The 288,358-nt window shown below is 39.4% G+C and overlaps 11 protein-coding genes and 1 long non-coding RNA gene across 12 annotated transcripts; 4 read left to right on the top strand and 8 right to left on the bottom strand.

Annotated features, from left to right (window-relative positions):
* Positions 1-3,228: 3,228 nt before the first annotated feature.
* On the bottom strand, positions 3,229-189,272 carry ImpE1 (Ecdysone-inducible gene E1). Its single transcript, XM_065223750.1, has 7 exons — positions 188,153-189,272; positions 70,611-70,776; positions 70,353-70,484; positions 20,534-21,760; positions 20,210-20,427; positions 3,838-4,366; positions 3,229-3,528 (listed from the first exon to the last, which is right to left on the bottom strand). The coding sequence occupies exons 1-7, from the start codon at positions 188,183-188,185 to the stop codon at positions 3,377-3,379; spliced, it is 2,457 nt and encodes an 818-aa protein (XP_065079822.1). The 5' UTR covers positions 188,186-189,272; the 3' UTR covers positions 3,229-3,376.
* On the top strand, positions 32,733-33,435 carry LOC135702745 (uncharacterized). The gene is made up of 3 exons (XR_010517716.1): positions 32,733-32,890; positions 32,951-32,977; positions 33,307-33,435. It is a non-coding gene; the product is annotated as an uncharacterized LOC135702745 (long non-coding RNA).
* A 16,939-nt stretch (positions 189,273-206,211) lies between the features above and the next one.
* Positions 206,212-207,601, bottom strand: LOC135702648 (fibrinogen-like protein A). The gene is made up of 5 exons (XM_065223681.1): positions 207,335-207,601; positions 207,212-207,271; positions 206,748-207,147; positions 206,420-206,694; positions 206,212-206,351 (listed from the first exon to the last, which is right to left on the bottom strand). Exons 1-5 carry the CDS (start codon positions 207,487-207,489, stop codon positions 206,237-206,239), a joined length of 1,005 nt encoding a protein of 334 aa, XP_065079753.1. The 5' UTR covers positions 207,490-207,601; the 3' UTR covers positions 206,212-206,236.
* Positions 207,602-207,915: 314 nt separating this feature from the next.
* On the bottom strand, positions 207,916-209,858 carry LOC135702683 (microfibril-associated glycoprotein 4-like). The gene is made up of 4 exons (XM_065223709.1): positions 209,662-209,858; positions 209,508-209,600; positions 208,092-208,745; positions 207,916-208,030 (listed from the first exon to the last, which is right to left on the bottom strand). The coding sequence occupies exons 1-4, from the start codon at positions 209,799-209,801 to the stop codon at positions 207,916-207,918; spliced, it is 1,002 nt and encodes a 333-aa protein (XP_065079781.1). The 5' UTR covers positions 209,802-209,858.
* A 288-nt stretch (positions 209,859-210,146) lies between these two features.
* On the bottom strand, positions 210,147-211,488 carry LOC135702684 (microfibril-associated glycoprotein 4-like). Its single transcript, XM_065223710.1, has 4 exons — positions 211,349-211,488; positions 211,194-211,286; positions 210,330-210,983; positions 210,147-210,265 (listed from the first exon to the last, which is right to left on the bottom strand). Exons 1-4 carry the CDS (start codon positions 211,486-211,488, stop codon positions 210,151-210,153), a joined length of 1,002 nt encoding a protein of 333 aa, XP_065079782.1. The 3' UTR covers positions 210,147-210,150.
* Positions 211,489-211,865: 377 nt separating this feature from the next.
* Positions 211,866-214,097, bottom strand: LOC135702649 (microfibril-associated glycoprotein 4-like). Its single transcript, XM_065223682.1, has 4 exons — positions 213,914-214,097; positions 213,759-213,851; positions 212,045-212,698; positions 211,866-211,980 (listed from the first exon to the last, which is right to left on the bottom strand). Exons 1-4 carry the CDS (start codon positions 214,051-214,053, stop codon positions 211,866-211,868), a joined length of 1,002 nt encoding a protein of 333 aa, XP_065079754.1. The 5' UTR covers positions 214,054-214,097.
* Positions 214,098-242,428: 28,331 nt separating this feature from the next.
* On the top strand, positions 242,429-243,048 carry LOC135702650 (coiled-coil-helix-coiled-coil-helix domain-containing protein 7). Its single transcript, XM_065223683.1, has 2 exons — positions 242,429-242,531; positions 242,697-243,048. Exon 2 carries the CDS (start codon positions 242,712-242,714, stop codon positions 242,964-242,966), a length of 255 nt encoding a protein of 84 aa, XP_065079755.1. The 5' UTR covers positions 242,429-242,531; positions 242,697-242,711; the 3' UTR covers positions 242,967-243,048.
* A 13,670-nt stretch (positions 243,049-256,718) lies between these two features.
* Positions 256,719-258,167, top strand: Idh (isocitrate dehydrogenase [NADP] cytoplasmic). The gene has a single exon (XM_065223730.1). It carries the CDS (start codon positions 256,743-256,745, stop codon positions 257,970-257,972), a length of 1,230 nt encoding a protein of 409 aa, XP_065079802.1. The 5' UTR covers positions 256,719-256,742; the 3' UTR covers positions 257,973-258,167.
* Positions 258,161-259,206, bottom strand: LOC135702699 (uncharacterized). Its single transcript, XM_065223731.1, has 3 exons — positions 259,104-259,206; positions 258,646-259,033; positions 258,161-258,586 (listed from the first exon to the last, which is right to left on the bottom strand). Exons 1-3 carry the CDS (start codon positions 259,148-259,150, stop codon positions 258,161-258,163), a joined length of 861 nt encoding a protein of 286 aa, XP_065079803.1. The 5' UTR covers positions 259,151-259,206.
* A 1,954-nt stretch (positions 259,207-261,160) lies between these two features.
* On the bottom strand, positions 261,161-263,652 carry mkg-p (monkey king protein). The gene is made up of 3 exons (XM_065223684.1): positions 263,449-263,652; positions 262,729-263,385; positions 261,161-262,667 (listed from the first exon to the last, which is right to left on the bottom strand). Exons 2-3 carry the CDS (start codon positions 263,379-263,381, stop codon positions 261,353-261,355), a joined length of 1,968 nt encoding a protein of 655 aa, XP_065079756.1. The 5' UTR covers positions 263,382-263,385; positions 263,449-263,652; the 3' UTR covers positions 261,161-261,352.
* An 8,022-nt stretch (positions 263,653-271,674) lies between these two features.
* Snup (snurportin-1) lies at positions 271,675-273,109 on the bottom strand. The gene has a single exon (XM_065223685.1). The coding sequence runs from the start codon at positions 273,010-273,012 to the stop codon at positions 271,891-271,893; it is 1,122 nt and encodes a 373-aa protein (XP_065079757.1). The 5' UTR covers positions 273,013-273,109; the 3' UTR covers positions 271,675-271,890.
* A 3,840-nt stretch (positions 273,110-276,949) lies between these two features.
* LOC135702654 (deoxynucleotidyltransferase terminal-interacting protein 1) lies at positions 276,950-278,626 on the top strand. Its single transcript, XM_065223686.1, has 2 exons — positions 276,950-276,964; positions 277,024-278,626. The coding sequence occupies exon 2, from the start codon at positions 277,088-277,090 to the stop codon at positions 278,522-278,524; it is 1,437 nt and encodes a 478-aa protein (XP_065079758.1). The 5' UTR covers positions 276,950-276,964; positions 277,024-277,087; the 3' UTR covers positions 278,525-278,626.
* Positions 278,627-288,358: the final 9,732 nt, after the last annotated feature.

A 288,358-nucleotide genomic window follows, 5' to 3' on the forward strand; every position in this document is an offset into this window, starting at 1 on the left:
GAGGAAAATAAAGAAGAGTTTTAAGACTGAGAAAGCCGTCAAACAAAACAATTCCTCTCAAATCCCAGTCGTCACCATCGTTAAAATTTTCGCTTTCAAAAAACGGCAAAAATATAAAATTAAATAAATAGTAAATACCGATAAATACCGATTTTTTCATACCTTTGCTACCGATAAGCTTTAAAACAATCTGGCAACTCTGGTCCCACCTTTCAAAAATAAACACGCTAAGAAAGAAGGGTAATTTTGAAATTCCCCATCTGTCAATTTTAAGTGAAAATACACCAATAGAAACATAGTCTAAGGAAAAAAACAAATTGGGCCATTTTGAAGAATATCTTAATATCATTTTTTCAAATATAGGTAGGTATTTTAGGGATTTAAAATAATAACAAAATTTACTTCAAACTTCAAGATCCCACAATTTTGTTTTAATTCCCCAAGCTGGAATTTACTATAGTATTTCAACAAACAAACACTAAGCGTGTTTTGATTAAAATGTCTCATGCATGATAATGGTTCAGTAAAGATTACTATGCACATGGCAACCAGTTTGGAAGATGATTCAGTTCAGTGAAATCAAAGATAGTTTGAACCTCCAACAATGTTTCCGAGAGTAATTCCGCTTATCTCCCAACTGCGACTGACAGAATTGCTCTCTTTTTGAAGAAGAGATTTTCGTTCGGATGCACTCGTACTCAAATGCTCCAGCATGGATCATTATCTCTGGAATATGGGTAAAAACTGACCCTCGAGTAGGATTGCGGCTACGAGGCACGCGAACGTCTATTATCAACGCTGATTGTGTACGTCCGTCAGTCGTTCGGCCGTCTACTGGCCGCATCATCTACATCATCAACGAGCGTCTTTATATTCAAATCTAATAAACTTCAATGAGGCCCTGTAGACTATAGACTTCTTCGCACACAAAGTGTGCACTGTGTCGTGTATGGGGATGAGTTGTTCTCTGTGAATGTAAGACGCGAGATTCTATCTAGAATTTATCATTCCCATGGCAAAATGTCTGAGCTTCACGAGACGAAGGCTGTGATAAACGCTATCGGTAGAGATGTTCAACGGCTGGTGGGAAGTAGATTTTTAAATAGTTTTTAATTAAAACCTTCTCTATCAACTAGGGTTCTCTTAGATGTGTAAAAGAGTTATAAAACATTAGTTTATACATAAGTTTGTCTACGGTTGTATAATATATAGAGTTGCACGCGATAATATTGATTGCTTTTGTTAATTTTATTCGAATTTCAAGTTGAAACTGCAACGTGCGGGAAAGTATTGTATGTACCTATATATGGATAGAAAGACAGGCAAATTTGAGAGACAGACTAATAAAATCGTAAACACATAGTATCCACAGAATGAATGAAAGTTTTCCGCCCCGAAATTGGCACGAAACGGAAATGATAGCACTCGAAAAAAAAAAAACAAAAATCATTGAAACGCGTCATTCAGCGAGTGCTTGGATCACACACACCCTTATTTGTTGGGTGCCGCCCTCTCTGAACAAAGCTTTCAATAATAATGCAAAATAAAACAAAACACACAGGATGACAAAAAGTTGGAAATTTACTATGGATGAAACAATTTTCAATGATTGATGATTGATCGTTCAATTTACAAATTTTAATGAATGTGAGCCTTGAATGTGCGAAGGTGTAAAATTAAGCTGACCGGTGTAGAACGATGTCCTTCAAGTTCAACTGTTCCGCCCCTCTCCAACCGCGAGATAAGCGCGAATGAACCATTTGGCCTCAACCAAATGGCACGCCGAGGCAAAAGCTGTTTCGTGACCATTCTTGCAAAAGGTGGAAGGTTTAAGTTCCGCGTGTTTTTAATTTACTTCCACTGCTCCTACTCACATCTCCCTCCAGGACTGGTTCTGCATTTTTCCACGCCGTTTTGGCCATATCGATTAGTGTCCTTATTCTTGGCCTCGATCTATTTTCTCCGCATTACTTTCGCCCAGTCCGGTTCACCTACATATTATACATGTGCATAGTAGCAGGAATGGCTAACACCATGTATTTATTGCCCATGTGGCGTGTCGTTTGGGGAGTAGGTTCGGAGGGTTGGTACGACATGCTGAGTGCTGCTTTCCCGTCCCAGAGCTTAGAAGGTACAATTTATGCAGGACGTTTGCCGGTTTTTTTTTTCGCTAAACAGTCCTACCTATCTTAGGTGGTGAGCGCCTTGTTGTGATTTTATGTTTATTGGCGGCGACGACAGTGTTGGTTTTGATTGCAGTTTAACGTGAACGAGTGAAGGAGTGTCGTCAACGCTAATTGTCACCAACCAGTTTTGTGACACGTGTTTTCTTTTAAATATTTAAAATATGTGTGTGTATTAAATTATCCAGGGCTAATAAACAAAAGGTTGCCTGTAAATATACCTTTGATCTTTACTAGTCTTTAGCAATAAGTTGTTTTAAAACTGCGACGAGAAGTGTGTTTCTGATTCGGTGAGAGCGGTTGAGTTTATTTTAAATTAAGTTTAGTATGCGCATGATTTAAGTTTTGTTAGATTCATAAACTGCTTCATTAAAAACAAGGTTTCGTTATTACTGTTATGAATTTCCAAATGCCACTTTATGTTCAACCATACTGTATACCGTTTTGATTTATACTCCGTAAAGATTTCATTTCCAAACTTGAACTGAATTTCAATGTAAAATCCTAACCAAAACACCTCGCACCGCTGGAACACATCTCCTGAGTCCGATTATCATCTACATATAATAAAACATAGCTAAAGAGAAGCGAATACCGATTCTTAAACTCTAGTTGCAATAGTCAGTAAATATGTACAATTTCATCTCTATAAATACTTAGCTCACTTAGCGCTTCAGTCGAACATATGTGAAAGTAAATATAAGAAGAACCAGAAAAGTCGTGCGAGCATGTTTATCATCCTACTAAAAGCCACTAGTAGTAGATGCATAAACTACGAACGCAATGGGTATCGCCTTCCGGCTACTTAAATGAGCTTGCTCTGTGCTTACTATATGTGTGATAATAAATTTTGCGATATGCTACGCTCGTTCTCTCGCAAAAAAAAACTACTTCTGGAGCATTATCCACGCTGTGTCGCGTCTTGTCCTGTGCGATTCGAGACAACACTCTACTTAGCCGAGAGTTTGTAGTATGTGCGTATTTTTTTTTAAAAATGTTTTGATGCGGTTGGCACTGAGTGATAAGACTATTTACGTCGTTACATTTTGCACACTACTCTCAGCATGGGTTGGAGAAATTTGCATTGCTTTTTTGAAGCAAATTGAACTCGGTTGCTACTGAGTTGCAATTTATCGGCGGAGTGCGAGAAATGGAAAGACATTTCATATCGGTAAAAAGTAGCGACGATTGTCCTATTGTTGTGGCTGTGGCTGATGTAGGTGCCAATTACTGGTAATGCGACCAGTTCGACCTCGCTGCCTGGACCTGCTGCTGGTGTAAGTCGAAGCCGCCGCTGTCAGGACAGGTGACGCAGTTTCCTCGTACACGGACGGTGCTGGACAGCCTGTAAAGAGGAAATTAACCCATCTGTCAATAAATCATGAAAAGAGAATGGAAAGGCACACGTTGTTCAATCGTTGTCCTTTTCCCATGTACCATGTACGCTGGCGTTCGGAGGCTTGCTGAGCAGCATGTTCAGTGGCCCAACCGACCCTATTCACGCTGCTGGTTTCGTCCGTTTTTACAATCCACTTCAATAGATTATAAATGCTTCCTAGGACGGCCAGAGCACTCCCTCCATACGTACTCAATTAGTTATGAATTTTTAACCCCACAATCTAACCAGTTCACCGAATCGAAAATCAATACTTACGACAAACCGAGCAGCTCTCCTCGTCACTTCCGTCGCCGCAACCGTCTCGGCCGGAACAAACAATAGCCGTTGAGCGGCAATTTCCGTTACCGCAACGCAACGGGCAGTAGTTTCTGCTGCGACTGTTTGGCCCAGACAGCAATTTGACAAAGAAATTCGGTACCGATCGTGATCCGCACAGATGTGGAGGTTCATCGCTCCCGTCGCGGCACGACACGATCGCATTGCAGTACTCGTACTCCGGAAGGCACTCTCCGCTTCGGCACATGAACGTATGCTCCGGACACTTGCGGGACTTGCGGAAATCACAACCTACCTCGTCCTCACCCTGGGGACATTGGATCTTTCCGTCGCAGATGCCTGCCCGCGAGATGCAGCGGCCACTCTTCTCGCAGCGGAATGACAGGGCCGGACAGTTGGTGATGTTGGATTTCAGCGAAAAGTTGCACTCCTCGTCCGAGGCATCGCTGCAATCCGGACGACCGTCACACACGAAGAACCAACTGATGCAGATTCCACTCGAGCGGCACTGAAAGGGAATGGGAATGATTTGTGAATGTATAATTAGTTGCAATGCAAGCTAAACTGGCGTTTGGCGGTCAAACGGACTTTAAATCAAACCGTTTTCCGCCAAAACTCGTTTTTTTTTTATTGTGCCATACTCTGCACAACTCGCTATTATGTCGCCAGTACCAAATTAAAGTTCGAAAGTCTGACTTCCGATTTACTTCCGTCTTCTACGAAAGTCATGACGCTAAGATTGTTGTTGTTGTTGCTGAGATCGACACCACCGAGCAGCTCGGCATTTTATTTTACTGGAACTCAGTGAAAACTTCCCGATATTTAGCTAACAAACGGAAAGTTTGCCGAGTTCTTAGCTAACAAACAGAAATTTTGCTGAGATCTCAGAAAAAATAAATGCCGAGCTGCTCGGTAGTGCCAATCTTAGCAAACAATCTAAGTGTGTAGGGACTAAATCAAATTTGAAATATTGCGGATCGTCCGGCGGCTACCGTAGAGTAGCAACTGTCGAAGTTCTACCACTAGTATGAAAATGAGATCAATACTGAAAAAAACATAGTGTGCCATGACAAACTTGAAGTATTTTTGCCGGAGATTCTTGGAAGTCTTGTTATTTGATAGCTGCGGTGGATCTTTGTGTTCTTGAAATTAATACGTGATTCAAAAATAAATATTTGGATTAGCAATATATATTCATGGTTTTATAAGTGAACACACTTAGATAAAAAAAATTAAAGGGTTGTGTACTAGACACGACCACAGTATGACGTAAAACCACGCAAAATTGATGTTTGTCATGCATTTTGACTATTATACTTATTATTATGAATGGGGCGGGGTATAGAACGCATCTTTTGTGCAGAATATGGAAAAAAAAGGATGAACTTTGGATGTTAATCTAATTGCATATATAGAGGTACCAGATATGTTTTACAGTCAGTTGTTGGTAATTTACCAACATAATATCATCGGATGTATGTCTCCTCTTAAGCAATTATTTTGTAAATTTTGGCTATTGTTTTTACTCATATTTGTAGTTTGCCTAAAATTTATTTCCCGGAAAAAAAAAGTGATCGTCAAATCCATGTCTTTTTTGAGTTGACGTTGTAGACGGGGGGAGGGGGAGAGAGGTATTTTGCATATCCAAGTTTCATTCCTCATTATGTGACAGGTGATCACGCCGTGATCCACCTTTATCCACTGACTTGGTCCTTGCTACAGGACCAAGCGCCACACCGTCCGAAGCGGTAATGAGCATGACAGCAGCGCTGTTTTATATCTTTTCAGGTTCAAGCAGAACGATGTGCAACCACACCTGACATGGTTTTCCGCCGTTTTTTATGAATGGGACGGGACACAAAGTTTCTTTTAAAAAAAGGATGGACTTTGGATGTTAATCTAATTGCATATATAGTGGTACCAGATATGTTTTACAGTCAGTTGTTGGTAATTCATCGAATGTATGTCTCCCCTTAAGCAATTTTTTCTTGAAAATTTTAGCTCTGCGTGTAAAAAATTGTTTTTACTTATATTGTGGTTTGCTTAAAATTTATTTCCCGGAAAAAAGTGATCGTCAAAGTCCATGTCTTTTTCGGGTTGTTGTTAAGGGGGGTTGGAGAAGTTTTTGTTAGGGGGGAGGGGGTTTTACATGCGTAATTATCCAAGTCTCATTCATCATTGTGATCCACCTTTAGCCGCTAGTGCCACGCCGTCCGAAGCGGTAATGAGCAGAGGCAGGAAAGCAGCGCTGTTTTATATCTTTTCAGGTTCAAGCAGAATGATGTGCAACTAAGTGGTTTTCGTTTATGATGACTGGGTTTGGAGAAAACTTTTAGTACATGAAAACATTTTTCAAAAGTTTTTTGACCAAAAATTGGAAAAGTATTTACTTCAGCAGATTTGTTAAGTAATATCCTATCGATTGGCGTATTTGGATTTTCATTTCATTAATAAATGACAAAGTTACAAGCGTTCAAAACCTAACACTATTTCACCACACATATTTTTTAAATTTGTACCAGTATAGACGACAAAGACGTAGTTCTACGTCAAAAAAACATGTTAATTTAGGTACTTTAAGACTGACATATACGAGCGACAATATTGATATAAAATTGAGTCATAAAATACGCAAGATTCAGCTTATTCAAACGTACTATTCGTCGAGTAACGAACGACTCAGTCTCGGAACACTTAATTCTGCATAACATGTTTAATTAAGTCTCACTCTTTATGTTAAAGATAGACTCCGCCACGTTTTTAATTGTTTCTGAGTTTGTTCTAAGCTTGTATCAAAACAAATGTTGTACAGAATGAAAAAAATATGAAATTTTTGTTGATGGCAATTAGAGGACCAATAACTGGCACATTTACCATAGTTTGACCACAGACAAACAGACATAACAATTGAATATTTCTTACTGTAAAACATCGTCGCTAAAACATTACCGCTATCTGTTGAGTACACTGTGGTGGGCACTACACTGAACAGATGGCGGTAGTGTGTAAACGTCAAACGCAAGGGAATTGACTATGCGCGCCACAGGGAGTGCTACCAACTACGATACTTTTAAATTGTCCGTTAAATGCTTGTTCGATGAACAACTTGCGACTGTTATGTCTGTTTGTCTGTGCTAAACCTGTTCAAGTGATTAAAACATTTTTCAAATAACTGCGATTTTGATAAAATTTACGAACTCGCACTTTGAAAATGATAGTGATTTTTTAACTTGAAATGTCATTCTTTCTTTGAATTATAAGCTGCTTTTTGAGATGTAAGGGATACTGGACCCATTTTCAGGGCTTGGTCAAACCGTAACTGAACTCATATAAGAATTGAAAACTAAGTTCAATGTTGGTCATATTGTGCCCAGGACCACATTTGCTAAACCCGGCATGTTTCGTTTAACCATTAGGAAGCTACCAGTTTCAGCCTTGGGTAAAATCCCATCATGAGGTGTTTGAGCTTTCGCTCCGCTTTTTTTATCTATAGAAAACAGTTCCGTTCCGTTCATTATAGTTAAATTCTATAGATCCCTGATCAACCTCCAACATCCAATCACAGGCAAACAGACATAACACATTGAATATTTTTCACTATAAACCATCGTCGCTAAAACACTACCGCCATCTGTTGAGTATCCTGTGATGGGTAGTACGCTGAACAGATGGCAGTAGTGTGTAAACGTCAAACACGAGGGAATTGACTATGCATGCCACAGGTGGCAGTACTACCAACATAAAAAAACATGTATATGGACCGTTCAATGCGTGTTCGATGAACAATTTGCGAGAGTTATGTCTGTTTGTCTGTGATCCAATCGTTCGATTCAGCCACACCAAGAAGAAGCGACCTGAGGAGGATTCCATTAGTGACATTTTGTAGCAGTTGTTCAGAGCCCGGAAAAGTTGTTGATCACAGTCAAGCATACCAGTTTTGGATGAGATCATTCCAATTTTATCTATATTTTTACAATTTTATACGATATTTTCAGAACATAACCGCTAACATAGGGGCCTCATAGCCTAGTCAGTAAAGGCACGGTATTACCAAGCCGGAGGCGGTGGGTTCGATTCTCGGTGCGGTCGAGGGAATCTTTCGGGTTGGAAATTTTCTCGACTTCCCTGGGCATAGAGTATCATTGTGCTTGCCACACAATATAAAAAATTCATGCATTGGTATTCGCATCGAAAGCTCTCAATTAATAACTGTGGAAGTGCATTTAGAACACTAAGTTGAGAGCACACAATAAGCTAATATGCGCTAAGCAATAAGCTTGAAATGCGAACAAGAAGAAGAACCGTTCACCTAATGTGCACATCTTAATATTCAGGAGCCTTATTGGAGAAGTCGAAACGAAGCGTTTTTCGTATGAACACTTGTACGAAAACAGTCGTTTCGACTTGATTTTATAATGTGGCCCAGGTAGTTAACAATTGATTCCAGAAGTTAACTCATTTTTGCCACAAAGTTACATGGTCCCTCCAATTATGATAAGGTGAAAATATCATATGAAAAATTGTCACCTCCAACTATAAAAAGGGGGGACCAAAGGGAAATATCATATGAAAAATTGCTACCTCCAATTATGAAAAGGGGGAGATCAAGGTGAAAATATCATATGAAAAGTTTTTGCCTTCAATTATGAAAAGGGGGACCAGATGAAAATATGATATGAAAAATTGTCACCTCCAATTATGAAAAGGAGGGACCAAGATGAAAATATCAAATTTATTTATTTATTTATTTATTTATTTATTTATTTATTTGTCTGCATCAACAGGCTGTGTATAGCCCCAATGATGATTTAAATAACTTTTATAGGTAAATCAAAAAATAAAACCTAAGAATAAAATACATAAATAAAACACACAATCATTCACGGTTAACTGTGCCAGAAAAGAACGATGAGAAGTATCTTCGTAGCAGCTGTCGAGGCATATGGAAATCGAAGATGACCGAGACTCGATTGAACACTCGTTGCAGCCCACCTATTGCACCGTTCATGCCATAGTTTGTGCGCTGAAGTGGCAATCTCAGCATAACGTTGTTACGTAGCGCACGGGGTTGGACGTTAATGTTGACTTGCCCCAAGATTGCACTGCAATCAATTCTACCTTGTAAAGTGTCCGCAATAAACAGGGCCCTAGAGGTGTCTCCTCTAGTTCGGAGAGGCTCCAGATCAATCAGCTGGCAACGACTTTCATAGCTGGGCAGATGAAATGGGTCTCTTCAAGGCAGCTTCCGCAGAGCGAATCCAAGAAAACGGCGTTGAACGGACTCAACTCTCTCAGCACCATTGTTGTAGTTTGGACTCCAGACCACAGAACAATATTCCAGAATGGATCGCACCAAGGAACAGTACAGTGACTTCAAACAGTAGATATCGGAGAAATTCTTTGCTATCCTGAAGATAAATCCCAATGTCCTAGACGCCTTGTCGACAACGTACGAGATGTGCTGCTTGTACTTAAGTTGAGAATCCAGAATAACACCCAGATCTTTCACATGGTTCACACGGTCGATTACAGTGCCGATAAGTTTGTATTCAAATGTGATTGGTTCTTTCTTCCGAGTAAAAGTGATCACTGAACACTTAGTGGGGTTAACCACCATTCGGTTCAAATTACACCAGCTGGCAAAGGCTTCGAACTGACGTTGAAGGAAGTGACAGTCGCCAATCGAGCGGATTCGTAGGTAGATTTTAAGATCGTCTGCATACGATAGTCGTGGGCCTTCGATGACCAAGTTCACGTCATTGAAGTAGAGTAAGAAAATCAAAGGTCCCAGGTGACTTCCTTGAGAGATTCCTGACGTAGCTAGATAGATATTGGACCGGTTGTCACCAATGGCAACCATCAGTTGCCGATCAGTGAGATATGAACGAAACCATCGCGAAACGATGTCAAACACAGCAGATTTGCGGAAGTAGAACGATCGGAAGTGAAGCACACACCACTTAGATACTGCTTACAATGAGAGAGTAGAGGCTCCATGATGACTAACTCGAATAACTTCGAAACTGCACTCAACGACGTAATTCCACGATAATTGTCCACATCCCGTTTGCTGCCCTTTTTGTGGATAGGAAACATATGTGCGAATTTCCAACAAGATGGAAATGTACCACTCGAGATGGACAATCGAAATAGGTGAAGCATGGGCATCAGCAAGCTGGCGATATGCTTTTTCAGGAATACGGATGGAACGCCATCGGGTCCTGGATTGAAGGACGACTTGAGTTGTGATGCGGCAGTGGAAATCATCTCGACGTTGACATCCATCGCACCCAGTGTTTGACCTAGCTGCATTACTAGCTGCTAGGGTAACGTGTTCGTCAGTTAATCTCTCATTCGTGAAAACACTGGCGAACTTCTCAGAAAACAAGCGACAGATCTGCTGAGGAGTGGAAGCAACTGCTCCATTCAACACCATTGAAGAAGGTAGGCCGGATTCCTTGCACTGCTCATTTACGTAATTCCAGAATGACTTCGGGTGCGACTTGAGTTTCTTCTGAATCCCTTGTTGATATAGCGAATAGCATCGACGGCTAACTCGCTTGAATTCATAATTAAGCCTAACGTAGTAACGTTTCAGCGAAAGCGTACGATACTTAGTGAATTTTCTTAATGCGGCTCTCTTGGTCGACTTCAACCTACGCAGTTCACTCGTCTGCCAGGGAGGACGAGAAATTTTACGGTGAACTCTTTTCGGAACGTGCCTGTCAATGACATAAGCCAAGACATGTGAAAATGTTTGCGCAGCGGTTTCAACATTATCGGAATCGAGGATGCTCTCCCAATCTATACTAGATAGCACGTTGACGATACTACGGTGATCGGCTTTCCCGAAATCGCATGACACGGTCGTGGAAATGTCGTCAAAGACCCGATCGTGATTGTCAGCAACAGTGACAACCAAGGGAGGGTGATGATGTACTTGCTTTACTAGTGGAGAAAGTGCCGTGGAGATGAAAGGAGCGGTGTCCTGAACGCTAACGAAGCAGAGGTCCAGGCTACGGTTGTATTCGTTGACTACGTGGTTTATTTGAGAGAGTGTTGCTGTACTATAGCAGTCGAGAAGGCTAACTGATCCTGTATGAAAAATTGACACCTCTAATTATGAAAAGGGGGACCAAAATGAAAATATCATATGAAAATGTTGTCCCTCCAATTATGAAAGAAGGACCAAGATGAAAATATCATATGAAAAATTGACACCTCCAATTATGAAAAGAGGGGACCAAAATGAAAACATCATATGAAAAATTGTTACCTCCAATTATGAAAAGGGAGGACCAAAGTGAAAATATCATATGAAAAGGTTTTCCCTCCACTTATGGAAGAAGGACCAAGATGAAAATATGATGTGAAAAATTGTCACCTCCAGTTATGAAAAGGGGGAACTAAGATGAAAATATCATATTACACCTCAAATTATGAAAAGGGGGGACCAAAGTGAAAGTATCATACGAAAAATTGTCACCTCCAATTATGATAAGAGTTGCCCCAACCGTTAGAGAAAAATGGAGCATCACTTAACCTTTCTAGTCCTACGACCAATTAATTATAATTACCAAAAACGGAACGAGATGTCCACGTTTCATCCATTAATTGGATTCTGAAGCATCACGATAAATCTCCGATTTAAACATAACTCAGTTGTGCGTCAGTGCCGGCTGGAACGGAACTGCTCTATCCACCAGCAACTGAATGGAGTTGAACCAACGGGTGGAAATTAACGATTTTAAATTGGCTCACTATTTGACTAGCCTATGGTCCCAAGCAAATCGATTAACGTACCCCATTCTAGTCAAAATTCTAGTACTACACTATGTTTGTTTTGATTCGCTATGAAAGTTTGACAGATAAATTAAGGGGTTCGTGGATATCCTATGTTTCGAGGGGTGCATCGATTAGGTTGGGACCGAAGAGACTACCAGAGCTGAGCTAAAAACTTGAGGACGTTTCTTCGAGACCTTCTGGTCTTAGAGTTACTTCTATGGTTGAACCAGAAGGTCCCGAAGAAACGTGCTCAACTTTTTGGTTCAGCTCTGGTTCTTTCTGTGGTCCCAAGCTAATCGATGCACCCCTCGAAACATCGGAAAATCCACAAGATCCTCATTTTATTTGTCAGAATTTCATATCCTTGGATTTGTTTTCCGTCGATCTTGTTTTCCGTGCTGAGCACCAATGCTACCGACGCCAGGAAGGCAGCTCCCACACCTGGACCCTACCTATCGACCCATCAACTCATGAACCGGGGACCAACGGCTTTACTTCCCATCCGAAGGAAGGCGTGATCAGAGATGTTATGCCTCAGAACATCCCGGCGGCGCCGACTGGGATTGAACTCAGGCCTGCTGGGGTGAGAGGCAATCACGCTTGCCACTACACCACCGGCGCCGCTGAGAATTTCATATCCAATCATAACAAGCATAGTGTAGTACTAGATTTTTTACTGGAATGGGGTACGTTCATCGATGTACTTGGGACCGATAGGCTAGTCAAGTAGTGAGCAAATTTAAAATCGTTAGTTTTCATGGTTGGTTGAACTCCATTTGGTCGTCGTCACGCAATCCACTTTCAATTTGTATATTCCCGCATCACATTATTAATTATTAAAAATTGGATTCAATATTTCATGAAAAAATCACGCAATAAACTAAACAACTGTCGAAGACTGCAAATCTGTAGGATGCATACCCATGGCACTAGATGTTTTGGCCACGCTACTGGGATCGTTGCCTCACTGTGCACCGTTCTCAGATACCCCGGGGCAAGATGAGCACCGCTACGGAGTTGTTTTTATATGATTTTTAGAGGTTTTTAGTACCCGTTCGTTAGACAAAATCAAACCCCATGCAAAGGTGATGATGGAATTTTCTATATCCTCATCAAAAAACTCCCAGAGAGTACCTTGTCTTTCTTGGTAAAATTATTTAACAGATGTTTCCATTTGGCATACTTTCCTGATGAATGGAAAAACGCAAAAGTTGTTCCAATTTTGAAGCCGGATAAAAATCCAGCTGAAGCTTCTAGCTACCGCCCAATAAGTTTGCTTTCTTCAATAAGTAAACTTTTTGAAAAGATAATTTTGAATAGAATGATGCTTCACATCAATACGAACTCAATTTTTGCAGATGAGCAGTTTGGATTTCGCCATGGACATTCAACTACTCATCAACTCTTAAGAGTTACCAATTCAATTCGGTCAAACAAATCTGAAGACCAATCAACTGGAGTTGCTCTTCTAGACATAGAAAAAGCATTCGACAGTGTTTGGCATGAAGGTTTGATTGCTAAATTGAAAAAGTTTAATTTTCCACTTTATATTATGAAATTAATTCAAAATTATTTAACTGACAGAACTCTTCAGGTAAATTATCAAAATTCCAAATCTAATCGACTACCTGTTAGAGCAGGAGTTCCTCAGGGTAGCATTCTTGGGCCTACATTGTAAAACATTTTCATTTCGGACCTCCCTGATTTGCCTCAGGGTTGCAACAAATCTTTGTTCACTGATGATACAGGCATTTCCGCTAAGATATTTTCTCTTCTTATTTACAAAAATGGAAGATTTCTCCCAACGCTTCCAAAACTCAACTTGTAATATTTCCACATAAGCCTAGAGCTTCCTTTTTGAAACCTAGTAGTAGTCACATAGTCACTATGAGCGGAGTTCCAATTTTCTGGTCAAACCAAGTGAAATATCTTGGATTAGTACTTGACCAAAAATTAACTTTTAAAGACCACATTGAGGGCATTCAAGCCAAATGTAACAAATATATAAAATGTTTGTATCCTCTTATAAACAGAAAATCCAAACTTTTCCTGACGAATAAACTTCTAATATTTAAACAAGTTTTTGACCGGCCATGCTTTACGCTGTGCCAATATGGTCTAGTTGTTGCACTACCAGGAAACAAGCACTTCAAAGGATTCAGAACAAAGTTCTGAAGATTATTTTGAAGTTGCCTCCCTGGTACAGTACTACCGAAGTACATAGAATTTTGAATGTTGAGACTTTAGCACAAATGTCCAACAAAATAATTAATAATTTCCGGCAAAAATCGTTGCAATTCTCAATTGCAACGATTAATTCCCTTTATACTTAGATAAGATTTAGTTTTAGTTTTTAGTTTTAAAATTTGAATTGTTATACTGACATGCAGGTTTAAAAAACCTGTTTAAAATACTGAATTGCCAAGACAGGAACAATGTAAAAACACTTAGATATATATCATAACAATTAAGGCTGGTAAGTTACTGCAGTAACTGGAGCACCTAGGTTAAAAATGAAATGTAATTTATTTTGAATTTGGAACAAATAAAGAGTTAAAAAAAACCCATCAACGGCGCCGGTGGTGTAGTGGTAAGCGTGATTACCTCTCACCCCAGCAGGCCTGGGTTCAGTACCAGTCGGCGCCGCCGGGATGTTCTGAGGCATAACATCTCTGATCACGCCTTCCTTCGGATGGGAAGTAAAGCCGTTGGTCCCCGGTTCATGAGTTGATGGGTCGATAGGTAGGGTCCAGGTGTGGGAGCTGCCTTCCTGGCACGTCGGTAGCATTGGTGCTCAGCACGGAAAACAAGATCGACGGAAAAAACAAACCAAAGGAAAAAAAAAAAGAAACCCATGCAAAAATCGAACAGATTTCGAAAATAATATATGTTTGCTCCTTGTGCTAACTTATTATAAATAACGTCTATGTCATGAAGATGACTCACGATGGTCCAAAATCAACTAAATCATAAATTAATTTTCATAAAATCTTTTAAAGGGCAACACCAAATTTTCAGGCTAATTGTAAAAATCAAACGGGTACTGTACTTAGTTTATCAAAAGGAAATACCAGCACCAGGTAGAAAAAAATAATTGAAAGTTGTAACAAACTAAAGTTTCGGCTGTTGACCTTGCTGTTAAATGGTAGCTTCCGAGAAAAATGGCTCTTCAAACCATGTTCAGTAATGCGTTGGTCAATGGTTCGATCAGAATTCAACAGATTCAGCCTTTCTTTAACTACGCGGATGGTGATTAGACTGATGCAAAATTTGAAATTTTCGCTCCACAGTGTTCAAACGGTTCCTATTTGGTTCCTGGTTAGCCTTCCAAAATTTAAACTCATTTAGTAAGAAGCTGACTTGGCATAAACCATTTGAAGTTTATATGGAAATTACTACGGGAAAACCAAATTTTGTATTCATATCTATCTAATAGTTAACCCTATTACTCATAAAATTGATAGCTGTACTTGTAGTAAATTTTAACAGCTACAACTTTGTTTAAGACCATTTTTCGATAAAATGTAAGGATCAAAAGTTATTAATGGTTCAAGTCATTATTGTCTTATGATTATGCTCAATCAACTGCTCAGCAGGCAAAATTGGTGTTTCTGGCGCGTAGAATAGAGCTAAAACATCATGGCTACTATGTCACACTGCAGAATACAGTGTTGCCACAAAACAGTTGCTTGATCATGCCATACAATTTTTAATCTCTTAAACAGTTAATAACTATTTAATTTGATGTTTGGCTGAAAAATAATATTGCGCAAAGTTGTAGCTGAGAAAATTTTCCATATGAATAGCTATAAAAAAAAATTAACAGTGCGATATGGAAGAAGGATAGAAGACTATGAGAAAAAAGTTTGGTTTATCCATAACAATTCCCATACAAACTTCAAATGGTTTGTGCCCAGACAGTTTCAAACCAAATCAGTACAAACCTTGGGAGGCTAATCATGACCTGATTTGCAACCGCTTCAGCACTGTGGAGTGAAAATGTCAAAATTTGCATCAGTCTAATGGTGATGCGTGGATCTTTTTTAATCGAACGGATTATCGTGGTGTCTGTTCGTGAATAACTTTTTTCGTTTTTGTCCTCTTCCAGCTTAATCAGCAATACTTCAAAGTAATTGCTACTTCAAATAGATCATCTGAACTGCACCACAGCTAATCTCATGCTTTTCGGCTATTTTGCGTTGCGATTCTTTTTTTGGCAATCACGGACTATGAGATTTCGAAGCTGCAGAGAAATTTTCTCTTCGCCCATTTTTGCAGCTTAGCACAACAGGCCAACTTCAGAGTTCTATAGTAGACTTTTGTGATACATATAAATAATGAAATGTCGAAACCATGAAATACGAGCGGTGTACCAATGTAATTCAGACGGCTTTAATTTACAGTTGACTGCAACTGATGTTTTTTTTTTCAATAAGTGGTTTGAAATTTAACAAATGATGCTAGAGTAAAATTAAAACATGTTTTAGAAATACAGATTTGAAAAAAAAATTGATTTGTCGCAACAATAACAAAAGTAACTCAAATAAACCTCAATTATTGCGACATTGCACAGCTGTATCGAGTCCCTCCCGATAAAGGTAACTAGGTGGTGGATAGAGCTGGGATGGCTGCAATACAAGTTATGGGCAGATACCCCATTCAAGAAGAAGGTTTCGTGATCGCCCAAATTAACGGAATATTCATATGCTACGCACCTGATGGAGGATGGAGCAATTCCACGAGACGCTGGTTGGATTTACCGAAGAGCTGATCGGACCAAGACCGGTAGTCATCGGAGGAGACTTCAATGCTTAGGCAGTGGAGTGGGGAAACAGATGTACCAACGCAAGAAGGTACATTCTGCTGGAAGCTCTGGCGAAGCTGAAAATTAGGCTGTTCAATAAAGGCACCACCAGCACTTTTCGCAGAGATGGTCGGGAATCGATTATCGACGTCACTTTATGCGGACTGCAGTGGAAAACATTAATTGTGGCAGTACAGAGGACGAGAACTTGCGACCTGAAGTGGAACCTCCTGCTGCAACGAGGCAATTAGCACCCTCCGCGCTAGTTGTCTCAGAGCCAGAAGACGTCTTCAGAGAGCAAGAACAGAAGCAGACAGAGATGAACGTAGATAAAATTTATTATTATATTTAATGTTCCGAACACATAAACGAGAGATAAAGCAGAGCAAGTCAAACTGGCAACTGGAGCTGGGTCGAGACGCTGCTGCCAACGACGCACACCGTGTCGTGATGACGAAGATCAGATGTCAAGTCATGCCCGTTGAAATGTGCTTAGAGAACCTGAAAGTCATCGTGGAAGGATTTTTCTCGAAGCACGATCCAACGACCTGGCCACCTACATCGTACGGAGACGGAGAGGGAGATAACGACGAAGTCACCAACGAGCAGCTCGTAGCAGTGCCTGCTGGATACACTCGGAAAACTCTTGGAGAGAATCATCCTAAACAGGCTGACGAAATGCACGGAGTGTGAGCAAGGATTGTCGGAAGGCAGTTCGGATTTTGAAAAGGAAAAGAAAAATTGAATGCAATTCGGACAGTTGTCGAGCGAGCCGAGAAGGCGTCGAAACAGAAGTGGAGAGGAGATCGATATTACGCTGTGATAACGATGAATGCGTTCAACAGCTCCAGCTAGGAGGCTGACGTTTGGCTTCAATAGCCACGTAGAATATGCCTACGAGAAGGCAGAGAAGGCCATCAACGCGGTAGCCAGACTCATACCGAACATCTCGGGACAGCTCCTGGCTAGTGTATACTGAGATATGGAGGTTCAGCGTTGGTTGCAGCGCTGAAAACCAAGCGGAATTTAAGCAAACCGAACAATACGTACCGGCTCAACAAACCGTACGCAATCTTTTCGAGACATTTGGTGTACCCTTTGTTGTAAAAATAGTAAACATTTGTCAGTAATTCCATTAATAATGGATAAATAATGGTTAAACTTGATTTCAAAATCATGTTGATGGTTAAAATATTCAAAAATGAAAATTTCCCGATTTTGTCAGCTTCCCAGTCTAATATTTCAGATGGGGCTGACAAAAACAGGAAAGATCAGTAGTTTGATATGACCAATAGACATTAGTAGCAGGGTTGCTTCCACTCACTTGCTATAAAGATTATTTTTTGGAATTATGAAATCATTTGATGTTATAATGATATGTTGTACTTCCCTAGTAAGCAAATACCATAAACGAACTGTATCCCGAATGAGTAAACTATCTCACAAATGGTTTGGATGATACCCCGAACACGTCGTTAAGTTCTATTTTATGGTTATTTTTATTAGGGTTGTAAGTTACAAGAAGATGTTGTAAAGTATTAGTTTGACCACAGAGAACAGACCTCCAAGCTTAAACATTTTTTTTTCGAAAAAATATGTGTAAGAATTCAAATTAAAATACGTTAGAAACCCAAGCGCCGCCATACGGAATGTCCGACTCGAGTTGTCACTTTGTGCGTTTAATCAGTAAACTGAACTAAAATTTGGGTTAACCTTGTTGACAGTGTATTCAAATGAACTGTCAAGTCAGTTCAAAACAAACAAGACAAAACAACGGAAATCAATCGAGTTGTGTGGTCAATGTGGTAAGATTTGAATAACAGGAATTCGAAAAGCCTCCGGAGGAAAGTGGTCTGAACATAACTTTTTCGTTGCAAGCGCTTGGACTCCACGTGAGAAGAAAATCTCCTGTAGTTCGGGCAATTCAGCATCCTTAGGAAAGTTGTGAAAAGATTTTCACTTGGTAACACCTTGTTTATTTGCGCACCAATGAAACTCGCACTTGCGGCCCATGTTTTGATCGGTTTTAAACAATGTTTTGCTCACAACAATTTTGACATTTATGTTAAGATGACGTCTGCCGGTCATGGACGATGGGTAGTCACCACGATATTGCTAGTTTCAAATGTCTATTCAAAATAGCGGTCAAATTTCTTACACACGTTAGGAATTTGACTTGGATGTCTGTTCTCTGTGGTTTGACTCATAAAACCTGTCAATTTCACTTTCAGAGCGTCTTAATAAGCGATTTTATGATTCGTGAGCGTTCACTTAGAGTGAGCGCTCACGAATAGTAAAATCACAAACGAAGTGACAGACAGAGCGGCTTGAAAACTTTGGTGACTAACCTGCTATTGTAATTTTTCAGTGTACCACATGGCAACACCACTACTACTAGATTGTACCACATGTCAACACTACTACTGGATTGTACTAGCATTTTCACCAAATGTATTAGAATGTTTTGGTTCTATCTCTTTCACTCTACTCAAAACTGAAATGCATAAAGAAATGACAAAATGATACACTTTTTGCACCCTGTCAAAGAATCATTGTACACAAAATCAACTTTGTTCAAATCAAAACAAAAAAACTAATCCATCTGGCGGATGATGGCACAAGCTTCCAAGAAAATTCTATTACAGTGTACCACCACAAACGAAGTGACAGACGGAGCGGCTCGAAAACTTTGGTGACTAACCTGCTATTTCAACTTTTCAGTGTACCACATGGCAACACCCCTACTACTAGATTGTACCACATGGCAACACTATTACTGGATTGTACTAGCATTTTCACCAAATGTACACACTTCGATTTTTTCGCCGAGATGGGCATTTTATTTTGCTGGATCTCAGTGAAAAACTTGCCGAGATTCAGCTAACAAACGGGAATTTTGCCGAGATCTCAGCTAACAAACATATTTTTTGCTGAATTTCCAGCAAAATAAAATGCCGAGCTGCTCGGTGGTGCCCATCTCGGCAAAAAAATCTAAGTGTGTATTAGAATGTTTTGGTTCTATCTCTTTCACTTTACTCAAAACTGAAATGCATAAAAAAAATGACAAAATGATACACTCTTTGCACACTGTCAAAGAATCATTGTACACAAAATCAACTTTGTTCAAATCAAAACAAAAAAACTAACCCATCTGGCGGATGATGGCACAAGCTTCCAAGAAAATTCTATTACAGTGTACCACATTTTTTAAATGGATTTATTCGCCAGTTAGTCGTATGTCACTTCGTTTGTGGTAAAATCGGCAATTGTGACTCTCGAAAAGTAATATTGACAGGTTTTATGAGTTTAACACATACTTTACAACCTCTTCTTGTAACTTACAAGAACTTATTATCATATTTTTAGGCTGTTTATTGACAATTCTTACAAACAAAGAGAGGACTTTTTCATCAGGCACATTTTCATCAGTTTCTTGATAGTTATTGAATATATCTAAATCATTTTTGGAACGTTGCATCTTAGAATCATTGTTGAATGGTACGTATGTGCAATTTTGATGTGATCTTTAAGGGTACTCATCTTGGCCCGGGAGGCGATCTTGCCCCGTCTACCCCTAGCTTTTATCGCCAGGCTTGCGTAAGGTCAGTCAAATATCCGACTGCCATTTAGGTTAAGCGGAGCAATGTGGATACACAAAATGTGTACATTAGAGAAAGAAACTTATTGCATAGGGTAGACTATACGTTCCTATTGTGGTACATCTTCACTATCATATAGATCATAATCGACTGGTTAACAAACCTGAAACGTTCCTCGTGAGCAGCCGGTATTGGCAGCATTGCATGTATTCTCCGTCGCCAGCTCCGTGGTCAAATATTGTTGCTGCGAATGAGAACATTCACACCGGCCCAGCTCGTTGCAGTAAGTGTAGGGATCGGCCATCTGACACTGACGGTTGTTTATGCACGCCAAACCCAACGAGACTGGCCCATCGCCAAGATCAACACGTGTCCGAATGCCTGTTGGTTGGAAAAGGAGAGAAAACGTGAAATGTGTTTTGTTGATGCGAGAGAAATACGAAAATCCTCTCTTGGTGCAACTGGAATAAAAGCTACGAAAGTTTACCATGGTGCTTTACTCTGATGCTGCCATCTATGTTTGAAGGGGGCGAAGCTGTTGTTGTGGTGGTCGTAGTAGCTTCTGGTGTAGTACTAGTCATTCGCTCTGTCGTTGTCGTTACTGGTTCTGATTCGGCTAGAAGCGTGGCAACGGTTGTTGAGATAGGGGCTTCCGGTTCCATCGCTGTCGTTCTGCTAGCCAATCGGACCATGGTCGGAGTTGTATGCTCCGGTATAGTTCCATCAATTTCGTTTTCTTTGACTTGTTTCTCGGTTTGGGATTCAGGAGTCGTTTCGTTTATTTCCGTCGTTTCAACCACGTTTGTAACTTCCTGTCGGCGGTTATTGTCATTCAGAAACTCAGTTGTTGTAGAATATCCTTCCGAGCTATCATTGGTTAACTCATACGATTCATGGCTTGTTTTGGGTGTGGAATCGTCTTCACCTTCAATCAGATTGGAATGATCTTCTCCGGAGATGTGATTGTGCTTCTCGAGAAGTTCTACCTCTTGTGGGTGGTGATTGTTCTGCTGCGTGTGATAGTAGCCATCTGATTCTTCGCCATCGTGGCTTGCGCTTTCGTATTCGTAACTTTCGTCATTGAGCCCTGTAGTCGAGGCCTCCGAAGAATATTGGTCGTAATCAGTAGATTCGTGAAAAGGGGTGGTTTCAACTGTGTCGTGTTCAACGTGGTTATGGAAATTACTTTCCGCCTCCTGTTCCACGGCCGTGTACCTTTCCGTATTCTCGTATTGGTGCATGAAAGAAGTGCTCTTGGAATCATCGTTTGATTCATTTTCCTCACTGGTGGCATATTCATCATAGCTACCACTGGCCGTCGAACTCTCCTCGCCTTGCGTTCCCTGTTGTTCCACATGGACATTCTCCTCGGCTTGTCCCATCTGCTGCTCCTGGTCGGAATTCTGCACATTTGTCATGAAATTATCAACTACGACTGAATCGTCCTCGGTGGTAGTTGAAATACGCTGCTCATCCGGTTTCTGCTGCTGTGGTTTGGCAATGATGGGCAGCTGGTCTTCCGTCTGCTGCTTTTCCTCACCCTCCACTGCAACGGCGACCGGTGATTCCACCACGCAGGATGGTCCCGCCTGGCGAGCCGGGGAAGTACACTGGCACCGGCCAAATAAATTTGGAATTAGAAAGTCGCAATGGCTGTCTTCGGCCCACATGCGACAGTGCGCGTGACTGTAGCATACCGTTCCAGGCCGGGCGGCTGGAAGTAGATAAGGGGAATAGGAGAATTTTTTAGTTCTATAGTGCGTACGTGAGTGGCGAAATGTATGGGCATCAGTCCCTAATGGTAATCATCAATTTACGGGACAGCTTTGGCGGCTTTGCTTCCGGTTGTAAGTAAATATTTATGAGTAAAGCCGAATAGACCGTTCTTATGCAATCCCAGAGAGATCTGTTGATTTTATAAATTTGAATTTCAGTCAATATTGTTTTATAAAATGTCTGGTGATCTGTCGGTGCGTTGCGATCTACCGATTTGGATGCTGTAATGTCTACAATTGTAATGGCATGTGCAAGCCACTGGAGCTACATTATCGGTATCTTTTGTTAGTTATTAGCATAAAATTGCGCTCAGTTCAAGGACAGACACAAACACAAGCACATTCAAAATTGAAGAAATGTAATAATGAATGAAAGTACGTATTTCTTTTTTTTTTCATCCAGCACTGACTGTGGCTGCTGTTCGTATGAAGCCTTATCCGAGGGGATTTACATTTGATAACGAGGTCTAGTTTAGTGCAATGACCATCTTTATCGCTCACCACTTGAATTGCATTTATTTTATCCACATTTGACACAAATAAGACGAATGTTTTAATTTCATATTTGATCAGAACTTGATAGCAATACTTTTCTGATGGAAGCCGTTCGTAAAGAAAATAAGGGTCTTCGATATAAAAAAAACAGCAACTACACTTACATCGTAGCTCAATTAAGCTTTAACAATGAAACTAACAACATCATTGATACTAATAGTGTTCCTTGCTTTCATCAATGGTCGTGCTCAATGTACTACCGAGAAAGTGGAAGGATTTGGTTTCGAGATATTGATAGCGAAGATTGAATTTGTTTTTCAAAAGTCAGTATCAATTATAAGAAATCGTTATTACATTTAGACGCTAACTAATTTTGCTTTCCTGTTCGTCAGGCTCATCGATCTGCAAATGGAAACCAACCTACAGAGGGACAATAATCGTGAATTTATGCAGGCAATGAGGTATGGTCCAGTCTCTACCTTGATATAGTCATCCAAAACATAATCTTTACCTTTACAACAGGTCAACCATGGAACAGATCAATACGTCCTTCATCTACAACAGAACGCCTTCCGGGAAATCTATTGCCCAGGGGCCGTCCTGTAAGGACAACAAATCGGAGGAATCGGGACCATACTGGCCGAACATGCCTAGATTCACACGGTATCAAATTTTCTGTCAGCAAAACTTATACGGCGGTGGATGGATCGTTTTCCAAAAGCGAACGAATGGAGTGGTTAATTTTTATCGCAACTGGAAGGAGTACAGGAAGGGATTTGGAGATTTGAGCAGTGAGTTTTGGATCGGACTGGATAAGATACATTCGGTAAGCATGTTGTATACAAAAAGCTGAAAAAAATCGTCAAACTGAATTGTTGGTCAACAGTTAACTTCGTCTGGAGAGTACGAGCTGATCGTACACTTGATGGACTTTAGGAACGTAGCAAAGTATGCCAAGTACGATCGGTTCGCTATCGGAAACGAGAGTGAAAAGTATGCATTGAAGACTCTGGGATCGCACAGTGGAACAATGGGCGATTCGTTGAGCCCGTTCGTCGGACAAAAGTTTTCGACTCATGATCAGGATAATGATGATGTGGCGGGTGACAACAGGGCCAAATCCCATCATGGCGGGTGGTGGTATGGTGAACAAAAAGCAAGGTAAGTAGATTTCAGACTACGGAAATTAAAGGATCATCAGTAACTACAATTTACTATTTTGTACATTTCAGCAATCTCAACGGATGGTACCATAATAGAGCAACTGTTGATACGATGTGTTGGTATGAATTTCACAGCACACATCAAGGGATGAAACATTCGTTAATGATGATAAGAGAAGTATTGAAGTATTGAAAAACTGCACCATCAAAATGAATCCAAAATATTATAACGTAGGGAAAAACATTTGAAATCTTCAATACATGCATGCTGTCCTATAAAAAAGTGGAAATGATTATGGCTTAATTTATGAAAACTGCACTCATGTAGGAAATCAAATCGCAAATATTGACATATTTACTGTAAACTTTAAACTTATTTAGATGAAAACTAACATTGCAACCATTTAGACTTTATATGATAATTACACCATGCGAAAATAAAACTTTTTGCGCTCGTCCTTCTAGCCTTTTACGAAATGAAAAGAACATGTATGTCTATACTTGTAGGGAATATTATCAGCTTCAACTCTGAGTGTTTTCCATAAATCACATGGACAGTTTTAGATAGATTGAAAGCTCCTCTTCTATCCCTGCGTGGACAACCATCTGTCACGTGATTCGTGGAAAATTGATTTTTGATGTTTTCAGGAGTCTCCCTTAGCTCAGTCGGTAAAAGCGTAGCTACAAAGCAAAACCATCCTGTAGGTGGCTGGGTTCGATTCCCGGTCCGGTCTAGGAACTTTTCGGGTTGGAACATTTTTCGACTTCCCTGGGCATAGAGTTTGATTGTACTTGCCACACAATTATACTAATGCAAAAATGGTACACGCATCGAAAGCTCTCAATTAATAAATGTGGAAGTGCATCTAGTAGAGCACTAAGTTTTGAACACGCAATAAGCTAATATGCGATAAGCAATAAGGTTGAAATGCGAGGAAGAGGAAGAATAAGAAGAAGCAGAAGCAGAAGCAGAACCAGAAGAAGAAGCAGAAGAAGAAGAAGGAAAGCGTCAAATGGAATAGTTATGATTTATTAATCCTTAAGCGAAGCTAACCCCACTCTTATCATTGACGTATTGACAATACGATCATTGCCAATAAAAGCAGTCGAGTAGGGCCCATTTTAGGTTTATTGCATTGTGTTCAGATTTTTGCTCATATTATTTAATAAAGACTATCTTGTTATCAGATGTCATACATATTATTTCAAGTAAAAGTTTGAAGTATTGGGAATCAGATAGCCTTCCCAACAAACAATCGCCTATTGAAGAAACGACTTCTTGACCATTTTATTTAACTGCATGCTTAATAATAATTGTACTATTTTTAATAATAACTTCTGTTGTGGTTTTGTTCACACAAATCTAGAGAACTTATTCAACCACAACATTGAGCTACTTCGTGTTGTATAAGGTATGTCGAGAAGCTTTTACTCGACTCACATGAGTTGTAACAGAGCTTATCCGATCAAATGTTTGATTACTCAGCGTTTATTAGACATCATTGATTCCTTGAACAGTGATGATACCATAATCAAAAAGATGTATTTACGCTTGATTTTCATGTGAAGTAACGTTTAATTAGACACTATTATATATTTATTAAACGATGATTCAACTACGGGATAATTAATCCGAAAATAATAACGGGAGAAGAGCAGGGTGACTAGTTGGTGTTTGTTGTACTCTTTTCCTCTCTCTCTCTCTCTCTCTCTCTCTCTCTCTCTCTCTCGTTAGTGATTGTTGTCATTATTTCTGTCACACGCACCCACACAGAACTAGAACATTTATTACAAACATACACATTCACACGTCGTTCCATGGGATTTCAAACCATGACCTCCCGATCACGAGCCGCTTGCCTTGCCATCTGAGCTATCCTAGAATACATCATATGGGTAGCTAAGTAATCAATAAAAGTTTGAATCTGAATAGGGTAGAGAACTACTTCGGCCTAATCGCCCATTTTGGGCCTATCGAGCAGAAAACTTCAAATAAATCCATGATTTCGTAGTTAACAAGTCAATTATGCGTTTGGTACGAGGTTTGCACCCATTATTCTCAAAAACAATAGAAACGCTCTGACTGAATCAATTTTTATCTTCATCCGATAGGCCGAAGTGAATTCATTGGCGTTTCAATGGCGTTTCAATGGCGTTTCAATGCGTTAGGCCGAGTTTAAAATCCTTAGACCGAGTTTGGCGTCAAGAAGCAGTGTTAGACTTTTGACAATATCTCAACGATTGGTTGCTCTTTATCAAATCTTACGTGTTCCATTTGGTGAATTTTAACTTACACTTGAACGATAGGAAATTTTCAAATAAGCCTGCTATTGTACCAGACTTATTTCTGGCAAACCAGGAATAAATTTTGACAAACACCTTCTCGAAAATCACAACAACAACAAACAACAGAGAGATTTTCGAACATTATAATTTATTTTCGAAATGTCAAATTTTAGTAACATAAATTATAATGTTTGAAAATCCCTCTGTTGTTGTCCGATTTTTGAGAAATTGTTTATCAAAATTGATTCCTGGTTTGTCTGAAATAAGTCTGGTAGAATAGCAGGATTATTTGAAAATTTTCCAACTGTCAAATATAAGTTAAACTTCACCAAATGAACCGCAGCCTAAATGTAGGGGGTTGACAGCTATAGCTATACTCCTAGTCCCACCATCGAATGGCATTTGCTAGATAAGATGAGGTTGCGACATAATTAAACAAATAAGCTCTGCAAACAACGCTCTTTGAAAACAATTTTATGAATATGTGCAAGAATGAAAAAGGAGGACATTTTCGGGCAAAAGGAGGATGTAGAAAAATTATTCAAAAAGGAGGACATGTCCTCCTTTAGGATACCATATGGTAACCCTAATCATAGCCAGCAAGAAGAAGGTATAGTCTGAACGCCGTACAAGACATGATCAAAAAGCTACTTTTCGGACAACGCTGTATTTTTACTATTGTTACTGAATGATCCAAGTAGGTCACGTTGAATATTTGACACATTTGAATTTTGCTTCCGTGTTTTCTTTTGTGTTTCAATTAAAAAAAAATAAAGTTTCTTGCAAAGATGTGTTCTTTTATTGAGAGTATTGGATCTGAGAGTGCAGTTTGAGCTGCTTTGGTTATGTGGGACAACATCAGAAGGTTCATAGTGACACTTAGCAATGCCGGTGCGTTTAACCCGATGCACTTCTTACCGACACCAGCAAAGAGACACGGATTTTCTTATTATCATGATCAAGGAGATGGTACTGCATTAGGGCTAACAATTGATCTTAAACTTAGGAATCACGAGGAGGCCGATTAATTACAGATCATTCGGGTGAGATCCAATTAATAGACGAAAGTTCAAATAATGGACGCATTGGTATTACCATAGAGGTAACTCTAAGACCATAAGGTCCCGAAGAAACGTGCTTTTTGGCTCAGCTCTGCTACTATCTTCGGTCCCAAGCTAATCGATGCACCCCTCGAAACATAGGAAAATCAGCGAACCCCTCATTTTATCTGTCAAATTTTCATAGCGAAAACTTTTCAAACATTGTGTAGTACTAGAATTTTGACTAGGATGGGGTACGTTAATCGATTTGCTTGAAACCAATAGGCTAGTCAAGTAGTGAGCCAATTTAAAATCGTTAGTTTCCACCGGTTGGTTTTACTCCCCTCCCCAGCAAAAAAAAAATAATAATAGACGTAATACATACATGCGGGGCTTATTGTAAGTGAAAATAACCTCGGAATGGGCGTAACCCTCCAACCATTCTGAAATGGGTTGCTGGATCTGCTATAGAGCTATCACCTTCCAACTCTCGGACTATAACTGTCAACAATGACCATCAGCCAATCCAAACACATAAAGCAACCAACGATACAGACAAAACGTTTGCTACGACTACCATGACAAACTCGCTCTGTAACATAGCTCGATCGGAGTGGTAGAAGGATAATGATATATTGCTTGCCTGCTTTGTTACAATATACACAAGACTGCCAATAAATGTATGGGAAAAATTTGACCATCAAATTTCGCTAACAAACCATATACAAAATGTTTATTGCCTCGAAAAATTACCCTATGCAAAATTTGAGCTCAATCGGACATGATTTAGGGGTGGCGCAAACGCGTGACTTTTTTCACTCTCAAAAATTTCCCAAAGGGGGGGGGGCGGTGTTTACATGAAATTTCGGAAATCAAAAATTTTTTTTGATGCCAAATGCCTTTATAAATACATGAAACGCCGAGATTTGGTGTTATCTCGAAACAATTTTTTTTTTTTTTTTTTTTTTTTCAAAAATCGACTTTCTGGGACTTTCACGAGTTCTATATGGAATACAGAAGATTGATGAGTCGGCTTCTAAAACTGTTCACAATTGTCTCCAACCTGCTTATATATCGAATTAAACCACCATTTAGGATCTAATACGAAATAATTCACTAGGGTGGTCCAATTATTCTTCATTAGGGTGGTCCAAAAATCAAAATAGGTATGTAAAAACCATTACTTTTTACCAAACGCATGTATCATGTATCTGGGAGATTTTCGAGAGTGAAAAAAGTCAAACTTTGACGCGTTTGCGCCACCCCTAAATCATGTCCGATTGAACTCAAATTTTATATCATTATTGCTTTCCACTCCTGACATAGCGTTATCATTCGGTTCGTTGCTCGCTTGTCTTGTTGTTATTTAAAGATATTTTAGATTCCTTGATGACCATAAATCCGACTTTGTAGAGATAGTTCTACCATAATAACACTACCGACCAGTGGGGGTTGGAAGGAATACACACATACACGCACAGTAAGTGTGTTAAGTAGGTGGAGGCGAACCAGCCTAAGGCTGAAAGCCTCCTAAATAAAGCTAAATTAATTAATTGTGTTAAGTATGGGAAAATTCGTGATACAAGGGTAGCTTGCTTGCTTTGTTTGGTGGCCAAAAAGGCGTTTGGATCTCTATGGTGAGACAACCTCTGCCCGAATTTATTTATGAATTAGGGGGATTAGGGGCATAATGAACACACGGGGCGAAATGGACACCCTCAAAATAACAAAATCTTTTAAATTTAAACGGAAATGTAAGTTGTTAATCATTTTTACCACTATCAAACATATAATTTTTCAATAGAACAGTTGATATCCTCTTTTAACCACCGAAATATATGAAAAATTAGAAATCATAACCCAAGGGTTTGAAATATTATAATTTCTAACCAGAGCAAAATAAGGTTTTACGAACGTTTCAGAATATTTATTATCAATTACCTATTTGTCCCAAACACGTTCTTTGTATCGCTGCTGAAATTTGACATTAATCACAATATTGTTTTTTGCAATAATTTATTTAAAAAAAAATGCATTCAAATTAATATAGTCGATTAGGGGCGAAACGAACACCTCTAGTAGGGGCAAAATGAACACCACTTGTTTCTGGAATCTACCCTCAACGCCCACTTTGTTGACTTGTTTACATTGTTTACCTACGCAGTGTTTTGGTGGCAGTGATGGTGCGAACGTACAAAAGACAATCGGGAAGGCAGCAGTGATCCAAAACGGCCATGGAAGCGGCCATGGAAGCGGCCATAGATTCTGTCCGCCCGAGTGGAACGTCTATCAAACGAGCAGCCAATGACCATGAAATTTCAAGACTTACGCTGATCCGCTATGTGAAAACTGCAGAAGTACTGGGCCAGGAGGTGAAGAAAATCGGCTCATTCAAAACAGTTTTCATACCTGCCGAGGAAGCTGTTTTGATGGCCCACATTTTGGACTTTGAGGTTCGATGCTACGGAATTACCACCCGCGACATCCGGAGCCTTGCCTTCCAGCTGGCCGAACGCAACGGGAAAGAACATGTTTTCAATACGAAGACACAGCTGGCTGGTTAGGATTGGCTTCACGGTTTTCGGAAGCGTCATCCCAAACTCTCGCTCCGTACTCCTGAGGCTACCTCAGCTGCAAGGTTGCAAGCATTCAACAAGATAGCGGTCGACAACTTCTTCGATGTGCTGCATCGTGAAATGGACGGAGGCAAATTCAGTGCCAGCAGGATTTTCAACGTTGATGAAACCTCTGTGCTCACCGTAAGTTGTACACATTTTCAAATAAAATGCATGTTTTGACTCATTTTGTATTCTTAGGTGCAAACGAAACGTTCCAAAGTGTTTGCCTTGAAAGGCCGACGACAGGTAGGAGCTGTGACATCGGCGGAAAGAGGGCTACTTTCCACTGCAAGCATTTGCATGTCAGCAACGGGACAAATACTGCCACCTATGATGATATTCCCTAGGGCCCGTTTGACTACCAGTCTTATGGAAGGTGCTCCACCAGACACGGTATTTGTCTGCAACTCTTCCGGTTGGATGACTGTGAAAGAATTCAACACCTGGTTCGAGCATTTTCTAAAGCACACGCGTTCAACAGCTGATAACCCGATTCTTTTGATTTTGAACGGTCCTTCTTCGCATACGAAGAACCTTGACTTTATTGAAAGAGCGCGTGAGTGCCATGTGACAGTCGTGTGCTTGCCCCCCCCCCCCCCCATTGCAGCCACAAACTACAGCCTCTTGACATAAGCTACATGGGGCCGCTCAAGACGGCTTTCTCGAAGGAAGCGGAGAGTTTCCTCAAATGCAATCCTGGTAGGGTTGTCACCCTGAACGAAATCAACCGGCTTTTCGGTTCGGCTTTCATGAAGACTTCTAACGCGGCTCTTGGTGTCAACGGATTCCATAAGGCAGGATTTTTTCCGCTGAACCGGTTTATATTCAACGATAATGATTTTGCGCCGGCTGACGTAACGGACGTTCTTCCAGCAGACCAAGAAACCGATCGTTCAAACAATGAACTTGGTGACGAAGTTCTTGAATCCAACGCAGCCGATACTGAAGCAGGACCTTCGCGAATGCACAATGAGGTAGGAGATATCAACGATTCACTGTTCCAGCCGGTTTGTCTGTCCGAAACATCTTCAAAGTGTCTCCTGTGGAAATCCTACCGCTAACGAAAACAGTTACCAGAAAAGTTGGCGGTGGACGAAAGAGGGAGAAAGCTCGAAACATAACATCAAGCCCCAGCCGAAATGAGTTGAAGTCATCGCAGGCATTGAAGGATATTGATCAGCTAAAGAAGGTGATCAAAGCTGAAACAAGACACATTTCTAACAGTGATGCCGAAACACCCAAACGCAAACGAGGACGTCCGAAAGGAAAGAGCAATCAAACTAAAGCACCGTACGCTCTGCGAAATATATGGCTGTTGTTTCAGTTCTTCTGACAAAGGACAGGATTGGATCAAATGTTCCAAGTGCTACTTGTGGTTCCATGAATGCCAGGAACCTCGCTGCCCTTCGTGTGCCTTTCAATAAGGCATCAATTTGTAGCTAATCTTCATTATGTGATTGTTCGTGAATTGGTTTTATTTTCTTTATTTCGGTAACATCGTCAGAGGTGTGTTTGCCAATGAAATTGAATTGAATTAAATAAAAATCTGTTACTGTTTTGGTTGAAATCTGATTAGTTTTACTTAAAAACTTACTAAACTAACCCCACTGTCAATCATAGTTTCAATAATAGTTTTAGAATCGGGCTTTCATCATGTCAATCAATTGCCGTGATTCAATAACTACTTACTTTCCAGGGCACTTTTCGGTATGTAAGCACCTCTCGTTAAGGTAGTTAATCATGAGCATTTTCCATTAGACCCCCTATACAAATTGAACTTATTCTACATACTCTTTTGGAGTTGCTTATTGTAAAGCTACGAAGTAAAGCTTAAGAAATGTCTCCCCTATGTTCGCGTTTTTGTATGTATGTATGTGTGTGTATGTGTGTGTATGTGTGTGTGTGAGGGTTGTATGTATGTGGGAGGGATGGGGACATGTTCGCGTAGGTATGTACATATGTTATAGAGTCAATTTCTAAGTCTAATCCAGTTTTTAGTAAGGTGTCCATTATGCCCCATAAGGGTGTTCATTTCGCCCCGTACCCCATCCACCAACCCGGTTTACAAATTGTTTTTAAGACTTAAATTCACTATTTCATTGCTGAAAACGATGAAAACCACATTTGCTACGTTCCTTCAGGGGAAGAAATGTAGGATAATTTGATCTATTATGGACCTCTTTCTATCAGGCTTTCACTATTCATCATTATTTTAAAAAAAACCCCGTAGTAGGGTACGTTTATCAATCATCTAATTGGCCTTACTGAATACAGGACCTCAAATATTTCTTGAAATCAAAAGTTTTTCAACAGGAAGTTAGTCTTAATGCTGTTCTTTTTGAAAAATAAGGAAATAATTAATTTGAAGAACAATTCAGAAAGTACTAGCAACCGGTGGAAACTTACAACTTGACTAGCCTATTGGCCCTAAGAACATCTATAAGCGAACCCCATTCTAGTCAAAATTCTAGTACTACGCAATGTTTGTTTTGATTCGCTATGAAAGTTTTACAGATAAAATGAGGGGTTATTGGTTTTTCTTATGTTTCGAGGGGTGCATCGATTAGCATGGGACCGAAGATAGTACCAGAGCTGAACCAAAAAGTTGGGAACGTTTCTTCGGGACCTTCTGGTCTTGGAGTTACCTCTATGGTACTAGTACCATAACTCCTGGAAATTTTGCCGAAACATTTTTCTTTACTAAATTTTAGCCACTTTCAGAAGGTGGTTTGCCTCTGAGGTCAGGCTCATTGTGTGTGTGTGTGCGACGAAGTGTGCAACAAATCTTGTCGCAGAAAAGAACTTTCCCGAAGTACATTTTTAGCATGATGCAGCAATTCAAATCGGTAAAAAGGTAGTTGTATTCAATCAAAGAGATCACGATTTTAACAATCGAAAGACAATATGGACTCCACGACAAAAAAAAACGCTATGAAAAACGTCAGTTCATTTTTTAAAGTTGCAAAACCTCTTACTCGCATCATTAAAGGAGTTTTAAATTGAAAATTTTATTTTTGGTGGCAAATCTTTTAATTCCTATATCTAGAAGTCGGTGTAAAATTCATATTTACAAAAGCATTTAGAAACTTAATAAAATTAAATCCTTTCATTTGCGATGAGATTATTGAAAATTCCGTTAGAACTAAATTCTTCAATTGGCTTCAATTATTTGATGTACACTATTGGTCAAAAAGCCATAGATCTGCGTGCGAGCGTCTAAAACTGTACCAGAAGCCACATCCGTTTGCCTTATCTGTTGTTGCAGTTTGATTTCATCGCTATTTAAGCCTCGGCTTGTGGGCTAGCCAACTCAGTTATCTTACAAAAATGCGTCTAAGTGTATCGATTCATCTGTTGGTATTGGGTTTATTCAGCGTTTGCTGGACCACAACCGCCAATAGTACTGAAACAAATACGGGATTCGGAAACGAACTTCTCCTTGTAAAATTGGACTACCTAGAATACAAGTAAGCGACCAAGTTTCAAATCAACGTCTGTATCGATAGTAATGTGTTTATTTTTGCCAGATTATTAGAACTACAGGTGCAAACCAGGTAAGCCAGCAAATTTGAAGTCAGCGTTCGATTTTGGCAAGGTTTTCTTTACTTTCTAAATTTATCAATAATTCATAATTTTTCACAAACACAGTCATCCCTATCCCACCTTCGAAGACGCTCTCGAATTAAAAAGTTTTAGAGCTCATATATATGACATTACTATGGTCAGAAGTAGCTTTCCAAAGAGTTAGCAAAAAATTTCGCTTTATAGAAATACGTGTAATATTTGGAACAACAGAGTATAAGCACATCAATGCCATCATACGTTGGATTCCAAAATCGGACGTATGTGTTGCATAGTTTTTAATGCTGTGTTAATTTCCTAGTGAGATATTGGAACAACAGAAAATATTTGCTAGCCATGAGAGAATAATGAATGCCATATTTGAACTGAATCCTCGTAAACATCCATCCGATAATAGTAAACTTCTGATGGCGATGTTGAATGGAAATCTTTATGGGGTTTCCTGTACCGCGAAGTCTTGTGTTGATTTGAAATCGAAAAAAACAGGCCGTTACTGGTTAACACCAACGGTTCTCCTTAAATTTGAAGCGTACTGCGAACAGACATTATATGGCGGTGGTTGGATTGTTATTCAAAATCGGTTCAACGGATCGGTTGATTTTTTAAAGAATTGGACCGACTACAAGATAGGATTTGGTAGTCTGGACGGAGAATTTTGGTTGGGATTGGAAATGATACATCAACTGACGTCTATCAGAACGCACGAACTTTTGATCCACTTGGAAGACCACACTGGAGTCACGAAGTACGCCAAATACGGAAAATTTGTCATCGGTGATGAGAGCGAACAATATGCCCTGAAAATACTGGAATCATACAGCGGTACTTTGGGCGACGCTTTGACCGGTCATAAGGGAAAGAAATTTACAACCCTCGATAAGGACAATGATGAAAATTCAGGAAATTGTGCATCACTTTATCATGGTGGATGGTGGTACGAAAATTGTCATTGGAGGTAAGAAATTCTGCTTTTGGTCGAATAGTATACGCTTTTCAATGTTTTTACTTTCATTCCTACAGCAATTTGAACGGACCGTATAGAGTGGGAGATGACCCTGATACAATGACTTGGTATACATTCTACAAAAAACATCACGGATTGAAAGTATCGAAAATGATGATCAGAGAAATTTAAGCTATTATACTGCAATGTCAATTCTTAAATTAGGCGTCACAATAACGCCAGCTGTTAGATTTAATTGAATTACAGTTTTAATCTTGCAATGAAGACAGTGTTTATTTGTCGCCTGTAACTCAATGTAGGTAATATTTTATGTATACAAATACAATTCAAATAGTATCAAAATTTTTATCAGGGACAATCAATCTGTATCAGCTTACCAAGCCACAATTCGTTATGCCTGCAAAGTTATTTCTGTTACTTGATTGGGAAGAATCAGATTACTTTACCATTGATTTAAAAGAGCCTTTAGATTCACCTCGTCTAAACAGTTCACTTTTCAATCTTGACGGAAAGAACATCTGCTGTTGTGCTAATACTACTACTAATTACTCTGATTAGCATTTGCTGGTCGATTGAGTTTACAGCAAATGATAATGATCACTTGGACGGATTTTGGTACGACTTTTTTGTGAATTGCACATCACCGTAGCACCATAGAGGTAACTCTAAGGCCAGAAGCTCCCGAACGTCCTCGAAACATAGGAAAATCCACGAACCCCTCATTTTATCTGTCAATCTTTCATAGCGAATCGATACAAACATAGTGTAGTACTAAAATTTTGACTGGAATGGGGTACGTAAATGGATTTACTTGCGACAGATAAGCTAGTCAAGTGTGAGTCAATTTAAAATCATTAGTTTCCATCGGTTGGTAGTACTATAGGAAGGTAAACTGATTGATTGATACCAAACATGGGGGGAGATACCCCTCATCATCCCTCCAAAACAGGGGAGTTTGATAAACGAGATGACCAACCCAATTCGTGCCTTCCTCAAAATTGACCTTTGTTAGCTTTCTACTCTCTATATAAATACAATTTTTACACTGCCGTACTCTATCGGAACTATCAGCTCTATACTTTCATCTCCTTGTATAAAATAACCATTTTAAATCTGATTTCCGACGTTAATACAAACATGATTAGTTAAAGATTAATTCTAGTCTTTTTGAAATTGAAGCAAATAGATTGAAATATGTTGGGAATAATATGCATTATTCAAACCTCGTGTAAGGAGAATATATGCATATTTTTCAAATTTCTACACAGATTAAAATAATGGGAACGAATCATAATTTGAAACTTATAAAAGATAACTCGATAGTTGTTGAAACAGCGGAGCTGATATAAATTGAACTTGATTAATACGCAAAACACTTCAATCTTGAACAAAGTTCTGACATTTCGATTGACGTTGAGGACCCCACAAATAGTGTAACTAATAGGTTAGATGACATCGATAGAGCAAACTTGACAAGGCCCATAATATTAATAGAATTGGACAGAATGCTTAAGTTGTGTTCAACACAAAAATCTCCTGGTCCGGATAAACTAAATAATGCGTTTTATCTGAAGAATTTTTGTGTTTTAAGAAGGATTTGTTACAAATATTTAACTCATATTTATCGGAAACCTTTTGCCATCCAAACAAAGAAGACAAAGCAAATAGTTGGACGATTATCGATCTGTATGAACTTCTTATGAAAATACTGGCAGAAAGAATACGGTGCTCAAAAAACAAATCCTGTATAAATAACTTGAAAGATCTTCGAAGAGTGTTAACTAAAACTTGTGAATAGAAACGCTTCAAGGAATGTCTTGTGAACATAAACGTAAACAAGGCTTTTGACAAGGTTGATCACAACTATTTATGGCAAGTTTTGGATAAATTTTGTTTTGCATAATCAATTATAGATTACATTAAAAATATATACAAAATAGCATCACCAAAAGTGCTAGTAAACGGTTTTCTCACTGACGATATAAAAAAATCAGTATAGTTCTTTTCACATAAGGGAAATGTCAAATAACGAAGCAACGACACTTTACCATCATCGTGGCATTCGTGTCTGGTAAGTTTTTTAGTTTATGGTTAAGGAAATTGTTTTTACAGATGATTTAGATATTATCATACTTGATGATTCCGAATTCGATCGTTTATTGTTTTTTTTTTGAGACTTTCACAAGAACTTTCAAATTAATAATACATTTCACTAAATCATCTTTTTAAATGGTCAACCAGGCAAAACTGGGACCTCAGATTATTAATGAAGCAGATAGTTTAAAATGCAGTAATTGATAACATAAAACACACTGAAGAAACACAACACGAGATACTTGAATTTGAGTAAAAAATGCAGGATTTTGAATATTTCCATCTTATTAAAACTATTGTATTGTAACCGTTTGTTCACAAATTCATAGGTTTTTGTCATTTATGTTATATATTAAGAACCTTCACGTTTGTGGCGCAAGAACAGCAGTATACCACAAAAGTGATAGGGTTTTGTATCGCTGTGAAAATGTTGTGCCGTTACGTTATGTCCACAATAGAACTACAAACAACCATAGAAAATTAGGATGACGGGATGAAAGAAAATTGGGGAGAAGAACGGCCATTGCCCAAAATCGGCCTCTTTTAATATCAGGCGTCCGTGTGCTAAGACGCATTTAATTAGGTAAGTGCAGTGGTTGGTGTTTTAGAACGTGAACCAGGACCCCCCCTAGCAGCAGCTAGGTGCGCTAGGGTAAGCTTACGTTCAGGACCTCTTTTTTTATATTGGACCTTAAAAAGGTCATCCGTCAGCACACGGCCGGCTCGAGAAATATTGGAAACAGTTTCCGAGCCTAATTGTTAAGGACCGAAACACTACTATCTGGCCAAACGTAGGCTATAATCGCTAAAGAGTTTTCCCTTCTCGGCTTGACCAAGGTGGCCTTGCCACGGTCGGCCGATCGTGCCAACGAAGGACGACGCCTGCCATCCCATCGTTCAGCAACGCCCGCTGGCCCGTCATCCGCTCGCTTCGCCAATCTGGCGAGAGTTCCGGCCGCACAGTAGGACAGGAGTCACTGTGTTGGCCATCCCGATTCACCATCAACGGCGGCAGCAGTATGTACCGGTACAGCGAACAACGCGATTAGGCTACACGACACATATTACACGAAATTATGAACACAGAACAACACGCACATAATACAGAAAGTGGTGAATAAATGCGTTTAAAGAAAAGTGAAAGCTCTTCGTTTTTGTATCGTAAAACCCTCTGATTACCCGGTAGCTAGCCGACCCTGGGTGTTCCGGAGCTTGCTCTTGTCGCCTGAGTCGACCGGGTGCTGTATGTTTGATCTCCGAGTAGGTAGTTGGTGAGTGCTGAGTTCTTACATCAGTTATAGTATCTTGCTCAAATTTGTCCGCCCCTGGATCGACAAATTGCCCAAGTCAGAAAGACTTGTGGCATGTATGTGGATTGAGAATATCTTCAAAGTAGAGTGTAATCAGTGGTATCTAGAATATTTTAAAGAAGTGTACTAGAATATTTAAAAACGAACCCTCAAGTTAAAATGATGGCTTTAATTATTAAAAATATATGTTTTAACTCAGACAATAATGAAAAAAAAAATTATGAAGAAAAATAATTAACTAAACTAAGAATTCCAGAACATTTGACGAAAAATGCCAGAGAAGGGATTCTGGAAGAAACGCAGGAGAAAGAAAGATATGATTACAATACTACTAAACCTTTACAACTATCTTTGATAAAGTAACCTAGCCTAACTTTTACCACTATTTTGTCTACTTCCTTCAATTGTATTCCTAAAATTGAATAAAAAAATTGTGGGAAAATAATAACATGAATTTAATTTCATTAGCAGAGAGTTTCTCTGCTAACAACATTCTTAGTAATCAAGAAACATGCAGAAGATGTGGATGATTGGATACTAATCTCCATAGAATAAAGGAATGTCTTTGAAGTTCTAAGGCTAAGATCGCTTGAGATTATTGTAGTTTCATAGTTTACTTGCGCTATAATCAACTTTCCTTGATTTGTTTTCCGTCGATCTTGTTTTCCGTACTGACTACCAATGTTACACTGATGCAAATAGACTTAAGAATTTCATAAGGCTCGACTTATGAACGACGCATATGAATTTCATAAGCACGACTTATGAAAGATTTTCGTCTAACATGATCTAGCTCTTATACGCCATTGACTATTCCATTTTCCCAAGCGTTGATAGCCGAGTGGTTCCGCAACAGGACCCATAATCTCAACGGCCATGGTTTGGTTACAGTCTGCTTCGTTTTATTATTCTTTTGTCGACATTATTTTTCGTAAGGCAAATCATTGAAATTCATGCCGATTTATTGTGAATAAAATTCATATGTGGTTCATATGGAATTCTCTCATTTTTTTTTTTCTTTTATTAACGAGACTTTCAGCCTTAGGCTGGTTCATCTCTATGGAATTCTCTCATTCTTTTGCCTCAGTGTAACGACGCCAGACCAGGGTGCCGACTGGGATTGAATCTAGGTCCTTTAGGGTAAGATGCAATCACGCTTACCTCTACACGACCGGCGCTGCTTTAATGAACGACTTGGAGCATATTTGTCCGTTCACAATAAGTAAAACATCACAAAAACATAAAACTGCTTTATGGTTGACAGCTAGGTGTGATTACGTATAACTTGAAGGCTGCGGAACCGTCTTTATTCATTTTTAAAATGGAGATTAGGAAGCAAGGTAATGTTTGTAATACAAAACATAACAGAGCAGAAAAAAATTAAGTCCATATTCATATATGTATTCCCTAAAGAACTAAATTTAAAAATATTCCGTTTGACCTTTTGATCCAAAAAATCACTCCAGAGGTTCAAAAGTAATGATTAAAAAAAATATAAAAATTGGTTCGATGGTGGTGATTTTTTGGACCACCCTAAACGGAACGAGCCACCCTTATGCTAAAAAAACGGGTCTAATAGTTTTCAATAAGGATCAAAATTACCAATGGGAGGACACATGACAACCATGCCAAGTGAAAGTTCGGAGGAATTTTTCGTCCTCTTTTATTGAGTGATTTTGTAGTGTTTTTGATTCAAAATAATATGAAGATTGTATCTAAATTACAGTTTAATATAATTAAAGATGATTTTTTGGTAATGATACTTCTATTCCCAGGGAAGTCTAATCGGATTAGACTTTAAGGCATCGAAGACAAATATCATCAGAGGAAGAGGTTCAAGAGAATATAATGTTAGCCTGCTGCTACGAGCAATAACGAATTGTGTCAGGGAATCGTGCTTACTTTAGACTCTGAAGGATGCTCCGGTTGAATAAAATTCGCCGCAGCTCGAAGTTGACTATCTACAAAAATGCTGATGCAATCGGTAGTCCTCCAAGACCACGAGACATGGACTATGCTCAATTAGGACCATCGCTTGGTGTTTTTAATGAAAATTGTTTCACACAAACATTTTCAACCTCAGCTAGATGGATTACATTGACTCAAATGTTATTAACCCACATTTTCAGGGCCTGTTCCGCGGTCGCATTGTTCCAAATGCCAAAAGTTTATCATGTCAAAATAAATATAAAAAATAAGACATTAAATGAGCGGTAAAACTTACCTTCTTCTCCATAGAGCAATGGGGGTGAAATAGATCTCCCTAAACATTGTTACCCAAATAGTCATGACATGTTCACAAGATCAAATACAACTGCTCGATGCCTTTGAATCACAAGCTTTAAATATGTTTTAGTTAAACAAAACTCGTCCAACCACCTCTTTCCCTACTGTATCTTCTCACTAATTCTCACCATATTTTTATTGCCATTTGTCGCTTACCGGTGCTTCAGACCTTTCTCATCTGCTTACAGTCCAGCAGCAGAAGTGAAAATGACTTCTTTTAGGTTGAAATTTCCTGACCATTTCTCTTTTGAGCATGCTGTTTTTTCAACAGACAGGCGGCAAGCGGTGATGAACGAAAGTGAAAAGAACAAAACAAAAGCCCAAATTTGGGTTATGGCAGTGATGGTCGATTCAATTCAAATTCAAATTGCTTTCTTGCGGGGTGGCAACGGACTGAATCGCAAGTTGACCACTAACCGAGATTAAGCTGACGATTGGCGCCATAAACAACAACGACGAATGTGGTGAAATGTCTTCATTTGTTTTTTTTTGGTTACATGGAATTAAGGGAAACTTCAGTTTTGAGACTTGAACTATTCCCATGGCTTCCAAATTCACGAGGCTGGCTTTTGAATAAGATTAACTCTAGATTTCAGAATATAGAACAAATGGCTACAAACTTACCTTGAATTACCAAAATTTATACATACTTCAGCAATTACAAATCCGCTTCAAAGCTGGCTATGAGTTATGACTGCAGGATAGTTTAAGCATCTATAACAAAAACAAACAAAAGATGATCCGCTACTAGTTAAATATTTATCATTGGTGGAATAATTGCTCTATCAATCCGAAGCGCAATTTCTGAAAGCAACAATTTTTTCAGTCTAATCAAAAGTGGAACATTTTATATTTATCATAAAAAAAGACGCAAAATCCACGTTCCTCGGTTCAACTCATTCTACACTACTGACCCAACTATCCTATCCATAACGGAGTGCATCGGAAAATATTCCACCATTTTCCATCCCATCGTCACTCATTAACGAACGAACCGCAACGGTGGTCATCGGAGTCGTTGCGTTACCTTTTCATCATTTCGGTAAACTCTGAGGAGCATTTAATCACTGACCACCACGGCACCGGACGACAAGTGACACAGCAATGATGGTATTTGTAAAGCTACAGCTACATTATTCACCAAACAGCTGCATGTTACTGCTGCTGATGATGATAATGACGATGATGATGATGATGCTGTAATTAGGTTTCGACAATTGTTCTTCGAATCGGTCACTGTCCCCTCTTGATGCTTTCCTCCTTCTTTGTGTTAATAGAGAGAGAGATAGATAGAGAGAGAATAACTCGGTCAAACGCAACGGTTTCATGTGTAGGCTCGCAGCTTCGCCTCATCTCCCACGCACACCCCCACCCATCATGAGTGTAGGTGTACCAACTCCCCGGCAAGGTGACAGATAATCTTAGTTTCACGTACCCACTTGCAAATAGTAGATGTCGCCACACAACGTAAACAAAGGGACTGCCCTTCACCGCCGCAATGGTATTTCTCTATGGGAAGGCAACTTTTTGTTTCACCATGTGTGGATGTCAAGCAACAAGCAAGAATGCCATGTGAAAAGAGCGATTTATGATTTTCGTGGTGAAATGAAATAAATCCAAACAAATTGGAACAGATTGATGGAAGTTTTTCTTATATAATCAAATAGAAATAAAAACACATTGGTTAATTCTATTATATTTTGCTCTTGAATATTATCAGTCTTGAGAATAATGTTTCTGAGCATACTTGTGCGGTGAAGACTTGCAATAAAAAGCCGTATTTTTAAAAACAGTTTACTTCCCCATCTTTCTATTGAGGGGTGAAAAAAAAATACAAAATTGATTCTTATTCGCGGTGAGTAGCAGGTTTGCTGTGTGAACACTAACATTTCGTATATTCATTCAAACATGAAGAAATAAATAAAATAAATTAAAATAAGCGTCTCTCAACAAAAGATATTCATAATGAGCTTCTAAAACGAATAAATTTCAGTGATTGTCTTTTGTTACACCCGTCCGTTTAATTAACATTGTTCCCCACCAACTTGAAGTTTCAAGAAACAGATGAGGCTATCTGTTTTTATGTTCAGTATTTTATTTACTTTATTTACATATCTGCATTCGCCCTATTCAGATAACACTTCTGAAACTTGTGAGTTTGACAGAACCACCAGCACCAAATTTTCGGAGTACACTGGAAATGTACTGGACTTGTCAAGTTGCCCCCGGGTTGGTTTTTACTTATGCTTTGAGAACATTAATGGTTATGGTTATGATAGTCAGTAAGGTCCATTAATGGTTTTGTATTATCGCTCAACTTTACGTGGAATATATCGTGAATTTGTAATCAGTAATTTACAGGCAACCAATTCGCGATATATTCCACATAAAGTTGATCGATGTTACAAAACTATTCATGGACCTTACTGACTACCATAACTATAACCATTAATGTTCTCAAACCATAATTTAAAAGGTTCTAATATAGTCCTCCTCCCGAAAATATGTATATGGAGAAAACAAGAATTTTGAATGGTAATGGTTCTTAACAACCCTTTATTTGTAAGGTCCACTTCCAGAAAACTATAATACTTAAGTTTAAAACTTTATCATTAAACGTTCATGTAAAGTTCCATAACCTTTTCAGTTGAAGTTTAGCAGGGATTATAAACAATTTTTAACCATTTTTGGTAAGGTCAATTTATGGTTCGCGTTTATGCGGGCCGTCCGTTTCATTAACATTGTTCCCCACCAACTTGAAGTTTCAAGAAACAGATGAGGCTATCTGTTCTTATGTTCAGTATTTTATTTACTTTATTTACATATCTGCATTCGCCCTATTCAGATAACACTTCTGAAATTTGTGAGTTTGACAGAACCACCAGCACCAAATTTTCGGAGTACACTGGAAATGTACTGGACTTGTCAAGTTGCCCCCGGGTTGAGGTGTACATATGGTGCATTCTAGGTTCTATTGTCCAAAGGTGCTGCGCCGCTTGGCTCTTCATAATAATGAAAGCTCTTATGGCGAGCAACCACTGCCAACGTTTGATGGGCGCACTAGCTTTGGAATCCAGTGCGATTGAGCACGGGACAATGAATGAGTATAAGTGGGCTCTTCCGTTTGCTGCTGTTAGCAACCGATTCGGAGCCAAACTACAGTTTAAGTGGTATTGTATGGTTAGCTATCCATTCGTTTGTACATTGGTTTATTTGTTTATCCATGAGATAAAACGCATTATTAACGAGTATGGCTATGGACAGCAGAGATCATGCCTGGGGGGGACACAATCGTTTTTCTACAGCTACATCATCATAGCATTTTCCGTAGGATTACTCAATTGTACTATAGATAAGATTGGCCAATATTTTTTTTATAAATCTTAGGATCTGAGCACGGTAAATTATTAAAAATGTAATTGCTTCATAGACATTCGTACAAAATGAACCGATCTGGCTGAAATTCTTAACACTTTCAAATTACCAAATGTAAAATTTGCTCTAGAGAACTGGCCCGAGACATTCCTTAATTCTAATAAATTAAATATATTAGCTGGTGATTTAGATATTGATTTGCGTTACAACTATAACGCATTTGAAGCGTTTAACTGATTTTTTTTTTCTTTTTAAACAAACGTTAGATGAATATACGCGCATTCCCAGGCACATTAGAACCACAGACAAACAGACATAATACTCGCAAGTTGTTCATCGAACAAGCATTTAACGATCGATTTAAAAGTATCCTAGTTGGTAGTACTGCCACCTGTGGCGCGCATAGTCAATTCCCTTGCGTTTGACGTTTACACACTACCGCCATCTATTCAGCGTACTACCCACCACTGTGTATTCAACAGATGGCGGTAATGTTTTAGCGACGATGTTTTACAGTGAGAAATATTCAATATGTTATGTCTGTTTTTCTGTGTTAGAACTTTAATTGGTCACGGTTATTTCAATTTTTATTTTATTTGTTCAGTTAGGGATACTGATTTGAAAATAACCGATCATTAGACAATAAATATCAATGATAACGATGACTTTGTAAAATTTAAGTGCTGGAGAAAATATTCGAAACAGGCTGTTTAGATTTTGTAGGAAGAAGATGGTAATTTAGATGTATCTACAGCTGTTTTAACTAACGCTTTGTAAACTTGTGCCAATCAATTAGTTGAGAAAAAGTTTGTTTCTTTAAAAAAAAACTCGAATAGCTGCGTAAGAGAAACTATGTAGATCAAATAGTGATAATCATTGGAATAGGTACACAATCGCGCGTTACAAATATTCACAATCGATAAAAAAACTCGTTGCAATATGACCAGAGAAAGATTGATCAGAATTAAAACCACAGCATACCGCTAGTAATTGCATCGAAGTTTAATGATTATTTTGTCAACAGTGTTTCATTGATTAATCAATCCATTGAATTGGGAAATGAACCTGGTAAAATAAAACAAGCGATTAATAGTTGCTGAAGATTTGAAGATTTTCACCCAATTACATTTGATGAACATAGAGCTATTTGCTTTTCATTAGGAAAATCGGCTGGAGTAGAAAATGTTAATGCTAGAGTTATTCAAGATTGTTTTCATGTCATTGGCCACATCTTGCTGGACCTTATTAATGAATCATGGCAGATTGGACATGTGCCACACATTTGTTCATATTCAAAAAGTTGCTGGAACGGTTATAGCCGATGCGTTTCGTCCCAACATGTTGCACACAGTAGAGAACATTTTAGAACTTGTTTTTAAAGGCCAGCTGTTGGAGTATTTGTAAAGCAGCTCTTTGTACCAGAACAATCAGAATATCGGGAAGGTCATTTTTGTAAAACTGCATGAATTTGATGTTAGCAAAGACAACTTGGAGCCCCAAGCATCACACTTGTCACTGAACAGTTGTGATTACTTGTGTGTAACTTATTTCAGTCACAATCAAGTTGCAGTAACTTATTATGATGGACGTGTGTTGCTTGGGGCGTAAAGATAAGACTGTTGCTGTTTTTTGGATCTGAAACGCGCTTTGAACCATTGTCTAGACCCTTATTGTTAAGAACAATCAAGCGCTTTGGAATTACGAGTACTCCTTAAAGGGCTGGTTTTTGGTATGTATATTGCATATATGCTTTAAATCTTCCGTTGATTGCGAATTCCTCTTCAAGAAATTTTATAAACTCACAAACCGTTCATGCTCTCATGCTTCTTGAGAATAAAACAAATGGTTTAAGGATCCCATAAATTTGCTCTCGAAATGTAAGTATGATAAGTCCAATGAATTCCAATTCTAACCTCCATTTCCTCACCCTGCACTATTTTGTCTACATCGATGATTTTAAACAAATAATTTACTAAGTTGAAATTAGGTGGATGTTGCGAATTGATTATTAGATCACAAAATTGAGGTACATAGAAATATGCTCCATTCTTTCCAACATTAGAAATTTCTATAACACCTCAACATTTAGAATTTTTTCATAGCTCTTGGACCTAGACAACTTTTCTAGATCCTCAGAAAAAAATCTTATTAAGGTTTGTACTCGAAAAAAAAATGCACCATTTTTATCCGTGTGTAACTTTTTTTTATCGGTGGGTAACAATTTATGAAAATCTTGGTATAACTAGTTTGGAGTGAATTGTTTACATGTGCAACATTTCATAACAATCGGTTCAGTAGTTATTGAGATATCATCGAAAGTCACTCTAATAAAGAAAAAAAAAAAAGAAAAATATCATCGAAACAAGAAGAAAATCGCCGGAGAATTTTGAGCGCCGTCATGGATAATCCGACTGCGACCGTGAGATGGATCGGAAGACAACTGGGAATCACCCATACAACTGTGTCTCAGGTGGAAAAATCGTTTAAGGAGTCCCAGAAGACCGAGCGGCGGGCTGGAAGTGGAAGAAAATCGAAGACAGCTGACCCTGTGAAGGCCCGGAAGGTGTTGGATTATTTCAAGCGTAATCCGAACCTTTCGATTCGCGACGTGGCTCTAACGGCAAAGTGCTCTCCCTGGTTCGTTCAGCAAACCATGAAACGAGCTGGGCTTCGTGTATTCAAGGTCCAGAAGGCACCGAACTAGTGTGATCAACAAAACACGGCGGCCAAATCCTGCGCAAGAAAGCTGTATCGAGAGTAGTTAACGAAACCGATGTGTGTGGTTATGGATGACGAAACCTACATCAAGGCAGACGCAAAGCAGATACCAGGGCTGGAGTTCTACGTTGCCAAATCACGGTTTGATGTTCCGGAAGACATAAGGAAGAAGAAAGTGGACAAATTCGCCAACAAATACTTGCTCTGACAGGCCATATGCCAATGCGGTAAACTGAGTAAACCGTACATCACAATGGGTACCATCAACAGCAAAATTTACCGCACAAAGTGCCTCCAGAAGCGTCTGTTGCCCTTTCTGCGGTCCCACGGAGGCGAGACATTATTTTGGCCGGACCTGGCATCATGACATTACGCGCGATCGACGTTGGATTGGTACAGATACAATAACGTTGTTTTTGTACCAAAAATCGCCAACCCCCCAAATTCACCAGAGATTCGTCCGGTGGAAAGATTTTGGGCCATAATGAAGGCCAAAGTTCGAAAATCGTCCAAGGTGTTTAAGAACGAGCTGGAGTTGAAGAAAGAATGGATGAAAGTGACCAAAAAGGTCGGCTCCACCATAGCACAAAATGTAATGAGGGGTCTTAAGGGAAAGGTGCGGGCTTTCAGCGATGGAAAGGAAATTGGATAAAGTAATTATGCCGAAACATAATCCATATGTATTAGTTCATTCCGTGAAAGTTTCAAGAAAATCCGACTTAAAATAAATTTTTGGCGAACACTTTTGTCTGGTGCATTTCTTTCGAGTACAGGCCTTATTCTGGAACGAGGAAAATTTTCCTCGGATGGAAAGATAACGGACATAAACAAATTTGAATGCGTCTAGCTTAGCTTAGCTTAGACTGACTGCACAAATCAATGGTATCTTCATCGTGATTTATCAGAATCAGTGAAATTGCACAATTAATCAATTGAATGGGGCTGGAAGTGACCGAATATTCTCATTGTACATGTTTCAGTGACTCCTTATATTAAAGATCAATAACGACGCCGGCCACGTCCTTGCAATCAGGTGGGAGATGGGAAGGAAAGTTAGAGTGACCTTTGTTGTTGTGGGGACCGTGTTTATTTTTACGCTGCCCATAAATGAGAAATTGGCTAATATGGCTTGATAGGTGGCACTCTTGTCAGGTCCCCACTACATAAAATTTCAAACACAAATTGATATGCGAGGATAACGACTTGAAACACTAGATAGCAAATGTGCAATATAAATGATAAATTGTCTAATGTGCATGATGAGTCTGAAACCGAGCGCAGCAACCAAGTAAGATGGTCTTATAGTCAAGTAGTCATAGGCATCAGGTTGTGAGTCTGATGATTCAGGTTTCAAAACTTGTTTTTTGTTAAACTTTTGAATTAAAAAAATTTAATAAATGTTAAAGGTTCAGATATTTTTTCGGTTTTTGAGGTTTTATTAAAATATATTATGGAATGGATGTTTTTATTTTTTTTATAACAGCCTTATTTGTGCATAAATAATAGATGGAAAGGGTTAGGGAAACGTAAATAGTAAATATTTCGAAATACACTTATAAATATCAATATTATGATTATTCATCAGATTTGTTATCCCGGCTGTAAGGTTATACCAATATACTTTTTTTTCCGGAAGGCAGCACCAATTTTTTGAATTATACTTTGCTTGAGTGTAAGTTCGACTGCTCTTGTTAACAATGCGAATCTTTCAGATGGTATCTGAACACTTTCCCTAGTGATTTCGTATTGTTTTAGATAATTTAAAGCCATATCTAGCAGGAATTCAAATCACTATAAATGAGAACATGAAGCATTTAAGGAAATTGGCTAAATTTGTCATCGTTTTTATTCAACGGCATGTTTCCGGCATAGGAAAATATAGTTGTGAACATTTCAAAAGTTAATTTTATCTAGTAAACCTTATTTCACGAACAAAAATGTTAAAGATGCATTTTTCTCGATTTCGTGTTTGAGGCACATTAGCTAATTTCTCATTCATGGGCAGTACGTACCCACAAAGGTCACAAGAGGGAGGTTTTGTTAGTATGGTGATGTTCGTTGGATAAAAATTCACCTTGATAGGTAATGTGATCATTGTTTTGATACAATGGTAGTTTGATAAACACACCAATCAACAGTGGTGCAAAAGGCCAAATCCATGAACTTTTTTCATTAGCACCTTTTACAGTGGTTTTTTCAATAGAATAACAGCATTCTAACCACCCATCATGTTTTGTTAGTTTGTTTTTGACATGCCAAAGCAACCCATGATTGCCATTTTTAACTGTCATTCGAGCGTTATGGTACAAAACGTTCGTTGCATTTGCGTTCATCGGAGTAAAAATTCGTTTGTAAATAACATTCTGAAAATTTTGACTGCACAGAAGGTAAGTCAAATATTGTTTACTTATATGAATGGTAATGCGTTTTTTTTTCTTGATATTCTGCATTCATGTAATTTTTTGTGTTTTATTGCTGGGGAATGGTTTTGAACAACAACCAGTCAAATATACTGAACAACATTAAAATGAGGTTATCGATTCTCTATTTCAGTTGAAATCGATAAACGAAAGCTGTTTTCAATCTGAAAAAAACTCCTTAGGAGATGAAAAGGTTGCCTCCGTTTGCAACGAAGTTTTCACTTATTATGAAATTGAACCTGAGCTCACCATGAGTCATAGAAACTAAACAAATTGTACTATCGATGTGTAAATGTTTTAAAAAGCTATGGCAAAAACATAACCCAACCGAAGAAAAAGTATATAGCAACGATTACTGTACCAGCCCGTTTAAACTTCCTTCAAAAAGTATTAATGGCATTCCTTCGACATCCTCACCTGTTAAACGTGGCAGAAAGTTACTGGCATTCGAAGCGCGAAGTTGTAAAAAGGCGGAAGACATCGGATTTAAGGAACAAATATCCAACGGCTGAGTTAGCATGTGATACGCAAATGAAACTAATAGAGGAGGGTAAACACGATTCCGCGACTATTGAGCAAGATATTACGCAAAGGAGTCCATCAAAAACAACGCAAGTGTCGTCATTGCAACGTTTAGTTTCTAAATCTCTTGTTCCGTTTACAAATAATGAAGCTCTTGTCATGGATCTGAATCTGACGAAAAATCAATATGAAAAATTGCGTAAAGGTGCCGTTCGGTGCAACGTAAACCTTTATCCTTCATAACACAAAGTGTTGGATGCAAAGAGAAGTTGTTACCCCGTAAAAGAATCCTTACTTATCTCAGAAACTTCAGCTGAAGTAAAACTGGGGGCTCTTTTGAGGCACACAAGCCATAAAATAATAGAAGCAAATATTAATACCCTGTACAGACGGCTTATATCATCTAGTTTTCCCTGGAAATCATATGTATGAGTGCTCATTGCAAGACAGCCATGATATAAGCCATAGTCTGTACGGGGTATAAGTCTTTATTACGACTTTCTTGCGCCTGTTTCGACAATTAGCCTATTGGAACTAGAAAGCTTTCCACAACTTTAGATCCGTGAATCAGAATTTTTTAAACAGTAGCCGGCTTTACTCGGATGAACGCAATTGTTGTACCATAACGCTTGAATGTCAGTTAAAACATGGTAATCATGGGTTGCTTTGGCATGTCAAAAACAAACAAACAAAACATAGTGGGTGGTTAAAATGCTGTTAATAAAACACTGGTCAGCTCACATGGATACAACGGGATACAAATGACTACTAGATGAAATGATAGTATTTTCACTACAATTTCATCGTATTGAGGAGCCGTCTGCGCCTTTTTGCCTCTTTGAAGTTTGTGGATGCTTGAAATTTGGCTATTTTTGAGCTGATATTGCCTATAACATTTATTGTTTTGCAGATAAATCTTTTTGTCTTTAGCAAAGTTGTGTATTTTATTGATTATTAAAAAGTTACAGAACATTATAGTCATCTAAACAAATAATTTCGGAAATATTAAAAAAAAAAACAGCTTCATAACTCAACATAACAAACAGATAGAGATGTAGCGTCTTTTACAAAGTTTTTAGTTATGAAGCAACCTACAACTTAGCTCAAGACTTTATATTTCTATCTGGTCAAACTAAAAAGTTAGATTTTGCAGTGCCACCTGTGGTGAAGTTTTGAACTAAAACTTAACTTCATTCAATGGGTCTTGTCATTTTTAAAAACTCTTCTGAAGACATCCTACTGAAAAAACCACTGTAAAAGGTGCTAATGAAGAAAAGTTCATGGATTTGGCCTTTTGCACCCCTGTGCTATGAGAAAACAAACCGATCAAATCAACTCTTTAATTTAAAGAAACCTGAGACTGAACCCATGATTTTCTGCTGAGTAAGCAAAAACTATTGCAAAAGACAACCAAGCCATCAGAGTAAAACCATAATGACTGACGATCGTTTCTGAATAAGAGGGACATGGAATAACAGAAACGGAAAAGTCAACTATATTTCGAGAGGAAAGGAATAGTTCCAATGTGATGGAGGTTTGAACATTTCAACTTATTTGTTGCGTGAACAGCAGAGGTACGTGATAATTCATATAGTTTCTGCGGTTGATTATTAATTTTTTTAATATACGATCACGATGACGACAACAGCGATTTTGGAGCTTAATTTTTGTCTAAGATATAACACCGTTGCTTTTATCGCCGCGAGAAAATAATACTCTTTGCTATTCCGAATAACCGATATTCCTACACTATCCAAACTTTTATTGGACGATACCCATGCTTTGCTTTGCGATCGCGAAATACGATGTTCGTCGATTGCCTAGCCCTTGCTCGAAGCAAATTCAATGTTTATAAATACATAGGGGAGACCAGTCCATAACTCATCAGTGGGGCCATAACGGCCCCACATGGCTTCCCACCGCTCTCCCACTACCAATTCCGGGATTCCACGAGCCAGAATTCTCCACCCCAAGGGGGCGCATCCTAGACCATCCTACCCTTCCTAAGTATATGGCAAAAAAAGATTAAACTGGAACGAACTCACCAATTTAGTTGACTGCTGGGTGCAACTTGTCCGTAAACATCACGTGGAATTCAAACCGCGAGAAATCGTTGATAAATTGGACATTTTTTATAAAACCAATGCGGTACCATCGAACGAGTGGAACATGAAAAATACTTGATAGTTGTTGGGTTCTTCTGCCACTCTCTGGATGGCTTCTATGTTTCCGTTGTGAAAGGGTTCTCAGGGCGAAATTGTTCGCAACGTCTTATTTTCCACAGATGAGATTGTCGGGATGGAAGAGGTCTCGGAAAAGTCACGGCTTTACCTGATCCATAACGGTTGGTTCCGTATCGACCTGGATGGTACGCGGAATATACAGCTCGATTGCAGTTCACTAGTAGAACGTTCTACAGAAACTTTACCGGAGCCTCCCTTAGCTTAGTCGGTAAAGGCGGAGTTACAAAGCAAGACCATGCTGGAGGTGGGTGCGTTCGATTCCCGGGCCGGTCTAGGAATTTTTCGGATTGGAAATTTTCTCGACTCCCCTGGGCATAGAGTATGATTGTACTTGCCACACAATTATACTAATGCAAAAATGGTACCGACATCGAAAGCTATCAATTAAATAACTGTGGAAGTGCATCTAGAACACTAAGAAGAAGAAGAAGAAGAAGAAGAAGAAGAAGAAGAAGAAGAAGAAGAAGAAGACAGAAACTAACTTTTCAGGTTAAAATCCACTTCTCGACTATTAAACTGGGAATTGTTCTTCATTAAAGCACTTTCGAACGGGGAATCACGAGAAAAAAATGCTGGCAACAAAAATAAACCCGACCATTCGCCGGCACTGCCTACTTCGTTCTGTCATAAAATAAAATTGAAAGCGTGTAGGACTTATAATCTCGATCGTGAAAAATTAGGGATTTAGGAATAAATTTAAGAGCGACTTCAATCAAGAAACTGAAGACAAGCAGCCACGATCCGAATTCGTTGGCATAACATCGTACAGAACGTCAAATCTTGAAGGAAATTGGACTAGAGCAGGTATTGAACTAATAACGATTTTGATCCGGGTTAGAACTAGTTCCAGCCCAGTGCGAATCCGAACTTTTAGTCAGTGAGAACCTCAAGCTGTGGTAGGTTTTTAAAACAAACGAATAATCAGACGTTTGTCCGAAATCTGACAGACACCAATACCCGATCCAGGTTGGAACTGAATAATAAACAAATTTGGTATAAGTAAGATGAGTTTACACATTAACTAACATTCTTCCCCGCACACAATTCATTGACATTTTTTAATTGTTAGTTTTGGGCATTAATGGGATTAAAGAGCGTAACATTGTTTGAATTTTTTGTCTGATCGTTTTAATAGATTTTTGAACAATAAGCAATTTACTCCACCCATTCGATAGTTCAATACTTGAATCTTGAAATATCGGGTTTTCAGAGGTCAAATTGATGGTCAGTCCTTTTCCTTGAATAAACATTCTTCAGCTGAGCAGTTGTTTTTGGTTTACGTTCAAACTCTCATCTGCAATACTTCCTAATTTTGATTCTAGCTCCACGTTAATGCAAATTATACCACTCATGGTGCGGATAACATTAACATTCTATTTCGAACAGAATCACTTCACGGTTCATTCCTCTTTCCGATCCCATAGAGATAATGGAAAACGTTCCACAAGTCACCGTTGTTGTCGGAACATGTAAGCCCGTTTATAGAAAAATTGCACTAACTCAATACTTCCACCGTCCATTAGAAGCTGCTACAGGCTGCTCTGCATCCCCATTCACGGTCAATCGCGTAGCGGACAACTTGTAATCACCTTCTTGGGAGAAGATTAATTCTTCACAGACCACGCCGCCGGAGGTTATTTGCCAATATCCGACTACCTTCTTTCCATCCACATCCATTGGTTCTTGCGGTAGGCATCCTCCAACTACAAACATCGCATCCACAACGGACCACAAATCGTTTTCTAATGGATCCACCGACAATAACATCACATCCACATTATGCCCACTTTTCTTCCACGGCAGAGTGTGTCGGCGATGATGGCCCGGGCCGTTTAAATGGCCCATTATCGTTTGCATATGTACTGCCTTCCACCTTGCCATCTTCGCAATCGCAACACAGGGGGGGTGGGGACCCATGTGTAGGTACCCTACCTACTGCAACATATCACGAAAGAAGATCAGTCAATCAGCGGCCGGCCGGTGGCGTTCGAAATTCCGCTTTGTCAATCAACCTGCAAACGGTTGTTGGCGGCGGCGATGGCGGAAGATCCGATTATGTTTGAGCAGAAAACGTGGAACGAACGAACTAATGGTGGTGGGTGTCAGATTTTTTTTATCTTTTCTTCGCACAGATCTGATTAGATGCGAATAATGGGTGCATACTAACCTTACGTAATTGGAATGGGATGAATTGGTTACGGTGGATACGAATTCGGAACATGTCAGCTTTGGCATTGCCCTTCGCGATGGTTCGTAATTGGAATTAATCCACGGGAATTCTAAGAACTCCTTGTTCTGAGAAAATATATGATTTAACGTTAAACATTTTGCAAGTCACTTTCTATTAGCGTTTTTGTTGGATGCAAACTGGTTGCAACAGGTTTTGCAATTCACTATTGAACTAATTTTGAATAGTTGAATAGACTGTTCTTGTCTCACACGGTTCCCGAATACATTTTTGTGCAGAAAACTCCCATTTAGCAATCCCTGCATTGTGTCCGTGTGGACGTATGTTTTTGTCTAATTTTCACAACTGCTTTTCGAAAGTCCCACAATCAAATGCACAGACCGCATGGTTCGAACAGATCTACCAAATTGATGGCCCACCATCAACCCAATCGTTATATATGAATCGAAAAAGTAGGCAAACAAGTTGGTACATTGCTTTATGGAATGCACGTACGGAACGGAAAGCAAAATTTGCATACTTACTCATATCGAGCTTGCCCCATTCCAGCAGTTATTGTTGAGAATGTATATTTTACTAGCGTTCCAAACACGCATCATCACATTAGCGGTTGGCTGATCAATGAAATAAGGTCGGTACCGCTATAATACAGGAGGAACGATTCATACGCAGTGTGTTTCACTTTCTCCGGAAACTCTGGCTTTATGTTCCATCAGGTTTCTTAATCCAAATTTGATTAGGCGATAGAGAGGGGGTGAGAGTGCCGGAAAAGTAGCATAAGCTGTATAATCGAGTGAATCTGATTGGATAAAAATGCCTAAAAGGCAAATAAATTTTCTTCAGTGTAAAACCTACAATAGGTTTCAATGACCTACTTTGCCTTTTAGGAAGATTTCTAATTCAAATAAAAAAAACTTAGTTAAAACTATCACCACGAAAATGAAATCATTAGAGCTCATTAGCGTGAACGTGAACGATACGGAATTTCCTATTTCTATGGAATGATAGAATTTCTCTCTTATAATCAACGAAGGTAAGCAATGCTATGAGTCTGGTGGAACACAAATGAAGAAAAGTCTACTTCTTGACTTGCGTTCAACATTTCCCAGCATAATCTTTAAAGCTTGTATATCAAATACACCGACTTTATGTTGGTTGAATTTGTTGACAAATTCTAACTGTGATCTGTCGTTTTACTTTTCTCGCACGAAAAGTATAAATCATTCCATAAGATTATTTAAAGAAGTTAAAAATTATGATAATTTATTACATTAGAGAGTTGGATACATTTTTAATAATAATAGATCGTGGTGATCACGATCAGTAATTGAACTTGTAATTTTTCTAATTACACTGTGTTACACGACAAAACAAAACTTTTCAAGTGACCTATTGTAGGTTGTTAGTCTACTTGAGTACACCATTAAATATTATTAGAAATTACCTCCAACGTGGGTGGATCACCTTTTTGTGGTACGTTACGGGATGTAAGATTTACCATAGCAAACTCTGCCCCTCTAAGCTCCAAGCTCACCTTGTTGACGGTTATGAACCTCGGTTTTGAAATTGGAAACAACAAAAGGTTTCAACCAGGGTTCCGATGCATGGTGAACTATCAGTATCATCGCGTGTTTTTCTCACTAACAGAGCTATTTTGATTACTGAGAAGGCACATTTTTGAGAAAAAGAGATGAAGTAGCCTACGGCTAAAAATCTCTAAAATAAAGATATCAAGTGGTCAAGTGAGTAGAAATGTCCTCGAATGTACTCCTCGGTAGTATGACGTCCGGCTAACATGAGATCTTGTTTTGTAGCATACGATACCGAACATCGTGACAATTGTGCTGTGGGCTCTTAACACTAAAACGGAATTTTAACTAAATTCTTACTACTTACTACTTACTAACTGTAAGTAAATCGAAAACGAAATTCCAACATTGTATTTAAAAAAAACATATTCACACAGATTCTTTGAAAAAGGCACAATACATGTGACCAAAACGTCAGATGAAAACTTAAAACTCCGTTTTTGAGCATCAAAAGACTGAAAGCCACATAACCTCCAACTTAAAAAAATATATATGTACATATATTTGAAAAGATCTCTGAATTTTCCAAACATATGGAACATCAGAATTGAATGAGGATTCATGTGAGAAGATCAAATATGTATGATTTAACTGTATCGAAAACGAATACCTCATTACTTTTCCCTAGTAACGAGGTACTATGACATGCATTAAACAAAGGACACGGATATATCACAAAAGATCAATGTACTGGTCCCAGTCATAAGACCCAAACAGAAGGAAAAACTCCCAGGAAAACCTATTTTGGGTAAGTGACCGCATGCTATCCCCTCTCAAACATATTTAAGACGTTTTTTATTATTATTTTTAAACGGTTTTGAAAAGCAAAAAGTCAGACCTTCCGAAATATATCCACATTTCTGGTGATTTTACTAAAAATAAACTGAGATTTTTCTATTTATATATGATTCTTAAATAAACAAATCGCATTTTTTAACTTTAAACGCCATTCGGGGGACCAACACATGATTTAATTTCATTTCCAGTTTTCATGTTATACTCATTAAGTGCTGAAGTAAGATCGCAGTAAGCCGCGCTTGAAATCTGACGTGCTTATTTTTGCTGCGTGTTTTTCTTCCGCGGATTTGGAATTTTTTGCATTAATCATCATTTGTTTGCGCTGTAATTGAGTTTTCAGTATTCATGAAATTGTGCTATAGTGTTTTCCTCCCGGAAGCCCGGTTCTCCGAGTTCGGATGTCACACTATCGGCGTGTTTGAATCCCGGGAAAGTGCTGATAATGTGTCCATCGCGAGTTTTGGTGGTGATTTGGTGGGCAACGGTGCCGTGAACCAGCAGGTTTTCCGCTTGCAAAAGTGCTTGGCCGGTGACGGAGATGCCTCGCTAGATACGCCCAAGACTGGACGGGTGGTAGCTGGTGGTCGCGAATGGTTTCTGAGGAAAGCACTAAGCGTGAACCTCCTCCCAGATTACCATGGCAATGCAAGAAAATTTGTTTTCGTCGAAGGAAGTATTACGGCAAAAGGTAATTACTTTAAGAAATGTTTGCAAACAGTGACAGATAGCGAACATGAAGAGCCAGTGGCAAAGGTGTTATATCCTATACAAATGGTAAGTTACAAATTCGCTGTTATCACCATCGTAGTCACCGTAGGCAGTACCATTCGTATATTAAAAATTAACCATCAACCGCTGAAACTGTATGAATTATCGTGTATATCTGTTGTTCATTGCATACCAAGCAAAAACTTAATCATATTTTGTCGTGGAGTGCTGCGGAGTTTTGAAACTCAATGACCCTGGAGGGATCGTTTTTGCTTAGTGAGCAGAATATCATGGGTTTAATCCCAAGCTCTCTCACAACAGAATAAACCGCCTTCGAGAGCATAAAGCGCAGTTAATAACCAAATTGATTAAACCATGAATTGCTGAAAGAAAGTATGCGTGATCCAGTTTGGAAGACATTGTTGGCTGTTTTTGTCGTATTTTTTTTTGCGTTAGTAAAAAGTCCAGGAAGCAATGTTTATTTGATTTATAATTATCTCAAAAATAAACTGCAATGTCTCATTTTCACCAACGTCTGGAAGCAGAATACTCTCATTTACTGAACCAGGAATGAAATCAGCATTGAAATTGAAATACTATTTATTTGGCTATTTGGAACAATATTTGATAAGAAGTCTTATAAGCATAATCTGGTGGACAAAAACACTTTGGCGAACATATGAAAACATTGTAATTACACTGGAGTCACTTTTTACGTGGTTTTTCTATACGGTTTTTCACGCGGTTTTTTTACGTGGATTTCGGAATTTACGCGGTTTTTTTTCACGCGGATTTCGGAATTTACGTGGATTTCGTTTTTACGCGGATTTCAGAATTTGCGCGGTTTATCGCTATACACTGGAGTCGCTTTTTACGCGGTTTTTTACACGGTTTTTTTTACGTGGATTTCGGAATTTACGCGTGGTTATTTTTACGCGGGACGTATCACCCGCGTAAAAAGCGACTCCAGTGTATTACCTAAAATTTCCTCTCTATTAATGGAATCATTACAACTTGTTTCAGTTCCCATTATAATCGAAAAAGAAGAGCTCAATATTTCTTATAAATTTCATTCATTTTTGATGCGCTCTCATACTTTTGAAATTATGATAATAAACCAGAATTTCAGTAGAATGTGTTTCCGTGGAAATTTTCAGAAGATCATCAGATTAGACAATATTATTTAAAACTATGGATTCATTACCAGCCGCATCCGGTTCGTCATGGTCTTCCTTTGTCAAGCTTTATTTTTATTTTTTTCGAGACCTCTCAAGTAACATTTCAATAACCTTTAAGCTTTCATTATAATTTATTGAGGTTTTATAACGGCAATAAACAATCTAATTAGTTTAAAGACAGCATTTACTAGTGCTAAACATTCTTAATTTATATATTACACTCTTGCTGTTTTGCAAACCTTTTGTAGTCTGATTATAAATGCAAAAACTCTCTGGTTTTAAAAATAAATTTAATCCAGCACTCTAAGCAATGATAAAACTGGCTTCAATACCATTCATAAACCTACGAGATGTTTGTTTATGAGAGTAATGATAAAATGCTCCATAAACGTAAATTATCAATATGAATGCAATCATAAACCTATGTGGTTTCAGGTGAGAGCAAAAAGCATTTATTGTTGCTTTTTAGGCTAAATAAAATGTATCATAAAATATCCTACCACTCTGTTTGCACATTGAACTCGGAAAGATGGATCTGCATAGAGAAAAGCTAAGAAAAGTCAAAACAAGTGGTACTTTCAAGCGCAAAATCAAACAAAATTTGTTTAACATACAAAATAGTGATTTGACAACCCTTCAATCTAAATACAATCGAAATCCACAACATTTGTCATCTAACCGCTCCGTTCTACCACCAGTTCAGTCACCTCGATCTGTTAATCCGATTGAGCCTAATGTAATAGGAGAAAGTGTTCAAATGGGTCACACAGTTGCCGATCATGATAAAATAGTTGTCAATAAACTTCGTGACCCCTCTGGCAACCCACATTAAGAAGAATTTTATGTTCACAGTGATGAAGAAAGTGCCAGTAGAATAGAAAATGAAGAACATGATTTTTCAAGTGATGAGAATGAAATGTTGGCCAACATTCGTTTAGTAACTGCTCTTCGAACATGGGCCGTAAATTTCCACATCAAACACAACGCTTTGAAAGAGCTACTAAGCATTCTAAACATCCGCCTTTCTAATGTGCTACCTCGAGATCCTCGTACTCTCGTGAAAACTCCACAGTCTGTTTCTATCGAAAATATCACGGGAGGGCAATACTGGCATCATGGGCTCAAGTCTTGCATTGAAAAAGTTTTTTCAGAAGCATCAGAACCAGTAAATATATCACTCAAAATGAACATGGATGGTTTTATAGAAGCTCTAAAGACGAGTTTTGGCCCATTTTATTCAACATTCACGAGATGCCGCAGATTAGACCAATGATAATTGGTATATACTCTGGAAAACACAAGCCTTCCAATATTAGCTAATACCCTTTCGACATCAATAATTTTAACTACTGTAGTTACTCCATCAGTATTGAGAAATGATGAAGTATTTGACAGTTGTCATTCTTGCATTTATCGCAAGGATCCGACTCTAATTGAAAGGTCTCGCTAATTATACCCTTCGGAGTGTTAAAACACCCTTCAAAGGCATGCCCCCTATGTTAGTCAAAATTGGATTCCTTAGCAACAAATTTAAGGAATGACACCGATAATTACCATGCATCAGAATCCTAGTCTTAACCACTTCAAACTAGGAAACACCAAATAGAAGATTAGGAATCACATAGATGAAGACTAACTAACTCATTTTTGGCTTGTTTCAAGATCATCTTCGGTCCAAGCAACCCGAGGACTTATCACTATTAAGAAGGCATAAAAAGTAACAAAGACTAAGAGGAGTTCCTTTGATTACTGAAAAATCTTGTTCCCCTAGTTTGAAGTAGCCAGAACTAGGAATTGGTGATAGATCTTACATCCCGTAACGAACCACAAAAAGGTGATCTACCCACGTTACGGGGTATGTTTTGATTTAATGTTATATTAAAAATCATGCTCATTCAAAGAGCATGATAAAACTCATAAAACTACACGTTTATTCTATTAATTTTCTCTTGCAGTACAATAATTTATCGAAGAACATCGAATTTTCAACGATAAAACCTATAAATTTACATGCCTGCTGTACGCAGAAAATACAAATTTCAACACGGAATCTTTATCTGGATCACGAGACACAGAATACAACCGAAAAGTCTCTTTAAATGGCTTCCTTGACACCACCGAGGCCATGATCAACATTTTTGGAACACTATTTTTGAAGCTTACTTCAGTTCATTACTAGGGACATCCCACTCTAAACTATAGCTCTAGTATCAATTAAGTATTTCCAAGTATCTGATAAATATTCTTAAGTATTTTTAAGCATTTTAAGTTTTTGATTTTTTTAATCGTAGTAACCGGTTTCTAATGTTGTTATTTGTTGTTGTATATTCCGTCAATGTATTATTTTAATGTGTTAAAATTAAATGAAGCATTGTAATCATGTTTATGAGTAATTACTTTAATTCTACTTATGAAATAGATCATCAAAACACATTTTTTTTTTTCAGCGAACCAGTTGGAACAGGGACTGTTGTTGGATCGAGAATTTATCCGATCAGAATTATTTGATTTCGACCTGGCTGATATCAAACTTTTGAATTCTATTGCTTAACTGGAGGTTAATGATGCCGTTGTCGTCCAGACTCGCAACCAGATTCCAAACTGACCTTCCTAACCTACCAGTTTGAACTGCCATAATAAAAGTGAATGTTGGACGGAATTTCAGCTAAGAATTACCGCAAGCTGCATGAGTATGGAATTATTGACTAGGATACTAGGACTACGCTTGTTATTTGCCAGAGAGCATTAGAAACACAATGAAGCATAACTGCCTTGAAATTTAACTGGTGGCCGTATCGTGCCGCGTTTTGAGAAACTTACATCGGTAAAGATGAGTTACGACGGACGGGTGAGGGAGTTGAATGAGTATCCTGATAGTAGCCGAAAGATTTATGTGAAATGAACTTGATTTTCTAACTTTTAGGCATTGAAACCAGTAAGAATAAGAAGGAAGATATTAATCTGTTCTGTAATAATAATTAATTTCAAACCATTGATATACCAAATAAAACGATGTACTTCAAAAACGTAACTTATTTTTTCTCATTTCGTGTAAAATAATCTTAAAATAAAACATATGAATTTATTTCAAACAATTTCCCAAACAATGTTTATAGCGATTCCGAGGCTAACACAAAGCGGATATGTTGGTTCGTCATGTCCAGCCTTAAAGGGTGATACGGTCAAAATTTGGTCAATATCAACTTGACGTATTTCTTTCAATTTTGCATTTAAAAAACCTGAACACCCCTCATTTTGAAGGTGTGTGTGTGTGTAGAATGTTGCTCCTATTTTGATTTTGGAATTCACTCTTCAGTTGTCAAAATGCCGTCCAAGCAAGAAGAGCAGCGTATCAAAATTTTGCTCGCGCATCGCGAAAATCCGAGCTACTCGCACGCAAAGTTGGCAAAATCGCTAAAAGTTGCCAAATCAACCGTTACAAATGTAATTAAAGTGTTTGGGGAACGTTTGTCGACAGCCAGGAAGTCTGGATCGGGGGGAAATCGAAAACCGGAAGCCGCTGAGACGACAAAGAGAGTTGCCGGTAGTTTCAAGCGAAACCCTAACCTCTCTCTCCGAGATGCCGCAAATAAGCTGGGTGTATCGTCTACAACCGTGCATCGAGCCAAAAAACGAGCCGGACTATCGACTTACAAGAAGGTAGTGACTCCAAATCGCGATGATAAACAAAATACGACGGCCAAAGCGCGATCCCGGAGGCTGTACACGACGATGCTGACGAAGTTTGACTGCGTGGTAATGGACGACGAAACCTACGTCAAAGCCGACTACAAGCAGCTTCCGGGACAGGAGTTTTATACGGCAAAAGGAAGGGGAAAGGTAGCAGATGTTTTCAAGCACATGAAACTGTCAAAGTTCGCAAAGAAATATCTGGTTTGGCAAGCCATCTGTACCTGTGGCTTGAAAAGCAGCATTTTCATAGCTTCCGGGACTATCAACCAAGAAATTTACGTGAAAGAGTGTTTGAATAAACGTCTGCTGCCTTTCCTGAAGAAACACAGTTGTTCCGTACTGTTTTGGCCGGATTTGGCATCTTGCCATTACGGTAAAAAGGCCATGGAGTGGTACGCCGCCAACAACGTGCAGGTGGTTCCCAAGGACAAGAACCCTCCCAACACGCCAGAGCTCCGCCCAATTGAGAAATACTGGGCTATTGTCAAGCGGAACCTAAAGAAGACCAAAAAAACTGCTAAGGGCGAGCAGCAGTTCAAGGCAAACTGGCTTTCTGCGGCGAAGAAGGTGGACAAGGTGGCTGTACAGGGGTCAAGCGTAAGGCCCGGCAATTCGGATTTGGAAAAGCGGAAGCCTAACTGAATATTTTTCCTGAATTTTATACTAATTGAACGATAAATAAACGATTTCACCGATTTACACGCGTTTTCCCTTGACCAAATTTTGACCGTATCACCCTTTAATAATAAGCTTTAACCAGAAGAGCATCGAAGGTTTCAATTCCGAGGAAATGTGATTCACTTCTACAATAAACTCATTCGGGGGAAATCTAGGAGATGTGGCACACAATCCCAGATGACACCGGGTAAATAAACAATGAAATCTGTCTAGCAACGGTGGTAACAAACTAGAGCTAAATATTTCTTAAGTATTTTTAAGTATTTACAGGTATCTTAGATATCAGTAAGAACTTTCTGAGTATAATGCGAGAAATACAAAGTTTAGAGTGGGATGGCCCTAGGTTCATTACAATCCATATCACTGTAATATATTTTAATCAGTACCAGAGTAGATTATGAAATAACATGTCCTGAACATAACATGTCCTTTCATAACATACTTTTTAAAGTTTAGATTTCTTGGTTCTGTTGCTTTTAGCGCACCTTTGTAATTTAGCTATCAATGGATGACATACAACAGGTGCCTCTCTTAGCTCAGTCGGTAAAGGTGCAGCTACAAAGCAAGACCATGCTGAAGGTGGCTGGGTTCAATTCCTTTTAATTTTTCGGGTTGAAAAAATTCTCGGCTTCCCTGGGCATATAAGTATGATTGGATTTGCCACACAAGTATACTGATGCAAAAATGGTACAGGCATCGAAAGCTCTCAATTAATAACAGTGGAAGTGCATCTAGAACACTAAGTTGAGCGCACGCAATAAGCTAATATGCGATAAGTAATAAGCTTGAAATTCGAAGAATAAGAAGAAGAAGAAGAAGAAGAATAAGAAGAATAAGAAGAAGAAGAAGAAGCATGACAGAAAATATATTAGGTAAACGTGGAGGCGAACCATCCCCAGGCTGAAAGCCTCCTAAATAAAGATAAATCAATCAATCAATATATTAGGTAATGCGGTTTTATACAGAGAGCTCGTTCAGAAAATCAAAAATTTGGATTTGGAAAATAGAAAAACATTCCTCGGGGATGCTTTTTTCTCCAGACTGATCGTTTTGATGCAATGGTGGAAGTGTACCTGGGCATGGAAAATCATTTGCATTCATTTCGTGCATTCATTTACATTCATTTGCCTCTAACTTTTTTCATCAACAGCATTCCGCAAATTCTTGTAGGTTTTGTTAGTAGCTACAAATTCGTATCTCTGATCCATGACAAACCAGAGCAAACAGAAGCCACTACTGGTTCTCAGTGAATGTTTTTTACATTCACTGAAAAACAGTAACATGTTCTGCCCGCTCTTGTTCGTGATGCATAAGAGATACAGATTTGAGTTATGAACAAAAGTTGTAGTTAATAAAACCTACAAAAGTTCCATACATCATTTTGCAGAATGCTGTTGATGAAAAAAGTTAGAGGCAAATGAATGTAAATGAATGTATGAAATGAATGTAAATGATTTTCCATGCCTGAGTGTACCATAAAGGCATGTTATTCCACGTGGGTGAAAATTCCGCATACTTGATAATCAGTTCGATTTTATGCAAATTTGTTCAAAAAGCTATTTTTTTTATGATATTTGAACCGAAAATACATTCAACACATAAACATTACACGCGAACGGTTCAGGCACCATACTTTGCACTTTTTCTCACTCTGAGTACTTTTGAATTTTTCTATTAATAGTTTGAATAAACACGTCAACAGTATTCGATAACAGCGATGAGGAAAGCTCAAAACAATTGAAACAATTTCGGAACTCTTCCAATTATATAGGAGAAATGTTGGCCTATGGATCTAAAGATTGGAAAATCTCCTGTTCTTCAATTTTTCGCAGAACAATGCGCCATTTGGACATTACCAATGCATATTTTTGGCATTGTCAAAAAATGCTTCCCTGAAAATGTATGTATGGGCCCAATATTTAGGACACTTAGGCCGACATTAGGGACATTAACCCTATGTACAAATCGTTCACACATACGAGGCGATCATAACTTGCTGACGTCAGTGTAGACCACCAAGCGAAATTCCCTCTCGTTCTGTGATGTACGGATGGATTGCGCCGATAAAAATGGGAACATGTCGGTCGCAATGCGACAACGGTCGCATTTGCCATCAGCTAGTTTTCTGCTCACGATCTTCCTATGCCTCCATCATCACCCACGCACCTGCTACCTACTACCGCTGCGCTGGCTGTTAGTGTTGTTATTTGTTTTTAACTACATTGCGCACCGATTGATGTCACGCGACTGCCGGGAGCGATGATCGTGATTAGCGATCGCGGGGAAGACGCGGGAGTGAGAAACAAAATCGAAAACACACATGACCAAAGAATTAATAACGGTGCCTTATACATGAAGCTACATTCCGCTGTGTACGCAGTGTGGGTGAAAGTTTGCAGTACTGGCAAACTATTCCTCTCTGACGTGTTTGAGAAGTGTGCTGTAGCGGGGATCCGACCGGAGTAAGGATGCACCTTGAAACGGGCCACTCGGAAAACCGGGATGCGATGAAAGTGATGCAGAACCGGTTGAATGCAAAATCGAAATGAACAGTGAAAACATCGAGAGAAAATCGTGAATGCAAATCGAAAATTTAACAAGGAGATACGCTTAAATTTGACAAAAGATAGCGTAAAGCATTTGCTATGATGACAAATTATCTTTCTCCAGAAGACATCAAAACAAAACCTCCATTATTCACTTGTCATATCCATACTCACAGCATAATGCTCCACTCAAAAACCCATCTTCTCTAATCATCAGCGTACCACTGAAGAGTTCAATTACACAGAAGGTACCACTCGACGGTGATGACACTAATGAAGCGCTAATTTATGACACGCCGACCATGCTCGACAACGACGCCGTGACGGTAGATAGTGAAGTGGAAGCAAGAACCCCATCATTGACAGGTTGAAATGCATTTACTTATTTCCTTCGACATAACGGTTGGATGGTGAGTCGCGATGCCGTCACCATCACCGCTCCCATCTACCCAAACGCGGGAAGCGGAAACGTGATGTGTGAAAACGAAATCCTATTGATGGATGTATGAATAGCATAGAAATCAGGTGGGAAAGAGGGTGGAGGGTTCCTCAAAGTAGATACACGTTGGTTGACTATTCACTCTAGCATTATCGTATGCTCATGAACTGGGTATGTGGCTGCAAGTGGAAGCGAAACCGAATAGTGTCAGCATGACATAATTACAGAGTGCATTATTTACACAAAATGAATTGAAAATTTCCAAATGACGAGCCCCGCGTGCTTGCAATTTGTAAGAAACAAACACGCTAATCGTTCCATGCAATAGGCCAATTTAGAACTCTCACTTTCGTGTACATTTGTGATGTGGCCTAGAATGATGTTGTATGTCATATACTGGGAGAAAGTAAATCAATAATAGATTATGCAATAAATAAGGGATTAGGGTGCACAAAAACACGTATTGAAAAGTTAATCTCACTTCTAGAAAGGAAGAAAAATGTGTGGAGATCATCGCAGTTGCCTACGCGTAAATAGGTTAGCGAAAACGTATTGCTTACGTAGCTTCTCCGAAGAGTTTCACTATTCGTGTTTTTCGTTGCTCGGATAGAGAAAACCGAACGGGATAGTTCTGAAATTTGTTAGCAGTAGAAGGGAACAAGATAGACAGACCGAGATCACAGGGGGCGACCCCGGTGTAGTGGTTAACATCCATACCTCTCACGCCAAATTCACGAGTTCAAATCTCACCCCCAGATAAGTCACGAATGACCCAAGAGTGTTAAAGTGACTATAATGAAAAAAAAAACTACAAGGGACAGCCCTATCGGGGTTGTACGCAATGATGACGTAGGACTACGTGGTCTTATATAATAAATCTTATTTGTTAACTGCAGCAGGAGCTTGTGTTTTGTGTAGGAATAGGAATTTGAGCGGGATTCTCTCTGTTTATACTCTTTAGTATGACGCGCTTGACATAGATGGCCCACAGAGACTCACGACAAGCTTCTGATTCCGATCAATAGCTCGCTGCTTGCAGGCAGCCTTTCGTTGTGTACTGGAGAACACCACCACTCACCACGTGGTGATTGAATAAACACCGTTTGGAGAGACCAGATGAAATTCAACTTTGAAATCCGTGTTAGAGAAATCGCTTTTCGCAGGCAATCGTGCAATTTTCAATAGTGACATGTTTAAAAATGATGAAATCTTAAATTAAACAGATGCTTAGAAATATTTCTGATCGATTGGTGATACAAATTTTGAAATTGGTCCAGGAGCAGCAGAGTTATTAACGTTCAAAATCTTTCATAATTGTGTTACATGTTCCATTTTTGGTTTTCACAAAGTGTACCCCCATATAGAAATCACAGACGTAGTCCTAAGTCAAAAAAAAAAAAGACCGAGATCGACTGAAGAGGCAAGGAGATACCACTCATCACTTTAATCCTGGCGGTGGTAGAAGAAGGGTGCGATTTATTAGTTTGTTGCGCGGTGTGATTGGTTAGGGCTAAAAAAAACGTAAAGTGTCCTCAGATTAATTTAATCAATTTAATGTTCCCCTATAGGCTAGCAAAGTTAGACAGATTTGTAGTGCGGTAATTGTTGTGCTAGTTTTGTGAAAGCGTTAAACCAGGTAAAACCATTGTGTCGTTTGCACGGTCAACGTCTTTCCTCGTATTAGCAATCCCTTTAGTGTTCAACGGACAACAAAGCGATCGCGACAATAGCGCTGCCTCAATTGGCCTCGCACCGCGGGTTGTCTCTCGTCGTCAACCCTACCACGCTCTGGAATCACGCTTCCCGGTTGCCTATCGGATGGGAGTTGCCTACATCACCAGGGCACTTAGGCTAACGTCCAGCAAACCAACATCCACTGACTGAGTTTCGCAATTCTAAAGCGCAGTAGGAGGACACCAGCCGTCGTTGCAACGACGGCATAGGCCGGGTGAAAGCCAGCAAAGCTCACTAACGTAAGCTTTCAAAAGAACTGTTAGTAGCGAACAAACAAACACGGAGAAACAAATGATAGTGCGCTAGGCGAATAGTTGATCGACTGCACTAGTCAAGAAGAGGGGAACAGGAGTCAGGCCAGCCAAAACCAAGATTTGTAAATATGTAAATAAAACTATAGGTAACTGAATAAATGTAGAATGAAGTTTTCCACTCCCAAAGTAAATCAGTGTTCAGTGTTAGTAAATTCAAATCAGGCTTGAATTCCTGGGTCATAGGGATTGGTTCCTGTGATGATACCCCTGTTCGGATCGGTTTTCGGTATTGGAAGTTTTTCGGACTCGTTAGTTAGGATCTTGGGATTTCGGTGGGTATGCTCACTCTTTTCTTGAGTCACTCGGGTATGTTGGTCTTCTTCCCGACACTGTTAATTATTTTAGAACTGGCTCATTGGGCCAGTATCTAGCCGGGCATCTTGGAACACGACAGCCATCCGTTTAATACTTATCAGGAACAAGCAACATCACCGTAGCTACCTCGAAGCCGCTACAATCTGACCGCCACAGCATGCTATTAAAGCTGATAAAGTCTGGAACGCGCAAAAATTGGTCAACTTCAAATTGGTGTATTTCTGTTAAAAATGCAAGAAACAAAACCTGCAATGCTGCATTTGGAAGTTGAGTGCTATGATGAGTTTTCACCGTTGGCTCTCCATTTTTTAAAATGACGTCCAAGCAAGAGGAGGAACATATCAGCGGATTTCAAGCAGCTTCCGGGACAGGAGTTTTATACCTCATCAGGAAGAGGGAAGGTGGCTGAAATTTTCAAAACCATCAAACTATCGAAGTTTCCGAAAAAATATCTCATCTGGCAGGCCATATGCACGTGTGGTCTAAAAAGCGGCATTTTCATTACTACGGGAACCACCAATCAAGAGATCTACGTCCAGGAGTGCCTGGAAAAGCGGCTGCTAACATTCCTAAAGGAACATAATAGACATGTGCTGTTCTGGCCGGACTTGGCGAGCTGCCACAATGGGAAAAAGGCAATCGAGTGGTACGATGCGAACAACGTGGCTATGGTACCCAAAGACCACAACCCTCCCAACAGACCAGAACTCCGCCCTATCGAACGGTATTGGGCCTTGGTCAAACGGAATCTCAAAAAACTAATAAATCCATGGAAAATCAGCAGCAGTTTAAATCTAACTGGCGTTCGGCGGCAAATAAGGTCGATGAGACCACTGTGCAAAATTTAATGGAAGGGGTTAAGCGGAAAGCACGGCAATTTAGATTTGGCAAACCAAATGAATAAACGAACATTTTTTCCTTTAAATATATGAATTGTACTACCAAAAGAAAAATAAGAAGATTTTTGTGATATGAATTTTGACTGAAAGAAACGTTTTTTTTTGTCGACCAATTTTTGCGCGTTCCAGTCTTTAATCTGACGCCAAATGTCAATGTTTCTTGGGAATATTATGAGTTTGGTATGCGACTAGGACACTGCGTTCTCAACTTATGTTGTCCCATTTTCCTGGGTGCACCCAACATTTCAAGGCATACTTGCAAGATTATGTTGCATTTTTCATCAAAGATTGTAACCTTGCGAAAAAAAAAATACAAGATAATGCCAAGGAAGTCATGTGCTTAATGCAAAAAACTGATTGCAATAATTGAAATATTTGGTGTGCTTTTTCGGCGTGTTGCATTTTTCGCAACATTTTCTACTTTTGGATGTAAAAACCACAGACAAACAGACATAACACATTGATTATTTCTCACTGTAAAACATCGTCGCTAAAACATTACCGCCATCTGTTGAGTACACTGTGGTGGGCATTACGCTGAACAGATGGCGGTAGTGTTTAAACGTCAAACGCAAGGGAATTGACTATGCGTGCCACAAGTGGCGGTACTACCAACTACGATACTTTTAAATTGTCCGTTAAATGCTTGTTCGATGAACAACTTGCGAGTGTTATGTCTGTTTGTCTGTGTAAAAACTATTATCTTAAAAAGGACTGGTAATCCGTGATTCAAAAGTTCAAATGTTCCGTGTTTGTAGGATCTTAAGGTCAGTCCAAAATACTCTTTAGTGAGCGCTAACAGCATTTCTTTTTGGGAAATAGAGTTAGTCAAAATTGTTTCGAATTCAAAGATCATCAAGAAAAAACATACTATAGGGGAAATGGCTCTAATGTAGGCCTATGGATCTAAGATTGGGCCCATCGCTAAAAATCTGCTATTTATCAGTTTTATCTAGATAAACGCGTCATTGGGACGGTTCTAATGGATATTTTTGGTCGCTATTGCAAATTTAGTCGAATTAGGGGCATTTAAGCCGAAATTACATTCATTTCCCCTATATGGAACACTGTATATAAAAAAAAATACTCACTTAATATATACCTACCAAATAATCATAATTAAAATAAGATTATAAATAGGTTAAACACGCCTATAGTGGAGGTACGTTAGTGCAATGTGTTCTTATAGCGGCTTATGAAGTCTTCATAAGACGCTATAGGAACACATTATACTAACGTACCTCTACTTTTGGTATGTTTACCCTACATAAGCTCTATAGAATAGCCATCTTCGATTGCTAACAGATTCCTAAACGAGTGTGAATTCCTTCAAGCAAGTACTGCTGACCGTAGACTCGGAACTGGCAGCAATAGAACAAAACTGGCGAGAGACAGAAATAATAGGAAAAACGTTCTTTTCTGAGTGCGAATCTGATTGAATGCGTAGTTAATAGGCTTTCTAAGCTTCTTGTACGAGCGATTTACATGCACTAAAATCAGTGTTCTTTGAAGCACATTTATTGAAATCTTTCCATGCCAACCAATGCATGCATTTGTATATTCTGCTCCATTATTCCATCATGATGGATTTTCTAGACTGCACCCACCGCCAACAGCTAGGTGACACTATGCCTTTACTGACTAGGCCATCTGAGTCTCATGGTATATGGTCCCATGGTGCACCGAGCTCAAAAATTTAGAATGCAATGTTTAATCAAAATTCAACTTCAACATTCTGAAATCATAATTTAATTATGTTGCTATGATTAAATCCCAATTCTCACGAAAGTATCAATAGATCCTTATAATTACTTAACTTCTCGATTACTGTACGTTATGCAAGTCTTCCTATCATCGTGCAAGTGCATGATTAGTTTGTAGTAAATGTTTTACTCTAGCAGAAGGTACTCGGGTGAGCTTGGTGCTATGACAGCCTTTTGCAGGTTTAAAAATAGACTAAGAACACCGACATGTCTTCCTGGAAGAATCCAGTTTTCTAACATGATCATTATTTTTCTTTTCACCGGTTAACGAAAGCCGTAAAACACGCACAACACCAAATGTCAACAACATGTAAGTCGCTTACGCTAATGAGTAGTATTTCGGAAACGAGGTGCACAACTCAGATCATAACGACAGCAAATATTTGAACTGGAAGCAAACCAACAAGCTAGCCCGGTTAAAAAAAGTACCGCAACGATCTTGCTTAAAACATACGTCGTTCGTCCGTCCCACCCTCATTCAACTAACTCACAACTCAATCGTGAGACGACGCATTCTCGTAAATTAGACGACCGGTTCAGTTGGTCCAATTGGCGTTGAATAGTTTTACTTACGTGACAAGCAGGTGTGCTTTCGAAACTGCAGAAATCCAGCCTCGCAGTGACAGTGACCCTCCTCGCAAATACTGTTAGCCACACGCATGGCACACTGATCCGACAGGATGCATTCGCTTTCGAGCAGCTGGGCTATTGTGGGTGAGAAAGAAATGCATGACTGCCGTCAATTAAAACTGTTTACCGATGGGAGCGTAAAATCCTCTTTATTGGTTTCAAGTGCCTCTAAATAGGACTAATGGACTTCTAATGACTTACATGGTAAACACTTGGTATCGTTTAGTCGCACGTAGAACGGAGAACACTCGCAAAAACCTTCCAGGGTGCAGTAGCTGCCGCGCATGCTGTCCGAACAGTCCATATCATGCTGACAAGGGGCACCCAGCTGAGCACTGCTAGCGGCGTGACTGCCTGCTATCATCACCTGGAAAGAAGAGTTGGAGAGAATTAGAGAAAATCTTTTAGTAGGTGTTGCATGGATGGAACACTTCTTCATAAGAACGGCATTTGAATCAATTAAACCTATCGAACTAGAAGATCGATTGTAACAGAAATTAAACAATTTAAATCATTAAAAATAATTTCTCTATTTTTTTGAAAATTCTTATGAATAAAAATTCAGTCTGGTTAATTTTCCCTAGTTTTAAAATTCATAATTCATGAACCAAGCATCGTTAAAGATTGATATGACAATTATCTCAGCAACCCATAAAAAAAAATTAGACGAAAATTGCACCGTGACAAGCAAAATCAGGGAAAACCAATATCTGTCTGTGTAATGAAAATTGTCTAATGGTTTTTTCACGCTTCAATGTTTCCTATCTTTCACTGGGGAAAATTTCAGAGTGGTGTCTCTTACCGGTTTCGAGACATGTCCGAAAACCAATGAAAGATAGGAAATGTTCAAGCTATGCCTACGTTGTTTATCCCAAAAGTTACTAAATCTTTACTAACATTTAGAGAGCTGGAGGGAGTAGTGATCAGTGCTGTCATGGTAAATTTGGAACTGGTACCTCACTGATTTTTTTCATATTGAAGGAGGCTCCATAATTGTATGTTTGTTCCCAAAATGTGGTTCCCTCTAATTAAAACTAGAGTACGTATTCTTGTCTGCTATCAACTAGCCATAAAATTTAAATAGGGGAAATGGATGTTATGTCGGCCTAAATGTCCCTAATTTAGCCCCTACACATAAATTCAGCAATCGAATTAATTTTCAATAACGACCAAAAATATTCATTAGTACCGTCCCAATGACGCGTTCATCTAGATAAAATTGATCAATAGCAGATTTTTAGCGATGGGCCCAATAGATCGATAGGCCAACATGAGAGCCATTTTCCCTATATTAAATATTTTTAATATGGGCTTTCCAGTCCTTCGGCTTGGCGTTATGTACCGTCTTTCGATCAACTGACAAATCTTAACGATTTTAAAATTAAACAAGCCATGATGACGATCTCATCCCTGGACCGGAACGTTGACGACGATAAAACTGTTATCAACACTTTTTCTTGAAGTCAGACAAACAGAAACACAATGACTCATTCTTAAGATATTTGAGCTTCCCTAAATGTCAAAACTTTTCTGAAGTTTTAGGTGCTTCCTTAAAGTAATTGGAATTGCCAATAAGATGTCTGAACTTAAATAATGTTCAAAGAACTTCTTAAAAGCTCCCGCAATTTTACTGAAAATGTATAATTGAACAGCCTTGAAGTTCTTTGATCTATCTGGAAGCTCCCGAATTTTTCCTGATGTTTTCGAAACTTAAAAATTTCGTAACTTCCTTGAAGTTCCTTAAATTTTCAAAAATAATCTTGAATTTTCTTTTATGATCCCTAATTTGTCATGTCTTTCTCGGAACTTCTCTTGCGTTCCAAAGTTTATTTTTTTGTCTGATATTCATGAAATTTCCTTTAAGACCCTGAAAATTTTCAGAAATTTTTGGAACATTCATGAAATTCTCAAAATATTCCACAGTCATTCGGAATTTCTTGAAAGTTCCTGCAAACTTCTCATCTTCTTCGAAATACTCGGAACATTCCTGAAAATAACGAAACTGCTTAAAAATCTTTGAACTTTGCTAAAGATCCCGGAGCTTTGCTAAAGTTTTCGAAAATTGATTTTTTGTAAAGTTGCTACAATTTCCTTAAAATTCAGTGAACTGCCCGGATATTATCTTGCGATTCTCCTGAAGCTATTTGCTCTGCCTTGCAATAGGTGTAACTGTCCTAAACATCTTTAAACTTCCCTGAACGTCTCTGGACTTCTGTGAAGTTCCCAAAATAGTTTTCTAAAATGTTCAGCACTGTGCTTGCCTGAAAATCCTGCAACTTCTTCAAGTTTCTCAAAATGTTGCAGACATTCATGGTGCTGGTATGTTTTTTCTTTAAATTATTTCACATCACAATTTAACACATTTTATAGCGGTGCCGGTGGTGTAGTGGTAAGCGTGATTGCCTCTCACCCCAAAAGGCCTGGGTTCAATCCCAGTGGCGCTACTGGAATTTTTCTGAGGCCTAAAATCTCTGATCTCTGAGGAAAGTAAAGCTGTTGGTCCCCAGTTCATGAGCTAATGGGCGATCAGCAGGGTTCAGGTGTGGGAGCTGCCTTCCTGGCGTCGGTAGCATTGGTGCTTAGCACGAAAAACAAGATCGACGGAAAATAAATCAAGGAAAAAAATGGGAAAAAAGGTACATTTTATGTCATTTGAAACATGTCCGGGGTGAAATTTGAACTTGTGACCTTTAGCGTGAGATGCATGGATATTAACCACTGCCTGAATCCTCAATCCTGAATTTGTCGAAACTAACCTCCACAGATCTTTAAGCTCACCCGAAAGTCTGGACGTACCTGAATTTATTGTTTTTGCCCATAAAATCTCTGAGCTTCCTTGATAATCTCTAGACCTATCTTCCCTGAGGATCTTGGAACTTATTTAAAATTGCCACAAGCTCTCTGGAGAAGTTTTCTTGAATATCCTTGAAGTTCTCTGGATACCCCTGCATTTCCAAAAACTTCTTAAAAGTTCCTGCTTTTTCCGTGAAGCTTATGGAACTACCATTAAATTCTCGAAGCTTCCCTGAAGTGCCCGAAATTTTACAAAAGTTTTCTTACTATCCCTTGAAACCAAGAGGTAATTCACTCAGCACATTGTGCCGAAATTAGATTCTTCATAGCTTGGGCACATCCATCAGCACTTCTTCGGCACAATCTCTTAGACATTCGATTGTTGTAAATAAAATGGGAGCACTGCTGGACAACTGCCATTGAAGTTGTTCACAACATTACGTGCTGTTTGACTGACTGATAAACTCAGACCAGAAGTTCAATTATAGATCTAAATACGAAATGTAGTTTCTAGAGTGGGCTCAAGAGAAAGAGGCAGTTAATTAGACCCCTTTAATACCTTTAATTCAAATAATGCTGCAACTCACACAAAACAAATTACAAAAGTCTATTCATCATCATCTAAAGTCAGTCTCTAACAATGTTCCTCACCGGTTCCAACTCTTTCCAGTCGCTGAACACAAAACACCAAAATTTCGCACACCCGCCACTTCCCGCGTCATCTTCAATCCGATTTATCCTGGCGATTTCAAACCAAAACAAATTTAAATTTTACATTTGAAGCAATTTCTAGAGCTTCTTGAAGGATCGATTTTTTTCCTGAATTTAATGAAACTGACCTAAAGTATTCGAAATTTGCCTGTAGTTCTCCCGATGTTTCTGATAATAATGGAACTCCCCTAAATTCTCATAACTCTTCGAAGTTACGTAACTTCCCATATGATTTGAGTTGTTACATTCAACAAGGCAGGAGTAACCGTCAACAATGCTGATGATTGTACAGCACGCAACAACCACCCTACTGCTTTCTCTCTGAGAAGTTGGTCATGACGTGAGGAGCAACACAATAGTTGGGTAAAGACGAATTGCATTATAACACACCATCGCGACTGGAAATGCTTTCGGCAACGTGGGGCTTTAGGCAGTGATGAAAATTCGTTAGAACTATTCCACAGCCGCAGACAGTATATGAGCGAATCAGACGCGCACTTTTTTGCCTGTAGATTCGAAGACGTACCACAAATCTCCTCGTACATCGTACGACTTAGGCAAAGAAGTGTGCGTTTGACTTGTACTGTCGCATTAATGGCCCTTCGCTCATTTTCAACTTCTATTCAATTTTCATACTGCCGTAGTCTAACGGAACTATCTACCTACCCACTTATAAGACCATTCTCTAGCTAATAAACATAAAGTAACATAAAAACACTTTGAATGAATAAATGTTGAGTTTTGAGTTGAGAGTTGTTGAAGTTTTGGGAGTGCGCTTTTGTGCCCTACCGGAACCGGTGCCAAGTAGCCTAAATCTCCAAATTTGTAGAAACCTTGGCCACAGTTTGCTATTCTAGGAACATTCAGCTTTCATTTGAGGCCAATAAATTTAAAATCAGTTCAAAATTGACTTTTAGGGCCAGTTGTAGCCTGGGTCTTTTTTGACCCGCTAATGAACAATGTGTTAGGTTTTTATTTTCTAATTCATTAGGAAGGTTAAGGGCGCGGATTAAAACAACACAGTTTGTTTTTTCGTCAGTTCGGAAATTTTTTGCCGCGATTTGCACAGCCATTTACTGAGATCTCAGCAAACATGACGTTTGTTTGCTGAGATTCAGCAAAGAATTCTGTGAGGCTCAGCAATCAATCGTAACTCTTGTTGAGATCTCAGTAAAACAGATTGCCAAGCACTCGGCTGTGCAAATATCGGCAAAACAAATAATTGTCATTATTGAGTTAGGTACACGTGCAACGCAATTTTGCTACTATGTGCGCTCAGTTATATATGGGCGTCCAAATATTCTAATAATCATTTTGATGTTCAGATTTGATTAGAGAATATTTGAAATTGAGAATTGATAAAAAAAAGGCAAATTTGTTTTCGTATTAACCATTAGCAACCAGCATGACAGTTCTGGTTGTGATTAAAGCACATGGGTTGAAAATAATGCAACATTGTGGAACACTTATGTTAATGGTCCATGAAAGGACATTTCTATATGGACACCAGCATCAAGACAAATGGTTTGATAAATCATGATTACTCGATAGCTTATATTGCAACGAATAATGGCACCAACAGACGACTCGATGAGATTGCACCCATTTTTGAACACCATCTGTATAAAACATTGTACCAATTCCTTGCTAACGGGACAGTCACCTTTACCACGCCTTATTTTTTGCATCTACACACGTGAACCCTGCATCCAGCAAGTAGCATCTCCTGGGACACCCAGTCCCAGGGAAGAGTATACTTCTGCCGTATGAGCCATTCAATCGCTTAATCGGCCCCCGTTTACGATCCACACGCGAGCACAAATTAGGCCGACAGGCTAGCATTCCGTTCCAGATTTATGCTCGCATTATTTCAGCTATCAGCATTCACATTTCCCGCACGACGACTGCTGCTGCTGCTGCCACCGCCACACCACACTGCTTCTGATGAGTTTTGTGGGTATCGAGCTTAATAAGGCAAACCACTTTTACTCTTCTGGTGGCATTTCTTCCTTCTCCATTTTCCAGCTGATTCATTACCTTCCTACTCCGGGAGTTCAACAATGTTATCCAGCCAGCCAAGCTAGTTTCCAGACCCATAGTTGCTCCCACCGCGGTATCACTTTCTTCCCGTCCATCCGGTTGAAGTGGCATGGGGTGCAGATTTTTCTTTCGCACAACTATTTGCTTTTTTATCCCGAGTGAAAAAAGAGAAAACAGGTCGTTTCCAATAATGTGCGCGGAACCGATGTTGGTTTTCGACTGAAGTTGTCCCCAAGGGGTCTCCCGATTCGTTCGTTGACTCATTGCACGTCAAATTAGGCGCATGTCGTGAGGCAATTGTGCGCGCGAGCACGCTTCACCAGCCTTCCGCCAGCGGGGTTCGCGGCGGCAGCGGCGTCGTTGCTCAGTATCAAGCGCATGTGGCGATGAAAGTCACCCATACCCAACTCGAGAGAGACCACTGCACTGAGAGCTGCAGACCATCGATAATGCGCAGATATCCAGCAGCTATTGAATTTTTATAGTCGCTCATTAAATTCATTACAAGCACGGTTCTAATGGCGCACATTACAACCGCGCTGGATCAGGTTTCGTTGTGCTTTCTCGGAGTGCACTTTCTTCCAGTACCTACCAGCTGGGTTGAACTGAGTTTCGTTTCATTTTTTCCAAATGCACCCTAACACGATTAGCGTTGAACACCGGCGTGCGGCAGCGAAATGAAGGTCATGCTGTCTCACGAATGTTAGCCGACACTCACTGCTGCTCGATGTAATGCGGCTTTCGGTATCTATGTATCGTGGAATCCCACTGACATCACTACCTGTAACTAATGCCTGACTCGGCTGGTGGTGGCATTGTGGATGGCAAAAACAGAAAATAAAAACATACTAAGAACTAAGGAGATCGACACATGATGTCTGCTTTATTAAGACACGATTTTGCGCGACGATAATAGACTTTCGGAGGCACTTATTTGCGGTGTTGCCACTGCTAGGAAAGTGAACGTTTGGACTGCCGTAACGAATCGTGATGGCGGTTGATTTAATCTAATCATAAGTAGTACTTTTCTGAGCCTTGGTTTGATTGTAAAAAGGGCAGCGAATTAATCTAGTGTCCGTGAGTACTAATGGAATACTTTTCTAGAAAATGAATGCCAATCCGGGACTAATGTAATCCTAACTACATTGAAATATTGCTAGAAGACCAAATGATGGGGAGACTTCGGGGATTTTCAATTTTTAAGGGTTTTTACAACGAAAAGTATAAAGATCGAATTTCCATTGAACGAATTCAAAACCCGTTATCCAAACTGCTGGATACGGGTAACCAGTGTTGGAAAAATATCAAAAAATCAAATCTCAGCAATGAACAAGATCACGCTTGATTTTCGTAGCCAAAACTCAACAAGCAAACAACTGCCGTTGATATTGCAAGCTGCGATTTAGAATATCAAGCTAACAAAACTCACCAGCAGTAAATCTCACCAAACTGTGGTAAGATTGAGTTCCATGATTTTTGATTTACACCCGAACGCAACCGAAACTTCCATAACGGCTGGCAGCAGTCGCTTCGTGTCTGCCATCAGTGCAGAAAAAAAATGAGATAGCATTATTATACCTTCTCCTTTTAAGAAAACGAGATGCAACGGAATGATTTTTTGCGTCACCTTCAACATTACACGTTGTGAATAGTCTCAAAATATCAAAGGAGCTGGTTTAATCAATATCAAGCATGACATTTTTCTCCAACATCACGCGTGATATTGAGAGCGTATGAGTGCGGAAAAATTTCAATTTGCTAAAGATTATGCCATCAGTGCGGGTAACCAAAGGATTCTGGAGCTTTGACACGCTCTAAGGGGGGAATGTAAGATTCTATGACAAGCAATGCATTAGGTATCGGAAAATCGTAGATTAGATTTTTCCTCAATTTCGCTTGCAATAATTAATGCACGGCCCCCTTTAGGCAAACATGATCCAGGATCATGAAGCTTGTCGGATTGTAGGCATTCAGTACCGACGGTAGAGGAATTGGGGCAAAACAGGTCTTAACGATGTCAGCGATCAAAGAACACTTTCAGAAAATATTAGTCTAATGTTGTTATGTTACGAAAAATATACAAAATTGGAGCAAAGAATTTTCCATCGCCTATCAGACCTTGGACATTTTTACACAGGCGTAGTGCTGTTTTAGCCACCGCAAACGTCGGAATTTCGAGAGAAGTCCATTGGGGAAATTAATATTCTATGTTTCTTAATCTGCACGGTAACATTCTGATATTACAAAGAAATGGATGAGATTTTGACAAAAATCACTGTGACAGAGTTTTCTCTGTAAAAATCGAGTGGGATCTATTGTTGAACATTACATTTGCCAGCCTTCACAAGCTTCTGAGCGAAAAATTCAGCACAATTTTTCCTACACTCTGAAAAATCTTCACGTCCGATTTACGTGAAATATTACGTAACTGATCATTATTTAGTCAACCTCAAATGTTACGTGATGTTAGTAGCTCTGACGTGCAATACAGTTCATGTTCACTAACATTATTGGTAAAATCGACCGTAAGCTGAGTGTGTCTGGGTTAGTTAGTGTAATCTTTCACTAATTAACTTTTATTAATTAAAACCTACTTACAAATTCTGGGGGTGTGTGTGTAAGGGCCTGTCGGCTACGAGTGCGATCGGATGATCACTAATATTGCTGCACGTCGGCGGCGTCGGCGTCACTTGCGATGGACGCAGGGGACTGCTGGATGAGTGCGATGAAGGGCACGGTTGCCACGGACAGTGGTATCAGTGCAGGATGGCACGAGGTTCTGTCGCTGCGAACTCCTCGCGGTACCAGGTTTCCTACCAAGGTTGAACGTCAGCTCTTTGGCACGTATAGCCGGTCGATCGAGCACTACCTGGCCCAGTGCGTTCTCGGGCTGATTTCCCAGACCGTGGCCTGATTCAGGCTTTACACCCGGCTTTGAAGTAAAACTCAATGGGTCCTGAGGGCACGTGGGAAATAGGAAAAGGGTCCGATGAAGGTTATGCTACCTGAGTCCGTTTTATATTTGCCTTCCTGATTCTACGGTTTCAAAGGATTAGGCAGCTTTGTTTTTCCATCCGTATTCGACTGTTCACTATTTATTAAACTTTGTTCTTCAATTTGGTGAACTTGTTCTCTCAAAGGTTGGCGTGGAAAAGAACTAGTGCTATTCTTCGGACCGGTAGCAGACCATATATTTCCCTTTTCCCAAAATGTCCCTCTCCTTCTTGATCCATTAGTCCCATTCAAAATTTCCCTTCTCCTCCATGATCCGGGTGGTGGGTGTTGTTTTCTGTATGCTAAGTGTAGGTGTATAACAGTTGGTGTGTTTCTGTATTTAATTCGACCGTTCATACTGGAGTTTATGTAATTCAGTTCCCTAATTCCTATATGTTTTATGTATATGAATGAGCCATTAGTGCTCTACTATTTATTCACTGTTTAGTTTTAGTAACAATATGAATAATAATATCATTAATTCTAAGCAATCATTACTGATTATAAACTATCATGGTTCTCAGCCATGAGCGCACCGAACAGCAGTATACTAGTGGATTGCTGTCTCGTTCGGTTGAGTGCAGATTTAATGTACACGTGCATCCATCCCGCGTGATAAATAGAGACACGCTTTCAATCAGATCGTAGGTGCCTGGTACATTTCGAGACGTATTATTTCGCGTTTCTTTTTTGTTCCTACGTGTCTCATTCGTGTCACGTGTGCTGTGTCTCATGAGCTAAGCTCGGCGAGCTCCAGGGAGATCGGCAGCGTACCTACGTCCTGCGTGCATGCTAAAAGTGGCTGGTTGGTGATAAAGAAAACAACGGAGAACTGTTGATCGAGTAGTTCTGTCACACTCTAGTGTTGCTGGTACAGCTGATTGATTTGAACCAGATGGTAAATATTCAGTTTTTGAGGGTTGAGAGATTGTGGTTTTATAGAAGTATTTCAAGCGGAAGATGAGTTAAACGATTACAAATCAATTACCGGCGGGGTTATTTGTTACCGATCCATGCGCATGGAGTTTTCATGGTTCATGATTTTGCTCGACCAAGTTCAAAAATGATTTAAAATCAGCTCCTGATCATTCTCACAAAATTTGATCACATTAGGATGTGAGCTCATACTGCACTTGGCCCTTTGAAGTTTATGTGGAAATTGAAAAATTGAACGTTAGGATAATTAGTTATTAATTGATTAGGAAGATGATGTTCTTCTGGCATGCTCCATTTACTACTCAGCAGACAACGTTGGAATAATAGGAAAAACAATCCAGGCTATTATGTCATAAGGGCAAGATGCAGTGTTGCCTTGAAAACAGCCGATTAGTCCTACCAGAAAGTTATCAACTTAGAAATAAATTAATAACTAATTTTCTAGACATTAAATTAAAAAGTGGTATCGAACAAAGTTGTAGCTGGGAAAATTTCACGTAAGGAGAGGGGACCTTATGGGCAAATATTGCGTAAATCATTATGGTGTAGTGCTAAAACTATGAGTGCTCGCTTTTTATAGCACTGCTATCGCTCTGCTCGAGCTTTTTCCATAGGGCAAAGTACCCAAACGGTAACACATCATATTTTCAAAAATCTTAAAACCACCACCATGGATGGTATGTCCTCGAACAGTTCCAGTCAGAGGCGAGGTCGGATGTGTCGTGACCGAACCGAAGTTTCCAGCCTCGGTCACGGCTACACGAATCCGCGATGCAGCTTTCTCGGCTGATATTCCTGCTGCTGCTGCTGCTTCTGTTGCTACTCTTCCGTTATCCGTTCCAAATTTGTCACAAGAATCCTCAACGAGCTTAAGTAGCCCGTATTTATACCCTTCGTATTTTTCATCCGTTCCCCCATTGGCTGCTAGCTGTGTCGGAGTTTCCCCTCACGACATTTCACGCCAACGAGATTTTATTCAAATTGATGAGTTGCCCTGATTTTTCCATGCTGGGTGGTCAGAATGATTGTACGCAGTCTGGTGCGAAATGATGTACCTACTTCTTCGAAAAGGCATTAGGATGTGCGCTGACAATTCGATTTACGAGAATCCATGGCGAGACTTGGTGGATTGTATTGTGGCAACATCAATAACAAATGATGACACAAGCGCACTGCGCAGGCGCAGAAAAAGTTCAGTGTTACCAGTAGCGTTAGAGATCAGAAAAAAATGTAGCCATAGGTGCCACATAGTGCCTATGACTGTGCCCAGGAGTGCTGGTTTTTAGGTCATTGCCATAGCAATAACATATTATCATTTGGACAAGTACAAGCAATGTTAGAGCAATAGAGGCGTTTTATTTTTAGTCTTCTATAGCTATTTCCATACAGATTTCAAATCATTGGCACGACCTCTAAACCTTCATCAATCTTTGCCCATTTTTGCACAGGTTCATATAATAGGGCTATGAATCGAACTGGCGGGTGGCCTATCTGAAATTCATCTCTGTTTTCAAAATGAAGTACCCTAAGCTGCATTGATCGATTAACAAGGAACAAGGTACACTTTTGCAGCTGAGTGATTAAAAAACAGAATCGATCAATACGGGTAGGACATTTTGAAATGTTTATTTGGAAATCTCGATTGATTATACAATAGGTCATATGTCGGAGAAAGCTCGCCTAGATGGTACAGATGCATTACGATCATAGAGGTAACTCTAAGACTAGAAGGTCCCGAAGAAACGTGCTCAACTTTTTGGCTTAGCTCTGGTACTATCTTCGGTCCCAAGCTAATCGATGCACCCCTCATAGCGAATCAAAACAAATATAGTGTAGTACTAGAATTTCGGCTATAATGCGGAATGTTAATCGACTTGCTTGGGACCAATAGGCTAGTCAAGTAGTGAGCCAATTTAAAATTGTTAGTTTCGTATTGATTGTTGCTACGATGTCGTAATCAAACTGCCGGGTTAGAGCGAACAAATTTCTAACGATTGATAATGTTTTATGCAGGTGAATTAGATTGTGTGGCTGGTTATTGGTCACAGACAGAAAGACGTGTTGAATCCAATTTTTAAACCTTAGTTACTGACTACACAGCGAAAAATTCTGAATTTTACTTGTAATTATGCGTGGTAAAATTATATTTCAATTCACGTAAACCAGCAACTTGCAAGATATGTTGCTTACAAAGATGGTAAGTTGCATGCAATATAAGGAATATATCATGAAGTTTCTCAGAATTTTACACAATTTATAATGTATGTGCATATATGTGCATCATATTGAACAGACATTTTACAGTACTTTTTCAAACTGGGTAAGTAACAAAAGTACTCACCTAATTTAGATCACCGAAGTCGGTAGGAATTTACCGGGTTTTTGAACAGCAGAACAACTCGGTATAATTTTGAAATGACCGTTACACGTGAGACATCAAGAAAATTTATAAATTTTATTTTTCATCAATAAATGGGGTAAACTGAACAACTTCTGTACAAGTTTGGGATACATTTTTTAATAATTGGATTTTTCACTGATTTTTAAACTTTTACCGAACAGTTCTGTAGTTCAAAATTTACCGAACGACGGAGGTCTGGATTAGTGTGTAATATGACTCTAATGGAGATTTGAAGGGTGTTTAGTTAAGTTTTGCTGTTTTATTTAGCATTCCGCTAACAACCCAATTTCATTACTTTATTATGATGGCTACCAAGCCTTTGGGGATTTTCCTTATTAGAGATTTGTATAGATTTTTCTCCTTTAGCTTACTTAAATCTTTGGTTTTTATTAGTTAGGTAGGTTCCGATTCAACACATTGTAGTTTCATTTTTATACCTATGATCTTGACTTTTTTACCTAAGGGATGAGTACTTAAGGGGGTTAGATTTTGATAAGTTCTTTAGTGGGAATGACACTGATGAAGACTGCACATTGTAGTCGAAATACGTATCTGTCATGGATACCAAAATTAATTAAGTGGAATTAAATGGAAGATAAACCCTTTTGCTGTTTTATTTAGCATTCCGCTAACAACCCAATTTCATTACTTTATGGGTGTTTAGTTGTTCGAACATTTTGCAGAAGGATTATCCCCGAAAATATGACCTAACCCATTATTGTTGTCTGCAAGGAGGGGGGGGGGGGTGTCAAAAAATCAACAAACCAATTTATCCTCGTAAATATCGCTCTAATCGAGATTTGATGTGTTTAGGTGGTCGAAATCTGTGAACCCGGATTTTCCCCAAAATTTGACCAATCCTTTTTTTTTTTGAATGGGGGGGTTACAAATCTTAAGTCCGATTTATATCCGTAAACACGGCTCTAATCGAGATTTGATAGACGCAATGCATGGTAGAAATGTTTATACCCGGATTGTCCCCGAAAATACGACCTAACCCACTGGCTGGAGGGGTTAAAAATTTTAAAACCCATTTATCTCCGTAAACATTACTCTAATCAAGAGTTTGGGTGTGTTTATATTTTCGAAAATTTAGTTTTGAGTTGTGTTTAGGTGTTTAAAATTTTTGAGCAGGCTTTGTTCCGAAAATTTGTTCACTTTTCTCATAGTAATTCCCATATACATTTCAAAGGGCCCGTGCAGTGTGAGATCGCAACCAAATGAGCTGAAATTTTAGTAACATTTTCAGGAGATTCGGGAATTGTTTTTCCTCAATAGGTTTTCGTCAATCTTATTTTCCGTACTGAGTACCAATGCTACCGACGCCAGGGAGGCAGCTCCCACACATGGACCCTACCTATCGACTCATCAACTCTCAGACTGGAGACCAACGGCTTTACATCCCTTCCGAAGTAGAATCGAATGAGCTTGGTGGAACAAAATCGAAATTATTAACCACCCCACATGCCCCTATTGTAGATAAAGAAGACAATCTTCACTGCATCGATGACCAGCTCCTTACAGCTATTATATTAAATTTACTACTTTGTGACAAGCAGTTTTTTCAAGACTTATATTTAGGTTGTAGACTAGACTAGATTAGACTAGGCTGTAATTTAAGTTTTAAAATTTGATTATGTTCAAGATGTATTTCTCTGATATTTTATTTTTTTTTAAGTAGCAGAATGATAAATACACCATAACCCATAACCCAGTAGTGGGAGTACAGTGAAACTAAAGAATTCCAGGTGGATTTTAAAGAGAATAATAAAAATAGGTTATTATGACTAGAATTCCAAACTAGTTATAGGATATATATGTATTTCTAAATAAATTAAAGGAAGAACTTCAGTATAGTCTAATGTGATTTTCAAAATAGTTCTGATTAAAATTCCAGGACAATTATGAGGAGTATTCGATGGTAGTATTTTCGAGAAAGATTCAAAACAAATTTCGCTTAGGGTATAGTTAGGTGATGGTACAGCTCAGAGACGCCCCCGGAACGGGTGGTTTGAGAGGAGTGCCAGCGAGTGACAGAGGAGAAGAACGTCGCCAGAAGCCGGATGTTGGTGTCTGGTACCCGTCAGAACAGAGAGCGGTACAGGGTAGCAAGGTCAGCCGAAAAAGGAACCCATCGCAGGAAAAAAAAAGGCAGTACGAGCAACGCGTTATTTCTGAGGCGCAAGAAAGTATGGAGCAGAATGATATGCGAAGGTTTTACGCAACTGTCAATGGCGTGAGGAGTAAGACAGCGCCGTCTCCCGCCATGTGCTATGACCATGAAGGTAATCTGCTGACAGATAAAACGATGGTGGCTGCCAGGTGGAAGGAGTACTTCGAAACGTTGCTGAACGGAGAGAACGAGAGAGCATCTACAAACAGAACACACATCGACGACGATGGTCAAGCTGTGGAACCACCAACGCTAGAAGAGGTGAAAAAGGCGATACGAGAGCTGAAAAACAGTAAGGCTGCTGGGAATGACGAGCTCCTGGCCGAACTTCTCAAACACGGAAGTGAGCAGCTGCACCAGATGATCCACCGTATACTGCTCAAGATATGGAAGGAGGAAGAATTGCCCACTAGTTGGTTGGATGGTCTCGTTTGTCCCCTCTACAAACAGGGACACAGACTAGAGTGCGCCAATTACAGAGGAATCACGCTTCTGAATTCGGCGTACAAAATATTATCACGTGTTCTGTTCAACAGATTGAGACCGCTTGAGGAATCCTTCGTCGGCGAATACCAGGCTGGTTTTCGTGAGGGTCGATCAACGACGGATCAAATGTTTACCCTGCGTCAAACCCTTGAGAAGTTCCGGGAATACAACTTGCAGACTCATCATCTGTTCATAGATTTCAAGGCAGCGTACGATTCAGTAAAGAGAAACGAGCTATGGCAGATAATGCAAGAAAACGGTTTTCCGACGAAACTAATTAGGCTGATTCGTGCAACGCTGGATGGTTCGAAATCATGTGTACGGGTTGCAGACGAGATTTCGGCCTCGTTCGTGACCTTAGATGGGTTGAAGCAGGGAGATGCTCTTTCGAACTTGCTATTCAACATCGCCTTCGAAGGAGTGATTAGGAGAGCTGGCGTGCAGAGGAAGGGTACCATCATCACAAAGTCGCACATGCTCCTTGGTTTTGCGGACGACATCGACATCATCGGAATCGATCGTAGAGCAGTGGAAGAGGCGTTCGCGCCTTTTAGGAGGGAGACAGCGAGGATTGGTCTCACGATAAATTCTACCAAAACGAAGTACATGGTCGCCGGTAGAAAGCGTGGGAGCAATAGTGGTGTTGGTAGTGAAGTGGTGCTAGATGGCGAAAAATTTGAAGTTGTGGACGAATTTGTTTATCTTGGTACTTTAGTGACGTGCGATAATGATGTTACCCGCGAGGTGAAAAGGCGTATCGCAGCCGCGAACAGGGCTTTCTACGGGTTGCGTAGCCAGCTGAAGTCCCACAGCTTGCGTACGAAAACGAAATTCGCGCTGTACAAGACGTTGATTCTGCCGGCAGCGCTTTATGGCCAAGTATATACCCTTTGTGGCCAAGTTGTACCAAGTATATAACGGCATGGATATTGTGAAGTTTATAAAACATGGCAGGCTACAGTGGGCTGGGCATGTGGCACGAATGCCGGAAGAGCGTCAAGCGAAGTCAATATTCAGCAGGGAACCCGGAAGAGGACGTCGGCTTCGGGGTAGGCCACGCACGCGTTGGCTTTGTGCAGTTGAGGGGACATTAGGTCCTTGAACGTCCAAGGCGACTGGAAGCGATTGGCTCAGGACCGAGACCAATGGAGACGGTTACATCGTTCGGCGCAGATTTGAATTCAACGAGTCGTCGCCCATCAGGTATTAGGTAGTTATTCCTATGGCATTTCTAGCCGAACTTTATGGAAAACGAGAAAATTTTATGAGAATTTAGTAGAGAATATCGGAAAAATTCCGGAATTAATTACAATATTTGATAGAAAATTCAAAATAATTTAAATATGCATTCCATTACATGCCTGTAGAAAATTCCTGCACCCATACCGGGAAATGTCAGATTCTATTACAGATTTGTGCAATGAAAAGTATGCAGATTTTGCACTGTATCGTGACATGAACAGATTCTGCAATGTGGTCGCCGGAAGGTTGTTAATAATTTTGTATTTTATGAGCTTATTTTTTCACCGGAGTTTGCTCCTCCAAATGCATTGCGTGTATCAAATATCTGCTGAAGGTTAAATACAAAAATATGCATTTTAGAAAAGTTTATTACAAGAACTGCCATTACATTTGTTGCATGAAACATATACAGGAGAAATTTGTTTTCCTTGTAAAGTATTGTGAAGAAAATGAAGGGAATATCAGAGTGATAGACAGTCTCCAGATGGAATTCATAGAGGAAAATCATAGATGGTTGTATGGAAAATCACGAATAAGAAAATACTAATATTTCGAGACTTTTGGTCATTTTTCAATTTTCATACTTAGAAGAATTTGTGATCCCAGTTTTTTTTATTCTGGAACATAAGATATTTTAATATTCATAAATACAGAAGTATGCCAGATGATTTAACGTTGCTATCAGGGCTCTACAATTTCGAAGCTCTAAAATGAACTCGTGTTTTGTTTCTCTCATACATACGTGTTCGACGCTTCATGTCTATAACGCCTAGCTAGACTATCAGCAAGAAACGAAAATAAAAAAGAAGGACGCTTGGAAGGAAAGGCTGGCTGTGGAACTTCTCGTCGTTGCTTTGCTCATCGCTTTCAATGTAAATAACGTCGATTTTCTAGTTAAACGAACTTCATTATGGCTTTCAATCCCCTTTCACGAACACTCTATCGCCGCTCTTTCAATTTGTTTAAAATGCGTTATGTCCCGTTTTCGATCATTTTTTTTTAGATAAATATATGGATGGAAGATAAATTAGAAATATGACGTGTAATCTTCAAGTGTTTTGACGTGAGAAATGCTTTAAATGTGTTATTTCATTTTCCGTCATATACGTCATGAAACCTCTGTTGATGTGTTTCATGAAAGAGAAAACTATCAAAGTCGAGCGCTCTTTCGCTCATCCATTTCGACGAAGCTTGAAAGGAAGACCAATGGAGCGACGGGAGAAAGAGAGACAAGCGATTGAACATTTGTTTGTGCACGCCGACTGAGGTTCTAGAATGCTGCGAAGCTGTTCGACTTTAACAGAAAAAGAAAGCCAGCAGTCTCTTCGTCGCATCGATTTGGTCGATTGAAGCTGATATTGTGACGCCCTGGTTGCTATACAGCAATGAATCCATTTTTTTTTTCTTTTAATAACTTCTTTTAGCTGTAATTCCAAATCCTTATCATTCATCTTCAAGATATATCTTTAAAGTATATTTTGATGCACTAAGACCATTGAAAAAGGGTATGGGTTTCGTAAAAGATTTCCTAAAAGGGGGCTGACAAAATCGGGTCATTACTGTATATAATTAAAACGAAACATTTTGGACCACCCTACCTGCTTTTTTTTTAATCACAATTAAAACTTTACTAACGTCGTGCACCGAAATCTGAACACTTTTAAAAGTAAATTATTAATGCATACTATGCTCATATTAGAACTAAAATTGTATGATCATTAATCCAAATTCATGAGACATACTTATGCATTGTAATATGATGTAATATTCAATTAAAGAAAAGCTTTTGTACGGAACGTACGCAAATCGGTGCAGAATGGTACCAGCTTTGATATAGAATAAGCTCTACATTTCATAGTATCAAAAATAATGCCTCAATTGGACCGACTAAAATGTGATCCTCTGATGATCGTCGAACTAAAACCATTGACTAGGTAAAAGTAAAGCCAAGTTCAGGGTAATGCTGAACTCCATTTGAATTTCTATTTCTGCCACACTGAACATTCTCAATCGGCAACAATCAATATCAACCTTTCAAATTCACGAGGTAATAACGGTTGCCTTTCCACATCGAAAGATCCTCATTTTGAGGTCAAACGCCTGTTTAAGAATTCCACCCACGAACACTCTGTATGAAGAACCGCTTATTAACAACCGAACACGTTTCATACGGTCACCTCGATTTCATCTGCAGAGTAACACCTCGTTCCTACGCGGAATAACACGTGCGTTGTGCTCAAACGATTCAAGTTTTTCAACTCGACTACCATCGAAAAGAAGTTTGAAAAAAAATCTCCAAAAGAAAGTGTTTCTTCCACCTGTGCTCACAATATGAATAATTTAGCATTTGGTTGCCACATGATGCGCCAAGCACCTAAATCACAGTGATTCGAATCTTCAATTCGTGGCTAATTTCTCGGATAATTAAATCCTGCTGAAAATGATTCGTAATTGAATTCATCGAAGTTGTGCATAGAAAGAAAGGCACAGACGAACAGAAAAAAAAAACAGTCCAACGCTCCCACAACCTGTTGCCCAAAAATCTCAATTCATTTCGCTTTTCCTAGCTTCCATTCATATGCCACACTCACAGACAAACACCATTGCATTTCATTGAATAAAATAGCCACCGAAAATTTAGGCGCCGGCCGGCGGCGATTGCCGATCTCATCCCATTATACTCGCCTTCGGAGCGTCGGATTTAACAAGAATTGCTATATCATCGCCGCGCCACACGGTCGTCTCAAAGAACGTTGGAGAGGAAACTCGCCGATTAGGTCGAGCTTTTGAAGATGGAAAGAAAGCAGGAAAAAAACCCACAGTGAAAGCCACTGCCGGTGTTTGTGTTGTGTAGGGTCTTTGTTACCTCTATCGTTGCTTGGGCGAAAAGGTTACCGGTGCTCACCCGCGCAGCCTGACTGACTGACTGGAAGGTTGAGAAAGCGAGAGTGGAACCTGACTCATTGGACTGCACCGAGCAAATTGGGCAAAGATGCTTCGGTTTCACACAATGGGAAATTTTCGAATTAAATTCCCGTGCTTACGTGAAAAACTTTCGCTATCTGGACGCCATTCATGTTAAATGGTGGGAAATAATGGTAGCCGTTGATGACCAGTGGGTGTGGGTGGCATGGTCCGACAAATGTTACATGCAGTTTTCTTCCCTACTACACCGGATGGGGGCAGACTTGTGTGTGAACTTGCAACCCCAACAACCGCGCCGGTGACGACCGCGCCGTGGCTACTATTTAGTATTATAAATAATAGTTAATGCACGCCGAAGGTTTTCCCCCATTCATTTGCTTTGGCTAAGGGTAAGTGGTAAAAGTCATGCTGTGTCGAAAACAATCAGTGAAAACGTTGCTAATAAAGCATTTTAAATGTATTGTTTTTCATACAATGAAATGTAAGGCAATTTAAGGTAAGGAAATTTTTCAAAAGGCGGCAGCTATAAGTTTTGTGAACCTAAGCGATGGTAATTTTACACTAGTTTTCCTTTTTGTTAAATATGCTTTGTTGTCGTACAGAGTAATATGTAACTAGCCATTCGGTACAGGGCAGTTTTGAACAGCAGCATCGTAAAAAAGATGCTCTTATTGCATGTCGGGTAAATCACAGCTGTGGAAGTGACGTAGCAAACATGTCAATTTCTTTGGATTCCCACATGACAACCACAATTGAAAATGGTTATACAATTACTTAAGGGAAAATTTTCGAAAAATCGATTTTATTTGTTATTGCATTTTTTGAAAGGCATAAGTGTCTACTATATTGTATTGAAAGGGTTTTTCGATCCGCGCACAAGAAAAGTTTCAACAGGCAATTGTTCAAAGCGGCGTCCCGGCACTAATATTCGATCAAAACTGTTGCCAAAACTTTAAACGCGTTTATCTCGAACCATGATTTTTCAAAAAACGGTTCAATTTAACGACTTCTACCTTGACCATTCGACAGAAAATCTTTTTCATTAGAGGATTGACCTGTAACCTACAATTTTTTTGTATTCACATTTTTTCCTGAAGCCTTAAAGAGAGAAAAAGGGGTGAAATTTTGCCAAATTTGAAGTTTTTTACCCGTTCTTAGGTCATTCCTCCAATAAATTTAGTTCACTTTAAAGCCTCATTGATCGTGTTGAGTTTCAGATTGATCCTGAGGTACCAGGCTGTACGCAGTTTGACTATTCCGGGCGTACACTACCTTAAAATTTGGAAATAAAGACGAAGTTCTAAGCTTTTTGAATTTCGAAACCGCGTCCTTCTATGTATTTTTTTTTTTTTCATTGGCCCACAAAAAATCCCAAACTTTGCTTACTTTTTGGCCATTTAAATTTTGGTTTGGACCTCACTCGGAGCGATGGATTCAGGCACAAATTTAGACAAATTTAAAGGCAAATAATTTGGAACACCAAAATTTTGTTGTTGATTCGATGTATGCTGAAGAACGCTTCTTATAAAGTCGATCAAAAAATGCAATGGGTCTCTAATAATTTTAATATGATGCAAAATGAGATAGAGAAGGATTGCAGTTTACGAACGATATTAGAAAAATGATTTATTTAGAATCAGAACTAATCGAGCTTAGATTATGGATAACTCGCTTGTCGGATACTATTAAGCAAAGTCAAAAGAATTTAATCAATATTCTACTGAGAAATAAATCAAATGTGTATGTGTTGCTAGAAATTATCGTACCAAAACAGGAAAAATGAGGTCAAATTACAAAGTGATATCGGGTTTCCCAGACAGTGTAACGGGGAAATATTGCCGTAAATATTCGGTGTAATAGAATACGACTTCAAAATAACCAATAAATTTTAAGTAATAATAAACCCTATTATTCCTTTGATTGAGAAATTAAGATACGAATCTTATAGAGGCACTGTTCCGCCAAGGGTGAAAGTTTTAACGCTTGTGAACATGGCTCACAACATTTTAATAATGAATAGTGAATTAGTAATGGGTTACGTGTTGACTTCAGATGAATTCTCAAAATGTTGAATTTTTTGAGAAAATTAATAATATAATATCAAGACCAACAATTGAAATGGCCTTAACTCCCTTTTGTAAACAAACCTTATAAGGCCATTTTCTCGCGAACCAAGGACCGCAAAGGCAAACCAACATAATGAACAGGTAGGGAAAATTCTCCTCTACCCGATTGTGGTTTAGGTTTGCAAAGGAAGGTTCCGGTTCGCGAGAAAATGGTCTTACAAGGTTTGTTTACAAAATGGAGTTAAGGCCATTTTAATTGTTGGTCTTGATATCAGAAAAACTCAAGAAAAATTGAGACAAAGCGAATATAATCTCATTTATAGTTAGTCATGTTATAAGAAAAATTCTTCAATTTGCGACACAAAAGTGTTAAGCGCAGTTCATACTGTTTGGATAGCAACATTAAAACCAAAAGTGTGGATGTATGTTGCACCCTTACATATAAAATTAAATACAACTCATGGTCCAAACATAATAAGCATAAATATCTTGGGAACAGGCAAGATCCAGATTGAACCAGGGACGAAAATATCCACAGAACAGGTGACGATTTCATACTTTGACGCAGAATATGGAAATACTGAATTGCTTATACAGGGTGTTTGGTTCCGGGTTTTACATATTTTCAGGGTAGATAGGGCTCCTAAAGTTATGAAAAAATCCCCATGACACATAGGGTCGGAAATGACTGCTAAGTGAGTTATTCAAAATTTTATGTTTTTTTGTATTGCCAACTTTGGTTAGCTATATTTTTTTAATATTAATGTGGTTTTCTGATTTCAACATACCAAATGAAAGATTAAAGCCTTAGCTATCAATGTTCTTTGGAAAAGAACTCGATTAAATTTAATTATCATACATAAAAATTGAAAAGTATGTTGAAAGTACCAAAAAAAACTGGTAAAATTTCATACATTTTAGTGTTTTTGAGTTGAAAATTTTCATTTCTGTTTATTTAGTTGTTCTACAAAACATTCTCCATGCAGTTCCCTAGATTAGTGTTTTTGGTAGTAACCTTATAGGCTTTATGGTTTCTTCGTAATTATTGATTTAAAACAGCCATAAAAACTTGTGACGTTTTCTTAAAATGCGCTATAGTCACCCTATTCGTTCGTCCGGTCGGCTGATGCAGTGGACTACGCACATGAAAATTTGGTAGAATGTTATTGTAAATGTTTAGCTACATTCTTAACTTTGGATTACCGCACATCTCCTGCGCCGAAAGAAAACATAACTGCGGAGATGTTTCGCTGTATCGAATATTGCTCAGTCTCAGCAGAAAACACAACGAGAGACACCGAATCGGCGAATTCTGCGAGCGGAAGGGAGAGAAGTAGGTAGTGAAAATAAGTCGATGTCCTTTTTATTTCATAGCACTCGCAGCTCAGCTGCGGTGCTGTTTCGATGGAGGAATGTGGAGCTCCGCTACTTCTGGATACACACTTAGATTTTTTTACAGGAGTTAGTATTTTTACTGGATTTTTGGATTACTGACTCGGTTAAAATTGAAATGACTGTTTACTGAATTATAAGTGGGGATGGGTGGCATTCACCAGCCCGAGAATACCCTCCACATGCTAGCCTCTTCATCAACCATACATCAGTACACACTTATCGAGTCAGTAATTTTTACCAAGTTTTTGAATTGCGGAACTCTTCGGTAAAATTTAAAAATCTGTGAAAAATTCAAAGTTGAGAAAATGTGTTACGAAAATTTACAGACTAACTTCTGTTAACCCCGTGTAATGATGAAAAATAAAATAACAGTCATTTGAATTTTAACCGAGTCAGTAATCCAAAAATCCAGTAAAAATACTCCTGTAAAAAAATCTAAGTGTGTATCCAAAAGTAGCGGAGCTCCACATTCCTACATCGAAACAGAACCGCAGCTGAGCTGCGAGTGCTATGAAATAAAAAGGACATCGACTTATTTCCACTACCTACTTCTCTCCCTTCCGCTCTCATAATTCGCCGATTCGGTGTCTCTCGTTGTGTTTTCTGCTGAGACTGAGCAATATTCGATACCGCGAAACATCTCCGCAGTTATGTTTTCTTTCCGCGCAGGAGATGTGCGGTAATCAAAAGTTAAGAATGTAGCTAAACATTTACAATAACATTCTACCAAATTTTCATGCGCGTAGTCCACTGCATCAGCCGACCGGACGAACGAATAGGGTGACTATAGCGCATTTTAAGAAAACGTCACAAGTTTTTATGGCTGTTTTAAATCAACAATTACGAAGAAACCATAAAGCCTACAAGGTTACTACCAAAGACACTAATCTAGGGAACTGCATGGAGAATGTTTTGTAGAACAACTAAATAAACAGAAATGAAAATTTTCAACTCAAAAACACTAAAATGTATGAAATTTTACCAGTTTTTTTGGTACTTTCAACATACTTTTCAATTTTTATGTATGATAATTAAATTTAATCGAGTTCTTTTCCAAAGAACATTGATAGCTAAGGCTTTAATCTTTCATTTGGTATGTTGAAATCAGAAAAACACATTAAGATTAAAAAAATATAGCTAACCAAAGTTGGCAATACAAAAAAAAAACATAAAATGTTGAATAACTCACTTAGCAGTCATTTCCGACCCTATGTTTCATGGGAATTTTTTCATAACTTTAGGAGCCCTATCTACCCTGAAAATATGTAAAAACCCGGAACCAAACACCCTGTATATCAACCAGAATTAAATTTTACTAATAACGAATTAGAACAATTCCAATATGACAAAATTCCAAAATTAAACGAAACAAATCGATTATACTCTTTCTTAGATAAAAAAAATCGCTTATATGAGATAGGTATCAATGCTGAAGAATTGAAGAACCAACGTACGGTCTTAGAAAATTTAATATATACTCCATTAGAAAACGCATGGTTCACCACACCAACCATTGCGGTTATATGTGGGGTAATTGGAACATTTTTCTATTGTTTTAAAGGATAAATCTCCTGTTGCGCGAGAAAATTTGAGTTTAGATCACAAAAATTGACAGTGAAGAAGGAAAAAGATCTGATGATCAATAGAAAAAAAAGAGATCGAAAACAAGACACTCATTCAAATGGAGGACATAAAAACCAATATCGCGTTACATAAACCTGCACAGACTATTGAACAGAAAGAATCAAATAAATCAAGCGTAACTATTCAAATAGACGTATCTAATTTTGTAAACAATCACTGCAATCGACGATTTGTCTTAACTGCTAACTTACCCACGCAAACAAACACCATCATCAGGTAGGGGAATCTTGTAACCACAAGAGCAGTTGCCACAAATCGTCGATTGAAGTGATTGTTTACGAAATCAGATACGTCGATTTGAATAGTTACGCTTAAAATAACATAGTATGGACAAAGAGAGTAAGAGCAGCTCCAAACACACAGATTGAAGATATAATTCACGAAAAGCAAAAATCAAGAAAAAAGATGCATAGAACAAAAAAATCTACATGGCGGGGTATATTAAAAAATTCATTGATTCAGTAAATGGGTAATGGAAATAAAAAAATAGGGGTTAATAAATATTAATGGATTCTGTTTTCTCGTTTTAGTCGTGTTTTTGTCTGTTCCTTTTTTTTTCGATTACTCTTTTAATTTTAAGATTCACCTGCAAACAGACGAAAACATCCAACCTAACCAGAACCTTCTGAGAGGGAGAAGAGAACAATTTAGCTGGACACAAAATAACAAAAAAATCAGGATTCGAACCCAGCTGACAAGCAATTCTTATATTATTATAAAAAAACTCAATAAAAAAAATCATTAAACAAATCTATAGCAGAAAAAAAACAAAGAAAAATCCGTAGAAAAGTTAAAATAGCAAGTCATTTTAGTTTTTATAATATTGAAAATCAGCTAATTGCTTTGTATACAACAGATAGAAACGGGTCGATAACATAACACAGAGAAGAATAGCAGAGAATTAAACTACAAAGTGAAGAAAATAGTTATTCAAAGCAGAAAAAATAACAAGCAAAACACTCGCAAAGTTATAGTTTGCATCAAGTTAATTAAGGGAAAAAAAAAACAAATCAAAGCACAGCCCTTTTCAGAGACAACGAACGAAAGAGGTATCACCAGACGACATGGCAAATCGAAGCGGTATAGGTACAGAAGCTCGGTTAGGAAATCATATATCACAGGAATGGAGTACTATTGACTGTCGATCATGTGGAATAATTGAATGGTGTTTGGTATCAGGAAAGCATCTCACAAACTAAGGTAACAAGAAGTCAAGGAAGAACATCCATTACAACCTTTTATAAACCGAATACGATTATGGGAGGACATCCATTAGAACCATTATGAATCCAATTTGATGCGTTTCTTTTTCATCTGGTTCAATAAATCCAACATCCAAATCAGCAACAGAACATTAGCCCATAGGTTAATATTCTGATCGAAAATTAAACGCACTGTTCCCCGCGACGAAATCGAATGAATTAAGAGAGAGAGAAAGGATTATTGACAAGTGCGAGAATGAGTGTCGTAGGGTATTATTTAAGCAAAATGATGAATAATTGAGGACGGTTCTGTTCTAGACGGTAAGCAAAGGAGTGTGTTTGTTTCATTCCCTTCATTCATGAAAACCTCCTTGGACGTTACAAATGCCAATATACTGACAGCAGAGTTGCGTTATCGTTAGCGTTAGCGTTAACGTTAGCGTTAGCGTTAGCGTTAGCGTTGTTATGATATACTTCGTAGATTGGATACTAGCGACACTCACGTCTCTTCTGAAATTCTCAGTTAGACTACTTTCAGGAATAATGCTGGGGAGTAAACATTGGTTCCAATCTAAACAAGAGTAACAGAAGCATGACTGTCGCTATTCCCGGCCACGCCCATCTTTACCATAACTAGGGATAGAGAAGGAAATGTTGATGTAGTACTTACTTAACGAGAGACCACCGACTTAGCGACACCCATTGTTTATTTGTTGTTTATTTAAACTCTCGATAGCCGGCTATCGAAAAAACATATTCATTTTGTTTAGTGATCATGAATTTTAAGAGTCATGACGGATAGCTTGGATGATTTTCTGCTCAGTAAGCAAACACGATCCCTCCAGGGTCATCGAGCATCTCAGAACCATAACGCTTCGCGACAATACAGGGCTACGTTTTCGCTTGATATGCAAATAGTTTCCGAGGTTAATGTTCAATATCAAATATACAAATGATGGTGGCGATTTGTTGTGTTGTGGAAGAGCTTGGGGTTAAATCCATGATTTTCTGCTCAGTAAGCAAAATCGATCCCTCCAGGGTCATCGAGCATCTCATAATCCACAGCGCTTCGCGTCAAAGTACAAATATATATGGATGAACTATCTATTATTGAATAACTATTATTTACGATAATTACATGAAAGAAATAAAATATAAACTACAAACAAAACGTGACTACTAAAATCTCAAAAAAATATTCTCACAAATATATTTCACGCAACCAGGAATTTTAAAACCATTAGACGCTATAATGATACACTGCACATGTTAAACACAAGAAGAGGCCAAAAAGCGAGCGCTCACGAATCATAAAACCGCCGACTGCGGCACTCTGAAATCGAAATTGACAGGCTCTATGCGTCAAACACCCGCCCTCCAATCTCCTCTCGCATCCAACAACACAAATCTCCATTACAACATCTAACGAATTCAAAACTCCGAAAATCACTCATCTATAGCAAGTGAGTGGAAGCAACCCTGCATGCAACCATTCTTCATGATACACTTTTTCTGCCTATCTTTCTATTAGGCCTGTGGACATGCGTTAGCTTCGAAACTTCTAACCAAACTGGGAAAATTTTCAGATCACAAAAACAAACTTGAAAAAAAAACTTTCAATTACCAAGTAAATACATATTGATTATTTTACGCAAAAACGAGGAACTAATATTAAATCTCTTGTATCGTATGCTAATGCTTATTGAATGTAACAAAAATAATATGCTTGAATAAAATAAAATTTTAATAAAATGATTTGCAAAATTTACTAGGTGATCATTACTTTATTGGTGAGATGTTTCTAATAAGCCCTCCCAATTCCTCTGTAAACAGAACAAATCTGATACTATAATCAGAATTGCTCAGTCTGCCGATTTCATCAAGGAAGTTCTATTAACAACCAAGAATTAATCGTTTGAGGCATACTGAAGCATTAAGAAGGTGATATGTGTCACTATAGGAAATCATCATCGTTGCAAATATAAAGAAATTTAACATAACCCTTTCCTTCAGTACCGTCAACCTCCATGTCCATGGGGAGGGGGTATGCAATTTCAGCCTCAGCGTGATCAACAAAAACTCTTCAAACCCACCATGATCACAGATAAAGGGAACTTTAAAGTACAAAAACATCACTGAAGACATCAAACGTCTAAAACCAGAAACAAAAGCACTTGGATGACTATCTTGACGTTCCCACTCGATCTCAACATGTGAAAATTGTGCGCTCGACAAATTACAGCATAAACGTGGCTCTTCAAAAAGATGTCCAAGACAAAATTGTAGAAAACTGATAGATGGTATCGGAACAAGTGAACAAATAAACAGGAACGAACTCACCAAATGAACGATGGTTTGCACGTTAAGCCAATACTTGAAAGACTGTTGCATCTCCTAATTCTAGCTAAACATTTCACAACATTCCGTCAGATCTTCAAAGAAGCTCTTGCACCTGCCTCCAATCAGAACCATCGGACCAGATTGCCAATCGCCTAATAAAAGTTCTGATGAAAAGGATTATCATAAACGAAAACACTTTCGAATGCATTTCCAACCGATCACTTTCACTTTCTTTCACTAAAATTAGAAAACGCCAAGAAAAAATAAAACCGTAAATTTGACACTCGGAAATTGTTCGCGTCCGCACAGAAGCAGAGCACACTTCGATCCTATACTGACAGCAGAGTTGCGACCTATCACAATCACGATCGTCAATTAGCTGATGGTAGTAACGCTTTGTACATTCCTATCAATGTGCTGGTCGAAGCTCTCTCCATGACCATCCATCAAGTTGACGAAAGAAGTAAAAAGCAACTGGTGAATGTCGTCTTCGGTTGTGATTCATCACCGATCTGGTAATTCCCGACAATCACGACACTCATCTGTGCTCGTTTTGAAGCAGTTGCTGCTTTGCTTGCATATGTGAGTGTGTTGGCGAGTGAGCCCAACAGATTCCGTTTAATGTTGCCTGCTTTGATTGTAACTCACACAGTCGCGCCTGCCGAGACGAACTTGGAATGCGTAGGCATTGTTTTCATCTTCTTCTGTCGTTTCGCTTTTTCTCATGATCGTACTGCAGAAGTCTTCACTATTTTCGTTGTGCTTTTCATCAGCAGCAGCGAGTGTAACGTTTTGCTTATGAGCAGCGACCATTACTGGTGATTGTTGTTTGCCATGGCTCTGCGTGACAAAACGTTCTGTCAGCGATAGTCGGTTGATGCGTAGGCGAGTGTCACGTGAGTGTCATGATATTTTGCATCACTGACTGACAGTAATCGTATTATAAATGTTTCCATCAGCTTCATCGATATATGGAGATCAACTATAGTAATGACAATATAACTATACTTCATCAACATTATTGATGTACGTTATCATGTTGAAAGATGCCCACTATTTGAATGTTGTGTATCTCCTTGAAACTGTGTCCAGTTTACACCAGTGAGTAAATATCAGTTTGCATATCAAGTTGGTAAATCAACAGTAACAGCTCGTCATATGCTTGTTACAAAACTAGACAAATATTTTGAATCAAAAGAAATTTCACTAGCAGCGTACATATAACTCAATGAAAAACTATGTTGAAGCATGGATCCGACCAAAGCATATGCTTTCTAAAAGAGAAATATCAGCAAACCTGGGAAGCTCATCCATAACCGTTAGAGACTCAAGGAGGTGTGCTTTCACCTCTATTGTGGTATTTAATAGTTGACGAACTTCTGAAAAACTTAGAAGTAAAAGGCTTCAAGATTATTGGCTTTGCTGATGATATAGTCATAATAGTACGTGGAAAAATGACAATGTCATTTCAAATAGAATGCAAACTGCTTTAAATTATGTTTCGTCGTGGTGCACCAAAGAAGGGTTGAATATATTCTCCTCTAAGACCACAGTTCACACGGAAAAGCAAATTTTCAATAAATAACTTAAAATTGAAAGGAACATCTTTAGAACTTTCACGCACAGTCAAGTTTCTAAGTTTAGTTCTTGACAGTAAACTTAACTGGAATTCACATCTAGAGCAGGTCAGTTACAAGGCAACAAATGCTCTTTAGATAAGTAAAAAAAACTTTTGGTAGGAAATGGGGCTCAAAACCAAAAATGATTCACTGGATTTATTTGACGATTGTAAGACCCAGAATATCTTACGCATCACTGGTTTGGTGGCCGAAAACTAATGAAAAATAGGCTCAGAAGAAGCTGGGGAGACTGCAAAGACTTGCTACTCTCTCAAAAACTGGTGCAATGAACAGTACACCGAGTATGGCATTAGATGCTCTACTTTACCTACCGTTGAATCAAGCTCTCCAATTAGAAGCTGAAAGAAGCACTTTAAGGGTTCAACGGACAAAGTATTTCATTAAAGGTGATCTTCCAAAAAAAACCTCAGTATTCTAAAAATGTTTGATATTGATTCTTTTGCATAAAAACATGAAGACTGGATGGAGAAAAATATCAGTTCGATCTTTTATACAATGCAATCAAATTTGATGAGAAAGGGGGCCCCCCCCCGACCAAACATCCAGGTCCAGGATCAACTATTTTTTATACAGACGGTTCAAGATTGAACAATCGTATGGGGGCAAGAGTAATGGTTCAGAGATACCGTAATGCACCGAATACCTGACAATCTTTTATTCCGGACATTACATTTTTAATTAAATATGACACCCACTTGACAAAATAATAATTATGTTAGAGAACATGGACGACACTATAGGATTCAAATACAATTTTCGTGGCATTTGAATCGTATTTGGGCTTAGTAATCAACTTTTTAAAGTGTCCAGATTTCAGTGCATTACGATATCTTAATATCTATGGGTTACTGATCAACCGTGTTCCAAGCAGAAATTAAGGAAACTCTTGATGCTCTGTAATATGCTTGTGTAGAAATAATAGAGATTCGAATATCCTCATTATGTGTGATAGTCAAGCAGCATTAAATGCTTTAAAAACAATCACATGCAATTCAAAACTGGTATGGGAATGTGCAATGTCACTTCAGAAATTGGCCTGTCGAAAACAAAGGGAACGCATATTGCATGGGTTCCTGACTGAAAAAGCCGACACGTTAGCCAGGCTAAGATCATCTCAACAATTTATAGGACCAGAACCACGTTCTAATCGACGGGAAATTCTTCTCCGACATTATCAACGTCCGCACGTACCGCAGTGCGAACATAGATTCGGACCACTACCTAGCTGCAGTATGCATGCGCTCAAAACTCTCGACGGTGCATAACACACGTCGAAGTTGAACGCCACGACCCAACATTGAGCAACTACGGGACACCGGAGTTGCCCAGGACTACGCGCAGCAGCTGGAAGTTGCACTACCCACGGAAGAGCAGCTTGGCGCAGCTTCTCTTGAAGATGGCTGGAGGGACATCCGTTCCGCCATAGGTAGTACTACTGCAGCGGCACTAGGTACCGGACCGAAGAAATGACTGGTTTGACGGCGAATGCAAACTGTTAGTAGAGGAGAAGAATGCAGCACGGGCGAGAATGCTGCAACACCGCACGAGATTGAATGTGGAGCGATACAGACAAGCGCAGAACAGACAAAACTCGGTTTTCCGAAGGAAGAAGCGTCAGCAGGAAGACCGAGATCGCGAGGCGATGGAAAATCTGTACCGCGTAAACGACACACGGAAGTTCTACGAGAAGCTAAATAGTTCGCGCAAAGGCTACGTGCCGCAAGCCAATATGTGCAAGGACTTGGACGGTAACCTTCTCACGAACGAGTGTGAGGTGATTGAGAGGTGGAAGCAGTACTATGACGAGCACCTCAACGGTGAAGCAGCAGACCGTGCAACAGACCTTGGAGCACGCGCAGAAGACGACAGGCTACCGGCCCTTTATCTTCAAGAAGTTGAGGAGGAGATCGGTCGGCTGAAGAACAACAAAGCAGCTGGTGTAGATCAACTACCAAGTGAGCTATTGAAATACGGTGGTGAAGCACTGGCTAGAGCGCTGCACTGGGTAATTGCCAAGATTTGGGAGGAGGAGATATTACCGGAGGAGTGGATGGAAGGTGTCGTATGCCCAATCTACAAAAAGGGCGACAAGTTGGATTGCTGCAACTACCGCGCGATCACACTGCTGAGCGCCGCCTACAAGGTACTCTCCCAAATTCTATGCCGCCGTCTGTCACCATATGCAAGAGAGTTCGTGGGGCAATACCAGGCGGGATTCATGGGTGCCCGCGCTACAACGGACCAAATTTTCGCGATTCGGCAGGTTCTGCAGAAATGCCGCGAATACAACGTGCCCACACATCATTTGTTCATCGATTTCAAATCCGCATACGACACAATCGATCGAGATCAGCTATGGCAGATTATGCACGAGTACGGATATCCGGATAAACTGACGCGATTGGTCAAGGCGACGATGGATCGAGTGATGTGCGTTGTTCGAGTATCGGGGACACTCTCGAGTCTCTATGAATCTCGAAGGGGGTTACGGCAAGGTGATGGACTTTCGTGTCTGCTTTTCAACATCGCGTTAGAAGGTGTGATCAGAAGAGCTGGGATAGACACGAGTGGCACGATATTCAGGAAGTCCATCCAGCTCCTTGGTTTCGCCGATGACATTGACATTATGGCACGGAACTTTGAGATGATGGCGGAAACGTACATCAGACTGAAGGCTGAAGCTAGACGGATTGGACTTGCCATCAACGCATCAAAGACAAAATACATGAAAGCAAGAGGTTCTAGGGAAGACAATGTTAGCCTCCCACCCCGAGTTCAGATTGACGGTGACGAAATCGAGGTGGTCGATGAGTTCGTGTATTTGGGCTCACTGGTGACCGCCGAAAATGATATCAGCAGAGAAATTCAAAGACGCATTATGGCAGGGAATCGTGCCTACTTTGGACTCCGGAGGACGCTCCGGTCGAATAAAATTCGCCGCCGCACGAAGTTTACTGTCTACAAGACGCTGATTAGATCGGTGGTCCTTTACGGCCACGAGACCTGGACTATGCTCGTGGAGGACCAACGCGCCCTTGGTGTTTTCGAACGGAAGGTGTTGCGTACCATCTACGGTGGAGTGCAGATGGATGACGGAACGTGGAGGAGGCGAATGAACCATGAATTGCACCAGCTGCTGGGAGAACCATCCATCGTCCACCTTGCAAAAATTGGGCGACTACGGTGGGCTGGGCACGTCGTAAGAATGCCGCACGACGACCCAGTGAAAATGGTTCTAGAAAGCGACCCGACAGGAACAAGAAGAAGAGGCGCGCAGCGGGCAAGGTGGATCGACCAAGTAGAAGGTGACCTGCGGACCCTTCGCAGACTACGAGGCTGGCGAACTGTGGCCATGGATCGAGAAGAGTGGAGACGACTTCTTCGGACAGCAGAGGACAACAAGGCCTTAGCCTGATTGGTAAGGTAAGTACCATTATATGGAGTTCTCTGCTTGTTAAGATCAAGAAATGAAATTGGAGATCAACTGGAACAATACTTCCATTGCAAGGCAGACGAAACGGTTCATAATTCCGTACATTTCAATTACTAGCAGAATTATTGAATTATAAAAAAAGATCTCTGTGTCTATACTGGTGTGATAACAGGACATTGTCCATGTAAATATCACTTGAAGTTAAAAGGAAAAACTCAAGACGATATGTGTCAATTTTGTGGCATAGAAAAGGAAGACTCTGAACACCTGCTGTGCTCTTGTACAACAATCTTCAATAAAATGCGCATTTTTTCCGGAACCCTTTGATATTTGGAGTGTAGGATCCAGTCAGGTAGTACATTTCATTGGAAATTTAATAACTGTCCGGGAAATGCTTTTGGTCAGTCTATGTCGGTGGCTTCACAAAATAGTGATACGACATACTGATAAAGCAATATAAAACGACAATATAAAACATAAGAGTGATCCACAATCCTATAAGATAAGCTAATGAAAAGTTTCAAGAATTATGATGGTTTAAGGGTCACAAAAAGGATTAAGGTTTGTAAGGGTATTACTATGGAAGATTTTTAAATGCTCTAACTTCGGTTGGAGTTGTCCGAATTAAATACATACCAACACATTCGCTCAATAAATCCTAGTACGCTCCACCGCAGTCAGCAATCTTATCGCATTGCCATTCCCAACACCTGCGGAATCCAAAACCTCTCGGTCAATTAGGTTTCTCTGTTAACCTTCCCGCTATCGTGTGACGACAATAAATGAGATATGGGATGATACCGCGACTACCAACTGCGCTTCTAGTTTGCTTGCCTTTCTTGCTTGTTTGCTTGCGTGCCTAACCTACTTCCCATCAGCTCCACTTGAAATAGAGAGAGCCCATTCCGAGCGCGCCAAACAGCAGTCCCAATTTATGTCCCATTCCAATTCATCTCATTAGGAGAACGCACGCAATTTATGTGTGACCGAGAATTCAACCCGTCAACTTCCGATCCAATTTCGATGACGACAACGACGAAGACGAAGACGAAGACGACGGACGGTGACGATTAACAAACTATGCTAATAAATTATCGACAAAGGAGAAAGGTTCGCGTAACGACGCGAAGGTGCGGATCTAGATGGAATATTTTGCGATCCCAAAGTCGGCTGACCTGGATTTTAAAAGTTTCAGTTTGCCGATATTGAACCACTGATTGGTGGTAAAATTTCACGACTCACATCCGGGAATATCGACAACAATTCACTTCGCCAATCTCGATTAAATTGATTGATCCGTTCCCTAGGCTGTATAATCAGCGGCCGATCATCTCATCGTCGTCGACGAAGGGCGTAACGATGACTAATGATCGGGATAAATGGTACTTCCACTCGGAGCAAGACTCACCTCAAACTGCCAAAGGCATGAGAGGCGAGAAACTAATTCGATGGCGCCTCCTCGTGCAAAGTGATTCGATAGCTTATTCAAATCAGTACCGTGTGGCTTCTTTCCTGAGCACACTTTGTCGGAGATCTGACCACGAGCGTCTGTCATAAGCGATGTGATGGAAATGATAGGCCTGCGACTAGCAGTCATAAATTTCTTCGCAGTTTTTTGCTTTTTGTTTTATGAATGAATGAACCGAGAAGAGCTATTAAAGCTTCATTATCGCCGCCACAGCCACGCGCCGCCACTACTCGGAGGATGTGTTGAACAAAAAAGAATTTGATGAGTGGCTAAGCGACGAACCTGGTTCGCTTGGTTTGATCCAATGATAAGCGCCCATTACACATGTCAATACATTGACAATAAATTGACATACTGACAATATTATTGAAAAGGTAATATTGATGATGATGATTGATGACAAGTATTGACGAAAAGATGATTTTCATTTCACTTTGTCAATACTCAGAATACATTGACAAAAAACAGTCAATTTTGTTATCAATATCATCAATATACGATGGCAATACATCAATGGCAATACGTTACCTCAATGTATTAAAGTCAATATTACTTGTCTCAATTTCCCCACACAAGAAACATGAATCTGCGAAATAAAGTGTGTTTAGCGTTAATGTTTGCACTCAGGTCAAATCAGAAACGTCATTGCTGGACCTATAGAAAATACTAACTACACACTGAATTCAGATCACCTAAGTCGGTAAAATTTTGTCCGGTTTTTGAACTACTGAAAAAGTCGGTTTGCAATTTACCATTACCCATTACAATAAATTTCAAAATTGTTCAATTTTTCACTGATTTTTAAACTTTTCGGTATAAGATCCGTAGTTCAAAATTATCGAACAATGGAGGCCTGGTTTAGTATGTACCATAGGAAACCAGTTGTCACCCAACCTTTACTTATGCTTGCACATTTTAAATTATTTTTAGGATTTTTATAATAAATAGTACTAATTATGATCTACTCCAGGTCCATTCTTAAATTTTCTAATAAATTTAAACGAATGTTGTTTACGGAATGACATAAGAACTAGGTGATACATTTTAGCATCCAATTTTATTTTTGATATTACTTAACTCACCTTTTTCGTCTCAATAATAATGTTTAATGTTAATGTATTGTTAACCTAACATATTATGCTTAGTTTTATCATAATTATACACTAGTTTTATCATGATGAAAACCTCTTATAATTTTTAGAAAAAATTATATTTTTGATTATTAATATTCAAAAGTCAACTAGGGTAAATTATGGCTTCGGCACCCATTGACTGTTTTCGGCAACCGAAATGTAAGCGTTTATTTCACTGTATTTTCCAATCAAAACTCTTCGCTGAATGTATTAAGCCGATTCCTTACCTTTTCAGCTTCAATCTGATTACATTTTTACGACTGTGAATTCCTGTTATACCATATTTTTCTTTAAATGAAATATACATACTACAAAATACGGCTGATTTCGAGTTGCCGATAATAGAACAGCTGGTTAACACGCAGTTCAAATGGAAAGGGTGCCGAAGAAAAAGAGACTGCCGACAATAGTGACTCTCACCTGAGAAGTTTGGAGCGTTGTAAAAACATGTTCAACCCGTTTTGATCAATTTTGTCGATTGGAATTGGTAGAAAAGCAAGCAGCAGATAAATGTCAACAAACAAACCTGTCATGTATGTATGTGACGCTGAGAAATCGCTAATAGAAGTTCGGACGCTGCTTAGATTGACGAGAATACGTAAATTCCCCTATAACCAGAAGACGAGCAAGAAAGTTAATGTAGGCAATATGCAATATAAACTGTATTAATGGTCACGCATATAGTTTATTAATTAACATAGGATATACCGTGAACGTGGGTTATTCCAATTGAGCTGTAATTCCACGAACTTGCATTCAAATACCAAATTGATATTGGCGTTGACGGCTAATATGTAGCTCTTTACTCCTATGGTTAAATCCATTATCAAACGTCAGATTGTGCTTGAACATCGCGGCAATCGTACTATGCTTTCACTCCACTGAAAGTTCCAATAAGAAACTGTCAATATTGCTTAGAAGAGACGATTTCTCGACGATTCCGTCAACGCCAATATCAAATGTTGTAACTTTTTGACAGGACATGCAGACACATGTGTTTTTACGAATTAATGGAAATGATTTTCGATTTTCGAGTGCGCGGAATTATCACTCGTGTTGAATAACCCACGGTATGCAGTTTCCCAAATATAAACTATTATGCTGATGTTTTGGTAAACATTCATAAAGGAAAACATGCATATATTAATTAATTTGCGTTACGTGTAGGCATGTGAAACGCAGATGGTACTTATTTTAATTTAAAGTAAAAAAAAAATTAAATGATTATGCTTGTGATTTTGTAGAAAATTAACATCTTTATAGACGAAACCTGGATAGTGATTGGCGACTGTAAAAGGGTACTTTTTTATTTAGCTTGAAATCAATTTTATATCACACACGAAGATTTAAACAAATTGGCAACACTGCATGCGTGAAGGTGCTTTGTGAGTCAGTCGGTCAAAATGACGTACGTTCTCCCTCCTCTTGGGTACCTTTTGAATAATATTGTCAGTATGTCAATCTATTGTCAATATATTGACATGTGTAACGAACGCTTTAGCGTATTGTCAATAATGTTGTCAATATTTATATATTGATAACATTGTAAGGAAATTTGACAATACGGTGTTTGTCAATATATTGATAAGTGTAATGGGCGCTATATGCTGTCATCATAGCGAATTTGCGGTGCGAGTGTGTGTCTATTATCTGCAATCATTCGATACGTGCTTTTGTTACTGCTACTAGCTAATTTTACAAATTGCTACAGAGCAGGGTTGAAGTCGGGTGCAGATTTTTGAATTGTTGAGGCACTGATCCAATGATCTCATCATCAACAGCACCCACGCAATTAGTCACACATCAGCATTAGGGGCCGAAATTCAACGAGCATCTTATTTTTTCCGTTTCAATTCTCTTTCACACATATAAAACGAAAGGAAGAAAGTGAAATGGGCGGCAAGTCACTGACGACGGACGGCGCTGCTAAGGCAGCACGCAATTTGGCGTCGTAAATTGATCGTGAACCTGACAACGTGTTTTTAAATTTTAATCACTGTTTATTCAGACACGGCTGCAACGGCTAGTTCCGCACCTGAGCGGATACATAATCGGGACGAGAGCGCGAAAAATTTACATAACTTTATTTGATCAGCGATCGTGATCACTACCTTCGATGACTGGTGAATTGCATCATCATCTACGTTGTCGTCATCATCATCTGCAAGTCAGTCACCTTCGGTTACGTGTAGGTGCCAATGACACCTATCACTGTATTTTTTTTTTAATCAAACGAGTTAAGTGATATTGGGGTACTGCAGCGATTCGATAAGCGGGGAGAAGCAACAACAGGAAAAGAAAGTACGTAAACTGTCGACTTGGTCCATTTACGGTCCGGTTGGTCGGTTGCGTCGGTGCCGCTGCTGCTGGAAGCGCACAGTACCGACCGATTTTGAACTGGGTCAGATCTCGCGGTGGCGATAAACCACAATCGCCAACTGAAAACAGTTAGAGCATCATCACTCTGCTAGCGTTCAGTCCATCGTCGAAGTTAAGTTATTACTCCGGTAATCATCGGCGATGATTGCGGACAATTTTCTGACATTGTTCGGTCCCAGATTGGTGGGGTGGCTGTGGATTGTTGTCGGTTGCTTTGGCAATCGTTGGTTGAGAATCATTGGGGGTTTGTCCAGGGTGAATAATATTACCATTATCCTACTTTTACAGCGATCAACTGCACTTTGCACGTTAGATGGTGCTAGAGTGGATCGCTGATTTTATCTATGAATGCCATCGCAAAAATGAAATTTGCACGATATCTGTAAAGTCACGCAAACATTCCGCTAGCAGCATATCATGGTTGTGAATTGTTTGGATCATCTCTACTGTATTTATATGTAATGGCACATTTATGCTAATGAAGATTTTTAAGGCGGTAGACACAATTTTACGCAAACTTACTGAAGTTCTTTTATTTCGAATGAATCATTTGACTCAAATGCTTATGAAGCTATTAGTAAAATTGATAACAAGTAAATAGTTTCTTTATCAGACACACCCAGGATAGAACACGTATAAAATTCATTTTTATTAGTGGTATAATAATAAGTGATGGAAGACTTTCATTCAATTCTTTTCGTGCTGGTATCGTAGTTGATCATTATGGATTTATTCGATTCATTAGATATTGACCGACGTGATTTTGAGTTCAAAGGAGAATCAATTTATTTCCAACAGTTACATTCTGCACGCTAAAAAATAATGAAAATTACATAAGCTTGTCATGTTAGTCATGTGCACCATGTAAACTTCCATGTTTGATTATATAGAATTACACTTTTTCTCCTGTTTATTTGGTTAATTGACATGTTTTTAAATTGGCAAAAAGTTTGTATTATGTAATTTCACAATACTTTTTTGCTGTGTAACTACCTGATCCACACACTTGATTGAATCACTGGCATGCATATATAAGCAAGATTGCAAATACTCATTTCAGCTAAAATGATGTTTCTTTTAAATATGAGATAATTAGCTGCCATGATCATATTTTGAATTGGTAGGATACCAAAAGAGGTTGCAAAGAATGTGTTTGTCATATTGAACCTGTTTATTTCACTTCATGAGAGTCACAATCAGCGATTTTTCACACACCTCTCACTCACTAACTCTATCACTCAGCGATCAGCAAATCACTGATTGTGACTCATAGAAAGCAAAACTTACAGGTTTTATGTTTCAAACGCATACTTTGTAAGCTCTTCTTGTAAGTTACAAGTAAAACATGCCATCATACCATCTTTTGGTTTTATTATTCCGAAAAACATTATTTTAGCTGTAATGAGTATTTGCAACCTTGTATATAAGTATTAAATGGGAATATGTACATTGATCTACATGAGCAATTAATTTGCTGTCGCTAAGTTGAAAGTGTTTGACATTGAAATTTGAAGCATGCAGGAATGTTTGGTTTTGATTTCTATAGGAGAAGACTCGAATTTAGTGGCTACACCCAACAGAGGAATGTAAGATTATATTACAAAGTTCCATACAATTTGTAAATAATTTTGCAATTTTTCACTGCTCGAACAAATTCTGTAATGCGATTGTTGGAGGGATTTTTTTAAAATAATTTTGTAATTTTTATGTTAGCTAAATTTTCAAATATTGATTTGTTTTTCAAACGCAATGCGGCTAGAAAATCATCTCCTGAAGACCTTAAGCGAAAATAATCATTTTGAAAAAATAAAACTTGTTTGTACGTTACAGTTAATTTAAAGGACTGCCATTACATTTGTTATAAGAAAACATACAGATGATGTTAGTAATCGATACTTACATTTGATAATTGTTAATAGCCCAAAAATTGTCCATTATGAAAACGCCTATTCTGACTAGCCAAAAGGATGCAGTTAAGTAACTTTACAGTTCTTAAAGTTGATATTATGATAAGCTTAGAACTTAAAATTTTGCCCAACAAACTTAGAAAAGTTAATGTAAATTTAGGTGCTGTGAGACTGATATATACGAGCGTCAATTTTGACATAAAATTGAGTCATAATAGGCGCTAAATTCAGCTCAATCAAACGTACTTTCGAACTTTTCAGTCTTGGAGCACTCAATTTTACATGACATGTTTGTTTACGTCTTATCCTTTATGTCAAAGATGGATTCCGCCACGTGTACGATTATGTATTTTTAAGTGTGAAGCTAACCTACCCTCAAAATTAAAAGCTTACTATATCCGATTTCGACAATTTGCGATCTGTTTGCTTGAAAACTCAAGGGAAAGCAATAAGCTGTACGACAGCATAAAGCTATGTCCATTTAGAATCCGGAGTAATAAAATCATCTGTATCTCGATAACGGATTGACATACAAATAAGATTAATACATCAAAACAAATACTTTTAGGAAAAAATATCAATACAAATCATTTCTCTTCGTTTCTAATGAAAATTTGCACTTCGCACTCCGGAGTCAACTTCTTTGGCACATTTGTTCCACATTTTGGTCATCTGAATCGCATCCCGAACCGTTTTTCCACTTTTCTTAAGCTTCCGTTTCATTATTTCCCAAAATCTCTCGATGGGCCGAAACTGCGGGCAGTTGGGTGGATTTATGTTTTTATCGATCAAATCTAGGTTATTATCGCGGTACCCCGGCTGTAGTGCCACCTCACCAAAACTTCACGGGACCTTTATGGGCTTTAATGAAAGGTAGTACGCGGTTTTTGAGGCATTCTTCCTTGTACAGTTTCGAGTCCATCGTCTTATTCGTCACGAACACTTTGGTCTTTGCTCTGTAGCTGCATATCCCTTGCCAAATCATCAGTTGTTTGGCAAATTTATCCATAAAATCAAACTTAAACTTCGCATGAACATCTCCTCGTGCCGTCACCATGTAGAATATTTTGGCCAGGAAGCTGTCTGAAATCCATTTTGACGTAGGTTTCATCGTCGATGAGCAGGCATCCTTGGTACTTCGTCAAAACCTGCTGGTAAAATTTCCGAGCTCGAGTTTTGGTGACGAAACTTTGCTTCAACGTTCTGTTTGGTTGCTTGCTGGCTTGATAAGAACGATATCCTGCTCGCAAACGAATTCTTCGAACGGTACTGCGAGCAGCAGCATATTTTTGTGCGATTTCATTATCTGATAGTCCAGGGTTTGCTCTGATGGTTCTCAACACCTTCTGGTTCAGCTTGCGGTCATATGTTCCACTACGACGCTTACCTTGAGGCACTCGATCCACGCTCTTTCACTCCCTGAAACGTTTGATCACATCATACACGGTTGATTTGGCGATTTTCAACGTTTTTGCGATTTTTATTGCGGACCACGTTGGATTATCAACGTGGGTGTGCAGAATTTTTCTCTCCTCTCGGCTTCCATCTGGAATAATTTTTGACTCACTGCACGAAACACCGTGAAATTTATACCACAGAAAGTGGACGCCTAGGTAAACAAACCGCTGTAAAATAATTCTTGCAGCGGTCACTTTCCGTGCCACTGCAACACAATAAGTGAATCCGAATTCCAACTGGACAGAACTTTAAGAGACATCTCCTTATGACCCTCTTCCTTTTTGTTGGGGTTGGTTATAAGTGTGACATTTTAATTGTTTCTAGCAAACTGCAGCTATAGCGTAAGTGTGCCAATTATAGCCCTAGTGGTCAAGTTTTTGGCTCTAGGGCCTAACTCAAACGTGATTTCATGGTTTTAATTGCGTAGATATATGTCAAAATCTTTGTTCTAATATTGCATCGAAATAAGGTAAAGAATTAATCAAATTGAAATTTTAGATAGGACCAATTAGAGGACGACTAGGGCCAATCACAGGTACCATAGATTATTTTACTCTGACGGCATCCCAATAAAAACTAATCATTAATGACCATGTTATCATTATGCACCACATTGGCCATATGGTAGCCCGGAACAGGTTCCAGAAGCCCTGGGAGAAGTGGTAAATTTTCCATTGCAACAGAAACTCATCGTGTGACACATAATTTTTCTCAAAATTTAATGGACAATCCAGAAGAAGCCATATCATGTTTTAAGGACCGTATTGGCCATATGGTCGCATCGGAGCTAGTTCCGAAAGCCCTGGGAAAGTGGAAATTTTTCCACTGACACAGGAACCTATCGAGCTACATATATATATATATATATATATTTTTTTTTTTTTTAGTTGGAGGCGAAAGGCTGAAAGCCTCCCTAATAAAGATAAATAATAATAATAATATTTTTTTTAGAATTTCATGAACAATGCACAGTGGTGCAGAATGCAGATTTAGGTGGAATGATATTTAACTAGTTCGTTTATTTGGTAGGCTCAATCGCGTTAGCTTTACGGAGTCGATAGTTCATTGTTCTTTGTAACAAAATTCACTTAATTCTATGTCTAGTAGGAGTTGGGCCGAATACTCGCGGCTTACTCGAGGTTAGAGAGGTACATTGTCGAAGGATAGGATCAGGGGAAGAGCTTGGGGGTAAGGTTTCGTTGTCTCATCAGAGTGTTGTCGCCAGTATGAATGGTAGTGCGGTTCTAGTTTCGTCTGGAGTTCGACCGGCTATGGTGACCTCATCGAGACGGGGGGACAAGACAAACAAAAACTATTAAAGAGAGACAAAAGACAAAGGAATTAAATTCTTATACTAGACATTTGAAGAAACACATAAACCGACTGCAGATATCGCGAGTTCCTAACACGTCTCTGATAGGAACATAGGGTTGTCTTCCTTGGGCCTCAAGGGTATTCAAAAGTTGCTCTCTGGCGACGTAATTATCCGTACATTGCCAAACTGCGTGATCGATGTCATCGTAACCGTTTCCACACCGACAGATGTTGCATGATGCATCTAGCGAGTAGTGGTTGGACATAAGTCTACTCATCACGCGAATGAAGTCACGACTTAAGTTCAAGCCTTTAAACCACGCTATCGAAGAAACATTAGGAATAATTGAATGTAACCACCGTCCAAGATTTCCATTGTCCCAATCGGTTTGCCAACTCGAAAGGGTACTCTGACGCACTAAATGGTAAAATTCATCGTGTGAAATTTGCCTGTCATAAAATTCGCCTTCCTGCGCGCCCACCTTTGCGTGAGAGTCCGCCTTCTCATTGCCTGGGATTGAGCAATGTGAGGGGACCCATACAAAGGTAATCATATATGATCTTTCGACCAGCACACTCATCTGCTCCCTTACCTTTGAAAGGAAATCAGATGAGTGCCTACTTGGTTTCATCGACCGAATAGCCTCAATTGAACTGAGCATGTTGGAAATCATCCCTAGTTGGAATGATATGTTTTGAGCCTGAAATTGAAACTTCAGACTAAAAGTCTCTTCTAAAAAGTTGTTTCTTATAGTTAGGCCCTCATTTTTATGACAATGAATTCTAGGGTGGTTCTTATTATCATTAAAATCAAACATCTAACTTTTTTGTTGGAATAAATTAAGGTATATATCCTTCGGCAAAGTTATAGCTGCGCTAATTTCAAGCAACTTTGTTGAAAACAACTTTTTTGTATCTCTTAAATTGGCCAATTTAGAGCTATTTTCTTGAATTGAGTTGGGGTGGCTCCAAAAAAACAGTTGTATTGCTTTAGCTTTCTTATTTCGAATTTCTCAGCAAAGGTGTCTTTTTTATTTGAAATATATAAAGATATAACCAAATATAGTAAAATATATGAATAAATTCAAATTGATTTTATACGAGTTTAAAAAATATCATGCCTCCAATTTTTGCATATTATTGAGAATAACATACGCCCTTTCAAATGCCATAAAAATTTTTTTTTTTATTTGCCCCAACCAGAGATATTAACATTTGAAAAGTGCATATTTTTAGTATAAAAACGTCAATAACTCTTGATCGACGAAAGATATTGACAAGCTTTGTGCAGCAAAAATTTACGCCTTCTTAAGATCTAAAAGTTATTTGAGGAAACCTTTGCTGGGAAATTCGAAATAAGAAAATTAGAGCAAAACATCTGTTTTTTTAGAGCCACCCTAACTCAATTCAAGAAAATAGCTCTAAATCGGCCAATTTAAGAGATACAAAAAAGTTGTTTTCAACCAAATTCCTTGAAATTAGCTCAACTATAACTCTGCCGAGAAATGTATACCTTAATTTATTCTAACAAAAAAGTTAGATTTTTGATTTTAATGATAATATGAACCACCCTAGATTTCATTGTCATAAAAATAAGGGCCTAACTATAAGGAACAACTTTGTAGAAGAGACTTTTAGTCTGCATTCTGGACCACTGTGCAATGCAGAAGAGGCTATATCATCTTTTCTGGATCGCATTGGTCATATGATGGTGAAACGGAACAGATTTCGGAAACCTTGGGGGAAGGGTCAATTTTCCACTTAAACAGAAACCTTTCGAGTGACATACAAATTTTCTCAAAATTTTATGTACAACCCAGAACAGGTCATGTTTCCCTGATCGCATTGGCTATTTGGTGCCCCTCATATGGGCAATGTGGTGTATTATGATGACATGGTCATGAATGAATAGTTTTTGATGGGATATCGGCAAAATTAAAAAAAAAAATATGGTACAAATTTCGTCAATATAGCTGCAGTTTGCTAGAAACATTATAAATGCCACACCTATATCCGCCCGCGCAAAAAAAGAGGGAGCCATAAGGAGACGGCAGTTTGTCGTATATCTTATTGTTAACCCTTGAGAAAACTGCAAGCAGATCGCAAACTAGTCAACGTCGAGATAAAGCGATCAGAATAAATCAAACTTCGTTCTGGTCGACAAAGGATTGACAAATTTTAAAAAGTCAGAACCAAGGAATCAAAAATATCTCCAAATGACAAAATAACAAGCGATCAACGAACCGAATAATAACGCTAGGTCAGAAGTGAAAAGCAATAATGATAATATCTAACATTTGAAAACGGCACAAAAGCCATTTGTAAACAAATGGTTTGTGGGCCCTTTACTCACTACTTGAAGTACACCCATGCGACACAACAGCAACATCGGGTAGGGGAAATTTTCCCCTTCCTGACGATGCTGTTGGTTTGCGTGGGCGTTCTTCGGGTAGCGAGTAAAGGGCCCACAAACCATTTGTTTACAAATGGCTTTTGCGCCGTTTTCAAATGTTAGCACTGATATAATCTTCACCGTTCTTTTTCATGACAAGCAGCCCGTGCGACACAACTCATTCGGCGCGGTAGAAGGAAACGAGCAAATTGTTGGCAAGCTGCTTCACGAAGTAAAGCCGAAGATGATACACGTGTGTTAATGGGAATTTTTTTGTTATGTATTTTCCCGATTCATATCAAGCTATGTACTCATCCGTGTATATTGAAACCAAGGCAGGCAAGCAATATATCATTATCCTTCTATTACTCGGATCGAGCTTTGTTACAGAGCGAGTTTGTCATGGTAGTCGTAGCAACCGTTTTGTCTGTATCGTTGGTTGCTTTATGTGTTTGGATTCGCTGGCTGGTCAGATCACTTTCACTCAAGTAAATTGAAAACACACAATCCCATCTGAAGTCGTTGGTATTTTTTCGATGGTTTCAGTCCATGTGTTGATGGGTTCAATTGGTTCCAGGTGTTGAAGACACCTCCCTGGCACTCAATTGCCATCTGGTGGCCAATCACCAATTGACAAACGACGATCTTTTGTGATTGGCATTCGATTGCGTAACAGATTAATGTTAAATAATAAAAAAACGAATAACCATTTAATCTTTTGCATTTGTCGAACTTCTTAACAATCCCTTTATGAAGAGCTTTGAGTGAGTTGGTTTACTTCCTTTAAATTCCGATATAATTGCTTATCTTTTGACAGATACGCGTATTTTTTCTAATATTTGTAAACTTCATCTGTGCCAAGTAGTCAGTGTTCACTCGGCTGTCGACAAAAGCAGCCACTGTGTGCTACGCGATCGTCTGTTTTCTCGGCAGCAACCATTGTGTGGTCCTCCTCATTGTTCTTCATCAGCAGTTCTTTCGGTCGATGCGTCGTCGACTTTGGAAAGCAACCGTTTCGTGATGAGTGTGTGAGTGCTGACCACGTTTTGCGTCCACTGCTGCAATGGACGCGCTCTGACCCTCGTTGGCGTACAACAATTTGCCATACAATGAAACTACTGGAAGCGGCTCCAGTTCTGATGGAGGAGACTTTTTGGATAGCGGAAGATAAAGTGTTTATTGTGTTGTACCTTTTGACTATAGTTTTAAGATGTATTGTATAGTGACCAAGAATCCTCGGCTCTGTAAAGTTAATTCGGTTGAGCCTTATCAAATAAATTAACATATATAAAAAAAAAAATCTGTGCCAAGTACTCAACACCACTGAAGAATCCATATTTAATCTACGAGTTATATACTTATGATAAATAGATACTAAAAGCAGGTATCCACTGCCATGTCACAATTTACCTAACCAGGTACCTAAATTTAGTCTCCAACAAGTAGAGCCATGCTACGATGCGTGGTTTTAGGTAGCATGGCAAAGAGTCTCGAAGATCCGTTTCCTTGATCTCTTTTAAGCAATGTTGATGGATTATGTTTAAATATTTTTAAAATATCCATTGTATGTGGATCGAAATTGTGGCCTCAGTCTAGTCTGTTGAAGCACGGTATTTTCAAGCAGGAGATAGCGGGTTTGTTTCCCATTTTGATTCATAACATCTTTCGGGTTGGACATCATTGGCCTAAAGAAAAAGATTAATAACTTCAAGCGAAGTTGTTCTGTATACTTTTTCCCAATCTAAGTATCCGGTTTAGTCAAATTTAGTCATTATTTTTTTTTTTTTTTGTCGATCAAATTAATAGTTTACCATACATTTTCGCATACAATCTAAAAATTTCTTCTGCCAATGAAAACAGTATCCAAATTTTATCAAATAATGGTACAGTTTACAGATCGAAAGAGCAGTAGGGGCAAGGGGTTTTTGATTAAAACTAGACCCACCCAGTCTGTATATGTGATAGGGCTACGACATTTTTTTACCAAACATGGGACTAGATTAAGAAAACTTCGTCAAAGCTTGCACATTGATTCGACTTCTGTGCAAATTTTGAATTTTTGACAAGCAATTGAACAGTTTTGGTCTGTTTCCCATACATTTTCTTATAAAAATTTTAAAGCTCTCCCGCAAATCCCAAATTCGGTCAAATTGGGCACAGTTGTCGAGGTCCTAAATATAAATCAAAAGGGATGTTCCACCCTAACGCATACATCCTAACATTGAAACCATGAACAAAATAATATAAAAATAAATCCGGATAACTTTAAGATTTGAGCGTTATTGCTTTTGTAAACAAACACGTCAATCGCCGATTGCTCACGAATAAAAGCTCAATCTTGAAAACAAACTATACCACATGATTGAGGAGTCATTCATCTACCTGTTTGTGTTGTTAGTTTTCGAGATTGAGCTTCAATTGACATGTTTGTTTACAAAAGCAACTACGCCCTAATCTCGAAGTTCTCCGGAAATAACCAGTTTTGAACCCAAGTCCTTCCGATCCAGAAACTATATGGTATCCATTAGACTGATGCACATTTTGACATTTTCGCTCTACAGCGCTCGAACGGTTCCAAGTCGGGTCCTGATTAGTCTCCCAAAATTTGAACTCATTTGAAAAAAAAAACTGACTTCGCACAAACCATTTGAAGTTTATATGGAAATTACTATGGGAAAACCAAATGTTTTGTTCATATCCATATAACAATTTACCATATCGCTCTGCTTTAAAAAATGATAACTGAGCTCGTAGAAAATTTTCTCAGCTACAACTTTGTCCTGAACCACTTTTCAATATAATGGTAGCATCAAAAGTTATCAATAATTCAAGCCACTAATGTCTTACGATTATGCTCAATCAACTGTTCAGCAGGCAACACGGTGTTTCTGGCGCTTGGAATAGAGCACAAAAATCATGGCTACTATGTCACACTGCAAGATACAGTGTTGCTCACAAAACAGCTGCTTGATCATGCCATAAGATTATCAATCTCTTAAACAATTAATAACTATTTTATTTGACGTTTGGCTCAACAACTACATTCTGCTATAGCTTTTGAATTTTTGAACAGTGCCATATGAAAAAAGGTAAGAAGACAATGAACAAAAAGTTTGGATTTCCCATAGTAATTTCCATATAAACTTCAAATGGTTTGTGCCAAGTCAGTTTCTTTTCAAATGAGTTCAAATTTTGGGAGACTAATCAGGACCCGATTTGGAACCGTTTGAGCACTGTGGAGCAAAAATGTCAAAATTTGCATCAGTCTAGTATCCATCCCACACCGTATCCTCACACATACAACCAAAACCAGTCATATAAGTTTATATCAGTCATATAAACGACGATATGACGAAGGACGTCAGCATAGCAAAATTATCAGTTATAATGTCTGATGATCCTAGTGTGAAATGAGAATATCTGATCAGGATTCTAAAACCCTTAGTTCTACAATCCAAACGGTAAAACCACCTGGCCATTTGCTCAGCAACTATAAAATCAATTCTTACTTACGCGTTGCTGATTGTATATGTCAATACCATTGCTTCAAAGATACACATTAACATACCTGTAACGAAAAATGAAGATATCCTTAGTTACTTGGAACATATGATGTTGATAAGGTTCAGAATTTTAATGTTACCTATAAAAAAAAACATGTAATTTTCAGATTCAAAATAAGAGTGAACCTATCCTATGGAAACCCGACAAGGCAAACATTGCAACTCTTTACTGCCCTGCATGGATCACGTTTATAAATATCTGCTCATTGATCTAAACATTGCGCCCGTTCCGAACAAGTTTGTTGCGATCTTTAGTCATGTTGCCTTCGGTCACCATTCAGATAGTTTGGGCAATTCTAAAATAGCATGAATTATGACCGATAATCAATCCCGGCACCTAGCCCAAGGGTGCGAAGAAATTACCCATAAGTAAGTCCATCGAGTGGAAGTTGCCGCAGTTTTTTTTTAGAGCAAACAATTTAATGTTCGGTCGGTCAATAGGATATTATGGAAATAGAAGAGAAAGTAACAGACTGGACCTAACGAAGGCGGAACAGAACACCGCAAAATGTGATAAGAAAATGGAATAGGTATAATGTTCCACCGATCACATTCCGCAGATGAAAGACGCGTCAAAGGGAGAAATTCAGTTCATTGATGGTCTCGAACGAAAGTGGAAAAACAACACATATTTTTAACCCATTAGTGGATTATATGAATCGATCAGGTTCAAAACAATTATCAGCCATTATCCCACGGCAAATATTTGTTCGATTAACTTAATCAGCCAATTACGCGGCCGATTGTGCATCGAATCATCGTGCGCTTTCTTGTTGTTACCGCTACTCATTTTCACCCATCGAGCGGGGCGCGGCGATCGGAAGACTGTGATATCGATACGCCATATCGGATGCATTTAATGAGGAAATCTCACCGGCAATGCATGACCGCAATAACATCGGCAAAATGAAGACAGATGGGACATGGCCTCGAAACAATATCCGCCGACATTGACCAAACAGGCTGTATGCATAAGTGTTTTCTTGCGACACATAACTGTTGATCGTTCCTTGAGTCTGTTCTCACGCGAGAACAGCAATTAGGTCCCCCACTACGGTGCCGCTTAAGCTTTTATTAATTTCCTTACGTGAGCTCAGTTACCCATTTTAGCAAGATAGCATCGATTTCCACCCGGTGATGAGCAGGCTGTCATTAGTGAAATGACACTTACCTCGGCAATGTGGTTCATCCAAATCCACCTCCGGAAGGGGGAGATTTTGCCACAGCAGCTCAACGACCGTTTGGCAAAATAACAACCGTCTCATTTCAACTCAACCCCTGAATCACTTATAATTGAGCACCTGTTCCGGTGATGTGCCGAACGGATAGATGCTTTCGAAATGAAACAAGATTTCATTCTTGCAAGCACTTCCCATCGGAGCCCAGTCGGTGTGTCAGAGTTCTCAACATACACTTTACACATGGTAATTATGTTCCCCGTAAAGTTGTACACGAAAGTGATTTGTAGCCACGGTCCGATGCGATGATCTATTCACTGACTTTGGACGCAGAATAGACGTGTAGATAGGCAGAACCTTTTGAAACATAGAAAGATCTTCGTGGTTTCCCACACGGTAAGGTGGTGAAGAAAAGCAGGAAGCGGCTTTCCTCGCCCGATGTCATGCTCGATCTATCGTGAGATGGGATGCAAATTGTGTGAAATTGGAGCGTGTTCTGGGTGCAATTGCAGTTTCTAGTGCGTGGTGTTCTCAGTGAGGAAAGGGACGATGAACCTTTTTTTTTTTTCAATTATAGAGTACTGCAATATTCTTCTTTGTTTGGCTTTCTATGTATTTATTTACTTTATGCGTTCATTTATCAAAATATCACTGAATGTTAACCTTTCAGTAGAATGATATATTTCACCGAGCAGAAGGACTTTCTGCGTTCGAAAAATGCGATAACACCACTGTCCGAAGCCTCATGGAAGAAATCAAATCTGAGCAGCTCAGAGAATACGTTAGGTAATTTTTTTTTCCATTCTTAGCAACTTTGCTAAATACACCAAGTCACGGAAATGCTTCGCATCAGATATTTTTGACTTCATTCCTGGCCCCCTGGGGAATAATGATACCCACGTGACTACAGTTCAACCATAGTTTAATAGCTAACTAAACTCCAGTTTCCATCAAATTAAGAAGCACCGGTCTACATGTAAGTAAAACTTCTACGTTTCCATAATCAGTACCATTCACAACGATTGAAATCGATTAACACATTCCCAACTCCGATCTCACTTGGATGGTCATCGATTAAGGTTAACCTCATTTAGGCACATGGTCTGTGGTCACTTTAAGTAAGCTGCTCAGCCCTTCCTCGTCTCTGTTTGCGGACGTGATTAGTTCACTCCAACAACGGTACATTTCTGCTGCCCGAGAAGAAGGTTTGGCTCCAGCCCAAAATTACATGACTCTCAAATGGACCTTATTTGTGTTCCCATTAGGCAGTGTGCTGCATCGCAGGTACTTCCTAGCCTATTGTGCCTCCGGAGATCAACCGCCTGGCGTACGGCTCGACGAAGTGGTCTCTTACGGTGCCGGACGAAGCGCAAGCGGCCAGATCAGTTACGCTCCAGCCCAAAACAAACCTGGAGCACTATTTGCTCGTAGAACTTCTCATCGTCTTCTTCTATAGCCTCGCGAGTGTAAATTACCCGAAATTCAACAAACATCCAACGCAAACAGATGTTCTCTCGCTCGGCAGGCAGGTGAATTCCGTTAATCCTTCGTTAAAGCCTCTGTCGGTGAATGAAGGAAAGGAAAACAGAACAAAATCGGTCCCTCACTCGTGTTCGAAAAGGAAAGTACCGCGATTAGCCTGATCACTTGTATTAAACCAGCATAATTAGTACCTCATCTTGCGGCGCGAGACGATGATGGAAAAAAATATATCTAAAAACCAATTTCCAACCTTAAGCATCATCCCAATCCCGAAGAGCGCAGGAATGGATGGTGTCAGTAATTGGACGGGCGGCGAACGTGCGAACTTGCCAATTTCGCTTAATTGAACTCCGCCAAGAAGGAAGTGCTGTTCGGTAGCATTGCTTTCTGTTTGTTGCCTGAGCAATGATTGCATTTTTTTTTAAAGGAAAAGAAGTATAAAATAAGTCTCTCAATTACAGATCATTTATTTGTTCGAAACTTTTTGCTAGAACAGAAAACGATGAAATTAGAAGTTTATCGAATAATAACTAAAATATTAGGTTTATCGTACCAATGAACCGGGAAAAGTGATTAACGATTACATTGTTCAAATAAGACATGCCCCTCTAAGAAACATACTCAGAAAAGAAAATAAATTTGGTAATTTGCTCAATCGTTCTTCAAATGTATCAATTCTCATGTGGTCAATTATAGTCTTCTGGCAAATCGAAGATCCAACGGATTTGTTTTTTTTTTAAAGAATGTAGGTTACTTTTTTAAGCTTCAGTTGATTAAAGTGTAAAAAAGAGAACTAGTTTTTCCATAATGAGCTTTTTTCGAACAATGATCAGAATGATTTCAGATTAATTTAATTGATCAATTAAATTTTCGGAGAGTAAAAATTGCATTGCATGATGGCTGTAGTCTATAATTAGTTTTTTTACATCAGATCTGTAGGTCCAAATGAATCGTAATTATACAACAGAGTATTTTGTTAAACAAATGAATATCAATGAAGCGCATTTATGTAATTTACCTGTAGCTCCTACAACCCATCTCGTTAACCTGTATTGGGCTGTTTCCGTTAAATTGGAATTTTAGAGCGAAAGAAAATCTCGGGTCACATTATGGAACCCCGTTGACGCGACTGTTTTCACACATACGACAAACGCTTCGTTTCGAGTTCCCTAATGAGGACTAGCTTATTTTAAAATATTTCTTTAATGTTAGTTTTAAATAGCATTTACCTACAAAAGTGGAGACTATATACGTGCAAATTTAAAGTAGTATTGGATGTAACTTGACATCAGTATGGGAGTATAGGATTTTACTTGACATGATATGCGACTTAATATGTAATAACAAATTCAGTTTACCAAGTATTACGAGTTCATCCGATTTAATGTATACTCTTGTACGATTCAAAAACGATATATCGTATAAAGGTCAACATTTTGCATGGTATACGGTGAACCATAAAAAAATATGCGATGAAATTCATTATTATATGCGATTTGGACTAAATATATAGTACTTTACGATTCTACCTATGCGTGATTTGAAGTACTAACGATCACATTCTGCTTTTTTCAGTTTTAGTAATTGGTAATTAAATCACAAACTTGGAAAATCGATTTTTTTTTATATAAATGCAGGTACTTTAGAGAGTTGCAATTAGTAATTTAGCGGATCACAAAAATAATCAGTGAACAAATTTTTATCCAAATTTGCAGTTAATTTCGCTAAATATACGACCAAACTATTGGCTTCCAACATATTTTTTTGTTAGAGTATTTAAACGAATGCATCCATTGATTAGAACTTTTGTAGAATATCTCTATTTGATTAACGCATCGTGCAAGCGGACCACTACTGAATTGGTGATCAGCTGGGTGCCTCGACGCATTCCAGTCAGGTATGATGTGGTTTCCCGAGCAAAGTCCAGCATCAAAATGACAGCAAATTGAAATCAAGTTTTAATATCAACATCAAACTGAAATCATAATTTGATTTCAGTTTACGCAATGGACAAATTTAATACCAAATTTTGTTTTCATTTTGCTGTACATTTGCTTTTCAAAAATATTTTGTTGAAGGTTTGTTTTCATTGCCTTAGCATAACATCAAATTGAATACTTGTTTTGTTATCAACAGGAAAAATTGATATCAAATTTAGTTTTCAGTTTGCTTTCACTGCTAGCAGAAATAGTTTTCAATGTGATGTCACAAGAAGATTTGTTTAATCTCAATTTTGATATTTTAACCGTTAAAACGGCCAAAACGACAGCAACCTGAGTAATCATTATTAGCGAAATCACAACATCAAATTTAGATTTCAATTTGATCTCAGACTTTGCTCGGTTTATGAAACCAATCACCTTTCCAAGATTAACTTACACAATAGTAGGCCAGAGACTAACCAGCGTCTCACTGAAAGTCTCCCTTATAAAGATAACCAACCAACCTTATCAACTTAATACAATAGTTTGCACCAAAACAGATCGCGCTTTGGTTCTTTATTGAAGACATTTTGTGACTTGCCACCTATAATTTTGATATGGCCATTTTATGCTCCGGAACCACCGATGTCATGGTTTCACTGAAAGAAACCAACCCATCAAACAATTTGAGTTGATTAAAAGCTGAATAAGCTATTTTTTAGCTGAAGAAGCATAATTTTCACTGAATAAGCTCTTATTAAACTTTCAATGTTTGTTGGGAATATCTTAAAAATCAGTAACGCTGTATCATTTACTGGAAGAAAGTGTAGAGCCCTTTCTTTTGTTAGAGACTAATTTGTAAACGATCTAGCCTATAACATATAGAAATTAGTCGCGTGAATCCTACACCAAAAATTTCCAATTTGATCTTCTTTCTAGGAACTCGTGTGGAAAAATGATCCCCGATAGAACATTTTGAATTGAATACTAAATGAAAGGGTTGACCTTCAGCTTTCATTGGGAGGGTATTTCAGCGATAAGAAAGACTGAATAGACTTGATCCTCGGGGAAGCTTGATCCTTGGTATCTCGAAATGCTGAGCAGACTTTTTACATGTAAGTTTTTACAAAGTATCGTCTAGACGGAAGCTGATGTCGTTGATGTCAGGTATGTTTGACATCAATTTGTGTATTTTAACTCCTTTTCTCCCTTTTTTTATTATGCTTTGGTGACAATGAAAATTATGGGCCCAAATTAGGCCAACATTACATCCATTTCCCTTACCAAAAATAATACCTCACCAATGTTTTTTGAAATACAAACTACCCAAGTAACAGCCCAAGTAACATTGTAAGTTTTAGTGTGGTTTTGAAGCACTCTACAAGTCTAAATCATTATCTACAGAACCCTCATAAAACCCAAATTGTTACTTGGGACTTGACGTTTCCCCGTAACGTGGGTAGATCACCTTTTCGTGGTACGTTACGCGATACCACCGAATCCTAGTCCTGGCTGCTTCAAACTAGGGGAACAGGATTTTTCAGTAATCAAAGGAACGCATCTTAATCCTTGTTACTTTTAGTGCCTTGTTGATAGTACGCCAATGCTAATGGGGGTGACTAGAATTTTTGGTGTTTTTTGTTTTTGACTCACCGGTATTTTGTGAAGCATGTTAAGTTCGATGCTACTATTTAACAGTGATTAATATAATTGAACCACCAACAAGGATTTTTTTAAAGTCTTTATCCATATCTATATTACCATATATTACTTTTGTTATGTTCTGGACTAGAAGAAACAATTTTGAGAAATTATATTATATCAAATCGATGGCAATAAGACGTCTTCAGGCTCTACAAATTGGTCATGAGCCCAGGGATTTTTCTTTAACTTGTGGGAACTTCGTAAATCATCAAATTGAAGTTCAGGGAAGATCGTAGAAATTAAGTTAACTTGATAGAAATTCTGGGAATTTCTTAGACCTTCAGAAACAAGTCGTAGAAAAAGGAACTTGGAAAAGTTCTGAAAACTGCGTAGACGTAGATACATAAATCATTTAACTTTGAGGAGCTTCGTAGAAGTTAAAGCAACATTATTGTATTTTAGGGAAGCTCATTATTGATCGGATGGGATCAGATGGAATCTTGAATGATGAATCTTGATGTTTTGGTCAAATTTGTACATTCTCTATAGGGAAGACCCCCGTGCCATGGTGATTTAGCTATATTGTCAAAAATTTGCACTCCAGCAACTGAATTCCGATCGAAGGTGCATTCGATAATTCATCTCACGATTCAATGACTACAGCTATGGTGAAACGTGGTTTCAATCAAAGCATTGTAAATTGGATCAATGCGATTTTATAAAAAAAAAAGAAATATCAGCAAACCTTGGAAGCTCACTCATCACTGTAAGAGCAACCAAAGGATGCCCGCAAGAAGGCGTGAAAAGTTGATGATCTTTTCAAAAATATAATAGCCCAAGGCTTCGAAATAGTTGGCTTCGCAGATGATATAGTCATAATTGTACGTGGCAAATATGATTGTATTATCGCTAACAGAATACAAATTGCCTTAAACTTTGATTCATCGTGGTGTGATAGGGAAGGATTGAACATAAATCCTTCTAAAACTACTAGTGTGCCATTTACGCGGAGGAAGAAGTTTTCATTAGACAACATAAGATTGAAAGGCACACTTTTAGAACTTTCTAATGCTTTCAAATACCTTGGAGTAATCCTTGATAGTAAACTTAATTGGAACATGCATCTAGAGCAGGTAATAAACAAAGCTGCTAATGCTTTATGGATATGCAAAAGAATATTCCGTGAACAGTGGGGACTGAAACCGAAAATGATCCATTGGATTTACTCGGCAATTGTGAAACCCAGGGTTACTTATGGTGCTTTGGTCTGATGGCCAAAAACAAAAGAGAGTGTTGCTCAGAGAAGGTTTGAAAAACTCCAAAGGTTAGCAACTCTCTCAATAACAGGTGTAATGAGAAGTACACCTTCGAAGGCATTGGATGCTTTGCTTTATATGCTACCATTGCATCAATCTGTACAATTAAAAGCCGAAAAGTTAGGCACATTTACAAGGTCAGTGAAACTCTTTGAAGGAGACCTTAGAGGACATCTAGGGATTCCAAAAAACTGTTAGTATCAACTCTCTAGTAAGGAACGACGAAGACTGGATGGAGAAAAGATACGACTTTTTCAAGTATTTGACCCTGAGCGTAATTCATGGCAATTTGGTGGTCCGATTCTTCGTGCAGGATCGATTGTTTCTTATAGAGTTGGTTCAAGATTGAACAATCAAGTAGGAGCAGGAGTAATTGGCCCAAGGATAGACATATTGGTTCCTATGGGCAGATGGCCAACTGTGTTCCAAGCTGAAATCCAAGTAATTTTAGAGTGTTCTATTATATGTTTGCGTAGAAACTATAAGAGTTAAAATATATGCATAATATCCGACAGTCAAGCTGCTCTAAATGCTTTAAAATCGGTGACATGTACATCAAAACTTGTCTGGGAGTGTGTTCAATCACTTCAAAAATTGTCTTGTCATAATCAAGTCAACTTATATGATAATGTAAATATGTCGCTTCTGTGGCATTGACAAGGATGACTCGGAACATTTGCTATGCCACTGATAGGGGCTGATAGAAACCTTTGACATTTGGAGAACAACTCCCAGTACGGAAGTGCACTTTATTCGAAGTGTTATGCTTTTCTGGGATAATGCTATTCGTCAAACAATGGCGATCACTGCTAATAATAGTGATACAGCATCTTTATATAGCTTAAAAAAATGGGGAAAATATCACAATAGATCAGAATAATGGTCGCAGTCATGAAAACACAGACAAGGATTAAAAAAGGACACGGGATATACTACAATAGATCAAATAAATGGTCGCAGGTTTTATGTCCCGAACAGAGGAAAAAAATGCTAGACGTTCTTGAAAAATAAAAGAAATCCCAGTTGCAAACAAGTTATATATTAATTTCTTTGAAAAAATGTTGTTTTAAACCCTTTGTATTGATGTTTGTGAAGAATTCACCCGTTTTGACAAGCATTTATTATGTTGTAGTTATAATTTAGTATTGCATGACTCAATTGCCTGTTTATAATACATTTATAACTGATTGTGTTGGGTGAAAAATTGCTAGACTTATATACAACATGATTTCCCATATAAGTTTTAGAAACATGAGCAAACATGAATACATTTTAAATATAAGTCGTTTATACCATGTTATTTATTATAAAGTTACATTTCAGTTGCACTCAGGCTAACATGTTTTCATCCAGTGCAATCAGTTATAAATGTATTTTAAACAGATAATTGAGAGCTGCTGGACCGAATTTTAACTTCAATGTAGCATACAAGTAATGCTCTTGTTTTGATAAAAAAAATTTCACTAACCAGATCGATTTTGTTTGCAAACCTGGTTAAATTGTCATATTTAATTATCTTAAAGATAAATTGTTCAGCTCAAACATTTGTAGGGGTAAGAGGTGGGACCATCATGATCATCATCATCATCAATGTTGCCAACAAATTACACTGCGATACGGCTGATCATTAAATCATTTCATTGCACGTTATGCAGAAAAGAAAAGAAAAATAATTAAAAAATAAAGTAAATATTACATTTTTTTTTTCTAAAAAAATTTATTGTTTTCAAATTGGGGAATTTTTTTTTCTGAATTTTTGTACAATTCAAATTGCTTTAGCAAGCTTTTTCTAAGAGGCAATGAGTTGTTTAGAAGTAGAATTTAAAGATTCACCATAAATTTGCAACCGCACAAAAGTTTGGGAGTATGGAATCTTACACAGCAAAAAAATAATTTTGAAATCTCATCAAAGTGGATGCACTTCAATCGTGTTAAAAATATGATGTAATATTACCTGCCAAAAACGACAAAATTATCATTAATACAGTGCATGTCACGCTGCTTTTACTGCATTTGTTTCCAGAAGAACAAGTTTAGTAAATTAATAATGAAAAAAAATAAAAAGTTCCCTTCGTACGTTCTTTTAAAACATGTTCAAAACAATAGGTTGCGTTATGGTCATAAATAAGTTACCCAAGCTAATCATATATAGCTTGACATATGTTATCCATACATAAAAGGTCTGCTAACACCAATCCAATAACTCTTTTAGGTGTTATTGTCTAAAAACTGGTATTGGTATTTATTTGATACTAGCTGAGTGTGCCCGGTCTTGCTCGGGATTCAATATTAGCTTGAGTTTATGCGCCGATTTAAAAAAAAAAAGCATGCTATATTGTACGTAGCCCCCCCCCCCTATTATCTAGGGGGCTAACCCCTATGATTATCTCCTTATACCCCCACACTCGCCCCCACATGCCTAATTTGGTTCCATTTGCTTGATTAGTTCTCGAGTTATGCAGAAATTTCTGTTTCATTTGTATGGGAGCCCCCCCCTTACAGAAGGGGGAGGGATCTCGAACCATCATAAGAACCTTCCACGGCCCCAAAAACCCCTGTATACAAATTTTCACGCCAATCGGTTCAGTAGTTTCCGAGTCTATAAGGGTCAGACAGACAGACAGACAGACAGACAGAAATTCATTTTTATATATATAGATAGATTTGATATTTTTCAAAATATTTCAATAATTGAACAATATCAAAAAGAGGTTTTATACCACAAGCATACCAAAATAAGGTATCATACCACAGTAAGATATTCATATGTTATCGATTAGTTATCGGTTCCTGCTCGGGGATAATCGTCGCAAGCTTTTTACTGTGGTGCTTGCTCTCAGTGTTTTCATAACCTCATCAGAACCAAATCTAATTCAAAAGTCTTCTATGTTCGGTTTACACCATGATTTGCTCAAGGTTCAAAATTGTCGTAACCATGTGTACAATGTGTAGTGATAAGAAGTAAGTGATTGAGTAAACTCATCAAATTACAAGAATGTTCCCAAGTGTGAAATGCCCATCTTGCTTGTAATTTGTAAATAATCTTCTACTTGAGCATCACATATGCTAGTGCATGAACACATTAACAGGTCAGGATAGTTAAAATCACTCTCATATTTTACCTTTTTTTTTCCAGAGTATGTTTGATTAGATCCCTGTTAGCATGATTAATGGTGTCTGCCCTTCGTATTCAAAATCAACAGCTGGCTGCTACCGTGACTTCTGTATACCTCAATCATCGTGCAACAGTATCGACACCCAGAATACATATTCATTAGCGCAGAGTTCACATTGAAGCCTTGTTTAGGTAGCCAACCATAATCCCGATTCCATCACCCCTGTGAAAACGGAAAACGCACTGACGGAGAAAATCAACAACAAAACGAGTTATTAAATCAGACACGTGTTGAAGTCACTCAAGTGGCGCACAACATAATCATCAACATCATCGTATCACACCATAACAAACATATAAAAATAATAAACATATTAGCTGCGGACATCGGCAGCAGCAGCATCAACTACAACTGACGTCGTTTTCCCCTTTTCGACCTGCTTCCTATCCTCTATCTAAGGGAGAGATTATGTTTACAACATTTTAATCAAATCATTGTCGGCTTCCAACATGCACAGCTCAGCATGTGTGTGGCCGGCTAGTCCGTGGGTCGAGTGCTGACCGCGGTCAACATTTTTCTATTTTCCTTCAATTTCCACTCATACAGGGATCGACATAATGAACCATGTATCTCGGTGAGCTCCGCTCGTAAAGTTCTCTGGGGCACATATCTTGGTTTGCTCATAGAAATCGCCCTCCTGAGTTCCCCCGTTCCCGGTTTGTTATTGTTGTTTTCTTCTCCTATTATTATACATCTTCCCTCATTCCCATCAGGCACCACCAATCACCGCCATTATCATCACCATCATCAACAGCAACAATAACATCAGCAACGGGCAGCAGCAGTAACCCAATCATTACACCATCGCATAGTCGGTTGGAACAGTTTCGGCTCGGGAAACAATTTTCTCCCATTCATTGTTTTGTGCACGCGCGCGCATTACTGCCCCTGACGCGGAACCAAAATGTAATACGTACCCACTTAACTGTGTGTCCAGCCGCCAGAAAAATGAACGTGCACATTAAAGAAAGCACCGAGATAAAGGTCGATGTGTGCTGGGAACTGTTCCGTCTGCCAAAAGCGATAAGACAGATGACGCTTCAAGTATCGAAATGATAAATAGTTCGCAACGAACAAACACAATCTGCCCTTAACTGTGCTGGGATGTGTTCATTAAATTGCTAATTTCTGCTCATAACCCGCCTTATTTTTCTCAATTTCCTCTGCAATTTTCTTGGCAACATACTCGCGCCGAATCTAACAGCACCATTCATGCCGGCGATGCATTAGTTCGACTTGATTCAAATAAACTGCAAATTAGGAGATGAATGAATGTTACATAATAATTAACAGTATTTTTCCACTCCGGTTCGTGTTTGGCGAAGATAAACTTGAGAATATGCGTACGCGGAGCTTTCTCCGAGACCTATTTTTTATCATACGAGTAGGTATGCAACTCATCGTTTTCAGTTATAAAAGTTTACAGGGTTCAAGTACAACAGTAATTTACATAAAAGCTGAATTCAAATCGTCGAAAGAACGATTGCTAGTCATTAAATAGAGTTTTAGAACTAGACACTGTAAAAATCTTCAGAAATGTAAACGATAAAAGAATTCACCCAAAATATCAAATTGTGTCTATTTTATCCATTAATTCACATGTATCAAAAAACAATGCCTCATCTGAATATTGAAAAGCCCGGCATCATCATAGCCCACCTTTAACGCCATTAAAAACTAAACTGAAAACAATAAAAATAAGTTCCGGAAAAATCCCATGCAATCAATAAAACCCACATTCCATTGTCTAGTCAAATTAGTGCTCCATTATCCAAGCGGTGCCACATTCACCGAATCCCAGCAAACATTCAGACAACTTTCTCCTTGGAAAACCATTCCACAATTTTAATCGTTCGCACATCGACCGGTCGCATCGAATCGAGCCTAATCATACGTTTTTTTATTTTATTATACCGGCACGTACAAGAAAAATAGCACCTAAAACTGTCCATAAACGCACGCGATACGAATCGATTCCCACTTTCGACCCATCTCCAATCCTTTTCTGATGGTCAGAAATCAGCACTTCCATGGATTTGATGGCTCTATCATCACCGTTACGACGCAGGCACAGCTTCGACTTTCCCATGCAAGCTTACCCGTCCCGTTGATCAGTGCACAAATGCCATCAGAGAATGCCAAAACCTAACCCTCGGCCTCACCCTGACCCATTGCCGGCGATCCGCTTACCTCGGGACGGAATGATTTCCGGAACATGCAAACGAAATCAGATTATGTCGGTAAATCCAAATTGATTTTGTTTGTTTTTTTTTTTTTTGTTCTATTCCCATTCCCATTCTCGTCCCCCGACTCCGTCTGGATGTAGTAGATGTTGTTCGAAGATTAAGCTGCCGGCTGTTGGTCTGTGCAGCTCAATTGGCCTGATCTTCACACCATCATCATCATCATTCATTGCGAACGAGCAAATATGCGTCGTTTGCTACTTTGCAGTGATCTATAATAAAAACATTAAATTCGAATGAGGTTTTCCAAACTTTTGGCGCGACGTGCCGGTCGCCCGTCCGGAGAGGCCTTATGGTGTTTTCCCAACAAAGAACACGGAGTATTTTACTGGCTGTGACGCGGAATTCAGCAATCATAAAATCATCCCTCAGCAAACGACCATCGAGGCGAACACAAAGGCAAACAGGGACCCCTCCCGCAGTGAAACAGATACAGGGATGATTGTTTACAACCGGAAAGTTAAGCAGAAAGAGGGTGGTTTGTTTGAATTCAGTGCGGTTCAGTCACCCTTCGGCTGCTGCTGTGTGCTGCGTGCGTATGCTCTAATGGTATGTTGAAGCGAGTTTGTATATCACTTTGCTTCCTTGCATTGTTGTTGCTAACCCGTGTGTTTTACAAGCAGTTACCGACAAGTATCTACTAGGTACCTACACACAATAATGCACGCACAAGTGGTCGCATGAATTTACGTGGCGGATAATTAAATCATTGAAAAACCACTTGCTGATTTGTCCAAGGGTGAAGGATGGACTAACGTCAGAGTTGGGAGAAAGGGGTGGACGTTAATGGGAAACGCATGGTTGATGGTAACATCAACTCCAATGCTGACGCATTGTTTCTACGTGACGAAATTGCGAAGCTTGAGTAGGGTGTCCTTGTGAACTGTGTATTTAAAGGGATTGAAGAAAAAATGTAGAAAACAAGAAGTGCCATTATGCTTCAAATTCCAAGTACTTCCAAATCGATAAAGAAAAAGAAAAAAATAGTGTCCAATTGATTCGTGACAGTAGATATCAATAATTGACTTGTTAAATTATAATGATTTATTAACTTTGATGTTATTTTAATCCAGCGCTGTCAAATAAGTGTAGGATGAAGAATTTCTCAACGGGTTTATGTCTGATTCTTCTCTGTGCTCCAATGGTATTCTAAAAATAAGTGCACTGAACAATGGCCACAAGTGTCCTATACCACAATTTAACATACAAGCAACTTTACAGTTTTACACATATGTAACTTAGTGCAATTAACCAAAAAAAACACGAGCAGGATAATAAATCTTAGTTGCTGCGCATCTGGATACAGGTTTCAACTAATTTAGAGTTTTTTCAGCAAATTAAGGGTACCTCTCAAAACTTTCACAAATATCTAGATATAAAAAAGTTCTCAAATTCTTATCTCACGTAGTATTACCATACTCAGAATTTTACGAAGTTTAATGATTTTGAATATTTTTCGTATTGAAATGTTAGCTGAAATTGGGAAAAAAATTAGATTTAATTTAGTAATGCTTTTCAAACCCTTAAACTTGATAAAAATTAGTTCCGTGAATCCCGGGCAATAAATAACTTATTTTTTCAAGGGAAATTTACAAAATTCACAGACTTACGAATAATTTTTAAAAATCATAATTTAAGAACAATGGAAATTAAATCTGGGTTGAGACTATCAGGGTTCATTGAAAACATAAAAATAAACTCAAAACTGTCAATGTTTTCGGGCTGTAGGGTTGCTTAAGTTGAAAAATTAAAGCAACATATGAGGACTTCAGCAGTTTGAAAAGTTATTGGAAATAGCCAAAAAATCAATATGAAACAGAAAAAAAAAACTAATGCTTCAGGAATTATTTTCAAGGTTATGAAATAAACAGCGATGTTTTAATATTCTAAGCAGAGTTGCAACCTATCACAATCACGATCGTCAAACAGCTGATGTTAGTAACGCTTTGTACATTCCTATCGATGTGCTCTCTCCATGACCATCCATCAAGTTGACGAAAGAAGTAAAAAGCAACTGGTGAATGTCGTCTTCGGTTGTGATCTATCACCGATCTGGTCATTTCCGACAATCACGACACTCATCTGTGCTCGTTTTGAAGCAGTTGCTGCTTTGCTTGCTTATGTAAGTGTGTTGGTGAGTGACGCCTGTTGCCTGCTTTGTTTGTAACTCACACAGTCGCGCCTGTCGAGACGAACTTGGAATGCGTAGGCATTATTTTCATTTTCTTCTGTCGTTTCGCTTTTTCTCATGATCGTACTGCAGAAGTCTTCACTGTTTTCGTTATGCATTTCATCATCAGCAGCGAGTGTAACGTTTTGCTTGTGAGCAACGACCATTACTGGTGATTGTTGTTTGCCATGGCTCTGCCTCTCACTGCGTGACAAAACCTTCTGTCAACGATAGTCGGTTGATGCGTAGAGAAGTGTCATGTGAGAGTCATGATATTTTGCATCACTGATTCTAAAGCTTCGGGAAATTTATGAGATCTTAGGCTCTGAGTAATTCTCGAGCCTTTGAACATAGATATGTTTGCAAAACCACAAATTGAGAAAAATTTACAAAGTCTTGGACAAATCTTCTAAAAAAATAGAAATTCAGCTTAGACTGATGACTGCACATATCAATGGTTGCTACTCCTTGATTGATCATAATCAATGAATTGCACAATTAATCAACTGAACGGGCCTGGTAGTTACCGTCTATTCTCATTGTACAAGTTTCAGTGACTCCATATTTTATTGATCAATATCACTGCCAGCCATATCCTTGCAATTAGGTGGCACCGAAGAAGGAATATTAGAATGACCTTTGTTGTTTTGGAGAACATGTCCACCCCTACATCCCCACAAAAGTCACAGAAGAGAGATTTGTTAGTTTTTTTTCCTTGATTTGTTTTCCGTCGATCTTGTTTTCCGTGCTTGGTGCAATGATACCCACACCTGGACCCTACCTATCGACCCATCAACTCATGAACCGGGGACCAACGGCTTTACTTCCCTTCCGAAAAAAGGCGTGATCACAGATGTTATGCCTCAGAACATCCCGGTGGCGCCGACTGGGATTGAACCCAGGCCTGCTGGGGTGAGAGATAATCACGCTTTACCACTACACAGATTTGTTAGTTGGTATGGTTTGTTCGATCAGGTTTAAACTTGATAAGTTTTTTTTTAACATAGGATTACGTCTTTCGGCAACATATTAGGGGTGCAATTTCTAAAAAACAAAATCGACTGCATTACGAAAAGTGGTCGGGTTTTGACCATTTATAGCTCTGTCAATAGTGGATGGATTTTAATTCTAAACAAGCCAATCAATTGGAAATTTTTCTACAAATCTGTTAAAATGAACACAATAGCTCACTATTGAAAATTACACAAATGTCCAACTGTTGCAATGGTGATCAAAATTATCACCGATTGCCTGCAAAAAGTGCTTTTCCTAACACAGTTTTCAAAATCTAATTCGATCCGGTCTCGCCGAATGGATGAGTGTAGGATGAAGAATTCCTCAACGGGTTTATGCCTGATTCTTCTCTGTGATCCAATGGTATTCTAAAATTAAGTGCACTCAACAATGGCCACAAGTGTCCTCTACCACAATTTGACATACAAGCAACTTTACAGTTTTACACATATGTAACTTAGTGCAATTAACCAAAAAAAACACGAGCAGGATACTAAATCTTAGTTGCTACGCATCTGGATACAGGTTTCAACTAATTTAGAGTTTTTTCAGCGAATTAAGGGTACCTCTCAAAGCTTTCACAAATATCTAGATATAAAAAGGTTCTTAAATTCTTATCTCACGTAATATTACCATACTCAGAATTTTACGAAGTTTTACGATTTTGAATATTTTTCGAATTGAAATGTTTCCCAATTAGCTGAAATTGGGAAAAAGATAGATTTAATTTAGTAATACTTTTCAAAACCTTAAACTTGATAAAAATTAGTTCCGTGAATCCCGGGCAATAAATAAGTTATTTTTTCAAGGGAAATTTACAAAATTCACAGACTTACGAATGATTTTTAAAAATCATGATTTAAGAACAATGGAAAGCAAATCTGGGTTGAGACTATCAGGGTTCATTGAAAACATAAAAATAAAATCAAAACTGTCAATATTTTCGGGCTGTAGGGTTGATAAATTTTAAAATTAAAGCAACATATGAGGACTTCAGCAGTTTGAAAAGTTTTTGGAAATAGCCAAAGAATCAATATGAAACAGAAAAAAATACTAATGCTTCAGGAATTATTTTCAAGGTTGTGAAATAAACAGCGATTTTTTAATATTCTAAGCAGAGTTGCAACCTATCACAATCACGATCGTTAAACAGCTGATGGTAGTAACGCTTTGTGCATTCCTATCGATGTGCTCTCTCCATGACCATCCATCAAGTTGACGAAAGAAGTAAAAAGCAACTGGTGAATGTCGTCTTCGGTTGTGATCTATCACCGATCTGGTCATTCCCGACAATCACGACACTCATCTGTGCTCGTTTTGAAGCAGTTGCTGCTTTGCTTGCTTATGTAAGTGTGTTGGTGAGTGACGCCTGTTGCCTGCTGTGTTTGTAACTCACACAGTCGCGCCTGTCGAGACGAACTTGGAATGCGTAGGCATTATTTTCATTTTCTTCTGTCGTTTCGCTTTTTCTCATGATCGTACTGCAGAAGTCTTCACTGTTTTCGTTGTGCATTTCATCATCAGCAGCGAGTGTAACGTTTTGCTTGTGAGCAACGACCATTACTGGTGATTGTTGTTTGCCATGGCTCTGCCTCTAACTGCATGACAAAACCTTCTGTCAGCGATAGTCGGTTGATGCGTAGACGAGTGTCACGTGAGAGTCATGATATTTTGCATCACTGATTCTAAAGTTTCGGGAAATTTATGAGATCTTAGGCTCTGAGTAATTCTCGAGCTTTTGAACCTAGATATGTTTGCAAAACCACAAATTGAGAAAAATTTACAAAGTCTTGGACAAATCTTCTAAAAAATAGAAATTCTGCTTAGACTGATGACTGCACATCTCAATGGTTGCTACTCCTTGATTTATCGTAATCAGTGAATTGCACAATGAATCAACTGAATGGGTCTGGTAGTGACCGTCCATTCTCATTGAACAAGTTTCAGTGACTCCATATGTTATTGATCAATATCAGTGCCAGCCACGTCCTTGCAATTAGGTGGCACTGAGGAAGGAATATTAGAATGACCTTTGTTGTTTTGGAGAACATGTCCACCCCTACATCCTCACAAAAGTCACAGAAGAGAGATTTGTTAGTTTTTTTTCCTTGATTTGTTTTTCGTCGATCTTGTTTTCCGTGCTTGGTGCAATGATACCCACACCTGGACCCTACCTATCGACCCATCAACTCATGAACCGGGGACCAACGGCTGTACTTCCCTTCCAAAGAAAGGCGTGATCAGAGATGTTATGCCTCAGAACATCCCGGCGGCGCCGACTGATATTGAACCCAGGCCTGCTGGGGTGAGAGATAATCACGCTTTACCACTACACAGATTTGTTAGTTGGTATGGTTTGTTCGATCAGGTTTAACCTTGATAAGTTTTTTTTAACATAGGATTACGTCTTTCGGCAACATATTAGTGGTGCAATTTAAAAAAAAAAACAAAATCGACCGCGTTACGAAAAATGGTTGGGTTTGGACCATTTATAGCTCTGTCAATAGTGGATGGATTTTTAATTGTAAACAAGCCAATCAATTTGAAATTTTTCTACGAATCTGTTAAAATGAATACTTTATGAATTTCAATAGCTCACTATTGAAAATTACACAAATGTTCAACTGTTGCAATGGTGATCAAAATTATCACCGATTGCCTCCAAAAGTGCTTTTCCTAACACAGTTTTCAAAATCTAATTCGATCCGGTCTCGCCGAATGGTGTCCGGTCAGCAACATCAGTGCTTTCGGCACGTGGCGTTGAACATTGTTCTCCAGTACACAACGAAAGGCTGCCCGCGAGCAGCGAGCTGCAGCCCAATTGAGCGTCCATTAGCCGAAGAAAAAGGAAGAAGCAGCACCGCTACCGATCGGAATCAGTTGCTCTTGGTGAGTCGCTGTGGACCATCTATGCCAAGCGCGTCACCCTCGTTCCAAACAACATACAGCTCGCCAGCCTCATCTGTTTTGAAGACCCTAATAGCTCAGCATAACTCAACCATCACGACAAAACGGTCGTTTTCAGGACCACCATAAATTTGTTGAAGAGAACTTTTTGGAAACTTATCAAGGTCATCAATCGGATAACAGTTCCCAATTCAGAACTGGGCCGGGGCCGCACAGTGGTTCATATAGGAAAATAGTTAATATTATTTCGCTCGAAGTTAACCCGTATGGCCTTGAATTCTTTAATTACAAAATTTTTGCTTGTTAAAAACATTAAAAATTTTACCCTAGACTAACGTTTCAATATGGCGTAAAGCTGAACATTATATGTCTTTCCCTTCTTAAAAAAAAGTATATACACACTAAAAAATTCTTAATTTTACTGGCGATGTAAACATCCATGCATGCAAACATTCATGCATGTAAACTTCCTTTTCACGTAAACTAGCAACTTGCAAGAAATGTTGCAAACAAAAGTGGACAGTTGCATACAATATATGGGATATTACATGACATGTCTCATAAATTTACACGATCTATAATCTAAACTATGACGCTCCATTTATGTGCATCATAGTAACGGAAATTTACACTACTTTTTTTTAGCTGTGTACACACTACTAAAAAGTCATGTAGCGGGCTTTTTGACATAAGAATCAGTTGAAAGAAACGTGCAAATCAATTCAATCAAACGTTCTCTTCGTCGACTAGCTGATGTTTCGGTTTGAGAACACTTAATTTTACATGAAATGTTTGTGTACGTTCTATGATTTACGTCCAATATGGATTACGTTTCGTGTAAAAGTAGTTATTTCTAAGTGTGTATATACCGTTCTTGTTCCTCTACAATCACTGCACCAAATTGAATGCACCAGCCACAAAATGAAAGGTTCAATTGTCGTCATATATGACGAAAAACGTGTTCAACACACATTACATCACACACCAGATCTTAAAAAAATAATCAATAATCAATCATCAGTAGCAGTCATATTGAGTGCCCAAAACCACAAATGACATGATATTTTTGTTTCTTGCTTCTAGTGCTTCTTCTGAATAAAGCCCCACAGGCAAGTCCATCGAAGCAATGTCGACACCATGGATCAACAAATAATGCACTGATGCTGGCATGTAGTACCATGGATAAAGTTCTTCAAAGAGCTGGGCAGTTTCTAAAGTGTACTTTTTAAAGCTAACTGGATTGACGGCAAAGCTACATGCCAATGCATTCCAGATAACACTGAACCGTTAAATTAATTCTTTTTTTTTTGGCCTGTGACCACAGCCACTTCAGATGGACTCTCGAAAAATCGGTGGATAAGATTTATTCTTTGCATCGAGAATATCATGATACGATGGAAAAATATCGGAAAACTCTCAACTCAATACATGCAGCATACAGCAATTCTATAGCAGAATTTTCTTTACGCAAATGCTCCGTTCTTTGTCTTTTGGTACGATCTGCTGCTAGTTCAAAAGCAACATCAGGACGACCAACCTTTTGGAAACAATTACTAAATGATTACATAAATTCACCAAATCAGATATTAATGTTTACCTTTTGCGAATCCACGGATTTTTCCAAAATTTTCCGTCCCGATTAGTCATTCAGCGTTTTGTTCCATGAAAAAGTACAGGTTTCGGTTACATTTCTCCCATTTCCGGTAGATTTTTGCGGCAAATCTAAAGGTCTCTCGTGAATGAACAGAAGAAGCCAAACACATGTTCGGTTCACCAGTGTAAACAAAGCGATCACAAGATACACCTCCTTTGATGTGCGCGCTTGACAAGTGATGTGCTTACACTCAAATATAAATTAAATCAAAATAGTATGCAAATTCCCGCTTCACCTAATTGAATCCGAGCAATGATTACTTCGGCAGTAGTTATGCATTATTAAATTCCAAATAATCTTTTCAGTATTAAATTTTATGTTTATTGAATATTAAAAAAAAAATCATAAAAAGATTAAAATTCAATCAAAAATTATTTAAAAAAAACAAAAATGATTAAAATTTATTTAAAAAAAATTAAAAATCAACCATGATTAATCTGGGTTTAATTTCAGATGATTATTTTTTCAAAAGAGAGTATTAATTTTTAATCATTCGATATGATTAAACTGAGTTTAATGTCAAATTGATTAAATTTTAAGCAAAATGGGAATAGTTTAATTTATCAGTGTATGCAATATTTTTTGGATGCGGTGAATAATATCCATGACTTCAAATGCACCGGATTAGGTTATTAGCAAGTATTAGCAACTACAACCTTCACAGATCGTTTCTATATATGTTTACGAACATTTTCGTTTGAAACTCTTTGCGGACCAAGTTGGCGCATTGTTTGTACAGATATTTTAATCCAAATAGCTATATATTTTCTCATCTTCGAATGCATGTTTTCACTACAAATTGACTCAACAAAAATATTTGATCAATGAAAAATCTAAACAATCGTTATCGTACAGCATTTTAAACCCATATAATCTATGACGCTTTGAACTAGGTCATTCAAAAATCCGCATCAACTCATACTTTCAACAGGTTTTCTAAGTAAAATTGAGTGTTAAACATTAAATAAAACATGAAATCTGATCAATCTGATGCTAAAGAAATATGTTTTGCAAGTTATGCGATGAACAAGTTTTTAAAAGATGAGTTTCCGCCTGATTTTTTTTAAATATGGACCAGTGAGCCGGGATAAAACCCGATCTTCTGCTCAGTAAGCAAAAACAGTCGCCACAAGACCACCAAATATTCTATGACCAGAACTTAGTAAAATTATTTCAGGAATCCAAACTTCGAACAAAGTTCTGAGTCTATAAAAAATGTTCATCAATCCGATTCCAAATTCACTTTTCCCAACTCGGGGACCGAGCTTCGACATTCCAAATTGTACGAAACACAATTTCACTATTAGGCTCCGCGGACTTGCACACAAGCATTCGGACCTCGTCTATAATCAATCTAGAGACGATTTGTTGAAGGGACTGTATCAAAAGCTGAACAAAACTGATGTATTACCTTCATTTAATTGCTGCTCGCTTATTATTTTTTTAATTTAATCGATACGGTTGCCAATCGAATTTCTGCGTAAGGGCATTCGGCCTAACCTATGCCATTGATCACAGATTTCGAAAAGCCTCTGGTAATCCAGTAGTGCAGTTAAAGGGAGGCTTAGAGTTCAACCCACCAACCTTTCCTTCATGAGACATGTGGTCCATATAAACTGATCTGATGAAATTCTAATGAAAAATTTGAGTCAACTGTTGTCCTTTTTTATTCAGTAAACTCTTCGTTAGATTATCTTTCAATTGTCCCTTCCATGTCAAATTAGGATGAATTCAGCCTCTCACCCCAAAGTTTATGTCTAAGTGTCTATTCAAAAGCCAAGAAGACAAATTAGAAAAAAATAATGATAACATCTGGGCAAGACTGCGGATAAGTCTCGACCGATAAATAAACTTAAAAAATAAAAAAATATTGTGCAGTTGGTCACAAATTACACTTCATTAATTTGACTTTAAAAATAAAAACCCGTCAAATCAATTGAAAAATCAATCTTTTTACGCCAAACAAAAACAGTATTTTCTATCACAAATATATATTTAAAGAATCTCATCTGAAAGCAAATATTATAAATTACACAATATTATAAATTAACACTTCCTGAATTCCTATGTGCTTCTGGTAAGGTGACTGAAACCATTCGTGGCATTATTATTTAAGCGTGTAATCAATTCATACTTTAAGTAATATAAATGGTGTGGCAGACAGTATTAGGTTTCTCATGCATTCTTACACACTATATTACGTGATATCAGCTATAATCTGAGCGAACTATTATCTTAAAGGTGAACCAAACAAATAAAGGCAAAGGCAGATTATATCTACTATCCCTCCTTTACAGACCAGATTTTCACAGGAAGCAAGCTGTCAACACGCTAAGAAACATTAACCCGAATTTAGGTAATCGATTAACAAGGCCACTGAGAATAACTCAGATAGAAAGTCAGTTCTGCTCAAAAGTATGCACAGCAAAAAAAATAATTTTAATATCACATCAAAGTGCACTTCAATCGTGTCGACAATATGTGTAATATTACTTGTCAAAATGAACAAAATTATCATCAACTGACATTACATTACGCTGCTTTTACTGCATTTGTTTATTGTTGTGGTCATAAAAATAACATGAGATTTTCGACATGATTTAAGTGCATCCTCTTGGATGTAATATTAAAATTTATTTTTTGCTGTGTGGTGAAATTTCTAGAAACTGCAGTAACTCAGTGCTGAGTAGCTGCAGTTTTTAGAAATTTCTCATACAACAGAGTAGAAGCATAGAGGTAACTTTAAGACCAGGAGGTCTCGAAGAAACGTGCTCAACTTTTTGGCTCAGCTATGGTACACTCTTCGGTCCCAAGCTAATCGATGCACCCCTCAAAACATAGGAAAATCCATATTCTTTTCGAAATTGTCTTGGAACTATCTGCAAAATGCACTAAAAATTATCTGCAGAATTTTCTTTGAATTCTCCCCAGAAATATTTTGGAACTGAACAATATCCTTGAGATTCTTCTCGGAATATTTTAAAACTTTTTTTCTCAGAACACCTTGGAACTGAAATTCCCCTAAAGTTTCAGAAGATTTTCCTGTGCATTCTTCAGAAAGACTTCCCAGAATGAGCTTGAAATTATCCTCGTAGCTCCATTGAAATTTTTCTCAGCATCCCTTTGGAATTTCATTCAAAATTTGATTCTCACGGTATTCTTTTCGAAATTATCTTGGAACTATCTGCAGGATTAACTAGAAATTATTCGCAGAATTTTCATGGAATCATCTCCAAAAATCTTTACTTTTAGAACTGTCCTCAGAATTCAATATCCTTGAAGTTCTTCTCGGAAATCAAGTTTAAGTTGTCCGCCCATTCACCAAATCGTTGTAGTTTTTCTACCATAAATTTTCAATAAAGGTTACCCCTCCATTCACTAGAACTGTGCAATTTTTACATCAGGCCTCTCCATGCAGCAGATTGTTGCAAATCTTACACCAGAAATTTTTAATACAAACTTGCCACCAGAAAATTTCAATTGATCAGAACGATGCAAATTTACCACCGTTAATATTAAAAAAAATTGCTTCTCCAATCTTCTGATTGGTGCAGATTTCCTTTTTACATTTTCCACCAGACATTTTCAATATAGCTTGCTTCTCCTATCACCAGAATGTTGCAGATTTTCCACCAAATAAAGCTTGCCCCTATTTTTAGATTTTTCATCATAACTTTTCAGTAAAGCAGCTTCCTTTCAATCATCAGAATGGTGCAAATTTTACACCAGAAATTATTATTAAAGTTTGTTTCTCTATTCAGCACAAGGATGCAAATTTAAGACCAAATTTTTTTCAAAAAACTTGCCCATCCGTTCATCAGAACGGTGCAGATTTTCCACCAGAATTTTTCAATATAGCTTAATTTTAAATAAAGCTTGTGCCTTCATTTACTAAACCAGTGCAAGTTTTTTACCAGAAATTTTCCGTTCATTTCATTTATCAGAGCGATGCAAATTTTTTCACCAGAAATGTTCAATAAAGCATGCTACTCCATTCACCAGAATGGTACACCAAAAATTGTCAGTGAAGTTTATTTCACAATGCACCTTTGTGGTGCAATTTTCAGGCTTTGCCTCTCCATGCACCAGAATGCTGCAAATTTTCCATCATAAATTTTCAATGAAGCTTGCATTCATCAGAACGATGCAAATTATGCACCACAAAAATGAATAAACCTTGCTTCTACATTCACCACAGTGTAGCGAACTTTCCACCAGACATTTTAAGTTAAATGTGCACCTCCACATTTTAGCGTGATTCAATTTTTTCAATTTTCATTTTGATTAGTCCCTCCATGCACCACCTTGATGATATTTTTACACCAGAAATATTCAATATAAAGCTTTTTCTTCGATCTACCATCAAGAAGGTGAATTTTTTCAACCTTAAATTTACCCTCTTCTTTAAACCCTCCATGAACCACCTTGAAAAAAAAAATTACACCAGAAATATTTTGTATGCACCACTGTGGTGCAAAAATGCACTGTGTTGCAACCAAAAAAATTCATTGAAGTTTGTCCCTTCATGCACCTTTGTGGTGCAATTTTCAGGGATCATCTCAAAGGAATTGATGCAATAAAAGGTTTTCAGTGCACTTATTTTATGAAATGAAGTTATTTTACCTTCGAATCAAGTTATCAAGAAATCAAGTTATTTTATATCATAATTTTGTAAATGTGGAAATAAAATACTTATTTATAAAAGGAGGGGCAAGTGCCCCACCTTGCCCCACCCTGTGCACGCCAGTGTGATGCACCCCTCAAAACATAGGAAAATTCATGAACAACTCATTGTACTTGGAACCAATAGGCTAGTCCAGCGTGAGCCAATTTAAAATCGTTAATTGTCACCGGTTGGCAGAAGTGACTCTCTATCTGAGTTTTTCTCAGTTACCGTGTACCAGGGCTCTACATTTTCGAAGCTCTAAAATGAACTCGTGTTTTGTTTCTCTCATACATACGTGTTCGACGCTTCATGTCTATAACGCCTAGCTAGACTATCAGCAAGAAACGAAAATAAAAAAGCAGGACGCTTAGAAGGAAAGGCTGGCTGTGGAATTTCTCGTCGTTGCTTTGCTCATCGCTTTCAATGTAACTAAGGCCGACAACATAGTAGAAGCGATTCGAAGCGATTCGATGCGATAGCAATTGGCAAAGCGAAATGCAGCGGCAAGCGAAGCAACCTATGACATAGTGAAAGCGTTTTTGAAAACATTACAGTCGCGCGCGCAGTGCAAAATATTTGTTCAAATTTTCGGTGTCCATTTTTCCTCACTAGAATCAGTCCACTTGCGTTCGAAGGCGTCAAAACACAACACGAACAGCTCTGTCGCTTTGCTGAACGCTTTACACCTCTTCGCATCGCTTTCACTATGGCTGGTTTGGGCGATTCCCATAGAACGCTCATAGAGGGTGCTTTCACGCAAGCGCTCCGCTTATTGCCAACGAATCGAATCGCTTCGAATCGCTTCTACTATGTTGTCGGCCTAACGTCGATTTTCTACTTAAACGAAATCTCATTATGGCTTTCAATCCCCTTTCACGAACACTCTATCACCGCTCTTTCAATTTGTTTAAAATGCGTTATGTCCCGTTTTCGATCATTTTTTTAGATAAATATATGGATGGAAGATAAATTAAAAATATTACGTGTAATCTTCAAGTGTTTTCACGTGAGAAATGCTTTAAATGTGTTATTTCATTTTCCGTCATATACGTCATGAAACCTCTGTTGATGTGTTTCATGAAAGAGAAAACGATCAAAGTCGAGCGCTCTTTCGCTCGTCCGTTTCACCGAAGCTTGAAAGGAAGACCAATGGAGCGACGGGAGAAAGAGAGACAAGCGATTGAACATTTGTTTGTGCACGCCGACTGAGGTTCTAGAATGCTGAAAAGCTGTTCGACTTTAACAGAAAAAGAAAGCCAGCAGTCTCTTCGTCGCATCGATTTGGTCGATTGAAGCTGATGTTGTGACGCCCTGCCGTGTACACATATTTGAGTTCACCAGAACGTTCTCGAGCAACATGTGAAAAGGGCATACTAGCCACACATAAACAATGCATTTAAACTTCGATTGTTCACGAATTACAACATGTCCACACAAACTAACTATATCATCTGATAGAGCAAATGTTCTCTCAGATGTTGGTTTCGGTTTGCCACAATGAGTCTATATTTACGAGAATCCGACATTTAAAGAAATTGTTTACATTTGGCACATAGGCCCTTTTCACATGTTTGCTGTAGTTACTAGAGTCGGTGTATAATGAGTCACGCCAAGAGTGAAGCCAAGTCTATCTATTGAACCGTCAAACCGGCTACCTATCGGGCAAAGTAAACAATCATTACGATGCTATGAAAGGTCCACGAAAGGTATTGCAATAACATATAAAATATAATCGAAGAAATGTGCATAAACACGCAGTGAGCATTAAATTGTCATGGGATACGTTCGGTAATGATCAGTAATGAGAATTTCTACTAATTTTTGTTAAGATAATTTGTCAAAATCACTGATATAATGATTTACTACAGCCGCATTTTTTTTCTCTCGCTAGAAGTCATTTGAAGATGTTGTAGAAGTCCTCTGTTGCCAAATGAAAAGAATGGGAATCTTTCGAAAACCGTGATGCGAGTTCAACTGTTTTTTCTCTTGGCGTGACTCATTATACACCGACTCTAGTAGTTACTAGCTTCTTCCATCATACGTCAAAACAAAAACGATAAAGTTGAGTGTTGTGGAATGGACTGTGGAGTAAAATTTGACTAAATTGTGAGTTCTTTTCGATAGCCTTGTTGATTTTGAGCTGTCAACTGCTAAGCGCTAAATTTATAGTGTGTTAAGCACCTTTCGTGGCACTAGTGGCGCTAGTGTCGGGGAAAATATTAGTAATTTATAATATTTTCTGATAGGTTGTGTAAAGTAATTTGGTATAATAGTTAATAAGTTTTAGCTGTACACCCTTTAAATAATGCACTTATAGACATGAACTGTTCTATTTATAAGACTTCATACGCAAACTTTGAGCACTTCAAGCATAAACAGAATTTAGATATAACTCACGGGGCCTTAGAAAGCCTAATCAGCTAAGGCACGTTATTGTCAAACCAACAGTGGCGGGTTCGATTCTCGCTTCGAGAAAATCTTTTGGATTGGTAATTTTTCGAATGACGTGGGCATAGAGTATCATTATAATATGTACTTGCCAAAAAATACAAATTCATGAATTTGTTGGTATAGAAGGCTCACGAATAAAAACAGTGAAATTTTTTCAACGAACACATAGTTAATAGTAGACAGAATATTCGTGTAAGAAGTGTCATAAACCAGCATCAAAAAAGGGAGAATATTGCACTAATGCCATTCAAACTAAAATACTTAATTTTGCGAAATTACCCTTATGCAAAACGTACTTATACGAAATGATCCATTCCCATAATATAATAATATAGTGTTATTGCTACAGAACACATCCATCATACCGCTTGTTTCAGTTACCTTTTGTAAAAGTTTCGCTTTCGTTCCCCCAAGCAAATATTAAGCTGTACAAGTGTACAGTTTATGCGAATTACCCAGCCTTGTTAACTCGACTGCCCATTCATCACCTGAATAAATTTATTGCTCAAGAAAATGCCAATTACCGCCAGCAGCAACTCATCCGATTCGATTTCCAGCTCAGCTCTGCTCATAGCTCTGAATAAGCCTTGCTGCGGCTCTTGAGGCCAATTATGTCAACCAGGGTCTCACGTTGTGCCCCAAGTAGATCAACGTGACCCCCTGCCGAGAGCAGTGCTCTGATAGACAAACGAAACAACCCGACAGAAAGACAGCGAGAAAGACAAGGTCGAACATCAAATCGCAAGTAATTTCTTTTCATTGTCCGGAATGCTTCATACCGCCTCGCCGCCCGACGAGAGATGATGTTGATGCTTCTCCTTCAACCTCAAGAAGCTGGCTCCAGTCAGTGTAAGCTTATTCGAAACATAAAAGTCAGCATCTTCGTCGGTAGCAGAAGCCTCATTGTTTGCGCCATTTAATATTTTTCCTTCTCATGACGAATCAATCTTCGTCGGGGTCGACCTTCCTCCAGTTATTGCTCTGCTCTCTGGCTCGTATGATGATGTTTTAGAATTCTCCATCCAGATGTGCTCGCCGTCTAATGCCATGATCCCCGTGGCAAACAACCTGTCGATCCGAGCGACCAACTGAGCCTGGAATGACCGAGGGTAGGCAAAGGGCTCTCCCCGGAGGTCGAGGAGCTATGTTTGTTATACTGAGTGATTATGATGTTCTGGTGGGATGGATAACTACACCCATTGAATTTTGGATTAGAAAAAAAAACAATCAATCCATCTAGCAGTGTGTCCAATCGTCAGCGATACTTATCCTTCTGCTTCTATTATGATGTTCCAACTGGAAGTAACTTAGCTGCATGAACAAAGAAGATCTTTCACTCAACCGAGTGAGTATAGCATAATGTATTTAAACGATCCAATATTAAAGCAAGCAATTTTAATAAGGCCCTAATTGCTGCTGTGACGAATGACTTTAAACGCTTATTTCATGAGAATCAAAACTCTCTCGCACAAACCATCAACACCATCTGGAAGAGGAGATCTTCATCTATGGTTATGATGATGATGATTTTACTTACGAAACGTAATTTAGTTTTATACAAAAGACAGACTTGATTTAACTCATTCCGTCCGAAAACATGTTTCATAAAATAACATGACTCTATGGAAGCAAATTTGATAGGTTTTATACGCCAAACGCAACTTCTTCTTGTAACTTATTAATAAAAAATATCATCTTAACGTCTAGTTATTTCATAATTCCAAAAAATACTTTTTCAGACAGAATGAGCCAGACGAATAAGAAATGCACGAAAAATCATCATCGTAAAGATTTAGAGCTAAATCTATTTAAAAAAAAATCTAATTCACATTCAATCGCAATACCATTCCACATCACAAACAAAAAAAAGCATATCCATAAAGAAAGGAGGAGTGCTAATTTGGATGTTTCCCTTCCGAAACATAGGTTTTATTTACTTAGGACCAGTACGAGGCTCTAAAAGCTGCATAGTTTGCTTCTTTGTTGTGTGTTTGCACCTTTGCGGATTGATGTGGTGATTATTAATTCTAGAGAGCTCGTATATGCGTGGCTACCAACGAGCTGCTCCCCGAGCAAAGTCCAGCATCAAAATGAGAGCAAATCGAAATCAAATTTTGGCGTCAACATCAAACTGAAATCATTATTTGATTTAAGTTTACGATTTACAAATATGATATCAAATTATGCCGTGCTACTACATCTAAATTTGCAAATCAACAACTGAAAATGTTGTTTCAGTTTTATTTTTATTCCTTTAACAGAAAATCAAACTGAATACTCGTTTTGTAATCAACATGAAAAATATATATCATATTGAGTTTTCAGTTTTTTCTCACTGATAGCATAACTAGTTTTAAATTTGATGTCACAGTAAGATTCTGTTCTCTTAATTTTTAAATTTTAAACGTTGAAACGAGTAAGCATTATTAACCAGATCAAAATATCAACTTCTGATTTCAATTTGATCTCAGACTTTGCTCGGGTCACTACCGACAAAGATTTTCTTCTTGGCAGATTACTCAGCAAAAAGCGATTGATTGAAAGTGATTTTCGATAACCGCATGAGGCGGGTTGCGTTACGTGCCAACTCCGTTAGGTTTGTGCTTGTTAGGTAGATAGGTACAAGATGGACGCAATTTTTCACCTAGATTGATTCATATGTTCTATTGACCCACGGACACGGGTCAAGATTCTCTAACGGTGCACTGCGATGGACTGATTTTCTGTGAAATTAAATTTACTATTTTCGGTAGACAAACAGGGGGTGTGGTTCAGTATGCTCATCCATGAATAAAGTCATTTTTCTAATTTTCTGTAGGCAAACCTCAAACAGACGTCAGCCAGCTAGCCGGTCACTATGGTAAACCGAATTAAACCGAAAACGGTTACAATTAATTGGATTTTCAATGGGTTTCAGCGGGCATCAGCGGCGGCAGCAACTCCTCCGGTTGACTGACAAGTTCAATTATCTTCGCTCCGCGCTGTGCAGGATGGTCAGTTTTTGGGGCAGTACTCGAACCGGACAGCAACAGCAGCAGCAGCGAGATGGGGCGTGCCTAATGAAGATGCTTCCCAGCATCACGGACGGATGGACAGATTGCTGGGCATTAGGCAGTAACTTCAGCAGCAGCATGAAGCTGGACCGAGTGGCAGATCATCAACGACCACAACACGATCGCCACCGGGAATATTGATCTTAAAAGTGACTCTATATACGCGTACCTACTCCGCGTCGTGATCGTACGAATTTCACTCCCTACTTAGAAACGCTTTCCATTTGGTTGGATGATCAGCGTTGGTAGATTTTCTAGCAGTGGGACAGAAAAAAAATCGGTGGGATTCACTTAATTGAATTCCGTTGTCCGAGTCGGCGGCGGATTGTAGGTTTTTGGGGGAGGGGAATCAACAGCACTCTGTTTTAGGTTCGATCCACGCGTTAGACCAGCGTATCGTCGGAAAGCTGTTAAAAAGTGGTTTGAAATGTGAAAAGTGCTTACAAATCTTGATAGAATCGCAAAGTTGCATTAGAAGGGGGCTTGCGTTAAAGAGCGGCTGTGATGAAAACATCAAAGCCAGTAGAGATTTAATGGCGATCTTGTAAAAGTTGAACGGTATCGACAGCTCGATTCCACATGACGTAGGAGTAGACTTGTAGAAGAGGTTTGGACACGCAAATCGTCATATGCGTCTACTGTAAGTATGGTTTTCATAAAATTCCTCGGTTCCGCCTTCGGAGGAGTCCGGTCATATCTGATTTGAGCCAATAAACTTCATGTGAGACATAAAACCACATTAACTTTCAACAACCGCATTATTGGACGTCATTTTTAGTGTGCAAGACCAGAAAGGACACATTTGGACATGTCCCAGGTGCTCCCTGGGGGGTTGTCAGAATGTGATTAAAAAATCGATCAATTTGTCCTTCTTCATCCTGGGTTAGACGCTTTTAAACTGGCATTATTGAGAGCTTTATATGACAACCAATACATGAATTCGAATATTGGGTGGCAAATACAATGATACTCTAGGTTGAGTGAAATGGAGGAAATTTCCAACCCGAAAGATTTCCTAGACCAGATCAGGAATCGAAACCACCACCTCCGGTTTGATTATGCCGTTTCTTGACAGAATATTTAGAAAATTGAGGACCATAATACATGTCAAGTGGACAAGTTTTGTTCCCAGGAAATTACAATTTTATCGAAAACTAAGATTTAAAAATATATATAATTTATATAAACTCATTATTATTATATCGAAGCACCATCATAAAACACTTGAGTCTTGAATGTTCCTAAGCCAAATACTTTACAACTATTTTAGTACTGAATCTTGGTGAAAACCGTAAGATAAAAACCTTATTAAGATTCAGTACTAAAATAGTTGTAAAGTATTTGGATGAATAACTAGGAAAAATCTTCTAATCTAATCTAATTTTTACCCTGAATCTCAAATTATTTAAAGTCTATGTCACGGACATATCCGGAGAACTTCGAGATTAGGGCATAATCGCTTTTGTAAAAAAAACATGTTCAACGTCGAATTCTCACGAATTAAAGCTCAAACTAAAACAAACTGTCAACACAATCAGTTAGAGGAATTATTCCTCTATCATTTGGTATAGTTTGTTTGCGAGATTGAACTTTTACTCGCGAGAAATCGGAGATTGCGTGTTTGTATACAAAAGCAATTACGCCAAAATATCAAAGTTGGAGAAGCTGCAGCTAGTTGCCAAAATAGAGGGAGGCAAAAATTTGTCGATGTTTCAGAATTTTGAAAAAAACATTTCCAAATCCAGGATCTTGAATATGTTTTATGTATCCGATATATTAATATTAAAAATAGTGCTTGTTAACCATTTCGGAATTCCCGTAGAGCTTATTGACCTTTTCACACGAATTTCTTTAGAATAAACCCAAAATTATCCAGATGTTTTGTGCAGAATTCTCTCAGATAGTCCATTATATGTTTCTTCTTAACACACTGAGAAATCAGTCCTGAAGCTCTTGATTTCCGATCATCGATTCATGTTTGAGAACTCTCACAAGAGTTCACTTAAATTTATGTCCATACTTCTTGATTTAATTTCCTTGGAAAATTCTTTCTTTGGCTCGACCTCAGAGTTGCATTGAAATTATACACAGAATTATCATGGAGTTAAGTCCTTGTATAATAAAGGACAAAAATCATGGCTACTATGTCAAACTGCAGAATACACTGTTGCCCACAATACAGTTGCTTAATTTTGTCATAAGATTATCAATCTCTTAAACAATGAATAACTATTTGATTTGACATTTGACTTAAAACAATTTTCTGTAAAATTTTAGCTGATAAAAATTCCCATAAGAATAGCAATAGAATTTATTAACAGTACAATATGCAAAATGGCTAGAAGACAATGAACAAAAAGTTTTGTTTTCCCAAAGTGATTTCCATTTAAAGCTCAAATGGTTTGTGCCAAGTCAGTTTCTTATCAAATGAGTTTAAAGTTTCGGAGGCTAATCAGGACCCGATTGGAAACCGTTTGAACACTGTGGAGCGAAAATTTCAAATTTTGCGTCAGTCTTATGATTATTTTTAACATTTTCCTTGTATATTTAAAAATGTGTATACGTCACTAGAGAGAGGAAGAGTTGATCTTGAAATAAAATTAGAACCCGGATCAAGTAGACTGAACTTTTCGGTTTTATTCTCTGGCAAATATACCGTTAATTTATCGGCGATTTGACACGACTTCTCCTGGTCTAAAATTAGTCACTAGTGTTTAAAAATTTGCTCAATGCAAGAAGTCGATCATTTTTCAAGATTCAAGTTCCAGATTTTTAAAACAATTTCTCTCCTTTTGTAATTCGGGCTAATAACTTACTCAGCACAACAAAGCTTGGTCTAGTGACCATCTGGGAATTTGCGTTACGAAAATGGAGGTGAAAAAGGTGGTAAATAGCATCTTTTCGTAGTGGAACTTTCCGAGAACCGTGTCGTCTGCAGCCATTTTTGAACCAAGTGAGTTCAGAGGGCGTGCAGTTTGAATTCAAAATGTGTGAAGCCACCCCGATTATGACTGGATTTGGTGAGTTTGTTCCAGTTGGAAAACATGCTTATTATCACTTATATTGATTTTCGCGCGTCGTGTGTAGTTCGGTTATTGCGATTAGATGCGTAGGTATGTTAAGATTGTAATTTCGGAAAGGGTGTATGCGTGATCCAGTTGTCGTAGATTGTGGTAATGTAAGGGGCGTGGTGGCTATAGAGCAACCGTTTTTGCTTATTGAGCAGAAGATCATGGGTTAGAACCCAAGCCTCTTTACATAACGGAGTTGATCTATCTCAGCCCTCTATTGTAGAAAATTGTGAATAATAGAACTCGGCGGAACGATTCGGAAAAGTAAAACATATGTTTAGCCAAAGGTAACGTACGTTTGAGCCGGTTCGGAAGACATTGTGAACTGCTTTCGGGATGTCATGTCATTTTAATAGCTTCATGTAAACGATAATGTAATCTCTATCTACGTCCCGCCGAGCTCAACACAGTGTCAGGATGCGTTGAGTGATCTACTCGACCGACTGGAAGGTCCTTTCATGTTTCTGGGGGATTTCAACGCTCATCATCTAGCATGGGGATCACAAACAGTGAACGCGCTCGGCCGTTTCATCTCCGAAGCTACTTTGAACAAGCAGCTGGTAATTCTGAACAATGGCTCACCCACTCGCATCGACCCGGCCACAGGCAACACCTCTGCAATCGATTTGACCTTCTGCTCCGAGAGTGTGGCTCGCAGATTCACGTGGCGAACCCTACCGGCACGTATAATAGTGACCATTTCCCGATAACAGTTTCTATTCCTGGGTGGTCATCCTCACGAACGACGCAGCGGAAATGGTTGTACGATCGCGCTGATTGGTCGTTATATGAACGTATCACCGCAGAAACCATCCGGCCAGATGTTGAAAGGGACGTAGACAGCTTCACGGAGAAGATAATTGCAGCAGCAACTCATGCCATACCGCAAACCAGCGGCCGTATGGGGCCTAAAGCGGTACCATGGTGGTGCCCTGAAGCAAAGGCGGCGATTCGACATCGACGAAAGTGTCTTCGATCTCTGCGGCGGCTGCAGACATCTGATCCTGATCAACCCGCTGCATTGGTGAGGTTACAGGAAACCAGAGCTGTAGCACGGAAGGCGATAAAGGAAGCAAAAGAACGATCGTGGGAGAACTTCGTTTCCAAAATTGCACCAAGTAGCACGACAACCGAACTGTGGCGAACGGTGAACACGCTACGTGGCAGCCGACAACAACGTACCATCGCACTCAAGCGATCGGATGGCTTCACCGATGACCCCGAAGAAACTGCGGAAGCGCTAGCCAGTTTTTACAGCGATAGATCTGCGACCTCCAGTTACCCGTCTTCTTTTCAGAAGACTAAGGCAGCAGCTGAAAGAGAGTCCATAGATGTTTCGCCGAACACGGACGACGTGTACAACAGCGACATTACCCTAAGCGAACTTCTGTGGGCTCTCGAGAAAGAGCGAGCTGCCTCTACAGGACCCGACATGATAGGGTACCCAATGCTTCGACGTCTGCCTTTATCCGTGAAGATGACACTGCTAGAGCTGCTCAACCGGATCTGGCGTAGTGGAGAGTTTCCCACCAGCTGGTGAAATGCAATATTCCAAAGCCAAATTGCCTCAATAACGGACCCGCTGCGTTCCGTCCAATTTCGCTCACCAGCTGCATGGCGAAGCTGCTTGAACGCATCATAAATCGACGACTGATCACCGAGCTAGAGTCGAGCAGGCGACTCATCAAACGACAGCACGCTTTCCGTGCCGGGCGAGGCACCGACACGTACTTTTCCGAGCTCGAGAGAACGCTTCCAAGCACAGACGAGCACTGTCTGATAGCATCCCTGGACCTGTCGAAGGCTTACGACACCACCTGGCGGCGCGGCATAATCCGCACTCTGAGGTCATGGAGAATACGTGGTCGGATGCTGAACATGATGAAAAGCTTCCTCTCGGAGCGAACGATCCAGGTATCCGTTGGGGGGCATATGTGTCGCCAGTATCCGTTGGAAAACGGAGTTCCGCAGGGCTCTGCCCTGTCAGTGACGCTGTTCCTCATCGCGATGCAGCCCATCTTCCGAGTAGTGCCCAACGGAGTCTTCATTCTTTTGTACGCGGACGATATCCTCTTAGCAGTGCGAGGTGCTAAAACTGAAGGCTTACACCGAAAACTACATGCCGCCGTCAAAGCCATCAACAAATGGACGGAAAGCGTTGGTTTCATTGTGTCGGCAACAAAGTCACATGTCTTCTACTGCAGTACGAACGCATGCCGGGATCCCGTGCCGGATATCTCTATCGAGGGAACTCCCGTGCCGAAGAACAACCGGCTGAGGATTTTAGGTGTAACCATGGACCGAACGTTAACCTTCAAACCTCACTGCAATATGGTTAAGAAAGCATGCGAATCTCGGTAACGGATTTTACAGATGATCGGTGCAAAACTTCCACGTAGCAATCGAACTTCTCTGCTGCAAGTTGGGTCAGCCATAGTTACTGCGAAGCTGCTCTACGGGATTGGACTTGTTAGTCGAGGAGGGCCAGCAACCTTGCAGACTCTCGCTCCTGCCTACAACAAAATGGTTCGCTTCGCTTCCGGAGCATTCGTGACGAGCCCGATTAACTCGGTGATGGCCGAAGCTGGGACTCTACCCTTCGAACTGCTAGCAGCACAGACCACAGTACGCATTGCCATCCGAATGCTCGCAAAGAATCCAAACAGCAGCACCCTACCTCTGATTACACGCGCTTCAAATCGCCTCCAAGAATTAACCGGTTCAACGCTTCCTGCTGTCGGTTCACTCGTGAGGCAGAGCAATCGCTTGTGGCACGCACGAAAACCGACGATAGTGTGGGATGTGAAAAGAAGCATACGCGCTGGAGACCCACCGGAGAAAGTTCGTCCAGTTGTTCGAAAATTACTGGAAACCCGCTTCCGTAGTTCAACCATCGTCTACACGGACGGCTCCAAGTAAGAAGACACGGTAGGAGCTGCATTCTTCAACGAAGGGCTATCTAGGACCTACAGTCTTCCGAAGGAATGTAGTGTTTTCTCTGCGGAGGCCTACGCTATTAAAATGGCCGCCACCATCCCTAATGTTCAAAATGAGTTGGTTATTTTCACGGACTCCGCAAGCTTCCTACTGGCTTTGGAGGCTGGAACTACCCGGCACCCTTGGGTGCAGGAAGTAGAGAGAATCGTGCAAAGCAAAATCATCCGTTTCTGCTGGATCCCTGGACACGCCGGCATCAGGGGAAACTCTGAAGCTGACCGACTAGCCAATGAGGCTAGAAGACAACCAGCCATCGACGTACCGATTCCAAGCGAGGATGCGATAAAAGCGGTGAAACATGCGATACGTGGTCAGTGGAATAGGCAGTGGTTTAGCACAACAGAATCGAAGCTAAGGAAGGTGAAATTCGACACGCACAGATGGACAGAGCGAGGAAGTTCAGCCAACCAGCGTATGCTTACACGTCTGAGAATCAGCTATACGCGACTAACCCACACGTTTCTTTTGAAGAAGGAATTGTTATTATTATTATTATTATTATTATTATTATTATTATTATTATTATTATTATTATTATTATTATTAATATCATCAATATCTTTGTAATCACTTAAGCACTCTTGGGTCATTCGTAACTTGTCCGGGGGTAAGATTTGAACTCGTGACTTTAGCGTGAGAGGTATGGATGTTAACCACTCCACCGGGACCGTCTCCCATTTTGCTCCTAATCCAAGTCCTAAGTCCTAATCCACCAAATTTCCACCTGATGGTGTTTTGATCACTTTACCCTCTACCTTTAGCACCCCCTTCACCACTTCATAATTGTCTAAAATCTCTCAAACCTGAACTGGGTAGGTTGATTAGCGAACAAACTAGACCTCTTTAACCTGGAACTATCGTAGCACATCATACTGTAACGATAGGTCGGAAGACCTGCTGAGATCATGACGGGGCTCTCGGGTGGTCTAATAAATGGAAATATTTGCTTCTGGAATCATTCTGTCTTGTAAAGCTCAGAGTATATTGTCGTATTTGCAAATGCAAACCTTAGTCTTCTGGTCACATCTACATCAAATACATTTTGATTGTTATCGTTTTTTGTGGACTCGTGGATGTCAAAAATTACTAAATTCATCCACTAGGATCACTGCAATAGGCGAAAATGGTTGTTCCGTTTCCAAATCCATGCTTTAGCAGACGCAAAATTTCGTTGAAGCTGACTGTAAAAGACTGAAAGTCGAAAACCATTCTCCAGAGTTAACATAATCAAACAGACACAATGGATCATATCATTCAAGTAGTTTAAAATGACGATATCTACGACTCGAACTTTTCCATGGAGCAATATGTTGATATGTGTTTCTTCTAGTTATCGAGAAAAAAGTGTTTTATTTATGAAAGGCCCAAAAAAAAATATGAAATTTATTGTCTCATATTCTTAAAACCACTGGTAAACAAACAACCAAAAACTGCTCTACTATGCTCCTCGATCCTTTTTTAGAAACTTGTAAAGGTCCGTTACCTACTCTAGCCCGTCAACTTCCAAATAAATCTTTTAAACAAAATTGACTATCACTAATTGAAAACCAACACTAGAACGTCCTTCTGCGTTGTGGATTTACAAAACTTAGAGAAAGTGATTATGCTCTAACCTGAAGCAGAGAATTGATTGTTTGCGAAAAGTAGTGTAAATAGGCCTATTATGGAACCCCCAGTTGCTGTTTTAGCCATTTTCTCTGAATAAACAGGTTTCAAAACGGTATTTTAAAATTGTATTTAAACGCATTTTCTATATGAAACACATATTTTACAATGTAATGCGCTGTACAAAAAATTTCGAGGGGAACATTATGAAAAACATGTGAGAATGAGAAAATGGTTTGCGAGATTATATTCCATCGTTCCCAGTTGGGAAAAGATGTATATATTTTTTCCAAATTTGAATTCTTTTGATTGGCAGCTTTGAACTAAAAATTGATTTCAATTCACAATATAATTTCAGGATGTTGATCTCAATACTTGAGATGCTTAAAACAAAAATCGTCATCTGTTAAGAGCTTTTAAATAAAGTAATAGAGCTTCTTGTGTAAGGTAAATAGGCCTATTATGAACCCCCCCAGTCTTATCAATTTACGCTGAATTTAATTAATTTTGTAGCTATGATTTTCAATAAGGTACACCATTATCCTTTGCTTTGTATGACTGATAGGTAAAATTGGTAAATTACTTCATTTTACCCAGGAAAATCTGCATTAAAATTTGAAGTCACCATTAACCTTGTATAGACCACCCGTAGAATTGTAGGATTGTTTGCCGTCTAGAAGAAATTCATCTTAAACATAATAGTTCAGCTCATACACACGGTAAACACAATTGATGGTATTAAATTACATTGAATTTAATCCAACAAATGTTAATGTTTAAATGTCATCTAAATCAAATGTTTCACTAAAGGACATATTTAAATTTCGTCCCCTAATTTGGACTCTTTCTTTGCTTCTGGCGTGGTATTTGATCAATATTTTCCATGAATCCGATGCAGATGAGTTGCAAAAGGTGTTTCCCGACGGAGCGGAGTACACTTATAAATCGCTCCAATTTTTCTATAAAACTGAATTAATGCTTAAGTGGTCCACTAAAGGGAGGGATCCATTAATTTACGCTAATACAACCAGGGTAAATGTGTCATTTTTTGGCCCTAGTGTAGATGACTACTTGATCTATATTTTTGTATTTAAAATTTTTACATTAATTCTTTAAAACAAATTATTTTTATACAAAGTAAAACATACCCAAGTAACAATTTGGGTTTTATGAAGGTTCTGTAGATTATGATTTAGACTTGAAGAATGCTTTAAAACCTCGATAAAACTTGCAATGCTACTTGGGATATATTTTAGAATATGTATGTATATCCACGAAAAAAAACTACGCAATGGTGACGTAGGACTACGTGGTGGTAAACAATAAATCTTATTTATTAACTGCAGCAGGAGCTTGTGTTTTCTGTAGGAATAGGAATTTGAGCGGGGTTCTCTCTGTTTGCACTCTTTAGTATGACGCGCTTGACAGAGATGACCCACAGCGCCTCACGAAGAACTACTGATTCCGATCAATAGCGGTGCGGCTTCTTCCTCCTTCTATGGATGGTGATGTGGGCTGCTTGCAGGCAGCCTTTCGTTGTGTGCTGGAGAACAATGTTCAACGCCACGCGCCGAAAGCACTGCTGCTGTTGATGATGACGACGATGCCGACGACCGGACACCATCACACACGGTGATTTGAACTGAATTCGATCAGCGGTTGATATCTAGCTGCATGCGGGGAACCTTTCGTTGTGTGCTAGAGAACACCACCACTCACCACGCGGTGATTGAATATACACCGTTTGGTGAGATCGGATGGAATTCAACCTTGAAATCTGTGTTAGGGAAATCGCTTTTCGCAGGCAATCAGTGATAATTTTAATTATCATAGCAACAGTTGCACATTCATGCAAATTTCAATAATGGCGTTTTGAAAATGATAAAGTCTTAAATAAAACAGATGCCTTGGAAATGTTTTTTGATCGATTGGTGATAAAATTATTGAAATTGGTCCAAAGGCAGCTGAGTTATTAAAGTTCAAAATCTTTCATAATTTTGTTACATGTTCCATTTTTGGTTTTCACAAAGTGTACCCCCATATAGAAATCACAGACGTAGTCCTACGTCAAAAACCATGAAAATATATTTAAGACCCTAAGGACAAAAAATTGAGTACTATTGCCATAAATGGCACGCTTCTCCTGACAACTTAAGATTTCAATGTTCACCAAAAATACTTGCATAAAAATCGACCTATGTTACAACTGAATTAAGAAAATTTCGTATGTATGCATCATGACACTATTCAACAATAGAATCTATCATGATTATTGATTCAATTTGGGTTATCAATAAATGCACACTAGACTGATGCAAAATTTGAAATTTTCGCTCCACAGTGCTCAAACGGTTTCAAATCAGGTCCTGATTAGCCTCCCAAAATTTAAACTCATTTGGTAAGAAACTGACTTGGCACAAACCATTTCAAGTTTATATGGGAATTACTATGGGAAAACTTATGTTTTTGTTCATATTTATCTACCAATTCACCACATCACTATGCTTTCAAAAATGATAACAGTGATAGTAGCAAATGGTACTTACTAAAGTAGTTCAAATTTTGGAAGGCTAATCAGGACCTAATTTGGAACCGTTTAAGCACTGTTGAGCGAAATTTCAAATTTTGCATCAGTCTAATGCACACCTAATCACACGTCGAATTGATATATCAATCATTCTTCGAAAATGTGACGTACCTATTTCTTCGTTCTATAATCCTACTAAGAAACAAACAAAGAATGTGAGCCAAACTTCTTGAAAATGTCAATTCCAGATTTTCCCTTCATTGGTCTAAGCTGCTATTTCATCATCCACTGGCTGTTTGAGCTCATGAAAACAATCTCGTACATTCCAAGCTACAGCCAACGCGCATTTCGTTTATTACGATCTCTATTTTATACCGTACAGAATGTAATTCCCCATAAGTTGATTAATTTTCCAAAATGTTTAAATGCTCAAACTCGAAAAATGCGCATAATTAAGCTGTAGGTCTAACATTAAGCCATTTTTCCGCCTCACTTGATTAATGAAATAATCATAGGCTTCAACCTCCGTTAAAGTACCGCATCTGATGCTCCGAATTCGGCCCATAATGCCCTTTTGATTGAATAACGAATAGTTCTCCGAAGTTCAGGTATAACAATCAAAAAAGAAGCGCGGTAGAAAGTATTCCAGGGCCTTCCCGTTCCATCCCTCCGATCAGAATCAACAACTACGCCGTGGCGTTGTTTACTTTTGACCATCCCGCCAAAAAGTGGCCACCTTTGCAGACGTCAACACCCAACACGGTTGTTGGGGAGAAGCGAACCTCATTACCGGACCGTAGGTGTTGATCAGCTTCGGACAAAACCGACTATGCGGTATTTGACCTGTCATTATGTTGGCGGCTGATGACCGCCAACGCGAAACATTTCTCATCCACTTTTCTTTTTCCATCGTTTCAAAGTAGATATGCTTAATCCCATTCAATGCGGCCAATCGAAGGGGCATGCTACATCACGAAGTGTATTAGTTGAGGTAGTTGGACGCTTTCCTGCAAAAAAGGAAGGCGATCATTTTAACGTTGCTACACGGTCGATTAAACCAATTCAAATTCGCAAACTCGCTCGGTACTCATAGACTTAGTCAAATGTTACTCGATTTTCCATGGAAAACTTTTCTACTAGTATACTCCTAGACAGAGTAAAACATTTGAGCAGAAAGCGGGGAAAATTTTACTCAGTCTATGAAGTAACCTACGTTTTTACGATTTTGAGTGAATAACAACTCAATTTTGAGTCGATTTCATTGACCGTGCACCCTCGGATGGTTCGGATGGTACTTCTTTCTCAATGACTTACTTGGTAGGCAAACATAGCACTTGCTGAAAATAGTAAATTTGAACAAACTCAATTTCGAAACGAAATAGAAGAAGCGTGTACGAGTGCACAAAGATTGTTTGGCAGTTTTCGGAAGAAGTAGCAATTAAAGCCATTTTGGCAATGAAAGCTCATCATCGTTTGGCAAGTAAGTAGGCATGGATCTTGATTTCGTTTCACCACCGAGCGCACATCAGCGAAAGAGAGCACAGAAGCATGCTAGATCGTTTAAAAGCTTTTTAGCAACGCAGTGCGGAATGGAGTTAGCGATGTAGCAAACATACTTTTTGCTTTACTCATTCTTCGATGAGATCAGATCAGGTCACTTTGCCGATCGTTGATAGGAGAAATTTGCAAAATTCCCCTCGTGGGAGGTCATCCGGTAACTGCTCCACTCAAGTGGATCTGCGGGATTATTAGCTGCGAAGCGGGTCATCGTATTGATGGGAAAATGCAAAGTGCCTGTGTATAACATTCAAATCAGACCATTCCGGCATTTGTTCGACAGCCATTATTAGCATGAACACCTGGATAATCTTCACCCTAACCCAACGGAACCGCTTTCTTCCTATACCACCAGTGATCAAACGGTGCGAAGCGTAAAGGTCGCATACCAGAACGGAATTTCATTCCATTCTCTCAGTTAGGCATCATCGTTCCTCCGGTCAGATCCGGCAAGCGTGCACCTGCAACTCCACGGAGTAGCCCGCAAAAGAAAATAACCCAACACTGACTGGCTGCACCACAATGCTACTTAGCGCGAGCGCGGTGAAGTTTATTACCGTGATATCACTTTTGTGGTGGTGAATTTCAAAGCCGATTGTTTTCTTCAGCGCTCCATTCTAAGCCGAAGTGATGGAAATTCGACTGCAGCCGTGGTCTTATTATACTCCAATCGGTGCAGTGGCGGATGATCGCGTAGTAGGTATTAGCTCTCTGGATGACGCTGAATCCGTACTGGTGCCATACTCGCAGAATTGGAACAAGATTGTTGTTGCTACCAACAACGTATTTTTTTTTATAATCAACACTTTTGCGGTCTTTTGTTTAGCGGGCGCACGCTCTTTTTTTATTATTAGAGCAGAGCGCTGTGGTGGAATCGTAAAAGTTTTAGTTATGCTTGAACAGGTTTCAGAACGGTATTTTAAAATCGTATTTAGACGCCTGTTGTATATGATACACATATTTCACAGTGCAATGCGCTGTACAAAGCGATTCGGGGGGAACATTATGAAAAACTGGGGGAACGAGAAAATGGTTGGTATGATTATGTTGCACCGTACCCAGTTGGAAAAGATGCATAGAAGTAATTGGATTCAAATTTGAATTATTTTGATTGGCAGCAATAAAATTACAGGATGTTGATCTCAATACATGAGATGCTTAATACACAAATTGCTCAGCTTTTAAAAAAAACTTTATGTATCTTTAGCAATTCATTCAACAATGGTTTAATCTTGCATTCACACCATTCAATAGCAACCTGGATGTAAATATCAACTTTCGGTAGATCAATTAAACGTTTTTAAGGTCTTATAAATCGTTTTTCATAATGAAAGTAATATTTTGTGAAATCAAAACTGATTATATTAGATTTGTAAGTTTAAATGTGCCCAATTTAAAACTTCCAACAGTTTTCTTGATGTTTTGAACAAAGTCCCCTATTTTTACCGCGTAGGGTTAACTACCCCATTTCCGGCCTATTAAGCACAACCCGCACTTAGTCTTTCTTAATCTAGCGTAGTTTAGCACCAACCGGAATGTTATTATTACTGATGGCTTTTAAATTTAATTACCTTTCCGTACGTACCGTAAGATTTGATAAAGAGAAACAAATTATTGAGATATTGTTAAAAGTCTAACACTGCTTCTTGACGCCAAACTTGGCCTACGGATTCTAAACTCGGCCTAACGCATTGAAACGCCAATGAATTCACTTCGGCCTATCGGATGAAGTTTAAAATTGATTCGGTCGGAGCGCTTCATTTGTTTTTTAAAAATATTGGGTGCAAACATTTATATCACGCGTTCTTCTTGACTTCATTCGATAGCATTTGAACTAAAGTATCGTACCAAAAGCATAATTTACCTGTTAACGCCGAAATCATGGATTTATTTGAAGTGTTCTGCTTGATAGGCCCAGAATAGGCGCTTAAGCCGAAGTATTTCTCTACTCTATATATTGTTCAGCAAAGACAATCTATATTCCTATAAATTTACCTCAGGTTCCATTTCTATTATTCTATTGCACACTATTGTTACAATATTTGATTTGGAATTAATAGGGGTACAGGCTGAGAGAGAAAAAAAAAACAGTTGATTAACCCATCCCCACTCGAAGCCAGCAAAAGATGCCTTCGTGGTCACTCGGTTGCAGTGTCCCATATTCCCCCTTTTGGGTCCGGTCCAATGCGTGGCGACAAGTAGGTATGTACTACTCTCCTGCCGGTCTGGTCTCTCCGGCGGTGTTGTTCGAAACTAGGTTTCCCACCAAACCGGAAAGATGAAACTTTAGAGTTGGACTTCTTATTTCGATGGGACTCTGTAGCCGCACCACACTCACTGCTTGTTGGTAAGTAAGTGAAGATAATGTACTTTCGAAATGGGAATTAGAAACCGGGAGAGTGAGAAAAAGGTCGTCTTTGGCCAATAAATTATCGATATGTGTCAAGAGATTTCCGTTTATTTTTCACCCATTGTGCACCACATTTTGGGTTTGTGGTCGTTTGTAAAATTGGCCACCGTCAGAAAGGCGTTAGCCCAAAAAAAAAGGTTATTTCAAAAAAGCTTTGCCAAACGAGATGTAGTACAAAAACGACGAGCAAAACGAGTGTGTATAGTAAATATAACACACTCTACCGCATCTTTTCTGGGGTGGATGATCAAGCGCGGATGTGAATATGTAGCAATACTCTGCGGAGGGAAATCACTCAAGCAAAAACAAATAAATAAACTGTTAAAGGAAAAGAAGACTGCAACCGGCCGGGGCCGGCCGGCTTGCGATTTGGAATTGTGCCAGACTTGTGCCGATTTCAAGTGATGGTTCGACTGTTTGGTTGGGAAAGCAAGAGTTCTTAAGGAGATGGCTAGCTAAATAGGTGATCCAGGGTAGAAATATGATAGTGAGCTTGAAACTAGCAGCGCTCCGGTGAATTCGAAGGGTAATGTTCGGGGAGGGCAATTAGCAGTGGTATTGAGTTTCAAACACGATTTCAATTAACTTGTTTGGGAAGACGTTCCACAGGAAGAAACTATTTTGTGCTAGTATAAGAAGGGAGACGGAATGCTTGGGTTGGAGAAGGGAAACAGCAGATCTCCAATAAATTCCGGTAATTGATCATCGGTTTGCTGTTTTGCTGAACTCTAATGGATGAACAATAAAATAATAAAAATAATGCAAAACGGTTTCCGAACAGCGACCAAACACGCGCTGTATCGAAGCTGGATTCCTGACCTAGGATATCCAGCAAAACATGCATGCAAATGATGCATTATCTCATCTGTTGGCATCTGAAGCAGCATGAAAAAGTTGGTTTCATGAACAAACGGGAATATTATTCAACAATTGCACATGTTTTGCAATTTTACTGAGTAAGTAGAACAATCGTAAGAACAGTACGGTGGAAACGGAAACTGCTGAACGAGTAATTCAACGGTACGAGACCTGAGTTTGAAAGGGAAATTGCAACACAATGTTATGTAAACATTATAAACATGGGTTTTGAGTGATAAATTCATCAGAAAAAAGTGCATCATTGCTTGATTAATGATTGTGTTTGTAGTCAGACTGCCACTCAGAAAATTAAAGACACCACGATAAAAAAAAATCATCTTGCATTAAACAATCTAACCTACAAATTTCAAAATATTTATCTACCATACCAAGCTCTAGAAGGAACATTTCGAAAGAAAAATAAATACAAACCAATTGAGCAAATTTCCACCAAGCACCAGACACGGGGAAAATCATTCTCTAGCTCGAAAACCACTGACAGGTAATTAAACGAATATAAATCGACGAATTAACTCGGAACTGACAGCAGCAAAACGTAACAGCAGCGAGTAGTAGTAAAACATGACTTTTTATTTCCATTGATTAAGATTTTACAGTAGTTGCTCTAAAGTAGCAGGCGAGACATTGAAAGAATGCGAAAACCATTCACTACCTACCGTATGCGTGATAATGTTTGAACAATTGAGCAATGTCAAAATTGTTCCAGCAACTACTTCTGAGTGCGGTTCAAGGTGTGGTACGGAGCCCCATCTTGTTGAAATACAACATTTGGCTTCGGACCGTACTGTTTTTTGATCCACGGAAGAACATACTTACTTAAAATCCCGATGTAGACCTTCGTGTTGACCTTGTCGCCTTCTGGAATGAACACCGGGTTCATTTTTTGCCATCGGAAGCCACCAATCCAAACACCATAACGCTAGCAGGATGCTTGGTCAGATACACGTTCTTGTGCTCGTCGGCCACGTCTTTTACCGGAAGAGAACTAATATACCGGTCGGTTCTGGAATTTGATACGGAATCGACGGTAAACATGCTCTTGTAGGTGAACAGGATTACCGGATTTTTTCGCTTAAGGAAGTTCAAGATTTTCTTGCATCGTTCGACTCGTAGCTCCCGGATGCGGTTGGTAATCATGTGAGTTTTTTCCGTGCCCTCGACTTTGCCCCGCAATCTTTCTTTACGATCTTCCGTGCCGTAAAGTCACTGATCCCGTGTTTCTTTGCCATTTTCCTTATTGAACGCACTGGATTCACCCGAATCTTCCTTTTGATAGCAGCGATAACCCTCGGAACCCGAGCTGACCTCGGATAACCTGTGGCCACTTTCGCGGATAGTTGTCCTTTCTTTTCTCGGTCCAAAACCCTTTTGACGGTCCACCGGGACACTTCCACGGCGATTGCAATGTCTTTTTGCGACATTTGCGCGTGCGACAAATCACGAATACGCTGCCACTTCGTCATGGTGCAACTGTCAAACTAAGTAAATTATTTTCTTTTATACACAGCCTACTACGGTATGAGCCACCAAGGCATTGTATACACAGGTGAAATGGGAACCTTATTTGTACGATGTGGTAGCGATTGAATGCGTTAAAAATGGATTATGACCTCAGGGCTGGTAGCAGGTCACTTTTTAGTGGCTGGGTCACTATTTTCAACTCAGCCGCTAAAAAGTTACTTTTTTCACCCAAAAGTGACTAGAGTCACGTTTTTTGACCAATGTTGCGGGTAAAGGGTTTTCCCAACAGCTTAGTTGAGCAGCAAATTATCGTTAAAAAGATTAATTAAAAATCAGCGTGTTATGTCCGACAAGAAGACTTGTGAACAGACAGGCGGAAACACTTTATTTAAAATTATTTATTTTATTTATTTTATTTGTTTTTCTTCATCGGACTTAACGTGTATTAATTAAGCCTGATGGGGAAAAGCCTAGAAAAGGCGTAAAAACCCCATATCTTTTCGAAATACATGAATCACAATAATACAATACAATTACAACGAACATTAATCAAGTCTATAGCATAAAAAAGTTATCCTCCTATGGCAGAGAGTTGTCCGTGAATCAGGTAGAAGTCCTCGTCCTTCTCAAGAGTCTGCGTTGAATACGGTGACGAAAGGTTTTCGCTGCACAGTTAAAGTCGAAAAACTCGTAAAACTCATTGAAACGCCCAGACATGAACCGTATTGGGTCATGCAAGCTGTTGTTCGCAGCACGAGGTCCAAGATGCAGGAAACTCCTCGACCGAAGAACTCTTTCGGGTGCGTAGATTTCAAATTCAGTCAAGATTCCTGGAGAGTCGATATCACCAATAAGTACTTTCGCTGCGAACACGGCCTGACAAATCGTCCGCCTATGTTCTAGTGTTTCAAGACCCAGGAGTTGACAACGATTTTCGTACGGCGGAAGGTTCACAGGGTCATTCGAAGGAAGGTGACGAAAGGCATCCCGAACAAATTTCCTTTGAACAGATTCAATCCTCGCTATCCAAACTGCTTGATACGGGCTGAATTCCAAGATCGATCGCACTAGAGAGCAGTATAGAGCTTTTAGACAGGCAGGATCACGAAACTCGTTAGCGATCTTGAAAATTAACCCGAGTAGCTAACAGGCAACGATGCCCGAGTAATGAAGCTTGAATGGTAAGGCGCAGTCCAGCGTGATTCCTAGGTCACGAACATTGTCCACACGTTGCAGAAGTTGGTGATTTATCGTATAGTTGAATACCACTGGTTTCAGCTTGCGATGAAATGAGATAATGTTACATTTTTGTACATTCAACGTGAGATAGTTTCTTGAGCACCACTCTTTGAAAGTATCGATTAGGTGCTGAAGCCGCAAGCAATCGGCGAAGCTACGAACAATCACATAGATCTTCACATCATCCGCGTAGAACGATCGACAACCAGTTGGGAGAATCAGTCCGGCCTCATTCACAAAAATCGAGTATAGCATTTATATTAAATAAAGATTATCAATTTTGTTTTACAACTCCGATTATAGTTATCAAACTACTGTTTTCCCTTGCCTGTGATCTTCTTAGTCTAGTCTAGTCATGGGCACATTTTCTGATGTTTCTAAACAAATTCTGGTCCCAATATTCTGGATTTGCAGGAAAATTTTCAAGTTCTAGACATTTTATCAGGGACCAGCAATTTGAAAAAAAATTGAAGCTCCATAGCCTTAGTATTTGTCCAAACATCGATAAAAAGATCATTTCGCAGAGCCTCGAATACTTTTCCAGTTCAAGTCCATTAAATAGCATTTAATTTTTTCCGGATATGCAATCCTGAACAAAATATGTCAGATTGTATTGTGCCATGCCATGTTCAAGATCAAAAAATGTTTTCAAACATTCGGAAACATTTAAATTTTTCTTGGACTGTGAACTTACATTCTAGAGTAAGTGTGCCAGTTTTGGTCCTAGTGGTTCTCTACTATCTAAAATTTATCATTTTTTAATTATTTTCAAACTTATTTCGATACAAGGTTAGAACATAGATTTTGCCATGTATCTATGCAGAACCATAAAAATCTATTTCAAATTTGATTTAGGCCGAGGGCCATCTGAAATTCGAAAGTGGATTAGAATAGATTTTCTCCTTTACTTTACTTAAATCTTTGGTTATTAATAGTTAGGTAGGTTCCGATTCTACATTCTATTACATCATATTTTTGACACGATTGAAGTTCATCCACTTTGATGTGATATCTGTGTATTAGTTCTGATCGATTGTGAATTGCTGTGTTGGAAATGATGTTTCAGTCTCGAGGTTGAATACATCTAAAATAAAGATAAATTTACTAGTTTTTCAGTCTCAACCAAAATCCAAATAAAGCTATATTATTTGTTTTACCTTAAGTACACACTTAGAAATAACTATTTACACGTGACATAATCCGTCTTTGACATAAAAGATGAGACGTAAACAAACATGTCATGTAATATTAAGTGCTCCAAGACTGAAAAGTTCGTTGTTCGAAGAAAAGTACGTTTGATTGAGCTATATTTCGCGTCTGTTATGACTCAAATTTATGTCAAAATTGACGCTCGTATATGTAACTCTCAGGTCCCAGAACAGATCAATTAAGAACAGTATGTCAACAAAGAATCAACTTCATCAGAAGCAATGCATCCATATCATGGGGAGGAGATAGAAGTTCTTTGCTGAAATTGTATTGGGCGACTGTTCTTGAAAAATTACTCAACGCTCTGGATTTCTGGACGTCCCGTGATTTCTGGAATGGATAATGCAGCGTTGAAGACACCAGAAACCATTCATTTACTGGCTCAGAGCTCTAGTTGGAGCATTCAGGACGAGCACTATTTCTAGCTTGCAAGCGCAAACAGGTACCCCTAGCTTACGTACTCTGATGGATCAAAAGACAGCATTTTTTCCGCTCGAAAAGTAGAGGTTGAAAGTAACCAGTTATCGATGAAAGAGATTCCTACAATAGTTGTTCAAGTCTAAGCGACAGTGATGATACACACTTAGAAAAAATCATGTAAATTTAGGTGCTCTGAGAGTGACATATACGAGCGTCAATTTTGACATCAATTTGAGTCATAACAGACGCGAAATATAGCTCAATCAAACGTACTTTTCGTCGAGCAACGAACTTTTCACTCTCGGAGCACTTAATATTACATGACATGTTTGTTTACGTCTCTTCTTTTATGCCAAATATGGATTGCGTCACGTATAAAATTAGTAATTTCTTAGTGTGCAGTTCTGGCGATATTTGAGGTTCAGAAACACCTTCAAGGACAAATAATGCAGTAACAAGAGGAAACGAGGTAGTCCGAAACCTTTAAATATTCACTTTTACTCACCCACTATGTGCTCCCTGGAAAATTTTACATGACAAAAGTCTACAGTTTACAGTGTAGAGTTACAAAGGTTATTTCGAGAACTAAAAAGTACTAAATGCGAAGTACATACAGCGATCTATAAGGACGGCTCAAAGAAAGATGTAAGATGTGGATACAGCAGGAAACACCATCAAAGAAGCATTAACCTGTGTGACCAATCAACAAGGAGTTTGAGACTATATCATATTTACAGATTCGTTGAGGAGAGTAACGGCTATGGACAGAAGGAAAATCGACAGTCGATGGAAGGATGATATAATGAATCTGCATAAAGGGCGAACACGAAATAATTGCGACACATTCAACAGGGCATAACTTTTTTACCATTGGGTAAAAATCAACCAAATTTTGCACACTTTCTCATTGATGTGTATTGTGTACATGCTGTCAAACTCGTGTTTTTCGATTCAACGAAAATGGAGGTGAACCAACGCGAGTTGAGAGAACAAATTCTTTCCAAACACCTGGAATTTCCTGACCTGTCGCACCGGCAGTTGGGAAAAATGTTGAACATTCACCATTCAACCGTCTCCAGAGTGTTGAAGCGGTTCCAGGAGCGGTTCACGTTGGACCACGGCAAAGGAGCTGAAGAAAACCGGGACCGGAGAACAAAAAGACGGAGGGAAAGGTGAAGCGGATGATTAAAGCAAATCCCAACGTCTCAAGCCGTGATTTGGCTAAAAAGATCGGCATGTCGCAGAGCTACGTCCAGAATGCAAAGAAGAGAGCTGGACTACATACATACAAGGTACAGAACTTTCCAAACCGCGATGAGCGGCAACAATCGACGGCCAAAACTCGGGCACGGAAGCTCTACGAGAAGATGCTGACAAAATATGGCTGCTGTGTGATGGACGACGAAACGTATATAAAAGCCGATTTTAAGCAAATTCCGGGGTTGGAGTTTTTCACCGGCAAGAGCAAGTTCGATGTGGACGACAAATTTAAGAAGAAGAAAATGTCGAAGTTCGCCTCCAAATATCTCATTTGGCAGGCCATCTGCTCTTGCGGACTGAGGAGTGAGCCTTTCGTGACAAAGGGCACAGTAAATGGCGAGATCTACAAATATGAGTGCCTCGAGAAGCGGCTTTTGCCGTTCTTGCAGCAGCACGACGAAGCTCCGCTATTTTGGCCAGATTTGGCATCATGCCACTATTCTAAAAGTGTCCTGGAGTGGTATGAGGCCAATTATGTCCATTTTGTTCCAAAGGACATGAATCCGCCAAACTGTCCGGAGCTGCGCCCGGTGGAGCAGTACTGGGCAATAATGAAGCGGGAACTTCGGAAGAGCAAGAAGACAGTCAAAGACGAGAAGGACATGTTAAGAAAATGGAAAAAAAAAACTGAGAAACTGGTACCGGATGACACTGTAAAGACTTTGATGGAGGGCATCAAGCGAAAATGCGTTCAATTTTACACTCAAGGCTCCATCGATTAACTTTTCTTTTGATTTTTAAAGTAAATATATGTATAAAACTACCCTAAAATTTTGGTTTGATTCTAAACATTATAAGAAAATTGGCATGTCATTTTCGGTGTCGCAATAATTTCGTGTTCGCCCTTTAGCCCTGTATTGTAGGTTGCCCACCCAAGTAACATTACAAGTTTTATTATGGTTTTTAAGTATTCTACAAGACTAAATCATGGGCCACAGAACCCTAGCAAAACCCAAATTGTTGCTTGGGCAGCCACATAGGTATACTTGGGAATGAGAAGGCGGACAAAGAGTCAAAAAAGGCCTGAACTTCAAGGAAATCAAACTGTTGATAAAATATAAAACGATCTTGAAATGGCAGGCTATATCTATGCGACAGGATAGATAAGGAAGAAGAATGTAGTCAAGTCACGATTGGACATACACTCCTAACGCACAAGTATCTGCTGGATAAAAACAATCCACCTTAATGTCAGTTCTGCAATACATTTAATGTTAACAAGGTATTGCAGGACACATTTTTGTAGACTGTATTGAATTGAGTAGAGAGCAAAGGAAATAAGGAATCCCAGAAAATTAAAGAGAAGCATTATCATATGATGCAGATATCGCACAGACAGTATTAAAATTTGTAGAAGCAATTGGATGATTGGATCTAATTTAAATAGCACTAACTGTAATATACTGCATCAATTTCTCAGCGGACCTGAATGACACACTAGACTGGCCCACATTTATATGGGGGAAATTTTGTATCATTTTTTTCAACGGGCCAACCCGAGCTGGCGCTTTTGATTTAAAGTGCATATGGGGATATTGGTTGAAATGTATGGAGAAATAACATTCCTACACTCTTTCGTGCATAGAACTGGATCAGCAAACACGATTATGCTCAGAATTTCAGCACACTTAGCTTAAACTATAAGGAACACCTTTGCTCAAGACAGCATCACGATTCAAGTTAGTTTTATGAAGATTTTAATTAATTATAAGCATTCTGCTTGTATATTGCAACAAAATACAGGCAGATTATGCAACGATTGCCACTAAAAATAAAAGTTCATATTTTCCACTGGCCAACATCCGATAACCACTCTCTGAATGTTTCAGCTCTTTTTGACGTTACACGGGCTGGCGCTTTTGGCTTAATGTTCATATAGGAGATTTGGTTGAAATTTTTATATACAAAATGGTCATACACATTCAAAAGCGAATATCTCAATAAAACTGACTGAGTTAAGATACAATATTCAGCAAAGTTGTTACTCATAAGCTGAACTACAAGTTTTGAAAATATGAATCAAATCGAGAATAAGAAAACTTTTTTATGATCGATAGATTGTATGAGTGTCATTTTGTCATGTATTTTATCCAAATTCCCCATACAAAATTACATACTAAAAGCACCAGCTCGCGTAACTGAAATTTTCAGAGAGTGGTTTTCTCACCTAATGGCACAAATTAGAACTATTATTTTTGTGGGCCACTCTTATTACACCCGTTAAAAAGTTCTTAAACAAATGAGAAAAAAGAACGGATCCAAACGTCAAAAGAAAGAAAATAACAGTGTTTTGATTCTGTCACTAATACATTAGACAATCTTAAATTGTTTCAAAATCCAAAAAAAAAATGCAGTATTGTTTCAACTTTTGAATACCTTCAGGCTCTGTCTCAAATTCCAAACGTTTTTCTGTGGACTCTGAACGCATCAGATAATTCACAGTTAAAGGCTTTGTGAAAATAAATCTCGGATCATAAATAATATAAACATTCAAGCTCTTCTGACATACTACGTTCGAACCAGTGAAAAAGGAAATCTACTCATCATTCAGCAACAAATAGTGACAATCAATGGTTGTAAATAATGCTTATTAATTCTTAACTTTCAATATGAAGAGGTTTTAGCGACGCCAATGAACAAACGTTATGTAAGGTTGACATAATGGTTGGAATTCAATTAAATGTATAAAATCAAAGAACCAAGCACATTGAATGCTAAAAATTAATTGAATATGGGTTATAGTTCATGTCCATGAAAATCATCCTCGTGTGAAATCTATAAATCAATCACATACATTTCAAGAACATTTAAAATATTAAAATGCCTTTAACTTCACGTTTGCACTTGATCCAATCACATTTCAAAAGCCAGATAAAGACGCCCAAGTAACATTGCAAGACATGGTGTACAGAACCCTCATGAAACCAAAAGTGTTGCTTGGGCGGTAAAATTTAGATGAATCTTCTTTAGATTAGATAAAATTCAATAGTCAACTAGCCTAATTGTACGAATCCGAAAAGGCGTCCAAAAAATCATTCCACATACACGCCAAGAAAATGACTCGTTAGCTGTCTGCAAATGTTTACGATCTCAAATATAAAAATAATTTCATAAGAACCAATTACTTTTCAATTTTCATAGAAACTACAAATTTATGAGTCATAAAATTCTCCACCTACCATCTGAAGCTTCAGAGAACACTACTATTGCAACAACATACATCCTTTATGACCCCGGCATTCAATTACTCGCGTAAGAGAGTCATCACGATCCAACGTCTTCCCGGGAGAACGCTTCTTCTTTTCAAGGTTAATCTTGACGCAAAATACCTTTCATTCTCGGCCGACACCCAGGCATCCGGCGAACAAAAAACAGCACGAACCAACCTACAACTCGAACGAAGAAAAATCAGCTGAGTGAAAATAAATACACCACCGTCACTAACCGCTGCGGAACGATCCTGTGAGGACCGACTGATCCGTCCTGTAATTACAGTCGCATCTTTCCCTACCACCGGAGATATCAAAAGAAGTAGTGTAAATAATAGACCCATTAGTCTTCACGTTCACTGTCGTGGTCGCGCGGTCATACGCCTTTCTTGCGTCATCTTGAGAGAAGAAAAGAAGATCATCATCTTGATGCGGAGCGATTCGTGGGACCCTCGACCGCAGCAGCCAGCAGCGTTCCAACCCATTACCAGCAACAGCGATATCAAGAGGTCATTTGCGCTGGCCAAACAAAGATCCAGACTGACACCAGCTCTGATTGTGCACTGAAATGTCTAGCTGATGGGAACAAATCAACATTACCTCTGTGCGCGATAAAAAGTGGGAATTGGAAATCTTTAAGCTGAATTATCTCTGAATCGGTGCACCAATGTGAAAGGCGTCAGACGTCGTTGTAGATCATCCTATTAAATTTCGCCACCCAAATTATAAATCTGTACAATTAAGTTGCAAATGAAAAATGTATATCTGCCACGAAATGCTTCATTTAAGATAATGAAGAGCGACAATTAAGCGCTTCTGAAGTTGGAGAGACCTAATTTCGCTTTTCGCGCTTTTAAGCAGCTGCACTCTCCACTCGGGCCGGTTGCACAAATATTTCCCGCGTCCCATGAAATTACGTGGGAAACTCCATTCCGTTTAACGCCACCTTGCATTTGCTGAGCGTACGACAATAACTACGACGATAAACAATATTTACGGATGGCTAATGCAAAAATTGCCCGGAGAGTATATGCTGAAATCGAGCTCCGTAATTGGTAGCTGCTCGAGCATTTCCCAAAACAAGAAACGGAATTTTTAAGTAGACCGACAACCGACAATTGCTGTGCGATGCAGCAAGGCACTCCGGAACACTATGAAAAGTCGAATGTTGTACACACGAAGAAAGCCATCGTCAAGTGTGCAGTAAAAAATGTTGAACTTGAACATTACAGTAACAAAACAATAAAGTCTTTAGCAGGAAGGTGAAATAGACAACCTTTCCGCGGAGTTCATGATTCCGAAAAATGTGGGACACATGTGAATAATTTATCGAGAACCGGTGCACTAACTCTAGTTTTGATTCGAACATACACGTGCAATTTGATTTGACCTTTGAATCTTACTACATTTTCTCGCCAAAACACTTTGCTGTACGAATTCCAACAATTCCTTAGTCTTTCAACTTCAATCTGATTAGAATTTTACTGGGTTTTTGAATTACTGAAAAACTCGGTTAAAATTCAAATGACTGTTGTTGGTAAAGATTCGATAAAATCGATAAATTATATTTTTCATCATTAAACGGGTTTAGCGATGCCGGTGGTGTAGTGGTAAGCGTGATTACCTCTCACCCCAGCAGCAGGCCCGGGTTCAATCCCAGTCAGCGCCGCCGGGATGTTCTGAGGGATAACATCTCTGATCACGCTGGGGAGGTAAAGCTGTTGGTCCCTGGTCTATGAGTTGATGGGTCGATAGGTAGGGTCCTGGTGTGGAAGCTGCTGCTTCCCTAGCATCGGTAGAGGAAAACAATATCGACGGAAAGCAAACCATCAATGATTTTCAGATTTTTATAAATTCAAGAAAAAATCTGGACAATATTTAAACACTCGGAAACTTATTGATTGATTTTTAAAGTTATTTATGATATTTCAAAGAGATTCTCTAATGAGTTCACTTTTAAAATTACTATACAATTTATATCAAAATTCTCTTATTTCCAAACGATAGAGAAATTGAAATTGAGAAATTCCTTACAAAAATCTTCACAGCTTCTAGCGATATTTATTTTTTAATAAACTGATCTCAATCTGGAACGTAATCGGTCACAACCAACAACTAACAAAATTGGTCAAACAATTTATACGTAATTTGCCCGTCTTACAATGAAATGTACACATTTTTCAAAATAAATTGCCACGATCTCAAGGGCAATCATACTTTGATTTAGTGAACCAAATTTGGCATAATTTGTAGTAAATTTATTTCGAGTTCGAAGTTGCCGAGAAGGTATGTAAAAATTAAGCTTTGATAACAGTTCTACTGAGTCAATCCGATGCGATACGATATCGTTCACAAACGAAACCATTGCAAATTCACGACGCGCTTTTAATGTTTGAATGTTGATGAGCATGCAGCGTGCATCATAAGATGGGAGAGGAAATCTTGTCCAACCAAGTATTGATCTTACATATGAAATGTATAGTGATTTTATTACATACGGTTCATGGAAGTTGCTTTGTTGATAATTGTATTATAATGATCAGTCAATGCTAGTTTTGAATCGTGGAGGCGAACCAGCCCAAGGCTGAAAGCCTCCTTAATAAAGCTAAATAATAATAATAGTTTTGAATCAACTATTACTTCTAAATCCTAACTCGTTCACAATTTTCTACCGCCTGGTTTCCAAAGGTCCCGCTATTTATACCATTCGGAGTGTTGAAACACCCTACAAAGGCGCGCCCCTTTGTCAGTCAAAATTGGATTCCTTAGCAACAAAATTAAGGTATGACACCGATAACGACCATGCATCAGAACCCTAGTCTTAACCACTTCAAGCTAGGGAACAACGAATAGAAGATTAGGAATCACATAGATGAAGACAACTAACTCATTTTTTTCCTTGTTTCAAGATCATCCTCGGTAGACAAAGCCGAGTCTTGTCACTATCAACAAGGCATAAAAAGTAACAAGGACTAAGATGTGTTCCTTGGATTACTGAAAAATCCTGTTCCTCTAGTTTGAAGTAGTCAGGACTAGGAATCGGTGGTAGATCTTACATCCCGTAACGTACCACGAAAAGGTGATCTACCCACGTTACGGGGCAAACCTAGCATAAGCTTATTTCATTTTGGTAGGTCTATATATCTTCTTTGTTTCTTTTTTCTAGAAAGAGCTTCATGTCATCCGCATTAATTAAAACTTCCTCGCTTTAAGGAATAAAAGAGTTTCCGTTTACGTATAAAATAATCAAAAGAGGGCCTAGATGCTAACCTTGGGGGACTCTAGAAATAACAGTCATACGGTTTGATTAGGGTTGACTCTAGAAATAACAGTAATAGTTTGATTTTTCGGTCGGTTAATGCTGGGTAATGCGCAATACAGATCCCATTGAGATCACTAGCCTCTTCCCAGCAACTCCTATCCCTACCTCCCCGTGGTACCGGCCGGGAACTGTGAGCAACCTTAGGAAAGATCGGGTAACCAACCCCGGTGGGAACTTTGGTCATAGGCTGAAAGGGAAGGGGGAGTTTGCTTCGGCAAGCCTGAGCGTCTGTTCTCCAGGAGGAGCGGCTCACAACAGCGTCTGTTCCCATGTTAGAGGCGGCTGATCTACGTCCGAGTGCGAGTGAAGGACTCTAAGCACAACTGTGCACCCTAGTCCTCCGGAAAGTTAGGGGGTTGGTGTCAGGCCCTGCGAGCCAGCCGTAAAAAAGCATTGCAACGAAAAATCAGCAACAGAGGAATACGAACCGAGACCAACAGCAACAACCCCAGCGACTAAATAGGACTTGCGATTGGAAACTCGGCACGTGGAACTGTCGATCTCTCAATTTCATCGGGAGCACCCGAATACTCGCCAATCCATGGTGCGAACGTTCAGAGGTAATCATACCATCTACCAGAGTTGCGGCAACACACGCGAGCTAGGCACAGCTTTCATCGTGATGGGCGAAATGCAGAAGCGCGTGATCGGTTGGTGGCCGATCGACGAAAGAATGTGCAGGTTGAGGATCAAGGGCCAATTCTTCAACTTTAGCATAATCAACGTGCACAGCCCTCACTCCGGAAGCACTGGATGACAAGGACGCATTTTACGCGCAGCTTTAACGCGAGTACGATCGCTGCCCAAGCCACGACGTCAAGATCATCATAGGAGACCTAAACGCTCAGGTAGGCCAGGAGGAGGAATTCAGACCGACGATTGGAAAGTTCAGCGCCCACCAGCTGACGAACGGGAACGGCCTCCGATTCATCGATTTCGCCGCCTCCAAGAACATGGCCATACGTAGCACCTTCTTCCAACACCACCTCCCCTATCGTTACACCTGGAGATCTCCATAGCAGACGGAATCGCAAATCGACCACGTTCTGATTGATGGACGGCACTTCTCCGACATTATCGACGTCTGGACCAATCGTGGCGCTAACATCGACTCTGACCACTACCTGGTGATGGTCAAACTGCGCCCAAAACTTTCCGTCATCAACAATGTACGGTACCGACGCCCGCCACGGTACAACCTAGAGCGACTGAAGCAACCGGATGTCACCTTAGCATACGCGCAGAATCTCGAGGCAGCGTTGCCAGAGGAGGGCGAGCTTGATGTGCCCCCTCTAGAGGACTGCTGGAGTACAGTAAAAGCAGTCATCACCGACGCAGCCGAGAGCACCATTGGGTACATGGAAAGAAGTCGACGGAATGAATGGTTCGACGAGGAGTGCAGAGCGATTTTGGAGGAGAAGAACGCAGCGCGGGCGGTAATGCTGCAGCATGGAACCCGACAGAACGTGGAACGGTATAAACAGAAGCGGAAACAGCAGATCCGCATCTTTCGGGAGAAAAAACGCCGCCTGGAAGTAGCGGAGTGCGAGGAAATGGAACTGCTGTGCTGTTCCAAAGAAACACGGAAGTTCTACCAGACGCTCAACGCATCCCGCAACGGCTTCGTGCCGCGAGCCGAAATGTGCAAGGATAAGGACGGGAGCCTCTTGACGGACGGACGTGAGGTGATTGAAAGGTGGAAGCAGCACTTCGATTCGCACCTGAATGGCGAGGAGAACGTAGACACGGGAGACCAGCGCAATGGAGGAAACGACTACGTCAGTGCAGCAGAGGACAGAACTGACCCAACTCCCACGCTGAGGGAAGTTAAGGACTCCATTCAGCAGCTCAAAAACAACAAAGCAGCTGGTAAGGATGGTATCGCAGCCAAACTCATCAAGATGGGCCCAGAAAAGTTGGCCACCTGCCTGCACCGGATGATAGTCAGGATCCGGGAAACAGAACAGCTACCGGAGGAGTGGAAGGAGGGGGTAATCTGCCCCATTCACAAGAAAGGCGACCATTTGGAATGTGAGAACTTCAGAGCGATCACCATTTAGAATGCCGCCTACAAAGTGCTATCCCAGATCATCTTCCGTCGTCTATCACCTAAAATGACCGAGTTCGTGGGAAGTTATCAAGCCGGCTTCATTGACGGCCGATCGACAACGGACCAGATCTTCACCGTACGGCAAATCCTCCAGAAATGCCGTGAATACCAGGTCCCAACGCATCATTTGTTCATCGAGGCGGCATACGACAGTATCGACCGCACAGAGCTATGGAAAATCATGGACGAGAACGGCTTTCCTGGGAAGCTGATCAGACTGATCAAAGCAACGATGGACGGTGTGCAAAACTGCGTAAGGGTTTCGGGTGAACTATCCAGTTCATTCGGATCTGGCCGGGGACTGCGACAAGGTGACGGACTCTCATGCCTGCTCTTCAACATCGCTCTAGAAGGTGTAATGCGACGAGCCGGACTCAACAGCCGGGGTACGATTTTCACGAAATCCGGTCAATTTGTGTGCTTTGCGGACGACATGGACATTATCGCAAGAACATTTGGAACGGTGGCAGAACTATACACCCGCCTGAAACACGAAGCAGCAAAGGTCGGACTGGTGGTGAGTGCGTCAAAACAAAGTACATGCTAGTAGGCGGAACCGAACATGACAGGATTCGTCTAGGAAGTAATGTCACGATAGACGGGGATACTTTCGAGGTAGTGGAGGAATTCGTTTACCTTGGATCCTTACTGACGGCTGACAACAATGTGAGTCGTGAAATACAAAGGCGCATCATCAGTGCCTAGCCTACTACGGGCTCCAGAAGAAACTACGGTCAAAAAAGATTCACCCCCGCACCAAATGTACCATATGTACAGAACGCTAATAAGACCGGTGGTCCTCTATGGACACGAGACATGGACTATGCTCGAGGAGGACCTGCAAGCACTCGGAGTTTTCGAGCGACGTGTGCTAAGGACGATCTTCGGCGGTGTGCAGGAGAACGGTGAGTAGCGGCGAAGAATGAACCACGAGCTCGCTGCACTCTACGGCGAACCCAGCATCCAGAAGGTGGCCAAAGCCAGAAGGATGCGGTGGGTAGGGCATGTTGCAAGAATGCCGGACAACAACCCTGCAAAGTTGGTGTTCGCTACTGATCCGGTTGGCACAAGAACGCGTGGAGCGCAGAGAGCACGATGGGCGGACCAGGTAGAGCATGATCTAGCGAGCATTGGACATGACCGAGGATGGAGAGCGGCAGCCGCAAACCGAGTATTGTGGCGTACTATTGTTTATTATGTCTTATCTTAAATGTGATGTTGTACAAATAAATTTATGTATGTAGGGTTTGATTTTCCACCTTTGAATCTAACTATTTGTTGGCGATTAGTTAAATATGGCTCAAGCCATTTGAGAAATACAGCTTCAATTCCTATTGTTTGTAATTTCACAAGAAGCATGGGTATATCAAAACGACCAAATGGTTTGCTAAAATCGGTATGGAGTGCTTCTACATGGTTTCCATTATCTATTGCAATGAAAGAATAGTTGACGAATTCAAGTAAATTGGTATTAGTTGATCGTCCTTTGAAGAAATCATGTTGCATGTTAGTGATTCTAATTTTGAATTAATACAATATGTTTTCATTGACGAAAGCTTTGGAATGCAGAAAATAATAGCAATTCATCGGTATTTATGTATATCAGATTTTTTTGCCACTTTCCTAAAAAATAGGCACTAGAAAAGAGCTTTTCCAAGCTTGCAGGAAGATTCTAGATTCTATTATTTCAAATAATATTTTGTAGAAACGTCAACAGCAGTTTCAACATTTTCTTCATTCCTAAAAATTGTTTGCCAATTTATTAATACTTTAGCTATTTGTTTGTATAAAAAGAGAGAGAGATTCATTTCCATTTAATTCCACTACCTTATTTGCTTATCCTTGACAGATACGCTTATTTCGTCTACAATGTACAGTCGAGTATTAGTACAAGACACTGAAGTAGTCTGCACATTGTAGACGAAATACGCGTATCTGTCAAGGATAAGCAAATAAGGTAGTGGAATTAAATGGAAATCACTAATCTTTCTCTCTCTTTATACAGGTATTCATCAGGATATTTGTTTGTGTTACTTCTGCGTGAAGGTATCGATTTACATAGTTGAAGATGCTAATTTTAAATAACAGACTAAAGTGGTAATTTTTATACAATAGATGAGGAGATGAAAGTATATAGTTGATAGTTCCGTTAGAGTACGGCAGTGTGAAAATTGTATTTAGAGATCATCAAGTCGACGATGACAGGAGCATATACCGTGGTAGAGGTAACAATAGCTGCATTTTCCAAACCTACGACGGATGCCTTCCTTCATATAACAACTTGAGTGCGGTACAATCAATAGAACTGTTTCAAACACATCTTCGGTACATTAGCGAGTCGGCGATCATCTCTTTTTGCTAGTGGTGGCGGGGTGGGGGGGAATACCCCTCACCATCCCTCTCCAACGGGGGAGTTTGGTAAAGAGAGATGATCAAACCGATTTGTACCTTCCTAAAAAGTTGTCCTTGCTCGCTTTCTACTCTCTAAATACAATTTTCACACTGCCGTACTCTAACGGAACTATCAACTCTATACTTTCATCTCTTCATCTATCGTATAAAAATTACCACTCTAGTCTGGTATTTGAAATTATCATCTTCAAGTATCTAAATTTAATATTTTCCTAATTTTCAGAATGATAATTAAAAACCTATTCATGCACTCAATCATAGGGTCTTTTATATTCATGCACAAGTAAAGAAAATTCGATTGCTATGTGAAACGCTTCGATTTTCCATAATAGATTTGGTGAATTGGTTACACAGAAATCTTGCTTAATGTTCGTCAATATTGATTAATCTGGTTAAGACCTAAACAAGCAGTTTTGTCAAAAATAATTGATTCATTTTCCGCAACGACTGGAAATAAGATAGTATCATTTTCAGAGTCTGGAATGAAGTTAATTTTACGTTGGTTGAAGTCTCCATAAATATCAATTTTTACTTCAGGCGGAAGACTAGCTGTAATTTCTTCGCCAATATTAAAAAAAAACTGTTCATATGTTTCTTTACGGGCATTGTTGGGGGTGGAATATACAGAGCCAAATATGTGTGTTTCACCAGCCATATGTACTTTCACCCATACATGTTCAAATTCTCTAAATTTCGTAGCTGCGATGATTTCAGCATTAAATTTTGTCCACCTCCTGACTTCTTTTCAGACGAATGCAAATCACGGTCATCCCTGAATACATTGTAATTGTTTACGAATACTTCCTCACTTCCAACACATTCGTCTCAACCAAAACTTTGCAATTTGTTATGGATTTCGTTAATTTTCAATGCACTTCTCATGCGATTGAAGTTTTGGCAATATACTATAATTTCACTTGATGACTCTAGATTAGAGGAGGTTGTAAGAACTGCGTCAGTTGTACAAATTGGTTTGCTCTGAACGAACGTATCGTTATAGCTATTAGTATAAACACTATTTACCATTCCTTCAATCTGTCCGGAATTCGTCAAATTGGGTAAAATGTATTGTTCCTCGGGTTCAGCAGTGCTTTCGTTGATTGCTACAGGTTGGTCTGTTCTATTGATCAGGAAATTGTGGGTGAGCTCGTATGTCCTATTCTCAATCGGGTTAGGACCCGTTGTTCAGCGGGGTTCACGCTGTCCTTCCATTGGCTTGTAGCGGATTTTATCTCACGGAGCTCAACGTCCCGCGAATTGAACCAGAGTTGGTCCCATCGTTCTCGTATAACGCTTTGGACTTCTCTTATTGCGTCCATGCCTGATATTAGGACATCATGTGACTAGTTATTTCTAGCTTCACCGCTAGATGGTTTGCAGCAATATTTCCTTGAATACCAGCATGACCAGGAATCCAGCAAAATTTGACGTTTTTGTTTTTGTTTGTGAACTGCCGTTTCAACACTTTCAATCCATGGATATGTAGAACTACCGGACTCGAGAGTATAAAGACAGCTGGCTGAGTCCGTTAGGATAGCTATTGACTTGTTGAACGCCAGGTTGTCGATTGATTACATCCTGTACTATGGGCCATACTTTTTCTGGGGGGTCTCCAACCCTCCGTCCCAGAAGATCGTAGGATTTGGTGCATTCTTGGAGAGTTCTGTGATCCTATTGCGTTGACAGATTCTGGGAATAGTTGAATTGGTTTTTTCGGTATACAGTTGAAATGTTCTTTGAACGACTGGAAGATCGGAGGCGTCAATAACTTTCTCTAAAAGCCGAATCGTGCTAACGGTTGTAGTACCAGAAGATCAAACGTTAGCATACCAGATTCAGCCATGATAGCGCGTGTAGGGCTTGTGACAAATGCTCCAGATGCGAGTCTAATCATTCGGTTGTAGGTTGGGGAGAGGATTTGAAGGACCGTATGACCTCCTCACCTTCTGTCCAGAAGGCGTGACGTGATGATCGCAGATCCCAAATGCAGCAGTGAGCGACAGAATGTCATAGTAGAACATGAATTGGAGGAATCCGATAAAATAAACTCTCTTGTTGGAATTGTTGGCTTGATACCAGTTAACACGATTTTCAAACCGTGTGTCAAACCTCCATAGATACAAACTTATCGGTTATGTTTAAGTAGTCGCAGCAAGTCGAAAATTGATGAAGTTCAATGAGCGAAGCTGATGACAGTTTTTGATATTTTTTTTTATTTGTTGTCGAACTCAAACCAGTCAATTGTTTCATTGTTGTAGAAACAGTCCATGGATTGTTAAAGATCAAGTAACTAAGAAGATGAACTTGATGTTTAGTTGTTATGATGCAATATCGTAAGTTAAACCAATTTGATTTAATAGTGCATCTTTCGTTTATTCGGTCCAAAACCATCTTTAAGCACTTTAGGCGTTATTAACTGGCATCTCGATGCTTCATTAACAAGGGTTTGAACTAGAAATTATATTTAAAATACAACTGCATTTTCTCCAAGCTTCTTATGTGCTGCCTTGATTCAATCTTTATAGATTGATAAATTGCTCCAGCAGCTTGTTTTCGTGCGATTCCACATTGTTTTTGCAGCAATCCCGGGAATTTTGCAAAAATCTTAGGATTAGAGATTTTTTTGATCCCGGGTTTTTTGACCCAGGATTTCCCGGGCAGAACCCTCTACACTGGTTGCTTAAAACTAAGTGAAATTTTCAATAATTTGGAATTGTTTTGTTGTAAATTTTCAATTTTTCTAAACTAACTAAATCGTAGATGTTGTCGATAGAAACTAAAGGAGGAGGCCAGTAGCACTTCTGGGGAAACCTAGAATAAACTACCACACGGCCAATGAGATCAACCCAAATTTGAGTTCTGTTTACTCATAATCGCCAAAAGTGCAGGAACTCAGCGATGAGTAAATTTGCCTCATGCAGCCGGTACCTCTCTGTATTCTAGTGTTGTCAGGAAAGCTATGAGCAGCAATTCCAGGCCAAATAGCAAAGAAAATTAATTGTTGACGAAACCTTTCCAAAGAAGAAGAAAGAATTAAATTGAAGTATTGCTTCAAATTTGGTTTTTGTCATTATAAAGTCAATAGTTTCACATTGTTGATTATAAATTGCCATCATCTGATTTAAAGGTCCAAAATTGGCTTAATTTGTACGATGGTAGCTTGAAATGAAAATATTTCGATTTCGTAGTTGCCGAGATGGACTGTAATTATTAAGTTTTGATAAAAGTAATAATGAATCAATGCGATGCGAAACGTATATCGTTTACAAATGAGACAATTGCAAATTCCCGGAGGTCTTCTAATGTTCGGGCTTTAAATAGTGGTCTTCAAATGACGGAAGAGGAAATCTTGTACAATCTATTTTACGAAGTGCAGACAATAATAACTGCTTCTGTAGCACGTGCATGACTGATAAAGGTGACCAAACTACACTCCAATAAAACACTACAATATTTCCGTATTGACTTTACATAAGCAATGTGTAATGTTTTTATTGTGTACGGGTCATGAACACTGTGATAATATAAAAATAAGAGAACCTAGATGAGAGCCTTTGCGGATTCTTGAGGTGACTTGAGTTAGATTTGATTCCTTCCCTGTTTGTTGACGATTAGAACAATTCCACGCCAAATGACGAATCAGAAAAACTAGACTATCTCCGATTTATTTAAAACTTTGCATAATTGTGTGTTATTTTTTTTTTCAAAAATTCGGCCCATTTTGGATGTTGATTTTTTTTTTAAATGTCATCTTTCAAATGTTTCATTAAATTGTAGCACAAAAACTATAGCAGAAGTAACTGATCGAAATGATCTCTGAGACAATGTTAAAGAGGAAAATAAAGTCTTTTTGGGAAAAATATACAAAACAATATAATTTGATATAGAAATTAAAAATATTTCCGTTTTGTTTTATTATTTGTCTCAATGTTACTAAAACAAAATAACATTGTATATTTTTCCCAGACTTACTTTACTTTTTCAAACAACTTGTCAGACGTCATTTCGATCAGAAGTGACGTTTTAATACTACAATTTATTGAACAATATCAAAGATGCCTAATGTCAAAGAATTTTTGCAAAACTGTGAATGATTTCCCATGAAATATAATTATATAAAGTTTCATGCAAATCAGAGAAGGTCGCGTCTTAATTTTTTTAATCCTATTGAGCTTGGAACATGTCAATAGTTAAGGTTAGATAAGATTCGAGTCGTTTGAGATGACCTGACTTAATTTCCAGATTTTTAATTTTGTTAATGCAATCAAATGCCTTGTTGAAATCTGTAAAGAGAGCTTGAATAATTGTCGAATTCGACTAAATTTGTATTTGTTGAACGTCCTTTGAAGAATCCAAGTTGCATGTTAGCAAATCTGTTTTCGACTTGACTGAACAATTTTTCATATATGATTGTTTCAACAGGTTTTACGCATGCAAGAAATAATGGATATTCCTTAGAAATTATGTACGTCAGATTTTTTGACAATTTAAAAAATATGTACTAGGTAAGAGTTTTTCCATGATTTGGGCAAGTTGTCGGATTCCAGCGACATACAAATGTAAGCTGTAAGCTCCAATGTAAAGTTCTTCAAAAATTCAGGTCACCATTGGAGATATTTAACTTATCTAATGTTTCCATAATATCCTGAACTTTGACTTGATTGACACTAATGTCTCTAGAAAATTCTGGGAAGGAACCAAAATATTCGAGATCACCATCGTCTTCAGAAAATGTGGTATAGATTTCATGATAGAAAGTTGCAAAGAGATTGGAACTGCTCCTATCGCCTGGAGATGTACTAGCCTTTGGTTAAAAATCTCGTTAATAAAGATTAAAAAATACTCCTGCAAAATCAGCGGAAATTCGTTCGTTGGGGGCTCATAAGTTGGGGTGTTCTTGTTCGATAGTTGGACCATGGCCAAATTAAAAAGCATCTGGATGTCAAAATCTCATGTCAAAATAGATTTGACAGCCCAGTCAACATTTCTTCCGTATAGTTCCGGAAATACACAGTGATATACTAACCAAACAAATCGTGTAAGATGCGCAGATTTGCTATGTCCTTAGTAGCACCCTTGTTATAAATTGGTCTTGGAAACTTATTTCAGCTATAAACAAGTTGCTGCAACTTTTTGGGACAGAATTGTGCTACTTGGGGGTACGTTCCAAAGTGGAGGCCATATACATACATATAGGATTTCCAGTAACAATTTTGCCGATATCAATTTAACAGAAATACGATCATCCATATAAATAAAACAAAAAAGGTATTCCAGCAGCTAGTCTCCATACGTCTACCTTTGTAACCAGAAACCAGAACTGAATCCACTACACCATATGTATACGCACTTGTAAGTACAGAGGATTATATCAATGATAAATTATAAGCTTCAAAAAGCCTACTTGGACTTGGAAAGATTTCGATGTTGATGAAAAGCATCAGATTATGTTAACGATTGAATCTTAAGTTGGTTTAGATTTCACGGCACCTTTCTCCACATCCTATGACAATCATATCTATTATTATACAAATAGTCGCATATTTTGATGACACGCAATAGAGAGGTGTAACCATTAACGATCTCTTGATTTTGATCGTAGTTTTGCGTTAATTTCAACTTGAATTGCAACAAGATGCAATGCTGTTATAGTCTTATTGATCTTATCTTGAAGCAAACTCAAATGCGACCTAGTGTGCACATTTTTATGCTATCTTTGATTATCTGGGGAAGCGATATGCGAGTTAATTGACACCCAATTTTCATCAGTTTGATTAAAAATAATTTACGATCTAATCTGTAATAACAATTTCAGTTTCTAAAACCTTACAACTTCATCCGAGCTTATTTTTGACACGGTACGATATAAAAATGAATCATCGCCAATAGGTTGAAAATTTGCATTATTTCCGACTTAACCTAAACATTATACGGTGCATTTCATTCTTGTATGCGATGTCGACTTTATCAGCAGCAATTTCCGATTCAATTTGTACGCTGGTATATGATTGCTGGTTGTCTGGGAATCAACCATAAACTCCTCCTAGGGTAAGCATATGCGTTTTGAACTGCGCAGTCAGTGTAATGAATGTAAACATATGGTAGGGGGAATGGATGTAATGTCGGTCTAAATGCCCCTAATTTGGGCCCGTACATAAATTCAGTAATCGACAAAATTTTCAATAGCGACTAAAAATATTTATAAGTCCCATCCCAATCACGCGTTCATCGAGTTAAAATTGATAAATAGCAGATTTTTAGCGATGGGCCCAATGTTAGATCCATAGGCCAACATTAGAGCCATTTCCCCTATTTGTTCGAAACATTTGGATTTCATTTGAAATTCCAGAATAAAACAAAAACGCATATTAAGCACATCATAATTTTGCTCAGTTTCTCTCAGTTTCAGCAACTTGCTTCAATCCAAATTGTTTTTTTGTTAAATCTTATTAACCGTAAAAAAGGATATGCATACCCCCTAACAAATTTTAGCCTTCTGTAAGTTGACCAAACTAACGAATCGAATCCGTTAGTTGGGCCGAGGTGGTGACCCAACCAGTGAATTTCTGCTGTATAACTGTCTGCATACGAATGACATAGAATGCCATTTAATAGTGATATTTGTTGCAAAACTCAAACATGCATTGAGTAAGGGACCATCCATAAATGGCTCCGTCAAATTCTACGTCATTAATGCATGTTCCATAATGCCATGTTCAAACTAGGGACCTATAACGTGTTAAACGGTGTTCGTGATAAATTGTGTAACGTTGTTGTTTTATCATGATCGACTTTCAACTCCCCAGTCTGAGCATGACATGAGCATGTCTTATGTCAAAACTAGGATTTTTAAGGTTACACACAAAATTACGGCCTCCTTGTTCGGAAATTCAAAAAAAAATAGGAAAAATCTAAAAAATTCTATATATGTATAAAGTCTGCATTTATTCGTTACACAATTCGTGGGACAATTATTTTCGATTAATTGACTTTTTTTCAATAAACTCCCTCTGGAAATAATTATCTTTGTGAATCTAGCAACAATCGTGGATGGGTCTTAAAAATGCAGAATATGATTGTCACCTACGAAGGATTGTCACAGTCACAGGTTCTACAACATTTCAACTATCTCCATCACACTTACCATCAAAACAAGAAGTTCCACTTTCAGCTTCATCCTTCCTGGTTGTTCGTAGAGCCTCGTTTTTGAAAAGCACCTGTACGTCCGACCACAGCGGTAAACTGGAACAAACCACTAACGACCGTCCGCACACTCTCACACAATCTTTCCTGTTTCGAACCTAACTTGTCCCGCAGGAACAATCTCACTTTCGCTCGTTTTCTTTTCTCTTCTACCCCCGGGGATCCTCCTGAGGTACAATGGAAAGCGAAAATATGGCCACAGGAATTGCAAACTGTAACGTTAATCTAATTAGCACACACTTTCAATCCTAATTCTTCGAAAACTCCACACGCGTTATTGCGTTGGGTTGAGCCTAACGGACTTGAACGAGCAGCCCACGAGCTGGTTATAGCCAGATTACCAATTATAGGGCGTCTAGCGTTTGTTGGTCGATTGTTATGATTTTTCCTTCCACAACACTTGCCTTAAATTCAATTCTCCTGCCTGTCTGCTTCAAGAAAATGGCTCTCGATAGTTTAAAAATCACCTAGATCTTCCTTCCGCCGCTCGTATCAATTAACCGCTTCACACTTTTCCTCTAGCAGAAGCATTTATCTGTAATCTTCTTTTTAGCAAACGAGATCACACGCTAAACGGTTGCGTTCTTCGGCTATGTTTCCTCCTTCCGAGAGGATCGGTTTCCCGCGCGGATCGTAATAATTTTAAGCAAATCAACTGAACACACGAAACAAGAAAGAATCCAACGGCACCAGCAACAACCGGGCGAGCTTTTCAGTTCTGCACGGCAAAAGTTAACTGCATATATCACACGTCCAGACCGCGGTCGAAAACAGAGAAAACGAGGAATCTCCCGAAAAGAGTGAAAACTCTTCCCGAGCCAGTGCAAGCAGAATAAATCAGAAAGTTAATTCCGCCAATTTTCCTTCCTCTAATAACTCTGAACAGACATCATTCGGTTGAGAAGGCCGGAATCAATACGGGAGCTCACACAAGTAGATATCGTTCAAATTCGCGCGTTCACGTGCTCTAACGGATGATGTACTCAGACTCAGACGAATGAATCACACGCGAGATTGAAATTTTCTTCTGCAAAGACCTGCTCAAGCGCACATCAGACCGATTCGATGGTCAAACGCAAACTGAACTGATTTTGGAGTATGAACTCTTTTTACGGTGCTACCGCTGGTGTTGACGGTGAATGAAGAAGAACCAGGGATCGTCCCAAGCCCAACTGCTACTACTGCTGGAGTGGAAAATGGGAATGGGTAGAAGCGCAACAACAGAAGCGGCAATCTGCGGAGAGCGAGAGTCAACAACAACCAGTGCGGCAAGTGCTACCTACCTACCAACCATACCAGCAGTCTTCAGCAACAACTCTGTCCACACCACTGCACTGCCACCGCGAAGATCCAGAGTTGGCATGAGAGTTTCCAGAGAAAGAGAAAGAGAACTGAAAGAGAGAAAGATTCAATTTCACTTGCTTGGTGAATGGGGTGGAAAAGTGGGTAGGTATGGAAAATTGTGTTGTCTGCCTGCCGCTACAGATGGGGGAGGATTGATGTGAAGTGAGGACGGAGAGCGGAATGGAGAAATGGTTGAAGTTGCGTTTTTGGCGTACGGTTCGAAAGCTTCCGATGGAACGGAAATAAGTAGGCAACTGTCCACGATGATGCGGGGGAGTAGCGAAAAGTTGTACAAATAGGCAGGTCGCCTCGATTGCAATTGTAATTCAATGTTTCAAAACTCTAAACATTAATTAATAGCTAACAAAACATCAACATGAATCATTCACAAGGCATTGATGAGAAACAACTGTTCTGTGTTGCATGTCAACAGCGAGTTAATCATATAATCGAGCAGTTTTGAAACGACGATCAGAGATTTTAAGAAAATGAGGCAAAAATTTAAGATTTCTTAGGCCTAGCACATAAATAAACGTAATATTGCTCCGTGATTAAGTTCGGGTGGTAGGAAACTTCATTTTAAACAGCTCGAATGATGAAATCCATTGAGTTGAGATAGAAACATTCGGTGAGAATGCTATTGCGTAATTTTGATCTTTCGTATCCGTTGAATTCGATAAAATCTTGCCATTTGTATTGGTTCCTCTCTTAGTAAATTAAGTGCACTTAAAATTAAACCTATTTGAAAAAAGTAAAGGGTTGTATCCAAGACACGACCGTAGATTTGACGTAGAATTATGTGCTCGGTATCAATATTCGGTGACTGTGTTAGGGGAACCACTATTTCCGATCACGGAAACGCCTCGTTTTCTGATGATAAAATTACGTATTCTCGTGCACAAACCGCAAGGAATTTTCGATTTATGACACAGATAAGAAAAGAAGCAAAAATTTATTAGACGAATTTATTGCTCATTTTTTCCATGCGCGATCAATCATAGGGCTACATGACAATCATAGGGTGAAAGACAATCTGGAACGAGCAATATACCTAGCTCGGGTCCTCGCAAGTTCCTACCTCACGCCTCCACGAGTCATATGATCACAAAAAAATGCCAGCTGAAACATGGACAATAGCAGAGTGAGGAGGTGCGACGCAAACACTGGCGCGGTAGCCATAGCACGGTGATAGAGGAAATGCTTCGCCAACCCGAGCGTCTGTTCACCATGGAGGTGCGGCTCAAACAGCGTCTGACTGGCATCCAGCGGCTGAATAAGAAATGCTCTTCCCCGGAAGCTACACCTAAGATGACAGCCCCATCACGGCGGATAGGAGACCTTAGGCCAACCACCTACTGTCTCTGGAACCTTTGCAATTGTTACAGAAACCAACAGAGAAAGACATCGAACTTATATAACGGCAACGACTTTTAGCGCAAAACAACGGACACGAATTGGATCATGGAATGTATTGACGTTAGCCCAGCAAGGTAAACTGGCACAACTTGCCAACGAGGTGCGCCGCATGAAGCTAGAAATCCTGGGACTGAGTGAAGTTCGTTGGCCAAACTTTGGAGAACACAAACTGCCGTCGGGACAGGTACTACTATACTCTGGTATTCGAGGTGAAAACGCTCCCCGCCATCGTGGAGTTGGTCTCCTACTTAGCCTCCAGGCAAGTGGGAGCCTGTTAATGAGAGGATAATCGTTGCCAGATTTAGAACACGAGTTCTTTACCTTACCATAATCCAATGTTATGCGCCAACCGATGCTGCCGAGCCACAGGACAAGGAAAATTTTTACAGTCAACTGAATGCCGTCGTGGATAAGGTTCCAAAGGGTGACATCAAGATCTACACTGGCGTCTACAATGCGAAGATCGGCCCCGACAACATGGACTATGAGCGTGTCATGGGACGCCATGGTCTCGGCGAAATGAGCGAGAACGGTGAGCTGTTTGCAGAATTTTGTGGCAATAACGACATGGTGATCGGGGGGCTCGCTCTTCCCCCATCGGCCAGTGCACAAAGTCACGTGAGTTTCCCGTGATGGACATAACGAAAATCAGATCGACCACATCTGCATCAGCCGAAAATGGAGACGGAGCCTTCTTGATGTCCGGAATAAACGCAGCGCCGACATCGCGTCTGACCATCACCTTTTAATCGGTGAAATCCGCCTACGCATGGCACGGATCCAGCGACGGGAGGCGGTTCAACACACGCCGATGAAGATCCAGCGGTAAAAAGGTCTTTAGTTGAAGAACTTGAGACTCGAGCTGCGTACGTTCCAGAAGGTGGCAGCGTAGAAGAACAATGGACGGCCATCAATAATGCCTTTATAGAAACAAGCGAGAATAACTTGGGTGAGGAAAGTGTGGATCACAGATGAAACCTGGCGGAAGATTGAGGAGCGTAGAGAATTAAAAGCCGCGATAGAGCGGGCGAGAACCAGAGGAGCCAAGAACGAAGCCCGTCAACTGTACTCGGCTCTAGTGAAGAAAGTCAAGCGCTCTGGCAGAGGTGCCAGGTGAACTCCCTGGCCGACGAAGGGGAGAAAGCCGCAAACACTGGCGATATACGCCTCCACTACGATATCTCATGACGCCTGAGTGGAGCAAGGATGAACCCGAGGATGCCAGTAAGGACACGACTGGACAATTACTTACCGACCCCACTGACCAGCTGAAACGCTGGTTTGAGCACTTCGAACAACTTCTTCAAGTTTCGTCGGCCAACCAGCCATCAACATCTCGGCATGATCCGCCTAGGGTGCGGCGCATCACCCGCGTCAATTCCTTGGCCTCATCACTGCAGGAGATTGAAGCAGCTATCCGAAGCATGAAATCCAACAAGGCTCCAGGGGTCGATCGCATATCAGCGGAGATGCTCAAAGCTGACCCCATGATATACGCACAAATGTTGCATCAACTATTCTGTAATATCTGGGACACCGCCACTTTTCCGGCCGACTGGATGCAGAGCATCTTAGTGAAGGTCCCAAAGAAGGGGGATCTGACTGTGTGCGACAATTGGCGAGGCATCATGTTACTGTGTATTGTTCTCAAAGTTCTGTGCAAAGTTATCCGATAGCAACAGAAATTCGAGAGCGAAAGTGGAGGTGGGTCGGCCACACACTTCGACGGGGCGGAAACGAAATCTGCAAGCAAGCGCTGGATTGGAATCCGGCAGAACATCGCAGCAGAGACAGGCTCATGGCGGCGGAGCCTCAATAAGGAAATTAAGCAAGTCGATAGGAATCTGACCTGGGCGCAAAAGCGAGCAGCCGCCCAGGATGGAAGTCTTTCACGTTGGCCCTTTGCACCGCTGGTGGTGCACAGGACCCTTAAGTAAGTAAGTACGCGATCAATCATATAAATCTGAGATTAGTTTACTTTTTTCTAGCGTCCTGGAGAAAACCTTACACTATTTCGAAGTGTTTCTTCGAATTGACATGATCATGTGGCATTCGATCATTGCGATAATTTGTATGTACCATTTCAATACTGTTTTGCATTTGACCACAAATACAAGAGTTTTGGGGGTGATGTGGCTGGCAGCATACAACAATAATGTATGGTGGTCTCTTAAACAACAATAATTTATGGTGGTCCTGAAAATAACCGTTTTGCTATAAGAGTGTTCAAAATGGATGAGGCTGGCGAGCTGTATGTTGCTTGGAACGAGAGTGACGCGCTTGGCATAGATGGCCCACAGCGGCTCTGGACGAGCAACTGAATCCGGGATCAGTAGCGGTGTGGCTTCTTCCTCCTTCTTCGGTGAATCGAGAGCTCTTACGGGCAGCCTTGATATCTAGCTGCTTGCAGGGAGCCTTTCGTTGTGTACTAGAGACAAATATAAAACGTCAAGCCACCGAAAGCACTGCTGCTGCTACTGACCCAGACACGGTTATTAAATAAGCACCGTTTGGTGAGATCGGATGGAATAAGATTTTGAAATCTGTATAAGGGAAAGCGCTTTTTGCAAGCAATCGGTGATCATTTTGATCACCATTGTAACAGTTGGACATTTGTGTAATTTTCAATAGTGACCTATTGAAAATTTAAAAAGTGCTCATTTTGGCAGATTTGTAGAAAAATTTCCAATCGATTGGCTTGCTTAGAATTAAAATCCATCCGCTATTGACAGAGTTATAAGTGGCCAAAACCTGACCACTTTTCGTAACGCGGTCGATTTTGGGTTTTTTTTAATTGCACCCCCAATATGTTACTGAAAGACGTAATTTTATGTCAATAGTTATTTCCTTAACACTCCGAACACGATGCCTCCGAAAACCGTTATCGGTAAGTTTGCGATGACATCACGTAGCCATTTCTTGATGTATTAAAAAAATGGTCTTCAGCCATACATACGAAGAATATTGTGATCATAGCCAATGTACTCCTAAAAACTACGTTACATTTTCATATTTTAAGATATGGTAACCAAATTTATGCTTTGGCCCAATATCACCCCACATAAGGTTTTACATTGATCTATTTTTTATTTAATTTTAGTAAAATTAGATTTCAATTTCAATCAACCCATTCCACGATATCATTGATGAATATATTCAAATACCTAAAATTGGTTTGATTGAAACTGATGAAACTGTTACCAGAGATCCACAGATTTTTTCGAAAAAAAAAACTTGGTATTGTGGTAATAATAACAATAACAATAATCCGGATACAGCAAAACTTAAGTAAAATACAAATTTCGCATTATATTTCAATTGTAGTTGTTTATTTCAGATTCATGGGATATGATTTAAAAATTCAGGAAGTCAAAACATAGTTCTTCGATATTTGCAACTTTTTCGAACTTTGCGCTTAGCTCCATCCATTAGGGTTTGTACAAACTCCTCAGATACTGTGATACGTCTGTGTCCAAATTTGTTGGAAGTGTTTGATATCTTTGATTCCTTGCTTCTTTCCAGAAATCTTCCGCTATATCAGTGCCCTATATCGCTCGACGTAATTCTGTACAATTTGGTGGATTTGCGGTTTTTGGTACAATATTCACTTGATTTGCTTCGTACCACTCCATCACAGTTTTAGCATAATGGCATGATGCCAATTCGGGCCAGAACAAAGGGTTTTCTTTGAGACTTTTGGTAACAATCGTTTGTGCAGGCCCTCTTTCTGGTAGATCTCCTTGTTAATTGTGCCTGTAGCGACGAAAGATTCACTCTTTTAGCCACACGTGCAAATTACTTGCCAAATAAAGTATTTTTTGGGAAATATCGATGCCTTTTTTGTCCTGAAATACTCAGCTGTAGCATTTTCGGCCATAACAGAATAGAAAGCCAGCCCTGGAAGCTGCTTGAAATCCTCCAGGACATAGGTTTCATCGCCCATCATAACAACGCATGAAAACTTCGTCAAATATTCGCAGTACAAACGTCGAGCCCAAAATTTTGCGACTTCAGCCCCAACTCGGTTTTGATTTTTGGACAAAACCAGGTGACATTCCTATTTTACGAGCCACTGTACGAACAGGGAGATTCGGGTTATCCTTATCCTCTTCACCTTTCGATCCATGACAGGATCAGCACGTCCAATGTTTTTATCACTTCTCGGTTTCCGCTCGACGCTCTAACGTTCCGAAAATGATTTGAGCACACCGTGAACAGTGGATTTAGGTTCTATTTTTCAGGCTTTGCATTATATCCGTACAAAATCCGCTCGCGCACGTGTTTCTAATTTGTTGCCATTTTGAACACTAACCATGAAATGTAAACACTAATCATAGTCTTTTTCATCAATGACTCCCAACTTATCATAACATATGCAACCAACTCAACACAGCCATTAACACTGCAAATAATATAATCGTAAAGTCGTAAAATGAAGTCAAATCATGTCCTAAGAACTTTTTCAATTATGTAAAACCGAAATTGAAAAGTAATAATTTTTCGTCACGAATGCATTTTGATGGAAATGTAGGTGAAAATCCTTCTGAAATCTGAAATTTCTTTGCAAATTTCTTTCAGGAAGTATACACCACATTTTCTGAAAAAGACCGCGACCGCGACTTCTTTGCATTCATTCCCGAAGTCTCTAAAAACATATCTGTCAATCAAATGTGTCAATATGAAGTCCTCAATGCACTAAAAAATTTGGACGCATCTAGAGGACCGGGACCGGACGGAATTGCTCCTGTATTCTTGAAGAATCTTTCAGAACAACTCACCCTTCCTTTAGAACGCCTTTTCAATATGTCTCTAAAAAGTGGTGAATTTCCTGAAATTTGGGAATCGTCTCATTTGGTGCCTATTTCCAAATCAGGCAAGAAATCTGACATCCGAAATTATCGTGGAATTGCCATTATCTCTTGCATCCCAAAACTTTTTGAATCAATCGTAAACGAGAAAAATGGTCAGCAAGTAAAAAAAAAATTCAAAACAAACAGCTACCTCTAATCTTCTTGAATTTGTAACCTTTGTTTTTAACGCAATGGACAATGGCAAGCACGTGGAAGCTCTTTATAATGAATTCAGTAAAACATTTGACCGAATCGACATACCATTATTACTCTTTAAATTGCAAAAAATAGGAAAGGAAACCAGACTTCTGAATTGGCTCCAATCATACTTAACGTAACGCAAACAAATAGTTCGTTTTCAGAATAAACTTTCAGAACCTATTTTGGTCACCTCTGGGGTGTCCCAGGGTTCTTATTTAGGCCCAATTCTTTTTATTTTGTACGTAAAAGACATTTCCTACATACTTAAAAAAAATAAAAGTTCTTATATATGCAGACGACATGAAGCTCTTCATGGAAATTTGTATTTGTATTTGTATTCATTGTATAAATCCATCTGACATCGTGGGCTTAATGAATAAAATTTAACTTAAAAAAACTTTAACACGTTGTACAGAAAAAACAAAATCATTCTGGTCGATTCCGTAGGCGGTTTCGAAAGACGTTGGTTGAGATATTGAAGTCAAACAAGCTGTAATTGTCTTGGAGTCTTCGACTATCGAATCGATGGGATTGTTGGATCCGTACTGTGTTCGTCTCGTTGGCTGGCGCAATAGCTGTCTAGATCGCAGCACTCGTTGAGGGGCGTAGATGTTGAGCTGACTCAGCAATGCAGGGCAGTCTATTTCGGAGCGTAAAATGTTGGCTCCTAAGATAGCTTGGCTGAACTTGCGTCTATCCACTAGCGGTTCAATACCAAGCAGCACACAGCGGTGCTCGTAGGGTGGTAGTCGTAATGAGTCGGTCCATGGCAAGCCTCGTAGAGCACATGTCAAAAAATTTCCGCTGCAATGATTCGTTTCGTGAAATCCACACAGCATCGTACGGAGACCAGATGGCAGAAGCAAATTCAAGAATTGATCTAACTAGCGAGCAATACAGAGATCGCAAACACAGAGGGTCATCAAATTCGTTGGCTATCTTGAGAATAAATCCAAGTTGACTATTTGCTTTATCAACTATTTCCGAATAGTGCATTTTGAATGTGAGTTGATAATCCAGTACCACACCCAAGTCTTTAACATGATCAACCCGATTCAGTACAGTGCCATTGATAGTATAGTCATGTAGGATAGGATTTCTCTTTGACTATTAGTTTTAGTCAACGATTTACATAGTTGAAGATGCTTATTTCAAATAACAGACTGTAGTGGTAATTTTTATACGATAGATGGAGTAGATGAAATCATAGAGTTGATAGTTCCGTTAGAGTACGGCAGTGTGAAGATTGCTCTCCAAAGGGGGAGTTTGGTAAAGAGAGATGAAAAAAACCGATTTGTACCTTCCTTAAAAGTTGTCCTAGCTCGCTATTCTAATATCTATATGCAATCTTCACACTGCCGTACTCTAACGAAACTATCAACTCTATGATTTCATCTACTCCATCTATCGTATAAAAATTACCACTACAGTCTGTTATTTGAAATTAGCATCTTCAACTATGTAAATCGTTGACTTCACGTAAAAGTAATACTAAAACATATAGTCAAAGTACATAACTCTGGATGGGAGCATACCATCAATTACTGTCAATGGTCGAAAGGTACAGTAGCAGTACCTACCCCACCCGTGTCCCCTCGAGATTGTCAAGTCGACGATGACAGGAGCACATATCGTGGTAGGGGTAAACAATAGTTGCAATTTCCAAACCTACGACTGGATGCCTTCCTTCAAATAACAACTGAAGTGCGGTAAAAATCGCTAGAACTGTTTCAAACACACAGTTGGTAAGGGAGAACAGCCCATAATGCACCCCTGGGGTAAAATGCCCACTTATAGAAAAACAGCGATAACTTTTCCTCAGATGCATTTTCCGGGTAACGGATTGTGTTTGTTTTCAACTAGAGGTTTCACAATTGATTCTTGATCATAAAATCATATTTTGACCTACTGATTCCCTTAGAAAATAGCATTTTGTGCAAAATATGATACAGTTGTTAAAATCGTCGACTTCAAATTAAGCTTTTAACAGCATATATCGCAAAAAATTGAACTAATTCACTTTTCGTATATTTTTTAGATGTTTAACTTAATGAATCACAGCTTAACACTCTATTGCGATCTTATTTCTGATGTAACATAAAGGAATAATCATCAGGTGTCAGATCACCATGAATCAGGCGTTTTGCCCCGCTATCATATTGGAACCAATTTATAAAATACCTTGAAAATCATGAAAATGCATCGTTCTATAGTTCGAAATCACTTGATCTTCGTAGAAAACATGGTAATGAACCAAACACCATTACTTTCTTCTTGATTTTAGCTTCCATACGCCAGCAATTGACGATTTTGCTTAAACGGTGCGTTTTGCACCATCCTACCCTACTTGAGCGGGTCGGTTTTCACCTCTTTTTGCCAGTGGTGGCGGGGGGAACACCCCTCACCATCCCTCTCCAAAGGGGGAGTTTGGTAAAGAGAGATGAAAAAACCGATTTGTACCTTCCTTAAAAGTTGTCCTAGCTCGCTTTTCTAATATTTATATACAATCTTCACACTGCCGTACTCTAACGAAACTATCAACTCTATGATTTCATCTACTCCATCTATCGTATAAAAATTACCACTACAGTCTGTTATTTGAAATTAGCATCTTCAACTATAGGATTTCTCGTTCTTCGAGATGATTCAGTGCATACCAACTGACAAACAAATCTAGCTGTTGTTGCAATTGACGGCAATCATTGGTGCTCCTAACAACCAGGTAGATTTTCAAATCGTCTGCGTAGGCAGCAATTCAGAAGAACATGGGACACATCATTGAAGAACAACGCGAATAACACCGGCCCCAAGTTGCTCCCTTGCGGCACCCCAAATTGAGGAATGAAAGGCGCAGACACGGCTGATCCAATTTTCACGAACAATTGACGGCCAGTCAAATATGATCTCAGCCAACTACAAATTCTCGAAGATGCTCCTAGTCGCTCCAGCTTAGCCAACAGAATATCGTGATTAACTGAGTCGAACGCAGCCTTTATGTCATTGAATATGCTGTCGATTTGACCTCCTTGCTCCATTTTGCTGATGCAAAACGACTGAACGTTGCGGAAAAAATCCATGCTGAGATGTTGAAATGTACGTTTTACAGGCCTGGAACATAACATCATTGAGAATTATCTCAAAGCATTTGGATCCGGCAGGCAACGAAGTTCTTCCACGATAGTTCGACACATCCACTTTACTGCCTTTCTTGAAGATAGGCTGCTCGTATGACATCTTCCAAGCGATTGGAAACTGCTAAGTAATAATTACTAAGAAATAAGTAATTCTAGCGACACAGAAGAATTCCAGAATGAAATCAACTTATTCAACACTTGGCGTAGTAAAAGTCTACTCCAACTCAATGTAAAAAAAATGCAACGGAATTGTTTTTAGCAGAAAAATAGAAACATCTATTTTTGAAATATTTTTAGGCAATCAAAATGTAAAAAAAAATGTAAAATTGTAAGGGACCTAGGTGTAATCCTAGACTTGAAGTCTCACTTGTGTAGAACATTATAATACAATCATAACGAAAGCAAATAGTTTGTTGGGCTTCATTAAGAGCTATAATTTTCAAGACTCATACACTATTAAATTTATATATATTACATACGTAAGATCTTTTCTGGAATACTGTAACCTAGTATGGAATCCGTACATTGCCGTACGGATTACGAGGAACGCATAAAATCCGTCCAAAAACAATTCCTTTTATATGCCCTTCGTAAATTGAATTGGACCGCATTTCCTCTTGCATCATATGAAGCACGCTGCATGCTCATCAACTTACAAACACTCGAAGAACGCAATGCTTTTCCTCAGGCTTTTCTTCATCAATGACATTATTTCACATCGCATAAAATAATCAGAAATACTTTCACAATTAACCTTCTACACACCCTGTCGGCATCTTAGAACACGAAAATAATTCTCAGAAAAATTACGCGAAAAATGGCCCTTTCAATCGAATGATGCGACAGTATAATCTACACTCTGAAGTCATTAGCATCACTATGTCAATGAAAGTAATTAAACCCCGACTAAAACATACAAGAAATAATGTATAGTATGTAAGTAAAACATTGTAACCATTGTATGTAGTCTACTTTTCTTGACGAAATAAATAAATAAATAAATTTACCTCAGCGAAATTTTTCACTCCTATGTGCAATATATCAAAAGTTACAGTAATCCGGACACCTTGGATTAATGTGGATACAGACCTTATGTCTTCTATATGTGTTTCATTTCTATTTATAATATATTGTTTTTTTAACTTGTCAACGGGGAGCCTCGAATGTAGTTTCAGAATCGGCTGCTCAATCATTTTCAGTTTCGGACCCAAAGAGTTAAAATGATGAAATAGGAGATCGAAGTAGGCTGCGCTTGAAGACTGACGTGTGAATTTTTGCTGCGTATTTTTCATCCGCTGATTTATCCATTTTTAATTGTAATGCTGTAATGCTTGTAAAGTGTCGCGAAGCTTTTAAATCAATGTTGAAAAGTGCATAACAGAAACGCGTGTGAATTGTGTGCAAGATGAGTGAGATTCAAAGCTCTTCCCGGATAGCATGAGCAGCTGGCTTGTGGGGCACGAAGCAGAGGGTTGCCAATATGAATGTTTCGTTCTATTCTGCTAAGTTTTCCCGAAATGTGGAGCCACTGGGGATCGTCAAAAGCCTGGAGTATCGAGATTTGAAAGGTTCATCCATTCAACATGACGGAAGAAGCAAACAAAGATAAGTTTAGTTTATTTCGAGGAACCTATCATTTGATGTTCACCCAAGCAAGGCACGTTATTTCGCCTGTTTAGCTATGTGCGGGCCTCATCAGAACATACAAACACTGATATAGTCGTTGTTCAGCTGTGTCTATGGTTACTTGGGCAGTTTATAGTCATTTTGAAATTCAAAGAATCATTACCAATATAGGAGAAAATTCGGTAAGATGCTTCCATTGCATTATTTTATGTTTCTTCAATATTGTACATTACACACAACTACACATAGTAACTCGGAGCGTATGGTACGGTATGTCCACGCATCCTTCCACCCCTGTGGATTCAAGAAATGTTCCCATTCATTTCCAAGAATCCTCTATGCGGCAAATACAACGCAGTAGGCCTGGCCGTATTGATGTTTATGTCATATCTCAGATATGCTATAAACATAAATTAGACAACAAAAAAGATTAGACCTCATCTAACCTAATCATTTTCCAGGATGCTTTCTCGTACTGGCTGCGTTTATATTAGATTAGACAAAGAGTTAAAATGTTGAATTATGAGTATGAAAAAAAAAATGACAAATATCAAATAGGTTCAGAGCTTAATCGAAAGTCGTTATCGCAAACGTACGTTGGAATGCGAAAAAATGCCACCCACTGACTCCAGTTCAAACCTTCCGATGAGAAAGTGGTACCGAGCATGAGGAAGCTACGTTCGTTGTCTACTTTCGTCACAACCAGCTCTAATCAGTGCCACTCTGCCCGACCAGCAGCACCTTTATGGACCCTGTCAAGCATAAGTATAGGAAATGGCACTGCAAGGTGAAGCGGGTGCAAAACTTACCTCTTCCATTTAGGGTCAACCATTTCTCCGACCGACCGCTTAGCCTGTCAAGCTTCTCCAGACTTCCCTGCGCCCGGGTGACGATGAGTCAAAAACGTCAGCTCAAATTAGCCCTGACGACGTGACGTTTCGATGCATCGAGAAGTTTGCCAGCGCACCCACCATACCGGTTCCACGACTCGCGCTTTGACGCAGATCTCATAAAAGGCAAAACCCCGCGAGCACGATAAGCGCACAAGCGCAAATTGAATTGAAAGCAGATCTTCGGATTGGATCGATCGATCGATCGAGATATTTAGAGACCCCGCGGGAAACCGGATGATGGGAGCCCATAAAGCATCCAATTGATATGGAACTTAAGCTGAGATCGGATCGCGGTGCCCGACGCACAGAAAGTTGTCGATCATCCAGACCCCAAAGTAGGAGAAAAGCGGGAAATTAAAAAAAAACGTGAGTCCATTGCGGTTGCGTGCTGCTGACCATGTGTTTCCGATCGAGTGTTGTTTGTGTTGTGTCGTCTAACCGCCGAGCACTAAGCCATACCTAGCTAGGAGGCACTCGAAACAATGCAATTCCCAGTTAATAATTGATTCAAAGGGTATCCATCGTAAAAAAAAAACAAATCCGTGCGCGCTCTTTTCTATTTCGGTATGTTGATGGACGTCAGTGATGCACTTTCTACTATGCATGCGTGCAGTCAACCGCGCACCGCAAGTACCTCACGGTTGCATGGCCACGAAATTCTTTGAAAATGAATGCAAATGCGGCTTTTATTCGTGACCTTCTTTTTATTCGGATGGTTCATCATAAAGATCCCTAGAACATCTGATGATCGTGATGGTCAACGGTATGTGTATATGAGAAGGCCCATGGAAAATGCTCATTATTATTCATAACGATGAACAGTTTGTCTGCCGTTTGGTAGGGCAGTGAGTGCGCGTATTGAAATGAAACAATGGCTGCAATAAAGATGATTCTGATTAATTGTACCTCCAGCTGATTTAGGATTATTCGAATAACCGTTGATTGAATTTTGTATGGGCTAAGATATGTTGGGATACGGCTCGATTATTCGTGCGAGTATCTTGCAAGTCTTTGCTTTGCTTCATTTGCGATTTCAATTTTTTCTCAGAAAAATAAGTTAACCATCAAAGGAGGCCGTGTCGTTTGACACCATGAAGAGTTGTTAAAGACGTTTAGATTTATCATCATAATTCCATTTCTCCTACGTGATTTTGTAATTATAGCGAATTTGAGTGATTTTGTGCGAACTTTTTGTCAGTGCGAACCTTAACCTGAGGTAAGTTTTAAATAGAAACGATCAAACTGACGTTTTTCCGGAAACACGCCAATCCAATCTGAATCAAATACAAATTCGCTATTAGGCAGTCACATATTTAGTGATAGTTCATTCAATCACACAATCCAGTTTCCCTTAGGGTAATTAGGGACGATTTCACAGTCAGCCGACATGGGCAACGTCTGTTGGATAAAGATCGAAATCGATTAGACGAAATTGACGGAAACCACAAAACAAAACGGACAGCCAAAATGTATGTGAGGGCCATTGCTTCCAGGGCAGATGATGTACTCTATATGGGCTCTAAAGTGGTTCATCATTGCGAATCTTGATGAGCAATTTTATTGTATGTTTCATAGGGAATTGCTTTCACTGATGCTGTGCAGACTGGAAGTCGTATGGAAGGTTCTATTACTTTCCGGCTCATTACATTCTTTTTGGATCTTAATGTGCTTTGAGCACTTACACCGTTGTTAATTGAGAGCTTTCTATATTTGCTCTTTTTGAAATTCAATCTTTATTTAAGCTTATTTATTTTCAAACCTCGGGTTCATTCAAAGTTTAGCATAAATAAAAGCCTATTCAATCATCGTGTTTTGTTACTTCGTACATGGAACGGTCAAATTAAGCGATTTTTTTTTTAAATCTTGCATTTTAAAAAAAACTTGAACACCCCTCAATTTGTAGGTCTGTGCATACGGAATGTTGCCTCTATTCAGTTTCCAAAATGGCGTCGAAGCAGGAAGAACAGCGTATCAAAATTTTGCACGCGCATAAGAAAAATCCAAATTATTCTCAAGCAGATTGATTGCGTCATAATGGACAATGAAACATACGTCAAGGTGGATTTCAAGTAGCTCCCAGGTCAAGAGTTTTACACGGCTACCGGAAAAGGAATGGTTCAAGATAAGTTTAAGCAGAAAGAGTTAAAATACTTGGTTTAGCAGGCGATTTTCACATGTTAGCTGAAAAGCGAAATTTTTGTGACAACTGGCATTGTCAACCAAGCAGTGATGGCCTAATCATCACTCAAATGATTTTGTTTCGCACTCAAAGGCTCCCAATATCATGCGTGATATTGAAATAAAATATAACGCATGATATAGATTTTGCAAGCTGCTGCTGAAGTTACTGCTTCCAGCAGTAGTGGAACTTTCGGACCGTGTTCGGGTGTACAGCAAAAATCTTGAACTTCATACTCACCACAGTTTGGTGAGAATTGTAGCTGGCGTGTTTTATTTTAGCATGATCTGAGCTACCGTATCACAGCTTGTAATATCATCCGCTGTTGTTTTCTGGTTGATTGTGGCTTACCATAATCAAATGAGATTACGCTCATTAGTGAGATTTGATCAACACTGCAACCAAAATATTTATGTAAAACAATGTTTGCAAAAACGCTTGTTGCCTTTTTGAAGAAACATAGTTGTTCCGTGCTGTTTTGGCTAGACCTAGCTTCCTGTCACTACGGGAAAATGGCTCAGGAATGTCAAAAACGTGCGTGTCATACCCAAGGACAAAAACCCTCAAAATTCGCCGGAGCTGCACCCAACTAAAAAAAACTACAAGGAACAGCCCTATGGGGTTCTCTCTGTTTATACTCTTTAGTATGACGCGCTTGACATAGATGGCCCACAGCGACTCACTAAAAGTTACTGATTCCGATCAATAGCGGTGCCGCTTCTTCCTCCTTCTATGGATACTCTTGTGGACTGCAGCTCACTGCTTGCAGGCAGCCTTTCGTTGTGTACTGGTGAACAATGTTCAACGCCACGCACCGAAAGCACTGCTGTTGCTGCAGCTGATGCCGACGACCACACACCACCACACACGGTGATTGGAACTGAATCCGATCAACGGTTGAGATCAGCCTTGGTAGCTAGCTGCTTGCGAGGAGCCTTTCGTTGTGTACTGGAGAACACCACAACTCACCGCGCAGTGATTGAATAAACACCGTTTGGTTAGACCGGATGAAATTCAACTTCGAAATCTGTGTTAGGAAAATCGCTTTTCGTAGGCAATCGGTGATAATTTTAATTGTCAAAGCAACAGTTGCACATTCCTGCAATTTTCAATAGTGACATTTTGAAAAATGATAAAAATCTTAAATATAACAGATGCGTTGAAATATATCTGATCGATTGGTGATAAAATTATTTAAAATGGTCCAGGGGCAGCTGAGTTATTAGCGCTCAAAATCTTTCATTTTTGGTTTTCACAAAATGTACCTCCATATAGAAATCACAGACGTAGTCCAACGTAAAAAGTATTGGGCAATTGTTAAGCGGAACCTCAATAAAACTCAGAAAACAGTTAAAAATGTGCAACCAGTCAAAGCAAGTTGACGTTCAGCATCAAATAACGTTGACACAACAGCGGTATACAATGTGATGGAAGGTGTGGAACGTAAAGCGCGACAGTTGACATTTGAAAAATCGGAAGCCTAATCAAATAATTGTCCTGCTTTTGTAATCATTTAAAAAGAAATAACGTTTGATCATTTATACAATAACATAATCAGTGTGCACTTTGTCATGTTCGACCAATTCTTGACCGTTCCACCCTTTATTAGCTAGAGAAAGTTCTGAAGCGGATAGATTGATAGTTCCAGTAGAGTACAGCAGTGTGAAAATTGAACAGAAGTTGAAATTGAGCGAAGGGCCACTTATGCGACCTTACTAATCAAACGCACACTCCTGTTCTAGCTGATACATAGATGGATGAGAGGATATGAGGTATGTCGTATTTTCTCGAGGTCTCGCAACACAAATTTCATATGTTTCATACAACAAATGTTACTGCAGCGTACTAGCAAGTTTTTCCAGAATGCATGATGTTTTTTTTTTTATTATTATTATCATAGTCACTTTAACACTGTTGGGTCATTCGTGACTTGTCCGGGGGTGAGATTTGAACTCGTGACTTTGGCGTGAGAGGTATGAATGTAAACCACTACGCCGGAGTCGCCCCCTATGCATGTTGTTGTATAAAACCTTCACGAGAATAAGAGAAACACACTATGTTCGAAAAATAAGCTTAAGTAAAAATTACAAAATTATTTTCAAAACCTTCCAGCGACCACATTACATAATCTGTTCATGTTATGAAACAATGCAAATTTGATATAAAATCGTATATTTCTAGCTGAGGGTGGAAAAATAAAAATCTCAAAATATTGATGAAATGATTTAGCAACAAATGATTTGAAATTTCGGATGAAGAAAATCTGAGTTTCGATATTGTACCTCCTTATATGTATTCATTTAAAAAACCAAGGAGGTAGAAAAAGTTTTGAGAAAACTTGTGTGACTTGAAATAGATTTCACATCACTCTTAATATTACGATTATGCTTCTTTAATCATCATCTTTGAAACCCTCATACCTTTGAATGATCCAGTGAACTTTTGCCAACTCATTGAAAAGTGATTTCCAATATCCGTGTATACTCCATTTAAGTTGCTGTATCCAGAATACACAAAAATGAAAAAAAAATAGTAGAACAACTATAAATTGTATACTCCACTGACCTATCGAAGCAGTTATCGAACCACCATCCACTGCTATAAACGTCTGCACAATTTCTCCCAGAATCATTATCATTATCGACTTCAGGTGTAGAAAATTTCTTCCCTTTATGGCGTTTCAACGAATCCTCCAAATTCCCTGAATGACCTTCCACAGCCACGAGTGTGTACTGCACAGATTCTGCACCAACTGTGAACCTCTTATAGCGTGCATATTTTGCTAATCCATCAAAATCCTCCAAATGAATCAGCAATTCGTTCACGGTCGCAGTAGTTATCTATAATTTACATTTTTTAAGAGACATCATGTTCAACAATCGGGCAACATTACCTTATGGATTTTTTCCAGTCCTAGCCAAAACTCCCCATCCAAACTGCCAAACCCATTTTTGTATTCGGTCCAAGTTCTATTGAAATGGACCGATCCATTGAATCGATTCTGTACAACGATCCAACCACCTCCGTAGAATGTTTGCTCGCAGTATACTTGGAATGGATCGGAACCATCCAGCTGCATCCAGTATCGGCCGGATTTTTTCGATGTCTCACTCCTGCAGGAACTGACGATACTGGTAATGCTTGTTGGCATCTGTGGCTTTCGATAAAAAGCATCCGTTTGGTAATTCAGTAGTTGACTGTTGTCAGCCGGATGTTTCCGCGGGTTCAACGTGTAGATCGAGTTCATGATTTTCTCGTGATTGGAGAAAATTTTCTGCTGCTCCAAAATCTCTCTGAGTATTGAAAGGAAGTTGAGAGCAATCAATTCCGACTCTAGATAAAGGAAAACGTTAGTACCCAGTTCGTCCGAGAAGCGATTCACTCTGTTCCTTGACTTCGGTTTGTAATTCCAGAAACCTATGGTGATGTATGATCCGGACAACTTTATTCGGGGATTTCAATTGATTGCTAGAAACTTACTTGTACTCCAGATAATCCATTTTGGCAAGAAGAAGTTCGTAGCCAAATCCAGCGGAGTATTCCGTATCATTTGCCGGCAACTCCTTTGCCCAGCAGCAAACGCTGAACAGGGTAGCCACTAGTACTGGAGCAAGAGTAGATATTCTTCCCGTCATGGTTGAAAGCAAACTGATTCTTTTCAATCCATAAACAGCGGAATAAACATCCTCGGATGACGAATTTCCGCTTGGCAAGCTGATAAAGTTTGCGGTTTAGTGTTATGAGGCATAACCATTTACTGATATCACATTCAAGTTATATGCTGGACGATGTTTTAAAAATAGAGCTCACAAAAGCTGTGTTGATCATTCGAATACAAATTGTATCGTTTCATCATGACCCATTGAAATCTTCGAATCAATGCGTTAATGTATGATTCCAAATAGTTGTGCTTGTTTGCTATAAGCACTGACCGATAAAACAAGAATTAAACTTACATCCAAATAAATCCTATAGTTAATGTTTTTTTTATCATCTAATTAAAGAATTGCGATTACATTTAAAGTAAAACATGAATTGAATTGAAATAGGAAAAATTCAGCTTAAATTGCTCTGATCATCATTTTAGATACTTTCAATCCGTAATATTTGTTAAGGAATGTCGACCAGGTCATTGTATCAGGGTCATCTCCCTTTTTATACGGTCCGTTCAAATTGCTGAAGAAATAAATGTAAACACATTGAAAAGCGTCATGCACTTAATAACAGAATCTCCTACCTCGTATGACATGCTTTGTACCACCATCCACCATGAAATAATGAAGCACAATTTCCAAAATGCTCATCATTGTCTCTATCAAAGGTTGTAAATTTCATACCCTTATGACCGATCAAAGAGTCGCCCAAAGTACCGCTGCATGATTCCAGTGTTTTCAGTGCGTACTGGTCGCTCTCATCTCCGATGGCAAATTTTTCGTATTTGGCGTGCTTCGAGACTCCAGCATGATCTTCCAAATGGATCAAAAGCTCGTGCATTCTGGTAGACGTAAGCTGGCGTATCTTTTCCAATCCCAACCAAAATTCTCCGTCTAAACTGCCAAAACCATTCCTATAGTCGGTCCAATTTCTGAAGAAATCAACCGATCCGTTGAACCGATTCTGAATCACAATCCAACCTCCGCCATGTAATGTTTGTTCACAGTACACTTCAAGTTTAGGTAAGTCCGTTTGTGTCAACCAGTAACGGCCCGATTTGTTCGTCTTCATCTCAACACAAGACTTCACGGTAGAGGGAACATCAGAAATTGGTTCATTCAATATAGCTGTCAGTAGTTTACTATTATCGGCTGGATGTTTTCTGGGATTCAGCTCAAATATGGCATTCAGTATCTTCTCATGATTGGCAAATATTCTCTGTTGTTCCAATATTTCGCTAGGAATATATTATCGGATTAAAACTGATTCAATACTGTGCACGTCTGATTTTGACAACACGTGAGCGATGGCTCTGATATGTTTGTTCTCGTTATTTTTTGGTTAGTGAGGTTTTTGATCTAATTTGTGTCTTACTATGCACAACCTGCAATTTAGCTCTATTTTTCGAACGGATATGAACTAAATATTTTATGAAAATTGTGTAAATGTAGGTGCCCTGAGACTGATATATACAAGCGTTAAGTTTGACATGAAATTGAGCCTTCGGGAAACGTACTTTTCATCGAGTGAAGATTTTTTCAGTTTCGGAGCACTTAAGCTTTCATGACATGTTTTTTTTATATCTCATTCATAATGTCAAATATGGATTCCGTCACGTGTGAAATTAGTTATAAGTGTGTACTATAAATGACTTTCACATTTATTTCGTTTGAAACGCGATTGGCCTTTCTTCATCTTACCGATTGATTAGCTTTGAGCACTTCTTTTGCTGCTCGATCGGTAATGGACGTTTACGACAAAGAAGCGGTTTACCCTACTGCAATTATTCCTAACCTGGTATTTTTCGAAAATCGGTGAAGGTCCTGGCTACTTCTACAATTGTTTGCATACTAATGCCATAAATTGGATTTCATGTTGATTCGATATCGAGTTACAGAGAAAGGGCTACATTTGTGATGAATTATAATGCATGCCACACGATAAAACTTAGCCAAAATCAGACGCCAAATGCCGACAAATATGCTTCTAGCGAGCTTACCTGACCTGTCCCATCAACTCTCGTCTGGTTATGTTCTGGTTTACAAGAATCGATTCACCTTGTTCTTTGGTTTCCACTTGCAGTTCTAATAATCTATTCATTATCAAACGCATTACTACCAATTCAGAATTTGATTTAAATCCTGGTCACTTACTTGTACTCCAGGTAGTCCAGCTTTGCAAGGAGAAGTTCGTAACCAAATCCTGTATTGTTTTCCGCGCTGTTGGCGTTGGTGGTCCAGCAAAAACTGAACAAACCTAATACCAACAGATGAATCAATACACTTCGACCCATTTTTGAAAGACTACTGTGTTGGTTGACGAACGAGCATCGGTTTAAATACCGAAGAAACCAAACTACAGCAACAGATAACGCAAGCTGCTATTGCTATAGTTTTGGATATTCTCACTCATGACTATGGCACATTGGCCAATAGTGGACCTCAAAGTAGTGATATATGGATTTTGATTTTCTTTCCAGTATAAATATTATGCAATAATCTAGCGTTGTTTCACATACTCTCTTTCGCCCCGATGAAATATTTCCAAACATTGAGTACTTCATTGATGCTTCATTTATATATTCATGTTAAAGTTATTTCTTTAGCTAAATTATGAGTTCCGATTACATTAAAGATAACAGCTTAAATTTCTCTGATCATCATTTTCGATGCTTTCAATCCGTGATGTTTGTTGTGAAATGAATACCATGTCATTGTATCAGAGTTATCTCCCTTTTTATACGGTCCGTTCAAATTGCTAAATGAAAAAAGTAACAACAATGAAAAACGTTTACTATGCGACCGAAAGTTAAATATCCTACCTCGCATGGCATGCTTTGTACCACCATCCACCATGGTATATTGAAGCACAATTCTCTGAATGCTCGTCATTGTCTTTATCAAAGGTCGAAAATTTCATTCCCTTATAATTCGTCAAGGAATCACCCAAAGTACCGCTGCATGATTCCAGTGTTTTCAGTGCGTACTGGTCGTTCTCATCTCCGATGGAAAAATTTTCGTATTTGGCATACTTCTGGACCCCAGCATGGTCTTCCAAGTAGATCAAAAGCTCGTGCATTCTGGTAGACGTAAGCTGATGTATCTTTTCCAATCCCAACCAAAATTCTCCGTCTAAACTGCCAAAACCATTCCTATAGTCGGTCCAATTTCTGAAGAAATCAACCGATCCGTTGAACCGATTCTGAATCACAATCCAGCCTCCACCATGTAATGTTTGTTCACAATAAACTTCAAATTTAGGGAAGTCCGTTGGTGCCATCCAATAACGACCTGATTTTTTCGATTTCTCTTGGACACAAGATATCACGGTAGAGGGAACATCAGAAATTGGTTCATTCAATATAGCTGTCAGTAGTTTACTATTATCGGCTGGATGTTTTCTGGGATTCAGCTCAAATATGGCATTCAGTATCTTCTCATGATTGGCAAATATTCTCTGTTGTTCCAATAGCTCACTAAGAAAAAGATATTGCATTAAATATGATGCTATACAGTGCACGTCCGATTTTGGCAACCAGTGCCCGATGATTTTAATACGCTTATGCTATGTAGTTCTGAATTTTGCAAACCATTTCTTATTTTTCCTCAACTATCTCTAATTGATATTTTCTCATTCATAAATGTATCCCAAATCAGACGTTAACTGTACAAACTGGCTAGCTTACCTGGCCTGCTCCATCAACTCTCGTCTGGATTTATTCTGGTTTACAAGAATCGATTCACCTTGTTCTTTGGTTTCCACTTGCAGTTCTAATAATCTATTCGATCGTTAAAAAAATTTCTACTCATTCAAAATTTGATTTCAATCATGGTCACTTACTTGTACTCCAGGTAGTCCAGCTTTGCAAGGAGAAGTTCGTATCCAAATCCTGTATTGTTTTCCGCGCTGTTGGCGTTGGTGGCCCAGCAAACACCGGACAAACCTAATATTAACAGATGAATCAATACACTGCGACCCATTTTTGAAAGACTACTGTGGTGGTAGACGAACGAGCATCGGTTTAAATACCGAAGAAACCAAACTTCAGCAACAGATAACGCAAACGCAAGCTGCTATTGCTATAGTTTTGGATATTCTCACTCATTACTTTGGCATATTGACCAATAGTGGACCTCAAAGTAGTGATATTTGGATTTTGACTTTCTTTCCAGTATTAATATTATGCAATAATCAAGCGTTGTTTCACAAACTCTCAATATTTCTCGAGTCTGATCCGATTGAATTTTCGCCCCGATGAAATATTTCCAAACATTGAGTACTTCATTGATGCTTCATTTATATATTCATGTTAAAGTTATTTATTTAGCAAAATTATGAGTTCCGATTAGATAACAGCTTAAATTTCTCTGATCATCATTTTCGATGCTTTCAATCCGTAATCTTTGTTGTGAAATGAATACCATGTCATTGTGTCAGGGTTATCTCCCTTTTTATACGGTCCGTTCAAATTGCTAAATGAAAAAAGTAACAACAATGAAAAACGTTTACTATGCGACCGAAAGTTAAATATCCTACCTCGCATGGCATGCTTTGTACCACCATCCACCATGGTATATTGAAGCACAATTCTCTGAATACTCGTCATTGTCTTTATCAAAGGTCGAAAATTTCATTCCCTTATAATTCATCAAGGAATCACCCAAAGTACCGCTGCATGATTCCAGTGTTTTCAGTGCGTACTGGTCGTTCTCATCTCCGATGGAAAATTTTTCGTATTTGGCATACTTCTGGACCCCAGCATGGTCTTCCAAGTAGATCAAAAGCTCGTGCATTCTGGTAGACGTAAGCTGATGTATCTTTTCCAATCCCAACCAAAATTCTCCGTCTAAACTGCCAAAACCATTCCTATAGTCGGTCCAATTTCTGAAGAAATCAACCGATCCGTTGAACCGATTCTGAATCAAAATCCAGCCTCCACCATGTAATGTTTGTTCACAATACACTTCAAATTTAGGGAAGTCCGTTGGTGCCATCCAATAACGACCTGATTTTTTCGATTTCTCTTGGACACAAGATATCACGGTAGATGGAACTCCAAAAATGTGTCCATTCAACAACGTCGTCAAAAGTTTACTATTATCGGCTGGATGTTTTCGTGGATTCAGCTCGAATATAGCATGCAATATTTTCTCATGATTGGAAAATATTCTCTGTTGTTCCAATAGCTCACTAAGAAATAGATATTGCATTAAATATGATGCAATGCAGTACACGTCCGATTTTGGTTCTGATACGCTTATGCTATGTACACAGACAAACAGACATAACACTCAGAATCACATTCATCGCAAATAATGTTTTAGTTGGGAATGTGCTTGCATTTGTCATGGTGGCGCCACTGAAGCATTGAGCAAGCCACCACATTTTGAACTTATCAGTGATGCCAGTTCTTTTCCACGTCTAGTTAGTAGATGTCAGCTCTTGAAAATGATAAGTGATCAAGGCATCCCACTGGAGACACATACCACACAAAAAAAAGTTGTTGAATATTACATCAAAACTGCTGCACATTAGTCATTCCGTTCCTAACATTACGTTGTACGATGTACTCAGAAATCGAGAACAAATCATGTTGATGACTGTAATGTTCTATCAACTTTTACCAGTTATTGATGTTCAAAACTTCACCATGAATGTCATTGATTCATACATATTACTTTGACACATCTACATTTAGAAAGGGCACTAATAAGTGATGCATTACCTCGTTTAAAAACTTGTTTCCAGCAAAAGAAAAAGCACAATAAGCAAACAAAACAAATCCCTTAAAAAAAGTCTTAGCTCCAGTGAATTTTCCATACGGATCCGTATTTCTGCAGAATTCAATCAATTCTAAAGATCTACGGAAAATTTTGTAGAACCGACATCACTGACTTCCATCTGTTTTGTGTTTATTCAACACAGCTGACGCGTTGACAGAACGAGGGAAAAGCAAGTAGTGAAAAAAATGCTCGAACGAGGGATGCTCCAGTTTCAAAACAATGCTTAAGAATGTGGATGATAGATGGTGCTAGTGCGCATACAAAATACGCTTGACGATATTTTTTGAAGAATTTTCTTCTAAGTGTTATGTCTGTTTGTCTGTGCTATGTAGTTCTGAATGTTGCAACCCATTACATATTTTTCATCATCTATCTCTAACTCGATTTTTTTCTCATTCCTAAATTTATACCAATTAATGCAAAGAAAACCATAATCGGACGTTAACTGTACAAGCTGGATAGCTTACCTGGCCTGCTCCATCAGCTCTCGTCTGGAGTTATTCTGGTTTACAAGAATCGATTCACCTTGTTCTTTGGTTTCCACTTGCAGTTCTAATAATCTATTCATTCGTTAAAAAAATTTCTACTCATTCAAAATTTGATTTAAATCCTGGCCACTTACTTGTACTCCAGGTAGTCCAGCTTTGCAAGGAGAAGTTCATATCCAAATCCTGTATTGTTTTCCGCGCTGTTGGCGTTGGTGGTCCAGCAAACACACAACAAACCTAATTCCAACAGATGAATCAATGCACTTCGACCCATTTTTGAAAGACTACTGAGTTGGTAGACGAACGAGCATCGATTTAAATACTGACTACATCAGCAGATAACGCAAACGAAAGCGGTTCTTGCTACAGATGTTTTGATATTCTCACTCAAGACTATGGCATTTTAACCAATAGTGGGCCTCAAAAGTAGTGATATATGGATTTCAATTTTCTTCCCAGCATAAATATTAACCGTTCCGTTTATCATCTTGTTGATTCACGAATTCGGTCATTGTTTCCATTTGTTAGTTTGTGTAATCTTCAAGAAGATGTAATCCAGATCTTCACAGTGCACGCAAGTGTCGAACGAATGTTAATAAGGTGATCCAAGAGACGTTTTTTAGTGGAATTGACAGCTAGAAATCAAGAGTGTGTGAGTGATCTGGTGTTAATGGTGCTGAATGTAAACATAAACAAAGCAGATATTCATATGAGAGTGAACTGTCAGTTCTACTGTGATCTGTCAAAATTTCTTGGTAAACAAAAAAGTCAGCTGATCGCAACTGTCTCGTGGACAGCCTTATATATAGTAAGGGCCTGTCCATGTAACACGTGGACCGTTTTTGAAAGGTTTTAGACCTCCTTCCCTCCCCGTGCGTATACAGTCATATATTTACCATACCAACTCTCTTCTTCCCTAAAATGACCACATGGTATATGGATAGCACCGAGGGGGGCGACACATCTAAATCTCAATTCTAGATGCTCAAAAAATCTCACACTAGCGAATCAATCTTCGAAAAATCATCTTTAATTTCTCGCATCTACTTGCTTCGTGCTTCATCTTTTTGCAGGAAATCTTCAAAATCGACATAAATGTTCTTTCTATCTACTCAGCGTGCGTGCAGCTAGCCACAGCAAAACACAATCTTTTCTGCATCGTAGATAGAGTCGTCCCCCTCGGATAGCACCATGATTATTTGGTGAAGTATCCGGACCTACACCAACGCAGCCGAAAAGCTTTTTTGTTCATCAACGTTTGAAGTAGTAATGGGCGATCTTTTTCATCCCGATTTTCAATTTTTCGGATCGATTCTTTGTCAAGATCGAAAAAAACGATCTGTTATTTCGATCTTTTCGATCTTTAATAGAAATATATAAGTTTTAAATTTTGTAATTGCATTTACATCGAAAAAACGATTTACTCTCACCCCAGACTGCTTGGTAAATTAAACGGACATAACGTCAACATCAGCATTGCTCTCTATAATAACGTCACTATTTACGTTTCCGATATTTACGAATACAGCAACATTTGACGTTTTTGGTTACCTCCCTCCTGTGCTCATTGCTCCTTACCGTCACGAAAACATGTAATTGAATATTATAATGGAAAAAAATTCTTGGCGTAACAACGTAAACAAGAGTATTGTCCATTCTATATGCAAGAGTATTGATGGTCCGAAAGTGAGGATAACAATAGAGCGAAAGTGAGGAGAGCAAACTAAGCACTTGAAATGGGATTACCCAAATGTGCGAGTTATACATGTCAAAATCAAATCGATTGTCGAGTGCGCGGAATAACTACACGTGTGGAATAACCCACGTTCACGGTACGCAGTTTCCCAAAAAGAAACGAGCATGCTGATGTTTTGGTTAACATTCATAAATGAAAATCATGTATATTATAAATTTACGTTACGTGTAGGCAGGCATATAAAATCATTTGCATTCATTTCGTGCATTCATTTACATTCATTTGGCTCTTACTTTTTTCTTGAACAGCATTCCGTAAAATGATGTAAAGAGTTTTTGTAGGTTTTGTTATTAGTATTTATTTTATTTTAAAGTTAAAAAAATAACATGATTATGCTTGTGATTTTGTAGAAAATGTACATCTATATAAACGAAGCCTGGTGACTGTAAAAATATACCTTTTTTTATTTAGTTTGAAATCGATTTTATATCACATACGAAGATTTAAACAAATGGCAACACTGCATGCCTCACTGCATGCCTCGCTGCATGCGCAACGGTGCTTTGTAAGTCAGTCGATATAAATGACGTACGTTCTCCCTCTTCTTGGGTAGGGTAGAGTCGGTGTATAATGAGTCACGCCAAGAGAAAAATAGTTTAACTCGCATCATGGTTTTCGAAAGATTCCCTTTCTTTTCACTTGGCAACAGAGGACTTCTATATCAACTTTAAATGACTTCTAGCCATAAATAAAAATAGCGTTATATCAGTGATTGTGTCAAATTATCTTAACAAAAAATAGTAGAAATTCTCATTACTGGTCATTACTAAACGTATCCCACGGCAAGTTAATGCTCACTGCGTATTTATGATCATTTCTTCGATTATATTTTATATTTTATTACAATACCTTTCGTGGACCTTTCATAGCATCGTAATGTTTGTTTACTTTGCTCGATAGGTAGCCGGTTTGACAGTTCAATAGGTAGACTTGGCTTCAATCTTGGCGTGACTCATTATACACCGACTCTAGGGTAGGGGAAGAATATTTACAAAGTGAAATGAAAATAAGTTTTTCAACAATACTCGTCATCAATATTACCCTTACAATAAAATTGTCAGTATGTCAATTTACTGCCAATACATTGACCCTATAGACTGTCTACACGGTAAGAAAAAAGTACCCAAAATTGAGTTCCTTTCACTCAACACGTGGCTTCCGTGGGACTAGGTAAAATTAAGTTAAAGAAGAAAACTCAATTTTGAGTAATCCTGATCATGAATCCACGTTGACCAAGTTGACAAAAAAATAATAAAACGGAGCAGACTGGAACCGAACCATGGACGTTGACAGTACTGGGCCCGTGTGTTGACCACTCGTCTATCAACGCTTGTGAAAATGAAATGGTTAAAGGCGCATAAGAGCAACTTCAATGAAAATAAACTTATATTTGAGTTAATTTATTATCACTCAATAGTTGAGTAAATTTTAACCAACGCCGCTTTTCTGATTCACTCAACGGCGGACCTCAAATGATAGAGCCCAACGTTGAGTTTTTTTGAACTTAATTTTGAGTATTTTTGTCTTGCCGTGTAGTTATAGACATGCGGATGTCAGTTTGACGTATCCAAAAGAACTGTCAAAGCGTGTATCCAAACGATCAGAAGAAATGTCACACGTTTTTGTTGGGGGAAGTATTGTAATTTTGGATATTAAAGATTTATTAAATTATTTGGAATATTATGTTTCGAAAGTAAAACGTATTATTTAGTTAAATTTTAAATTGATAAAAGCTTACGCAGTGAGTGAGAACAATTAACCTCAATTTTCCAGAGAAAAGTGTTCGAATATGAAAATTATTGAAACGGTTTGGATGAAGCTTGGTCCTAAAGTAGATTTAAGAACCAACATTCAAACTAAGCTGTATATATAAGTTTCACCAGATTTGTTCTTTATACTAAAGATTAAATAAAACTACAAACTACTGTGAATTTTTACAGAATAATTTATTCAGTTAATTGCTTCAACATTCTTCAGACTGCCATTGAACGACTATCGCATTGTTTTTCTCTTGTTAGTTTCACGCGGTTCACCTTTAGCCTAAACTGGATGTATCTGTTAATCAACTTATTTTTCAATCCATGACAGTCGACAATGTGAGATGCTGGAATTCTATTCATTTTATTCCACAAAAGTTTTTCCAGTTTCTCATTTTTAGTCATCAAGATCTCTTTTTGTTGCTTAAACGTTTCCTCTAGTTCCACAAAAAAATTGAACGTTGCTTCATTAACGGTTGTTAAAGCGTCCCCTGTATAGTCTTTGAGGCTGGAAAACAAAGTGTATGCCGCTTCCAATGAAGATTCTGCAAGACAACTGTTGATGCATTGCTTACAAACGGAATTACGTTGAGATACCTGCCTGACAAGTAATATACGACATTTTGTTCGGACGATCTGCTGCACAAGCTCTCGCAGTACTGGACTAGGTCTTCTTCGCTTTCAACAAAACTAGAGGACGAACTACCTGCTGCTGAGCTTTCTAATTCGCCTAACTGTTCTTCTGAATTCTTGCCTGTTCTTTCCTTGAGCCGATCCGAGAATCCCACCAACCATTCTCGCGAATCCCATTCATACGAGCTATTCTTGATGTCAGCCATGTATTGCGCTATACTCAGTAGCTTCATGTTGTCCTTTGCTTGGAATGCTGTTGGCCGCATTTGGCGCTGCCTCAGTTAAGAAAATACATTCTCGAGGCAATCCTGCGTAAGCCTACCGCCCAAGAAGAAGTCGTACTTCCTTACATTCAAAAAGTATTTGTAGAGCCGAAGCATGCTGTCAGTAGTAAGGATAATTGCTGCTTGCCATGGCTTCCAATACTTCTTGATTCCCACACGGCAGCCATACACAAGTTCCTTAAAAGTCTTTCAGCATTAGCATAAGCCTTTTGGTTCTTGTAGCTGAGTGCTAAAGCCGGAGTTCTAGCGGTCATGTACGAGTACCATATTGACGCCATTTCAAGGAAGAGCGCCGTAATCAAAAGCTCTTTCCGCCCACTCTGAGCACTGAAGCATCGCAATGCTGATACCACAGTATGATTAGCGTATTTCGTAGTATTTTTCACCTTCATTTTGTCAAAGTTAGAGTGCGGTTTTGAAAAGTTGACGTCGTCTTCTGTCAACCCGCAAGCCATTTTTAAATCGCAATGCGCTTCATATGCAACCAGCTCTGTTAGGTGGGTGATATCTGCTGTAGAACCAGACAACCCATGATTTTGAACCACAGCTTCCTGGATCATGCTCTTGAATACATGAACGGAATCAGGTACGATTTCCAGCGTGCGTGTGGGATCGGAGGGGTGTGGAATCGGAGTGTTCATCATAACTCGCTCACGTGAGTGTTTAACGCCGATGTCATTCCACAACTTCTTGTTTCCTCCTAGAAAATAGCAAAACAATTAATTTAATTAAAAAAAACTTCTTATGACAAGCTAAAAAAAATACCTCCACAATCATTTATTACGGCATGTACCTGCAGCCCTATCGCTTCAGCCTTGTTGATTAACTCGAAGAGTATCGATTTGATTCCTCCATTTTTTATCGAATCCCCGGTGAAGTGGTATCCAACCACTTGCTTCCACCGGGACCTCAAACCAACTAGCATGAATACCAATAGATGGTTCGCTAGCTCACCGTTACCGGAAAGTGTGACAGGAAAAACATACTTTTTCAAGTTAGAACTGTAGTTCGAGCCAGGCTGAATAGCCATTTCGTCGAAGACAATAGCAGCGTCTTTGTCCATTTCAGACATGCTTTTCACCTTGTGCTGTAGAAGTTCCAAAACTTCATCAAGGCAGCCATGGTCGAAGTGTATGTTTTGAAGTTTCTCCTGGAGGGTTCGTGTACTAGGCAAAAAGCGTTTTTTACGCTCTAGCTCTTATGCTGTAGAGCTGTGTCTCTATACAAATCATCCTCTTTAAAATGCAGCTGAAAGGGAAATTTTTTATAAATATACCACTCAATCTTTGAAATTTTATTTAAAAAAAAACTTACACTACACAAACGGTGACTATCAGAGAGTCTGAAAGCAGCAGTCAACCCGCAGAATCCAAGCCACAACTCGCGATCAGATTTTTTCACCGGAAATCAAAAAAATGCCACGTTTTGGAGCTTGCTTCGGGACTCATTTTCACAATGTGGAAAAAAGCACTTCATTTTTAGGACATTAGCCGACGGAAACAGGTGAAAAACGAATGAGGAAGTAAAAATCAACAAACAAGCTGCTGCCGAAATCGGTTTGTTTTGATTTTTGCTTTGAGTCATGAGGCGATTGAACTTTTTCCAGTGCTGGCAAATTTATGGTGGTATATTTTCAGTTACCAGATCTACGGATTTTGCATCCGCATGTCTATAACTAGACAGTCTATAATTGACCCGTGTAACGAGCGCTTTAGCGTGTTGTCATTAATGTAGTCAATATTTATGTATTGATAATATTGTAAGGAAAATTAACAATACGTTCAGGTGGAAGATGCTTCAACACAATAGCTTTGATTAAAAGCAAATTGAGGACATCGATGACTGACGAGCTGAGCTTTCTTTGTTTGCTGAACATCGCAAGTTATATTCTTAAAAAGGATTGATTTTAAAAAACATACAAAGATATTTTTTGAAGATTAGTGCAGAAGACAGTTATTTGCGTAGAGGTGAATGAAAAACTGGTTAAGACCACTTAAATAAACAAAACAACATATTTTTGCATATTTATAATTCCTTACATGTCTTAATTTTTTATTATTTTTTATTTCAATTTAGAGAACATTTTGCAATTAAATTGACGTTACTTCGAAACCAATTAATTAATAAGACCCCCCTAAGGAAAGCAACCCCGGACATCCTGGATTCTAAATCTGGCACTGGTCTTTAACAGACGTGAGTTCAAGACACGACCCCAATAGTTAAATCGACTTACGAACAAACTTATGTTTCATAACGCAAATTTAGAAGATTCATATCGAGTCCATGTTGGTAAAAAGCATAATGGCATCTAATGAGTCTCGTAACGTTATTTCCCTGATTATATCAATTCTAATTTATTGGCATTTAATTTACTAAAACAAGTTGAAAGTTTGAACAAATTGAAAAACAAAAGTTTAATAGCAAGGAGTCCACTATAGAACAAAATATTGCACATTCCTTTCTCCCCTCCACCGCAAATGTGGTTTTCGAGCTTGCATAAAACAAACCGCAAACGCATTTATATCAATTGTACTGATTATTTTGCACATAAAACATTGTATTTTCGTCTTGTAAATGTTGAGAATGTCATGTCGTTTTCGTTTTTAATCCTGGGTCAAAGTCGAGCATGATTCTCAATAAATGAACGAAAATTTATTCGGAGTCGAATCCGTGTGATTGTGCTAGCGAAATCGTTCGAACTATCAGCTTAAAGTCAGAGTGAAAATCGGGAAATCAAAACTTATGAATTAAATGTCATCAAACAATCCCATACAGAGCACTTACCTTAAATATTTGAGCACTTCTTCGATTTTATTCAATCATCTGATTTTGACAGCTACCGTATGTTTGTATTGATCAACCCAAGTTGGATCTAAAAAATCTGCAGAGTGAACCTCGTCGGGTTTGATTCGGACCTATGGAGGATCTGGATTCGAACCCGTAGATTAAAAAAAAAGTTTTCATGTGCTAAAAAATCTCTGGTCATGTCTTTCTTCGGAAGGGAAGTAAAGACGTTGATCCCGGCCCATGTGGGGATGAGTTCAAAAGGTTTTAGGTGTGGAAGTCGCCTTCCTGGCACTCAATTGCGGAACCAGATATGCCAGAAGGTTTGAGAAATTTTCTCAAACAAGATCGGAAAATATCTTTAAATGTCTTTGTATCACTTTTTAACATGATGAGTGGGCCGCTGGACTCAAATATGTCAGGGAGAAACGAATAACTCTCCCTGATTTCTTGTAATTGTAATTATAATTGTAATTTTTCAGTGCATAGGCTGTGCCTTCCGCTAAGAAGGCTTATCTAGGGACCAACCCCCTAGTCTATACACCTACTGTCCTTCCCGTTGCACTCGTCAGCTCGTGCGATACTCTAGACACACATGGGTGGTCGTATCCGGGTCCTCCCCTGGGTAGGCTCGTGTCCGTCCAGGTTCTGGTACATTAACTTATCTATATGCATGGTAATTATACTTTTAAAACTCACCTTTTGGTTATAATGTCGAAAATGCTGAAACTAAATAAAGGTTAGCGATCCATATAAGGTGTGTGCTGCGACGGAGTAGTAATTGAAGGAAATGAGGTTCTGATGTGAAGTATAGGTAATTCTAAAATAGGTAAATCAATTAATCATTAGCTGCTAACAGTTACTAATAAATGGGTACGATAAATCACTCATCAATGAGTATTGCCACTCCCACTGAAAAATGGGCAAAACCTTAATCATAAATGGATATTCGATTCCTACCGTGTATTTAAAGTAAAGTTAGGATCTTATCAAGCTAGCACACACCTTTTACGATTCTTATTCTACTTACGGTTTCCTGCACATACGGCTTTTCCTAGATACAAGCTTCGTCCAGTCAGTGTTGGAAAAGTTCGCGATATTTCACGAAGTTCACCAAGGGAAAAGTTCGCGAGTCATAGTGAGTTTTCGCGAACTTTTCCATCACTGCGTCCAGTATACATTGGCTGTCTCCAACCGGCATGATCCTTTCTGTCTGCTTCCTCTTGCCGGTGCAAGTTTAATTCTTCTTTTCTTGTTCGAATTTTCTTTTTCTCCGATTGATCTTCTGGTCGTGTTCCCATTTGTCCTCAGGCAGTTAATATTAGTACATGATAGGAAGAAAGAAAGAAATAGAACAAGTTAAGTGTGAGCCGCATGCATTGGTTACTTATTTGGGTCATGGTGTTGTCTTCCCTATTTATTTGCCTCTATTCGCTCTTATATCGCAACGTTTAACTCTGGATCAACAATAGAAAAGGACCCATCAGCATTTGTAAACAAACCGCTCCAAAGCCCCCACTCACAAAGCGAAGGCCACCCACGCAAACCAACACCATCATCGGATAGGGGAAACTTCCACCTACACGAAGATGGTGTTGGCCTGCGTGAGCAGCCCCCGATATGTGAGGAATGGGCTTTGGACGGTCTGCCCACAAATGCCGATGGGCCCCCCTCCATTGTTGATCCAGAACTCACCCCCTTCCCTCACACTATTATGGTCGGAAAAGAGAACCCAAATTTAGGATTCTATCGCGAACTGCGATGCAGAAGATATTAATAGCAAACTAATCTGGAACTGGTCTAAGACATATGACCCAGTGAGTATTGACACTTCACACTGTTGTGAATGAGCACGGACGCGAGATTTACTAGAGTATTAAATGCAAAACGCAAATTCAAAATAAAACTTGACAAGTCATCGTCAATCCCCTTATTCTTGGGCAGGGTCTGACGATGTGAATCTGATTTTGATCAGTGAACGGGCCCCATATGGTACATTTTCTCACTATGAACATGTCATTTCCAGCCTATCTGAACTATTTAATAAATGGAAACCATAACATGGGTTACGCTTCCCCTAAGCGGGCCCTCAGCATCCTATCTCTGTCTTATCTCAAATGCCAATGTTTCTGTTAATTGAAAATTTCACAAATTCATGAATCTGGATTAAGGGGCTGTCAGTCAACTACGCAGAGGGGAGTGGGGTAGATTTTGCAAGCGGTTCATACAAATTTTTAAATATTTTGTATGATCAATTGTCTTCGCAGAGGAAAAGGAGAGGTTATCGAAATTTATAAAAAACAGTCGACTTAGCTTATGGACAGCCCTTAAAATTGCAAAAAAAATTATCCATGTTCATGAGTGGACTTATTTTGTTGATGGCTTAGATCCAGAAAGCAATTCAATTACTCTGAAACTTTAAATTGAGAGACTCACATAATCATTAAACTAGTTTTAAGCATTTGAACGCTAGGTCAGTAAGTTATTTGACCGATTTTTGAACTTTAATTAGTTAAGATCAAGAAGAGATTTCGGGCTAAGATGAATATTAAGCCTAAAATCTAATTACTAATATCAATTCAGAATCATACACATGATTTTGTGCACAAAAAAATATTTTGGTTATGTCGAAACAAGTAGCTTATGTGACTGTTTTCCCGAGAAAAGAGATGATTTTTTTAAGTTTTTACATTAGTTAAAAGTCCTTCTTAAAAAAATATAAAGTTACTACAGGATCCGGCTATTGAAGTGACACATCATATGATGGACAATTTTTTTAAGATAAAGAAACATTTTTTGTTAATTTTTGCTATTTAGAAGTTAGGAAAAGGTTAAAAATATTAACATTTAGATTTTTGTTTTTGAAATAGTTCAGCAACTAACAATGCTTTATATGTATAATGTGATTTCAAAGCATATTTTACTGTTTTACAAAATTAATTCAGGTCATTTCAAAACCACCGTTAAGTTGATGATGATGCAAGCACAGACACTATCGACTAGATGCTTACGTAAGATGGCGACTTGAGTGTGTAACAATCGATGGAATCGATTACGCACATCAGAGTTACATTAGCGAATCGGCGATCATTCCTTTTGCCAGTGGTGGTGAGAGGAAATACCGCTCACCATCCCTCACTAGTTTGGATGAGTTTGGTAAAAGGAATGCTCAATCTGATTCGCACTTACTTACTTAAGGGTCCTGTGCACCACCAGCGGTGCAAAGGGCCAACGTGAAAGACTTCCATCCTGGGCGGCTGCTCGCTTTTGCCTTGACCTGGGCCCAGGTCAGATTTCTATCGACTTGCTTAATTTCCTTATTGAGGCTCCACCGCCATGAGCCCCTGGGTCTGCCTCTGCTGCGATGTCCTGCTGGATTCCAATCCAGCGCTTGCTTGCAGATTTCGTTTCCGCCCCGTCGAAGTGTGTGGCCGACCCACCTCCACTTTCGCTCTCGAATTTCTGTTGCTATCGGCTTCTGATGACATCGACGATGGAGCTCGGCATTTGAGATCCATTTGTGAGGCCACCAGGCACGAATTATATACCTCAGGCATCGGTTGATGAAGACCTGCAGCTTTTGAGTGTTCTCCGCTGTTCGGATTTTGGTGCGTTGACTTATCTGGTTGGATCTCCATACGTTTCGTAAACTCGCAAAGGCAGCCCTAGCCTTCTTGATTCGTGCACCTATGTCGCTCTTGGTCCCGCCGTCCGACGCTATTTGGCTGCCAAGATATGGGAAACTTTCGACCTTCTCCACTGCTTACCCCGCTACCGTAAAGTTGGAAGGGTTGCCCGTTTTGATATCCAACGATTTGGTCTTGTTGAAGTTGATGGTGAGACCCGCCGCAGAGGAGCGTTCGGCTAGGTCATTGAGCTTACTCTGCATATCAGAGCGCCGTTGTGCTAGTAGAGCAACATCATCAGCCAAATCTAAGTCGTTGAGATGCTCCATGGTGATAGGCTGCCAAAGCAGCCCACGGTTCGGTACACGGTCAATTGTACCTACCATGATCTCGTCGATTACGATGAGAAACAGTAGCGGTGATAGTATACATCCTTGTCTCACACCAGCGACTACCCGGATAGGGTCGGATAAGGCTCCGTTATGCAGAACTCTGCACGTGAAAGCCTCATACTGCGCTTCGATGAGGTTGACGATTTTATCCGGGACTCCCTTGCGTCTCAGGGCGCTCCACAGATTCTCGTGATTGAGACGGTCGAAAGATTTTTCGTAGTCAATGAATACCAAATAAAGGGACTCTTGGAATTCATTGACCTGCTCCAGAATGATGCGGAGCGTGACAATATGGTCCACACAAGATCTTCCGGCACGGAATCCTGCCTGCTGCCGTCGGAGAGTCGCGTCGATCTTCTGCTGTATCCGATTCAGGATAACTTTGCACAAAACTTTGAGAACAATACACAGTAACATGATGCCTCGCCAATTGTCGCACACAGTCAGATCCCCCTTCTTTGGGACCTTCACTAAGATGCCCTGCATCCAGTCGGCCGGAAAAATCGCGGTGTCCCAGATATTACAGAATAGTTGATGCAACATTTGTGCGTATATCATGGGGTCAGCTTTGAGCATCTCCGCTGATATGCGATCGACCCCTGGAGCCTTGTTGGATTTCATGCTTCGGATAGCTGCTTCAATCTCCTGCAGTGATGGGGCCTCGGAATTGACGCGAGTGATGCGCCGCACCCTAGGCGGATCATGCCGAGATGTTGATGGCTGGTTGGCCGTCAAAACTTGAAGAAGTTGTTCGAAGTGCTCAAACCAGCGTTTCAGCTGGTCAGTGGGGTCGGTAAGCAATTGTCCAGTCGTGTCCTTCACTGGCATCCTCGGGTTCATCCTTGCTCCACTCAGGCGTCGTGAGATATCGTAGAGGAGGCGTATATCGCCAGTGTTTGCGGCTTGCTCCCCTTCGTCGGCCAGGGAGTTCACCCACGCTCGCTTTTCCCGTCTGCAAGAGCGCTTGACTTCCTTCTCTAGAGCCGAGTACAGTTGACGGGCTTCGTTCTTGGCTCCTCTGGTTCTCGCCCGCTCTATCGTGGCTTTTGCTTCTCTACGCTCCTCAATCTTCCGCCAGGTTTCATCTGTGATCCACTCTTTCCTCTGGGTGCGCAGCTCACCCAAGTTGTTCTCGCTTGTTTCTATAAAGGCATTCTTGATGGCCGTCCATTGTTCTTCTACGCTGCCACCTTCTGGAACGTCCACAGCTCGAGTCTCAAGTTCATGAACAAAAGACCTTTTTACCACTGGATCTTGAAGTCGGCGTGTGTTGAACCGCCGCCCGAGTCTCTCCTCCCGTCGCTGGATCCGCGCCATGCGCAGGCGGATTTCGCCGATTAGAAGGTGATGGTCAGACGCGATGTCGGCGCTGCGTTTATTCCGGACATCAAGAAGGCTCCGTCTCCATTTTCGGCTGATGCAGATGTGGTCGATCTGATTCTCGGTATGTCCATCACGGGAAACCCACGTGACTTTATGCACTGGCCGATGGGGGAAGAGCGAGCCCCCGATCACCATGTCGTTATTGCCACAAAATTCTGCAAACAGCTCACCGTTGTAGTATATCTAGATAACATTAACGAAAGTTAACGAAACAATCATGTATTTCCGGTTAGGTTGATAGAGGTCCTATCAGGCAACACTAATGTAAATTATATAAAAGCAGAACAACCCATTGTATCGTGCTCTTTTTTCCTTGACAGCTCTCGAGCAGATAACACCACTGTAAATATAGGTAAGAATAAAGTGCTAGATCGTACGAGTGTGTTTCACTACATAACCTCCGAATGCCCCCGAATAGAACAATTGTGGCGACGAAGGATGTAGGATTGAAAGCGTGCACAAGTGTAGTGAATTGAAAAGACCACGTGCTGCGTACCGATAGTAACGGAGTTGAAGACAGGGCTACCGTTTGTTAAGCACAAGTGAATCGTGAACAGTATCGTCCGCGTACAAATTCGTATCCAGTTTTGAAGACACGTGTCGTGTGTCGTGTAACGGAGTGGAGTGAAAAGCTACCGTTTGTACAATACGAGTGAGACGCGATAAGTGAGGTTAAAAATGACCGAAGAAAACAAGCCCGTAGTGACGAATTTCGGATCGTTCGAGAATTACGTCGCGGGTGACGATTTCGAGGTGTATGAGGAAAGGATGATTCAACACTTTCTTTTGCACGACATTCCGGAAAATAGAAAAGTGGCGTTTCTTTTGACGCATTTAGGTATGGACACTTATGCTATTCTAAAGAAGCTCTCGCAACCAGTGAGTGCTAGTGCGAAATCGTACGCCGAGTTAGTGACGGCACTGAAAAAACACTTCAGGCCAGATGTGAATAAGATTTCGGAGCGCTACCGGTTTCATCAAGCGGATCAAAAGGCGGGTCAATCGGTGACTGAATATGTAGTGGAGCTGAAAGCTCTCGCGGAAAAGTGTGAGTTCGATGCGTTTTTGAAAGAAGCGTTACGTGATAGATTCGTGTTCGGTATTTACGACAGCAGGTTTCGTACTCATCTGCTAAAGCAGAAAGATTTAACGTTCGACAAAGCGGTGGAAGATGCGCTGAACTGGGAACTGGCCGAAAGAGATAATAAGGTGCGTGAAAACGTGTTAAGTGCCCACGTGGTGCGATCGGGTAAGCCCAACCGAAATAGAAGCAAAAGTCGTTCGAAATTTGCTAGTGGCAATGGCGGTCAGAAAAATCAAAATTTCCGAAGAAAAATCTGTGACAAATGTGGTCGTGATCATGAACAAGGCAAGTGCCCAGCGAAAAGCTGGAAATGCTACGCGTGTGGTAAGCAGGGCCATACGGCAAACGTGTGTTACAGCAAAAGTTCAAATCAGTATCGTAGTGGTAGTCGAGAACCCAGGAGGAACCAAACCGTTGGTACGGTTGATGCTGGTGAGGAGCTCGCAGCAGAAATCGCCAACCTCCGGATGCAGCTGAACTTGGTGGAGAATGAAACTCCATTGAGAAAAAGCAGTGTGGTGACGGAAGTGTTATTCGTTGAAGGTCAACCGATTGAATTCGAAATAGACAGCGGGGCCTGTGCTACAGTGATAAACGATCGGTTGTATCAGAAGTGCTTTTCGAACTTACCGCTGTTCAAGATAAACGATGAATTTTCAACCGTGACGGGACAGGGTATCAAGGTGATCGGAGGATTTAGTGCAAATGTGTCGAAGAATCAACGTGGTCCGAGTGAAAAGCTAGTGCTAGTGGTGATCGAAAGTAACAAGGCTTTCAGACCGCTGCTTGGACGTACATGGATGGACGTCATGTGGCCCGGATGGAGGAGTAAGTTCAAGGAGAGTATCGTGAGTATGAACCATGTTGAAAGTTCCCTTGTTGATTCCATCCGATTGAAATATCCAAACGTTATTTGTAACGACAATACTCCCATTCGAGATTTCGAAGCGGAGGTTATCATGGAAGATAATGTAAGTCCTATCTTCCACGTGGCATATTCACCTCCTTTTCAACAACGCCCTGCCATTGAAGCGGAGTTGAACCGGCTTTGTGAGGAAAATATTTTGAAGAGAGTCTCACATAGTAAGTGGGCTTCTCCCATAGTAGTTGTACCCAAATCCAACGGGAGTTTGAGGTTATGCATTGACTGCAAAGTGACGATTAATCCATATTTACGATCAGAACATTACCCGTTACCGAGAATCGACGATATTTTCGCTCGACTGGCGAATTGCACATTCTTTTGCGTGATTGATCTTCGGGGTGCATATCAGCAGCTGAATGTTTCAGAGAATTCGCGGCAGTTTCTTACGATTAATACCCACGTTGGACTTTTCCAATATGTTCGATTGCCATTCGGTGTGGCAAGTGCGCCATCGATCTTCCAAAGCTTTATGGATCAGATTTTGGGGAACGTAGAGGGTTGCGTGTCCTATCTAGATGACGTACTAATTGGAGCAAGCACGTTAGAACAGTGTAGGCGTATTTTGGATCGTGTGCTAGAAATTTTGAGCCGGTATAATGTGAAGATTAACGTGGAAAAAAGCAAGTTTTTCTTGGAATCAGTAGATTATTTAGGTCACACTATTAGCAAAGATGGCATTAGGCCAAACCAATCAAAAGTAGATGCAATTGTTAATGCCCCCTCTCCGACAAACATTAGTGAACTGCAATCATACCTTGGCTTGTTAAATTACTACTCGAAGTTTATACCAAATATCTCAGCAGAGTTGAGAGTTCTGTACAGATTGCTGCGGAAAGATGTACAATTTGTCTGGGACGCGGATTGTGAAGAGTGTTTTTCAAGAAGCAAACAGCTCATTTTAGAGAATAACTTGTTACAGCTCTATGATCCTCAAAAACCGATTGTAGTCGCAGCAGATGCAAGTCCTTATGGTGTGGGTGCTGTCTTATCCCACATTGTAGACGGAGAAGAAAAACCAGTTCTTTTTGCCTCGTGTACGTTATCTCCTGCTGAAAAGAATTATTCACAGCTTCACCGGGAAGCTTTAGCAATAATTTTTGCTGTAAAGCGATTCCACAAATACATTTACGGGCATCGCTTCAAGCTGGTATCAGACTGTGAGGCGTTGAAGGAAATTTACCACCCTCGGAAAGGAACATCAGTGATTTCGGCGTCTAGGCTACAAAGGTGGGCGGTGATTTTGTCCATGTACGACTATGAGTTTGAGTACAGACCAAGTCGATGTTTGGCAAATGCTGATGCTTTGTCCAGATTACCAGTATCTGACGGAACAGATATTGAGGAACTGTCCATAAACGTGTTGGAGCAATGTCCTGAATTACCCTTGAAAACAAGTGATGTAGCGGATTTTACGGCGAGAGATGAAACTCTTGCTCAAGTGTTGGATTTTGTACTGTCGGGATGGCCTAATCAAGTTCCGGTAAAATTGAAGTATTATTTTAATTTGCGTAAGTCGTTAAGCTGCCAAGACAATTGTTTATTTTACGGTGATCGATTAATTATTCCGAAGATTTTGCAAAATATTGTACTAAAGATGTTACACACTAATCATGATGGCATTGTGAGAGGAAAAATGTTAGCTAGAGGTTTATTTTGGTGGAAAGGAATGCAAAATGACGTTGAGGATTATTTTAAGCAATGTGAAGTGTGTGATCTAAGACGAAGTGTTCCAAAGGAAACGGTCGTGTCCAAATGGCCAAGTTGTGCGAGCCCCATGGAAAGAATCCATATTGACTTTTTTGACTTTGAAGGTAAAAAGGTGCTATTGATTATTGATTCATTCACTAAATTTATTGAGGCTACAGTAATGAACGGAACTAACGCTAGTCAGGTAAATGAGAAGTTGGACGATTTTTTCAAATTTGTTGGTTTGCCAGAACAAATTGTGTCCGATAATGGACCACCGTTTAATTCGAGTGAATTTGTACGATATTGGGAATCGCTTAATGTCAAGGTAACAAAATCACCAGTGTACCATCCGCAATCAAACGGAGCAGCTGAACGAGGAGTTCAAACGGTGAAGAATTTTTTGAAAAAACGATTATTAGATCAGCAGTTGAAGAAAAAATCATTGTCACGAAAACTAAACGAAATACTTGCTTGGTACAACAGTACACCAACAACTGTTACAGGGAAATCCCCAAGTGAATTAATTTTTCGTTATAAACCTAGAACGGTCTTAACTACCATAAATCCAAAGTTTGTATCGTATGACAAAGAAGAACAAGAAGTGAAGAACAGTAAAAGTGTGAAATTTGATGAATCCAAAAACGAAGAATATGTATATGATTTGAGGAACAGTGAACGCAAAAATGATAATTGTAATCCCAAGAAAGACTTTAAAAAAGGGGAAAAGATAATGTACAGAAACCATTTGAAGGAAATCGTGAGATGGATTCCAGCCATAATTGTGGAACGTATTGGTAGTTTAATGTATAAGATAAAGTTGATTGAAAATGGAAGCATAAAAAATGTACATGAGAATCAGATAAGATATCCAAGTTCACATGTTGATAAACATCTAACGAAATTGCCGGAGAAAATGACAGAAAATGTAACTTCTAAACGTAAGCGAAGTGAATCACTAGGAGATTCACCACCAAGTAAAATTCAAATCGATATGAAACGAGAAAGAAGTGAATCCATGAACGATGAAATTTTCCTCAGAAGATCAATAAGACCAAAAAGATTTCCGGACAGGTTTAGATTTGAAGATTACTGAAAAAAGTAATTTCATGTTAAAAAGGGGAAAGTTGTAGTATATCTAGATAACATTAACGAAAGTTAACGAAACAATCATGTATTTCCGGTTAGGTTGATAGAGGTCCTATCAGGCAACACTAATGTAAATTATATAAAAGCAGAACAACCCATTGTATCGTGCTCTTTTTTCCTTGACAGCTCTCGAGCAGATAACACCACTGTAAATATAGGTAAGAATAAAGTGCTAGATCGTACGAGTGTGTTTCACTACATAACCTCCGAATGCCCCCGAATAGAACAACCGTTCTCGCTCATTTCGCCGAGACCATGGCGTCCCATGACACGCTCATAGTCCGTGTTGTCGGAGCCGATCTTCGCATTGAAGTCGCCAGTGTAGATCTTGATGTCACCCTTTGGAACCTTATCCACGACGGCATTCAGTTGACTGTAAAAATTCTCCTTGTCCTGTAGCTCGGCAGCATCGGTTGGCGCATAACATTGGATTATGGTAAGGTTACGAACCCGTGTTCTAAATCTGGCAACGATTATCCTCTCATTAACAGGCTCCCACTTGCCTGGACGCTAAGTAGGAGACCAACTCCACGATGGCGGGAGCGTTTTCACCTCGAATACCAGAGTATAGTAGTACCTGTCTCGACGGCAGTTTGTGTTCTCCAAAGTTTGGCCAACGAACTTCACTCAGTCCCAGGATTTCTAGCTTCATGCGTCGCGCCTCGTTGGCGAGTTGTTTACCCTGCTGGGCTAACGTCAATACATTCCATGATCCAATTCGTGTCCGTTGTTTTGCGCTAAAAGTCGTTGCCGTTATATCAGTTCGATGTCTTTCTCTGTTGGTTTCTGTAACAATTGTAAAGGTTTCAGAGACAGTAGGTGGTTGGCCTAAGGTCTCCTATCCGCCGTGATGTAGCTGCCATCTTAGGTGTAGCTTCCGGGGAAGAGCATTTCTTATTCAGCCGCTGGATGCCAGTCAGACGCTGTTTGAGGCGCACCTCCATGGTGAACAGACGCTCGGGTTGGCGAAGCATTTCCTCTATCACCGCGCTATGGTTACCGCGCCAGTGTTCGCGTCGCACCTCCTCACTCTGCTATTGTCGGATTGACAACATTGCCCAGGCTACGCCAACCAGCTGTGTCCATGTTTCAGCTGGCAGTCTTTTGTGATCATATGACTCGTAGAGGCGTGAGGTAGGAACTTGTGAGGACCGGAGCTAGGTATATCGCTCCTTCCAGATTGTCACTCACCATTTTGTACACAGATAAAAATTCTGAATTTTAATTGTGATGTAAACATTCATTCACGTAGATTTGTATTTCATTTCACGCAACCGAGCAACTTGCAAACAATGTTGTTTACAAAGATGGGCTTTTGTATACAATATTTGCTACATTGCATGAAATGTGTCAGAACTTTACATGTTATATAATATAAACGTATATGATATGTGACGCTCCATTTATGTGCATTATATTGAACAGAAATTTACACTACTTTTTCGAACTAGCCCACCTTCGCACCTTCCTCAAAATTGTCCTTTGCTCGCTTTTTACTTTCTATGTACATTTTTTACACTGGCCTAATCTAACGGAACTATCAATTCTACGCTTTCATCTCTTTATCTATCATATAAAATGTTCACTTTAAGTCTGATATAACGATAAGCATCTGCAACTAACATTATAATTTTGTTGTTTTAGGCTAGAAGTTTTCATTGATTTATTTCTACCTTCAAGACCGATTGTTGATGCTCTTTAGGTCTTCAGTTCTTTACTTTAACGAATGTATACTAAAATCAAATACAATTGAATATGTGAAGTAATGAAATTGAGTTGTTAGCGGAATGCTAAATAAAACAGCAAAAAAGGTTATCTTCCATTTAATTCCACTTAATTTTGGTATCCATGACAGATACGTATTTCGACTACAATGTGCAGTCTTCATCAGTGTCATTCCCACTTTTTTCCCACGCGGACAAGAATTAAGTGGAAATAAATGGAAGATAACCTTTTTTGCTGTTTTAATTGAATATGTGTTTCTGAATCTGTTACCTGCGAAAGCCCAATATTTTTTTGATTATCCTCAAGAAATATTCTCGAAGTATTCTGCCTGTATCTACTTTCAACAGAAAAATAACTGCTTTTGAATTTTTAGAAAATGCACAATAGTAAACTGCTGTAAACTGCTCCTTTGCCATGCTAACTGAGGGGTTTATACGTCTTCGTAGATTCTTCTCGTCATTCTGACTTCTCCGTTCTAACCAATTACTCGTTTTCTCTGATTGTGTAACAAATTGCAGTTGTGAAATTATTTCTGACTAAAACCTAATCATCGTTGCTCACACAGGAAACCGGCAAATCAGTATGCAGACCGTGCCCAGTGCACGCTATTAATGAAGAATGACTCCGAGTCTGCCGCGGCCGCGGACATCGGAAAATGCACTATCGAACAATTCCCGAATGGAACCGCCGGTCGCGCGGCAAATGATGGCGGTGACTTGCCAAACCATAAGTTCATCCTTATCCAAACGCCCATCCATCGTCCACCGCCGCCGTCCCGACGACAGCCTGGAGGACGCGAAGGTATTTGCAAATTGTACATCACATGCGAGGCCTATAGACGCGATGGCCAGTGTATGGAAGGGACGAAGATATCGACGCGTCTCTGTCTCCGCCGCAACCACCGCCGAACCATCGCCGGCCGATATGATCATTATGCAATTTCTCTGACTCACGCTGTTTTGTACTTCTTATGTTTCGCACCGGCCGCCGGAAGATCACACTTCCTTCGGTGGATATATCACCGAGTGTGCAACCAGTGCCAGTACCTATCTACATACCTACCTCTATATCATGTTTGGTCTACGGCCATTCTCTGAATTAATTTCAACACTACCCGATTCGTTCCGCTACCCCGAGAAGAATTTAAACTTTACATTGTAAGTTTTTTACGGCTCTATGAATTGGGTATGAAAAAGAGATGCTTTTGTTATGAACTTTTGCGGTAATTAAATTTTATGTTTTCATATTAAATCTCATTAAAGAAGATCACACCTACAGTGACCTGTTTTCTCGGGATTTCCGTTCCTCACAATGAGACTTTATGTAGCAAACAATGACACTTGGCCCAGAATTTACCATATTGTTTTTCAATTTAATCTTATGATATTGAAATTCCAGTTGGTAGTCTGTACTTTATTATTCTTTAACAAACAGTAAAGCATCTTATATAAACTAAATAGGACCATTAGAGCTCTAAAACACTGCTTAGTATGCGGCAATTTTGAGCAATGGCATTCTGACTCAGTTAACCTCCCACTGTCCCAGCAGTTCAAATGCAACGGCATGTAAGGCAAATCATGATTAAATCTAGTGTGTTCGTTTTATTGTTGAACCGAGAGCTTATTTTTTTTTTTCTTCAATTCTCTCGATACACCGGGGCTTATCTGCTGCCCTTGCCCTTCGCGTGAGCGGGAAGAACGACACCGCTCCGCTCCGCGAGTCACAGACAGCATAAATAGAGGCACGACTTATTGCGGCATTGACATTGCACTTTCCGCAAGCCCCTTTGCCACAGCCCATCCCCGCTCCATCCACAGTTGATAGTTTGGAGCAGCAAATGATCTATGCCTTCAGGTAGTGTTCTCATCGCGACCACCTTAATTTATAATGCACTCTCGCTGCTGCTGTTGCTGCTGGCTGAAGTGTCGGCATCTTCGCCTATTGAGGTGCATATCTTGAAGTGCTCTGTCGGCGCGCGCACGCGGGTGAGAGCAATAAGACACTGCCCGCCTGGAAGAGAGATCCGGCAGTAGTGAGGTAGCGCATAATTTCGTGCATGCATGCAATGCAGCCTGTTCTGTGTGGATTCGAGGGGATTTCTCCCCACATTAACGAGGTGGTGGTATGGCTGCTGCGAAGGAGGTGATCATGGTGACCTGTTTGCATTTCTTTTGCCCCGTTTCTTCAGCTCGCACTCGATCCACATATAATAATAATTTGCCTCTCTGTGTGCCATTGATTGCCATAATAGAGAGTCGAGCTGCTTTGTTTTGAGACTGGGATGTTGCGTGAAATGAGGAGATATGTTTACTTTTTTTTCGTACAGATTAATCTTAGCTGAGTAGCTTTGCCGGAGCTTGGTGTGATGGTGTCATTCAGGTTTGAATAAATTAGCAATGTTTGAATTGGGGTAGATTTCACGAAAGCGCGAAAATTCCCAGCTAGGTACATCATTTCCTAGAAGAGAAATTATAAATGGTGGTTCAATTTTCAGACGATTTCACCGAAACGGAACCTTGCAACTTATGGGATTCGGTTTGAATTCGAGGCATGGGAGAGCCCTTAACATCAGGCAGGCAGAAAGAGACATTCTTTAATTGATGTGGAACATGAAGTATGTCATCGTTATGATATGGAATCAGGGTTTGTTTCTGCCCATTTATTTCATGGACAGAGCCTTAAACATTTCCAAACCAAATAATTATTGGTGCAGTTAAAGAGATGTGGATCACCCACTCACTCATGTATCCTGCACCTGAACACCCCTAGTAGTGCATAGGGCCAACGTGAAAGATATCCATCCAGAGTGGCTGCTCGCTTTTCCCTTGACTTTGACCCAGGTCAGATTCCGGTTGAATTGACCTTTTATTCCTTATTAAGGTTCCTCTGATGCGATTCGTAGTGTGTGGACCCACGTCCACTTACGATGTCAAATTTCTGTTGATATCGACAATAGAGCTCAGCACTCGAGACCTAGTTGTGAGGCCACCAGGCACGGAATACCACAGGCATTGGTTCATGACCTGCAGACTCAGACGATTTTGATTTTTAATTTGATTCCTTGTAGAGTTCACAAATGGCAGCCACGAAGGCTATACATGCACTTCGAATTTTCAATTACAGAAATCTCGGAAATCGGTGCCCCATTTCACCTGAACCTGAAAATTGCAACTTAATGTTCATGTATGCCGCAGTGCATGGAGTAACAATTTGAATGTTGCACGTGTCGTAGAAGCTGATATTTGTGCACTTCAAGGGGTAAGTCAATCATCACATTGTGCCGTAATTATATTCGGCTCAGCTTGGGCACATCCATCGACACACCTTCGGCACAATCTAACGACAATGGTATCAGAGTGAGCTCTCGTGTGTGCAGTGTCAGGATGAGAAGACATCTGTAGATTGAATCATTTCAAATTTATTTTCTTGTAAACCGACATCGTTTCAAATGAAGCAACATCTCAATCAACTCTTATCACCTTCCACAACAGCTTCCACGACATTATTTTTTTTGTTTAACAATGGCCCTTTAAATTGTTTTTCGGGTCTTTTCCTACGACATTGATGGTTGGGAAAATCAGTATTATTCAAAGAACTCTTCAAGAAACTAAAACGCACCGATGCAGATCAATCCGATTACACAACAGAAATTCGAAAAAAGGATCAGAATGTGATGAGAACAACAATGAAACTTCTTGAATACATTCCGTTTGTTTTCCACATCGTCTCTCAAAATGTTCCCTAAATTTTCATTTTTTGAAAAATTTAAGCCCACTTCAATGCCTTTTATTTTTTATTTTTTTTTATTTTAATTATAGTCACTTTAACGCTCTTGGGTCATTCGTGACTTGTCCGGGGTTGAGATTAGAACTCGTGACTTTGGCGTGAGAGGTATGGATGCTAACCACTACGCCGGGGTCGCCCCCTCAATGCCTTTTATGCTGACAACACTTTGACATCTTCACTTGGCTGTACATTGACAAGCATTTTGAGTTAAGACTTACATAATTAAAACGTAGATTTGCCACTACGGTGAAGAAAATGGTAACAAAAATGTGGCGCCTGACTGAGAATGGTGGTCAACGGGTGAACTATTTTGTTCTCCCTGTGCAGTGCATCCATAACTTTGCATGCTAAGATAAATTTACCCACACAAAGAAATAATCTTGATTAGGCACAAAGCGAACAAACCCTAATGGTGTTTATATATGATTAATTTTTATGCAAAATTGACATAGCTTTTCACGTGTTTTGGTTCGTCCAATTTACGCCCAACTTGAGTAAACATAATCTATATATGGCTGATTTAAAGGGGTAGTCCACTCTAGAAATTTCAAAAAATCTTTTTTTTTTGGCTTAAAAAATACTTTGAAATGTCTACTTTGACATAGACTTGACCGCAAGTCCGCAAGTGACATCGTTCCAAAGTTATAGGCTGATTAAAGGACTCGTGTCCAGACGCTCCAAGCGCGCTCAGGTGAGCGCTCGGAGTACCCACCCGTTACCGGCGAAACGGCGTGTCTTAGTAGTTCCAACTGCTGCCACGATTATCTCTAAACGATGTTTTCAAAATTGGCGGGCGCTGTATTTTAGAAACGGCTCATTCGCTTTAAACGGCGATTGAATTTTCGAGTTCAGTACCTTTTTTCTAGTCTTGTACGTAACCGATTTTCAAAAGAATCAAAAATGGATTTTTGATGCAAGCTTTTATCTTCAATTTTAGGGTACAAAAACGGACTGTTTTTTTTTTTCAAAACGTCGCCAAATTTTTATTTTTCAACCAAATTAAAAAACGGCTACGTACAAGACTGGGTCATCTATCAGAGAATAACCACAAAAAAAATCGTTGTTCCAGTCCCAGTGGTGTGACCGCCAGACGTCCCGCCCCGTGACGACTCAGACGGGAGGTCTCCTGGGGAACCTGGTGCAGCGGCTACAGGAGACATCCAATCGTGCCAAAAAAAATCTCAATTAAAGAGGACATTTCAATTGACAAAACCATGCATTCCTTTTTTTGAATTGATCGTTATTTACCCTCAAAAAAAATTCGTAAAAATTACCTATTTTTCATGCCTCCAGAGTGGACTACCCCCTTAATCATATAGTGCAGCGTAATTTGTGATTAACGTGTATATCTGTATTTGCGTGAACAAACGCTTTGAGTACCGAATTCTGTTTGAAACAGCAGTGATTCATAATAGAAACCAAAATGGGGTTTCGACGGTGCCAGTTTCTAAATTTGAAAATATACAATTTACTCAAAAGTAACTTATTGGGCTGGACAATATCGTTGGGTCGAATCTCTCGTTCCTTTTCTGACAACAATAAAGGGTGCAAGTGAGAGGCTGAACTCAATATTAAATAAAAAGAACTAATTTTTTTTTAAACCGAATTAACTTTACAGAGCCGAGGATTCTTGTTCACTATAAAATACATCTTAAAACTATAGTCAAAAGGTACAACACAATAATCACTTTATCTTCCGCTATCCAATAAGACTCCTCCACCAGAACGGGAGCCGCTTCCAGTGGTGTGATTGTATGGCAGTATCGCCAACGGGGGACCGAGCGCTTCCATTGCATCAATGGACGCAAAACGTGGTCAGCACTCACACATTCATCACGAAACGGTTGCTTTCCAAAGTCGACGACGCATCAACTGAAAGAACTGCTGATGAAGAACAATGAGGAGTACCACACAATGGTTGCTGCCGAGTAAACAGACGATCACGTGACACACATTGAGAGTGGTCTGCTTCAGCCGAGTGAACACTGAACCAAAATTTTGGGTAGTATTTTTTTCTGTGTACGAAGGGCAATTTTGATTCAAAATGCGCATCCATTTCGGCTGCTAAGCTTTTAGTTCACCCGTTGGCCGACAAATAGCGCGCTATCAATGTTACTTTTCGAGTAAAAGCAGGGATGCCCGATTGAGCAATCTATAGAGATTAGTGACGTTTAACGCACGCACACTAGCGGGAGCAACGCCGTGTAAAGTTGTTTATTATTTTCCTCTGGCTGAAAGTAGATCTGTCAAAATGAGTTTGACATCGATTTATTATGTATTTTCCTCGGATATTCACTAACACGCTCTCACATATCGCACCAATACAACCAGACGTGAAAATCTCTATGTTTTAATTATCTAAGGTTATGGCCTGTATAGATTTCGAAGCGAAGTCCCTGCCCTTTGGTTCAGTGAGGGTGAAGGCGCGTTCTACCAGGTTGGTCGAGGCAGATTTTATGTGTGAGTAAGTGATGGTACTGGACATTGTTATTGTAACATAATATGTAACATAATTCATCTCAGACATTTAGAGGACTTCAAATGAAATTGCCCATAATGCACAATCTCAAATTCCACTGAGACCTTTTTCTAGACCCTCCATTATCTTTGTATAATGATATTGAGTTCCTACACACTAAGATGGGCACCACCGAGTAGCTCGGCATTCTATTTTGCTGAACCTCAGTGAAAAACTTGCCGAGATTCAGCTAACAAACGGGAATTTTGCCGAGATCTCAGCTATCAAACATAAATATAGTTGAATCTCGGCAAGTTTTTCACTGAGATCCAGAAAAATAAAATGCCGAGCTGCTCGGTGTCAGTGGTGCAGTGATATAGAGAAGGACAACGAGTTCACAAATAGGCACATAAAAAGATTGACCAAAATAAACGAAAAAACTTTCCCGCAGACACTATAGAGATAGCTAAAGCGTGATTGTGTCAGTGATTTGTTTTTTCGCAATGAATACTTTTTCTGATAACGCAGATAACGTAGTGTGCGTGCGATAAACTTCAGAAATCTCTATAGACTTCTCTGACGTTTGTGAATTGCATAAGTATTAGTGCAGAACTTTGGGTAAATTCAAAGGTATTCTTGCACTAATACTTATAATTTACCCCGAGTTCCGCACTAATAATTGTGCATTTCACAAACGTCAGAGAAGTCTATAAAGCAATGTTCTGAAAATTGATAACCATAGGGAAAACCCAATTTTCAATTTGAGATAGACTAGCATAATGTTTGACAAAGTTGTAGAACAAATTACCTTTGCTGGAAAGCGAAATTTTCTATCTCTAACGGGGCACGTTTCTTACTAGAATTAATAGGTAGCTTCGGGGACACCTTAAAAATCAGATTTTATAAGTAATCTTTTGACGTAGGACTACGTCTGTGATTCCTATATGGGGGTACACTTTGTGAAAACCAAAAATGGAACATGTAACAAAATTATGAAAGATTTTGTACGTTAATAACTCAGCTGCCCCTGGACCAATTTCAATAATTTTATCACCAATCGATCAGAAACATTTCGACGCATCTGTTAAATTTAAGACTATATCATTTTTCAAAATGTCACTATTGAAAATTGCACGAATGAAAATTATCACCGATTGCCTACGAAAAGTGATTTCCCTAATACAGATTTCAAAGTTGAATTCGATCTGGTCTCACCAAACGGTGTTTATTCATTCACCGCGTGGTGAGTGGTGGTGCTCTCCAGTACACAACGAAAGGCTGCCTGCAAGCAGCGAGCTGCAACCGACATGAGCATCCATAGAAGGAGGAAGAAGCCGCACCGCTATTGATCGGAATCAGTAGCTCTTCGTGAGTCATTGTGGGCCATCTATGTCAAGCGCGTCATACTAAAAAGTATAAACAGAGAAAACCCGGCTCAAATTCCAATTCCTACACAAAATACAAGCTCCTGCTGCAATTAACAAATAAGATTTATTATATACGTCCACGTCCGCTGTCCCTTGTAGTTTTTATGCATTACACGGTGATATTGACAAAATATATTGCAAAAAATCGGGTTTTATACATCATCTGAAAGAACTTCGTTTTCTGAGCACAGCGATATTTTTTTCTAACCCATAGACTTTCATTTCGAATATTAAACCATGATTTAAAGTTTAATAATAACTTCACTGATTGACACTAAACTAACCAATTGACAGGTCGCTTATTTAAAATACTTTCAGTGAACCAAAATTGATGAAATTTTGGATTTCGATTCCATTTTTAATGCAGATTACGAATATTTTACCCTTCAAGACGAGTTTCAAGAACCCAATTCTCCAATGGGGTTATTTAATTTAGAAAATTAAGAGTTTATTCTCTGTTTGACATTTTCAAATTATGTATAAAAACCGATATTTTGCAATAGCAAAGAATTCAAAGCTTGTGTATTTTTAGATTGATGATTAAATGGAGATCTTGTTGCATTCGAAGAAAACCATTCAGATACATTCCAGAAAATGGTTCGTACCTGAAAATCAAATTCTGAGAAATGTGAGACCATCGTTGGATTTGAAAATCAGTCACTAATTCAGTACTAACATTTCATTAGGGCGAAACTGCTTTTGTAAATAATGGCTTCAATCGCGAATTAATCGCAAATAAAAGCACACTCCTCCTAATTAACGCTCTATCTGGCGGTGTTGTTAATATGCACGAATGAGCTTTTATTCGAGAGAAATCGATGGCTAAAGCCATTATTTACAAACGAAATTACGCCCTTGTGAAAAGTTGGCACTGAATTGTTAATTTCATGATAGAATCCATTTGTTATATGGATTTCATCGGACACATAATTTTCTTGTGATTTTGAGGTGAAATTTGATGTTATGTGATCACATAGCAGTTATGTTAGATATACTGTTGCACCATGTGGCACTAAATTCGACAGTGAGCATGCATAAGGGCCTATACGCGATGATCGATTCTCTTCGTCGATTTTCTCTTTCGTTAATAACTCGCTAGATTTAACGTTTATCCACAGACAAACAGACGTAACTCTTCATTGTGTATCTTCGTTCATGCATTTAACGGTTGATTTGAATATTATCAGTTCCGCGAACTACTCGCCGCAGCGCTGGCATCGGATCACTTTGACGTTTCTATATATTCTATAGAAATTTTATGCAATATTGTTTACGAGTTAGCGAGCAAGCTTGTTTTCCGCGAGAAGCCAGATAGATGTCGTTACTGAGGTTATATGTTTTGAGATATTATGTTTTCAAGAACAAGTTTTTCAAAGAGTTACGTCTATTTGTCTGTGGTTTATCGGTGCGTTTGCTGTTGCTTTTGTTAGCCAATACAACCTGTTACTACTCTGCATTGAACAAATTCTAGAAAATTGTTTCGCTTAGCTGTAGCAATGCAAATAGAAAATCGATGAAGAGAATCGATCATCGCGTATTCGCCCTTATGCATGCTCACTGTCGAATTAATTGTTATCTAATATAAAATTAGGTTTACAAACAAAATACAATTTTATCTCAAATCGAAGTAGGCACCAGTATCGTATCAAGCACGGTACTCTGTTTATATTCTCTTTCCCACAAGCCGCACTGTTGTGACGTGACAGATTATCCGTGAGTAGATGTATTCGTGATACCGCCTAACGCAAACCTTTTCATTCAATCTGTTTTCATTCGTTTTCGTTTGTTCTCTGACTGTGGCACCTATCAGAAGCCGGTTTCTTCTGAAAATAGTCAAAAATAAGTGCTTATCGCGCCAGTAACATTATACTATTCTGAGATTTTGTTCATAGAACAGGTGAGTAATAGTTGGACGAATTTCAATTAGATAGCCAGTAGATGTTTACCCGTATGATTGATACAAAATTATGTAACACAGAAAGATAGATCATTTTGTTTTGGGATCTATTTCTACTGTCGCAAATCTGATCCCTCACCGGCAAGAATCTATTCAATCCCGTAGCACCACCACTCGATAATGCCCAGCAATCCAGATGCGGAAAAGAATAATCCCTGCCTGAAGGAGCAGAACCTGGTACATAAGTGTTTGAACAAAAACAACTACGACAACAGTCAGTGCGAGCTGTACTTTACCAATTACAACAATTGCAAGGACTTTTGGTACCGGGTCCAGAGGGATCGGCGTGCCCGGGGAGCGTACCCATACCTGCCCGATCTTGCCGACCGGGCCCAGATCAAAGAGGAATACATGAAGACGAAACCGAGTGGGTGATTGTGGATTGGATTGGTTGATGTTTGGTTTGAATATTTTTAGAACGTAGGAATGTTGGAATAAATGGTTCGGTTTATATGAACCCAGTTGTACATTGACATTTTTTTCTAAAGTATCGCGAAATTTCCGTTATTTTAACATTTGTCTATCTAGCATTGTAAATTCACACCAGGGACATATGTTAGTAGCGCATCTGATAATATCAAGCTGAACATTGCCATTGATCGATTTTCTTAGTTGACTTTCTCTTTCGTTAATAACACAACCGTGTCTTGTTGTTTTTGTCGTATTAGATGCTAGATAAAAGCTTCTTATAGCGATCTGTGTGCTGAAGATACCTGGGAATGTTTTTACATGGCCATTGGGATGCAAAGATAAAGTCAACGTAGAGAATCTGTCAATGTTACTTAGGACCTAATGCAATGTTCAGCGTCTGATTTCATGCTTTAAATTAGCTAGAATTTATTTAAGCCGTATACATGATGATTGGAGAAGGTTTAAAAGATAAGAGCAGTAATGCTTTTGAAAATGTATACACACTAATCGAGGCCGCCGCTGTTTGGTAAACGTTTAAAAATCAGTGAAAAATTCTGTTTTTTTCCTTGATTTGTTTTCCGTCGATCTTATTTTCCGTGCTGAGCACCAATGCTACCGACGCCAGAGGGGCAGCTCCCACACCTGGACCCTACCTATCGACCCATCAACTCATGAAACTGAGGAAATAATTCGTTCGAATTTCATACGAAATGTTAATGGAATTTAACCAAAAGAATTTACTTTGAATTTCGTGCGATAGAAATATGAAAATGTGTCGTATGGAAATGATACGTTATGAGTATGAAATTTACGTTCCACTCGTATGAATTAGAAACGAAAGGAATACGAAAAGCAATCGAATGAACTATGAAATTCACTGTAGCTATTTGTAGTTTTTGAATCTTGCAAATTAATTATAAACATGTAATCATTAATTCAATTTATTATTTGTATTTGAGTTTTTGTATTATAATCAACATGACTCAAAAAATAACTTCAAAATTTTAAGCGCCAGGAGTACATTCTGCCTAGCTATTGACGCCACTGCTTCCAATTTTAATTCAGTTGCGTCCGTTATCGCAACAGGATTGCAGTAACCGCAGTATTTTGATATTAGACAGACTCTGTGGAGAAATTGACAGTAAATATTTGAAATAATCTTTATGCTACCTTCTTACGTTTTGTTTTAGCCATTCTGCAATTCACGTCCAAATCAAATCGCTCTTCTGGATCTACCAGTACGCGATAATGGTTGTTATTAAAGCCATACACTCTATAATTTTAAATATGTAGGTAGAATCCGGAATATTATTTACTTCTTTTTCCTTTATTAAACGTCGGTCTCTGTTCCGCAATCTAGTGCCAATCACCGACGGACATCGATTGCCATCCATTGACGGCAATCGAATGTGCAGGAAGGCAGCTTCCACACCTGCATAGGATATCGCACCCATTCAACACACATGGGCCGGGACCAACGGCTTTACTTCCCTTCCGAAGGAAGACGTGACCAGAGATTTTTATGCCTCAGAAAAATCCCACCGACCTCGGCTGGGGTTGAACCCAGACCCATTGGGGTGTTAGAAAGCAGTCACGCTTACCACTACACCACCGGCGCCGGCTCGGAATATTATTTAGAATTCAGCGTTTTTACCTCTCAATACAGCCCAAGTTTTCGCCGGAACTTTAACATACGGCTCGCACGCCATATTGTTTTGTTTTGAACAAATCATACGACCGTTTCATACGAACGACGTATGATTTTTTTTTTCACACAAGATCAACTCACAAAGTTCATTGCAGCTTCGTATGAAATTTAGACTAATTTCGTATGGGAATAATTTTTGAGTCAATGTAATTTTCATAAGCATGCTATGAATACCATAAGTGTCGTATGAAACTATTTCCAGAGCTAAATCAGCACAATCATTCTTCTAACGTTGTATTACGAGGCTCGTTCCGTAGATGTAGTTGCCCTTTTGGACGAGGGTTCATCGTTAAGTCTGGTTGAGACGAATTTGGCTGAAAATCTTGGTGTAAAGGGTGTCAAACAAACGCTACGTTTGATTTGGATAGCAAACTTCAGCAGAACGGAGAGAAACTAGAAGCGAGTGAATTTGCAAATTTCCGCCAAAGATCCCAGTGAAAAGTGGCCACTCAGGAACGCTCATACCGTAACAGAAATGAATTTACCTATTCAATCCATTAGGTACTTGGAGATAGCACAGAAGTTCGATCACTTGAAAGATCTTCCACAAGCTGATGACTTGTCCGGCATGCCTAGGATTCTCATTGGTTTGGATAATATCCATCTATTCGCCCCGATTTAATCTCGGATCGGAAATTTCAGAGAACCAATCGCTGTAAGATCCAAACTAGTATGGGCGGTTTACGAGAAACGACACAAAGCGTTTGTTGGACACCACGTAGGAGAATGCATCACCAATCAAGAGCTACACGATTTACTCCGGGATCATTTATCGGTATACCTATAGAGGACATCGGAATTACAGCAAGCACCGTTCTAGAATCCGATGACGACCGACGAGTCAAAGCCATCTTGGAAAGCACCACTGTTTGCACGGGTGATCGTTTTGAAAGTGGGCTCCTTTAGAAATCGGATAATCATCATTTTCCCAACATTTAAAACGACTCAAGCAGTTGGAAAAGTAGCAGTCTAACAAAGCGGAGCATGCTGATACCTATGGAGACGAGATCACGATCCTGAAGAAGAACAAACAATTTCCGCTACAGAACAAGCTGCAGTTGGAGAAGAGTAGTCAACGTTCTGAGGATGCACGACTGAAGCGGCTGAATTACTTCCATGCGGCGTTATATTTCCAGTCATCCTTCCTAAAAATCACGCCATAACACTCAAACTGATCGAACACTTTCATAAGCGGTTTGTCATAGTAACAACGAAACAGTTGTAAACGAGCTGCGCCAACATTTTGTTATTGTTAATCTTCGGGCAGGCGTGCGAAACGTAGCCAGGAATTGCCAGTGGTGTTCACAAATGCCATCCGGTTGCTCCAATCATGGGTCATCTTCCAATCCAGTGATTATCTCCATATCTTGCACTATATAGCTTTGTGGGTCGCGATTACTGCGGTCCTTTGGAAGTCACGATTGGTATCCGTACGGAGAAAAGATGGATTGTCGACTTTGCCGTGTTCACCTGCCTTACGGTGAGGTCGGTTCATTTGGCGGTCTCAAATAATTTGACAACGCAGTCTTAATGGCAATGGCAATTCGACGATTGATGGGCAGGCGTGGAGCCCCACTGGAAATGTTTTCAGACAACGGGAAGAATTTGCATGGAGCAAGCACGGAGCTGGGTACGTTAATTCGGCAGATCGACGAGGAGTGCGCAGAAGCTCATACGAACGCCAGATTGAAGTGGAAATTCAACCCACCCTCAGCGCCTCACATGGGGGAGTGTACTGTGGGAGCGCATGGTGCGCTCAGTTAAGCAAGCTATGCGAGCCCTGGACGACGAAAAATCCCTCTGACGATATCTTGTACACCACACTAGTAGAAGCAGAAGAAATGATAAACTAACGTATCAACCGCAAGAATCTGAGGGTTCAGCAGCATTATCTTCATACCATTTCCTGCACATTGGCCCATCAAACGGTCAACTCGTTGAATCAGAAACCGAGCTTGCTGAAGCACTTCGGGATACATATCGACGATCGCAGTACCTTGCTGATCAAACGTGGAAACGAGTTCTGAACGAATATCTGCCGTCACTCAATGGACGATCTAAATGGCATGAGGAACGAGTTCCGGTGAAAGCAGGGGATATTGTCTGTATAACCGACGAGTTGAGTCGGAAGAAGTGGATTCGAGGAATCTTAGAGGTCGTGATTGTGTGCGGCAGGCAACTGTCCGAACGAAGAGCGGTGTATACAAGCGACCGGTGACCAAACTAGCGGTGGTCAAGTTTCCAACTGGACCAAGCGAAAGTACAGCCGGTCCGAAAGTAGTTCCCGAACCAGATGTATGGGCTGGGGATTGTTAAGTCCACTGGGTACCTGGAACGCACCTCGCTATTTAAATTAACCTTGGCAGATGGCGTTACACGAAAACTGACGGGCTAGGTTAAGAGAAAAGGAACAGCAGTAAAACAAGATCTTAATTTTCCAGTGGAAACACGCTAGTTTTGCCACCGACATGAATGACCATAGCAAAAACAATAAAAATTCTGACCAAAGCACGCTACTGACATCTGGCTCCGTGTTCGCGGGAAATATTTAGCTAAGCCATGAACCCCCATGCAAAAGTTATGAATTGGTTCGTGTCTGATCTGTTCTGGACAAATTATTTTTATCTAGATCAAAAAATCCTGTGGTTTTGACAGTTCGGATCACTGCACATTTAAATCGGCCGTTTTCGATTTTCGGACATAAGTCAGAATTAATTGTCATGTCGGTTTGTCGGTGGTTTTGCTACTAAACATTTACCCTTAAATATGTGGTCACGATTTAAAAAAAAAGTGATAATCATTCAACATTTTCGCTATCAACTGAATATTAAAATCCGGGAAATGTTTGATATTTGTACCGGGCAAACCGGCCATTTGAAAATGAAAAATCACTGGCCATCCTGCGTTAGCTTCCTTCACTAGAATGTTATGAACGATGCATCACAGAGCGATCCATTCCTGCCTTTGGATGTTTGATTGGCTGAGTCTGTACGAAGCTTGAACAATTTTAATGCCCTTTTTGAAACTGCAAAATGTTGATCTTCTAAGGGCCCATTCAAATATTACGTAACGCAAGAGGGGGTGTGGGGTGTTCTGGAAATGTGTTAACCACCTCGTATAAAATATGGGAAAAGTGCGTTACAAGGGGGTGGGGGGTAAATTAAAATCCACTATTTTGCGTTACATTTGAATGGACCCTTAAACACTTTCAAAGTTTACTAAAATCCGTTCACGATGAAACAAAAGTAACAACAGTTTGATTACTTTTTTCGCTATCTAGTAAAATTTAGCCGGTTTGGTTTTTCATCGTACAGCCAAGAAATTCGTTATCCTTGGTCCGAAAATAATTATATTCTAGATAAACATTTCAATTGGTCCTATCTGCATCAGGAACTTTAGTGAAGCTCATAGAACATCGGGACAGATCTATTAATTAATTAAATTGCTGAAATTATAAAGGAGTTCCGAGAAACTCAGGCAATTTCCGAAAACTTCAGCAATGTCCTGAGGGGCTCATGCAAATTTAGGAAACGTAATGGAAGTTACATGAACATTAGAACATTGTGAGAACATTTAATGGGAAGTTCTATGCTTGTTGATAGCAGCGTCGATAACTTTAGAAAAATTAAAAAATCGGGAAGATCAGAGAACTTCAATGCTGATGTGACAATAAATTCAAGAAAATTGTGAGAGCAATTACAAAACTTCGTTATCTTCAAGAAAGTCCAGAGACCTTCAAAGATGATTAGAGACATTCCGGTAGTCTTATTATAATCAGGGAAGTTCCGAGCACTTCTAGGATGACAAGATAACTCCTAAACAGCCCCTAATTTCAGGAAAATTACATGAACTTTTAAGGAATCTCGAGGAATTATGGAATATTCCTAAGTGTATTTCAGAAATGTTCCGAAAACTTCAGGGTTATTGCGGAGTCTTCAGGGATGTTTTATGAATATTAGGAAAATTTTCTGGATCTTGGACATCCCCCAGGCATCTATTTCTTCCGGAATTATGTCCTTGTTTCTTCGACTGTTCCGTAAGCGCACTGGCTTCCGATTTTCTTCAGATGTTTCTTGCAATCTACCTTAGGAAGTTTCTGCCAGCGTCTCCAGGAAGTTTATTTCGTCTTCTCCAGGAAGTTTCTGCCAGCGTCTCCAGGAAGTTTATTTCGTCTTCTCCAGGAAGTTCAATTAATTCTCCCCAAAATTTATTTCGTCTTCTTCTGAAAATTTGACCACATGCCAAAGGTTTTTTCTTTTGTTCGACTTCTATTGGAAGGTTTTTCCGAGCTTCTTCTGGCTTTCCCTGGAAATGGCTACTTCTGAAAATTTACTTCTGTTTTTCGAAACTTTTCTGGCTTCCTTTAGATGATTTTTTTTCCCGATAGTTTATTTAAACTTTCGCCACAAGTTTCTCAATTCGTGTCTTGGAAGTTTCCCGGATGTTTTTCCAACATTTCGTAGAACTTTTCTCGAACTTCATCCAGGAGAGCTTCTTTCGTCTTTTTCTGGATCTTTTTTCGGCTTCGTTCAGAAGCTAATTCAAACATTCCCCGGAGTTTTCTTCAGGAATTTTCCGATTATTGTACAGAAGCTTAAATTTTGCTTTGATAAACGGCTTTCTCAGTCTTAAAACACTTCAACGCCTACGTTGTAATCCACTGGACATTTCGGTCATGGTTTGTAGCCTTTTCAAGTGAAAATATCGTTTGTCGTTATTGTCAATAGTTTAGTCGTTGTTGTGACTGATTTTCCATATTTTGGTTTCATTTAATAATATTTAATTGAAAAACTAATTTTAAAATTAAATTTTTTTAAATAAAGACTTTTAAGACTGAGAAAGCCGTTAAACATAGTAATCCCCCTCAAGTCCCAGTTGCCACCATTGTTAAAAAATTTGCTTTCAAAAACGGCAAAAATATAAATAATTAAATAGTAAATGCCGATAAATACCAATTTTTTCATACCTTAGATACCGATAAGCTTCAAAACAATCTGGCAACGCTGGATACAAGCCTTAAAATGTGTTATGTGTGTCACATATCTTACAGGCGTATTTCCCAACAAGACCTCCATCTAGTCGAGTCGAGTAGCATAAGCTCCCTATCACACCAATACAGTGTTAATTTATGCTCCATTCCAGATACAGTAGGCTTTCCATTTATGTGATGGGTGGTACCGTCCACCCACCGTTTTTTCTCGGCTGTCCTTCAACCAATTGAGCTGATTTTCTGTAGATAACTAATTTATGGTTGGCACTAATCACATACAGAAAATCAGCGTAATTGGAGCGATTACTGTATGTAGAGAAGACAAAACTAACACGACCGCAAGCTCCCCCTCAGACACATTGCAAACCGGTATTTTACATTTTAATATGAGGGTACGTACACAGCGCAAAGCTATCAACCGTTCAGACTTCACTCAGTCATAGCTTAGATCTAGACGAGTGCGGTCGTGTGTGCGTCCAGAAGTAGCTTCTAACACCGGGACACATCAATAGTTGATACTTCCGACTACATCTCATTATAGCGGAGATTTCTCTTTTTTTTTCGCTTTGGAGAAAATCAGGTGAGACAACCGAGTGCCTACGTGTCACAAGCCGTATTCCATTTAAGAATTATGATTTAAAAATCACTAATTGCCAATCAAACTTTGAAACATAGAATCCCTGTTTGTCGCGAAGGTTCCATTGAACTATGCAGCTTTATTAGATAACACCACTTGAATAGAAGCAGTGGTGTAAATAAACAGGTTGTTGAAAATCCCACTGCAAATAGTGACTCTATTCATTGCGGCTTTGATTGGTTGTCTACAGACGCCTCCGATTTTACGACTGGGGTGTGTACGGTCGATTACACGTCACACGAGTGTAGACGTCGTCATAGTAAAACAAAAATCAAGAACGCAAATTAAAGCCGGAATTCTATGGATGATAACATGAATATAGAAACAATCAAAAGACTTACGTAAGCAATGATTGGGTAGAATTTGAAGGTGTCCTCCCGAAATTGAAATTCCCTCAAATTTAACAGACACCAATGAGCGAATACAAGTTTCAAGAACTGAGTGCACACCTATACAAATTCCCAAGTTGACCATTATTCTGCTTCATCGCGCCTCAACGGATAATGGCACTGTCCATCAAACAGCCGGTCTAATCGTGCGATAAGATTGTGGTCGGGACGTGGCCATCCATTGCCACTGATAAAAGAACGCATTTTGTTGCTAAACTGCTTTTTTTTTACGAATCATCCTAAGTTGTGGTTAGCTGCGAGGCACGGCTCGTCGATTGAGGCAGTCAGTATCAGGCCGTTAAGGTCAAGGCGGTTGAGCGAAGCTCACGAATGCGAGGGGCTTGGAAGTCAGGGTCGCGGGTTAACAATGGAAATTGGACATGGTCTACAAGGGAAAGCTGATTGCAGTGCTAAATGATTAGAATTTACCTACATGCTTGTTAGTGCGAGCAATGAGCGAAAGTTTTTTTTTTGATCAACCGAATATTCACCATTGAAGTGCAGTTGATCACGGGCGATTTAAAAGTGATCTTCTGTTCTACAGTATTCTATTGTATAGATGTGGAAAACTGATTTTAATTGCTTTTCTCGGAAAACAATTCATTAAATAATTTAAGTTTGCAGTACTTTAGGAGACTGATACAATTAATCATAAATTGCTGTTTCTTGAAGTCTTCTTCTTCTTCTTCTTCGCATTTCAAGCTTATTGCATATCGCATATTAGCTTATTGCGTGCTCTCAACTTAGTATTCTAGATGCCTGTACCATTTTTGCATTAATATGATTGTGTGGCGAGTCCAATCATACTTCTATGCCCAGGGAAGTCGAGAAATTTTACAACCCGAAAAATTCCTAGACCGAACCGGGAATCGAACCCAGCCACCTCCAGCATGGCCTTGCTTTGTAGCTGCGCATTTACCGACTGAGCTAAGGGAGGCCCCAGTCGTACACTGCAAATAAAATTCACGTAATATCACCCGAAAAGGTACGTAGATGTTTTCCATCGAACTTTTCAGGTGAATATTACGTGTTTTGGAATATTTTTTTTTTTTCAAATGTGTTATATGAAAATCAAGTGATTTTCACTAGGGGCATCCCACTCTAAACTTTAGTTCGAATATTTATTAAATATTTTTAAATATCTCGTAAGTATCGCTAAGTATGTTTAAGTATTTTGTTTTTAGGTTTTATTTTCATCGTAGTAACGTTTGTTTATGACCGGTTGCTAGTGCTGTGTTTGTTGTTTTTTGCTCCATCAGTTCGATAATTTTAGTCACGTGATCTAATCATTTTTTAGAGTATAAAATTAGTTTATTTGAAATGAAGTATAAATTCATTGTAAGAGGTAAGTATTTCAAATCTGCCTACGAAAGGATGTAATAAAATGTATGTTTTTCAGTGATCTAAAATGTGAAAGTACACCAAGTCTTTTTGATCCGTTTTCTCTAACATCCGAATCCTAGAAGACGATTGTGGAACCAAAGAGCTTTAAATGTGAACAGTCCCCTACAATTAAAGAACATTTAATTACTGTACAGTCAGCCTAGCGTGTCCATCATATGGAAGTGATTCATATTTGTGGAAGAATGTATGTTGTTGTTGACTGTATATATTTTGAAATAAAAGCTGAACACAATGAAACTGTTTATTCTCAAGACTACTAAACATTTCACAGACTAATCATAGTTTACCAAACCACCGAATCTATAAATAACAATAATTTGAAAATAACAATATGGTTTTTTAAACCATAAAATTAAACATGGAAAATGGAGCATTTTTGTAAGGTTCTCGTTCAGCTCATTAACCCATTTAATGAGCATGCCCCCAATATCGCCACATCTGTGACGTAAAATCATTGTAACTATCCACTAGAAGCTAGTTCAAGCCTCTAAGGGAGCATCCATTAAGTACGTCACGCTCTGGGGGGGGGGGGGGGGGTGTTACAAATGTGTGACAAGCAATGCATTAGGTAGTGGAACAAAGTGACGAATGGGAAGGGGGAGTACATTTTCTCTAATTTTTGCGAAGAGTGCTTAATACATGCTTTCCAACTCAATGGTTCCAACACTATTGTTTTTTTTTTAGGGTGAAATAATAGATTTTCTTTAAACGAAATCTTTAGGACCATAATTTCAACATGAGAATGTTCAAAGTAAGCGTCTGTAAGAAAAATATCAGGTGAATTGAATGTTATGATAGTCAATTTTAATAACCGTTCTAAATTTGGTTCTGAACCGATTTTTCGAGTGAATTTTTGGGTGAAAACCTCCATGAAAACTATACTTATAACAAGATAGTCATTTCCAGATCTGTATTTTGAATGATACATTTAAACGAGCAATAGTCGAAAGGTTCCAATGGCCATCAGCATAGCTTCCTCCTGGGACTGGATCAAAGAGTCACGTACGATACGGTCAGTGGTGTGTAGTTTATTCTATTAATATTGAAACTCACAACTGTTTGACACCGGGACTTCTGCGCCGTCTCTGAAGGGGACGTGTCTACACACTAATCCAGGCCTCCGTCGTCCGGTAAATTTTGAACTACTGAACTTTTCGGTAAAAGTTTAAAAATCAATTAAAAATACAATTATTAGAAAATTTATTCCGAACATCTACAGAATTTGTTCAGTTTACCCCATTTATTGATGAAAAATAAAATTTATAAATTTTCTTGATTTCTCACGTGTAACGGTCATTTGAAATTTTTACCGACTTGTTCTGCTGTTCAAAAACCCGGTAAAATCCTACCGACTTCGGTGATCTGAATTAAGTGTGTACATCCCTGACTGCTGGTCTAAGCCAGTCGGCAGTTGTTGGGGTGGACACCAAAGGCCTGTTTTGCTCCAGGGCCTCCGGGCGTTGGCGAGGTAGAGAGAGTTTTCGGAATTATGAGAAGCTTTACAAAAAGGGTTAGTTTAGGCTTTAATTGAATGGTTTTATTGATCCAATGGCGGGCGGGAGGTTTAACACTTACGCTACTGCAATAGAGAAACCGGCCGCTGTCTATGTCAAGCTGCCGATCCTCGTGGCTATCGGCGGCTGTAGTGTGAACTTATCCCAGATCCTGGGAGACCACGGACGTTTGCTGCCCCAGAGGTTGCAATCTCGGTCTCCGAAAGGCTTACTATCACCGCCTTATAGGCTCTTCACACACTACCTTCCAAAAGTGCACTCTAACAACGTGCGTCTCTCAACCCCATCCAAATTTCATCAGACTCACTGACCTTCTCTCCTCTTCATCATAGCTCATCCACCACCCTTTTGTTATGTGTTTTGCTCTATCCGCTGTTCAATCGTGATCCTCTTCATTATGGGACACTGAACACTGTTTCTTTTCCTATCGTCTCACAATTATACGCAACGAAAAACTGTTGCCCGATCGGTAACAATATAATAAATGTTAAATGTACACAAAATCAGATAAGATTTGAATCCAAACGTCAGATAAACAAACAAATGAAATTTGTTTATAGGCTATAGCAACCGAGCAAACAAACCATCGCTAGATATTTCATAAGTATTTCTTAAGTATTTATAAATATTCCCAGGTATCTATAGGTATATCGATAGAAATACAAAGTTTGAGTGGGATGCCCCTAGGATTTTCACGTAAATTTTATCGGATGTACCGATGGACGTCAAATTGGCTTCACTTAAAAGTTACGTGATTTTCTAGTACATTTCACTGGATTTTGCAGTAATGTTTGTGTGAATTTATGGTAGATTTCTTTGGTTAATTTCTTTATTAAATGTATCTTAATTAATAATCAGGCCTATTCAGCGCCGCGAGTGAGGTGAGGTGATTCTTATTGGATTACTATTTTTGATAAGTTACCTGAATTTTCAGGTGAAATTTACGTTCCTAATTGGTTCAGTGTATCGCAATTAATACATATCTCGATTACTTTTTCGAAGGGACGTATCACCTTTTGTAAACAATGTATTTGATCGTCGGTTTGGCGTAACTGGTAGCTCTCCCACGCATACACTGAAACAAATCGACATGTACCGTTTATTGGATCCATCTTATAACATAGCAATGTCAGCAGATTTATTCATTCTATGTGATGATTGATAGATTCCATTGGATTATCACTTAAAAACTATGACTGCGATATGGAATGATTTCTATCGTAATTTCACATACTTAGTACTTGATAATACTTTGCTTTGAACGTGGTTAGCGATAGGTAATAAGTATATGAATATTGTCTGATATATTTCATGGTGAAAAACTGTTGATATGTCATGGGTGGGAACAGACATCTAGAAACTAATGGAAAATCATATAAGTTTGCACTATGAGAAAATCCAGTAAAATATACCTGTTTTCATGATGAATATTGCTCACTAAAATGTATATCTTATAAGATAATGATGTATATTTTATTGGAGTTGCTTTTAATGATTTTTGACGTTTGTTGATATGTCGCGTGTAAACAGACATGAAGAAACTATTGGACTGTCATTTAACTTTGCAGTATAGGAAAACATGTTTATCTCATTGGAATAGCTTCCTTTGATTTTTGAGGTTTAAAGATTGTAAACAGATCCATCCCAATCATTTAATAGTCATATAGATATGCCTTTTAAGAAATCTAACAGCAAACGTTTGTTTTTGCATGTTTTTCTGGGCTGAATATCGCTCCCAATAAAATACATCTTACATGATTGTTCTTTATAAATTATTGAAACAATTTTCAACGATGTTATCGTACACTCATTAAAATGATTAGTCGAACTAAATACTACTAACAACAATGATACTGTATTGAATAATCTTTGTTTGTTTCCGGAAAAGAATGTATTGAGATTGAAAAAAAAAGATTCTACTGCAATATTTACTTTGCTATGATTCTAATTGTAAGCCTTCTACACGGCTAATTCAGCCAGCCCTAGTACTCAAACTTCATGAACCAGTTACATCAACTTATATAATTTAGTCGTTGATTTATTGCACACAGGTGCATTAAGAAAGATTTGAACAAACCACACCACCGAAACGGAACATAAATTTGTCAGTGCTATTTGTCTTCACTCTAGCAAAACGAGCATAACGTTGCACTGCATTCCATGTCGGAAGAGCTGTTCTTACTTCATGCTATTTGAACGAGCTCAATCTTGAAGTCAGTCGTGGCCCAGTGAAATCGAGCGCAGACACCGAAAGCATCACACCTCAACAGTTCTGGATCGAATCCCAAATCAGCTACAATAAAAAAAGGCACAACTGTGAAAGCTCCCACTGCCTGATGTTTATTTTTCGATTTATTTTTAGAAATCGATTAAATATATGTGTCAAAAGAAGAAGTAAATTTCATGTGATTTTCACACAAACTTTACTTCGATTGATTTATGACACATATATTATATTGTGGTGAAAAGTGTAGCTTATGCTTATGGGTTTCAAATCCATTTCAGTTAATTATCATAATTTGATCGATTTTCATTTATCATACGACGATCATATAAAAGTTACCAAATTATCAGCATTGTAAATGTATCAGATATTCATATAGAATTTACCTGGCACATTTTCAATCATATAATTTTCAATGGATTATCTTATAGCGCAAATTTATAAGATTTCCACATAACAGGAATATGTCATATTGGTTCAGTGTAGGTGCGTGAAATTTCGGTGCATTATGGTAAACAAATCTTAAACAAAGTACCTAATTTCAAAATTGAATAAAATATTAGTTAGACCTCAAGGTTGACATTTCAAAATGCAAACAAGCATTCAATATCCATCATTAGAAGAAAATCAAATTTGACAAAAAATGGAAATCCCACAGTAAAAAAAAGAGTAAACATTGAATGACATCATAAGCCAATGCAACGATGCTCTGGAATAATATGCACTTTCATGCAAAAAATCAACGCTCGAGGACTTCATTCATCCCCTACCTTAAAGTAGCCTCTTCTTACCTATTTTTTCATTACCAACCTCGTTCTAACTCCACAAAACACCTCCCTCTCTTCCACAGTACCCAGTAAACAAAAAAAAAACAATGGCACCCAAGATCAAGACCGGACCCGTCGTGGACATCCTCGGCGATGAGATGACCCGCATCATCTGGGACTCGATCAAGGAGAAGCTGATCATGCCCTTCCTGGACATCGAACTGCACACGTACGATCTGGGCATGGAGCACCGGGACAAGACGGACGATCAGGTCACGGTCGACTGTGCCGAGGCGATCAAGAAGTACAACGTCGGCATCAAGTGCGCCACCATCACTCCGGACGAGGCCCGCGTCAAGGAGTTCGGCCTGAAGCAGATGTGGCGTTCCCCGAACGGTACCATCCGTAACATCCTGGGCGGAACGGTGTTCCGTGAGGCCATCATCTGCAATAATATCCCCCGCCTCGTGCCCGGATGGGAGAAACCAATCGTGATCGGTCGTCATGCTCACGGTGATCAGTACAAGGCCACGGACTTTGTCGTCCCGGAATCTGGTACTCTAGAGATCAAGTTCACTCCTAGTCTCGGAGGAGAACCAATCAGCTATGTTGTGAACCAGTTCAAGGGACCGGGAGTCGCCATGGCCATGTACAACCTGGACCATTCAATCGAAGATTTTGCTCACTCTTCGTTCAAGGTCGCCATGGACCGCAAATTCCCACTCTACCTCAGTACCAAGAACACCATCCTAAAGAAGTACGATGGCCGTTTCAAGGACATTTTCCAGGAAATCTACGAAAAGGACTACAAGACGCAGTTCGAAGCCGCTGGAATCTGGTACGAGCACCGTCTGATCGACGACATGGTTGCCTACTGCATGAAGGCCGAAGGAGGTTACGTGTGGGCTTGCAAGAATTATGACGGAGATGTCCAGTCGGATACCGTTGCCCAAGGTTTCGGATCGCTGGGTCTCATGACGTCGGTTCTGGTCTGCCCGGATGGTAAGACCGTAGAAGCTGAAGCCGCCCACGGAACCGTAACCCGCCACTACCGTCAGTATCAGCAGGGTAAGGAAACCTCGACCAACCCGATTGCGTCGATCTTTGCCTGGACTCGTGGTCTGTTGCACCGCGCCAAGCTGGACAACAATGACGAACTGAAGAAGTTCGCCGAAACGCTCGAGAAGGTCTGCATCGACACGATCGAGTCTGGATTCATGACCAAGGATTTGGCTATCTGTATCAAGGGTATGGCCAATGTGAAACGTGCCGATTACTTGGAAACGTTCGAGTTCATGGACAAATTGGGTGAGAACCTGAAAGCTGCACTGGCCTAAGATCCACCACTTTTGGTAGGGATGATGCATGCATGCGGGCATTTAACGCTATACTTTAGGATAAGCGGGACTGCGGAACTCTTAGAGAAAGCTATTGCTCGGCGTATTTCTTTGTGTTGGTTCATTGCAATATATTGCGAAAATTTTTGTAAGTTTTTTTTTTTGAAAATAAACTTCACCTTATGACACTAAGAATTTGTCAGCTGTCCTGCCTTTTGAATTAAATCCGAACTAAGTGAAATGTAAGCGAAAGCTCCCTCGTCCGGGATTGGGAATTGACTCAAAAAATCATCACCTGCGACATCGATTCCTAATGTACCGGTTGGAGTCAATGGTTTATTGTCAGCTGCCTTGCGGGCGGTTTCCATCAGAGGTTCGAGTGGATGGTTAGGTAGACTGCGGAATGGTCCCATCAGTTGGTGCTGCAGAAGGTAGCTCATCAGCGCCAGCAGATGGTCGTTGCGGATACCCTTAGCTCGAGCACAGCAGTTTCTATCGATCTGCGAAAGGACTTCGATCCATTTACAAGCCACTCGTAGCTCCGGATAGGAGGTCAGCGAATGCATGTAGCTTCGCGTCAGGTGCAGAAAGAATTCGAACTGACGATCCAGGAACTGAAATGGAGTTTGTTAAGCATTCGAGTAAAAAAAAAAAAGTACCGTCAAGCGCTTACGGTAGCCCTGGCATCCTTTCCACCGGTGCACTGTTTCGTGTGAACCTGACACTTGCGGATGGCCGGAAGTTTCAGCTTTTTGTACAGCTCAGCAAGCAGAAGCAGATGCTCCTTCCATTCGGTGGCATTCACGTGCCAATCCGGAGCGGCAAACGTTGGTTTCCTAAGGGTGGACACTTCCGGTAGTTTGGCAGCAGGAGCAGCGCTGAATAGAAACTGAATGTGGCCACTGAACAGGCAGATACAGAGCATCATCAGAAAACGGTTTCGCTTATCGCGAAGATTGCGCACATTCAGGGACGGTTCAACGAGCTTTGTAAGCCATCGGTTGGCGTGTTCCTGCTCATCCGGATTGTGTAGGTTTGGTATCAGTTCCTGCAGCAGAGCGCTGTAATATTTGTGGGGTAGGTGGGCGAGAATAAAGTTTTTGAGTATTCAAAGTTACATGGAACGGTTACCAGTAGTAGTTGAATTCGGTATCCAATGTGTAATCAGACGGTTCCATGAGTTGGGAAGTGTTTGCCCCGGAGATGTTTAACTTGGAGGCTCCTTGTGCCGAGGTTGTCATTTTGAAGCAAGGTTGTTGGGTCTCTAAGGTCTAAGCATGCTGCGATTGCAAATGACTACCAATATTTAGGGCCACGAGCAAAGGGTCGACCTAGGGGCACGCAATAACCTTTAACTGCTTTAATCACATTAATTACACAATGTAGAACATTAACTACTTTTAACTCCATTAATTACAGTTGAAGTTTCGTAATTAAAGTACATTAATTACATTTTCAATACTTTTAATTACATTAATTACGGATGGATAATTTTAATTACGGTCAGTACTACTTCAAAACGCATTTACTTTGAGTACTTTTGATTGCATTTTAACTGCAACGCACCGGTTCTTTGTATTGCGTGCCTCTCGATCTAAATGCATAACAAGAGGTACCATATGTGTTTTGACCGCACTACCCTCTGTTAACAATTAACGGAATTAAATGTATCCGTAATTTCTGATAGATGTCACCATTAAGAACAGCAGTGACATCTGAAGGAAAATTAACGCAAAAGCATGGTAACATAATTAATTGGGTTCTTTAAGGGTATTGAGGTAAATGCATATTCGTAATCTGCATTAAAAATGGAACCCAAACCCAAAATTTCATCAATTTTGGTACACTCGAACTATTTTAAATAAGAACGATTACATTTGCAAAAATCACCTTATTAGCGCCCCTCGGTGTCACTTTGTATGGGAGCGAGCTGTCAGTTTGTTAGTTCAGTGTCAAACAGTGAAGTTATTATTTTGCTTTAAATCTTGATTTAAAAAACGAGATGAAAGTGTGTAGGTTCGAAAAAAATATCGCTGTGCTCAGAATACGAAGCTCTTTCAGATGATATATAAAAACCGATATATTTTTCAAAATTAAAGAACCCAATTGAGTGCAACCAATTAAGTTCATCCCCATAGGAGATTTGGATCCGGTGATATGACCATAAACCCTGATTAATCCTCCAAATATCTTTCTTTTAATATTATATTAAATAGCATAATTGCATAATCTGGTAACTATCGCAGGGATATCCAGAACATGTCTGAGTGTTGCCACAGTAATAGGCTTAACAACACATCCCCAGGGATATCCAGATCACCCACACATCCGATTAGAAGCGATATTGGCGCTGCATTTATTCCGAACATCAAGAGGGCTCCGTCTCCATTTTCGGCTGCGGCCGATTTGATTTTCGGTGTATCTAAGCCTCTTGATCTTCGCATTGTAGTCGCCAATGTAGATCTTGATGTCACCCTGCCTTTGGAACCTTATCCACGACGACATTCATTTGACTGTAGGAATTCTCTTGAGCTTCAGAAGTTTCAAAAATCTATTTGAAAAAGAAAACAATCTGCGGTTCTTAAAGTAACAGAAATTACTCAAGCTAATTATGCTGTTCCGAGAGCGGAACTCTCGGTAATCCAGAAACTCCTAAATTTCCGGTGCGCACACTAGAATGGCTGAAATTAACGAAACTACGCGAAACTACCAGTTTCGAGTAAGTTCAAATCGCATTCTGTTCGTTTTTTAATTCTCTATTATAGAAATTCTCTCTGTTCTAGTTACCTTTACTCAAATTTACGTTCGAATAGATTTTTTACTCGTTTGCATGTAATGTATGTTTAGAACTTAATACCCCGTACAGACTATGGCTTATATCATGTAATATAGGCTGTCTAACAATGAGCACTCATACATCTAGTTTTCACCGGAAATCCTATGTATGAGTGCTCATTGCAAGACAGCCTATATTACATAATATAAGCGATAGTCTGTACGGGGTATAAGATCAACTTTTTCGAGCCCAAATACCTTTTTATACCAGAACTCTTCGGCATACTTCTTTCCATAAACCTATTTGCTAAATCAATTCAACAAGGCCTTATCAAGAAATAAATCGCATTTAATTTCTTCATGCATACCTTTATTCATACAAGATTCTTCAAATAAAGAATACTACAACTCACTAATTCATGAAAGAAATTAAAAAAAAAGTGTGATCGGATGAGGAAAGATATTGTTTAAATTAAGAAATATTTAAACCTGAACGAACACAATCGTCATAGTAACGATAATAAAAATAAAAAAAAAGTCCTGGTTTTAAGAATTAAATCTGTTTAACCCCATTCATACATCCTGAAGCTGACCTACTGCATCCTCTACTGGGCCGTTTGTGCTTTATCATCTGTTTCCATGGCTGCTGGTTCTGTAGCTGCTACCTTAGCCTTGTCCTCCGCCTTGGCCAGCATCACCTTGAAGTATCCCTTGATGCACTTGCGGATCTGCGTCAGGAAGCAAGCCTCCACGAATACCCGAATCGATCCATTCTTGCGCTGCTCCTCCGGAATGTGGAACTCGATGGCATCATTCGCCTTGAACATGTCCACCCGGGTGGAGAACACGAGCGGTTTGTTTAGCTCCCAACGGGACTTGCTGATGGCGATCTCGTTGTTGAGCTCTTCTTCGTTGGAAATCTGCAACCGCGCACGCTTGAAGATGACTTGACGCTCGCAGGTCAGCTCAAACGCTCGTACGTCTTCCTTTTTGATGTTGTTCGGAACGCTTGTTGCGCGTTCGGCATCCTTCAACGGAGTCACCTTGCAGAGGTATATCTTCTGTAGAATGTCCTCGATAAAATCCAACATACAGTCAGCCCACATGTCCTTGATCTGACGCTCGGTAATGATGGCATCTTTGTCGGTTTTCCTGGCCAGAAGAATCTGTCGTACAATGAATAACTCGTACTCGACCGGTAGCAACCGGCAGATTCTCCAATGGGCGGCAACATCGACCGTTTTCGGGACGGTTCCGTTCTTGGAAACAGCAGCTTGAGGTGGAGTCTTAGACAACTTCTGGTACTTTTTGGTTTTGGTAAACAAACTCTCCAGCACCTTGGAGAACGGTTCCGCATTGGTAGCACAGCAAACCTCATAAGCCGCCTTGAAACTCAGCTTAAACTGTTCAAAGTGGGCCGCCGAGTTGCAGACTCCTCCGATGTTCAGATTCAACTCGAACGCATCCTGGATGCACATCATCGCGCCAATATTGAATTCAGGATAGTTCTGGTGCTCGACCGCGCGGTAGTACGGCTGCAGCTCCCGTACCTTGCACATCTTCATCTCTTCTAAATTGCACAAACGGCCAACGTAGGGTGAGATGAGATTCTTCTCAAATTCAAAGTTGGCGTAATACTTGAAGAAGTTCGTTAACAACGAGCGAATGGATTCCTTGTTCAGCGACATAAAGTTGATGTCCCGTGGGTAGCCTAGATTCCACGGACCAAAGTTTACGCGAGGGATTCCTTTCTGGAGATCCTGAACGGCCGGCAGCAACGGAAGCTTCTTGGTTTGCAAGTAGAAAATCAACATCATTATGATGCAGTAGGTGTTCATCTGGCGATGGTTTGTCAATAGATGAGCACATTTTGCCCAGAACTTGATGATGATAGCCAGCTTGTGGATTCGGGGGTCGAATCTAAAAAGAAATCCAAACGTTTATAAATTTCCCCAACGCCTATCACGGCATATAATCTCACCTTGTAACCGCATAAATGAACTTGCTATTGTAGCATCCCCGGGCATTGGAGAAGTTAATATCGCACGTCAGGTTGGTTGGACCATGGATAGCCCTCAGCAGAGGTACCTTTGCGCCCAGAATCTTCACCAGCCCGTGGAAAGTCCTATCCCGCATCATACGACCGTGGATGACATGAATGAGCTTGGTCTGCTCCTGTTTGTTCTCACTATTCTTCGCATAGTGAATATAGAAATCCAAATCCGAATCACGGAACGCCAATCCAGACTTGATGGATCCAAAATCATAGATCTGGTAGTTATTGTTTGGAAACCCAAGTACGCGATCCAGATCCATCTTGACCTTATTCAAGGCCATTTCAATCTCCGTCTGGGTCGGTTGGAGAGTGGAAATAAGCGTCTTCATCGTTTCAGCTTCGTTACCCGTCTGAAGACCGCGCAGCGCGTTCAGGACCGGATCAAGCAGGAACTTGATCTTCTCAGCATCTATTTCCTCCTCGGTGGGTCCATTGCGCTTATTTGCATTTTGTCGCTTCATCGAAAGCTTTCTCTTTCTTCCCTGGGGCTTTGGCTCTTGCCCTTCAGCCTGACCATCGGGTTGTTGTTGTTTTTCCTGCTGGTTTGAAGGTCCCGGTTGTTCCTGATCATCGGCCATTGTACTGAAAGTGGAACACACAAGCCATGTTGAGCGACATGATGCCTGTCTACCATCTTGACTTTACCTGCTAACTTTCCAACACTCGTATTCCACCAGAACAATTCAACTATTCACAAGTAGTGCGATGCTTTCCAATTATTGATTGGAAAACAACGAATCAAACGCTACCGAGAAAAGTGCGCTTTTATCAAAATGAAAGGCAAATGGAGAACACGAAACACCACTCGTCGTAAACTTTTCGCTTTGTCCGTCCCGTTTTGACGCTGCAGAAACAAACTTCAAAAAATCGACGCACACAAACACACGTACATTTGCTGACAGTTGCCATCCCAGGGGTGCATTCAGATTGGAGGAAAAAACCCGGGCTGCCAGTTCGAAAAAAATAAAGATTGCTGACGTTTATCCAAGGGGGGGGGGGGAGGTCCCGCATAAACGCGAACCATCACAATGTGATGACCTTACAATGTCATGACCTTACCGATAATGGTTATAAATTGTTTATAATCCCTGCTAAACTTCAACTGAAATGGTTATGGAACTTTACATGAACGTTTGTGTGATAAAGTTTTAACCTTATGTATTATGGTTTTTTGGAAGCGGACCTTACAAATAATGGGTTGTTAAGAACCATTACCATTCAAAATTCTTGTTTTCTCCATACATTTTCGGAAAGAGAACTATGTATATTAGAACGTTTTTACTTATGGTTTGAGAACATTAATGGTTATGGTAGTCAGTAAGGTCCATTAATGGTTTTGTATTATCACTCAAATTTACGTGAAATATATCGTGAATTGGTAATCAGTAATTTACAGGCAACCAATTCGCGATATATTCCACATAGAGTTGATCGATGTTACAAAACCATTCATGGACCTTACTGGTTACCATAACCATTACCATTAATGTTCTCAAACCATAAGTTAAAAGGTTTTAGTATAGTTTTCTTTCCGAAAATGTATGGAGAAAACCAGAATTTTGAATGGTAATGGTTCTTAACAACCCATTATTTGTAAGGTCCACTTCCAAAAAACTATTATACTTAAGGTTGAAACTTTATCATTAAACGTTCATGTAAAGTTCCATAACCATTTCAGTTGAAGTTTAGCAGGGATTATAAACAATTTTAACCATTTTAGGTAAGGTTTATGTTATGGTTCGCGCTTATGCGGGGTGGCTGTCAAATACGAACAATCGTCGCCTACCTCGCATAACTGGTTCCAAACGTAAACAAGCCATAAGAAACCTACAGCGTTTGTTTACGTTTGGAGCCAGTTTCATACAAGATGATCAGTAGGCTGATTTGACAGCACGTCCCCCCCCCCCAGCGTTTATCGTACCGAGTATCGTACGCACACTACGTCACGTATGCGTATAGTGATTAGTGACGTTTAACGCATGCACACTAGCGAGAGCAACGCCGTGTAAAGTTGTTTATTATTTTCCTCTGGCTAACCTAAAAAATGTATGAAAGTAGATCTGTCAAAATGAGTTTGACATCGATTTGTTATGTATTTTCCTCGGATATTCACTAACACACTCTCACATATCGCACCAATACAACCGGACGTGAAAATCTCTATACGCAAAATGTTTTCATCGGGAAAAAAAACTTCATTGAGATAGCTTTATAAAGTATGATTTTGCCAGTAATTTGTTTTCATCAGGAAAATTTTCCGCTATCCAGCTTTCCATGCTCGGTAATGGCGACCTGTTTGTATGAATAAATAGGAATAAATGTATTCTTCACTGTGCTTTTTGACACTAACTGGAGGGCGTATGTTGTTCCATTTTCTTCTGTTCCTGGGAGAGGGAAAGGGAGGGGTCAACATCCGAACATCCAGATAGTGTCAAAACGCACAGTGAAGGATACATTTATTCAAACCAACAGGCCGCCATTACCGAGCATGGAAAGCTGGATAGAGCTTTTTGACGTTTAATCGGCGCACACTACTGCACCCTGGGGGCAAGACAGCTGTACTTAGTGTAAATATATTTGCAGCGAGTAAATTTGAGTTATAGCAACAATCAATACGAAACTAACGATTTTAAATTGGCTCACCACTTTAGTAGCCTATTGGTCCCAAGCAAACGATTAACGTACCCTATTCTAGTTGAAATTCTATTACTACACTATGTTTGTTTTGATTCGCTATGAAAGTTTGACAGATAACATCAGGGGTGTGTGGATTCATGCAGAACATGCAGGGGTGAGTGAAATAGCTTGGGACTGCTTGGGACCGTTGTTCTGGTACTGAGTGAGCCAAAAATAATAATGATTTTCTTCGGGACCCAGTGGTCTTAGAGTTACCTCTATGGTTATAATATGTTATAACGGTTGTCAAAAAATTGCAACACAGAAACCACCATCAAGATAGCGCTATAACATGTTATAACTCTGTAGTCTGAACGTACTATTACCTCTATGGTTATAGCACAAACGAAGTTACAGACGACATACTGGCGAAGAAATCCATTAAAATAATGTGGTTCACTGTAATAGAATTTTCTTGGAAGCTTGTGCCATCATCCACCAGATGGGTTAGTTTTTTTGTTTTGATTTGAACAAAGTTGATTTTGTGTACAATGATTCTTTGACAGTGTGCAAAGAGTGCGTATCATTTTGTCATTTTTTTTTATGCATTTCAGTTTTGAGTAGAGTGAATGAGATAGAACCAAAACATTCTAGTACATTTGGTGAAAATGCTAGTTCAATCTAATAGTAGTGTTGCCATGTGGTACAATCCAGTAGTAGTGGTGTTGCCATGTGGTACACTGAAAAATTGAAATAGCAGGTTAGTCACCAAAGTTTTCGAGCCGCTCCGTCTGTCACTTCGTTTGTGGTTATAGTACGTTCAGACTACAGAGTTATAACAACAGTTATAACATAGAGGTAACTCTAAGACTAGAAGGTCCCGAAATAACGTGCTCAACTTTTTGGCTCAGCTCTGGTACTCTCTTCGGTCCCAAGCTAATCGATTCACCCCTCGAAACATAGGAAAATCCACTAACCCCTCATTTTATCTGTCAAACTTGCATAGCGAATCAAAATAAACATTGTGTATTAGTAGAATTTCGACTAGAATGGGGCACGTTAATCGTTTGCTTGGGACCAATAGGCTAGTCAAGTAGTGAGCCAATATAAAATCGTTAGTTTCGTATTGATTGTTGGTTATAACATGTTATAGCGCTATCTTGATGGTGGTTTTTGTGTTGCAATTAGTTGACAACCGTTATAACATGTTATAACTCTTCAGTCTGGACAGCGTTTTACTCAGATTTACTCAAAAATTAACAAAGTAGTCTCGATTTTCTAATCAAAGAAAATATCGTCTGACAGCATATTTGGTTTTCAACACGAGTTTGAAACGATCAACAGGAATTATATAATCGTTGGGTTTTGTTGTAATGATCCACAAGATTCCATATTTCCCACAAATTAGACGCTGTTGATTGTGGTATATTATGCAGCTGCTCATTTCAGGCCAAATTAGGTCAGCTCTGGCCAGCTTCGTGGAGTTTGTTAACATTAAAAATCATGCCATGGCCAACAACTAAATACAGTGCCGTCACCATCTGTTTATTGACTAAATTTTTCGCCCATGTTTTCTGTATAATATTTCATTAAATATCCAGCGTCTAATTCCTAAAGCATGGTCGAGTAACATCATAAATCGAATAGAGCATTCTATGAATTTATAGATTGCATAATAAACAAAAATTATATGTTGCCAAAAATGAGAAGGCACTGTATTCTGATGTTGTAAAACATACAGGAATGTATTCTATTATATTTATATATTTGTATAAATTAAGTTTTTACAGAGTTTCTGGATGCATAAAACATATAAATTGCTACTAACATTGCTCTAACGTTACACACATAATGAATTTATTGAATTATTTTAGCTTAATTCGAACCTATCGAACCGCACTTTAAGTTCCTACACAGAAATTCCAATTAAACCCACTGCTGCTCTGCTGAGTCGTCCAGGTCCGATGTCCACGATGGTGGTTCTTCGTCGTTCTTGTTATATGCTGCGAATGCAGTGCTACGTGTTATCGATGGTGGCGTTCATCGATGTTGAGCTTATCTTGCAGTTTGGCATAATCGCCATAAAAATCTTCCGTCGACTTTGAACAGCTCGAATTTCATTTCGTACACTTGGTATACGAAAGCGCATTTGCAATTCCTTCGCCGAAATGTCTTCCCGGGTGAGCATTGCTAGCGCACCGTTTGCTCCCGAATAGAAATTGTAATGTAGGAAACATCAGCAGACATCTTCAATACATTAAATTTTAACGTGTATTGCTGTACCCTTAATGTAGTGTGACGTCCAAGTACATAAAAATACATTAGCCTCAAACGTTACATCAGAATCAAACGTCTTGACGATGTAAAATTGACCTCTTTGTCCAGCAGTTTTGGCGTGACTTTCTACCAGCGATTTCACAAAACTGAACCAACTAATTTCTATTTTTTATGAAACGCACAAATGTTGGCTACTTTTCTCGTGGTTCTAGAAGAAAAAAATCTCAAAATCATGTTTTATTTCAAAGTTTGAGTGGTAGTAAACGTCATTTTAACTGTTCAAATGAAGTGGTTAATTGGCTCACTACTTGACTAACCTATTGGTACTAGAAATACTCAGAGGGAGAGATGGGCGGAGGGAATGTTTTGAGCCAAATGAACTGTCAAAATCTGAGCCAATCGAACATTCCAAATAGAATTTTCCGAGGATTTCATATTCTTACTAGAATAAATTTGAGAGTATTGCAATCGAACAGAAATTCAATCACCTTTATGTTTTGTGTGCTTCTCAAATTCAACTATTTTTTGGAACCAATAACAATATTCAAACTCTATTGATTAATTGATCTTCGTTGGATGGCACCAAGAAATGTGCAAAATATTGCGATGCAATCAATTATTATTTTGCACGTAAAACGATTCAAAAATAAAAGTCATTTGAAATGCTAGCTTCTAGCAAGGGTTGTAAGATAATTTAGGAACAAATCCCTGCTGCCGAATTGTATTTTGTTTTCTCCGCCTATCTCTTCCTATGAGTATTTCTAATTAATTATATGATTTGAGTAGTAGCTATACTTAAGATCCGAGAGATGTTGCCCCTTCAGTGGTAGGAAAATCATTTTTGCAGTATGGAGAATATCAGAAAATCCACGATTTGTGACTAAACATGCTTTCACAGAAGGAAACAAATAAACGAGTGTTTACCTTATCACCATAGTAATGTACTCGTGCAATTTTTGTGCACCTAAAACCAAAGATGAATACTAAGATGAAACTGTCGGAAGAAAAGCTTTCTATTTTAGTGTCCTCTTTCACGGTCCCTTTCATCCAATGAATATCCCCCGTATTCAAGGTAATTTTGTGGTTTTGCTGCCCCCTCGGTAGAGATGAAATTTTGCGCTCATTTTTATCAAAACAATCACACGAAAATCAGAGATGTCCCATTTTTTGATTACTCGACGAACAACTAATCGATTATTTTTTGGTTCGCTGTGCTGCCATTTTTCCACCAATGATAGTGCAGCACATGTTTGAAACGATCGGTGATGATCCTTTGGAGATGTTAATGCTTATATCGGCATGATATAACCGATTACAAATATTTTACTTTTCGGTTCGTTAATCGATTAATCGATTATTCGAATGAAAATCGGCCACCACTACATGAATGTGAAACGTCATTTCAAATATTAGGACCATACATAAATAATGATACAATTTGAAAGGGACCGGGGCTAATCACAAATTACGTCCCCACGGTAACTGAAATAAACACGAGTGTTTACCGGTTGCTAAAACTGCCCATAAAGACGATAATGAATAAAAACTGAAAATTTTCATGCATTTCCAAATGGTTTCCTACCATTCCCATACATTCGAAGTGACTGGCCCTCTGGATGTGGATGATGAAAAAACAACAAAACATGATTAATTGGTACCAAGTAAATCGATTAACGTAGTCCATTCCTTCTTCTTCTTATTTCCTTTATTTAACGTCGATCTCTGATCCGCAATCTAATGCCAATCACCGACGGACATCGGTTGCCATCCATTGACGGCAATCGAATGTGCAGGAAGGCAGCTTCCACACCTCAACGTGCAACATTTTGAGACCATCATCATTTTTCTATTTCTCCTATTCGCCACGAGCGCTACCGTTAGATCGCCAATAGGGAAACAGATTAGTGGGAAAACAAACTATCCATTCATCCATGTGTGATAAATTCAGTGCCAACATTTCAAAGGGGCGTAATTGCTTTTGTAAACAATGACTTTAGCCGTCAATTTCTCGTGAATGAAATCTTACCTATCCAAAATAACAATGCTAGCTGGTAGAGGAGACATTCCTCTACCTGCTGGTGTTATTATTTTTCATTAGTGAGCTTTTATTCGCGAGAAATCGACGGCTAAAGTCATTGTTTACAAATGCAATTACGCCCCTTTGAAATGTTGGCACTGAATTGATGAAACTACGCTACGGTCGGCCAGCAGATGAAAATGATAATGACGTTTTGCTAGCTGTCAAATCGTATGGAATATTTTTTAGTACATCATCACTTTTGTGGTTTTGGATTTCAAACCTAGGTGTCGCATGCACTGGTGCAGTTTCGCGTAGATTCATCAATTATTGAGTTATCCAAGCAGGATCTCACGAGCACTACACCACAGACAAACAGACATAAATCTCGAAAGTTGTTCATCGAACAAGCATTTAACGGACAATTTAAAAGCATCGTAGTTGGTAGTACCGCCACTTGTGGCGCGCATAGTCAATTCCCTTGCGTTTGACGTTTACGCACTACCGCCATCTGTTCAGCGTAGTGCCCACCACAGTGTACTCAACAGATGGCGGTAATGTTATAGCGACGATGTTTTGCAGTGAGAAATATTCAATGAGTTATGTTTGTTTGTCTGTGACTACACTAATAATGTTATTTTACACACACTAGCGTATACTGTCATGTGTACGGTAAGAATCAAACATCCATTTAAGAGTAAAAGTGAACCACTACTATTTAATGAGTAGCTTATTATACCAATTAAGTAGTAACTGTTAGCTACTGTTAGCAGAAACTCATTGTTGTTGAAATAATTTACTCATTAATGAGTAAAGCCACTTTTATTAAAAATGGGTTAATTTTTACTCATAAAAGCGTATTTGACTGTTACCGTGCAAGCGTAGGGTTTGTTTTCGTTTTTTTGTTTATTTTTACTTTTGAATGACAGTTCTTACAGCAAACAAAAAAATTCTCATATCTAACAAAAAATTTCATCTCACTAACACACGCAAATCGCACCAAAACGAACCAGCCTGGAGATGACTAGAGATTAGTGACGTTTAACGCAAAAATCGATAAAAATCGTTAATTTTTACTATTAATAGGCACTTTTTACTTTAAAGTAGATAATTTTTAACGTTAATTATTGGTAATCCATGATAACAGATAATTTAGGTATGTGCACTTTCTTCGATTATCAGTAATTTTTACCGATATCTACACGGCGAATGAGAACGACCCAAATTTGAGTTTAATTCACTCATAATCGCCAAAAGTGCAGGAACTCAGCGATGAGTAAATTTGTCTCATGGTTTCCTGTGGAAAACCTAAAAAATCTGCTGGAAAATGAGGAAATTGACGAAAATTTTATTCAGTCTCGGAGTAGTACCATAGAGGTAACTCTAAGACCACTGGGTCCCGAAGAAAATCATTATTATTTTTGGCTCACTCAGTACCAGAACAACGGTCCCAAGCAGTCCCAAGCTATTTCACTCACCCCTGCATGTTCTGCATGAATCCACACACCCCTGATGTTATCTGTCAAACTTTCATAGCGAATCAAAACAAACATAGTGTAGTAATAGAATTTCAACTAGAATAGGGTACGTTAATCGTTTGCTTGGGACCAATAGGCTACTAAAGTGGTGAGCCAATTTAAAATCGTTAGTTTCGTATTGATTGTTGGTAGTACCAATAGACTGAGTGAATTCAATATTTACTTTTCTCAAATCCTGGGAAAACATGTGACAAATTTCACTCATCGCTGAGTTCCTGCATTTTTGGCGATTATGAGTGAACTAAACTCAAATTTGGGTCGTTCTCATTCGCCGTGTGCGGTGAGCAGTTCGCGGATATGATAATGTTCAAATCAATCGTTAATCGCGTCAACGTTGATCCAGAATGAAGTGTTGCGTCCGTTTTTCTGTGATATAGGCATGTTTGCAGATGATTCGGAGAATGCAGTATATATTGACGGATGGAATCGAATCTTCGATTAGCGAAACTTTTAAATTCCGCAGTTGTGAGTTTTATTATCGAGATTATCATAGGTCAAAGGAGTTCTTTAACAGTTCAGTGTTGAAACAACCGTCCAAAATATACCTATTCAGTAATAGTCAGAGCATAAATATTCGATATTTAAATAATTCTTCTTACGGCTGGATGCTACACCTACCTTAGACCAAATGCACCGGATCTAGCCCTCCATCTCAAGCCTTTTCATTTCGTTAATGTCCTTCTGCTGCCAGTGTTCATCTTGGTAGGTCTCGTCTTCCACTGGCACCGCGTCCATCTCCTCCCAAATGGCCAGTTCTCCCGTATCGGTGGTACTGTGCTCATCATCACCTTCTTCCATGTGACTTATTCGTCCGTTACTCCTTCGAGCTCGTTTGTTCGTTAGTTTCGCATCGAACTCGTCCATGTACGCTCGGTAACCGTGCTGTTGGTAATCGCTAGGAATGTTCTGCATGTACTGATGGTTCATGGACTGACCCCATTCCTCCCCGAGGACATCCGGAACCATGAACGGAAACAGCCACGTAACCAAAGGTGTCCTTCCGTGGATGTAGTTTGACTCCTTGTGATAAAACAGCAATCCATCCAACCGAGAACTTCCTTCCGCGAACATCGGATAACGAGCCAGGCAGTCCTCAATCTGATCTCTTGCCTTAAAATCAAACACCGGTAGTAGTTCCAAGCTCCAATGATTTTCTTTCGCCGTGCAGAACCGTTTCTGCAAATTATCCTCCTCCAGTTTGGACCTCAGCCACAGAAATCGAAACTGACATTCGCACTGTACCAGGTCCATCTCGTTGTACACCAGTAGGTCGATTGCGTAGAAAATTCGTTCCTTGGTCATGAAACAGTCCAAAACCGTCACCCGTTGCTTTTTCCCCATCTGGGTGGAAAATCGCGTAATCGATCGTCCGTTCTTGCCGTAGGCCACTGCCAGCCCCTTTCTGATCACCAATAAACATCGGATACCCACGGGGCATGACACTAGGAACCAGTTTTCCAAATCTTCCGGCTTTTCGTACATCCACTCGGAAAGTTGCACTTTGTCGCGGTACAGTTTACTGAACCAAATTTTCGGACGGTATCGCCGTTGCTGTAGATCCACCGAGGAACAATCAGATTCGGTACCCTCGGCTTCGATTAGTTCCAGCAGACCAGGCCGGGCACTGTCAATTTCCGTCTGCCGGAGTCGTTTCTGTTCCTCGAGCAGTGTTCGTCGGCGTTCGGATTGATGCTGCTCCTTGCGGGATTTGTTTTTGTAAAGATCCGTGAACCGGGAGGCGCTGTCGTCCGAATCCGTCATGATGGGTGGGTGATTGATTTGAAACACGATTTATCGATAGCTGAATTTTATTCCATAAAACAATATTTAGGTTTCGGAAACTAATCCGCGTACGCTATACCGAGATATACTTTCCGACTTGACTCTAGTTTCTGTTTTTGTTTTGATCGTGGGTGCAGTTTCCTAACGTCTGATGCCCTGCGTCTGATCAGTGATGCCAGCAATGCAAATTTTTAAATTACCACTTTAGGCTGTGTTCTATTTGGTGAATTTTCACCAAATTAGCTTTCAAATGAAACTTATTTAAGTTAACTATAATCAATTTTATCTTTACCTGTGCTCAATTAAAAATATGTAAAATAGCAACCCTAATAAAATTATGGTTAATTTGCTTAACGACGTGTTATGTATTAAAATATTCAAACATGCTTTTTTATAGTTGGGATGGGGTATTCCCCCCCTCCAATACTGGAATAATACCCCTCACCATCCCTCTCTAACGGGGGAGTTTGGTAAAGAGAGATGATCAAACCGATTTGTACCTTTCTAAAAAGTTGTCCTTACTCGCTTTCTAACTCTCTATATACAATTTTCACACTGCCGTACTCTAAGTGAACTATCAACTCTATACTTTCATCTCATCATCTATCGTATAAAATTTACCACTTTAGTCTGTTATTTGAAATTAGCAGTATCTTCAACTTTGTAAATCGTTGACTTCACGCAGAAGTAATACAAAACATATAGTTAAATCACAGACAAACAGACATAACACATTGAATATTTTTCTCTGTAAAACATCGTCACTAAAACATTACCGCCATCTGTTGAGTACACTGTGGTGGGTAGTACACTGAACAGATGGCGGTAGTGTGTAAACGTCAAACGCAAGGGAATTGACTATGCGCGCCACAGGTGGCGGTACTACGATACTTTAAAATTGACCGTTAAATGCTTGCTCGATGAACAACTTGCGAGTGTTATGTCTGTTTGTCTGTGGTTAAATTATGATTTTTAAACAAACAAATACGATTAAAATAAACTAGAAAATCATATGGAAAAAAAAATATTTTTTTGTGTTTACAAAGCTGTTTAATCAAACAAAAACATTCACGTTTATTTTCAACACGAATTATTTTAAAATAAATGTAACAATATTTTTATTTTCAACATTGATGTCACATGTCTGTTAACATAAAATACGTTTGTTGTCAACCAGGAAGGTGAGGTATACGCTCGAGTATACGAGTGCAATCTTCAAATGCATTTATTAGCGCACACATTATTTCAATAAAATCTGACTAATGCTACGTTACCAATGCTACACTCAATGGACATATAATATAGAAACATATTTATTTTCATATTTTTAGTTGAAAACTGGGTACTGCGGATTCACTCAATGTGCTTGTCACTTGGGAGCCAGTCAGAACTGTCAAACGGGAGCCAAACATTCAGAAGCAACAAACTCAGTTATTGTTCTTACCTCTCGTCATGCATTGCAATCTCATAAAAATGATTCATACTTTTTCATAACACATTCTTAATTGTAAGCTCAAAAACAAAAACCAACAGGCTCAATGATGAAAGTATAAAAACCAGCACAGTTTTTATGACTCAGCTGAGTTTTCAATTGCTGTAAAACATACTTTGACGAAACATGTATGTAAACAAACTTTGATAGAGTCATGGGGGCTCGAGCACTCCTGGCTCAGAGCTTTTGGCGGTAATCAACTAAGAAAGAGCAAAACAATTTTAAACTTGAACAAATTTTCAAGCAGTTTTCCATTGGCTTGCAAAATGAAATCGAAATGTTATTTTGCTTAACGACGTGTTCTGGGTATTATCCAAACCATTTGTGGAATAGTTCTATCATTTGGGTTGCCGGTCGTGTATGGTAATTTTTTAATTAGGGTTGCCTTTTGGGTTCTTTAATTTTGAAAAATATATCGGTATTTATATATCATCTGAAAGAGCTTCGTTTTCTGAGCACAGCGATATTTTTTTTCGAACCCACACACTTTCACCTCGATTTTTAAATCAAGATTTAAAGCAAAGTAATAACTTCACTGTTTGAGACTTAACTGACAAACTGACAGTTCGCTCCCATACAAAGTGACACTGAGGGGCGCTAATAAGGTGATTTTTGCAAATGTAATAGTACTTATTAAAAATAGTTCCAGTCTACCAAAATTTATGAAACTTTGGGTTTGGGTTTCACTTTTAATGCAGATTACGAATATGTTACCATTTCCAATGTTGGTCATATTTCAATACAATACAGATTGTTATTGTTCCTGTTTACATTTAGGCAGGTAAGTAACATTTTAATGAGATGTTTGTTATCCAAATCAATAAATTTTATTATATTCTTGTTCTACCCGATTTCAGGTTATGATTATACCACAGACAAACAGACATAACACATTGAATATTTCTCACTGTAAAACATCGTCGCTAAAACATTACCGCCATCTGTTGAGTACACTGTGTTAGGCAGTACGCTGAACAGATGGCGGTAGTGTGTAAATGTCAAACGCAAGAGAATCGACTATGCATGCCACATATGGCGTTACTACCAACTAAGATACTTTTAAATTGACCGTTAAATGCTTGTTCGATGAACAACTTGCGAGTGTTATGTCTGTTTGTCTGTGATTATACCTCTAATAAATTCCATTCGCCAAACGTTAATCCGGATCTTCTATCTAAATGTCGAGTCGGTCGTCAGGTTGAAGGGAGTTCTCCTGCCACGATCGCGATCTACATAGTCCGCATAGCTGCTATTTGGTGGTTTGGATGACTACACCACAACGGAATTTGTTTTCTCCTGTTTTAACAAGCGAACAGCCCGGGTATGCCTATAGCTAAACGTAATGTGGAAGCCGAACGGAAACCTTTCGCTATGTTCCAATAAAAATAAAAATAATATTGTTATGTTGAAAATGATTTTATATGAATCGATAATATTTAGTTGAAGATGCTTATTTCAAATAACAGACTGTAGTGGTATTTTTAATCACATACGATAATATTTGTTTTTTTTTTTAATTAAAATCAGCTCATTTCATTTTAACTATACTAAAGTTTTTTGACAAAAGCTTGTTTCGAAACAACAATAATCCACTTTTATTTCAACACTGTCATGCTTTTCATTTGACAGTAGTACAATTCATTTTGAAAGTTTAAACTTTTAAAAGTAGTGAGGTTAGTGCTTTTGATTTGACAGCTTGCTGACTTTTGGTTTGGCCAATTGGCAAATCAAAGTTGGCTCTCGTGGAGAATAGAAGAACTATGAAAGTGATGATGGTTTCAAAATTTTCCACGGGAAAGTATACGAGTGCAATCTTAAAATGCTTTTATTTTGTGAATGGAGCATTTTATTTAAATCTGGTTACCCTAATAAAAATTGTATGGTTAATTTGCTTAACGACGTGTTCTGGGTATCATCCAAACCATTTGTGGAATAGTTCAATGATTTGGGTTATCGTTCGTTTATGGTTATTTTTTATTAGGGTAGTGCTACGTTAGTAGAAAACTTCAGGACTACTCAATAGACATATAATACAGAAAACATAATTTCTTTTCAGATTTTTAGGTGTAAACATAGACTTCCGCTTTTCTACCACTGTAGCAGTAACCAGATTTAAATAAAATGCTCCATTTTCAAAATAAAAGCATTTTAAGATTGCACTCGTATACTTCCCCGTGGAAATTTTTGAAACCATCATCACTTTCATAGTTCTTCTATTCTCCACGAGTGCCAACTTTGATTTGCCAATTGCCGTGTCGATTATTGGAGTGCCTTTCCAATCATCAGAAAAGTCCATAATCTGGCACCACTGTTTCATTCGTCTGAATCGTCTGCTCATTTTTCAATTCTAGACAACATCCTTTTCAGAAAGCAACCACCACACAAACAATTTCACGTCATTTGCGTAGTCTAACTTCAGGCAGTTTTCATCAGCGTATCGTAAAATTTTATTTGCACCTAAATTAAGGCGTATACTAATAAAAATATTTAAATTTCAGTCCAATCACGTGTTCGCGTTCCTCATCCCACCGGAAGTCACCTCCCACTGGCAACGGAATAACGATGGTAATTCAACGAGTGTGGCGTTCCTCTTCCACTTCGACCAATAGCAGCAACAACACCAATAGCAACAGTGTCGTCCTTGCAACATCATCGGCAGCTGGTACTGCAGCAGTAGCAGCAACAAGTTCCTCTGAATTGGCGCCACAAAATGCGACCTCCAGTGAGTCAGAAGGTTCGGTGGGTGGTCAACAGCAAGGTGGCAACTCGAAAATGCAACGTCCCAAGCTCAGTGGAGAAGCAATGCTCGAGGTGCTAAAGATGCGCTACTCCGGACGGTCACATGCCAATCAATCGGCCGGTGAGGCGGCGCTGAAATCACTTGAATTGCTCCGAGCCAACATTCAATATCTGTTCGATAAGGAGATCGAGGTGGTTATCAAGAAATTTAGCTCTCTTTTCTTCATACCGGCTATTAAAAATATCAAGGAGAATCTTGGGGAGAGTGCAATCTCGGAGGAGACTTTGAAGGCTATCTATTGTTCCATGTTGGAGAACAGCAAGAGTCAGTACGTGGGACAGATTGCTTCTCCAGCGGAGAATTCTCTATCGAGAGCTAACACTCCGGGAATGGAGTTGAGTGATTCTGATTCGAGCACCGATAATACTGTCCCTTCGGGAACTACCAGTCTACTTCAGCAAGCATTGAAGCGAAAACTTCCGGAACCGAATCAACCGGATACTTTCAAGCGGCAGTATTTCCTTCAAGGTTCTCTGTACTCTCAGAATCACTACTCGATCCTGCAATCGCTGGGAAACGTCCAAGGCTCGTTGCCATATCAGATTAGACCATCGGTCTTGAATCCCACCGTCTATACGACCACCATCAGTCCGGAGACTCAGTTCATTTTGGATTTGAAAGCCGGTCGAGCTTTGGGTGTTCCGGATTTTCGTGAGCGATTAGCCAACAAGCACCCAGAAATTCTTCGCTACTGTCCGGATAATCAGGATCGAGATTGGTTGCTTCAGCAGAAGCAAATCTCCCCGCTCAACAGAAATGGTCGCTTCTTCCTACTGGTACTGGACGAAGTAAGGAAGCTCGCCGAACGAAACTCGGAATATGCCAACAATCCCTACATGAAGCTGTCCGATCTGCAAGGTTTCAAGCTGACGGAATTCATCTACGCCAAGGTTCAAAAGTTGATCAAGGACAGTGCCGAGTCGAGCATCAAATCACCAACGGTGTCCACGTTGGCCACATCATCATCGTCATCGTTATCGCCCGCAGTTCCTAGCATAATTCAACCGAGGCCACGAGTATCCTCACTGAGTTCCTCACACGCTACACTGACGGCACTCCTGTCATCGCCGCAACAATCCCAACCCAGCGTCTGCAGCCTATCGGAGCTGGTGACGGTTTCCAATGCGGTGATGATCACCAGTCAGTCAGGCCAGGAAGCGGGTTCCACTGGAGGCAGTGGCGGAGATGTGAAAACATAAAACTGAGATTCCTAATTAATTTGAATTGAAAAGTGATAAAAACAGTTACTGTGCTAAGGATGCTAAGGTTAGAGGTGGCATTTGATGCTTTAGGTGTGTACATATCAGGATTTTAGGACATCTGCAGTGGTACGTTTAAACCGGTTTTAAAATGAACTTTACTGTATTTAGGAAGGTATGAATCGATGAATGTTTGTTCGTGTGCTGTTCGTGGCTGTATTGCGCTTTATATGTTTTAGGTGAATACACTTTTAACCAGAGCGAACAACTGTTTTAATTCTTTGATTTCTGATAGCCTTGAATAGATTAACGGCATGGTTGGTTTCTGCAACAGATGTCGTGAGTTAAAAAGAAAGCCACGGCATTTTCAATGTAGGAACCTCTTTTGAAAGAAATATTTGGCCACCAAATATTATTTCTGTTTTCACTTCTAAAATCGATATTTTTTGGAAAATTGTTCAAATCTCCACACATAATCTTTTTAAATAACGAGGATTATGTCTTTCGGCAACATGTTGGGAGTGCAATTTAAAAAAAAAAAGTAGAAGGGTCTGTGCCTAGGAACACAAACGGAAGCTTGACGTAGGACCGCTAGTGGACGGAATAAATGTGAAGAGCATTTAGGTCCTTTATTTGATCAATTATCTATTATCTCAACTGTTTCCGTTTTTGAATTGTAGGCCAAACCAAATTGTAGTAGTTTTTTTCGAAGAGAAAGTTTATTAAGAGAATCAATCAAAATCACTTGCACCCCTGCTTCCAAGCTTGGTTACAAGATTACAACTCTGGAGAGCATTTTGTGTGGTCGTTGGGGGCTTGTTGTTTTGAATATGGACAAACAAGCACAGATAAATTCTATTCCAACTCTTTACTGATGTAAGCTTGATGGCTTGAACGGCCGTTTTATTGAAGAGGACATCCATGGCAACTTACGCTTGGCGTGTTTAGTGTAGGTGACAGCATTACGGATCTCATGTTTCAGGAACACCTTCAGCACACCTCGTAAATCAGACCGGAGATACGTCAGACACCGCCACGGCGAGCCAGACGACGGAAGGTGGTTATCTCGAAGAATTTGCGTTTGGTTCTGAATATGGCGATGAGTGTGCAAAATATTACGCAATTCCATCCTCCCTATCCACACGCGCCCGAGGATCGGAAGCGAATGCCACTTCGACTTGTTTCGTCTACTTACTACTCTATGACGACTGTGCTGGGGAAGCAGCATATGAATGTAGGTAATTGGTGGATTTGTTAGTTAATTCGACGCTTTTGGACAATGCTGGACATTTACCAGTTTATCAATAGTTTCTTGTTGAAAATCAACATTCGGAAGCATTGTTATCGCTGCGTAGCCATATTTCTGATCGATTGGTGACAAAATTATTGAAATTGGATCAGGGGCAGCTGAGTTATTAACGTTCAAAATCTTTCTTAATTTGTTACATGTTCCATTTTCGGTTTTCACAAAGTGTACCCCCATATAGAAATCAAAGACGTAGTCCTACGTCAAAACGAAGTCGATCGCGTTACGAAAAGTGGTTGGATTTTGACCACTTATAACTCTGTCAATATCGGATGGCTTTTAATTCTAAACAAGCCAATCGATTGTAAAGACTAAGACTTTTTCAATTTTCAAAAGGTCCCTGCGAAAAGCGCTTTCCCCAACACAGATTTCAAGATCGAATTCCATCCGGTCTCGCCGAACGGTGCTTATTCAATCACCGCGTGTTGTGAGTGGGGATATCCAGTTGCATTTCTCCAGTACACAACGAAAGGCTCCCCGCAAGCAGCTAGCTATCAAGGCTGCCCTTAAGAGCCCTCGATTCATCGAAGAAGGAGGAAGAAGCCGCACCGCTACTGATCGGATTCAGTTGCTCGTCGTAAGCCGCTGTGGGCTATGACCGAATACCACATAACTTGTCAATTAACCAGAAACACTTCGATTTGAGGTAAGGTTTTCTCCAAGACGCTAGAAAAATGCAAAACAATCTCGAATCTATATGATTGATTCCGGATATCTCACGATTGGTAAATTTTAGCAAGAAATTTCTCCCATAAATTTGGTTTTTGACGTAGGACTACGTCTGTGTTTTCTTTATGGGGATACACTTTGTGAAAACCGAAATTGGGACATGTAACAAAATTATGCAAGATATTGAATGTTAATAACTCAACTGCCCCTGGCTCAATTTCAATAATTTTATCACCAATTGATCAGAAATATTTCTACGCATCTGTTAAACTTAAGACTTCATCATTTTTCAAAATGTCACTACTGAAAATTGCACGATTGTGCAACTGTTGCTATGGTAATTAAAATTATCACCGATTGCCTGCGAAAAGCAATTTCCCTATCACAGATTTCAAAGTTGAATTCCATTCGGTCTCACCAAACGGGTTTTAATCAATCACCGTGTGGTGAGTGGTGGTGTTCTCCAGTACACAACGAAAGGCTCCCCACAATCAGCTAGCTATCAAGGCTCGATGTGCGGTATAAGAGGTGAGGAGAAAGGAAACTAGTGGACTCTTTCATTCTGACGGTGTTCTTATGCAACAACAGACGTGACGTCACGTCTGTTGCTGCATAAGAAGACGCGAGTACGAAAGAGTCCACTAGTTTCCTTTCTCCTCACCTCTTATACCGCACATCGATCAAGGCTGGCCTCAACCGCTGATCGGATTCAGTTCCAATCACCGTGTGTGGTGATGTCCGATCGTTGGCATCAGCAGCAGCCGCATCAGTGCTTTCGGCGCGTGGCGTTGAACATTGTTCTCCAGTACACAACGAAAGGCAAGCAGCGAGCTGCGTCCCACATGAGCATCCATAGAAGGAGGGAGAAGCCGCGTCACTATTAATCGGAATCAGTAGCTCTTGGTGAGTCGCTGTGGGTCATCTATGCCAAGCGCGTCACCCTCATTCCAAACAACATATAGCTCACCAGCCTCATCACCCTAATAGCTCAGCTCAGCATTACTCAACTATCACGACAAAACGGTCCTTTTCAGGACCACCATAAATTTTTAAAAGAGTAGTTTTAGGAAATTTGCCTAAGTCATCAATCGGATGTCAGTTCCCATATCAAGAAAGAGCTGAAATTAGGGCGTAACAGCTTTTGTAAACAATTATTTCTTTCGATGATGTCTTGAAATTTAAGGCTCCCCCACACAAATCAACATCACCATAAGACTTCCCCTACCCGACGGTAATGTTGGTTTGCGTGGACGTGCCTTGAATTCCTAACATCATCGAAAGATGTCACTGTTTACAAAAGCTGTTACGCCTAATTCCAGCTCAATCTAGATATGTTTAAATCTAACATACCATGTACTTTAAGGCAATATTGGGGGTGCAATTTCAAAAAGCAAAGTCGGTTGCGGCATGAAAGGGGTCTGATTTTGATCAAGAGATGATCGATATGAATTTTTTCTATGAATCTGTTAAAATAAAAACTATAATTTTTTTAAATGTCACTACTGAAAATTGCACGAATGTGCAACTGTTGCTATGATAATTAAAATTATCACCGATTGCTTGCGAAAAGCGATTTACCTATCACAGATTTCCAAGTTGAATTCCATCCTGCAAGCAGCGAGTATCCATAGAAGGAGGAAGCACCGCTATTGATCGGAATCAGAAGCTCTGCGTGAATCGCTGTGGGCCATTTTTGTCAAGCGCGTCATACTAAAGAGTATAAACGCTCAAATTCCTATTCCTACACAAAATACAAGCTCCTGCTGCAGTTAACAAATAAGATTTATTATATAAGACTACGTAGTCCTACGTCATCATTGCGTACAACCCAATAGGGCTGTCTCTTGTAGTTTTTTAAATTATTTATTGAACGAAAATGCGCATTTTTTTCATCAGAAAACGAGGTGTTTCCGTGATGGGAAAAAATGGTTTCCCTAACACAGTCGCCGAATATTGATACGGAGCACGTAATCCTACAACCTTTTACTTTTTTTCAAATGAAAAAGCATAATCATAAAACGGAAATTAAAAGCGAAACGTATTAACATACTTTAAGATTTCCTCAGATAAAAACCCACTGCTGATTGGAGTCACGACGTGCGTGACGTAGTTTTCGATGTCCTGCTCTTTAACAGGGCTCAAGTTTAAAGAAAGTAAAAATTGTCGAACAGCCATATGCCTCTTTTCTGCACACCTGCTGGGCAATTCAGCGGTACGCTGGCCATCGGACGTCTGCGTATTGTTCCTACAAATAGGGTTACGGTATGTAATGTGGGTCTAGTCCTTTCATTCGGCCTATCACGCAAATAAATAATTAATTAAGGAATATTACACAAAAAATAAGGAAAATATTGATCACTGATGATTGATAAATGTGTACCACACACAAATCAATTTATATCACAACATTTCAATACATTTTCAGCTCTCGTAAGTAATAAAACTGGTTGAGAATATCACAATGTTCGGAGTTTTTAGCCGCCATGACTTATAAGGTTAAGATGGGAAGGTTGACTGACGATCATCAAATGGCCTGATTATGGCATTTATTGATTGGAATTACCTGATAATACACACTAGACGTAAAACTTACAGTTGCTGTTTGAATATTTTATGTTTATTTTAATTGTTTAACAACGTTTTCACAAGTAAAACATGGACCCAACTTTAGGGACACATTTCTTTTCTATGTTCCTAACTATGGCCCATGAAATTCATTTGACAGCATATAGCAATAAGAGTAACGTCAACAATGTTGTTTTGCATTTGGATGATAAGGAACGAACAGGAAGGGAGATTTTTTCTGCCAAACCTGTATAATGAACATCACAATGTTCTGATTTAGATATTCTGCGGTCAAAAGACGATAAGCGAAATTTTTAATTTTTAATTTTTAAATTGAGTGATTTAATGTAGTTTTCGTAAAATTTTCTCTAAGAAATGTTTTGAGGAATGAAGAGCATTAAGTTAACAGTGATAGTAATAAAAAAAAGTAGAGGGGTATGTGCCTCAGGGCACGGACGGAAGCTTGACGTAGGACCGCTAGTGGACGGAATAAATGTGAAGAGCATTTAGTTCTTTTAATTGATCAATTATCTATTATCTCAACTCTTTCCGTTTTTGAATTGCAGGCGTACCAAATTTGTAGTAATCTTTTTCAAAGAGAAAGTTGATTAAGAGAATCAATTAAAATCACTTGCACCCCTGCTTCCAAGTTTGGTTGCAAGATTACAACTCTGGAGAGCATTTTGAGTGGTCATTGGGGGCTTGTGGTTTTGAATATGGACAAACAAGTACAGATAAATTCTATTCCAACTCTTTACTGATGTAAGCTTGATGGGTCCGAAAGCTTACAGCAACGGCCTGAAAAGGGCCATTTAATTGGACATCCATGGCCACTTACGCTTGGCGTGTTTAGTGTAGGTGACAACATCAAAGACCTCATTTTCCAGGAACACCTTCAACACACCTCGTAGATCAGACCGGAGATACGTTTGACACCACCACGGTGAGCCAGACGACCGATGGCGGTTATCTCGAAGAATTTTGCGATGACGCTTGGCGCCTACTTTACCAGACATTTTCCTCCTTTGCCACGACCAGTCAATTGTTGCTTGTTAGGTGTGAAGGATTGGACTAGCCACCACCTTCCTACTGCTGCTATTGCTGTTCGCCGTGGTCCGAACCGAAAATCAGCTAATGCCATACAGCAGCGCTCTTTTATATCTTTTCAGGTTAAAGCAGAATGATGTGCAACCAAGTGGTATAAAAGCTACAAAGACTCCTCCCATTATAAGTAGTTTGCTATCAAGTAGCGACACTGGCTCTTTTCCTTTTGCGTACACGGCGAATCAAAACGACCCAAATTTGAGTTTAGTTCACTCATAATCGCCAAAAGTGCAGGAACTCAGCGATGAGTAAATTTGTCTCATGGTTTCCTGTGGAAAACCTAAAAAATCTGCCAGTAAATGAGGAAATTGTCGAAAATTTTATTCAGTCTCGGAGTAGTACCAATGACTGAGTGAATCAAATCTTTACTTTTCTCAAATTCGGGAACTTTTCCCTGGAAAATCCTGGAAAAACCTGGGAAAACATAAGGCAAATTTACTCATCGCTGAGTTCCTGTACTTTATTTCTTATTTCTGAGATAACTAAACTCAAATTTGGGTCGTTCTCATTCGTCGTGATATCACCTTGAAATATATCGGCGCCGGTGGTTAGCGTGATTATCTCTCACCTCAGTCGGCACCACCGGCATGTTCAAAGGCATAACATCTCTGATCACGCCTTCCTTTGGGAAGTAAAGCCGTTGGTCCCCGGTTGAGTTGATGGGTCGATTGGTAGGGTTCAGGTGTGGGAGCTGCCTCCTTGGCGTCGGTAGCATTGGAGCTCAGTACGGAAAACAAATCTCGCGTCACTTTTCAATAGGTCCTATCTACATTGATCGATTCTCTTCATCGACACTCTCTTTCGTAAATAACTAGGCTTCACAAATCTTTCCTGCCGTCTTCGTCGAATTAGATGCTAGATTGTTGCTTCTTCCATCGAAAATATCCGGCCGTGGCGATTCAAAATTGATCAAGGTTGATCAAAATAATTTGTACCCCTGCTTCCAGTTTGATTACATGAGCATTTTGTGTGGTCGTTGGTTCTGAATATGGACAAACAGGCAGATGAATTCTATTCCTACTCTTTACTGTAATAAGCTTGGTGGCCCTGAAAAGAGCCGTTTTGTTGCCAAAGTTGGTGATGACCTCCGAAACCAAACAGAGTGCGTCTCTGTCACTTAAAAACGTAGATGACATCCATGGCCGCTTACGCTTGGCGTGTTTAGTGTTGGTGACAGCATCACGGATCTCATTTTTCAGGAACACCTTCAGCACACCTCGTAAATCAGACCGGAGATACGTCAGACACCGCCACGGCGAGCCAGACGACGGATGGTAGTTATCTCGAAGAATTTGCGTTTGGTTCTGAATATGGCGATGAGTGTGCAAAATATTACGCAATTCCATCCTCCCTATTCGCACGCGCCCGAGGATCGGAGGCGAATGCCACTTCGACTTGTTTCGTCTACTTACTACTCTCTGACGACTGTGCTGGGGAAGCAGCATATGCATGTAGGTAATTGGTGGATTTGTTAGTTAATTCGACGCTTTTTGGACAATGCTGGACATTTACCAGTTTTTCAATAAGTTCTTGTTGAAAATCAACATTCGAAAGCATTGTTATCGATGCGTAGCCATATTTCTGATCGATTGGTGATAAAATTATTGAAATCGGACCAGGGGCAGCTGAGTTATTAACGTTCAAAATCTTTCTTAATTTGTTACATGTTCCATTTTCGGTTTTCACAAAGTGTACCCCCATATAGAAATCAAAGACGTAGTCCTACGTCAAAAAATACATCAGAAAACGTTACCAAGAGCGTTTTTTTGAGGATCAAACAAGATAGGACGAAGTTGCATCCATAAATAGACCCAATTTGGGGACAATAGACCCATATTACATACATTTCCCTCGTGAGTTATTGTCTTAAAAAAAGTAAGTTTTTCAACTTTTCGTGGTTTCTGATAGCAAACGACATGATAAGCATATCTAAGCATACCATTTAGCAGTAGAATATCGTTTGCAGGTAAATTCATTGATGAGTTATGATTAAAAACGTAATCGATGGCTGCATATTAGACCGAGGTTAGGGACGTATACCCTATATCTTAACTATTAAAAACGAATTTAAAAACAAACCATCCATCAACGAAAACAGTGAATAAGTAAAGTTTACCTGTCTTATATTTGAAGTTTGTGACATGGCACAGCACTTTTCCGGCAAGCACAACCCAATCTCCTACCGATACCTGCTGCAATGGTGCGTTCCGTATCATGGGTGTTGGTTCTTTGGATCTTATTTGCCAGAAGCGCTGTAGCCGATCTCTTGACCGTTTAAGTCAACCAGATCGCGTACGGTTTTTTTTTATATATTCAGAACTCTTCCATTTCTATGAATCCGGAACATACTTACCTTACCAATCAGGCTAAGGTCTTGTTGTCCTCTGTTGTCCGAAGAAGTCGTTTCCACTCTACTCGATCCATGGCAACACTTCGCCAGCCTCATAGTCTGTGAAGGGTCGGCAGGTCGCCTTCTGCTTGGTCGATCCACCTTGCCCGCTGCGCGCCTCTTCTTCTTGTTCCTGTTGGGTCGTTTTCTTGAATCATTTTCACTGGGTTGTCGTGCGGCATTCTTACGACGTGCCCAGTCCATCGTAGTCGCCCAATTTTTGTAATGTGGACGATGGATGGTTCTTCCAGCAACTGGTGCAATTAGTGGTTCATTCGCCTCCTCGACGTTCCGTCATCCATCTGCACTCCACCGTAGCTGGCACGCAACACCTTCCGTTTGAAAACACCAAGGGTAGTCAAGCATAGTCTACGTCTCATGGCCGTAGAGGATCATCGGTCTAATCAGCGTCTTGTAGACAGTCAACTTCGTGCGGCGGCGAATTTTATTCGACCGGAGCGTCCTCCGAAGTCCAAAGTAGGCACGATTCCCTGCCATAATGCGTCTTTGAATTTCTCTGCTGGTATCATTTTCGGCGATCACCAGTGAGCCCAAATACACGAACTCATCGACCACCTCGATTTCGTCACCGTCAATCTGAACTCGGGGTGGGAGGCTAACATTGTCTTCCCTAGAACCTCTTCCTTTCATGTATTTAGTTTTTTTATGCGTTGATGGCAAGTCCAATCCATCTAGCTTCAGCCTTCAGTCTGATGAACGTTTCCGCCATCATCTCAAAGTTCCGTGCCATGATGTCGATGTCATCGGCGAAGCCAAGAAGCTGGATGGACTTCCTGAAGATTGTGCCATTCGTGTCTATCCCTGCGCTTCTGATCACACGTTCTAACGCGATGTTGAACAGCAGACACGAAAGTCCATCACCTTGCCATAACCTCCTTTGAGATTCAAAGGGACTCGAGAGTGTCCCCGATACTCGAACAACGCACATCACTCAATCCATCTCGCCTTGACCAATCGCGTCAGTTTATCCGGAAATCCGTACCTCGAATCCGAATCTGGAATGTGTGAGCCGCAGAACATATATTAAAAGAAATGGTAAGTAGGGCGGTAAGTTAAAAAACACTGCAACAAATCCCGAAACATCCAAGACACGACCGTAGATTTGACGTAGGATTACGTGCTCGGTATCAATATTCGGCGACTGTGTTAGGGAAACCACTTTTTCCCATCACGGAAATGCCTCTGATGATAAAATTACGCATTTTCGTGCACAGAAACGCTCGGAATTTTTGGTTTATTCAATAGATAAAAAAAAACTAAATTGATTGGAGGAAATTCGCGATCAATCATAAAAATTGGAGACCGGATGGAATTCAATTTTGAAATCTGTGTTAGGGAAAGCGCTTTTCACAGTCAATCGGTGATAATTTTAATTATCATAGCAACAGTTGCACATTCGAGCAATTTTCAAGAGATATTCTGAAAATGATAGACTTAATTTCAACAGATTTGTAGAAAAATTTCCTATCGAAAGGCATATTAAGAATGAAAATTCATCATCTCTGGATCAAAATCCGACCACTTTCATACCACGAGCGACATTGGTTTTTGAAATTGCACCCCCAATTGTTGCCTTAAAAATACCTGGTATGTTAGATTTAAACACATGGGAACTGAAATCCGATTGATGATCTTGACAAATGTCTAGAAAATACTCTTTAACAAATTTACGGTAGACCGTTATGTCGTGCCACAGATGATGCTATTGAGTTGTATGTTGTTTGGAACGAGGGTGACGCGCTTGGCATAGATGGCCTACAGCGCCTCACGCAGAGCTATT

The sequence above is a fragment of the Ochlerotatus camptorhynchus genome, unplaced genomic scaffold (assembly GCF_037179485.1).
Source record: "Ochlerotatus camptorhynchus isolate MF236.1 unplaced genomic scaffold, CSIRO-AGI_Acam_v1.1 ptg000196l, whole genome shotgun sequence".
NCBI classification, from domain to species: Eukaryota; Metazoa; Arthropoda; class Insecta; order Diptera; family Culicidae; genus Ochlerotatus; species Ochlerotatus camptorhynchus.

Coding starts and splice junctions, on each gene's coding strand:
- Idh (XM_065223730.1), top strand. CDS start 256,743: ATGGCACCCAAGATCAAGACCGGACCCGTCGTGGACATCCTCGGCGAT.
- LOC135702650 (XM_065223683.1), top strand. CDS start 242,712: ATGCCCAGCAATCCAGATGCGGAAAAGAATAATCCCTGCCTGAAGGAG.
- ImpE1 (XM_065223750.1), bottom strand. CDS start 188,185: ATGAAGCTGAAAGTGGAACTTCTTGTTTTGATG. Junction 4,367..20,209: donor GCTCACGAGGAACGTTTCAG/GTTTGTTAACCA, acceptor ATTCCCTTTCAG/TGCCGCTCGAGTGGAATCTG. Junction 3,529..3,837: donor GGAGAGCTGCTCGGTTTGTC/GTAAGTATTGAT, acceptor TCCTCTTTACAG/GCTGTCCAGCACCGTCCGTG.
- LOC135702684 (XM_065223710.1), bottom strand. CDS start 211,488: ATGGGTCGCAGTGTATTGATTCATCTGTTAATATTAGGTTTGTCCGGT. Junction 211,287..211,348: donor CTGGACTACCTGGAGTACAA/GTAAGTGACCAT, acceptor ACGATCGAATAG/ATTATTAGAACTGCAAGTGG. Junction 210,984..211,193: donor GAGTTGATGGAGCAGGCCAG/GTAAGCTAGCCA, acceptor TCTTTTTCTTAG/TGAGCTATTGGAACAACAGA.
- LOC135702648 (XM_065223681.1), bottom strand. CDS start 207,489: ATGACGGGAAGAATATCTACTCTTGCTCCAGTACTAGTGGCTACCCTG. Junction 207,148..207,211: donor TCGCTTCTCGGACGAACTGG/GTACTAACGTTT, acceptor TTCAATACTCAG/AGAGATTTTGGAGCAGCAGA. Junction 206,352..206,419: donor TTCGATAACTGCTTCGATAG/GTCAGTGGAGTA, acceptor TTCTGGATACAG/CAACTTAAATGGAGTATACA.
- Snup (XM_065223685.1), bottom strand. CDS start 273,012: ATGACGGATTCGGACGACAGCGCCTCCCGGTTCACGGATCTTTACAAA.
- LOC135702699 (XM_065223731.1), bottom strand. CDS start 259,150: ATGGAACCGTCTGATTACACATTGGATACCGAATTCAACTACTACTG. Junction 259,034..259,103: donor ACCGAATTCAACTACTACTG/GTAACCGTTCCA, acceptor CAAATATTACAG/CGCTCTGCTGCAGGAACTGA. Junction 258,587..258,645: donor GAAAGGATGCCAGGGCTACC/GTAAGCGCTTGA, acceptor ACTCCATTTCAG/TTCCTGGATCGTCAGTTCGA.
- LOC135702654 (XM_065223686.1), top strand. CDS start 277,088: ATGGTAATTCAACGAGTGTGGCGTTCCTCTTCCACTTCGACCAATAGC.
- LOC135702683 (XM_065223709.1), bottom strand. CDS start 209,801: ATGGGTCGAAGTGTATTGATTCATCTGTTGGTATTAGGTTTGTTCAGT. Junction 209,601..209,661: donor CTGGACTACCTGGAGTACAA/GTAAGTGACCAG, acceptor GATAATGAATAG/ATTATTAGAACTGCAAGTGG. Junction 208,746..209,507: donor GAGTTGATGGGACAGGTCAG/GTAAGCTCGCTA, acceptor ATATATTCCTAG/CGAAATATTGGAACAACAGA.
- mkg-p (XM_065223684.1), bottom strand. CDS start 263,381: ATGGCCGATGATCAGGAACAACCGGGACCTTCAAACCAGCAGGAAAAA. Junction 262,668..262,728: donor TTCATTTATGCGGTTACAAG/GTGAGATTATAT, acceptor ATTTCTTTTTAG/ATTCGACCCCCGAATCCACA.
- LOC135702649 (XM_065223682.1), bottom strand. CDS start 214,053: ATGGGTCGAAGTGCATTGATTCATCTGTTGGAATTAGGTTTGTTGTGT. Junction 212,699..213,758: donor GAGCTGATGGAGCAGGCCAG/GTAAGCTATCCA, acceptor TCTATTTCTTAG/TGAGCTATTGGAACAACAGA. Junction 211,981..212,044: donor TACAAAGCATGCCATGCGAG/GTAGGATATTTA, acceptor TTTTTCATTTAG/CAATTTGAACGGACCGTATA.